General features: G+C 43.2%; 3 protein-coding genes across 13 annotated transcripts in view; all 3 read left to right on the top strand.

Annotated features, from left to right (window-relative positions):
* Nucleotides 1-6301, top strand: part of PIDD1 (p53-induced death domain protein 1) — a 63296-nt gene extending 56995 nt beyond the window's left edge. For all 3 annotated transcript variants that reach the window (XM_085882920.1, XM_085882918.1, XM_085882919.1), the window contains one exon: nt 5758-6301. In XM_085882920.1, coding sequence (XP_085739046.1) covers nt 5758-6001 — 244 coding nt within the window. In that variant the 3' untranslated portion in view covers nt 6002-6301. The remainder of the gene's footprint in view (nt 1-5757) is intronic.
* A 26169-nt stretch (nt 6302-32470) lies between these two features.
* On the top strand, nt 32471-157163 carry LOC147026970 (F-actin-monooxygenase mical1-like). Of its 7 annotated transcripts, none has more exons than XM_085882912.1 (29): nt 33001-33242; nt 36741-37125; nt 37746-37953; nt 51067-51168; nt 54509-54610; nt 56297-56452; nt 56549-56649; nt 68674-68931; nt 76505-76620; nt 82503-82626; nt 93401-93473; nt 94292-94342; nt 96031-96184; nt 96318-96514; nt 123148-123230; nt 124574-124633; nt 124839-124946; nt 130577-130757; nt 135600-135673; nt 136627-136696; nt 136792-136933; nt 138175-138269; nt 142442-142497; nt 143749-144310; nt 144647-144714; nt 145122-145215; nt 145321-145420; nt 149148-149221; nt 156253-157163. In XM_085882912.1, exons 1-29 carry the CDS (start codon nt 33226-33228, stop codon nt 156432-156434), a joined length of 3993 nt encoding a protein of 1330 aa, XP_085739038.1. In that variant the 5' UTR covers nt 33001-33225; the 3' UTR covers nt 156435-157163. The 7 variants fall into 7 exon arrangements, with proteins under 7 accessions (XP_085739039.1, XP_085739035.1, XP_085739038.1 ...); XM_085882911.1 differs by having other exon boundaries at nt 33013-33242; nt 144629-144714; XM_085882913.1 differs by lacking the exon at nt 33001-33242 and adding an exon at nt 32471-32720 and having other exon boundaries at nt 144629-144714; nt 145122-145420.
* Nucleotides 157164-157276: 113 nt separating this feature from the next.
* On the top strand, nt 157277-211615 carry LOC147026969 (beta-parvin-like). 3 transcript variants are annotated; one of them, XM_085882915.1, is made up of 13 exons: nt 157277-157583; nt 184925-185014; nt 185142-185212; nt 185370-185472; nt 187345-187485; nt 187665-187780; nt 193527-193585; nt 194141-194160; nt 194257-194318; nt 195239-195307; nt 196132-196233; nt 196428-196500; nt 208642-211615. In XM_085882915.1, the coding sequence occupies exons 1-13, from the start codon at nt 157475-157477 to the stop codon at nt 208716-208718; spliced, it is 1092 nt and encodes a 363-aa protein (XP_085739041.1). In that variant the 5' UTR covers nt 157277-157474; the 3' UTR covers nt 208719-211615. The 3 variants fall into 3 exon arrangements, with proteins under 3 accessions (XP_085739041.1, XP_085739043.1, XP_085739042.1); XM_085882917.1 differs by lacking the exon at nt 157277-157583 and adding an exon at nt 157921-157950; XM_085882916.1 differs by lacking the exon at nt 157277-157583 and adding an exon at nt 184715-184768.
* Nucleotides 211616-222500: the final 10885 nt, after the last annotated feature.

Genomic DNA, 222500 nt, shown 5'->3' with positions numbered 1-222500 from the left:
AAACAAACCTGTAGTTTAGCTGTACTCTGAATTTGTTCCAATCACATATGTGATGAGAGGGGTGACATTATATTTTCACTCTGTCTGCCTGTCTGGCAGTCAAACAAAATTGAAAATCATTCCAAACAGGAAAGTTAACTTTTTAAGGACGCCATAAAGGACACAAATAGCAGGCACTACAAACTAATGTAACGTTTTTAAGGTGGTATAAAAGACGCTGTATCGACGGCGGTAAACTTCCGGAATTCGTTTTTCTACAACCTTTAAAATATTTATTTATTTCAATTGAATTATATACTTTTTTTACTGTAGAACACAAATCACCTTTTGACACTTTCAAACCCCTTCCGTTTAGCAGTACTTGGACAAAATATTTCAGAATTTTACCTCGTCACAACCCATCAAATTTGCCGCTCATTGACCCCGCCCATTTCCTTTTTCTCAGGACTGCTCAGGGTAAGATGTTTTATGAACTCTCCAGTTTGGACCTTTCTTTGCCTCTCTGATGGAAGTCACCACAAAAGATTTATTATAATGAATCATTACCAAATTGTGAACTAATGGAAAATCGTTTAACCTCACTCAACTTGAAGCAAGAACCAAACACATCATTGAAGAACTGCTGATTTCATATGTGAAAGCAAACGAGGATCTAAATCACAATAAAAATGTTTAACATGAATGATGCAGTTCTCCAATATCCCAAACAGCAATTGGTGACTGTGTTAATCCAAAAATAATTCACATGGTCTGACAATTTTGAATGTAGGGGAGAAGAGAATACTGGAGAAAAGTCTGTACATGAATATCAAGGAGCTGGAAGGTGATTGGAAGAAAAGGTACAAAGATGAGATAAACTAGAACTTCACTCTGTGCTAGATTAACAATAGCAAATGGAAATAAGAAGCTGTGGACAGAACAACTTGGCACTATCATCAAATGGGGTGTGCATACATTCGAGTGATATATGTACACCAACACATGGAAGAGAAGAAAGCGCAGAAAACAATTCATGAATCAAGATCAGCCAAATGCAGTGTTGGGATATCTGTAGTGTGGAAGAATATCTGTATTCTGTAAAAAGCCACTTTAAATTCTGATTCATATGTGGTGGCTGTCAGTCATTTTCAATATTAATGGACAACCAACATGTAATGAAAGTGTGCAAGCCCTCTTAGAACCTCAGGAAATGGTCGTGTCGTTCTTTCTGTGCCAGTGGGTGTTGATTAAGCTAAAATGGAGCATCATCTGCCCTGCAGGAATGACAAAAAAAGAACAAGACAACCAACTTTAACTGACATTGTGGGGAAGGTGAAGAGGCTTACTCGGAATGACTCATTTCTCAGCTGCATAGCTGGAATTGATGGATAGCAGACTCAATGTCTCATATGATGCATGAACTTACCTGCACAGACAATGGGGCTACATTACTTGGCATATGATGAAGACAACTGCATGTTCATTTGCAACAAATGACAGGTGGAAGGTTTAAATGCATTTGTGGTACCAAGTTCAACATAATGCAACATTGCTTTTTCAGAACCCAAAACATGACTCATTTTACACTGACAAAAGCAAATTCACCCACTATTGTAAAAAGAAAAAAAATCACAAAAGGTGTGTCACTGGCTGGAAACTACAAAGAAAGAAACTTGCGTCTTTGCCAAGTTTCACTGCTGAAGCTAATGAGGTGCAAAGTCTGATGTTTCCTTCAGGGTTGGGAAAACCCCTTTTGATTGAAAAACTTTAAAATATATGCCGATGCATGAACGTATCATTCTTTCGTAAGGCAGTTTTTGTTCATATGAGTCACAAAGTTGTTAAAAAAAAAACAAACAGAAAAAGGGAAATGCGCTTTCTGGAGGTATTATTCATCCGTCAAACAGGTTGTGAACAATTGAAACGTTCTTTATAACGATTGATTTATGCTCGAGTGATTGTCACAGTCCAAAGAAAGTGGATCCTTGTGGCAGCGTTTAATGTTTAGAATGATGTTAGGATGATACCAGTGACATGCAACAGCAACAAGAAGGAAAATGGGAATGAGGAAAGTTTCTTGATCGAAAGTTAATTTGAGACCTATTTTATACTTGCTCGATGTCGCTGCCATTTCCCTTCTATTCATAGCAATGTCTGTGCTATCTTGGAGCCTTCAATGATGAACTACTTCCTCTCTCCAACCTGCTCTTCTCAATACAAAACCTCTTCTACCATTCTTCCACAACTTCACCACATACTCGTAAAAATGTGTTGTTTTTGAAGTTTTCACAAAAACCCAGACATTACTGCATTTCATGTACTGCAAAAGTTAATATTTTGGTCGTAGTGAATATAATCCATCCCTCCATCCATTGGGACCACACTCTGTGCAGAGCATTGGTGCTACTTAAGCAGTCTCCTTGGCTATTGGGCACAATCCTGCACAGGTCACCACTCCGAAACATGATACCAGCAAGCTGGCACTCATTTTGCCAACCTCAGAAGGATGACAGGCAGAGTCAACCTCACCTGGTATTAATTCAACAGCCAAGTGGGATTTGAACTCAGGATTATAGGATCCCAAGCTCACCACCCTAACCATTAAGCCAACACCAGGCATAGTAAATATAATCATAGTACAAAACATAATTTTAAAAACTAAGGTTCATCTCGCAGGACTTTCAGACAAATATTCCTTGGCTGTTTACAAAGTGCAGGCACCACCACCAATTAGTATGGTTGACAGGATGGCAGAGAGGTATGTACTGTATACTTGTCTTTAAGCTGTCGTGCCTGAGTTTGAATCCTGACCCAGGTATAAACTGTCATTCTAGTGATTCATAGGTCGGGTGATTCAACATATGTGCCATCCCTCGGTGGGTAGGGTGTTCAACATGTGTGGGCAGGGTGTTATTTGTTGCAAATAGCACCACAAGTAGGTCACAAATAGGTTACCAGTCACAAATAAGCAAAATAAATAGCTGCTCGAAAGCAGTCACAAATTGTGGGACTGAACAACAGTCACGTTGATCAATGGGCATTCGTCTTTCAAAGAACGTCCCAATTTTTGTATGAGCGTGTGGTAACATTCGCCTGCAATTGCAGTTTTGTGAAGCATTTAGCCAATGGGCAGGATTCCCTTGGCTTCCCAGAAAATTGAGGCCATGATCTTGGCAGCTGAGCATTGGATGGGAAATTTATTGGATGGTGATAATTGCTTGTGTTTCCATTCCATGGGATCCAATTTGGTTTCCTGATCCATGTGGGGAAGCCACGTTTCGTCACCACTCACCAGTTACTAGACACGTGATTATGTCAGCTGGATCTGCGTTGAACAGTTTGAGAAGCTCACAACATGCTTGCCTTTGCTGTGAATCATATGAGTTTTGAGGTTTCAGGAAGCCTATCTTTCTGAGATCTTGCACATTTCAGTGTTCATCGATGATGTGGAAATGCCACTTTGACAAATTTGAAGTTGTGTGACTGTTTCAGCCAACTTAACATGGAGATGCTCTTCGATTGATGCCCTGGGAAACGGTTTGTGGGTCAGTTGCATTTGCCAGCTGTCCTATCCTTGCATGATATTCAAGGGACTTGCATCCACATGTAATGCCTGGCATCCATTTGGCACCTGGAGCATATAAGGGCACATCTTTGTCATACATGGCCACCAAGTGTTTGTGGATTTTTTTTAGAATTGGCACTTTTGCATAAAAATTTGATGACACCTCGATACTCAATTTTGCTTCACATTTTGCTGAACGTTAGCAAGGTCTATCATGATATGATGTTGCAAACTTCGAGTTATCTTCCTATGAAGCACAATGTCAGATGAATGAACCCAATGGCATATCACAAGCATTCTTACAAGTAATACAATGTGAAAAAATATAAATATTAAATGTGACTTTCAGATGCCAACAAATTCTCCATTCCTCAAATGTTTTGACCAATCTCTCAAGTTTACCAATACATAAACAGTGCCTATAGAAAGTCTACACCTCTTTCAAATTTTTCACCTTTTGTGGCCTTATCGCCTGGAATGAAATTGCATTAAATCAGGCTTTTTCCACCTTTATTTACACATCGTAACCCACAACTTCCAAGTGAAAAACAAATTCGACAAATTTCAGAAAATTTTATTAAAAATACAAAACTAGAATATCTTGGTTGGATAAGTGTCCATCCCCTGAGTTAATACTTGGACGACAGCAATTGCAGCTGTGACTCTGTTGGGATAGGTCTCTACCAACTTTACACACCTTGATTGTGCAATATTTTACCATTCTTGTGTACAAAACTGTTCAAGCTTAGTCAAGTTGCATTGTGAGCGTTGATGGACAGGAATCTTCAAGTCATGCCACAGATTTTCGATTGGATTTAGGTCGGGGCTCTGACTGGGCCACTCAAGAATATTTATATTTTTGTTCCTTAGCCACTCCAGTGTAGATTTGGCTGTGTGCTTTGGGTTGTTGTCATGCTGAAAGGTGAACATCTGTCCCAATTTTAGCTTTCTTGCAGAGGGCAGCAGGTTTTCCTTTTGGAATTTTCTGTATTCCACTCCATCCATTTTCCTTTCTATCCTGATAAGTGCTCCAGTGCCTGCTGATGAGAAACATCCCCATAACATGATGCTGCCACCACCATGCTTCACAGTTGGGATGGTGTTCTTTGGGTGATGTGCTGTGTTGGGTTTGCGCCAAATGTAGCGATTTGCTTTTAGGCCAAAAAGTTCCATCTTGGTTTTGTCGGACCATAAAACTTTTTGCCACATGGCTTCAGAATCTATGGAGTGATTTTTTTTGCATACCTCAACCGGGACTCAAGTTTGGCTTTTTTGAGTAATGGCTTTCTTCTTGACACCCTTCCGTACAGGCCAGACTTGTGGAGTGGTTGGAATATTGTGGTCACCTGCACACAGTGACCAGTCTTTGCCATAAAGGCATGTAGCTCTTTCAAAGTTGTCATTGGACTCTTGTTGGCCTCTCTGATCAGTCTCCTCCTTGCTTGGACATCCATTTTGGAGGGATGGCCTGATCTAGGCAGGGCCTTGGAGGTACCATACGCCTTCCTCTTCTTAATGATTGTCTTGAATCTGCTCCACGGGATATTCAAGGCCTTTGAAATATTTTTATACCCTTCCCATGATCTGTGCCTTTCCACAACTTTATCCGGGAGGTCTTTTGAAAGCTTCTTGGGCCTCATGGTTGAATCTTTGCTGTGAAATGCATTACCCAGCAGAGGAAACCTACAGGAACAGCTGATTTTATTCTGAAATGATCAGCATCACTACAGTTTTACACAGGTAGAGGTCAATTAACTTGGTGTGTGATTTTGCAGGTGATTGGTTGCACCTGAGCTCATTTACAATTGCTATGATAAGGGGGGTGGACACTTATCCAACCAAGATGTTCTAGTTTTGTATTAATAATGAATTTTCTGAAATTCGCAGAATTTATTTTCACTGGGAGGTTGTGGGTTATGATGCATCTGATTTAATGTAATTTAATTCCAGGCTATAACACAACAAAGGGTGTAGACTTTCTATAGGCACTGTACTTGTCTTTCCATTGTGAAGTTCAGGTTTCCTTTCAAAAGTACTTTTATTTTTCTCTTCAGTCTTTTTATTAATTTTGAGTTTGAATGGGCAATAGATAGTTTGACTTGGTTCTCTGCATCAAAAGCAGAATGAAATAAAGCCCAACTTTATGCCAGAACACTTACAAAATACAGTCCACACCTAGTGACTCCTGCTAACAACGTGACATATGCTGCCAGAAATGCAGGTTTGCAAAGGACGGCTCTGCAGATGCTTTTGTGTTGGGCGCGCCGAGAGAGTGGTGAGAGTAAAGCCGTGGAACAACTGCTGAAGGCTCTGGAGGAGTCTGGCCGGAACGACATTGTTCTGGAAGTCCAGCAGGTTCTCAAGAGAGGGCGCCAGATCTACGATGAGGAATTGCAGCATTATGGATTGTGTGAGTCTCAGATGGCTAGTAAGTCGGGCTCCAATGAGTATAAATGAATTTTGACCTTACACTCTTTCTTGGAGTCTCATATTGAGTGGACCTACTTTGTAACATTTTCCCGCATCAATGATGTTGATGAAAAATAGATGCGCCACAGTGGTTGTGCAAGTTGAATTCAGAATGGGAATTTATATATAGTGTGTGCTATAAATATTTTTGTAAATAAGATTGTGCTTCCTGATCTTCACCAATCAGATGAAATCTTTTTTTATTTTAATATAAAGCCAAGTGTATAAGCAAAGCTGTTTCCAGGATTATGGCAATTTTTAATGGTGTAATAAATGAATTTTAAATTAGTTGGTATCATGAATGATTCTTTTATCTAAGTGCATCAGGGGTATTTTTACTGCACCTTTGCTATACTTTCTTCGTGTACACAATTAAGTTGTGTCTGGGCTCACATGTAACGGTTCATCAAGCCAGGAGAACACCATCAAGGTCAATTATAATGTCAATATCTGGACACCAAGATTCAATGGCATCATTTTGGAAAATGTTTGTCATGTGCACTGCTTGAGGAAGACAGCCAGCAATATATGTGGAATAAGCACTGGCAGGTTTCAAAAGGAATGAGAAACATTTTGGTGGAGTATTAGTGCTTGAAGTGCTGAGGAAGAAGGAAATCGTGAGAGTAAAGACGAAATAACAAAGTATATGAAGAATGGGGGTAAAAACTTAACCACAGCTGAGGGCAAAAATAAATTCCACAATTTGCAATTGGTGACTGGCTTTGACACCAATACAGTTTTTTATTACGGACCCGAGGCATCAAAAAGCTCCATCTATCAAACAGAGTTTCAAATGAAACACCGATTGCCTCCATTAGAGAATTTTAATTGCATCAGATGTGACAATAAATATGAATTGTTGCTCCCAGCTTGCTGGCCCGATGACAGAAGATGCTATTTACATTTTTGCCTCCTCCATCTCTACCCCATTTAGAATCCTGTGCGGCACGAGCAACTTCTATTTTTTAGATCCTAGTGGAGGATCTCTAAGTCTTACTCACGTTGTTGTTCTTCATCTTCTTCTTGTGGACTTTTTTGTTTCACAGCCGACAGTTTTCATCGAAACTTCCTGAAACTTGGCATATATATGTAAAAATACCCTGTACAGACAGTAACCATCTTGGATTTTGAAAATTCCTCCGATAAAAAAAAAGTTATGACGTCAAAATATCTCCGCTAATGGAAATCGCCTAAAAAATTAGCTCCGAAACTAGGAAAGCTTTTTGAATTCTGTTTGCAGGAATCGAACAGGGCATTAGCAGAGATGAATTACCGCACACATCACTATGACGTCATATCAATTTTTATGACGTCATTCCTATTTTTTGACATTTTTTGTTTCACAACTCAGAGTTTTCATCGGATCTTCGTGAAACTTGCCATGTATATGCAGAAAGCCCACACGCAGGCAGCAACCATCCCCGATTTTGGAAATTCTTCCTAGAAAAAAAGTTAACTTCATAATATCGCCGCTAATGGAAATCGCCTACACCATTATCTCCGAAACTAGGCAAGCTGTTTGAATTTTGTTTGCGGAAATCAAGCCGGGCATTAGCACAGATAATTTATCGCAAACCTAATACATCAAAATGACGTCATATTCGTTTTTATGACGTCATCACTAAGAGGACGAGGATCTTAGCTCATTTGAGCTTGTTTTATTTTTAATGGCCAAGCAGATGGTAAAGGATAGAAGAGATTTGCTTGAAGTTAATTGTTTGAAATACAAAAACGGATATTTCAGATTAAAGTATATGAAATTTATTAGGAATGAAAAGCTTACTTTTATGAAGCCTTAAAATGAGGAAAACGAATGGGAGAATTACCTAATTGTAATAAAGTTGTAGGTTCAGAAGAAGCGATATATGTGAAGAAGTTGAATCAGCAATTAGAAGTTTAAAGAAAGGAAAGGCAGCGGGTCCAACTCGATTCTTCATCAAAATGATGAAGGTACCTGAGGATGGAGGCATCATTTGGATAATGAAGTCATGTAGAAAGGTCTAGGAAGAAAGTGTGATCCCTGAAGACTGTGCATATCGCATTATTGTTCCCTTGTTCAATATGAATGGTAACCCATTATTATGTTCATCTTACAACAGAGAACTAATTGAGCAGGCATTGAAAGTTTTTGAAAATGTGGTTGAAAGAAGATTAAGAAAAGTGGTGACTACAAACAACAGCCAGTTTGGTTTTATGCCAGGAAGATCAACAACATGTATGATTTTTATTTTGAAGCAATGCGAAGAGAAGTATTTGGCAAAGAAAAGAAAATTGTATCATGTTTTCATTGATCGAGAGAAAGCGTATGATGACGTACTAAGGGTACTTGTTGAATGGGCTCTCAGAAGGGAAGTTGTGCCTGAGGAAATGGTAAAAGTCGTTCTGGGAATGTGGAAAAAATAATCAGGAGTTTTGGTGAAGACCAACATTGGATGCAATGAAATGTTTGAAGTCTTGAACGGATTACACAGGTGATCCGTTTCCCTCCACTGTTTGTAATAGTGATGGAAGAAATGACAAAGAATGAAAGTTTGTGATTCCAGTGGGAGTTACTCTACTCTAATGACTTGGTATTGAATGCTGAAAGTGAATGACAAGCAAAAGAGGCTTCAAAAATGGAAAAGTTTCATTCATCAGTCTGTGTGCCCTCCATCAGATGGATGGTAAGTTAGGTGTCCCACCTGCTCACATTATTTGGCTTCAATGAATGCTTGTTAGCATAAATGACGTTAAAGATCCCATTGTGTTCTTCACCAAGAGAAGATAAGTTATTGCCGACACTTCTGATCAGAAACCTTCTTTATCAAATTTAGTCTAGGCATTCCCTAACTCTTCTTAAGTGGATCATTGTGAGGTCAAAGAGTAGACAATTTTATTTACTGGAAAATATCCACTCCCCACGGGAGCGGCCTCAGTGCGTTTGGGGAGGTGGGGTGTTGATGATAGTGCCCTTGCCTAGTAATACCCACTCCTTCTGGCAGGGGTCAATAAACCAACACAGGAATTAACATCAGACAAACAGCTGTACACTTTGATGGATGTTGCTTCCTGGGATAGGTAGGTGCCGGTGGTGCTTTTCTCTCCAGAATCAGTAAAGGTACCTTTTGGGAGTAATGTCTCTCCCAAAGGGATGCTAACCTAAGGGATTTGTCCATGTTCTGTCCTATAAATGCTGAGCATCAGATGAAGAAGCAGCACATGCCATCTTAAAGTGTTTGATATGACTCATCCAGGGCAGGACCAGATTGATGTTTAACATGCCCCCAAGGACATTAGAGTAGTAGAGTACCCCCCCCACCCCACCATAAACCTTGAAACGTAGTGGGAATAATTTTTTTAAGGAAAAAAAGGATAGCTGAACTGTTACTGTGTTCAGATCTATAAATATTTTGCTTCAGCACTTTTTAAAACTTCATAAAAAGCAAAAGTAGAAACACTTCTTTCATTAACTTTGATACATACTAATAGCATATACTAATTATAGTAAAAACTTATACCTTATAATAGCTCATAAAAATATGAAAAACAGTTCACAATGTTACTACATGCATTTGTAGTGTATTGCAATACAAGCAACATAAAGATTATCTCACCACTTCATAATGTTTTCCTTCTTGATTTCACACTTGCAAAGTCTATGACGATATCAGAAAAATCCAACTTTCCAACAAAATGTCTCATTCTGTAGTCATGATGGCAAGACAGTTGACACGATCCTGGCCCATTGTGGCTCTCAGTTCATTATTTTTATGAGTCCCATACGAGAGAATGACCGTTCGTCGGAGCAGTTGGTGCACATCAAGGAAAGGTAAATACACAAAGCCGTGGCAACATTTGGAAATGTGGAATTCACAGGGGCATTCAAAATGAGGTGAAGGAGGTCAGAAGCTGTTTTGTTCGCCTTACCCACAACAAGTTCAGCAAAGTGATACATTTCTGCTGGGAAAGATGTATCCAATCCTGAAGGATAAGTGGACATGAGGGCAGCAGCTATTTTCTGAATATCATGTGTTGATGTGTCTTGAAACTCGGTCAGAAAGCCAAACACGCTGTGTACATTGACAAAGGCTTCTGTTCGGTGCTGACAATGCATTGAAAGGGTATCCAGGATTTTTATGAAAGTCTCAACGCGACATTTTTCTCTGCCTTTGAGGTGCACTTCAGTGTGACTTGGTCCATCTTGCAAAGCACTGGGCAATCGTCTCTTCCATCGTGTTGCATGGTATGTCTTCCACCAGTATGTCTTCTCAACTGCTAATTGAATGGCGCGTTCTTCATAATCATCAAAATCATAACGAATGTTTTGAAGATATGTTTTTAGAGATTCCAGTAATTTAACCACCATTCACAGTTCGATGACTTCTGCTTGGACTGACTGAATGGTTGCATTAAATATATCCGGGATTGTAACCAACAAGTCAGCTACAATGATGGTTTTGATGTGTTCCTTTTGGCTGCTTAAGTGTTGAGCCATGTGCTTACTTTCTGATGATTGATGGTCACTGTCTTGAGCGACTGTATCCAGAGCATTCTTAATCTGCATGTATCCTTTTTCAAACGCTATAGCAGCATCATGTCTTGCCGACCACCTTGTGTCTGACAATCGCTTGACAACAATGCCATTTTCCCCAAGGTTTTGAGGACGTATTTCCCAGCAATAAGAGAAACAGGAAAACAAATAGTATATTCCTGTTAGAATCCCAAATTAAGTCATGGTGTCCACACAGCATTCAGCTGCCTTTTTCCAACCAAATTTAAAGAATGTCCAGCACATGGAATGTAAACGGCTTGTGGGTTTACTTCTTTTAGCCGTGCTTTATATTTTCCAGACGTGATTGATGCATTATCACATGACTGGTCTATGCAGTTTGAAAAGTCTATTCCATTTTTTTGGCAGTAGTTCAGAATTGCATCAGCAAGATTCTCAGCTGAATAATCAGTGATATAATAGGAAGAAAACTCAGAAATCATTCAATAGGAGCCCCAGCCACATATACATAGCGTAAAATGATGGTGAGCTGATCTGTGTGAGATACATCAGGTGCACCGTCAACACTGATAGAGAAATACTTTGCATCATTAATTTATTGAATAACTGCAGATTTTACTCGATATTCCATCAATCCAATGAGCTTGTCATGTGTAAAGGACGAAAGATATGATGAAATTCCACTTCCTGAATTTCCAAACATGGTAAGATGTTACTGAAATGTTACTTGATGTTACTGAAAGGAAAGGATCAAACTGTGAAATGAGCTCCAAAATCCAAGAAAGTTTCCATTATGTAGTGAGCAGAGAGTTTCATTTGCTCCATGAAATGCCAGACCGCATTCAACAAGGAATTTAATGACGTGAACGTACTGCTGCTCCTGCTTGAGCTGAATTTCCAGCAAGGTGTCAATTCTCCCACCATACTGTCTCCTCGTACACCACAGAAGCATCGATTGTGTATGTTCTGGTGACTGATCAAGTTCCCCGAATCTGATAGCTGGTGTTTCCAATCATCAAATCCTGAATCAGACAATGCACTGTTCTTTGATAAAAAAATAATTTGCATACAAAGCAAAATATACACCCTTTTAACGGCGAGTACAGCAACCACTCACGATCAACGATTTGCCCATTCTGTAGCGTTCATTTAAAAATGCTTTTTGGAATATGTCGAGTTCGACAGTTCACATATTCTCTCCGATGCCACATATCTCTCACAGCGATTCTGGCAATCAGCAGGTCCCCACCTTGTCCAGTACACCAGAAATGACTCGTCCTCTTTCCATTTAGCTGGATCATTGCTTAAGATAAGAACATCAGGATCAGGGCTGTGAGTGGGATGAGATGGATGTCTTGGAGACGAGTCAAGTTGATTTTCTGTATCCAGGCCTAGTTCTTTAGGAATGCCGTCGTCAGCACTGACAGTTAAACTGGTTAGATCCACTGGTGTTGTTGCTACATCATCTTGCAATAATGTAAACCCGAAATTGGATAACTTAGGTATTTTACAAAGCAAACCTTTTTCACTTGCTTGCTTTTCCTTTAATTTCTTCCGCTTAGCGGCACCATGCTCCATCTTCTGGTCGCTGCAGTGGAGAGTGGTTTTACACAATACTATACACCACTTCCCTGGCTCTTCTGGGAGTGTGTCGTTGTCATATATTCCCTTTTGCTCATATGTCTGTGTCGATGGATAAAACAATATAATTTTCTTTACAATTCTTAACTGTATAAAAAAATTATATGTGGCCCCCTGGAGTTTGGGCCCTGGACCTATGTCCCGTTGGTGCTCCCCAAAATCTGGCCCTGGTTTCTGTGTCAGAATGTTAGTCGTTTTGGAGTATGCTGCACATGAAGTGGATTGGTGGCTTTGGGGCCAATTTTGTTTGGATTGAAGCCTGTGGATGCTCTTCCCACTTGATGTTACTCAAGCCTGTAAACTTATAGTCTGTGATGCGAATGTTGCAGGTAGATCAACGCTTATTAACCACACCATAATACTCAGGGTCGGATTTAGGGGAGGACCAATGGGACATTTGTCCAGGGCCCAAACTACGGGGGTCCACCAAAAAAACCATTCGAATGATAAGATACATTTATTTCTTTATATAGCTGGTATTATTTATTCCCTTGTCATCTCAAAGTTAGCACAGATTGGAGACAGGAATTCAAGGTCTAATGTAAATAAACCAACGTTTTGTTAAAAACACAAAATAGTCATACCAGGCAAGCAATGAACCACGTGACCTTTTATGGGAGGATCGCGAACGGCATCATACATCAAAATTACGCAATCACGCAACCGCGAACAACGTACAATTTTTTCATACAGTTAAGAATTGTTTTTCTTATTTTTTTACTTTTTATTTGCAAATTTTTTTCATCAAATAACAGTGCATTGTCTGATTCAGGATTTGATGATTGGAAACACGCAGCTATCAGATTCGGTGAACATGATCAGTCACCAGAACATACACGACCGATGCTTCTGTGGTGTACGAGGAGACAGAATGGTGGAAGAATTGACACCTTGCTGGAAATTCAGCTCGAGCAGTAGCAGCAGTATTGGCAAAACGACGTGCTGAAACCTGTTGTTCATGTCATTAAATTCCTTGTTGAATGCGGTCTGGCATTTCGTGGAGGGAATGAAACTCTCGACTCACCACATAATGGAAACTTTCTTGGAATTTTGGAGCTCATTTCACAGTTTGATCTTTTCCTTTCAGACCATCTTGCCAGGTTTGGAAATTCAGGAAGTGGAATTTCATCGTATCTTTCGTCCTTTACACATGAAGAGCTAATTGGATTGATGGAGAATCTCATAAAATCTGCAGTTATTCAAGAGATTAACGATGCAAAGTATTTCTCCATCAGTGTTGACAGTGCACCTGATGTATCTCGCACAGATCAGCTCACCATCATTATATGCAATGTACATATGACTGGGGCTTATATTGAACGATTTCTGAGTTTCCTTCCTATCACTGATGTAGACCCTTTCAATGCATTGTCAGCACCGAACAGAAGCCTTTGTCAATGTACACAGTGTGTTTGGCTTTCTGACCGAGTTTCAAGACACGTCAACACATGATATTCAGAAAATAGCTGCTGCCCTTGTGTCCACTTATCCTTCAGGTTTGGATACATCTTTCCCAGCAGAAATGTATCACTTTGCTGAACTTGTTGTGGGTAAAGAGAACAAAACAGCTTCTGACCTCCTTCACCTCATTTTGAATGCCCCTGTGAATTCCACATTTCCAAATTATTCTCACGGATTTGTGTATTTACCTTTCCTTGATGTGCACCAACTGCTCCGACGAACGGTCATTCTCTCGTATGGGACTCATAAAAATAATGAACTGAGAGCCACAATGGGCCAGGATCATCTCAACTGTCTTGCCATCATGACTACGGAATGTGACATTTTGTTGGAAAGTTGGATTTCTCTGATATCGTCACAGACTTTGCAAATGTGAAATCAAGAAGGAAAACATTATGAAGTGGTGATATAATTTTCATGGTGCTTTCAGAGTGAATTTTCATACTGCTTGTATTGCAATGCACTGCAAGTGCATATAGTAACATTGTGAAGTGTTTTTCGTATTTTTAATAAGCTATTATAAGGGATAAGTTTTTAGTATATGCTATTAGTACATATCAGCCTGGTGTTGGCTCAGTGGTTAGGGTGGTGGCTTGGGATCCTAGGGTCCTGAGTTCAAGCCCCATTGGCTGCTGAATTAATAAAATACACCAGGAGGTTGACTCAGCCTGTCATCCTTCTGAGGTTGGCAAAATGAGCACCAGTGTACTGGTAAGGGGGACACTACATCAGGGGCTTAGCCGTGTCCCAACCAATGATGCAACCAGCAGCCACAGGCTGCACTCGATAGAGAGAGAATATGTATCAAAGTTAAGAAAAAGTGTTTTTACTTTTTTTTATGAAGTTTTAAGAAGTGCTGTCGCAAAATATTTATAGATTTGTATGCAGTAACACAGTTCAGATATTTTGTTTTTATTTATTTATTTAATTTATTCCCACTATGTTTCAAGGTTTTGTCATGGGGTGGGAGGATGTGGGGGGGGGGGCTCTACTACTCTTATGTCCCGGGGGGCCTGTTAAACATAAATCTGGCCCTGCCAATACCGAATGAAACGTGTTTGTAAGTTTGTCGGCTAAAAGGTGATGTGAGCGATACTGGAATCACATATTCCATTGGCTATACTCAAGTCCAATTTAAAGCATAAAATGTGCTCACAGGCAACAGTTTTCAGTCTCTTGTCGTAATTTGTGGCGACTTGAGGATGGTTAAAATCTGAGTGTTGAAGCAGTACTCCTACAGGTATCTGTGAGTATCAGGGTTCAATCTTAGGGCTGCTCCGCCATCACGAGACCAATAATACTGGGACCAGTAAAGATCCAAAGTGGATGGTCCCACGGGACTATGAATAATATATCGCTCATCACAATATAATTGCCAATCCTGGCTTATACGAGTCGTAGAAAGGCAAAATTGGGCCTTACAAAATGAGTTTTTGAGGTCATCGAATATGATTTTGGACATTTCACTATCACCAGACTTACAATAATTATTAGTTAAAGCTTATATAACATGTAATTTAATTGTGAATGGTTGTTGGATTTCAGGTTCCATGTGAATATTCAGCAGTTGTTGATGCATGAACTTTTTTCAGGTCCCTGTTGGTGCAGGGCTCGAAAGAATAAGACTTTGTCAGCTTGTAAGATGGACATGCAGAAGAAGAGCCCTACCTTTACTTGCTGGAACATGATCCTGAGATATGAAACTCTCATTCTCATATTCATCAGGGTTCATAGAGAGAAGAACTTCCCTTTTTATGTGGCCCTTTTGGAGGAGCTCACATCTCTGTTCTTTACTTTGGACCACATGAATTATATGAGGTAGATGCTGAGATGCTGGTGCACATCAGAGACATGAAATCCTTGCTTGAATCTATTAAGGATGTGTTTGAGAAGCAATGTCACTGGAGTCTTTCCAAGACCAGCAATAACTTCTCTACAATCTCAATTGACCAAGCTTAAGGGTAGGAGAACAAGGTTGTCAAAGGTTCAAGTGATGCTGTTGGATTAACAGAAACTCCCATTTCTCTCAGGTGCTGGATGCTCTTGGTGCCGGAGTTACCCAGACTGCTGTCACAGTTTGAGGAAGACTACCTACTAGATGATGACCCAGAGAACCCCCATAACTTTGAAAACCATGTGCAGGGTTTCACCACACAGAAGACCTTCAAGGAACATGTTAGCAGCCTTTCTGACACCTTCATAAGAATTGGAAATCTTTTCTTGGACGACTTCCCAGGACGAGTAACACTTGATGATCACAACTGCATTGAAGAATCAGTGATAGCTGCAATGTGCACTTTGGAGAACACCAGGAAGATAAACTATCAGGACCTCATCATATATCTACTTCAACATTGGAAGTGTTTTATCCATGAACCAACCAAGAGCAATTATCTGCCCTTGTTGCAACATCAAAGCAGGGAAAGAAGATCAAATGTTGCACTAGTTTGCCAGCTTTACATCTCCATGCAGGACCAGGCTGGTGACGGGGGAGTTTTTACCTCTACCACCATAGGTGGAGAGGGTTTATCTTTTCACCCTGTGTGTTTGTCTGTGAGCAGGATATCTCAAAAAAGTTATGGACAGGTTTGGATGAAACTTGGTGGACAGGTTGGATGTGTGACAAAAACAAATTGCTTCTATCTTGGTGAAGATCCGGGTCTGGATCTGGATCCGAGAATTTTTTAATTTTCAAAGTAATTCTTCACTATTGAGAGATGGGATGAAAAACCATATGTAGTGTGATATTTCAAAACGTTGTGGACGGATTATGACAAAACTTTGTAAGGGCTGTATCTACCCTCCTATCGTGTCTACCCTCCCTTATGGTCATGATATTATATAATGCAATTTGTTTGAATTCCTTGTCATGTACTTGTCATTCCTCAGTAGTGGCACTGCACAGCTCAAATATTCAAAAGAATTGTGCACTACGTGATAAAAGCACCAAATCTGGCACACTTGTAGAAAGACATATTATGAAGCGATTTGGATATTTTGCCACCACATATTTAGCCTCTGAGGGCCGTGGAAGCCATTTTACAAAATGGCGGCCAGGTGACATTAAAATGGCTACCAGAGGAATTAAAATGGCTCGGGCTTCTACATTTGTGGAACGATTTCATCGTTTATGTGGTCTATGGATGCGCCTCACCGAGTACTACAAATGTATGGGAGCAGATTTTCGAAATTCGAAATTTTGAAGGGGGGAAAACCGTTTTTTTGGCAAATTTTTAAATCACTGTGACTTCTACGTTTATACTTCGGTGACAACTATCACTGTGCCTATATATGCAACTAATGAGGCTCTACAAAATAGCAGTTAACGATTTTCGCGTTTTTTTAAGGGGGGGAGGGGGGGGAGAAAAATAGAAAAATCGCTCTGGGCCCTACTACATTTATGTTTTTTTTTTTTTTTAAGAAAGTCCGCGCCACCACGTAAAGGGTCACCCAACTGGTTAGTCCCCCTCACGGCAGCAGGAAGGCCTAACTATAGCTAAGCTTCCCGGGGGGGGTGGCGCTACTCCCCCAACTATCGGTTGGACTAAACTAGCTAACCTAACCTAACCCTAACCTATAGTCCAACCTATAGCCCTGCAGGTGACATAATTACATAACAAGCGTAAAATAAATGACAATGAAAAAGCGTGTAAGAATAAACATTCCTGGAAATATATCATCAACAATAACTGACTAAAATATGATCTAAAAATGACCAAACATCCACCCACCCCAAAGCTTCTATTAAATTATTAAAAGTTAAATTCATGGTGTATTTACAAAAGAAATACAAAAGAATTTACTCAAGAAACACAAAATTCCACATAATACATTTCAATGACACATGATGTTACAGTGATATGATGAAAAACTCAAAATTAAAAGTAGAAATGTCTAGTTCTGGGTGCACTCCCCCTCACACTGGCACAGAGCAGTACATTCAAGTGCAGCCTTTTTGCACTTGCAACGATTCACACAACCCTTCTTACATTTACATGACAGCAGTTCACGGCAAGTTTGGGCTGCTTGTGGTAATCTTGTCCAGTGGGGCTCATGCAGCCCCTCCTCACTTTTGGTCCACCCCCAGCTGGTTGCCGGCGGCAGCTCTGGTGCAGGGAGCAACACCTGGCCCCATACATGACCTCCCTGGTAGGCTGCCCTCTTAACCTGCTCTTCCAAAGCTGCCTTGATTGGAGGAATCAACTCCACATTGTTCTTCCTTGCGAAAAGTTTCTTGGGTGCCTTGTCAATGTCTGTGCATGGACTTGTTCTGTCGTACAGGAGGATGACAAATCTCTCAATGGTGTGCAGGACCTCTTCTGGTATGTCACTTGGTGCAGATGACAACTTCAACAGTGCTTCGGTCAACTCCGGCAACACATTCCAGACTGCCCATGCAGTCTTCTTCCCATGACTTGCAAAACGTGACACAGTGTCACACCCTGTCAGAGAATGGAACATCGTAAGTGCTTGTGCTTTATCTGGCTCCAGTCCAGCTGCTATTTCATGGGCTGCCAGGTATCGGAACCCTTTTCCAGTTCCGAATGCAATCCACAGTTCATTTTCTGGCTGCAGATTCTGGAAAACCGAGAGAGCCAACATCACAACATCTGTGTCAACCATTCTGATCATGATTTTGTTGTGGCCATGGCAGGCTGCATGAGATACATGAAGCAGCATTCGACTGTCGGCTTCCTCGTGGGTACATGGGGCCAGCGAAGACAGCTCAGACAGCGGAGGCTTGCTGCAGACTTCTTCTCCATCAGTGACGATAAGTTGCTTGTCTTTCAGGTTAAACCACAGGAGGAGAGCTTCTGACAGGAACTTGAACAACTGTGTCTTGTTGGTGTCTACTCGAAGAAAGTTCTGCCAGTTTCTGGGTATGGATCCTTCTGCTACCACTCATTTACCATGCTTTGCTCTTGCACTAGCTTTGAGTGAGTCAGCTATGTAGGTGTCCCATACCAGGTCCAGGCGTGATGAAGATTGAAGCCTTGTAGACATGTAAGGGATAAAGATTTCTTGTGCATACTCTCTGAAGTTCTTGCATGCAGCAGGCTTTAGCATCTGCACAATGGCTGCTTCATCAAAATCTATACTGGTGGTGGTAGGAGCCTCTGACCTGGCATCTGAGATCTCTTCAAAGCATGTGAGTAGGTCGCTTTTTGTACCTAAGCGGAGACTCCATCCATCAGACAGTGCTGGAGGGCATGCCTGATTTTCATGGCGAAAGAACTCGTCCAGGTTTCCATCCCTCGTCTGACAGCTGATGTAGAGCCGTGAGAATAGTTGAGCATTGTTCTTGAGGCAAGTGAGCTTATGCTTCTCCTTGCTCACGTTCCTTCTTGGTTGAGCCTTGAACACTTTGAGCTTATTTCGGTGAATTGTCAGCAACTGGCTTGGTTCTTTCAACAAGGCAATCCCTGGAGAAAGCCTGGAACTGCTTTAGGCCAATCTCCCTTACCTTTCTGACTGCCTCAATTGCAAAGATCGGGCCGCTCTGGCACGATTATATAACCCTGACAAGCATTTGGCATGGTACTTAGCTTCCAGGGTCACCGTGTCCCCAGCACTGAGTTTGCCAAGTAGGGCACTGTCTTCAAGGAGGGTCGCACAGTCCCTCACGTGCCTGTCAATTGTGAAGGTCGCTGCCTCATGAAACCGTTCTGAGCCTGCAAGTTGTTCACAGATGAAACAGGAGGGGGGCCTTGACTTATCTGTGCTCGATGAGAGGGACCTGGTACGCTTGCATGCATCAGTATTATGGGTGTCATCAGCAGTTACACGCATTCGCTTTTCGGCTCTCTGTACTTTTGTCCTGTTATTTTTCAGTCGACAGATTTCGTGATAACCAGCACTATTCGCAACCATAGCTGCTTCAATTCCGTGACCTTCGTCAAGCCGGCGTAACTGAAGCGTACATGGAAGCTCCTTTAGTTCATTGAATCTGATCAGATTTTCGGCCAGGGAACTATGGCCGCTCCCAGCATCTGTTCGCTTGGACTGTGAGGGACGAGTCAGTGTCTTTTTCGTGTCGTCTTGACAGATGATACGCAGGTTCCAGTTCGTTGTTGGTGGATGTGACGACATTGAGACAGGTCGCTCTGGGTCGACCAACTTGAAGCTCTTGGACATGGCTGCTATCAAGCGACGACCACCATCACCAACCTGCAATGACAAATAAATATATTAGAGTCCATGTTACGACTATACGAGCATATTATACAAAATTTTAATTATTTCCCCAAAAAAGATTTCCCCCCCCCACCCCACCCCTCCCCCCCTTTCACAATTTCGAATTTCGAAAATCTGCTCCCATATGTTTGTAGTACTCGGTGAGGCGCATCCATAGACCCCATAAACGATGAAATCGTTCCACACATGTAGAAGCCCTAGCCATTTTAATTCCTCTGGTAGCCATTTTAATGTCACCTGGCCGCCATTTTGTGAAATGGCTGCCATGGCCCTCAGAGGCTAAATCTGTGGTGGCCAAATATCCAAATCCCTTCATAATATGTCTTTCTACAAGTGTGCCAAATTTGGTGCTTTTATCACTAAATGCACATTAGGTTAGCTATGCTGCCCCACTACAGTGTGCACAGGATAATAAGGTCCTGATGTTAAATTGCAGAGGCCATGCTGATCATATGACCAGAGCTGTATCAAAATGGCAGTCACACAAATTCCTTCCAAAATCTTCTTATCTTGACCCACCAGTCAGAATGCCACCAAATTTGGGTTGCAACATTAGGCCAGGAAAGGGATGTTGATTAAATTGCAGAAGTCATACCGATCATGTGACCGGAAGTGTGTCAAAATGGCGGACAGTCACCTTTTGGGAAAATCGCGATCCATCTCAATGCAGAGCTCATGATTCTGAGACCGCGATCCATCTCAATGCAGGGTTCATTGTGCCGAGACCGAGATCCATCTCAATACAAGGCTCATGGTTCCTAGACTGAGATGCATCTCAATGCAACGTTCATTGTGCCGAGACCGAGATGCATCTCAATGCAAGGCTCGTGGTGCCGAGATGAGATGCATCTCAATGCAGGGCTCATGGTGCCGAGACGAGATGCATCTCAATGAAAGGCTCGTGGTGCCGAGACCAAGATGCATCTCAATGCAGGGCTCAAAGGTGCCGAGACGAGATGCATCTCAATGCAGGGCTCATGGTGCCGAGACCAAGATGCATCTCAATGCCGGGCTCATGGTGCCGAGACGGAGATGGATCTCAATGCAGGGCTCATGGTGCCGAGACCGAGATCCGTCTCAATACAGGGCTCATGATGCCGAGACCAACATTCATCTCAATGCAGGGCTCATGGAGCCAAGACCAAGATCCATTTCAATGCAGGGCTCATGATGCTGAGACCAAGATTCATCTCAATGCAGGGCTCATGGTGCCAAAACCAAGATCCATCTCAATGCAGGGCTCATGGTGTTGAGACTCCATCAACAAGATGTTATCTCGTCCTGAGCACCTCCAGGAGGCTTCATTTATCTGTTTTTTCTTTGAATGAATTAGGAGGGAGGGGAAGGAGGGGAAGGGGGGAGGGGTAAGGCCAAGGGAAGGATATGGGATAAAATACCTATCTCCACGGGGTTCTTAATGAAGGTGTTCTGACCCCTGCTCTTAGAGAACCTAGGAGGGAGTGGACCATTCCCGAGCCTTCACGGAAAAATGGGGGGGGGGGGTGAAGGTTCAATCTCAGAAGGGTGGGAGCATTTAAGTTGCAAAGGCAAGAAGGTCGCGACTGTTCACAACTCGATTCAGAAACTCAACTGCACCCTTTATATACCATACATGCGGACGTTGTTGAAGACACTCCCTTCGGATCCCAACGCTCGTGTTTTCTTGCTTTCTCTCGACTCTCATCTTCCTTCCGTTCAGTGTCTATTCGAGTTCACGTGAGTTTCCCTCATCGCGGACTTCCTTGAGCAATCCTCCAAAAGGAAACATGTGAATAACTTTCCTTTAATAATCTTCAAACAGCCTCAAAAACTATTAAAATCACAACTCAAATTAGCAGTTTCATACTTTGAAGGTATTCTAACCTCGTTCTTTCCTCTCGATCAAAACATTTCAAAATGTTATTCGGTCATTTTAAATGACTACTCAGCTCAAAGTTAAGCATTCAGACGTTTATAAGTTACACTAATTATCGATTTAGTTAATAATAAACACAACCTAGATAAGGGCGTGGCTTAGCGGTTTCCAGGCAACCAACACGTCCTAAATGACAAGCACACCCGTGGGAGCGTCACAGAGCGTTTCCAGGTTTTTCATCTGTAAGTTACTATCTATTGAGGTTTTTTCATCGCATCTTTATTTCAACGTGGAGAATGAAATTGTGTTGATGGTAACGGCAGAAGATATTTGTATCATGTCCATTCTTATTGGTTAACGGAGGTGCTGCAAGTGGGGTGTGTTCCGTTAGCTAGCAGTTTGCCACCCCCTCCACTTTCTTAAGTCTTCTTGAGGAATTCCAGTCATTCAAAACTCCAGGGTTTCACCATCAGCCATGATCTTTGTTGGGGAAATGACATTTCAAAGTTGGCCTCCAAAGCCAGCTGCCGACGGCATCCTCCATCGTACAGTCCCTCCTTGGCACACCTGAACTCCAATACACCTGCACGGCCTTCATTATCAGCTTGATGGAGTGCTGCTCTCCTCTTTGGGCTGGCTCCCCTGCCTCACATCTTGCTGAGATTGACACCGTGGAAACACTAGACCTTTAAGATTATTGGAATCTCCCATGAATAAGCTGAGTCTATGGACTTATCACTTCGCCATCACACAGGTCAGTGGTCTCTCTGTCCTCCATCACCGCCCTTTTAGGCTTGCACCCCCTGCTATTTCCATGCTTTGTCCCCCAGGTTTCTGCAAGGCTCACATGGTCCACCATCAACACTCTTCTGGTGAAACTACCTAAATCAAGGATCATGCTCACCTCCACTCATTCGTTCCTCTTTTTCCCCACCTGTGAAACAAAGTTTCACATTCTCTTCATTCTCATTCTTCCCTCGAGGTCTTCAAGACAGCTGTTCACCATCATCTCAGATCATCCCTAGTCCAAAACCATTCTTTTCTACCCGAGTTAACCCTTCCCCCTCCCCTCACACTACCCCAATATCTCCTCCTTCCAAGTTTCCCTCTGAAGAGTTCCCTTCTGTGTCCATCTTGACTACCCCATGAATCCTCTCCTGCCCCCAATTCCTCCCCACACCCATTGTTTATCCAAGTCTCCCTCTATTTTGTCCTTCAATTATGCTGTTGGTGTCCCCTCCCCCCCCCCCCCTCCTCTCTGCTGTTCCATTTTTCCTGTTGCATCCTAATCAGTCCAGCATGGAATTTTGTTCATTTGCTGGGAAATGGAATTTTGACCACATCACGTCAGCCCCAACATACCCAAAATCTAATGGATTCATTGAGCACCAAGTCAAGACAGTGAAATCCATCCTCCACAAATCAAAAAGTGTGGGAAACTATTTTCATCTTGCACTGCTAGCTTAGCATTCCACCCCAGTGAGCTACAACTTGGCAAGTCCTACTCAACTGCTCATGGGCAGAAAAGTCAAGTCGCTAGAACCAACCAGAATCACCAACACGCATGACGATGACAACCTCATCCACGAGGAGCTGAAGAAGCACTGCTACTCACTAAAACTTCCATGATTGGCATGCTCGGGTACACGAAATGTCCTACCCATAGCCTGGACAATGACTTTGCATTCAGAACCACAACACTCATTGTTGGGAGCCAGCCACGGTTCTCTCCATGTGTAAAGAGCCACGGTCACATTTGCTTGCATCAACAAATGGTCAAACACTCCGACGCAACCAAATTAATTTGGTATTTCAGTCGGTATTCATGAGGTCCCAGCATGTGTTGCGGTGCCCCATCAATCTCTGAGCCAAAACAAGATTTCTGAACCTACAGTGAGTGGGAACAGTGAACCATCTGCAAGATCTAGTGTTGAACCTGTGAACCATGACTGAGAAGTCACTCAAGCTACCAGAGCAGAAATGATTTGTCAATCTCCCCAGCACTCTGCCAGTTCTAATCAAATGTTGCCTCCTTCACAGAACTTGACAACTGTCCATGCGAGGTCTGGCCGAACTGTGAAAACAGCATGCCATCTTGATCTATAAACACTTTGTTTATCTGATGATTGCATTTATACACTTTGTTTATCTGGTGTCAACTGATTTGGATGACTGTATTAGTGTTATAATGATCTAATGACACATTGCAGAGATCTAATGGTATTACATTAGTTGCTGTTTTTACTTTATTACTTGTTTTTATTGTGGGAGAGGGAGATGTAATGATATTACATTGGTTTGTATTTGCTTTTGGATAAGAAGTGGGAGTTCCAGGGTGCGGAGCATCATGGGTATGCAGTCGTGGGAGCACAACGCCATGATGATTCGGGTGCCTGAATAAACGATTGTTCTCTTCAAACATTGCCTTTTTATATGTCTTCTTCATCAGAACCTTACAACTTCCACCACCTCCCACCCTGCATTGTAATGTTGTGTTCCTGCTCCATGCCTATGTTCGGTTCTGTGTACGATGATATTGTTACGAATTCTCGCCCGCCAGCGTGCGGACATTCGCTTTTAGCCAAATCGCGGCCCTACGCCCACCGGATGGACAATTCAGTCGCGACTTTCCGGAACAATGCCGAAAACCAGTCACGGGTGTGCTCCAAGCACACCACAACCTTGTCCGCACTCTACCTGCGCTACAGGGTCCGATCGCCAAATAATCGATTTACCTATTTATTCGCACGGGTAGATTACCGAGAGATTGTACCTCAGCGAGGCCTGCTTGGACACAAGCCGCTTAAGCAGCTCGCTCCGTTTTGGGATAACCGAGTGGGGTATTATCGCGAGGCCTCGCTGGACCCGATTCTATTATCGGCTAGTAAAAAGCCCGCTATTATTCCAAAATGCAATACGGCAGTTCAATTGAGGAAAATGACGCGACGAACAGGTCAACATTTAAAGAAGCACATTTATTTTCAAACAACACATAAGCACGTAAGCAGTCATGCAATGAATGAGGGAAGCATGCATGCAATTATACAGCCAAACACAATGTAAAGGAACGAGCTAACACCGTCTATCTATTGTATACAGTCACTTATACAGTTTTACTTGACGGACTCGGAGCCACAACTTTCATACAAAGAAAAGCAAGGAAAAACTCCAGGACAGACGAGGGTTAGACTGGACCTCTTTGGGTCTTTATTGCATGGAGCCGTGTAGACCTCAGAGGCTCCGTGAGGCCGCGCTGGTTACCTTCCTCGCTGGGGCGACCCGCGACGTTCCTTCCCCATGGCAGCTTGCGTAACCGTGGCTCGGCCGCGGCCTGGTGATTCGGGCCCCAGCCGGCAACGCCTGAGAGGAACGAACGGGTCTTCGCGCTTTTTGAGTTGATGCTCTCTTTAAGAACCCGTTCGTCCCTCAGCGATGCTCGGACCATTCCGAAGCCCGATCACCTCAGACCGTTCGGAGCTGGTTGGCGAGCTCTCTCCGGCTCGCACACGAACATGCAGCTCCGCGCGGCACAACAGGCTTGGTCGCGCTCGCGTCTCCTCCGCTCTCCTCAGCTTCTCCACCGACTGCAGGCTTCAGGCTCCAGGCGCTCCAAACCTCGACAGACACTCCACCGACTCACTGCGCTTGGCGTTCCGCTCGCCCTTATATGGGGTCCGTGAGGCGAGATCTGATCTCCGCACTCTCACCTCTGACCTCCACTGGCTCTGCTCCTCTCGCTGTCTTCATCCGAATTCCGAGGCGAAGCTTGCACAGAGCGGACGTGCTCGAGATCACCGACTTGCGCGGCGAGCAGACGTGCTCGAGATCACCGACTTGCGCGGCGAGCAGACGTGCTCGAGATCACCGACTTGCACGGCGAGCAAACCCCTGCAAGTGCCTGCAGCGATGCCGTTCGATGTGGACTCGCCATGGCTGGTGCAAAGATGGCGCCGCTTCGGAGATGAAGGTGAGGCGATGTTGTTTGTGTCGATTTATCAGGGGAGATGTGGTTTAGGAGATGGTGAGATGTCGTTGTTGTGAAGGCGGTTGTGGAGAGGGTGGTTGGTGGTTAGCGTCGTGGAGAAGGTGGTTGGTGGTTGGCGTGGTGGAGAAGGTGGTTGGTGGTTGGCGTGGTGGAGAAGGTGGTTGGTGGTTGGTGATCGGCGTGGTGGAGAAGGTGGTTGGCGTTGCGGAGAGGGTGGTTGGTGGTTGGCGTGGTGGAGAATGTGGTTGGTGGTTGGCGTGGTGGAGAAGGTGGTTGGCGTTGCGGAGAGGGTGGTTGGTGGTTGGCGTTGTGGTTCGTCCAAAATAACGATAGCGAAAGAAAAACGGCTAACTCAAAGATCACAGCCCGGGTGACACGAATAAAGCCCTTCAGACAACGGTGGGGAAATCTATCTGAACACACTTATTGGCATAACTGATCTAAAGACCGATATGGTGCTCTGCGAATTTCCACAGCCGTAACAATATAATGATGGTTTTAGTTCCAAGTTACTGTCTTTATTTTTAGGTAAATAGTAATATTATAATGTCACTTGCAACTAAAACCATCGTTATATCACCGTACTGGTGTTTCAACTCTCCCAATAGCACCCCCACCCCTGGATGTCACCCGGGGTGGACCGTCCTCTCCAAACCCTCCTGAGTACGCCAGTGGGGGAGGGCGTTTAAGGCCAACCATTTTGAATGAAATGGCAGACTTTCTTCAGAGTAGGGTCCCCGGTTGAGGCTTTCTGTAACTCAGCTGCTGCCACAAGTCCAAGTGTATTTCCATAACATTTGAGTCTTCAGTTGGCGGTACATCCAGGTTACTAGTCTTCGACAAGTCTACTGAGCATATCAGCGACTTGATTCTTGGAACCTGTCACATACTGGACATCAAAATGAAGACTGTAAGACCATCTATAGATGTGCAATGGCTTGTGACCAGATCCTATCAGAGCAAGTAGTGCTGTGAGAGCCAGGTGATCTGTCCCTAGTTTGAATTTTCACCCAAAGAGAAACACATTCAAGTGCTCACTCGCAAATATATAGGCAAGGGTTTCATGTTCAGCTTTAGAGTACTTTCATTCAGTATCAGAGGGTGTTTTCGATGCATAGGTGACAGGTCGTTCCACTCCGTTTAACATTTGAGTAAGTGCAACATCCAAGGCAATTCAGTGGTGACGATCGTTGGTGCATTGGGGTCAAAGTTTGCAATCATCGGAACACTTGTCATCTTTCTTTTCAAACTATGAAAGGCTTATGTCTGTTTGTTGGTCCATTTCCATGGGACATCTTTATGCAGTTACATGCTCAGTGGTTCAGCCACATCAATATAGTTTTCTACAAACTTGAAGTACAAGTGAGTTGCATCAAGAAATGAGGTAAGTTCTAATGAGTTTTTGACTCCAGAAGACCAATGATGGCCTGAACATTGGAGTCCAATGGATGTAAGCCTGCTGAAGAGACTGTGTAGCCCAGGAAATCAATCTCGTTTCAGTTCAACTTGCATTAGTCATGGTGAAGAGTAGTGTAACTCTCAGATAGTCGAGTCATCACAGTGTGAAGCCTCTGGTCATGTTCTGCTCTTGTGGCCATGTATGACAATTGTCGAAAAGATGGATGCATCCCCTGATTCTGGAGACCTTTTTTTTCCTGGATTTTATTTATATTTATATTTATATACCAGCAAATACCACCTGTCACTTTGCTGATGGGGATACTAAAGGGGGGTGGAGAGAAAAAGAGGGGGGAAGAGAGAGAGAGAGGGGGGGGAGAGTGAAGAGGTGGAGGAGAAAAGAGAGAGGAGGGGGTAGGGGAAGGGAAGACTGTGAGGTGAGAGGAAGGGAATGCAGACGTGTGGTGGAGTGTTAATTACGATTCATACTGTCTCATCAAAATGATTCTGCAGAGAATAACAGTGAAGATGGAAACAAAATAATGTCTGAAATCCATTTTCTACCCGTCATATTATAAATGCCGCTCGGACATGTCAAGAGACAAACACCACTTGGATGCATCCGGAGACAAACACTTCCCAGACGGATCTGGAGCCAAGCTGTCCAGAGACAAACTCCCATCCAGACACATCAAGAGATAAACTCCTGTCCATACAAAAACACCACCCAGACACGTCCGGAGACAAAGACCGGCCGGACACGTCCAGAGACAAACACTGCCAAAGGACAAACACCACCCAGATACGTCCAGAGAAAAACTCCTGTCTGGACATAAACACCGCCCGGATACGTTTGGAGACAAACACCACCCAGACGCATCCGGAGCCAAGCTGTCCAGAGACAAACTTCCGTCCGGAGACGTCTGGATATAAACTTGTGTATAGACATAAACACCACCCAGACGCATCCGGAGACAAACACCGCCCGGAGACAAACCCCGCCAAGACACGTCCAGAGACAAACACTGTCCAGACATAACCGCCATCCGGATATGTTTAGAGACAGAGAGAGAGAGAGAGAGAGGTGTGATCATTATGAAAATTTTTGAGGGTCATCTCGAGATAAGATGGTCCACAGAAAAAAAATAATTGATAACGTCATCGGTCACGTGATTCAGCAGCCATATTGTCTAAAAAAATAAACAACCTTCAAAAACACTCTTTCTGAAGCGGCTGAACAGATCAACACAAAACTTTACTTGTATGACCGACCATCCATGAGGAACAAAAGGTTCATACATATGATGTCAAAGGTCACATGGTTTGCAGCCACATTGGATTTATCCTAAAACCTATAAAGATCTTCTCCAGAATGGCTGGACAGACTGAGGGGAAACCACACATATGTTCCCCAATCCTTGGATGTACAAGTTTGTTCAAGACTTATTGATAGGTCACATGGTTTGGCAACCATATTGGATTGAAGAAAAATATTAAATAATGTTTTCTCTGAAACTGCTTAATCAATTGACATGAAACTCAAAATTATGATCGAATTGTGATGTGAAATATGTTTTCAATTTTAACTTGATCGGACATTGTCTGACAGTCAGAAGAATTTAATTTTTTTGATTTGGGTTCTTTTGGTTTTATTTATTTATTTGTTTTGAAAAAGGCTCACTTGGCTGTGCCTGAATGGGTTTGAGGGTAGTGAAGTAGCAGCTGAAATGTGAATAATATCTGGGTTCCTCCTGATGACTTCATCTTTGCTTTTTCTTGTTTGGGTTCCCTCTGATGACCCCATTGCAGGACTGTACCTATTTGGTCTTCAGTTTGATTTGAATTGAATTTCTTTTAATCCCATTCTAAATTCAATTGAATAATAATGAAAATGTCACGTGACAGGGTCAGGTGTCCAATCAAAGCGGGTTGCATCAAAGTGGGACGTCTTGGTACCAATCATCACTGCCAGCAGTTATAAAGTGGCAGTTCTAATTATATCAATAATTTATTAAGTATCAATATTACGCAAATGCCACACACAATACACCACACAAAACGACACAAACACCACACAAAACAAGTTCTGGTGAAGGTCTGCAATCTTTGATTGTTCTTTTTAGTTATTTCTTTAAATTATCAGAGTTCACTCCAGATTTCGACACTTATTTAACTCCGTCCGATATCCGATCCTCCAAAACGAAATAATATTTCGATTATATATTTTAATTAGTCCATGAGAGTAGATTGTGGAAAATCGTATCATGTAATGCATGAAATCATACATATCATATCATATACAGCGTACCTACCAACCCTACCGATTCGCTCGGTAGCCTACCGATTTTCTATAGCTCCCAACGCATACCGATTTTATTAGTCAGACATACCGCTTTTGGAAATTGTTATTGGAAAAAAATAAATAGTTGTGTGGCCAGTCATTTCATTCATAAAGATGTATCAGTGAGTTTATGTAAACTCTCATGTACATGTATGGGCACATACATGTAGAGCTTGGACAGTGAGTAATTTATGGAAACATGACTGATGATCATGATGTCTTAGAAAAATAAAGATTGGTGAGTAGATCAACCATGTTAAGTTTTCTCTTTTTCACTCTAGAAATATGTTGATATATTTCAGCTAACTGTGGTCTCAAAATGCAGGAGATTGCACCATTTTGCTTCATTTTTTTGAAAAAATTATCGGGGGAGCATGCCCCCAGGACCCCCCAAGGGACGTGTGCAACGCCAGCCTACCGCTTTTCCTTCAAAAGGGTTGGCAGGTATGATACAGTATATCATATATATCATATAATGCTCCTAATTTGAAAGCTATAGCACTTAAAAAAGCGAAGTATACAGGGATTCATAGCTATGATGAACAGGCATTCGATAATATGAGTCAGGAAAATGAAAAAAAAAATTTATCGTGAAGAAATCGTTGTGGCCTGTTCCAAGTCAAGGCATAGTTGAGCAGGCCCAAAAACATGGTGGCTTCAGACCCCAGCGAGGTTACCAAGAATATGCCTTAAGACCCCAAATAACAAGGTGGCCGAATATGTGCCTGAAAAAGGATATAATTAAATAAGATTGTTAAATATCTTCAAAAAGGGTGTTTAAATTAATCCAAGCACCCTACACCCGATTTTTACTCATGCATTTCCTTGGATTTTCATAGTATGCATGCAAAAATTCAGGCTGCTAGGTTTCATGGTAATGGAGTACACACACACACACACACACACACACACACACACACACTTATTAGTTTAGATTTTTTTGTATACAATGTCGAAGCTCGTATGAGAGTAAATACACAGAACGTACAAGGCGAGCAGGAGACAAGAGGGGTGGGAGAGGGAAGGAAAAAACAGTGGTGAACAGAGACATGAAATGTGTGGAAGGGAGAGGGATGGGGTGGAGTACACGTGGTAAACAAGATGGACACTACAGGGACTTTCAGGGAGGAAAGCAAGGAATTTGAAGGAGGTGGGTTTGGGGTGGATTAACGGGGGTAGAAATGATTGTGGTTTTGGATGGGGGAAGATAAGAGATGGTGGTGAACAGCTGTTTTGAAGACCTGGAGGGAAGAGTTGGTTTGAAGAGAATGTGGGAGTTTGTTCCAAAGGTGGGAAAAAAGAGGAATGAAAGAGTGAAGATGAGCAGTGATTCTTAATTTTGGTAGTTTTAGCAGAAGGGGGTTGCTGGCGGACCTTGAGCGCCCTGCGGGAATATTGGGGGGGAAATGTCTCAGACAGAGTGGTGGGGGGGGCGGGGGAGGGGGCAAGGCCGGAGAGGAGATGGTCAAAGACAAAAAGACCACCGACCCGAAGACTCAGCCTCATTGCGGGAGATACCAATGATGCTAAACGCCTTGGTTTCCACAGCGTGAAGTTAAGAAATGTGAGAGGCGGGAGCACCAGCCCGGAGGGGAGAGCAGTACTCCATCAGGCTGTGGATGAAAGCTTTGTATGTGGTCAGGAGCACAGGTGTGCCAAGGAAGGACTTTGCATGATGGAGGATGCACAGTCGGTAACTGGTTTTGGAGGCCAGCTTGGAAATGTGGCTTTCCTAGGAAAGATCAATACAGATCGTGAGGCCCAAAAGCTTGAATGAAAGAACTCCTTCAAGAGGATTGTTGAGAAAGTCGATGGGGGGGGGGGGGGGGGGGTTCCAGACGGTCAGTTTGGAGAGACATGGTGATGGTGTAAGATTCGTTTGGATTGAAAGACATGTTCCATGTGTTGGACCAGCTTGTGATTATATCCAGATCTGCAGAGAGTGAAGAGGCTGTTGCTTGCCGATCTGAGGGATGACAGATGATATGGCAGAGGGTGAAATCATCAGAAAAGAGGTAAAGAGGATCGTGGAAAAGAACACGCAATAAAATTTGCATCGGAAAGTTTGAAGTTCAAGGCAATTCACATTTTTATATATATATATATATATATATATATATATATATATATATATATATATATATATATATATATATATATATATATATATATATATATATATATTTATGTATATATATATTTATGTATATATATATATATATATATATATATATATATATATATATATATATATATATATATATATTTATGTATATATATATATATATATATATATATATATATATATATATTTATGTATATATATATATATATATATATTTATGTATATAGATATATATACATACATAAATATATATACATAAATATATATATATATATATATATATATACATAAATATATATATATATATTTATGTATATATATATATATATATATATATATATTTATGTATATATATTTATGTATGTATATATATTTATGTATATATATATATATATATATATATATATATATATATATTTATGTATATATATATATATATATATATTTATGTATATATATATATATATATATATTTATGTATATATATATATATATATTTATGTATATATATATATATATATTTATGTATATATTTATGTATATATATATATATATATATATATGTATATATATATATATATATATATATATATATATATATATATATATATATATTCATGTATATATATATATATATATATATATATATATATATATATTTATGTATATATGTATATATATGTGTATATATATGTATATATATATGTGTATATATATGTATATATATGTGTATATATATGTATATATATGTGTATATATATGTATATATATGTGCATATATATATGTATATATATATATATATATATATATATATATATATATATATATATATATGTATATATGTATATGACAGAGACCCACACGCCCAACGCCCGACATGCTTCGAGACACCTGATAGACAGCAGGTGATGTCACGACTTTACTGTATATGGTTGGTCCATCACCTGCGCCCATAAAGGAAGATCATATCCTCATTCCGAGTTTCTTTTGCTGACGTCAGACGCCTCGGCGAACGTTTATAAAACCAGTAGACGAGTCGGGTATTGATCACTAAAGATTAGCTATCGCCGACCAATCGCGACTGCTGAGGACGGTTCGCAGGTTGCTTGGTTTGAAGACACTTTTTCCACTTCTTGTCGGTGTTTTCCACCACGACGATGGTTTTCCTGTATCAAGTAAAATAATTCCAATTCCTCGTGTCACCCGAACCTGCTGGGTATGTTGAACGTTCTGTACACGAAACACGTTCATTTGTGTTCCGCTTGTTTTTCATCTGTACACATGATCGGTGACGGTCTTCTGTATATTGTACATGTACCTGTACCCGTACCTGTACCCGTACGGTTTAATTACGTACTTCGTGTTCACTTTGAGAGACTGATACGTGTATTAAGTATAATGTATGAGAAGGGAAGACATTATTAGTGGGGAAGAACAGTGGATGGGAGTAACGTTTGGGTGAGGTTGGGTGCCCTTGGCGTGGCAGGATTTGTACTCCGGCCACCACAAAACACATGGTGGTGCGTGTCGAGTCGGTGCTGAGGTGGTGTCCAACAGACGGCGGTGTCCTCGCATTAACCTCGGATTAACACCTTCGGGTGTGTGCCTGGAATGTCCGTTCCATAAGAGATGGGAATGGGCCAGGCATCTGCCTGGAGGGTGGCCAGACGGATGCCCCTGATGTACCAGCGAAAAGTGGACGTAGCCACGTGTTATGGCGCATGCTTCCCATGTATATGTATGTATGTGTGTATGGGGTGGTTTTGGGGGGGGGGGGGTGGTGAGGGGGTGTTAGGTGTTCAGACATTTTTTTGTTTTAAGATCTTTTTTATTTATTTATTTTTTAGTTTAGGATGTGCCAGCAGATGAGCTATGGGATGTACAGTGATTAACTGATGAGATGTGATGAGCTATGGGATGTACAGTGATTAACTGATGAGCTGTGGCAGCAGATGAGCTATGAGATTAACAGTGATTATCTCTCTGTCTCTGTCTCTCTCTGTCTCCCTCTGTCTCCCTCTGTCTCTCGTCCAGCCTTCTGGCTGCTGGTTGCATCATTGGTTAGGGACACAGCTATGCCGCTGATGGAGAATGTACTCATTTTGCTGACCACGGAAGGGTGACAAAGCTGAGTCAACCACACCTGGTATTGATTCATTGGCCAACAGGGCTCGAACTCAGGCCCTATGATGGCAAATCAGCCACCCTCACTGCTAAGCCAACACCAGGCTTGGTGATTAACTGATGAGATGAAGAGATTTGATGAGCTATGCCAGCACCTACATGCAGATGCAGATGTGATATCTCCCATCATGACGGGCATGGGCAGGCAATGTGTACGAATGTTCTTTTGTTACTTCCATTGTCATAAACTGTGATCTTTTTCTCCTGTATCACTTGATTCTAAAACGTCGTCCTCAAACACATGGTGATATTTGGCTGATTCTCAGAGAGGTACTTGACAGTCTCTTGATGGGAAAGTCGATGGGTACAGCATGTACAGAATTATTCTTACCGCCGGTGAAGTGTGCACTACAAACCTGATGTCCATCGGTCGATTTGAAGAGGCGAGATCTCCCATTATTTCTAATATTGTTAACCTTTTTTTTATCCATGAACGGTGCAATTTTTCCATTTTGAAGGAGCCTGTTGTCAGAAAATGTCTGATCTCGAGCAAAATTGTTGAAACAACCAGTGCCACAGCAGGTAAATCGAGGTAGTTTGACCACATGCTACACAGTTATCCTGCAACCGAGCAACCACAATGGCGATCTAAAACTATCGATCCCACAATGAAACGTTCAGAATGGTGATTACGTGTACCCTCCATTGTCTCAAGATGTACTCTATTTCAGATAAGACTCTTGCCCATTATCAGCAAAGTCAGGTAATTGATCATGGCAACAGATGTCAAGATGTACCTATTTTCAAATACTGTCCTCAAATTATCAACCACGACAGTTTTTGCTCATTTGCTTTGTGACCTGCAGCTGCTGCAGACCCAGCAGTGGATGAATTGCAAACGTATCAAGGTCCTCTTCTTAAACTTGTACAACTCCTCTGTTTGTGGACATTTTTCCCACATTGCAAATCAGCATGCGATTTATATACGTGGGTGTCTTATTGTGACCTGTTGAACAATTACATTGCTGACTTTTCAAAAAAGCAGATTTGGGTGCATTCGTGACACTGGGTGTATTGGGGACATCTCTTCCAACAGCTATTGTTTCATGATATTAGCCTGCTAATGGAGATGTGCCAATGCAGCCCGTGCCTCGTTTCACCCCAGTTTCCCCTAGTACAGTGGAGGCCGTTAAAATCTGCCATCAAGACAGCACAGCTTGCCTTACTGCTGTCTGTAAGGAACTAATAATTGATGACAAAAACACGTTTAAACTTGAACGGCACTCGCTAGAGCACATACCTCTGCCAGGCTGAACAGTTTACGTTTTGTATTCCACTGATTGGCCTGATCTGCATCCGGATCTTCACCAATATCTAATCGGCTTGTTCTTATCACATACCCAACCCATCCATCAAGTTTCGTCTGAATCCGTCCCTAACTGTTTGAGATATCATGCTCACAGACAAACGGGGATGAAAACATAATCTCCATTCGTCGCAGATGACGGAGGCAACTAGAGCGAAGTCAATGGCTTGCCATCGCAAATCCTTGAGCAAAGTTGGAAGATGGTAAAATGTTCCACCAGGAATGACCCAATATCAAATTTTAAGTTTATTTGTTTATTTATAAACCTTCTGTTTTGACCCCTGTGATCCAATGACCCCCATCGGGCATGAACCGGAGGTCAAATCCAAAAAAACATGTTACATATTTCATGCATCCCCTCAATGTTAATTGCATATACAAAGTTTCACCAAAAATGTTTAAAAATCTGCCCGTAATTGCATTTTTTTGGAACATGACCTTTTGTCCCCACCACACGGCCCTGGGGGCAGGGCTAAAATGATACTGCTCTCATACCTTCTTCCCATGTGATGAACATAACTACTAAGTTTTTGTTGAATTTCTGTAAAGCCGTTTAGGAGGAGATAGCATGACAGACAGTGAGAGCTGATTTGAATATGCTTCCCCTTCTTTTCTTCTGATTTTTTTTTTTTAAAGCATGGGGTTAACTACCTCTCATCCATCCATCAGGACCATACTCTGCGCAGAGTGTTGGTGCTGCTTAAGCAGTCTCCTTGGCTATTGAGCACAATCCTGAACGGGTCGATAACTACCTACACCTGTGGCTTAAATCCACCTTGCCATTCTGGGATTCCTTTTGAAAGCAACCTGAGTGACAGAGTCCAAATAAAGTAATCCACCATGAATTTTCATTTTCTACGAAGGAAGAATGGTGCAACATTACACTTATTAACAGCATTTCTTTCGCTCTTACAACAGCGAGGCTCATGGTAGAGCAAAGTTAAATTGACAGCAGGGTAGTGGGGTAACAATTGAGCACAACCAGCAAGTGTATATATGAACATGAAAGGAAGAAGAAGGAGGCACTAAAATCAGCAACTAAGAGGGTTGTGGTGGGAAGGGGTCAATGGGGGTAATAGACATCATGGGTGAGGATGGGGGATGGCATGAATAAGTGTGACAAACTGTTAGTAATGATGCTGACATGCTCTAGAAATTAAATAAATGTTTGTGAGGCTCACTTCCTTATGGTCCTTGTACTTTTGGTCGTGTGTGGGCTCGGGCACTGTGATGTCATGCTGTTAACTTGTTTTAACAGCTGTTCCCTTGTCATGGAAGGGCACTAATTGTTTCCCACAAACAGCTTGCCAACTAAACCTAGTTCCTCTTGAAACCTTGAACACGCATCAATGCTTCCCCATCCGTCCAGGTCACTGACTGTTTTACCCAAATCCTTAGAGTGCAAGTTTTGATCCACTGCCAGCCTTAATTGAACTCTCCTTCATGGGGTTGAAAGCAGAAAATGACTCCAGTCAAGGCCTCAACTTTTCTACTTTTGCTATTTAATTTGGTCCTGACAGGTTATTCTTTATTGTTTCATGAACAAAGCATTGTTACAAAAGCCTTGGGCAAACTTAGCAGCAATAACTTCATACCCTTACACCACATTTCTTATTCTCATGACATTAATTGCAAGCCCTGTCATGCTCTTACATGAACTGTTTGCTGCATTCCTTCTGCGTGATGCAATGGAATGTCGTTCATGGAGTGTCCCCATGTGTTAATAGATGCTCTTTATGTATACAGTATAATTCGTGCTGTCCTGGCAATAGAAAACGTCACTCAACACAGCAGACCTACAACAACCCACGTCAGAGCAGAGGCAAAGTCCACACGGATCGGCGCTTGTTCACCCAGCATGCGGTGTGATGGGGATACATTTTCGATGGAATCTAGGCAGTTGTTTGAAAGGTTTCAAAAAGCTCACTCGTTCCAGGGCACACTTCAGGTGTTTGATGAGCTATGCCAGCACCTGGGCCTGCACATGAAGGGGAATGGAGGCTCCAGAGTGTTTTACTCTGATCTCAAGGCATCTTTGGACCATTGGAAGGCTCAGGCTCTGTGGAACCAGTTGGATAAACGAGCAGTGCATGAAGAGTATAATGGTGGTCAAGCCTGCTCTGGCACCAAGGTGAAGTTGTGTGTTTATTTTTTATTTATTTGCTTGTTTATTCCAAAATGTCTTGGTTTGAGGGTTAGGAGGAAGTGGTGGTTGTTTTGGGAGGAAAGGGGGAGGAGGTAGAGGAGGACGTGGTTTTTTTTTTATGAGGGGCTGTCATATATTGTCCATTATTTATTGTGGAACATGAGATATGACACATGAACAACATTGTTCTCCAAAATTGTGATCATATCGATTACATATTTGTCCAATTTTTTTAATTTCTTTTGTCTTATTTGAAATGTATCCTCTAAACCATTAATTTTACTGATATATTCTATGCTACAATGTCCTTCTTTGACCACTTGGGGTCCATTTATTTATTTTGTGGGTGGGGGAGGGTTGGCGTCCAAACTTTCTGCCATATTTCCATACATAATAAATGGATGTTCCTATGAATGACTTTTGAGCCTGCTGCTTCCAACCCTCAGCCCACCTGCATCCTTCCACCAATGAAGAATGCTATTTTTCCATTGTTTCCAAATGGGTGTCGAAGATTCTTCTCTGTTTTGCTGACATTTGATATAACTGCAAATAGATTAGTATGTGACCTTTCTTTATTGCAATCTAATTTGAAATAATACTTGCAGTGCCTGGTTGTAGGTGCAGGGCCATGTGGCCTGAGGATGGCCATCGAGTTGGCCTTGCTTGGAGCAACAACAGTCGTCGTGGAGAAACGTGAAGATTTCTCACGCAACAATGTTTTGCATCTGTGGCCTTTCAACATCCATGACCTGCGTGAGCTTGGGGCCAAGACCTTCTACGGCAAGTTCTGTGCTGGTTCAATTGACCATATAAGTAAGTATGGTTGGCTTTTGTAGGTTTTAGTCTCATGTTGAGGTTGTGTATGCTTTATGACTGATGTACTACTACTACTACTACTACTACTACTACTACTACTACTACTACTACTACTAGTACTACTTTGAGTTGCCGCATATTTTCGCTGCTCCTCGAGTTGCTTCATCATAATAGTCGTACTATTCCGGTTCTATTAGTTTTATTTTGTTTTGTTTTGGTTATCTGAACCGAGTTGGTTCATTTGTTTATTTTATTTTTGTGTTTTGGTTGTTTAATTCGACCTTTTGTGTTGAGGCCTAGTTGCACGGCACGACGCGCCCGTGTAGCGCTTGTTTGCCACACCTGACCCATGGCGTTGTCGATAAAATATCATTTTGAATTCCTTTTGTTTTTGCTTAATGACCCTTTGCAGTGCGAAATGGCACAAGATTGTGAATGAGCAGAGTATTGTTTGCTTCAAACGAGTTTCCTTAAAAACTGCGTTTTTCAACGTTTGGTTTGCTTTCTTAAAAACGTGTTGTTTTTTTTTTCAACGTTTGTTTTCCTTCAGGTTAATTACACTGTCCTTTATTTCGTGAGCAGTTTTGTTTGTAAGAGATATATCTAGGTACTACAAACATGCCTATGAATCGTGATTGGGCTGGAATTGCTGCGAGCCGTTCTGGCCAAGCAAGTGTGAGCAGCTCTGCACATCCATTTAACGCGTTGACCAAGAAGCACGGAGTGAGATGTGAGATGGGATGAGCTCTATCCAAATGGAAGCGTAGGTAAAGGCAATGGCTAATGTTGTCGGGCCATCAACAATAGTTGCTGCCTCGAAAATGTATGGAAGGGCCGTGTTCTTTCTCGAATCCGAAGCTGAAGCAAATGAGGTGATAGAGAAATGGATTGTTGTGAGAGGATTCATCGTTCAAGTTGAACCGCTCTCGAGTCTTGGTACACGGATCACCTTGTCCAACATGCCTCCTTTCATGGCCGATAATGTAGTTTTTGCCTTTCCTGGAGCGATTGGGAGTGCTAAGATCATCTATCGGGCCTGTGTCTCGAGTTTGTCGTGAGCCTGCCCTACGTCATATCCTGTCTTTCAAAAGACGGGTCTCAATGGAGTTGAGAAATGACAGCGAATGTGAGGGATTCTTTGTTATTCCTTTTGAAGGTAAGAGCTACAAGATATTTTATCTATCTAAAATTCCAGCTGTGTGTGTGTGTGTGTGTGTGTGTGTGTGTGTGTGTGTGTGTGTGTGTGTGTGTGTGTGTGTGTGTGTGTGTGTGTGTGTGTGTGTGTGTGTGTGTGTGTGTGTGTGTGTATCTGTGACCGCTGTTTCTCGACAACCACTGGTCCGATCTAATTGAAACTTGCCAGATATATTGCTGGGCACCTGAGGATGTGCCTTTTCAAGGTTTGATATTAATCGGACAAGTGCTTCCCAAGTTATGGCCATTTATTTACCAAACCAATGACAAGACGCGCTGTTGCGTGGGCGTGGCCGATGGGGAAGGGAAGCTCAGCCGCGTTCGCCATTACGGGATACAACGTACGGACTTCCGGATAGTGATGACTTCGTGTATTCTAATAATTTCTCGATTTCTGATGCGCATTTATAGATAAACACAATGCCCCAAGTTAAGATCGTTTTCATATTAGACGGTGCATAAATTTCGGTAACATCAGAGTGCTGGTATGCTCCGAACCAAGAAGTAAATTTTTTTCTCTCTCTTCTCTTCTCTTTTTGTTTTTCCTTGCCACGACATTGCGAAAAGGTAAAATACATTGTCGCTAATTGAATAATTGGGTATTAAAACTAAATTGCGAATAATCATAACTGCAAATAATATGCGAACTTCCGGGCCACGCACGTACGGGCACGTGAGAGTGAAGAAATGGCCTGTGTGGTTGTTGTTTGTTGCTCGCGGTTTGAATGTTTATTTATTCTTGTATTTTTTTTATTTTTATTACGGGCACGTACTAGTATGACTAATGAGCCTTGTTGTTTTGTATGTAAAGCAAAGGATCACTTGAGAGCAGACAGCCCTACTCTCTTACAAGAAGTATCTACTCCTCGGTACCTTGACAAGCCGAAGGAAAAGACAAGTGTCATTCCAGAAGCTTCTGTATTGTCTTCTCATCCTGGCCCTTCTTTTGCTGAAGATCAATGGCAGACAGTGAGGGTAGGTAAGGGGAAGATAGCACAGAAGAGAAAATCAGAACCAGAAGACAAAGGGACTGCTGATCGAACTGACGTTGAAGATGCAGCCGACAAGGACTTGAAGCGATCCGCAAGGTCAAGTGTTTTGGAGGAGACAAATTTGACCCAATTAATGCAAATAGAAGATGAGGAAGATGTTGTTCCTGAAGTTACAGATCATGGGAAGTCTTTGCTGCCAGATGCACCCAAAGACCTGTTGAGGAGTGAATAGAAAGATGGATCATCCATGAACAGGCCTGGCATGGTAATGAAGAATGATTCTGTGGCGTCTCCTGACCTGTCAGAGTCAAATGAGACAGATGTCTGTCGCTAACACAGTACATCCAGACAAACCAACAACAACTGAAATGAGGATTCATCATGATTCAATGATTGATGCATGAAAGGACCACCACTGAAGCATCAAATGACACTAGAACCCCTTCTTGTTGTGATAGACAGGCAGAAGGTACCAGTCTTACAAGCGACAAAGGCATTACCTGCACTGACCAAGGTCTCGATTGCTGCCACAACGTCCACAGTAGATGTAGAGAGTGAAGTCGAGCACAGTTCTACCGTAGCACCTCAAATGGATGATCCCTCTGTCCCTACCATCGAAGCATCTTCATTCCCTATAGCTTTGCCAAGTGGTGAAGCAAAGACTGCTTCGTTAGTACCAACGGAGTGTTCATCTGTTTCACCAGGAGAAGGTGCAAAGTCAGTTTTAAGTGACGACAAGGTAGAAGTTTTGTCATACATTGCAGATGTACCAACGGAGAAAGACCATGAGCTCCCAGACAACGAAGATGAGGAGAGCATTGGTGACTGGGAAGGGGATCAAGGATCATTAACGGGTATTGAATCAGAACTGCCCTCAGGGCATCATTCATGTATCCCTGTCCATGAAATATTAGAGTTCCTTGAGCAAAGTTTGCACCATCGGAAGAAAGATGAAACTGCTTTGAAGTGGTGGAAAGACTACAAAACACTAGTGCATTCCCTGTATATACTGAGGAGAGATGGACAAAAAAGCAAGACTTTAGGTTTGGCTGAGCAAGTCCGAGTCAGGAAGTTTCTTGCAAAGTTGCTAAGTTACGGGGCTTAGGGCCCTGTCACACCTTGACGTTTTAGCCAGTGTATGACAAGGTATCAAAATGTATGTAAAATGCTGGCGTACGCTGAACTATTGATGGTTTTTTTCCAGTTTTGGACATATGCACAACGTATTAGTAACGTACACAGAACGTTTCGATAACATATAGATAACTTATATCAACGAATGCTGAGCGTGTTGTTGGCGTTCACAACATATGTCCAACGATAGTCTAACTTATGCATAGTGTGCGGCAGCGTATCGCCAACGATCACGTGGCATAGCCTATAAAAAGGCTGCGGCTCGACGATTCAAATCATAACTGCACTAGACATCGAAGTGTCAAGCCGCTGTCACACCTTGACGTTTTAGCCAGCGTATGCCAACATATGAAAAATTTGCCGAATACGCTGGCACGCGTCGAATACGTTATGGGTAAGTTTTGTATACGTTAAGAGCACGCTGAAGCACGCAAGCATACGACGTAATACACTGAGTACGTCGACAAATTTTCAGCATGTTGAAAATTTTTCGACGTATGCCAGCGTATGACGCACATGTTCCGCATATGCTGGCATAAGTTGTAGGCACGTTACACGATCGTTGACACACGTCGACACACGTTACTTGTAAGTTACTCATAAGTCGAAACATGTCGAGGTAATGGTTAGCGTCAGTGTTCCAAACTCCCTGGATTTTTTTATTTTTATTTTTTTTTCTTCGGTATGACTGTGATGTTGACACTTCGATTTCTAGTGCGGATATGATTTAAATCGTTGAGCGGCAGCCTATTAATTATATTATATTATAACCACACTAGAAATCGAAGTGTCAACATCACCGTCATATCGAAGAAAAAAAAAAAACAGGGAGTTTGGAACACTGACGCTAACCATTACCTTGACGTGTTTCGACTTATGAGTACCTTACAAGTAACCTGTGTGGACGTGTGTCGACGATCGCGTAACGTGCCTACAACCAGAGCGGGATTAACCATTAGGCAGACAAGGCATGTGACTTAGGGCCAGCCAAAAATTCGTGCCACAAAACTTTAGGCAATTTTTTTTTTTAACATACAATTCTTATTGGTCTGAGAATACTGTTACGAATTTGGAAATCTATCGCACACAACATACAGGTTCCTTTAGCTCAGTTATCTCGGTAAGTACGTGTTTTATAGATAGCTTCCTCCCCCTGGTCTAATGGGTGAATAAGTGTAAATGCGCTGCGATTTGTTATTGGAATACCCCATCTCCTGCAACAACAACAACAACAGTAACAACGACAACAACGCCATCTTCACATCCATCCTGATGCCATGACGCTCGCGGCATTCTTTGTGCACACGTCAGCCAGCAGGCGCGTGAGTTGGTGGAGTCTAGCATTGGCATGGCGTCCCTCCTTAGCCAATTGGCAGGGAGCAGGTGTCTTCCCCGCCCCGCCTCCGACTCGAAACGGTCGCCATTAGACACTGTATAGTGTTTAATGTGGTTTGTATTTAATAATAAAAGGTTTTAAAACTCGTACATTTGATGTTCTATTTGCAGATTCAATCCATCGTTATGTCAGGAGGCAAAGGTGGCTGGGAGCGAGCTCAGGAGTTGCAGAAAAAGAAGCATAAGGAGGATCAACTACTCAAGAAGACTCATAAATTGACATAGTTTTTCCATGTGGTGGAGAAAGATGCTGGTGTTGGTGGTGATGATGATATAGATTCAACGAAGGACTCCCCTTCAACATCTCCCGCAGTTGATCCTGTCGAAGACAGGCCGGCCGACGATGGTGACACTAGGGGCACAGGTGCTTCAGTATGGACTCCACTGATTCCCAACGATGTCGCGTTGTTTCATATAATCACAGACAAACTGCACCATATGTGCATCAGCTTGGGCACTGACCATTTTCGGAACTTGGATGACAGTTATCCAGAAACGAAGCGCGAATACTCTGGGGTGAATCGCTTTCTTAATGCCAGTGCCTTCCAACGGGTTTTGCCAAATGGGGAGGTAGCTGATCGTGATTGGTTGGTTTATTCTCCTGCCAAAGCTAGCGTTTTTTTGTTTTCCATTTTTCCTCTGACAGAGCTGCACAGATTTCTTGCTCGGGATTTACTGATTGGAAGAATACGGCTCAGTACTTGAAGGCCCATGAAATCAGCCCAAAGCACATAGAATCAGTTCTAACATTTTGTCAGCGGAGTGCTGATGCCGGTCGAGTTGATAAGCAATTGCATCAAAACATGCTGGAGCAGCGCAGCTATTGGAAAAATGTGTTGACACGTTGTGTTGCCACAATTACTTTTCTTTGCGAGAGGGGTCAGTCGTTTCGAGGTAGTAACGAAATTGTTTGCTCCAGCAGCAATGGTAATTACTTGGGCATTTTGGAGTTGATTGGCCAGTTTGATCCGTTTTTTCCCAGCACATCCATTACCATGCCAATCGGGGTCACGGTCACACGTCTTATTTGTCAAAAGCAATCTGTGAAGAATTAAATGCGATGATGGGCAAGCAAGTACTTGGTCGCATCAAGGATGAGATTTTGAAGTCACGGTATTTCTCCGTTTCAGTGGACTCCACACCAGACATTGCCCATACGGACCAGCTCACTATCATCCTCCACTACGTCAACATGACAGATCACAAGCCTGTCGAGCGTTTCCTCACGTTCATTAGTATCTCTCGTCATACAGGTCAGAATCTTGCTGATACTCTTCTCCAATACTTGAAGGACCATGACATCGACTTTAACAATTGCCACGGTCAGATGTATGACAATGCTAGTAATATGTCGGGCAAGTACAATGGTATGCAGCAAATTTTGAAGACCAAGAACAGTTTGGTTGATGACATTCCCTGTGTAGGTCACTCTATGAACCTAGTTGGTCAGTCCGCGGTGGATTGTTGCATTTAAGCGGTTTCATTTTTGGGGTTTTTGCAGCACCTGCATGCGTTCTGTGGCATCCACGCACCGTTGGGGTGTCCTGCAGACCCATATGTGGAACAGCAACCTGGGTGCCTTGTTCCGAAACACCCATCGGATACCCGGTGGTCTGCCCGAGCTGATGCCACTGAAGCTCTGTTCCACGGTTACCGCCAGTTCCAGAGTGCTCTCGAAGAGATCTCTGCAGATGAAAATCAGAACAGGGAGACACAAAATGAGGCGGATTCTTTGGCAGAGAAGATGGGCACCATAGAAGTTGCCCTGATGTGTGAACTTTGGAATGATATTTTGCAGCGCTTCAACTGCTGCAGCAAGTTGTTGCAAAGTGCAACCATAGAATTAACACCGGCTATTTGTCTGCTGAAGAGTTTGAATGAGTTTTTACATGCGCGCAGAGAAAATTTTGATTTCTATGAGCAACAAGCATGTGATCGCTGCGGCAACAGCACTTACAAATCCGAAAGTCGGCGAATGCCCAAGCGTAAGAAGCGTGACAATGATGGCAATGCTACTGATGCCACAAAAGGGATGACGGGCCAACAAAAATTCAAAGTTAATACATTTTATGTCATCATTGACCAACTGCGAAGTGCTTTGCAGAAACGCATAGAGGCGTATTCTCTAGTGCTGCAGCGGTTTGGCGTTCTGACAGAGTTTGACTCTATAACCGACGAGGATATCAACACTGCTATTACAGGGCTTGTCAGTGTGTATCACAAGGATCTGAATACTGATTTTGCGTCAGAGTTCCTTCAGTTCATTTGCTGGTATAAAAACAAACTGCCCTCAAGTTCCCCCTCAACAGGGTGTGCACAGCATATGTTTGCACTGCTGCACACCACTGGAGTTAATGCAGCCTTTCCAAACACTGAAGTGGCTCTCCGAATATACTTAGCACTGATGGCCACCAATTGTTCAGGAGAACGCTCATTTTCGCAGCTAAAGAGAATCACAGATGTGAAGCGTTCGACCATGCATCAACAGCGTCTTGGTGCGTTGGCCCTTTTGTGCATTGAAAGTGATTTGCTCCAAGAACTGGACTTCACTTCAGTTCCGTAATTGAAGAGTTTGCAGTTGTAAAAGTGCGCAAGGTTGCAATCTAAGGTCTAGTAAACTGTAAAGCAAAGTGCCAAATCTGTACGTGTTTTGTCATGCATATATTCATGCACTGCAAATTGTATAGAGGGATTAAATAAACTATTTTCTTTTCACATTAAATATTTGTCTTTTTTTTGTATTAAATATTTTGTTCTTGAATCAGTTAATCTTTTGTCTGGGGTCCATTTCCATGAGTCTGAGATCTAATTTAATTTTTTCAGGCCATTCTCTACTATTTCAAAATGTGCCTTAGGGCCAGCCGAGGCTTAATCTGGCACTGCCTACAACACGTTACTCATAGGTTAGAAATAAGTTTCGGGTACGCTAAACATTACCTCGATGTGTTTCAACTTGTGAGTAACTTACAAGTAACGTGTGTCGACGTGTCAACGATCGCGTAACGTGCCTACAACTTATGCCAGCGTTATGCGGAACGTGCGAGTCATTTGCTGGCATACGTCGAAAAATTTCAAGCATGGAAAATTTGTCTAATAGCTCGGCGTACTACGACGTATACCAGCGTGCTTTTAACGTATACAAAACGTACCCATAACGTATTTGACGTGTGCCAGCGTTTTAGACAAATTTTTCATACGTCGGCATACGCTGGCTAAATCGTCAAGGTGTGACAGGGCCTTAAGGTATTACAACAAGTGGCAACATTGTTCAACCTGAGAGACGTTTGGCGTGTACAGCACCCCATAGATAAATCATTTACTTACACGAGTATCATTGGTGGTAATATCTCACAATACCAACTAAACGGATTTTACTTGTCTCACCGTTGGTGCAGGAGTGTAACTTGCTGCGGTATAAAATTTGCACATTTTGCAGATCATAATCTGGCCTGGATTAAGCTTTCTTTGGCCGAGGCAAGGCATGGCACTGAGTTTTGGCATCTCAACAATGTCTTATTCAAGGATAAAGCATTCTTTGGTCAACATTGTTTGTCAGCAAGCAACTTTTGGCAAGCCTGGAGGGATACAAAAGGAGATTTTTTGTTCACTTGGACTCTGGTGGGATGTTGGGAAAGCATGGCTGAAATTGTTATGCCAGGAATACTCGTGTGGATAGAGCAAAGCAATTGGAGTAGAAATTGCTAAGCTCGAAGAGGAATTGTTGCATCCTGAGTGTCACTTGACCACGCTCACCCCTGCTGAATTGCACGCTTATGAGGAAAAGAAGAGCACCCTCAAAGCACGTAGTCATATTCAGGCACGAGGAGCATTCGTTCGCTCTCGGTTGCAGTTTCTTATTGAGGATGAATATGCCCCGAGTTATCTAAAAACTTTGGAAAAGTGCAAAGGTTGACTTCGGATGATATCCAGTGTTCTGGCAGAAGATGGCTCCTTGCTCAATGATCTTGAGCGTGTTCATGAACGAATTTGAGGTTTTTATGCTCAACTCTACTCAGGTAAGAAGATGGATGCAGATGCTTGTGGCACATTGTGGAATGGCCTCCCTGAAGTTATTCCAGAATACACAGAGTGACTAGAAGCTCCATTTTCGCTGGAAGAATGAACAATTGCTCTGCGTAGCCTGTTGCTGGATAAGTCCTCTGGAGTGGAAGGCTTGTCTTGTGAATTTTACACCAAAGTATGAGATTTGATCAGACTTGACTACGTTAGTGTAGCTCAGGAAGCCAGGAAGATCCAGGCCAAATGCCACTGTCTTGGAGGCGAGTAACCTTGGTTTTGATTCCTAAGGAGGGTGACTTGAGAGACATAAGGAACTATCGGCCAGTGTCTCTGTTGTGCGTGGACTACAAAATCGTGGCAAAAATGCTGTCAAATCGTCTGGGACTGGTGTAACCAAAATTAATCAGCCCTGACTGGTCATATGCCATCCTGGGCAGAACACTATATGACAACATATTCCTGGTCAGAGACATAATACAGTATGTGGACAAGACTCAGACTCAAGTTGGATTCCTTTCCTTGGATCGAGTGAAAGCTTTTGACCAAATGAACCATGATTACCTCTTTGAGACCCTGCTAACTTTTGGGTTGGGGAAGAGATACATAGGCATGATAGAGACGTTGTACATGTCTGCGTCAATGGTCACTTGATCGCTCCCTTTCCATTCAAAAGAGGAATAAGACAAGGATGTCCCTTGTCTGGCCAACTTTATTCCCTGTGCATTGAACCCTTCCTTTGTTTGATGAGGCAAAGGCTAACGGGCATGGTGGTACCAAACAACAGGCTCTCCCTCATACTTTCTGCACACGCAGATGACGCCCTTGTTTTTGCCAGCAGTGCAAGGGATATGCAAGCCGTTTATGATTGTCAGTGGGTCTACTCAACAGCATTGTCCGCGACAATAAATTGGAGGAAAAGATCTGGGCTTCTGATTGGACCAATGCAAATGAGAGTTCCCAAAACCTTTTCAGGAATTGACATGGAGTCGCAATGAGCTTAAATACTTGGGGGTGCATTTCTCTACCTCAAGTGGGTGCTCACCACCTGTCAACTGGAGCACTTTAGGGGACAAGATAGAAACAAAGTTGAGAGACTGAAGTGGGCTGCTCAATGTCCTGTCACTGAGAGGGACAGCACTCCTCATTAAACAGTTTAATATTCCAAAGTTGATGTTCAAGATCTCTTGCAAAAGCATTCCAGAGGAGTTTATGGTTGAGATGCAGAGGAAGTTGTTGGAATACTTTTGGAATGGCAAACACTGGGTTTCCATTGGCATTCTTAGCTTGCCCTTGGATGAAGGTGGACAGTCTTTACCCTGCCTTCAAAGCCACGACCACAAATCAAGGCTGAAGACCATTCAACGCTATCTGTATGCGGATCCTGCACCGCAATGGTGCTCATTGGCGTCGTACTTTTTTAGCAAAGTGTTAAATCTTGAGTATGAAAGGCATATTTTTACCATTACTTCATACAACCTGTCAAGTTCGACATTGCCTCTCTTTTATCAAGAAATGCTGAGAGCTTGGCATGTTGCTGACATAAAAAGAACAGATCCTTCTCCAAGCAAAGACCAGTTTGAAGAACCACTCTTTCTCAACACTCTTCGGCAAGGTCCAACCCTGGTTCCACGCTCATAAAGAAGGAAGTTCTTGACTGGTAATATATCCACAGTGGGAGACATTCTGAATGATAGGAAGAGAGGCCTTCTCTCATCAGAGGAACTCGCAGTGAAAATGTGGTGATGAACAATTAGAATCCCCTCAAGGATACTCCAAGAGGTTAAAATGTCTTTGCCTCCTGATTGCTTGGCATACCTAGAGAATCCCAATGAGGGTGACGGAACTTTGCAGATGTCCAGCAGCAACTTCATGGACTTTAAAATCAAACCACGTCATTGCGAGCTCCCTCAGCCACCACCCGCACACAACATGGGTTGGCCCCCTGGCGCAGCTAAAATGTCATTCCGTGGGCTGTCAAGGAAGAATATATATACCTGCTGGTCAGGCATTTGATCCACTACATGGCTCTTGCAACTCGACGGGATAATCCCTGGTGTGAGATTCTTCCACTACCTTTTCAAAGTCATCCATGTTGGAGTTCTACTCTATCTTCACCCAATGCCAATAACAATGGCAGACTTACGTTGGAGATTGCTGCATGGTGCCTTATGCCCTGGAGCCATGATGCGGCATTTAACAAACGTTCCAGAGGAATCCTGCTTTTGTGCTGAAGGAGAAACTGTATTTCAAATGTACCAACAATGTCACCGTCTTCAGCCAATTTTCTTACTGATGAAAAACTTACTTTTGCGCTTCTGGCTTCACTTCTCACCAACACTCTTCATCATCGGACACCCGGTAAAGAAGCAGAGCAGGTCACGAGATCTTGTCAACTTTATTTTAACTTGTGCAAAAATGGCAATATATAAAACTAGGAAGGCAAACATTGAAAGGAATGTGGTGGAACACAGTGCTGTGAGCCTGAAAGGCTTGATGCGCTCACGCATCGTTTCAGAATATAAAGTGGCAGAATATTATCACACTATTCAAATTTTTAAGGAAACTTGGACCACAAACGAAGCACTTTGTAATATCTCTCAACAAGGCACTTTGCTCTTATTCACATAAATGTGTTATTTTGGTAATTTGTTCTCTCTCTCTCTTTCTCTTTCTCTTTCTCTTTCTCTTTCTCTTTCTCTTTCTCTTTCTCTTTCTCTTTCTCTTTCTCTTTCTCTTTCTCTTTCTCTTTCTCTTTCTCTTTCTCTTTCTCTTTCTCTTTCTCTTTCTCTTTCTCTTTCTCTTTCTCTTTCTCTTTCTCTTTCTCTTTCTCTTTCTCTTTCTCTTTCTCTTTCTCTTTCTCTTTCTCTTTCTCTTTCTCTTTCTCTTTCTCTTTCTCTTTCTCTTTCTCTTTCTCTTTCTCTTTCTCTTTCTTCCTGACCGTGTACCAGCTCCTCCAATGTTTTAGTCCATTTTCCCCCTTTTGCATTTGTTTTTTGCAAACGCAAACATTTCATATCTTTCTTGACGGTCTCGATTCATGTCTTTTTGGGACGTCCTCTTGGCTTTCTTCTTTTTTACCACGAGTTTTATTGCTTTCTTTCCAGCTTCGTCTTCTGACCCTCATTTCACATGACCACAACAACCAAGTCTCATCTCTCCACCTTCTTCTTCACAAATATATATATATATATATATATATATATATATATATATATATATATATATATATATATAATATTTTAATCTCTTCCTGATTTCTGAGCTCCAGTTGGACCTGCTGCCTTTACCTTTTTAAAACCATCCAATAGCTGATTCAATTTTTTATTCACATTTCTTCTTCTGCGCCTTCAACTTTATTACAATCAGGCCATTCTCCCATTCAGTTTCTTCATTCAAGAGCTTCTCAAAGGAAGCTTTCCATTCCTTATTAATATCATCTTTTTTTTTCCATATGAGATATCCGTTTATGTTTTTGAATTAACTTTTACCATTGTCCTGGACATAATGAAAAATTTATTATTTCCCCCACATTCTTCATACACTGTGTATTTTGCTGTTGCTATTTCCTTCTTCAAACTTTCAAAATCTATTTCTTGAGGATGTTTACTTTTTTGCCATTTGTAAGCTTCTTGGTCTGTAATATCCACTACCATGTTTCTCGTTCCTTTTGAAACCTGCCAATAGTTCATCCGAGCATTTTTCATTTGAGTTGATACAGAAGGGGAAGGGGGAGGCACCATCTACATCTTTTAGAAGTTCCACACTTTATCTAATTTTTCAAAACTTCAAAAAATTACTCTACTTTTCTCATCCTTAAGCTTCTCTAAACGTTTACGTGCAGATTTCACTCGAGGCCCTTGATTTTTCTTGCCATTTGCAATATAAAAATCTCCAACTATCAATCGATGCTCAGTCAAACGTTCTTCACTGGCTATTACTTTTACACTGCTTACCATTCTTTTAGTACTCCTTCACAGGAATGGATAATTATCTAGCTCTTTGCGATTCCACTTGCAAAAGTCATAAGTTGTTTGTTTCTTTTCTTGAAGTATGAAGGAAACGCACATCTGGCGCTTCTGCCATTTCAAATATCGATTTTCCTGCTTCATTCCTCCCACTAGATCTGAATCTACCATGGACACGGTTATATCGATCTGATTTCTCAGACATGTCCAATCAAATCTCCACCTATAATCGCTTCTTCTTCAGCTTGAACCATATCTTCGAGTTCATCTCAAAATGATTAGGGCTGATGTAATACCCTGATACTATTCATGTATAATCAATTTTATTGTTTTTTTTTTTAAAAAGAAAATGTTTTGGAGAAGGTTTGTTCATATATTTCCTTGGGGGGTGTGTGGCTCTGTGCTGACAGGTATACGACAGCTGCAGCTCATATTGCTGAAAGTATGTCTGATTTTGGGTGTGAAGGTCTACAGCAACACAGCCTTTGTTAACCTATTGGAGCCTTCTGAAGGTAATGTTTTATTGTTATGCCACTACCGTATTTCCCTTTGTTTGTTTATTTACCTCCATTACCGAAGGTGAAGGAGGTTGTTTTCACCCCCTTTTTGTCTGTCTGTTTGTCTGTGTACAGGATAATTCAAAGTTGCGGACGGATTCGGATGAAACATGGTAGACACATTGGGTGTGTGATAAGGAAGAAATGATTCGATTTTGGTGAAGATCCGGATCTGGATCTGATAATTTTTTAAGTGATTCTTCACCATTGAGATATTGGGATAAAATGATATCTCAAGTAGTTGGACGGATTCGGATGAAACTTGGTGGACAAATTGGGTGTGTCGCAAGGACAATTTAATTTGATTTTGGTGAAAATCTGGATTTGGATACGAGAACTATTTAATTTTTAAAGTGTTTCTTCACCATTGAGAGATAGGGCCAAAAACGAGAAAGTACTGTTTCGCATGATATTTCAAAAATGTATTGGGCCCGATATGTTCTCGTGGATCAGGCATTACTTGGCGGAGGTACGTGCTCTACTGAGTGCCCTTATAGTTTGCTCATGAATTAATTGAAAACTTTGTCCCTTTTAATTTGGTGCCATTGGTTGGACTGTGTTGTACTTCCATCTGAACACTTGGCTCTTGATGCTAGGACCTGATGTTCAACTGCTAAGAACTATCAGTGGTTCAAATATACTTCGACATTCATTGCTAACAAAACTTACTTGTTACCTTCGCATTCTGCGAAAGGTTATGTTTTGGTCGGCGTGTATTTATTTATTTATTTATTTGTAATCTTGTGATTCGTATAACTCAAAAAGTATTAAACCGAATTGCATGAAATTTGGTGGGATGATTGGTTATTAGCCAGGAAGCATTCGATTAGATTTTGGGATCGTTCGGGTCAAAGGTCAAGGTCAAGGTCACGAAAAGGTCAAAATCGTCTTTTTACGATAACACGGTCAATTTTTATTCAATTTGCATGCAACTAACGCCAAAATGTTCAGAATTCAACGCCTCATCTTGTGATATGCAATATGACACAATGACGCCCATACTCTTGTTACCGGTTAGGGGTCAAAGGTCAGGGGGGGTCACGACCTTGAAAAATATGCGGTTTTTGTCATAACGTGGTCAATTCTTGTCCGCTTTACATGAACCCAGCACCAAAATGTTCATAATTTAATGCCCAATCTTGTGACACAATGACGTCATAACACATGTCACTGGTTGGGGTAAAATGTCGGGGGGGGGGTCACGCCCTTGAAAAATATGCGGTTTTCGGCATAACTCAGCCAATTCTTATTCGATTTGCATGAAACCAGCATCAAACGAGATTACCTTCTCTTGTTGAAACGTTGTATTCACCGAGCTTGCGAGTGAAGACTCGCCAAAACGACGTGAGTTGATTGTTGTTTAGTCCGTAGCCCCCGAAAGTCAGGGGGGGTCATGACATTATAGATATGTGGTTTGTGTCATAAGACCATTCATATGAAACCAGTTCCCCACACTCATACCAATAACAAAAAAAGTAGTGGCGGCGAAGGTATGCGCTCTATGAGTGCCCGTTCTAGTTATGAATGAGACGCTCAACATGACCAACAATAATGACCACTTCTGAACTGATATCATGAACATAAACTGTTTAGTACATCAAAATGAGATCGTTCAACTCGGTTGACATTTGTGCTCCTGACCGAAGTTGCCAACCTTGCACCTTGTGGTTCCTTCTGTACACTTTTACTTCCAAATTTAAATGATCTGTAAATTTCAGCAGGTTTTATTTTCATTGATGAAAAAACATAATAATTATTCACTGTTCAACCATCTTACTTGTTTTACTTGGTTCCATCTTAATTTTGAGCATTTGCATTGAAGCAGGAATCCTCATACCATTGGTGCTGCTTACATACACTGAATTGAAATCCCTTCAATAATGGTGATCCACAATCCATTACTCTGCCTTTTATAAACAAAAGTCAAGGTAGATTTGAATTACCCTCTTATATTTGTTCAATCTGTTGACTAATGTCATTGCAATTTATGTAAAAGTACATTGGCCTCGTACTTCATGTAGTATGTTTAGAAGCTCTTCCCTGAAACTTAGATCACTTTGTAGAAATGAAAACAAACCCTTAAGTATTTTGCCAAATGCTATTCTCATTCTCAAAATAGAAAATGAATGGTTCACGATAGACTTGGAATCATTGCTGTCAACAGAGAAACCATATAAAAATGTCGACTTTGTTCTCCTTGGTCTTGGGCGGGAAGGATGGCCTCGAGGTACACACACTCGCCTCTAAACTCTCGAGACCCAGCTATAAACTGTCATCTCGATGTTTCACAGGCAGGGTGATCCATCAATGTGTGTGCCATCCCTCGGATGGACGTTAAACTGGGCGTCCCATCTGCCTGCACTTGTTACCTTCGCCACCGAAGGTGGACTGTGTGTGTGTGTGTGTGTGTGTGTGTGTGTGTGTGTGTGTGTGTGTGTGTGTGTGTGTGTGTGTGTGTGTGTGTGTGTGTGTGTGTGTGTGTGTGTGTGTGTGTGTGTGTGTGTGTGTGTGTGTGTGTGTGTGTGTGTGTGCGTGCGTGCGTGCGTGTGTGCGTGATGATATCTCAAAAGGCAATGGCCGCATTTGGCTAAAACTTGGTGGACAGGTTAAGTGTGTGAGGAGGAATTGTTTCGATTTTGGTGAAGATCTGGATCCCGATATGAGAATTATTTAAATGATTCTTCACCATTTGAAAGATGGGGCCAAAAATGATGTATAGCGCGATATCTCAAAAAGTTGTGGACGGGTTATGACAAAACTTGCTGGATGAGTTAGTTAGGTGACGAGAATAAGCCGATTAGATTTTTGTTCAGGTCCGGATGCAGATCTGGCCTATTAGTGGGATAAAAACCTAAACTGTTCAGCCTGGTGGATGTATGCGCTCTACCGAGTGCCGTTGTAGTTGCTGGATGTTAAACATCCGAAGGTGTTCTTTGCGAATCTGAGTAGGCGAGCCGTTGCCGGCACCATTGCCAAATTCAAAATTCCTGCCCTAACCTGAGTCAAACGTTAGGCCTGGCCAGCCAGTTCGTGAAAGATTTGGGCCAAGCTTCCTCCGGCCAACAGTGGGAATAATTGTGGCCATTGAAGGAGAACAAGAGTTCTCCTGGGTCTCGTCAGTTTGGAATTGCTCTTGAGTGAATGTGACAAGCCTCACTTGTAGTGCGGGAGATTTATTTTGAGAGCATTTTTGTGACGTCATTGACTGCAGAATCATGCTGGGAGAAAGGCAGTCCACAGAATTTGGTGTTGTGTTTAAGGTTTTGCACTATTTTGTCTTCAAATTTTGTTTCAGGTGTCGGTTGGAGGGCAAAGTTGAACCCAGACAACCATTTGGTTTCTTCTTTTGAATTTGATGTGATCATCGGTGCAGATGGAGCCAACAGCATGCTCAAAGGTTTGTGAACAGCCTTTAGGGAATCCCTTCGTGAAATTTACAGATGAATTGACAAATATATTTCTTGCAGAAGCGTTAAAGATGACATTGTTCCTTAAAGATTCTCAACCAACTTAACCACAAGACTTTTTTTCCAAGTTTCTGGGATGATCCTTGACTCCAATATAATTGAAAAGTGGCCTCACTTGCATTACTACAAGTCCTCAAAGTGGTATGTGGCTTCTCTCACAAGATGTTGCCACATGAGCTTGTCCTGGGGTTGCTTCTCCTTTTTTGAGGAGTCAATGTCACCATCCTTTAAGTGAGCTTTCACAGTGTTCTTGAAGAGTTTCCTCTGACCCCCCACATGGTCTTTTTCTTTGTATGAGTTGGGAATATGGGATTTGTTTTAGAAGAATGTACATCAGGCATAAGCATGCAATGCCCAATCCATCCACCACAGCTGATGTTTGCCCAATTAAGCGAAAATCAATGGTGATCATACAAAAATTTCAAACAGCCGGGGTCATAACTAACACACAGAAATATTGTTATCGTTTTAAGGGGACAATGATCACAATCCCAGAACCTATTTGCATAACTTCCTCAGGGTGGTGTCCTGAGCCAACTCATTGTCTTTAGTTGTCTCTTCAATGATTTTCCATTCCCTTTGATCACAGAATCATCTAAGCCCTGGTGCTTGCTTAACAGTTAAGGTTGTTGGCTTAAGATGTTAGGGTCTTGATTTTGATCCCCTGTAAAATCCGTTCAATAGCACCAGGTGTGTTGACTCAACCTTTCATCCTTCCGAGGTTGGCAAAATGAGTACCAGCTTACTTGGTAAAGGGCACTGCATCAGCAGCACAGCCGCACTCCCAGCAATAATGCAACCAGCAACCACAGGCTGCATACGAATAAATAATAATCGAAACATGTTTGGTAATTATCTCGGTGTTAAATGTTATGAATGACACCTCTGATAATGAAGCAACAAATGTCAGGAGCATCCTTTCCACGGGGCAGTGCAGGTTCCATGGACGGTCTCCATTTGTTTCCCTGGCTGCTTTCTACATCACCAGGGTCAGATGAGAGCTTTGCACTCAGTAGTAGTCTATTATGCCCCAAGTAGCATTTTATCGGGGAAAAGTGGCTCACCTCCTGACCACTTGGGACCATTCGACAACTGACGGGGCTCACATCAGGAGTGTGATAGCATACTCGTTGCTTGCTTGTATGGGAGCATAAAACGAACACTTGGTCATTGTATACTGGCTAATGATAGAATTGTGGAAATTCACCCTACCTGCTTTGAAAATACCTTCCCAGCCGCATGATCTACCGCAAAGTCATCAAACCGAGAACCACACCAACTAAAGGTCCACTTCAAGTTACACAACATCCTTACTTGGACATAACTGCTCTCCTTCAACACGGATTGAGATTGTGGAACACCTTACCAAATGCTATCAAGGTTGACCATTGCCAAAAGGGCTGAAGTAACTCCAGAGAAAGCTCACCATCATCTTGTAAGGCCAACTTTGGTTTGTCTGCCTCCACATAAGTGAATTACACATTACTAGGATAAACTAATCAACCTTTTCCTGTTTGAATTAATTTTCTTCGATAAAGTATTTGCAGCATTCAAATTGACGACGCAAAATGAAAAACAGTTCTTCACTTATTTGTTCATTCAAATATTTTTTGCAGGTTTCAAAAGCAGGGAGTTTCGTGGGAAACTAGCAATCGGCATCACGGCAAACTTTGTGAACGGCCACACACCATCCGAATTACAGGTGGAGGAGATCAGTGGAGTAGCTTACATTTTCAACCAACAATTCTTTCACCGCCTTCGAGAAGCTACAGGTGATTTGTGTGTTTGCAAAGGGGCGTTGTGGTGTTTGTCGCTCACTGGTGCATGCACATATACGCAAATGTGTGCGCTGTTCCATTTTGCTTCAGGTATAGATTTGGAGAACATCGTATATTACAAGGATGAAACACATTATTTTGTGATGACCGCCAAGAAACAGAGCCTCATCAACAAGGGAGTGTTGCTGCAGGTATGAAACTTGTAAGCCAGGGCATTAAACCTTTTCCTTTTGCAACTAAACCATACTATGTGATCTGTGTCTACTTTGTTCGGTGATGACAGTACTCACTTTTGTTGAATCTTAACATTAATTTGCAATTGGTCACTGACTTTGACAGCCATACAAATTTTTTATTACGGACCTTCGGCATCAAAAAGCCACATACATCGAACGATTCCAAATGGAGCACCTTACCGCCATGAGAAAATTTCAATTGCATCAGATGTGGCAATAAATCCAAATTGTTGCTCCCAGCTTGCCGGCTCGATGACAGAAGACGCCGTTTGCATTTTTGCCTTCTCCATCCCTACCCTGTTTAGAATCCCATGCAGGTGTGGGCAACTTGCGAGTGTTCTAAATTAAAGAGATATCTGCATATTATGTATGCATGGGTGAGGGGGATGTCAGTTGGGGAAAAGGAGGTGGGAATGGAAGGGAGTGGTGAGAAATGGCTGGAGAGTGGAAAGGGGCTTGGTGGGTTCGGCGAGAAAAGGAGTTTCGGAGGAGGGGCAATCTGAATGTATGACAAAAGAGGTTGGCGATGGAGAGGTAGCAGTTGAGAATGAAAGATTGGGTCGTAAAGAGGAGGAGATGGGGGAGGAAATTTGCGGTCAATACGAAAGGAAAGTGGTTGGAGATTTGTGGGGAATTTATCCGAATGGGAATTAAGAAATTAAAAAAAAACAGTGTGAACATAATCATTTAGATGGCTTCTTAAAGCTAACTTTCTGTGTCGGTCAAAGGCATCAGGTCTTGTGGTTGAGGCAAACAAATTGTCCTGCTATTTTAATGACAGCCAGCTCTTAAGGCCCTGTCACACCTTGACGATTTAGCCAGCGTGTGGCAAGGTATCAAAATGTATGTAAAACGCTGGCGTACGCTGAACTATTGATGGTTTTTTTTTTTCCAGTTTTGGACGTATGCATAACATATTAGTAACGTACACAGAAAGTTTCGATAACATATATCAACGAATGCTGAGCGTGTTGTCGGCGTTCATAACCTATGCCCAACGATAGTCTAACTTGTGCATAGCACGCGGCAGCGTATCGCCGACTATCACATGGCGTAGCCTATTAAAAGGCTGCGGCTTGACGATTCAATCCATGACCGCACTAGACATCGAAGTGTCAAGCCACAGTCACACCTTGACGTTTTAGCCAGCATATGCCAACGTATGAAAAATTTGCCCAATACGCTGGCACACGTCGAATACGTTATGGGTAAGTTTTGTATACGTTAAGAGCATGCTGAAGCATGCTGACATACGTCGTAGTACACCGAGTACATCGACAAATTTTCAGCATGTTGAAAATTTGTCGACGTATGCCAGAGTATGACTCACACGTTCTGCATGCGCTGGCCAAAAGTTGTAGGCACGTTACGCGATCGTTGACACACGTCGACACATGTTACTTGTAAGTTATTCATAAGTCGAAACACGTCGAGGTAATGTTTAGCGTCAGTGTTCCAGACTCCGTGGTTTTTTGGGGGGTTTTTTTTCTTCGGTATGACGGTGATGTTGACACTTCTATTTCTAGTGCGGTTATAATATAATATAATTAATAGGCTGCCGCTCAACAATTTAAATCATAACCGCACTAGAAATCGAAGTGTCAACATCACCGTCATGCCGAAGAAAAAAAACCCCCAAAAAAACCATGGAGTCTGGAACACTGACGCTAAACATTACCTCGACGTGTTTTGACTTATGAGTAACAGACAAGTAACGTGTGTCAACGATCGCGTAACGTGCCTACAACTTATGGCCAGCGTACGCAGAACGTGTGAGTCATACTCTGGCATACATCGAAAAATTTCAAGCATGTTAAAATTTGTAGACGAGCTCGGCGTACTACGACGTATGTCAGTGTGCTCTTAATGTATACAAAACTTACCCATAACGTATTCGACGTGTGCCAGCGTTTTAGACAAATTTTTCATGCGTCGTCATACGCTGGCTAAATCGTCAAGGTGTGACAGCGGCTTTAGCAACAGAGGTTAAAACAATTCCTATGTGTATAAGCAAGAATTGGTTTTGAAGAATGTCCTTCCCCTTAAGGTGTTGTGAAAAATAAAAAGTTCACTCAAGCTTTTACTTCAGTTGTACTTCGGTATATATTGTCTGATTTATCTTTGAGAAGAATAATCAATGGCTGGAGGTCCTCACTATCAGACTTGAGATCAGGGCCATCTCGCTGGATATATCTCGAGCTTTTGATAGTCTGGCATCTTGCCTTGCTCTCAAAACTGTCTGTTTACAGACTCCAAAGGCCAACTCCATTCTTGGGTTGCTGACTTCCTCCACTTTCATAGCCAATTTGTAGCTCTTCACAGAATGCTTTCTTCTCCTCTCCCTGTCAAGGCTGGAGTCATAAAACCTGGCAGTGTTCTGGGCCCCATCTTATTCCTAAAATCATCATCAATGATCTCGCTGACTCTGAAAAATCATATTTAGATCTGTGCTGATGACTCCACAGTCTGCTGTGACATCCCTCGTCCTCTGTCAAGGCCCTGTCACACCTTGACGATTTAGCCAACGTATGCCTGACGTGTGCAAAATTGTGCTAAAACGCTGGCACACGTCGAATACGTTATGGGTAAGTTTGTATACGTTAAGAGCACGCTTGCATACGTCATAGTACGCTGGCAATCGTCGTAGTTTGCTGAGCTGTTAGACAAATTTTCTATGCTTGAAATTATCCCGACTTATGCCAGCGTATGACTCACACGTTCCGCATAATGCTGGCCATAAGTTGTAGGCACGTTACGCGATCGTTGACACATGTTGACACACGTTACTTGTAAGTTACTCATAAGTCGAAACGTGTCAATGTAATGTTTAGCGTACCCGAAACTTATTTCTAACCTATGAGTAACGTGTTGTAGGCACGTTATGCGATCGGTGACACACGTTGACAAACGTTACTTGTAAGTTACTCATAAGTCGAAGCACGTCGAGGTAATGTTTAGCGTCAGTGTTCCAAACTCCCTGGTTTTTTTTTTTCTTCGGTATGACGGTGATGTTGACACTTCGATTTCTAGTGCGGTTATAATATAATATAATTAATAGGCTGCCGCTCAACGATTTAAATCATAACCATCATACCGAAGAAAAAAAAACCAGGGAGTCTGGAACACTGATGCTAACCATTACCTCGACGTTTTTCGACTTATGAGTAACGTGTGTCGACGTGTGTCAACGATTGCGTAACGTGCCTACAACTTATGCCAGCATATGCGGAATGTGTGTCATACGTCGAGTACGTCGAGAAATTTTCAACATGCTGAAAATTTCTCAACCTACTCGGCGTACAATGACATATGCCAGCGTACTACGATGTCTGCCAGCGTACTACGACATATGCCAGCGTACTACGACATATGCCAGCGTGCTCTTAACGTATACAAAACTTACCCATAACGTATTTGACGTGTGCCAGCTTGGTTCGGCAAATTTTTCATACAATGGCTAAAACGTCAAGGTGTGACAGCTGCTTCACACTTCGATGTCTAGTGCGGTTATGATTTGAATCGTCGAGCCGCAGCCTATGAATAGCCTACGCCACATGATCGTTGGCGATACGCTGCCGCGCTATGCATAAGTTAGACTATCGTTGGGCATAAGTTGTGAACGCCGACAACACGCTCAGCATTCGTTGGAGAAGTTATCTGTATGTGATTAAAATGTTCTGTGTACATTACTAATACGTTATGCATACGTCCAACACATTATTGTACGCCCAATAATTAAAAAAAAAACATCAATAGTTCAGCGTACTCCAGCGTTTTACATACATTTTGATACGTTGCCATACGCTGGCTAAAACGTCAAGGTGTGACAGCGGCTTCAGGCAAGCTGCAGCCTCTTTCCCTCTCTTCAGGCCTTAACAAAATCACAAACTGGTCAAACACTTAGAATATGTCTGTTAATCCTGAAAACACACACACACACACACACACACACACACACACACACACACACACACACACACACACACACACACACACACACACACACACTCTCTCTCTCTCTTTCTCTCTGAAAAGACTGTTTTGCAAACCCTCCCATCTACTTTCTCAACAACCATCTAAGAAGTTCAGTCATTGCCACTCTTGGGTCTTACTCTCACCCATTATATTTCTTGGGCAAACCACATTTCAAAGTTGGCCTCCAAAGCCATTCGCTGACTGGGTATCATCCATCATATAAAGTCCTTCCTTTACACACCTGAACTCTTATCCACTGACAAGACCTACATCTGCACCGTGATGGAATACTGCTCTCCCCTCTTGGCTGCAAACTCGACCTCACCCCTTGCTCAGCTTGATACCATGGAAACCATGCAAGGCCTTCAAGGTTATTGGAATATCCCATGATGAAGTCGCGTCTATGGGCCCATCACTTTGCTATCGGTGTCGGTGTTCTCTGTCTTCAGACATGTCAGTGTTCTCTGTCTTCTTCCAATTTCTTTCTGTTCTTGCACTATCTGTCCTCTCCATATGCTTTGTCCCCTCCAGATATTTGCAAGGCACATGTGGTTCACCAGCAACCCACTTTTAGCAAAACTTTATAAAATCCAGACTCACTGTCCACTCACTTAATAAAATCCAGTCCCCTCATTCGTTCCTCATTTTTGTCACCTGTGGAACCAAAATTCACATTGTCTTCAATCTCATTTTTTCCCTCCAGGTCTTCAAGACAGCTGTTCACCACCATCTCAGAGCATCCCCCATCCAAAGCCATGGTCTTTTCTACACCCATTGAGCCCTCCACACAAATTTTGCTTCTGCATCCACCTTGTCCACCCCTTGCATTCTCCCCTATCCCTCATCCTTACCCACACACTCCTTGTTGTGATCTCCATTTATTTTCTCTCTTAGTCCTGTTGTTTGCATTTACCCCCTTCTCTTTATGCTGTTCCTTTTGTTACATTGCGTCCTGATCTGTTCTGTGTTCCAGCTCTTCAACGAGCCTTGAATAAATAAATATATATATATATATATATATATATATATATATATATATATATATATATATATATATATATATATATATATATATATATATATCATAAAATCATTTGGCAGGGACATACGCCACAAAATGAACTCTGCATTACGTCAATAAATGTATTCAACAGTTTTTGTAATGTGAGCATTGGAAGAATGAGCCAAGGGCATGTGGAGGTTTTAAGCAAGAATGAGTGGTGGTGTGTGTGCCTTTGTGCCTGTATGGGCAAGTAGCAACGAATACTGAGTTGTTATTACATGGTTGTGATGCAAAGAAAGTGAGGAGCAGCATTTGGGGCCTTTTTAATTTTTGTTTTTGCGAAGTAAGCAGGCTGAGAAAGCACATGCCTCTCCAGTGGAGTACTGTCAATGTGCTTGCACTTCATACACTTTGAAGCACATTTATAAGCACAAAATGAATCCATCTTCAGTCCATTTCCACAGTCGGTCAATGTTGTAGCTTCAATCTGTTGAACTCCAAGGCTTCAAGATAAGCCGTGGCCTGACCAGAGTAAAGATGGCATCCAAAGCCAGCCTCCTTCATTTTTTTTATTTTTTTTTGTATACCTTGTCGAGGCTCGTGTGAGAGCTAACACACAACGCACAGCAAGGGGGCATGAGACAAGAGGGGCGGGAGTGGGAGGGGCAAAACATTGGGGAACAGACAAATTAGGAGATCTGTGGAAGGGAGAGGGATGGGACAGGGAACATGGGGAATAGAAGATGGACATTACAGGGGCTTTCAGGAAGGAAAGCAGGGAATTTGAAGGAAGTGGGCTTGGGTGGATTATCAGGGGTAGAAAAGATCGAGGATTTGGATGGGGGATAAGAGCTGGTGGTAAACAGCTGTTTTGAAAGCCTGGAGGGAAGAATGGGAAAGAATAGAGTGAGGGAGTTTATTCCAAAGGTGGGAAAAAGAGGAATGAAAGAGTGAAGGTGAGCAGTGATTCGTGATTTTGGTAGTTTTACCAGAAAGGGGTTGTTGGCTGAGCTTGAGCGCCCTGTGGAAATGTGGTGGGGACAAGTCGCAGAGAGAGCAGGGGGGCGAGGCTGGAGAGGAGACAGTAGAAGACAGAAAGACCACCGACCAACCTGCGGTGATTGAGTGAGAGGCCCAAAGACTCAGCCTCATTGTGGGAGATGCCGATGATCCTAAATGCCTTGGTTTCTACAGCGTGAAGCTGAAAAAGGTGGGAGGCAGGAGCACCAGCCCAGAGCGGAGAGCAGTACTCCATCAGGCTACGGACAAAAGCTTTGTAAGTGGTTAAGAGCTCAGGAGGGTCGAGGAAGGACTTTGCACGATGGAGGATTCCCAGTCGGCGACTGGCTTTGGAGGTGAGGTTTGAAATGTGGCTTTCCCAGGAAAGGTCATGGCAGATAGTGAGACCCAGAAGCTTGAAAGAAAGGACTTCTTCCAGAGGATTGTTGAGAAAGTGGATGGGGGGGGGGTTCTAAACGGTCCTTTCGAAGAGACATAGTGAGAGTGTGAGATTTGTCTGGATTGAAAGACATGTTCCACGTGTTGGACCAGTTTGTGATTTTATCCAGATCTGCAGTGAGTGAAGAAGCTGCTGCTTGCGGATCTGAGGGATGACAGATGGTACGACAGAGGGTGGAGTCATCAGCAAAGAGATATCGAGGATTTTCCAGAGAGTTGGAGAGATCATTGATGAAAAGCAGAAAAAGAACAGGGCCCAGAACGCTACCTTAAGGAACTCCAGCCTGGACAGGAAGGGGGGATGAAAGAACTCCATTTAGGGCCACACGTTAACTGCGACAGGAGCGGAAGTCTGCGAGCCATGAGTGGAGATGGCCTTGGATACCATAGGAAGAGAGCTTGGTGAGTAGGGCAGGTGCCAGACTGTGTCAAAAGCACGTGATATGTCCAGGGATACGGCTCGAATTTCCTGTCTGGCATTGAGGACCTCCATCCATTGTTGGGAGAGCAGGAGCAGCATATCCAGGGTAGCGTGACCTGGTCTGAAACCAAAATTTACAGTTAAATGCATCCATTTAAAGTTGTTCCTTGAACATTGAGAATTACTCACAGCCTCCAAGGCCTTTGTTCATAGCTTAATGGAGTACTGCTTTCTGCCATCGGCTGGCACCTCAGCATCCCATTTGTCTCTCTTCAATTCTGTGAAATCTAAACCTCTCAAAAGTATTGGAATCTCTCATGATGAGGTCGAAACAATGGGTCTGTTGCATCACAGGCAGGTCAGTGGTCTCTGTTTTCCACAATTTATTCTCCAATATTGTTCACTCTGCTCTCTCAGTCCTCTGACCCTCCTTATCTACTCCAGGATGCACACGTTCTTCCAGCAATCCCCTTCTGTCCACCTCTTAACCCCCCAAGCCCACCTCTTTCCAATTTTCAGTTTTTCCTTCCTGAGAGTTTGCTTCTGCATCCATCTTGTCCACCCTGTGGGTCCTCCTCGAACCATTATTATTCCCCACATCCCTTATTTGTCCAATTATCACTATTTTGTCCCTCCACCCTGCCGTTAGTGTGTGCCTCTCCTGCTTCTACTGTCCCTTTTGTTCTGTTATCTCTTTGTCTGTTCTATGTTCTAGCTCCCCCACAAGCCCTGACTTCATACAGAAGAAAAAAAACGTCCAAAATCCAGACACCTAAATTGACTTTTGTCTGATTTTTTTTGTATTTTGTCAACTGACTGCACCCTTCACGCTTCAGGCAAGTAGTGCATCGTCATCTCTTGTCATTCCCAATTCTGACCCATTATCTTTATTACCCCCATTAACCTTTCCTAACCAAACCATCTTTCTTGCTAGTTAACACTGCCACTGAAGGTAGACTGTTACATTTTCACCCTTTTTTCACAGGGGTTATGTTTTCACCCCTGTCTTTATCTGTCTGTCTGTGAACAGGGTATCTCAAAAATTTGTGGATGGATTAGGACGACATTTGGAGAGGTTGGGTGTGTGACAAGATGGAATTTTTAGATTTTGGTGAACATCTGAATCCGAATCTGGTTGCGAGACTTTTTTATTTAGTGATTCTTCACCATTGAGAGATAGGGCCAAAAACTATATATCATGATATCTCATAAATGTTTGAACGGATTCAGATGAAACTTGGACGGTTTGGGTGTCTGACAAGGAAGAATTTAATTTTTTCGAAGACGTGAATCCACATCCTGATCTGAATGTAAGTGATTCTTCACCATCGAGTGATGGGGCTAAAACCGATTATATAGCACGATGTCTCAAAAAGTTATGGCCGGATTCAAACGAAACTTGGTGGACAGGTTTAGTGTAGGACAAAGCGATTCGAATTTGGTGAAGATCCAGATGAGATTTTAAGAAAAAAATTTGTAAAGTTATTCTTCCCCATTGAGATGGGGCCAAAAGCAATACATACTGTTCCGTGCCTTCAGAAAGTATTCACACCCCTCGACTTTTTCACATTTTGTTGTGTTACAGCCTGAATTTTAAAAGAATTGAATTTTAATTTTTTTGTCACACAAAATACCCTCTAATGACAAATAAAAGTAAAAATGTGTTTCTAGAAATTTTTACAATTAACGAAAAATGAAAAGCTGAAATATCTTGCGTCAAGTTTTTAACCCCCTGAGTCAAAACTTTTTAGGACCGCCTTTGGCAGCGATTGCAGCTTCGAGTCTTCTTGGCCATGTCTGTATCAGCTTTGCACATCTGGATTTGGGGATTTTCTCCAATTCTTCCTAGCAGATTTGCTCAAGCTCTGTAAAGTTGGATGGGGAGTGTCGATAAACAGCAATCTTCATTCTTCAAGTCTTTCCACAGATTCTCAATGGGATTCAAATCGTGGCTTTGGCTGGGCCACTCAAGGACTTTCACATTCTTCTTCTTCTGAAGCCATTCCAGTGTTTTGGCTGTATGCTTGGGGTCATTGTCCTGTTGGAACGTAAATCATTTCCGCAGTCTCAGGTCTTTTGCACACTGAAGCAGGTTCTCCTCAAGCATTTGCCTGTATTCAACTCCATTCATTGTTCCCTCTATCCTTACAAGTCTCTGAGTCAATGCCACTGAAAAGCATCCCCATCGCATGATGATGCTGCCACCACCACACTTCACGGTATGGATGGTGTTAGATGGGTGATGAGCTGTGCTCAGTTTCCGCCAGATGTAGCACTTTGCATTCAGGCCAAATAGTTAAATTTTTGTCTCATGAGACCACAGAATATTTTGCCTCATGCTCTCAGATCTTTCACGTGCCTTTTTGCAAACTCCAGGCGTGCTGTCATGTGCCTTTTTCTCAGGAGTGGCGTCCATCTGGCCACTCTCCCCTCAGGCCTAGATTTGTGAAGAGCTGCAGAGACTGTTGGCCTTCTGGCAGGTTCTCCCATCTCAACCAAAGAACTCTAATTCTGTCAGAGTAGTCATTGGGTTCTTGGTCACCTCCCTGACCAAGGTCCTTCTTGCCAGGTTTCTGAGTTTGGTGGGACGGCCATTTCTAGGAAGTCTGTATTATTCCATATTATTTACATTTCCCAATGATGCAGCTCGCTGTGCTCTTGGGAACTTTTAACATGAGAAATTGTTTTATACCCTTCCCCAAATCTATGCCTCCTCACAATTCTATCTCGGAGTTCTACGGACAGTTCCTTGGATTTCATGGTGGAGTTTCTGCTCTGTCATAGACCGTCAACTATGGGACCTTATATAGAAAGGTGCGTTCTTTCTAAATCATGTCCAATCTATTGAATTGACCACAGGTGGACTCAATCAGGTTGTCGAGACATCTTAAGGATGAGCAAAGGAAATTGGATGTCCCAGAGCTCAATTTAGTGTCGAAGCAAAGGGGTTGAAAACTTATTGATGCAAGACATTTCAGCCTTTCATTTTTAATTAATTTGTAAAAAGAAAAATTGAAAACTTATTTTTACTTTGTCATTGTGGGGTATTTTGTGTTGATCGGTGACAAAAAAATAAAATGCAATCAATGTTAAATTCAGGCTGAAACACAACAAAATGTGTCAAAAGTCGAGGGGTGTGAATACTTTCTGAAGGCAGTGTAGCATGATATTTTTATCTTGCCAAAACTTCGTTTTAGCAAGATATGTTAGTCAGCTTGTATGTTTTTTTATCTTGCCAAAACGAAGTTTTTGCAAGATATGTTAGTCAGCTTGTATGTTTTTTTTTTGTTTTGTTTTTTGTCTGTAATCACGTATAAAAAATTCTGCAGAGCACAGTTATCATCGGAAATTTTTGTAACTTCGCATATCAGAGGCCTATAGAGGTCCCTTTCAGTGCACAAAATTTTGAAGGTCAAGGTCAAAGGTCAAGGTCTCTTTGGCGCAAATCAGGGGAGTCGACGAAACCCTTATTTTTTGAGTAATTTTGATCGGATCGTCTTCAAACTTCAGGCAATATAGTTCATGGTCTGGCGCTCAGCTGATTAATTTTTGGTGGCGATTGGCCTTGACCTTCATATGTTTTTTTTGTATGTTTTTTTTGTTTTTTTTTTTGGTCTGTAATCACGTATAAATCACTCTGCAGAGCACAGTTATCGTTGGAAATTTTTGTAACTTCGCATATCAGAGGCCTATAGAGGTCCCTTTCAGCGCATAAAATTTTGAAGGTCAAGGTCAAAGGTCAAGGTCACTTTGTCGCAAATCAGAGGAGTCGACGAAACCCTTATTTTTTGAGTAATTTTGATCGGATCGTCTTCAAACTTCATGAGAATATAGTTCATGGTCTGGCGCTCAGCTGATTAATTTTTGGTGGCGATTGGCCTTGACCTTCATGGTTAGCACCTCAGGTCAAACATATTTGACCCCAAGGTCAAATTTTCAGGTTTTAGGAACCATATCGTGTGGTACCTCAAATTGAACACCTCGATGAGTGCTTTCTAGATATGTCAAGCTTGAGACATTATGACGTCATTTGGTGACGTTATGAGGCAAAGGCATATTTTTCATGGTTACTCTGTAGAACGATTCTCATCGGAATCTCTCGTAGGTAGATATTCCTCAAGGAGTCACTCCTGGTGGATAGCAGCTCTGTTCACCTCAGTGTGACCTTAAAGAAGTTACACGTGGTCACCTTTTGGCAAGATACGGTTTTTTTTTTTGTTTGTTTGTCTGTAATCACGTATCGATCACTCTGCAGAGCACAGTTATCATCAGAAATTTTTGTAACTTCGCATATCAGAGGCCTATAGAGGTCCCTTTCATCGCATAAAATTTTCAAGGTCAAGGTCAAAGGTCAAGGTCACTTTGTCGCAAATCAGGGGAGTCGACGAAACCCTTATTTTTTGAGTAATTTTGATCGGATCGTCTTCAAACTTCATGGGAATATAGTTCATGGTCTGGCACTCAGCTGATTAATTTTTGGTGGCGATTGGCCTTGACCTTCATGGTTAGCACTGGAGCTCGAAAGTTTTTGACCCCAAGGTCAAATTTTGAAATCTTAGGTACCATATCGTGTAATACCTCAAATTGAATACCTCGATGAGTGCTTTCTCGATATGTCAAGCTTGAGACATTATGATGTCATTTGGTGACGTTATGAGGCAAAGGCATATTTTTCATGGTTACTCTGTATAACGATTCTCATCGGAATCTCTCGTAGGCAGATATTCCTCAAGGAGTCGCTCCTGGTGGATAGCAGCTCTGTTCACCTCAGTGTGACCTTAAAGAAGTCACACGTGGTCACCTTTTGGCAAGATACGTGTCACCCTGCAGGTGACATTGGTTTTTTAAAAATTGTTGTTGAAAAGTTGTGACGAAACTTGGTGGATGACAAGAACTCCGGTAGCTAACAAGTACTGGGGGAGGTGACAAGAACAAGCTGATTTGATTTTGGTTAAGGTCCAGATCCAGCCCATCAGTGGGATTCAAAATGTAAAACGTTCATCGTGGCAGAGGTATGCGCTCTACTGAGTGCCATTCTCATTTCAGCTTCGCTTCTTTATACTTGCTCGTTCCATTGTGAGCCAAATTTTAATTCTGTTTTTTTCTTTCTAATTCTTGTCAGGACCATACTGATGCTGCAGCTTTGTTGGCACAAGAAAATGTAAACTGGGATGCACTGCAAGCCTATGCATACGAGGCAGCAGATTTCTCAACCAAACATCAGCTTCCACGCCTTGACTTTGCATGTAAGAAGCAGGGTGAGATGGATGTGGCAGTGTTCGACTTCACTTGCATGCATGTGGGCGAGCACGCCTCCTTGGTGAGACACATCGCAGGCTACCCTCTTCTCGCCTGCCTCATTGGAGATGGGCTTATCGAGGTTTGGAATACTTGTTTTTGTCTTAATTGATTTTTTTGTTTTGCTGACTAAAAGGGTGAATGTTCGTCAGGATGCATACAATTGATAAGTTTGGCCTAAATATCTTTCAAATATCATGATAAACAAAAAAAACTTAAAGATAAATTACATAAACATAGAGGTGTGTGTGTGTGTCTGTGTCTGCGTCTGTGTCTGTGTCTGTGTTTGTCAGTCTATGATTGAGAAACTTAAATTGAATATCTTATTTTGAACATTGTTCAACATGAATCAGCTTGTTTGCACCTCCAAAGACCTGCAGTTTAGCATTATTTTGGCTTTGAATTTGGGAACATTGTATGGCATCTCATCCTGCACATAGTGGGGTAAAGCAATTCATTCTGTCTGTCTGGCAGTCCAAAAAAAAAATCATTCAAAACGGGAACTGTTTTCAGGGACATCATATAGGATACAAACAGGCACGAATAACTAATTTATCATGTTAAATAAGGTGGTGTAAAAGAAGGCAATGAACTTCCGAAAAAAAGTTCTTTTTTTCTCCAGCCTTTTTTGAAATATTGAAGTAAAATATATTTTTTTATTACTTCAGTTTAATTGTATACTGTTTCCCAAATGCATCAACGGCAGTAAACTTCCAATTCAATTTTTTTTGGGGGTGGTGTGGGGGGGGGGGGGTTCTACAGCCTTTGAAGAAAAATAGTTAAATTGTATTACATACTTGAACACGAGAGCACAAATCCCCTAACTTGCATTTGTAATAACCTTCAGTTTGGCAGCAATTTGGCGAAATTGCACGCTGTCTCGACCAATCAAACTTTCCCCTCGCACATTCATGCTGGGGCAATAGAGATTCAGACAAAATGATGGTGCCCAGCAATGCAATCCCTGAGCTGACCTCATCCAAAAGATCTCTTTAGTGCATCTTTATCTCAAAACATCGTTCCAAAATCGTTTGTTGCTCCATGAAGAGTTGGTTGAAGGTGCCACTCTCTGGACTGTTCCGTTTGATCTCCTGGCTTTGTGTGGTTACGACTGTGCCTGTTATTCAAAGTTCACCAACAATGCTCATAGGTTGTTTGTGTAGAAAAAAAAATATATACTCCCATGGGAACTTCGTGTTGATTTGAGGCAATATACATATTCTGAAAGGTCACAATCTGAGGATTTCAAAAATATGTGTTGCCATTTTTTTGGATAAAAACTTGCTGAACTACGGCAGTGCAAAGACTATCGTATAAGGATGCATTCTCAATTCTCAATAGACGAACCTGTTACCCTGATGGCTGTCGTTTGCAATCTGGAGCTCACCCAGCCTCAACACATATTTTCCCTTCATATCTGGCTGAGAATCGACCGGTTTTAGAGCCTTCTCGTACAAAGCCATGCCCAATGTAATAACTGTTTTCTGATTTCCACCAACCACAGCAGCATTAATGTCATGTGCATTTTTCAGCACAGTCAACAGAGTATTCCACTTATGAGCTGGACCATCGAGTGGAAGTGACCTGATGTTTGTTAGAGTTCCTGGTGGAGTGATGAGCATAGTATCCTACCTAACCTGGAATATTGCTCTGCCGCCACCTTTTTTTTTTGATGTTTACCTTGCAATCAACCACTCCAAGTTATCTAATTTGCTCTCATCTTTGGAAGGTTTAAATTTTGTTATTCCCTCAATTTTTTTTCGTCTTTGCTCTGTGGTGCTGCATAATGAAGCATGGGAAAATGGTGCGGTGCAATTGGTAATCCTGAGCTGTCCTCAAGAGTCAATGGAGGCACCAATACTTCACCTTGATCATCTTTTCTTTGATACACTCCTATAATTGTGGTATGCAAAGTATCCTTACCATCAAACGTGTCCTCACTGAAATCTGTATTATCAGCAGCAAAGAACACAAATCTCTCATTAAGAAGTGCTGGTAAGTAGACACCGTTGGTTGTATTCATTCTCCTAATGACTGCATTAGCTTTAGCTGTTTCTATCATCATAGTTCTGGTGTAACTAACACAATAGCCATGAGAGGACAGCAGCTCACCAAGACTAGTTCTGTGTCATTATGAACTGCTAATGCCAAGCCAATGGCCTTCGAGTTTTCTCTCTTTGGATTTTCTGAATGATGAGGTGTCAGATATGTGGCTCACTTGTCTGTCAGATGTCATGGCAAACATTATATCTTGGCAAAGTGTCTGCATGACATGATCTACTTCTGTGCTATGATGAAAGTCATCTTTGTTCATCATAGGACCACATGTTATCTGTCACAGAAGAGTGTAAAGAAGCTCAGGCAAATCACTTTTATTGCTTGTGAAATCAAGGCCGAACTTATGTGGCTTTTCCTTCACGAATTCATTGATCTCATTTCTTATTATGCTGGCACATTTGTAGACGTCATCAATGTCATTTTGTTCAACCTGCTGTGCTATCACAACATTAGTTATTTCACTCTCACAGGCATCAGGTGAATACAACACTGAGGGGTTGTTCAATTGAGATTGCGTGAGGACGTTGTTGCAGAATTTAAGATTTTAACCATTTTCTGTTGTATGATGGAACATGTTTCCTTTGCATCACTCAAGAGCTGAAACGATGTCTACTCTATCTCTTCGATTGATAGACATGCTTGCTGTGAAGTTTGAATAAGTTAAATCAACGATGTCACTGAATGAAGTGATGCATTTATTTGCTCTGGGGTTTTCTATGCACCGGCAGACCTCTGTACATTTATTACTAAACACTTTTTTCAGTATTTAACATCAATAGCATGGGCATCAACTGCTGTGTTTAAACCTACATGGAGATCTTGTTTGTCACCACTTTCTACAGCTTATTTGAGAGCCTTTCCAGCATTATCAGACCTTAAGTTGAATACCTAATAAGCTGTATCCTTCTTGCAGAAAAAAACACTTCCCGTTGTTGAATGGGCGGGTTCTGGATCTTGTAAAGGTCTTGTCTGTGAGATGAGATTCACTCAATGATGATGACGTTGATGGTACATCAGCTCCAGATGGCCTCCCTTTTCGCTTTGGAACAAATGTTCCCACTGTGTCTGATTTGTTGTACCTCTGTTCAGCACGCATTATCTTCTCTGCATGAGTTGCATCGGCATAACATTTTCTATGCCACCTGGTGTTCTTATCTTCCAAACGAATGTGAGTTTCATCTTGTAGCCAGTTTGAGACAGCTATGTATCCTAAATCCTGTGACTTAACTTACTTCTTATGATGCAGCTCAATAACTGATCATTGGCATCATTTTTGGGCTGAGTAACAAATGAATCTCTATCAAATGCTCCTTCTTGACATACTAAGCACAGTTCAAAATATGTGTTGGTCTTTCTTCTCTTCTCTTGGGGTCACGAGCTTCTTCCTTTGACACATTCAAACGTCCTGATGCAGCCGAACCTGTAACATAAAAATAATGTATCAATTATGATTTTCACCTTTCAAAATCAAGTGAACGGTAAACAGTAATTAAATAACATACAGCAAATGTTTCTGTATTGCATGATGGTTACAAAGAGTACCTTAATAAAGGTTAAAAGTATTTTTATGTAAAAATTCCCACACTTCGTATGATTTTGGTGGCCATCTTGAATTTCACCGAGAAGGAGTGTTCGAAAAAAAAAAAAAAAAAGGCAACATCCATTTTTGGATTCAGCACCTCCAAGTTACCTAAAATAACTATCTATATTATAAGAGGTGTGTGGGAGCCTGGTGTTGGTGCAGTGGTTAGGGCAGCGGCTTGGGATCCAAAAGGTCCTGAGTTCAAGCCCCGTTGGGCCACTGAATTAATACACCAAGGGGTTGACTCAGCCTGTCATCCTTCCAAGGTCGGCGAAATGAGTACCAGTGTACTGGGCCGGTATATACCCCGGTTAAAATAGGTTTACCATATCCCTGTGTCGTAAGAGGCGACCAGGGTTGCGTCAGGAAGGGCATCCGGCGTAAAACATGTGCCAAATCACTATGCGGATCATACGGATGATCCGCTGTGGCAACCCCGAACGGGAGCAGCCGAAAGAAGAAGAAGAAGAAGATTATAAGAGGTGTGTATGTCTGTCTCTGTCTGTCTGTCGCCATTTTTCTCAGAGATGGCTGAATGGATCTTCATCAGACTTTCAGGGGTTGTCAGTGAGTGCTGGGGAGTGTTTTTGACAAAAAAGAGGAAATATTTGAAGAAAAAAGAAAGGTCCTTTTTTGGGGGGGGGGGGGGTAGGATAAAAAGAATCGATCTATATTGCCGAAGCCTTTTTGCTTGACGACATTTCTATTCAAGAACACATATGTATAAATAAATGCAAAACGATTACCAGATATTTAAATACAATTTTACCTCTTCGGGAAGTGGTCCAAGTTAGCGGTACATCTTCTCCTCCGTCCTGAATGGCCCCATATTTATAGATCGGGGTCAAACTTAACCCTAAAACATCTACGGCACATTCATGAGCATCCATTCGATGAACAACATCGAATTACAATTCTAAGGTAGCACTTTTACAATGCTTCTTGGCCAATAATCTACAGGGTGGTTTACAATATCCCATTACCACCTCCGCATAACCTGTTTAATGAATATCATAAACACACAAGAGGTATAAATGTAAACTATGAATACACCAAACTTTTATTGTCATAAAAAGCAAAATAGATTTTGCTATCTCTTGGTTACTTGACTATTGAAATCTCACAGGATTGCGAGTTGGACAGGTAACCGTGATGGGCCATTTTAAAATCGCTATATAGTGCCTGAGCCTTTGAAGTTGCATATAAGGTAATACGAAATGATCCCCGACCCAATCCCTTAGTGGGTATCGGGAAGTGTTTTAGCCCCCAACAAACAAATTGATCAGGTAACACCGGGCAAAGCTGGGTACCCCTGCTAGTATTTCATAAAATCAACACAAGGTTCCCACACAATTTTACAACCAACCCGACTATAATATAGATTGTGCTCAGAAACACAAAACAAGAGTTGAAAAGACCCTTCCCATGTCCTTTTTCTCAAGGCTGCATGAGATAATGTGTTGTTCTTCTTTTGTACCAGCACAAGGCTGCGGGGTAGCATTATTGGCTGTGTGCATGGAGTAAGGTGTTCTATATGAACCCTTTCATTTATTGATGTATCCCTTCATTTTTTTTTTTGTAAACATCGTGCATCTCAGTTAATTTTAAGAGTTCTCTCACAAGCTAAGAGTGCAGCACAATCACAGAGGTCTAATTGAATATCTTTGTTCAGAGTGGCCCAGATGGTCCTAAATGTTCCACACACTGTCACATAATCTCCAGAACAACCAGGTGGATTTACCCTTACAATTGTGATCGTTAAATTTTCCTGTGCGATGCTTAACCTTGTACCTCAGATCAGACATGCATCAAATAAAGTGTGGAGCCATTCCAGTTATGGAAAATAGAAACCATTTTCCTATACCCTGCACATACTACAATCAAAGTAATAAAAAGTACCCACATGAATTGTCAATCAAAATAAATTCCTTAAACCAGAGGTAATTGCATAACAATCACACTTGGAAGTTACCTAACAAGGTTCACCTTGTTCCGACTTTTACTTCCTTTAGAGGATCAAGTTCGCTCGTCTTTTCGGCGCTTCAGCATGGGCCGACACAATCACAACGTGTAACGTGTATCGCAGATGGCCCATACAGGGGCTGATCCAAGGATCTCACCAAACCATCCGATTGGTAGTCGTGAATCGTGATGGGCAGTGTGTACAAAGGGCAGGGACTTGATCAAGGTGAGTTGATGACTCACGCTTATTGGGAATTCCTCGTTCGTGGGACGCTGTCTCAAGCCCTCGTCCTCATCACGGACTGTGCTCAGCGGTTTACCCGAGCCTGTAGGTGAAGGGCAAGGTACCTGCTGGCCCGTCCAGTGGCAAAACAATACCATTGTATATCCTCCAATGCAAATGATCAAAAGCCTCGGAAATAACTGTGCAGGTTTATAAACACAGTAATGAGATGAAGACAACACAATAAGGAGATTACATATCAGGGCCCAGTTATTTCTCCTTTGTCTTGACTGCAATGTAAATTACAAATGCAGTTAATGCTGGGGCAGCAAAATCGAACAAGGGGTGGGGTGGGGGGGGGTATGTGATGTTAGCCCAATGCTCCTAAGTGAAGTATTAAAATGCTGGGTTCCAGGCAACAACAGTCATGGGTAAATGGAACCAAGGGACCATGTGTCTAATGTTAGAATCCATCCATTCAGATCATACTCTGTGCAGAAAGTTGGTGCTGCCTCAGTAGTCTCCTTGGCTATTGGGCACAACCCTGGATGGGTCACCACTCCGACACAGGATACCAGCATGCTGGCACTCATTTTGCCAACCTCAGAAGGACGACAAGAAGTGTCAACCCCACCTGGTATTAATTGAACAGCAAAGTGGGACTTGAACTCAGGATCCTAGGATCCCAAGCTCACCACCCTAACCATTAAGCCACCACCAGGCATTATGATCATATCAAAGAGCTCAAATTGCACCATTATGATGCAGATATCAGCCAATCAGGACTGCCATGTCATGGGTTTTATCTCTGATGTGTGTAATAGTATCAGACTGGGATTGCAATCTGTTTTAGTGTCAGTAGATGCCACTTGTTGTGGATCATGCCATCCTTCAGGTGGTCGGTGAAGTCACTTGTCCCATTGGTTTGTATTTTCTTGTACATATTAAAGCTTCTGCTGTATCTTTCACAACAATTAGGCTTTTGGACCTGCTATTGGTACTACTGAATATCAGAGTCTGTCTACTCACCACTTTAGGGCCTTTCACGATTCAACCGACTCGGCATCCCCATGAGATTTTGAGGTTCCAGTGGAAATTTAATTTTCGATGTGCGATGCATCTTATATTAAGGATGATTTCTTCAAAAGCAACTGAATTCTCAGAGTTGAAGTCTGATGGAAAGAAATGAGAAATGAGGGACAAAGCGATCAAAACCCCCAAAATATGATTACAATAGTAGCAGCAGACACATTAATGTTATAAACCAAAGGCAATTAGTCGAATAATGATAAAGAAAATATATTTTGAATGTTTCTTAACAACTGCCATGCTTTTCATGTTTGAGATTGTTTATACAATTCGGCATCTAAAGAGGTCTCAAAGAAAAGAAAAGTCAACATATGACATACTTTTCCTATATTTAATGACATTTGGGAGGAAGGTAATATGCTCGGTTGAAAAGGGCATCTTGCTACTGTTTTGATACTTTATCTCCAAAGCATTTGATAACAGTGTGTACAATCTGGCTAATTAGGTTCTAAGCTTGCAGGTCGACTTGAGAACTGTGATTGTTGGTTGATGTCTTTGTTATTCAGAGAAAACTATATTGTCTTCATCATGTAATATATGTGCAAGCCTTTCCAGGAGCCTTTAATATGAAAGGCTGTGAGGGAGGGTGAACTTTCTGCTTTGACATCTAAGTAGGCTACTACCTTCCTTGCTGAAATGCCTTTCTGAAATTGTCTTACTTTGTAGTGTCTGGAAATACGGAAGCTTCAAGGTTAACAAACCAGTTTGGTGACTGCATCGTTCTGCTTTGTCTATCTACAGCCTTTTTGGCCAATGGGAACAGGGTGCGCACGTGGATTTCTGGCAGTTTTTGACTCTGCCTGGATGGTGAGAGGCTGGTCACAAGGGAAACAACCACTCACCCTGCTTGCTGAGAGGTGAGGGTTCTTTTAGGTTGTGTGTGCCAATATAAAGGCACAAGTGAAGCCATAGAAAATCTTGTTGGCCTGCTTGCAGGAGAATCCCAATGAGTACCAGCTTACCGGAAACGGGGCACCGCATCAGTGGCACAGCTGCGTTCCCAACAATGATACAACCAGCAGCCACAGGCTGCATCTATATACTCATAAATAGCAGTGTGTATCAGTGTGGGTGTCTCATCCATAACTCCAAAACCATGAAACCTAGGGGCCCCAAACTTTGCAGGTGTACTAAGAGAATTCCAAGGAAATGCATGAGTGAAAATTGGGTGTTTGAGTTCATTTAAACACCCTTTTTGAAGATAATTAATGACCTTATTTAATTATCCTTTATCAAGGTGTCATCCTTGGTCAGACCTCTGTCAGCTTGCTGGGGTCATGATTTGCCATTTTGTTTGGCCTATTCAAATATGCTTTTATTTGGAAACACGATCTACTCTCATGGACTAATTAAAGTGTATAATCGAAATATTATGTCGCAGTTCAGGTTCGGATCTCAGAATCCGATCTCGTGGACTAAATAAGTGTCGAAATGTGATGTGAAATCTGAAGATTTTATCAAATTTGCAATTTTTTTTACTGTGTATCTATTTAAGCACAGCATTAAGCTTAATTTTTTTTCTACTGTTCGGACGATTATATGTAGTCAAGAAAAGATGAAGGAATGTGCAGAAAGTGCAACTTCATTGAGTGCAACGCTGTGCTTCATCACCTGCTTTTGCAAGCCATGGCGATACAGTCCACAGTGGTCTTTTTTTTTCTTCGGCAATTACATACACAGTTTGCTCTTTCACTGTTTTTTTGCGATCTGCTTTCATTACAAAATATTAATACATATATACCAATAGTTTCTACAATATATTAATAGTTGGCAGTAGCTGAAAACGAAGTGGTACGTTGACAGCACACACGGCTGTGGTACAAATGGGCACAAATGACTCTCCATGGGGTGGGTGTGCATGCCTGCATGCTTGGTTAGGTATGTGCGGTGCACGGGTTTCGCGGGCGTGTGGTTTGAGCTGAAATTCACTCCAACAGAGCCCATACTGCATGGCACTGTGAAGGAGGTTATGCAGCCATCTCACGAACCATCTGTTCCTGTACATGAGGAGCAGATGTGCTGCAGCGTCGAAGCCATGTGGGAAGTGGAGGTGCTGTGCCACCATGCAATGTGGGTGTGTGGAAATCCGTGCATGTGTGAGTGAAAGGATGAGTATATCGCTGGTGTACGTGCACGGTTAGGACCATGATGAGGTTGGAGGAACACGGATGGGGTGGGGGGGGCATGCATGCAGGCAGGCCTTTGCCAGGAAGATAGCGTGGGTTTTAATTTTGAAATGATCCCAGCCGGTTTTTCTAGAAAATGGCGATTAAAAAGTAAAGTTGCTGTTCGGGTGCATTTTATCACCCTGGTATGCTGCCTTCCCTCCCCCTCCCCTAATGCTGCCTTCCCTTTTCCTCAAGCTTCCTCCCCCTCCCCTAATGCTACCTCCCCTTTTCTTCAAGTTTCCTCCCCCTCCCCTCACGCTGCCTTCCCCTACCCTCACGCTGCCTCCCACCTCACCTCATGCTACCTTCCCCTCCCCTCACATTGCTTTCCCCTCTGCTCATGCTGCCTTCCTTTCCCATACCCCCCCCCATGGACATCTCTCGCAGGTCTCCACCTACAGTTTTAACGTACCCCATTTTGTTCAATCCTGTACTTCCTCCCCACAATTTCCCCCTCACATTCCCCCACCCAAACCCAAGTCCAGATCGCCCTCCCCTCGTGCTTTCCTCCTCCCAAACTCCCTCTCCTCACTCACCCATCCTCCTCGCTCCAACTCCCTCCCAGAGTGTATTGCAACATTTGGTGAGGCGTCGCTCTCCCCGCCCCCCTCCTTCCTCATTCTTCCTTTCCTAGCTCCCCTCTTCCTCACTCCCTCCTCGCTGCCCCCTTCCTCCTCTCCCCTCCCCTTCCTCCTCTTCCCACCCCTTCCTCCTCCCTCCTTTCTCCTCTCTCTCTCCCTCTCTCTACCCTCCCCCCTTTAATATTCTCGTCAGCGAAGTGATAGGTTGTATTTGCTGCTGCAAAATAAAGCTGTGATACTATCATAAAATAGGTGAGCAATAGTGTAAGAAGTGGGTAGAACCCACTAATATAGCAATGGTAAGTGATTGGGTTAAACCGCAATGATAAATTGTCATCTAAGACACATCAGTGTCAGTGTACATGATCTTGGAAGTTAAGCAGTGTCTCACCCAGTTGATTCTTCGATGGGAGACATCAAGGAAGGTCGGTTGTTGTAGGATTTTAAAAATTTTATTCTAACAAGCTCAATTGAACTAAGATCCTCGTCCTCTTAATGATGACGTCATAAAACGAATATGACGTCATTGTGATGTATCAGGTTTGCGATAAATTATCTGTGCTAATGCCCGGCTTGATTCCCACAAACAAAATTCAAACAGCTTGCCTAGTTTCGGAGATAATGGTATAGGCGATTTCCATTAGCGGCGATATTATGACGTCAACTTTTTTTTTCGAGGAAGAATTTCCAAAATCGGAGATGGTTACTGCCTGCGCGTGGGCTTTCTGCATATACATGGCAAGTTTCACGAAGATCCGATGAAAACTCAGGGTTGTGAAACAAAAAATAGGAATGATGTCATAAAAATTGATATGACGTCATAGTGATGTATCATATGTGCACAGACAGTAACCGTCTCCGATTTTGAAAATTCCTCCTGGAAAAAAATTTATGACATCAAAATATCTCCACGAATGGAAATCGCCTAAAAAATTATCTTTGAAAAAAAAATTCATCTCTGCTAATGCCCTGTTCGATTCCCGCAAACAGAATTCAAAAAGCTTGCCTAGTTTTAGAGATAATTTTTTTTAGGCGATTTCCATTTGCGGAGATGTTTTGACGTCATAACTTTTTTTCCAGGAGGAATTTTCAAAATCGGAGATGGTTACTGCCTGTGCAGGGTATTTTTTACATATATATGCCAAGTTTCAGGAAGTTTCGATGAAAACTGTAAGCTGTGTAACGAAAAAGTCCACAAGAAGAAGATGAAGAACAACAACGTGAGTAAGACTTGGAGATCCTCCACGAGGATCTTAAAATCTAAAAACAAGCAAAAGTGGAAAAACAGAATTCAAATACGATACACAAGAGGACAACATCAAAATAAATGTTCAATTACAGATGATCATTGTCCAAACAAAAGAGAAATAAAATGAAATAACCTATCTGGTTAACGTATCACAAATGAGTGAAACGTTATGGCATTTAACAAACAATACTAATAACTCTCCTAACAGACATTTTCACCCTTAATGCTTGGAGGCAGCCAACTTTCTGAAGTTCCTTCTTAACAGCATTCACAAACTCCATAACGATACATGCGTGGCTCTACCCTTTCTCCAAAGATTGAGGCCATAGAGTATACAATGAGAAGTCAAACAATAGTTCTGGTCCAGGCAATAAAACTGTGTCCTGACAATCTCCTTTATAGCATTGGCATGGGGGCAATCCCATAAAATGGGTACAGCAGTCTACAGTTCCATGCAGCCTCTAGACGAACACATGCCTCTTTCCCTGAAGGTACAGGAATGGGAAAGACAACCATGTAGTCCATACAAGCTTACTGTGACAACTAGCTTATCTTTCCGTGGAGATATTCTGCCGGATGCAAGCACTAGCAGACAACATCATACCCTGAACCAGGTCGGTGATTTGCTCATCAGCGAAAACTCACTCCAACTCTTTTTAAACACCATTGTGGAAGGGTCTGCAGTGTTCAAGGCAGATTGTACTAAAATGAAACATACCTTAGAAAATGGAAGAAGTATAGTTTTATATGATGATTGAACAGCCCTACATGTTAAATCCTCAAGAAAAAAAAATAATAAACAGGAAACAAAAACCTGTTCTCATCGTGAAGGGGCATCATGAAGAGCTCTGCTAATTAAAATATGAACAAAGATAAGTCTCAGCCTGAGAAGGGCACCAAACACTCCGTGACACCCTAAACATTCACACTTCATTAGGGAAACCTGGTCAGCCTTCCACCATCTCCCCTTTCCTTATCTCCACAAGCTGTATAGCCTAACTTCCCTTAACCTTGTAACCTTATGGAGGTTACCAGTCCAGCAAAGGGGAAAGGGAAGCATTATGCAAAGAGACTCAATGCAGGTATCGAGCCACTGCTGTGGCTTATTGAAGGCTCTTACCACTCATCCTCACTCAAAATTCTACATCTCTCAAAAGAAAAGGGACATTTGTGCTTGAAATCTAGACTCTTCTCAAAGCTCCTGACTCATGAGCCACCAAATTACCGGCATGTGATTTCAACTTTCTATCGTTATCTGCCTTAATTTCTCAATATCCGTCTTGTCTTCTTGAATCTCTTAACACCAACATCTCATCGGTACCCTACTGAGCAGTCTCCATAGTCTAGGAGCACAAGCATCATCATCATCATCATCATCATCATCATCATCATCACCATCATCATCATCAGTGAGCTCTGGTCTGCTTCTCACTACTGTCACTCCCCACTCCACTGCCGTCCAAGGCAGACCAACAGCGCCCTCATCAGGTGTTCTCGGCTGAAGAACGGCAGAAGAGCTCCGTTTGGAGCATGCTCACATCTGTGATTTCTGATCTTAAGTCCCCTTTCCACCTTTGTGGTTTAATTCAACTCAAACAGCCATCCAGGTGTAGTGCCAGCAGAGAGTGATGCATCGATAAGACATGCCATCCTTTAGATGAGGTTGTAAAGTCTGTCTGCAAATATGTTATGGATGCTAAATATCCCATGGTATCTTAAAAGACAATGTTAGTTTCGATTAAATTAATGGTATAAATTAGGTCACTACATTGTAGATAAATTGATAGCTTAAGCAAATGGAGTATAAATATGGATCAGCAATGGGCCAAATCGCCCCATACTATCTTGTTGTTTCTTGCAAAAATCCTTCTCGTCTAATATTTTTAATTACCTTTGTTTTCTTTTTTTTGTTTTTTTTAAAGTATTTTTGAAAGACATTTCAGTAACCAACAATTGCATGTTTCTGCTGCAACCAGATATTTATATTTCAGGAATCTTTGTTATTTTGCAAATTTGATATGAAGCTAGAATTTCAGTTTTCAGCTTTCTTTTCACACAGTTAAAGATTATTGACCAACTCCATTTCCTCAGCATGTCTACTGAGTAATGTAATATTACTTTTTGCCCCCGCCACTCCGAGAAGGTCGGAGACGGGGAACATTAAAATGAGCTCCGTCCGACCGACCGAACATCCGTCCATGTACTTTTGTGTGCGTGATATTTCAAAAACCGTTGAACATTTTGCCTTCATATTGCTGATATCTATATCTCATGACATTGTCTCAACCTGATTAGATCATGGCCGTGATTGGCTGAATTACATTGCCATGGCAACCATCTCGGTAACTTGGCTTGTGTCCATGATATTTCAAAAACGGTTCAAGATTTAGCTCTCATATTGCGCATGCGCGCGCGCGCGCACACACACACACACACACACACACACACACACACACACACACACACACACACACACACACACACACACACACACACACACACACACACATTTTTTCCTCATACCACACAAAAGGCAGCGGGACCTAGAGTATCCACTCATTATTTAAACTGTAAGGTCGTGAGGATTTGGTCAAATGTCATGCTTTTAAGTGCTATCTCAAAATAGGTAGTTCAATGTTTGAAGTCAATAATTTAATTTTGTGTTTGTGTGGTTTATTTATTTTTATTTTATTTATTTGTATTTTGTTTGTTATTTTTGCTTATTCAATTATTTATTTCAGGGAAAGTCTGTTTAAATTGCTGCCCCAGACAACTTCCACAAATATCAATTCTGTTTTTTCTCGCTTCACCATCGACCCAGCCACGCGGTACCCGAACTGGACAATGCACTTCAAGCCTGTGCAGGTGAGATTGTTGACATTTATCTTTCCTGCATTTGTTTGTAGGAGAGTGTTTGTTGTTTAAACTGCACATGTTTCTCACACTGTATTAATTTAAATTTGGTGAAGCCTTCAGTAATTTTAATGCTCGTGAGCCCACAAATCACCGGATGATGTCACTGCTAAATGACTTTGTTCCAAAATTAAAGAATGCTAGCAGTCCAGCCAAAACAATTTGGCATTGTTGCTTTCAGTATGGTGGTGATGTCACGGTGTGTCCAACAGGATGGTCCAGAGGTACTGCATATCCCATAAGTTGTGGGTTCAAATCTAGCTGAAGGCAGCAGTACTGTATTGAGAATTTGGATTTCTACCTGCTGGGAAAACGAGTTGGTCTCAGCAGAATTTTTTTTGTATCGAAAGTCAAAGCTCATAGAAGAGATACAACACTGAACAGATAAGGATGCAACAGAAGTAAGAGAGGGAAACAGCAACAGCAGGGTTTAAGGACAGAATAGAGTGGGACTTGGACAAATATGAGATGTGGGGAGTAATGACATGTTGGGGATGACACGCGTTGGTGGGCAAGGTCGATACAGACAGAAAAACTGGAAATTTGGAAGGATGTGACTTAGGGTGGGGAGGGCTTAATGGGGATAGAAAAAAAAAATCGTGTTTTTGAATGGGGATGATCTGAGATGGTGGTAAACAGCTGTATTGAAGACCTGGATGGAAGAATGAGATTGATAAGAATGTGGAAGTTGATTCTACAGCCAGGAAAAAGAGGAACAAATGAGTGTAGCTGAGCAGTGATTCTGGATTTTACAAGTTTCACCACAAGGGAGATTGTGGTGGAATCTGTACACCCTGCATATACCTGGGGGTGACAAATCATTGAAAGAGCAGAGAGTGCAAGACCAGAAAAGTAATGGAAGAAGACAAGAGACCACTGACCTGTGCGCCAAGACAGTGAGACCCAGGATTTTGAGTGACTATACTTCCTCAAGAGCATTGTTAAGAAATATGATGGGAGGATTTGCCATAAGGTCCTTTTGTAGAGCGAGAGAGCTAGAGATTGATTTATCAAGATTTAAAGACACATTCCAAGTGTTTGACCAGTTTGTGATTTTTGTCAAGGTCTGAAGAGAGAGAAGAAACTGCTGCCTGCTGATCTGAAGGATGGGGGATGTCCTGGCAGAGGGTGGAGTCATCAGCAGATAGATAAAGAGGATTTGTCAGAGAGGCAGAGAGATTGTTGATCAAGATTAGAAATGCAACTAGGCCCTGAACACTGCCTTGAAGCACTCCAGCCTTAACAGGGAGAGGAGACGAAAGTTATCTATGAGAGTAAAAAAAAAAAAAATACAGCTACGAGAGAAAACAATTAGCCACATGACTACGAAAGTAAAACAATTGGCCACATGGTTACGAGAATAAAATAATTGGCCAAACTGCTACGAGAGTAAAAAAAAATTAGCCACATGGCTCCGAAAGTCAAAGAAAATCCCACCCATATCAAAAGGAAGTGGTTCAGTTTGGAATTTAAAATATGAAATCGGCAAAAACCTAGAAACAAACTAAACCCATTGTGAATTACCCTTAAGAACCCCCCCAGAATTACCCTTCAGAACCCTTTAAAACCCCCTTATAACTACCCTTTAGAGCCCTTATAATTAAATATGGTGAGTTTGAAAGCTTGTTCTTAATTTTTGACAAATGTATGGAAGGAAGGACAGAGTCAGATATTGAAGCAGCTTTACCGCTAACGTAGCCATATGGCTACGAGGGTAAAAAAAAAAAAAAATTGCCACATGGCTTCAGGTCAGGTCAGGTATGGGAGCATGTGCCAGAACAGCGCGTCACTGTGTCCACTTTCCGCCGGTACTCCAGGGGCCTCCGTCTGGCCATCCCCCAGGCAGATGCCAGGCCCATTCCCATCTCCTTGAGATGATGGTCAACCTGCTGCAACCAAGAGGCACGTGGTCGGCCCACTGGCCTCCTCCACTCATGAGACTCCCTCGCTGAGAGAATCTGGTGAGCAGGATCAGCTTCAGGAAAACGAGCCACATGTCCATACAGCCGCAACTGACGCTCACGGACGATGCAGATAACAAATCTCATCCGAGTTTCTCTCAGCAACCGCTCGTTGGACACAAAATCTGACCAACGATAGCCAAGGATTCTCCGAAGAGACCTGGTACCAAAGGAATGAAGTCTCCGTCTCAGATCCTTGGTCAGAATCCAAGTCTCGCATCCATAGAGCAAGACTGGAAGTACCAAGGACCTGAAGACTCGGACTTTCGTCCTCCCGCACAGGTACCGGCAGCGCCACACCCGATGATCCAGTGAATCCATGACTCCCCAGGCCTGACCCAGACGTCTATTGACCTCTGACTCACAGCCAGCAGAGACATGAATATCACTGCCAAGGTAAGTGAATCTCTCCACAACCTCAACATCCCCACCACAAACAGACACAGACAGGACAGCAGCATCCAAGATGTCACGGAAAGCCTGGATCTTAGTTTTGACCCAAGAAACCCGTAATCCCAGTGGCTCCGACTCCTCATTCAGCACCTCGAGGGCCCCCAAAAGGATATCTAAAGTCTCTGGAAAGATGACTGAATCATCTGCAAAATCAAGGTCCAAGATCCTGACATTCCCAAACGATGCACCGCAGCTTGATCTCTCCGACATACTCCATAAAATCCAGTCCATACAAGTGCTGAAAAGTGTGGGGGCCAGTACACACCCCTGCCGAACTGCAGTAACAACTGGAAATAAGTCAGAGATGGTACCACCAAACTTCACAGCACTCTCAGTACCAGAGTAGAGTTCAGACATCAGATCCATCAGTTTTGGTGGCACCCCATGAAGACCAAGAATCCTCCAGAGGACATCCCGATTCACTGAATCGAACGCTTTACAGAGATCAACATAGGCTGCAAGCAGCCCCTGCCGAAACTCTCGTCTGCATTCGGTGAGGCCATGAAGAGCAAGGATACGGTCAATGGATGACCTCTTTGGTGTAAAGCCTGACTGCTCTGGACGCTGGTGCTCAAGCAGATTGTGGTGAACCCTTTCAAGAATTATCCGAGCAAAGACCTTACCCGGCACTGAGAGCAGCGTCACCCCTTGGTAGTTGTTGCAGTCTTGGCGATCACCCTTCCTTCCCTTTCCAGAGAGGAACAACAAGGCCCCTCTTCCAATCAGTTGGGATGATGCCTGTGTTTCAGGCAGAGCACAAAACTGCATGCAACGACATGAGTGCAGCACTTCCACCAGCTTTGAGAAGTTCAGCATGGATGCCACAGATCCCTGGAGCTTTGCCCCATTTCAACTGGTTCACCGCAGACAGTGTTTCCACAAGCGAATGTGGACCACAGTTGATTCGAGGGTCAGCAACAGGGATTGTAACACCCTTGACGTCCAACTTGACAGCTGGGGGATCAGCCTGGTACAACCGCTCAAAGTAACCGGCCCAGCGGGCCTTCACTTCAGACTCCTCTGTCAAGAGCCTACCACTCTCTGCTCGAACTGCAGTGCTCCGAGGGATGGGTTTGGATGAAGGCAATGCGCGAATTCCCTTGTAAGCGGGACGAGAATCACCTGTCCACAGGTGATGCTCTACCCCCTCACAGATTCCTCGCACATAGGCCTCCTTTTCCACCCTCAGTGCACGTACAGTTTTACGCCTCAGCTCCCTGAACAGCTCAGCTCTGCCATTCAGCCTGGCCCTGCAACTCTGGTCAATGGTATCCAGTGTCCCTTGAGAGACAAAATTCTTCTTTGCCCTGCGGTGAGTTCCAAGAAATCCACCGGCAACATCAAGGAAGGTGGTCTTGAAGGCACTCCAAAACTCTTCAGGACCCCCCAAAGCACCCAGACCCCCCAAGTGTCCACTCAGCCTGTTCACAAACTCCTCAGCTGCTCTCTCATCCCTGAGCTTGCCAACATCCAGCCTAGGCTGGGATGGTACTATTCTCCAGGTTTTAAGGTGCAGCTTTAGAGTTGCTACAACAAGCCTGTGGTCAGTGTTGAGGAACTGAGCACTCCGGTGGACCCTGCAGTTCTGGATCATCCTCCAACGAACGTCAATGAGGACATGGTCAATCTCCTTTGTCACACCGCCAGCGTTGGAATACCAAGTCCAGCGATGAGCTTGTGGGCACTGAAACCATGAACCAGCCACCCTAAGTCCATGACTTCTTGCAAAGTCAAGGAACTTAGTGCTATTCTGGTTCATAATTCCTGACCCATGGGGACCAACACACGTCTCATAACCATCCCAATCAGTTCCAGTCGATGCATTGAAATCCCCCAAGACTGGAAGTGTATCTCGTCTGGGGCACTGATCAACCACAGACTCGAGCGTGGCGTAGAATGTGTCCTTCACGGTGAGATCACTCACCTCAGTCGGAGCATAAACAGAGACCAGGGAAATGACACCTCAGGAGTGACGAATCCTTAATCTCAGAATACGCTCATTGACCGGTGTTGCCTCAATTATCATTGGGGTCAGCTTATTGGACACAGCTACAGCAACTCCTTGGGTACGGTAACCATCAGTGCGACCAGACCAATAGTAGGTGTAACCACCCACCATTATCTCGCCGCAATCCGGTCTCCGAACCTCAGAGAGAGATGCAATCCCGATGTCCAAACGCTTGAGCTCAGAAGATAACAGAGACAGGTGATCATCCTCTCTAAGGGATAGGACATTCCAGGCACCCACCCGAAGGGACGGCCTCAGGTTAACCCAAGGAGACCGCCGTCTGGTGGATGACACCTCAGCACCACTCCGACACACTCTCCCGCAATCTGACCCAGGGATGTTGCTCCGTGGTTTCCCTCCTATCATCAAAGATTGGGGGTCCCGAAGGCTTTGCCCCAATCCCGTCATCCGGTGGGCTGCCCTGCGAAGGGAAGCTGCACAGGAGGTACTCCCACGGAGTGGGTTTTCAGATTTTTTTTGCGTTTTTGTGTTTTGCGGAATGAAGGGTTTTACGGTGGCCGGAGTGCAAATCCTGCCACCAACCTCCTAATAAAAAAGTAACCCAACTGCAGGAGGACGTCCACAGACACAGTTGGGCACTAGATATGGATGGCCGTTGGCTCACAAGGAGCTCCTCCGCCCTTTGGCAGGTTTTGTTTTTAATCCTGCTGGGTGTCCATATCAAACACTCTCCTCACCAGAAAACCTCGTGGGGGAGACGGTTTAGTCGCCGACAACCCGACCATGGAACAGGTTAGTACAGGTTTACATGGTACCTGTAGCAGGTCACAGATCTAACTTGATATATATATATATATATATATATATATATATATATATATATATATATATATATATATATATATATATATATATATATATAAACGTGTGAAAAAGATTAGCCACATGGCTACAAGGGCATAAAGATATAGCCACATGGCTACGAGGGTAAAAAAATAAATACTCCACCATGGCTATGAGGGTAAAAAAACAATAGCCCCATGGTTAGGAGGGTAAAAAAAATAGCCACACTGCTACCAGGATAAAAAGAAACTTGTCACATGGCTACAAGGTAAAAAGAAATATAGCCACACGGCTACGAGGGTAAAAAAAAAAAAAACATAACCACACGGCTACGAGGGTAAAAAATACATAGCCACACAACTATGAGGGTAAAAAAGATATAGCCACACGGCTACAAGGGTGAAAAAACAAAAGCAACGCGGCTACAAGGGTAAAAAGAAATAGCCACATGGCTCTGAGGGTAAAAAAAAAATTGCCACACGGTTACAAGGGTAAAAAAAGAATAGCCACACGGTTATGAGGGTAAAAAAAAGAATAGCCAGATGGTTATGAGGGTAAAAATACAATCGCCACACTGCTATGAAGGTAAAAAATATATAGCCACACGGCTACGAGGTAAAAAGAGACATAGCCACACGGCTATGAGGTAAAAAGAGACATAGCCACATGGCTACGGGGGTAAAAAAATAAATACAGCCACATGGCTATGAGGGTAATAAGAAATATTTCCACACTGCTACGAGGGCAAAAAAATATAGCCACACTGCTACGAGGTAAAAAAGAAACACAGCCACATGGCTATGAAGGTTTAAAAAAATATAGCCACATGGCGACGAGGGTAAAAAAAAAAAAATAGGCACACGGCTTGGAGGGTTAAAAAAAAATATAGCCACATGGCTACTAGGGTAAAAAAATAGCCACACGGCTATGAGGGTAAAAAAAAAAAATAGCCACATGGCTGAGGTAAAAATAAATATAACCACACTGCTACGAGAGTAAAAAAATATATATAGCCACATGGCTACGAGGGTAAAAAAAAGGTACAGCCATAAGGCTAGGAGGGTAAAAGAAAATATCGCCGCATGGCTCGAAGGGTAAAAATAAATATAGCCACATGGCTACGAGGGCAAAAAGAAATATAGCCACATGGCTACGAGGGCAAAAATAAATATAGCCACATGGCTACAAGGGGAAAAATAAATATAGCCACATAGCTACGATGGCAAAAAGAAATATAGCCACATGGCTACGAGGGCAAAAAGAAATATAGCCACATGGCTACGAGGGCAAAAAGAAATATAGCCACATAGCTATGATGGTAAAAATAAATATAGCCACATGGCTACAAGGGGAAAAATAAATATAGCCACATAGCTACGATGGCAAAAAGAAATATAGCCACATGGCTACGAGGGCAAAAAGAAATATAGCCACATAGCTACGATGGTAAAAATAAATATAGCCACATGGCTACGAGGGCAAAAAGAAATTTAGCCACATAGCTACGATGGTAAAAATAAATATAGCCACATGGCTACGAGGGCAAAAAGAAATTTAGCCACATAGCTACGAGGGTAAAAAAAATAAATAAACACATGGCTACGAGGGCAAAAAGAAATATCGCCACATGGCTCCGAGGGTAAAAAGAAATATAGTCACATGGCTTCGAGGGCAAAAAGAAATATAGCCACATGTCTATGAGGGCAAAAAGAAATATAGCCAAATGGCTACGAGGGCAAAAAGAAATATAGCCACATGGCTTTGAGGGCAAACAGAAATATCACCACATGGCTATGAGGGTAAAAAGAAATATAGTCACATGGCTTCGAGGGCAAAAATAAATATAGCCACATGTCTACGAGGGCAAAAAGAAATATAGCCACACTGCTACGAGGATAAAAAGAAATATTGTCACATAGCTACGAGGGTAAAAAAAAACAAAGCATAACCACATGCTATGAGGGTAAAAAAGATATAGCCACACGGTTACAAGGGTGAAAAAACAAGCAACGCGGCTACAAGGGTAAAAAGAAATAGCCACACGGCTCTGACAGATAGAAAAAAGTAGCCACACGGCTATGAGGGTAAAAAAATAAATTGCTACACGGTTACGAGGGTAAAAAAAGAATAGCCACACGATTCTGAGGGTAAAAATACAATAGCCACACTGCTATGACGCTAAAAAAATATATAGCCACACTGCTATGAGGCTAAAAAAATATATAGCCACACGGCTACGAGGTAAAAAGAGACAGCCACACGGCTATGAGGTAAAAAGAGACAAAGCCACACGGCTACGAGGTAAAAAGAGACAAAGCCACATGGCTACGAGGTAAAAAGAGACAAAGCCACACGGCTACGAGGTAAAAAGAGATAGCGACACGACTACGAGGTAAAAAGAAACATAGCCACACGGCGATGAGGGTAAAAAAATAAATACAGCCACAAACAAGGTTATGAGTTTAAAGGAAATATAGCCACATGGCGACGAGGGTAATAAGAAATATTGCCATACTGCTACGAGGGCAAAAAAATATAGCCACACTGCCACGAGGTAAAAATAAACACAGCCACATGGCTACGAGGGTTTAAAGAAACACAGCGACACGACTATGAGGGTTTAAAAAAATATAGCCACATGGTTATGAGGGTAAAAAAAAAATAGCCACATGGCTTGGAGGGTTAAAAAAAATATAGCCACATGGCGCCGAGGGTAAAAAAAAATAAAATATCCACACGGCTACGAGGGTAAAAAAAAAAATTTCCACACGGCTACGAGGGTTTAAAAAAATATCGCCACACGGCTACGAGGGTAAAAAAAAAAAAATTGCCACACGGCTACGAGGGTTTAAAAAAATATCGCCACATGGCTACGAGGGTAAAAAAAAAATAGCCACACGGCTTGGAGGGTTAAAAAAAATATAGCCACACGGCTACGAGGGTAAAAAAAAAAAATAGCCACATGGCTACGAGGGTAAAAAGAAATATAGCCACATGGCTACGAGGGTAAAAAGAAATAGAGCCACATGGCTACGAGGGCAAAAAGAAATATAGCCACATGTCTCCGAGGGTAAAAAGAAATATAGCCACATGGCTACGATGGTAAAAAGAAATATAGCCACATAGCTACGAGGGTAAAAAAAAAATTAGCCACATAGCTACGAGGGCAAAAAAGAAATATAGCCACATGGCTACGAGGGTAAAAAGAAATATAGCCACATGGCTACGAGGGCAAAAAGAAATATAGTCACATGGCTTCGAGGGCAAAAAGAAATATAGCCACATGGCTACGATGGTAAAAAAAAAATATATAGTCACATGGCTTCGAGGGCAAAAAGAAATATAGCCACATGGCTACGAGGGTAAAAAGAAATATAGCCACATGGCTACGAGGGCAAAAAGAAATATAGCCACATGTCTCCGAGGGTAAAAAGAAATATAGCCACATGGCTACGATGGTAAAAAGAAATATAGCCACATAGCTACGAGGGTAAAAAAAAAATTAGCCACATAGCTACGAGGGCAAAAAGAAATATAGCCACATGGCTATGAGGGCAAAAAGAAATATAGCCACATGGCTATGAGGGCAAAAAGAAATATAGCCACATGGCTATGAGGGCAAAAAGAAATATAGCCACATGGCTACGAGGGCAAAAAGAAATATAGCCACATGGCTACGAGGGCGAAAAGAAATATAGTCACATGGCTTCGAGGGCAAAAAGAAATATAGCCACATGGCTACGATGGTAAAAAAATAAATATAGTCACATGGCTTCGAGGGCAAAAAGAAATATAGCCACATGGCTACGAGGGTAAAAAGAAATATAGCCACATGGCTACGAGGGTAAAAAGAAATATCGTCACATGGCTTCGAGGGCAAAAAGAAATATAGCCACATTGCTACGAGGGCAAAAAGAAATATAGCCACATGGCTACGAGGGCAAAAAGAAATATAGCCACATGGCTACGAGGGTAAAAAAAAATAGCCACATGGCTACGAGGGCAAAAAGAAATATAGCCACATGGCTACGAGGGCAAAAAGAAATATAGCCACATGGCTATGAGGGCAAAAAGAAATATAGCCACATGGCTTTGAGGGCAAAAAGAAATATAGCCACATGGCTACGAGGGCAAAAAGAAATATAGCCACATGGCTACGATGGTAAAAAGAAATTAGCCACATGGCTACGAGGGCAAAAAGAAATATAGCCACATGGCTACGAGGGCAAAAAGAAATATAGCCACATGGCTACGATGGTAAAAATAAATATAGTCACATGGCTTTGAGGGCAAAAAGAAATATAGCCACATGGCTATGAGGGCAAAAAGAAATATAGCCACATGGCTACGAGGGCAAAAAGAAATATAGCCACATGGCTACGATGGTAAAAATAAATATAGTCACATGGCTTTGAGGGCAAAAAGAAATATTGCCACATGGCTACGATGGTAAAAATAAATATAGCCACATGGCTACAAGGGGAAAAATAAATATAGCCACATGGCTACGATGGTAAAAATAAACATAGTCACATGGCTACGATGGTAAAAATAAATATAGTCACATGGCTTTGAGGGCAAAAAGAAATATAGCCACATGGCTATGAGGGCAAAAAGAAATATAGCCACATGGCTACGAGGGCAAAAAGAAATATAGCCACATGGCTACGATGGTAAAAATAAATATAGTCACATGGCTTTGAGGGCAAAAAGAAATATTGCCACATGGCTACGATGGTAAAAATAAATATAGCCACATGGCTACAAGGGGAAAAATAAATATAGCCACATGGCTACGATGGTAAAAATAAACATAGTCACATGGCTACGATGGTAAAAATAAATATAGTCACATGGCTTTGAGGGCAAAAAGAAATATAGCCACATGGCTATGAGGGCAAAAAGAAATATAGCCACATGGCTACGAGGGCAAAAAGAAATATAGCCACATGGCTACGATGGTAAAAATAAATATAGTCACATGGCTACGAGGGCAAAAAGAAATATAGCCACACGCCTTATCTTCACCAAACTTAAGTGCTACACCATAGTTGTGCTTAATTTTCAGGATATTTTTTGACACCAAGTGATTTATTCTTCGAATATGTACTTGTGCCATTGTCTACTAATGTCTGTAACTTGTGTAAAAGTACACTGATGTTTTGTCTTGCATTTTTCCTCAATGTACTAAGCCTGGTGTTGGCTCAGTGGTTAGGGTGGCGGCTTGGGATCCTAGCATCCTGAATTCAAGCCCTGTTGGCTGCTGCATTAATACACCAGGGGGTTGACTCAGTCTGTCATCCTTCCGAGGTCAGCAAAATGAGTACCAGTGTACTGGTAGAGGGGCACTGCATCAGTGACACAGTCACGCTTCAGGAAATCATAGCTACCCTGGCAGCTAAGCTGCCATACAACCACCACCGCCTCAATGTACTTTTGATATTGTAAGGGAAAAAAATGATGCATTGTTTGCTTCATTAAAATTGCTTGTTTCTTGTAGGTCCAGCATCTGTTCATCACCGATGATTCTCCACCAGTTCTTCCCAACAACACGTCCAGTTCAGTCTGTCAGGGTAAGTGTTAGATACAACAATTCACATGTCGATCTACTTGAAAAAGGAGGAATAAGGAGGAATGCAAAAGTTTCCTTTCAGCCTCATTTTATTGGGCATCATCGGTACAAAATGTTATACTCACGAGCTACTCAAAATAGTCCAAGACATTTCCCCAAAAATATTTTAGCGACACATGGCACTCAGTCGAGTGCATACCTACCTCCACAGGGCTGAAAAGTTTACGTTTTGCATCCCACTCATCGGCTGCACGATCTGCTTCCAGACCTTAATCAAAATCGAAACAGACCTTAATCAAAATAACCAACTCATCCACCTAGTTTTGGCATAACTCGACAACAACGTTATATATATATATATATATATATATATATATATATATATATATATATATATATATATATATATATATATATATATATATATATATATATATATATATATATATACATACATATGTATGTTATATCATTTTTGGTCCCACCTCTTATCTCAATGATGAAGAATCGCTTAAGAAATTACAAACTTCTCGTATCTGGATTTGGATTCAGATCTTCACCAAAATCTAAACAGTTATACATTGTCACACACCCAACCTGTCAACCAAGTTTCTTCCAAACCTGTCTAACTTTTTGAGATATCATGCTACACATCGTTTTGGCCCCATCTCTCAGTGGTGAAGAACCACTTTAAAAATTATCGTATCCAGATCTGAATCTTCACCAAAACTTAATCAATTCGTCCTTGTCACACACTTAACCTGTCCAGCAAATTTTGTCCGAATCCGTTCATAACCTTTTGAGATATTCTGCTTACAGACAAACAAACAGGAGTGAAAACAGAACCTCCAGCCATCTTCAGTGGCAGAGGTAATAACAAAACATGAATACATTTTCTTTTTAATCGCACATCCTTTTTGTACACTGAAAAATAAAAATTTCACTTTGGTGTGTCTTGGCATTATTATTATGAGTATTTCATCCATAGAGCTTTTGTTAAGAACTCTTGTTGAGAAGCCAGCATATTAAGTCATCTCCATTTTAATACCTACTTGCCAAAAGTACGAAAGATATTCAGACTAATGTTGCCCATCACACGAGGAGCTTAACCCACTCCTGAAGATTACAGAGTTAAACAAATTCACACTGCTTTCAATTGACTGTTCTTTACCGTTTCCAAAATCACAAGGATCCCTCCAATCTGAGGCTGAACCAGGTGGCAAAATGTGAGGGAGGAAAAAGATGGGAAAATGTTTCTTATAATTATAATGATGTTTATTTGCAATTAAATATGTGGATAAGGGTAGATGGGACAATCTATAAATAATGGCATAGATCTGGTGGTGGACAGACAAAGATAGGGATGATGGGGCAAGCAAACGTATTGAATATGACCGTTTTTACAGCCATTTTTCCCTGCTGTGCAGGGGTTAGGCTTTTTTCTTGAGGCAATGTTTTTTTTATGGCCGGATGCCCTTCCTGACGCCAACCCTGGTCGTCTCTTACGACACACAGGGATATGGTATACCTATTCTAACCAGGGCATACACCGGGACCAGTACACTAGTACTCACTTCGCCGACCTCAGATGGATGACAGGCTGAGTCAACCCCCTGGTGTTAATTCAGCAGCCAGCGGGGCTTGAACTCAGGATCCTGGGATCCCAAGCCACCACCCTAACAACTAAGCCAACACCAAGCTGCCTGGGCAAGCAAACGTATGTACAATGAAAATAAATAACTCATGATTACATCAAATATCTCTACCTCGACTCGCACAACAATGGGAAACGAGCGAGGGCTTGAGCAAGGCATGAGCTGATTTTAGCCTGTGCAGGCTGGTGCGGCATAGGGCTGAAGGATGGCAATGAAAGGAGGGACTTCTGCAAAGGTCCAATTCCAACTCAACTGCAACTCCAACTCCAACTTCAACTTCAAATACCACACTGGGTTTCCAACTCCAAAACTCCAAAAAAAATAATCCGCAACACACGGTCATTGCCTTCGTATACTTTGGGACCACATTCATGCACAGCGAGTCTCTTATTGGCTGTCCGTGGGTGTGGGTACACATATTCTACTCTGTCCTGCCCCACAGGGCAGTCTCAATAGAAAGACTTACACCCCTTCTCCAAAGATCCACAGCTAACCTCACAACCATGGCCTGCGGTGTGCCACACAAACAGTCTGTGCTGTTTCCTTTTAGAGTGCAATGTGCTTCCCAGTTGTGCCTTGTGTCCAAGTCCTCACCCAGCCTCGCTCAAAAACGGGAGGTTTTACACAACAAACTTGCTCTATTTGCTTTATAATTAATACTCACTGTCTCCTATGTGCATGTTTAACAACACAACTTCCTCTGCCAATTTCCCTCATGCAAGAGTGTTCGAAGCTACGTGGTCACCACATTCCATGCTATTCTTACCACAATCTAGCTGTGGATCCACCCCCCACCCCCCAAACCTTTCCATATAACGATATTAACACACTATCTGCATACACATCCTTACTGAATGGTAAAAATGTGCTGCTGCCCTTCTTTCTTATCCTGTTGCTGCACAGACCCAAGTATTGGAACCATGAGCAAAGAGCTGCTTGCTTGGTGTCAACAGTGCACGCGAGGCCACAATGGTGTTCACATAACAGATCTTGGTGCATCCTGGCAGAATGGCTTGGGTCTCTGTGCACTATTGCATCACTTCCGTCCTGACCTAATGTCAGTATAATTTACACATGTCGGCCTAATTGTTCAGAATCAAACAAGTGTTATTACTTTACAATGTTATCCTGGATTGTGAAACGCATATCCCTCAAATTTTTCATCTTGCCAACATGTTTGTTCCTTGCAGTGATTTTGTTTCTCTACATGAAATATGTGCCGCTTCGAAATGGCAGCTTGCCCTGGATCTGGTTGAGAGAGAATTGAATGTTCCACCTGTGGCCACGGGTGAGGAGATGGCTGGATCTGGTGCTCCCAATCCACTGTATCTCAGCTATTACCTGTCACAACTTCGAGAACTGCTACCTCATTGGACAGCCGGTCGAGGTTTGTGTTGTTTCATTGTATAGATGTAAATGAGTCGATTGTATGTTTTAGCTTATCGTGTATTTTCATTAATATGCCTCCAAGTGCAACCACCACACTGGGCAAGAGGTAAAAAGGGATTACCTCCAAAACCTCCACCAAAGCCCACTGAGCAGCCACTTGTCAGTTCCATATACAATGAAAGACATTGACGCCACACGATCGGCAACCAAAAATGGAAAAGCCTCAGGGGCAGATGGAATTTTCCACGAATTCCCCAAAAACCCCAGAGAAAAGGGTCGTACCTGGTTTGCGGCCCATTTTATTGCTGTCCATGAAACAGGGGAAATTCCTGCAGCCTGGAAAAAGGCTAACATTTTTCTAGCCTTGGTGGATTTCAATGCATTGACAGGAATAGATAGGAATGTTTATGAGACATGTGTTGGTCCCCATGGTTCTGGAGCTGTGAATTAGAATAGCACGAAGTTCCTTGACTGCAAGAAGTCATGGACTTAGTGTGGCTGGTTCATGGTTTCAGTGCCCACAGGCTCATCGCTGGACTTGGTATTCCAACGCTGGTGGTGTGGCAAAGGAAAATGGCCATGTGCTCATTGATTGTTGCTGGAGGATTATGTAGAACTACAGGGTCTACCAGAGTGCTCAGTTCCTCAATACTGACCACAGGCTTGTGGTACCAACTCTGAAGTTGCAGCTTAAATCCAGGAGAATGGTACCATCCCAGCCTAGACTGGATGTTGGCAAGATCAAGGATGAGAGGGTAGCTGAGGAGTTTGCGAACAGATTGAGTGGGGATTTTAGGGATCTTGGTGCTTTGGGGAATCCTGAAGAGTTGTGGAGTTCCTTCAAGACCACCATCCTTGATGTTGCCGGTGGATGTTTTGGAACTCTCAATAGGGTGAAGAAGAATTTTGTCTCAAGGGACACTGAATACCATTGACCAGAGATGCAGGGCCAGGCTTAATGGCAGAACTGAGATGTTCATGGAGTTGAGGCATAAAATCGCATGTGTGCTGAGGGTGGATAAGGAGGCCTTTGTGTGAAGAATCTATGAGGGGGGAGAGCATCACCTGTGGTCAAAAGATTCTCGTCCTAGTTCCAGGGGAATTTACGCATTGTTTTCCTCCAAACCCATCCGTCGGTATACTGAAGTTGGAGTGGAGGGTGTTGGGCTCTTGAAAGAGGAAACCGAAGTGAAGGCCCGCTGGGCTGGTTACTTTGAGTGCCTGTACCATGCTGATCCACCAGCTGTTGAGTTGGATATCAGGGGTGTGACTGTCCCTATTCCGGACCCTCCAATCAACTGTGATCTACCTTCATTTGTGGAAACACAGGTTGCGGTGACCCGGTTGAAATGGTGTAAAGCTCCTGGGATTTGTGGCGTCCATGCTGAGCTTCTCAAGGCTGGTGGAAATGCTGTACTCGTGTCGTTACATGCAGTTCTGTGCTCTACATGGAACACATGCATCATCCCAACTGACTGGAAGAGGGGCCTTGTTGTCCCCTCTGGAAAGGGAAGGGTGATCACCAGAACTGCAACAACTACTGAGGGGTGATGCTGCTCTGCCAGGTAAGGTCTTTGCTCAGATAATGTCTCTGCTGGCTGTGAGTCAGAGGTCAATAGATGTCTGGGTCAAGCCCGGGGAGTCATGGATTCACTGGATATTGGGGTGTGGCACTGGCGGTACTTGTGTAGGAGGACGAAAGTCCAAGTCTTCAGGTCCTTGGTGCTTCCAGTCTTGAACTATGGATGTGAGACTTGGACGCTGACCAAGGATCTGAGACGGAGACTTAATTCCTTTGGTACCAGGTCTCTTCAGAGAATCCTTGGCTGTCGCTGGTCGGACTTTGTGTCCAACGAGTGGTTTCTGAGAGACTCTAATGAGATTTGTTATCTCCATCGTCCGTGAGCGTCAGCTGCGGCTGTATGGACATGTGGCTCGTTTTCCTGATGCTGATCCTGCTCACCAGATTCTCTCACTGAGGGAGCCTCGTGAGTGATGGAGGCCAGTGGGCCGACCACATGCCTCATGGTTGCAGCAGGTTGATCAGCATCTTAAGGAGTTTGGGATGGGCCAGGCATCTACCTTGGGGATGGCAAGACGGAGGCCCCTGGAGTACCGGTGGAAAGTGGAGGCAGAAACGCACTGCTCTGGCGCATGCTCCCATACCTGACCTGACCTGACCTGACCTGACCTTGTTTAGAAACTTTCGAACCATAATAATATGTTTTTCTTTGAAAAGAAAAAACATTATCAAGACGTCATCAGGACCCAGGACCTTTTTGCAAACATTGGGCTGGTTCCTTGGAAGGGGTCTCAACTGTTTGCCGAGTGGTATTTTTCTTGTTACTATGCTGGGGTCAAGGATGGATGACATTTTAGTCAAGGGAATCTGCAAGTATTAAAATGAACTTTATAATGTTGCAGCTTGATGTACTTGACAGCATTCTGGTGTGAATAATGAGATTATACCTTGCGTTATGCCACCTCGTGGGACAAACACAGCCATAAATTTGAAGAAGGTGCTAATTGTGATTATGGAAGCTATCTAGGTGCGAGTTCCCCTGGGCCCTGTATCTACATGGGTGCACATCCGTGCTAATTGGCCACTTTGACAGACCATGTCAAAAGCATAGAAATCTTGAGAGACCATTCAGACTGAAATAAAATTGTATGCAGAGGTATAGTTTATGAATGAATATAGGGTTAGACTATTAGCCTATTTAATGTTATCACTTGAAGCAATGTCTCTTGATGCAACAGAACTCAGGTTAAAATCCCATATACTTTAAATGTCCCTGCTTGGTTATTAGTAGAGTAATTATTAATTATAGAATTATTCTGTGACATTAAATTTATGTTCTTCTCAGCCTGGAATTGATTGCTTATAATCAAGGTGATTTTGGTTGTCATCTTCTATGATGCAATGATGATCAAAATTAAACCATTTGGAAGATTTTTTTTTTTTTTGGTCATGTTGCCACCTGACCCTTGAAGTCACAGGTATATATTGTTGCAGATTCGCCTCGGGGTGGATTATGAGGGGAGTTCTCAAATCTATTTCCCCAATGGCGATACTGAAGCCGCTGCTCAGCAGATATCTCTGCGTTGCGACGGGTTATTAAACAACCACAGACGCCATCTGAGATGCTTCATTTAAGTCGGATCCAGCGTCCAAATCCTGCTTTACCTTTCCAGCAAATTAAACTCCTGACAGGATACTGTGCTTTCGAATGCACAACCGATTCCAGGATTACCTTTGGCTTACACATTGGCTTCTGCTGCTTGTAACAAATCGGCGAGGGTGAACTCCCTGATGCAGCATGCTATCTCAAATCAATGGACACTGACTTGTAAATATCTGCATTGTGAATTATAATCCCTTCCAAACTGTCCAGTTGTGAAACAAGAAAAAGAGCAATCAGAGATTGCAGACCCTTGCCAGGACTTGTTTTGTGTACTGGTGTGTTACGTCATTAATAAGAGACATAATTGGAACTGCCACATTATAACTGCTGGCAGTAATGATCGGGTACCAAGACATCCCACATTGATACAACCCCGCTTTGATCGGACACCTCACCCTGACCCATGATGTTTTTAATTTTTATTAAATTGAATTCAGAATGGGATTAAAATAAATCCAATTCAAATCAAATGGAAGATTATATTCCTGCATTGGAGTAATCAGAAGGAACCCAAACAAGCAAAAAGCAAAGATGAAGTTATCTGGAGGAACCTGGATAGGATTTGCATTTCAGCTGTTATTCTACCCTCAAACCCATCCAGTAACTGCCAAGTGAGTCTTTATATATATATATATATATATATATATATATATATATATATATATATATATATATATATATATATATATATATATATATATATATATATATATATATATATATATATATATATATATATATATATATATATATATATATATATATATATATATATATATATATATATATATATATATATATATATATATATATATATATATATATATATATATATATATATATGTGTGTGTATATATATATATATTTATATATATATATATATATATATATATATATATATATATATATATATATATATGTGTGTGTATATATATATATATATATATATATATATATATATATATATATATATATATATATATATATATATATATATATATATATATATATATATATATATATATATATATTGTCGCGGATTCGCGCCCGCCGGCGTGCTGACGGCCACGTAACTCGAATCGCGGCACGTCGCCCACCGGACGGACAATCCAGTCGTGACCCTCTCGGACTAACGCCGGGAACCAGTCACGGGTGGACCTTTCGGTCTCACGGCGATCGAGCCAATCGGCCCCCGCGTGGGATAGGGTTGCTCGCCAAATTCGACCTACCTAAGTACCCACACGGAGGGTAGACCGGGCGATCGCACCTCGCCGCAGGTCGACTTCGGACACGGGCCACTTAAGCGACGGACACGGGCCCGTCTGATGAAGAGACGCGGAGCGGCGGTGGTGCCTCAACTCCGCGGGCCTCGCGGACAGTGTCTGGTAGGGGGTGGGAAAAGGGGCCCCCTTTGTCGCACTATCTCAGCGCGGGGGGAAACAGGAGGGGGTTGCTGATGCTCGGGGGAAGGAGGATTTTTATTCTGTCTCGGGTCCCGCGACGAGCGTCTCCACCTCGACCAGGTCGCACCGTCGGCCTCCCGCCTTCAGCTCCCGGCACCGACGCGAGCACCCCCTCGTCCGTCTTCGCCGCCGCCACCTCTCCACAGCTCCGCCGACAACTCGTTCCAACGCGCAACTTCCTTCCAGCTCCACCGACGACTCTCTTGAACTCCGAACTCACTCTTTCCAACGCACACCACTTTTCTGACGAACGCAGCCACTTATATAAGCCCCGTGGCTTCGCCTTTGACCCCCTGCCTTCGACCTTTCACCTCGCTCCCCATTGGCCCGAGAAAAAGTGGGCGTGAATGCTTTTTGATCCATGAATTTGCATATAGCGACCGCCCTCCAACGCCCTGGAGGCGGGGCCAAATTGCCCCTCGCTCACCGATTGGACGGAACAAAAGTGGGCGTGAGTCGTTTTTGATCCGTTTTTCTGCGGAAAGTCCGTGATGTTTTGTACACGCTGTTCGGTGCGCGCCCTGCACGAGTCCAGTACCGGTACCCACAAGCGGCGCAAGAACGGTGGCGATGCGACGGTTGCGAGGTGTGACGGTAAAGGTCGTGGCTGTTGTGGTGAAGCAGCGTTGTGGTGGGTGGTTGATGTTGTGATGACTGTTGAGACGTGGTTGGTGGTGGTAATAATGGCGGTTGGTCCAAAATAAAGATAGTAAAAGAAAAACGGCTATCCTGAAGAGTCGCAGCACACATGAATGACATTTATTCCCTCTAGACAACGGGTTTGGGCCTAACTACACATATACTTACCGAGATATCTCACCTGAGGGACCTGAATGGTGGTTTGCGAATTTGGTCAACCACAACAATATATATATATATATATATATATATATATATATATATATATATATATATATATATATATATATATATATATATATATATATATATATATATGTGTGTGTATATATATATATATATATTGTTGTGGTTTTCGCGCCCGCCGGCGTGCTGACGGCCACGTAACTCGAATCGCGGCACGTCGCCCACCGGACGGACAATCCAGTCGTGACCCTCTCGGACTAACGCCGGGAACCAGTCACGGGTGGACCTTTCGGTCTCACCGCGATCGAGCCAATCAGCCCCCGCGTGGGATAGGGTTGCTCGCCAAATTCGACCTACCTAAGTACCCACGCGGAGGGTAGACCGGGCGATCGCACCTCGCCGCAGGTCGACTTCGGACACGGGCCACTTAAGCGACCCGTTCCGTACTATCGGGATAACCGAGCGGTGTTATCGTCGACCTCGACGGTTCGATTAATTATCGGGCGTATTCAGCCCACTACCAACCCTTTACGTGAAGCAAGATGAGGATTCAATGGGAGAAATGACGAAGCGAAGCGGGAAACAGTTCAACACAAAAGCACATTTATTCGCGGCACACGGGAAGCACACATTCATTTCCACCAAAAGCACACAGAAAAAACACAATTCCATTTACACAAAAAGCAAATATAAAAGCGAAAACAATGCAGAGCTAATACCGACTACCGAGCACACGGCAACACTTATACAATTCTACCTCACAGACGGCGCCGACAACACATACCCAAAACCAAGGAAAAGAAATACCCTCAAGGATGAGGCGGGCCTGAGGCCGAGACCGGGTCGCGCCTACCCGTCTGGTGATGAGACGCGGAGCGGCGATGGCGCCCCAACCCCGCGGGCCTCGCGGACAGTGTCTGGCAGGGGGTGGGAAAGGGGCCCCCTTGGTCGCACTATCTCAGCGCGGGGGGAAACAGGAGGGGGTTGCTGATGCTCGGGGTATAGAGGATCTTTATTATCCCTGGTGTGCGTCTCCACCTCGGCCAGGTCGCGCTGCCGGCCTCCCTCGGGCGTGCAGCTCCCGGCACCGACGCGAGCACCCCCTCGTCTGCCTTCGCCGCTGCCGCCTCTCCGCCTCTGGACTCTCCGACTCTGGACTCTTCTTTGGACTCTCCTCGTTGGACTCTGGTGGACTGACGAACACGGTCCTTTTATCCCCCCGTAGCTTCGCCTTTGACCCCCTCCCTTTGACCTTTCACCTCGCTCCCCATTGGCCCGAGAAAAAGTGGGCGTGAAGGCTTTTTGATCCACAAATTTGCATATATCGATCGTCCTGGAGGCGGGGCCAATTCGCCCCTCGCTCACCGATTGGACGGCAAAAAGTGGGCATGTGTCGTTTTTGATCCGTTTTTGAAGCACAAAATCCGTGATTTTGTACACGCTGTTCAACGTGCGCCCTGCACGAGTCCAACACCGGTACCCACAGCGGGGCAAGAACGGTGGCGATGCTACGGTTGCGAGGTGTGACGGGAAGGTCGTGGCGGTTGTGGTGAAGCGGCGTTGTGGTTGGTGGTTGATGTTGTGGTTGTGGTGGTAATCATGGCGGTTGGTCTAAAATAAAGATAGTAAAAGAAAAACGGCTATCCTGAAGAGTCGCAGCACGCATAAATGACATGTATTCCCACTAGACAACGGGTTTGGGCCTAACTACACATGCACTTACCGAGATACCTCACCTAAGGGACCTGAATGGTGGTTTGCGAATTTGGTAACCACAACACTACCCCCTCCCCTTTTTACAGACTCGTCCCGAGTCGTCAAATTTTCGTGTGCCATCATGTGTAGTTTTCCCCTAGTACATTTTACCTACGGATCCCTGAGTGCGACATTCATGGTATTCGTGTCCCCAAAATAAATAACCTGAGGGCTGCGTAACTACCTAAACAAACTCACTCACACGGACGACTTAAATAAAATTGCCGGCGCTAAGACATACATGCCGGGGGCGCACTCATATTTACAGTACATCTTACCTTAACTTACAAATTTTACACTAAACCATGGCCCAGGATCAATGAACTCTGCAAAAAGAAAGCAGTTAGCAGGGAGCCAGGCTGCCCGCATGCAGTCTCTGGCTCAAAACAATGCAGGTGACAGGGAACGTGGCTGGCTGCTCACACGCAGTCCAAGGCCTTCCCTTTTGAACTGAACGCAGTGAACCACAACGGTGCATGGGCTGCACAACGCAGTCTCCGTGCCAGCTCAAGTGGCACACGCAATGAGCACAACGAATGGATGCATGAACGGTTTGAACTGAATGCAGTGAACCACAACGGTGCATGGGCTGCACAAACGCAGTCTCCGTGCCAGCTCAAGTGGCACACGCAATGAGCACAACGAATGGATGGGTGAACACAAACACGGTGCACGGGCCGCCACTGCAGGCCCGTGTTGTAGCTGCCAACAGGGCAGTTCTTGCAGCTTGCAAACTGTTGCTTTTACGATCCTGGCGCACATGGCAATGAACAGGGGGGGGGGGCAAAGCAAAAATTGAACGGGGCTGGTGAACGGGGGCAGTGGGCATGGCATGGCAAAGGTGATCAGGCAAACACAGCCCGCAGAAGAAGGAGGCCACTGCAGGCAAACACAGCCGGCAGACGAACTGGCCGGAACAGGCCTCGAAGAAAAACAGCCAGCAGATGAACTGGCCGGCACAGGCCTTGCAGCACACAGCTGCCGATGAAGTTGGCCGGCCTCCGCCTTGAAGCAAAACACGGCCAGCCGATGAAGTTGGCCAGCCTTTGCCGTTCAATGGAGGTTGGTGGAGGGAGTGCGGTGGTGCTGGCCACTTGGAAGGCGGGCTCGGACCTACCTACCTGTCTCCCTCCCAACCTATCGCCTTTGCCTGTCACTGTACATACCCACTCCCTTAATTTGTCAAACCCCAATTTAGCCCCAACTTATTTTTTTGTTGTTTTTATTTTTACTTCCCCTCTATAAATCGTCCCCTAACCCCCTTTATCGTCCTTGTTCGGCTAACCTATCCTGTCACCTAGCCTACTCCCAACCCCTACGTTCCCTTCCCGGAGGGGAACAAGGGAGAGCTAACGTCCTGTGTCGAGGCCCAATTCAAGCCTCAGAATGGCCTCCCCAGAGTTCGGCGATCTTAACACCAAGTGGGTCCAGCGGCCCACAACGACAGCGAGGGGATGGATGGTGCGGAGGGGTACATCACCTAATCTACCCTAACCATTTAACTGTTAAACTACCCCGGGGCTTTCAACAAGCGCCTCTCGCTTAAACTATTGGTTCTAACAACCCAGATTCCCGTCGCCTGTGTTGGTGTCCTTACAATTTCGGGCCTCGCCCTCCAATTTTCGCTCCGTGCCCTCACACGGTCTCCTGGCTGGGACACGTCGCTCCCTTTGGCAGGCACGACCCTCTGCTGAATCTCCCGCTATGGCACCCCCGGGCACTACACTGCCTCCGAGCCTACCAGCTCCCTAACACCGGGGAGTGCCCCCCATGGCACCTCCCCTGAAACGCACACGTGGCAGGCCGGCCTCCCGGGCCCCTTTCCGAGGGTCACCCGTGCCCACAACACTGCCCACGCGGCTAATGGCGCCCCGGGCCCCCGCACCAAGCAGGCGCACCCGTGCCCACTACGCTATCCCGGCCCCCCATGGGCCCATGGCCTACCGCGGCCGACTAGCCTGGTGCCCGGGGTACCCACTCAGCGATACTCACCTTTCGCAGCCACGCTCCCAAGCCCGTCAACAGGGCTCCTGCACCCCTCCAAATGGGTCTCGAGCCTACTTTCCCACCAACAACAAAACGACCTCCATTTTTCAATTTGACTAACCCAGCTAACTCACTCTACACTGACCCCGGGGTCCCTTGGGCGGGAGTCACTCCTCCCCCCAATCACTCATCGCACCATGCATTCCCCATTCACTCCCTACACACAGACCCGCTGGCCTCACTCACTCACCAAGTACTCACCTCACAACTCACCAACTCTTCAACACGCACACCGCTGAACTCTGCCATCCTTCTATCTGCATCCCCTAACTAACTCGTGCTCCCACGTCGTCCCTTAAACTAGTAGCACGTTCCTTTTAACACTACGTAGCTAAACTACGTCCCCTCTACACATCCAAAGTCTGTCTCTGTCTCCAAAATAAATCATTTTATTTCCCAACCTAAAGCTCACTAAATCCCTCTAACTAATCCATTCCACGGACTCCATGAGGACTTACCCCTGCCCCATGAAGTCGGTCTTACTAAGCTAACCCTTCCCCCTAACTAGTTTCCATCCTGTGCCCAGGTAAGGGGGTCTTTCACCCCTTGCCCAGGAATCCTGTACACCCGAAAGTGAGGCTTGCTTTTTTTTTTTTTTCCCCATGCGCAGCACCTGCGCGGCAACTCAGAGCTCGCGCACTTTGCACCTGCCCGTGACGTCATGCAGCTGCACGTGTTCCTCGTCCCTCCTTGGACGGGACCATCCGGCAGAGATACCCCTCCTGCCGGATTCCAACCCCACGTGCAGCCACCACGTCACCGTGCGCATAAAAAAAACAAGCCCCACGTCTCGAGGGGTTCCCCACGCGAACACATGTGCTTTGCCCGTTGGAGCTTAACACACACGATCGCGTGGAGAACCCGTCCGGTCCAAATCCATTTACCTGCCTAAACTTTGTCCGTCCGCGGGATCGGCAAATCCACCGCTGGCGTTTCCGGACCGGGACTTCACTCTCGCAAGCGAGCACGTGGTGGTCTCGTGCGTTGCACAGCACGAACCGCGTGCTCACTGCTGGGTGAACCCGGCACGGTCCCCGAAACAACTACAGCCGCTACTCGGCTTTCTCTCCTCTGTCGCCGTCTCCGTCTCCATTCCACACACGCACACCTGCGTGTTACGACGCACACAGTCCACACCATCACATTCACACGGGGAGACGCGGCTGCGTGCTCCCGCATGCCAACCGACATCTCCCTCTCATACCGCTCTCTCACACACACGGTCTCCCTGGCACACAGCGACCTTGCACACGGCCGTTCACTCACGCGTGCGGGGGCACTCACCCGCGGTGCCTCACTCGCACTCCGTGCCTCATCCACACACGCGGGGGCACTCAACCGCGGTACCTCACTCATACACACGGCGACACTCACACACGCGGTCTCTTCCACACACGGTGCCTCACCCACACACGCGGGGGAACTAACCCGCGGTGCCTCACTCACACACAGCGTGCTGGGAAGCACACACTCCGGCACACTCGCCACCACACCACTCACACGTGGTGCCTCACTCATACTGGCCGTTTCACTCACACACACGGCCTCACTCACACACGGTGCCTCATCCACACACGGTGTGCTGGGAAGCACGTACTCCGGCACCATCGCCACCACACCACTCACACACGGGGTCGCTTCCACACACGGGGACGCACTCACGCCTTGCACCACACACACAGGGACAACTACACTGGGGATTCGTGTCCCCACAAGGGTCTCCGGGGCCTCTATACCCCCCAAGCTCTCCGTGCACCCGTCCACAGCACTCGTCCCCTCAACCTCGCAAAGCACGACCGAACTCACCTGGTCGTGACTCGCCTCAAGGGGGCAGACTCCCTCCCCTCGTTCCTGGAGGAGGCCATCCAGGTGCTCGCACTGGGTCCCCACACTATCCGCCAGCTCACCCCCATTGTCCTCCACTACCTCTGTGTGTGTGTGTGCGTCACTTACCCCGTCTTCCTCGTGTAGTCTTTCCTCTATTTTTTCTATCTCCCGTGTCTCTGCCAACTCTTCACCCTTTACCTCCCTTGTCTCCACTATTATTTCCTTTGTCACGGCCTTCATGCCCGCCTGCAGGCATCGGCCCATGTTCTGCGTCTCACCCCGGAACTTTTTCATTTCCTCCTTCATGTTTGCTTCCATTCCGTTTATTTGCTTGTTCATTTCGTTTTTCATTTCATTTGTATTTGTATCCAACTTTTCGTTCATGCCTTTCATTTCGTTTGTATTTGTATCTATCGTCGTTTTCACTTCATTCATTTGCTTGTTCATGTCTTTCATTTCGTTTGTATTTGCATCCATTTTTTCGATCATTTTCGCATTCATCTTTTCGTTCATTGCCGCCAGCATGGCGCATAGCTGGGCCATGTCGGATGCACTCAGCTGAGCCGTTTCGGCAAGGGTTGGGGAAGGGTTTTGGTGGAGAGGGGGGGGGAGGTGTCATACACTGCGGCCGCTGCCGCACCCATTTCAGGTTCTGGGTTCAGTTGGGCGAGTCCGTGTTCCTGCACAATCAACATTTCCTGCTCGGGGATTCCATCCTGGACCATGGATTCTACATTATTACACATATACATTTCTAATATCCCCGGCTCCCGCTCGCCTTGAGACGCCATCTTGCTTCTCGTGAAGGGTTAATTTGCTCGCTCGTAATTTGGAGGGAATCGGGGGTCGCTTCTCTCACCCCTGGACCGATTCCCGTGAATTTAGCCGGAGACAGGAGAGCCTGTTTTCCTGTTCTCCGATACCAGTGCCGCGAGGAGGGCGATGAATTTGTATCGCACGACCTGACACCAGTGTTGCGGTTTTCGCGCCCGCCGGCGTGCTGACGGCCACGTAACTCGAATCGCGGCACGTCGCCCACCGGACGGACAATCCAGTCGTGACCCTCTCGGACTAACGCCGGGAACCAGTCACGGGTGGACCTTTCGGTCTCACCGCGATCGAGCCAATCAGCCCCCGCGTGGGATAGGGTTGCTCGCCAAATTCGACCTACCTAAGTACCCACGCAGAGGGTAGACCGGGCGATCGCACCTCGCCGCAGGTCGACTTCGGACACGGGCCACTTAAGCGACCCGTTCCGTACTATCGGGATAACCGAGCGGTGTTATCGTCGACCTCGACGGTTCGATTAATTATCGGGCGTATTCAGCCCACTACCAACCCTTTACGTGAAGCAAGATGAGGATTCAATGGGAGAAATGACGAAGCGAAGCGGGAAACAGTTCAACACAAAAGCACATTTATTCGCGGCACACGGGAAGCACACATTCATTTCCACCAAAAGCACACAGAAAAAACACAATTCCATTTACACAAAAAGCAAATATAAAAGCGAAAACAATGCAGAGCTAATACCGACTACCGAGCACACGGCAACACTTATACAATTCTACCTCACAGACGGCGCCGACAACACATACCCAAAACCAAGGAAAAGAAATACCCTCAAGGATGAGGCGGGCCTGAGGCCGAGACCGGGTCGCGCCTACCCGTCTGGTGATGAGACGCGGAGCGGCGATGGCGCCCCAACCCCGCGGGCCTCGCGGACAGTGTCTGGCAGGGGGTGGGAAAGGGGCCCCCTTGGTCGCACTATCTCAGCGCGGGGGGAAACAGGAGGGGGTTGCTGATGCTCGGGGTATAGAGGATCTTTATTATCCCTGGTGTGCGTCTCCACCTCGGCCAGGTCGCGCTGCCGGCCTCCCTCGGGCGTGCAGCTCCCGGCACCGACGCGAGCACCCCCTCGTCTGCCTTCGCCGCTGCCGCCTCTCCGCCTCTGGACTCTCCGACTCTGGACTCTTCTTTGGACTCTCCTCGTTGGACTCTGGTGGACTGACGAACACGGTCCTTTTATCCCCCCGTAGCTTCGCCTTTGACCCCCTCCCTTTGACCTTTCACCTCGCTCCCCATTGGCCCGAGAAAAAGTGGGCGTGAAGGCTTTTTGATCCACAAATTTGCATATATCGATCGTCCTGGAGGCGGGGCCAATTCGCCCCTCGCTCACCGATTGGACGGCAAAAAGTGGGCGTGTGTCGTTTTTGATCCGTTTTTGAAGCACAAAATCCGTGATTTTGTACACGCTGTTCGGTGCGCGCCCTGCACGAGTCCAACACCGGTACCCACAGGCGGCGCAAGAACGGTGGCGATGCGACGGCTGCGAGGTGTGACGTGAAGGTCGTGGCGGTTGTGGTGAAGCGGCGTTGTGGTTGGTGGTTGATGTTGTGGTTGTGGTGGTAATCTGGCGGTTGGTCCAAAATAAAGATAGTAAAAGAAAAACGGCTATCCTGAAGAGTCGCAGCACGCATAAATGACATGTATTCCCACTAGACAACGGGTTTGGGCCTAACTACACATATACTTGCCGAGATACCTCACCTAAGGGACCTGAATGGTAACCACAACAACATATATATATATATATATATATATATATATATATATATATATATATATATATATATATATATATATATATAATCAAAAAGAACCCCCCTCCACCTTATTTATGAGCCTTATTCAAAAAAAAAAAATAATCCACATCAAAAAAATTAATTATGGCTGCCAGACCATGTGTCCAATCTAGTTGAAATTTTAAACATATTTCCCATCACTATGGGATCATAATTGTGACGTTTCACATTGATTTATTAAGCGGTTTCAGAGAAAACATCATTTAATATTTTCCTCAATCCAATATGGCTGCCAAACCATGTGAACTATCAAGTATTCCTCAACAAACTTGTACACCCATTCCTTGGGGAACATTTGTGTGAAGTTTCCCCTCGATCTGTCCAGCCGTTCCAGAGAAGATTTTTTATGGGTTTTAGGGTAAATCCAACATGGCTGCCAAACCATGTGACCGACGACATCATATGTGTGAACCTTTTGTTCCTCATGGACAGGCGGTCATATATGTAAAGTTTCACCTCGATCTGTTCACCATTTTAGAGAAGATTTTTGAAGGTTTTTAACAATACATGTGTACGTATGTTATATACCAGTGCGGGCCCGTAGGTGTGGGCCCGTAGGTGCATAAACGACGACTGGATTGGGGCATTTTTTCACCCCCCCCCCCTCTTGTCCCCTCCTCTCTCTCCCTCTCTTGTGTCAGTACCCTCTCTCGTGGGTGAGGCGTGCCAGTATGTGCTGCTTCGTTCCTTTGCTCTCGTAAACGACGACTGGATTGGGGCATTTTTTCAATTAGATCGGATCAACCGTATCATAAATGGCCATAAGTTGGGAAACACCTGGGAAACATACTCAGGTCCCCAGCGTCAATTGTGACGTCATAATCAAATGAATGAAGAATTGCGATGCCCCCTCTCTCTCGCAACCCCTCTCTCCCCCCTCCTCTCTCGCCCCTCCTCTCTCGCCCCCTCCTCTCTCGCCCCCTCCTCTCTCGCCCCCTCCTCTCTCCCCTCTCTTGAATTGTGACGCCCCCTCTCTCTCACCCCCTCTCTCCCTCTCCTCTCTTGCCCCCTCTCTTGCCCCTCTCTTGCCCCCTCTCTTGCCCCCTCTCTTGCCCCCTCTCTTGCCCCCTCTCTCACCCTCCTCTCCCCCCTCTTTACCCCCTCTTTCCCCCCTCTTTCCCCCCTCTTTCCCCCCTCCTCTCTCACCCCTCTCTCTGTAAATGTTTTCACAAATGTATTCACAAAAAACAAACAAATAAATAAATAAACATTAATTGTGACGTCATTCGTGATAGCACCGTGTCCTGTCATTGGTTTGGTAAATAAATGGCCATAACTTGGGAACCACTTGTCCGATTAATATCAAACCTTGAAAAGGCACATCCTCAGGTCCCCAGCAATATTCCTGTCAAGTTTCAATCAGATCGGACTGGTGGTCGTCGAAACGGCGGTCGCATACAGACACACAGACATTAATATCAAACCTTCAAAAGGCACATACTCAGGTCCCCAGCGTCGATTGTGATGTCATACCAAACGAAGAAGAAGAACTGTGACGTCAATCGTGCAAAAATAAATAAATAAACATGAATTGTGACGTCATTCGTGATGTCATAGCACCGTCTCTTGTCATTGGTCGACAGTTTAATGGCCGTAACTTGGGAACTGCTCGTCTGATTAATATCAAACCTCGAAAAGGCACATCCGCGGGTCCCCAGCAATATTCCTGGCAAGTTTCAATCAGATCGGACCGGCGGTCGACGAGAAACGGTGGTCGCATACAGACACAGACAGACAGACAGACAGACACACACACAGAGATTGCTGGAAATATATATATATATATATATATATATATATATATATATATATATACATACATACATATCCGCCAAATCTCCTCACTGATGATATCAAAAAAAAATTGGTGGACCATTTTATCCCTTGATATCCCTCAAAATTTTTCATACTGATCGGATATAGGGTTCTTCATCTGCAATTATGATGTCATAACAAAGGCACCTATGATGTCATAAAAATCACACTCGTTTCCCATGAGGAGAACTTACAATGTACCAAGTTTCAATTTTTTTCTTTGGTGCAGTTTCAGAGATACAGAGGTCCAAAGGTTTTCGATTTTTTTTTTTTCCAACAATGCTGCTACACCACCTGACCTATGATATCATAATTATCATTAAAACATTCTACATGAGTAGTCGCTCTTATTGTGAAAATTTCTTCTCAATCCGACAAAGGGTTGTGGAGAAAAACATTAAAGTTCTGTCTGGACAAACAGACAGACAAATAAACCAATGTCACCCGCAGGGTGACCCGTATCTTGCCAAAAGGTGACCACGTGTGACTTCTTTAAGGTCACACTGAGGTGAACAGAGCTGCTATCCACCAGGAGCGACTCCTTGAGGAATATCTGCCTACGAGAGATTCCGATGAGAATCGTTCTACAGAGTAACCATGAAAAATATGCTTTTGCCTCATAACGTCACCAAATGACGTCATAATGTCTCAAGCTTGACATATCTAGAAAGCACTCATCGAGGTGTTCAATTTGAGGTACCACACAATATGGTTCCGAAAACTTGAAAATTTGACCTTGGGGTCAAATATGTTTGACCTTAGGCGCTAACCATGGAGGTCAAGGCCAATCGCCACCAAAAATTAATCAGCTGAGTGCCAGATCATGAACTATATTCCCATGAAGTTTGAAGACGTTCCGATCAAAATTACTCAAAAAATAAGGGTTTCGTCGACTCCCTTGATTTGCGACAAAGTGACCTTGACCTTTGACCTTGACCTTCAAAATTTTGTGCGCTGAAAGGGACCTCTATAGGCCTCTGATATGCGAAGTTACAAAAATTTCCAATGATAACTGTGCTCTGCAGAATTTTTTTATGCGTGATTACAGACAAACAAACAAACAAACAAACAAACAAAAAAAAAACATACAAGCTGACTAACATATCTTGCAAAAACTTCGTTTTGGCAAGATAAAAAAAAACAAATGGATGCAAATGCAATACCCTTTTCTTCGGCGAGGGTAACAAAGGCACACGTAAGAAAGTTTTATCTGTGTACAGGTATGGATGTCTGGAGAGGTGCATTGTGGGAGGTGCAGTGTTTGAGGTGTGATATGGGTTTTGAAAAGAACTGTTGGTGACTATTCTCTGGTGCTCCGAGTGAGTCAGCGAGTTGAGATGCGAGAATGTGAGGTGCGGGGATATGATGGGGGTCCTGAAGAGGACTATTGGCATACTCCGCCGATGCTCTGGAGTTTGGAGGGAGTGGGCAAGATACAGATCGGGAGAATGTCAGTTGGTGTTTGGTGACCATGCCCAGGAGCTCTTCTTCGGCGATCTCCCCACCTCTCCGTTGGACATTTCCGCTCCACACTCCAGCCCCGTCCACAATATTCCAAACTCCTTTCTCTGTTCCGACTCCTTCGGATGGCTCGCAGGTATGGTTCACTTCAAACTCCTCCGGATGGCACACCCTTTAAACTCCTCTGTGTAGTTCCCAGTCTTGGCACACTTCTCAGCACACACTCCCTTGCCTGCCAGGCATGGCATTTTATCAGAATGTTGCCTGCCGCCTAACACATCTGATCCAGTGGCACGCATTGGCTGGTTTCTTTGATTCACTGGCACCCATTGGTTGGTAGAGGGCATTGGTTGATACTGCTACGTCGATATTGATCAGGCTCGCTCGCTATGAGCTTGCCCAGCAGGGCTTGCCGGGAAATTCTCAAAGCGTGGCTTTTTGGGCATACATTTGATTAACCATCACTTCGACCTTCATGCTTTCTATCGAGGATTATGTAATTGCACAAATCCCCCCCCCACCCCCGCCTGTGGGTGTGAAGGTCAGTCCGGATACCCAAGACAAGGGCAGACCTGAAATACACGACTCCGAATTGATGACCCAGACACCCGAATCGGAAGCAGATACTAGTGTGTACTAGGTGCGGTGGGACGCAAGAAGCACGCGGGCCGCCATCTACTCCGCTTTATTGCACGACCAGAAGCACAGTCTTACCACCCCTAGTGGGTGAGGCATGATATACGAAAACCCAATCACGTAACACAGCACACTCCTCCCCCCGTAAAATGACCCGTCACATAACGAACGGATAATCACAACATGACCATCGGAAACCCATCAACACTCATAATCCTCCAAGCACCACGGCCACACCATGACCCGCCTCGGACGGGCAGCGCCACCAGACAGTCCAGGCTCAGATGCCTCCCGGCTCGGTCGAGGTGACACCCTCGCCGGACTCGCACTTTCCGCAACACCAGCTACCCCCGACTGCCCAGCCTGCTCGACGTCCCCGGGTAGGACGGCATCAGGCGAAGACCCCCTCGGCGCCGGCCCAGCCAGTCCTGGCGATACAACGTCAGGTGCCGGCGAGACTACCGGTGGGGGCCCCGCAACGTTCGGCTCGGGGAGGTGTGGGGGGGGTGACGCTGAAGAGCGATCATGCATCTGGTCCACGTGCCGCTTCCACACATCCCCACCATCAGTCCGCACCATGCAAGTGTGCTGTGTCACGTGTTTGGGTTGAAATGCCGGTGTCGAAGGCAGATCGCTCCAATTCCCCGTAGAAATCGCCTGGACGACACGGGCAAGCACCGGATCACGAGCCGACTCCACCGCAACCTGCCTGGCCATGACCGGCCCACTTTGGACCTGGTCCAGCGCGAACACATCGACCCGGTTGCCCAACTCAGACGCAGCTGGACCCTCCGCACACGGCAAGCGTGAGAGCCCGTCGCAGTTAGCATGCTTCTCGGTGCTTCGGAACTGAATATCATAATCGTAAGCACCCAGAAACAGACACCACCGCTGTATTCGCGCGGCTGCTACCACCGGCACCCCGCGTTCGGGTCTCAGGATGAATTGAAGCGGTTTGTGATCCGTCTGTAAAGTGAAATGCCGCCCCAGCAGATATTGATGAAACCTCCGCACACCCCAGACGAGGCTGAGAGCCTCCCGCTCAATCTGGGCATATCCGCGCTCTGCTGTGGACAGGGTTCGGGATGCAAAACAAACAGGCCGCTCGGAACCATCGTCCATCCTGTGGGAGAGCACTGCCCCGATGCCATATGCAGAGCTGTCGCATGCCAATAGGAGCGGACGCGCAGGCTCGTAGTGCACGAGGACCGTATCCTCTGTGAGCAGCCGCTTGACGCGGTCGAACGACGCCTGGTGTGCAGGCCCCCAAACCCAGCGCTCGTCCTTCTTGAGCAACCGCGTCAACGGCGCAAGTTGTGAGCTGAGCCCGCGCACGAACCTTTGGTAATACTGGGCCATGCCAATGAACGAGCGCAGCTGCGTCTTGTCGCGAGGCGGTGGCATACGCTGAATCGCCTCCACCTTCCGAGGACCTTTCAACAGCCCCTTCGGCGTGATGATGTGCCTGAGGTATTCCAAGCGCTGCTTGAAGAACGCGCACTTGTCCCTGTTTAAGCGCAGGCCGCACGCTTCTAGCTTCGTCAGCACTCGGGCAATGTTCGCCAGATGCTCGTCCGCCGTTTTTCCCGCAATGAGTACATCGTCCAGGTAGGTCTGAGCGGGCAGGCCAATGCAAACCTGATCCATAGCTTTCTGCCACAAAGCTGGGGCCGAAGCAATCCCAAAACAGAGTCGGGTATATCGATAGAGTCCTTGACACGTGTTGATTATTAAAAGCTCGCTACTCCCGGGATCCATCGGCAGGTGAAAATATGCATCACGCAGGTCTAGCTTCGTGAAGTATCGACTCCCCGCCAATCGCGCATATATTTCATCGATTGATGGCAATGGATATTGCTCCACGCTGAGCCCCGGGTTAACTGTGGATTTGAAGTCCCCGCACAATCGGACGTCTCCATTCCGTTTCAGCACCGTGACAACCGGGGTGGCCCAATCCGAGCATGACACCCGTTCGATCACTCCACAGGCCTCTAGCCTATCCAGTTCACCCTTGACCTTGTCCGCAGGGCATACGGCACCGGACGCGGTTTACAAAACCGAGGAACCACCCCCTCCTTCAAGAAGAGTTTTGCTTCCATGCCCTTGAGTTTTCCAAGGTCGTCTCTAAACAACCCTTGATGTCTTTGAAGAATCTCCTCCAACTGATCCTCCCACTGGCTCGGCACGGGTTGCACAAGGTGAACTGCGGCCCAGTCTAGCCTGATGCGGGTCATCCAATCTCGGCCGAGAAGAGACGGCCTCCTCCCCCGTACGACGTACACCCAAAGCGTGGCGACCTGGCCTTGGTACCGCACAGACACGTCTGCCATCCCGACTGGCGTTATCTTCTCACGGGTGTACGTGAACAGCGCGAGGTTTGACCTGATAAGCTTCAAGCTGTTGAGTCTACGCGCGGTCTGTTCGCCGATGATCGACACAGCCGCTCCCGTATCGACCTGGAACGTGATCGGCGTTTTGTTCACTTCGACTTCCACCGTCATCGGGCGTGCCGTTGCCGGGCCAACTGAACACAGGCTCAATAACGGCCGCTGGTTCTGCCCCGAGTCGCGTCGCACATCGCCGTCCACGACTTTAACGGTGGCCGGCGCCCCACGGCACACACGCGCCAAATGACCCACCTTGTGACAATTCAAACACACGATGCCTTTATACGGGCATGCACGGCGCAGGTGTCAACCTCCACATCCCAAGCATGTCCGCGGGGTCACCCCGGTGCACGCGTGGCCGCGCCGCGACGTCCGACCCGCATCGAAGGTCATGCACGCGTTCCGGGGTGCTCGCGACCCCGCGTGGCCGGTGGTGGCTCGAACATCCCCGCGAGTATGCTCAACCGCCATGTGTGCTTTCATTTTCTCCACAATGTCCCGAAACGACAGCCCGTCATCCCGGGGCCTGTTCGGTGCCACTAAATCACCCAGCAGCCGATAATGCTCCGGCGAAAGCGAAGCGAGCAAGATCGACTTCTGCTTGCTCTCGTCGACCACATCGTTCGCGTGGAAATAGCATTCCAATTGCTCCGAAAACAATTCGAAGTCGTCCCCGTCGAAAACGGGCATAAGTCCGTATGCACCCATCCTCGTCAGATCCATTCTCCAATCGCACACTCTTTATTAAATCTATCAAAAACCTCATGCTGATTGGCCCTCCCACAGCCCAATCATAATTCACAGCCATTCCCATTGGACGCAATAAGTCCCACACTGCAGCTGCACATATGTGTGCTTTGTTGTCACCTCTCAGGACAGAAGATGGTATTCTTCAGAAAAGTTAGCATTTTAACAAAGAATTTTATTCTTTACGGATCAGCGTGCTTTTACTTTAGTGTGTGTGTGTGTGTGTGTGTGTGTGTGTGTGTGTGTGTGTGTGTGTGTGTGTGTGTGTGTGTGTGTGTGTGTGTGTGTGTGTGTGTGTGTGTGTGTGTGTGTGTGTGTGTGTGTGTGTGTGTGTGTGTTTGGACCTGCTTGCTCAATTGCCTTGGCCTATGCCCTAAGAACTGTGATTGAGGACTGGAATGGATTAACTCTCTCCTGGCAGAGAAGTCGCCAACATCTAGCCCACCACATTTCTGACATCTTCTTTACTGATGACATATAGTGCTCCTCTCAGACATGTTATGCGAAGCTGAACATCTACTTCACAAGGTTGAAACTGCTGATAGGTCTATTTGGCTCATATTCTATGCTGAAAAGACAAAGCATATGTTTGTCAATCCTTCTGCTGAAGCAACCTTACTTACTGTTGCCAGAAGTCAGATAGAGAGAGTGAATGACTTTAAATACCTCAGCTCCTACACCTACACGCAGCATGACTTGGAATGCAAAAAGCTCAGGCTTGGGCAGCAGTTTACGGCGTCTATAAAGTTTGGAGATATCCAGTTTGTAAACAGAATAAACTAGGGGTCTTCAAAACTACAGTTGAGTCGATCCTTCGATGTTGAACTGAATCCTGGAATTTGACCTAAACATGAGATAAATCACTGGATGATGGTACCTACACCCAATCGCATCTTAAAGTTCTGAACGTTTCTTGGCAAGACCATATAACTAACAGGGATCTGTATGGTTCTTTGCCCCACATCTCTGCTATTGTGAGCGAATACCACCTTCACCTTGCTGGTCATGTGATGAAGAAAGTTTCGCCTCGATCTGTTCGTTCGAGTCTTGCCTCGACCTTGCTGGTCATATATATGTACAGGGTGTCCCAAGAAAATGTGCTCACATTTTGGCTCCTCATAACTCATTGAATTTTTTATTTCTTTTCAGATCAAGTTGACCCTAATAATGGCAGAAGTATGACTAGGTTTTAAAGAAAGAAAATTTATCATAAAGTGCTACTGGAAGCATGAAAACATCACGGAAGTGCAAAGACAATTTAGAAGACATTTTCACAAATATCCACCAACGCGACGCACCATTGCTCGCCTCTGAGATAAGTTTGAAACAGATGGAACTGTGCATGACGTCCATAAGGAGCGTTCAGGAAGACCACGGTCATCAACCACCCCTGCAAAGGAAAATCAATTGCTGGAAACCTTCCACCGATCCCCATGGAAATTTGTACGACAAATGGCTCTTGAGACAAGAATCCCAAAATCAAGTGCTCATCGCATTTTGAAGCGAATTAATTGGAAAAGTTACATTCCATAATTAATCCACACTCTAAATGAAGACGATCCTGACTGGAGAGCTGAATTTTGTGAGTGGTACCTGGGCAAATGCGAAGAAGATTCAGCATTTCCATCCATAATTGTTTGGAGTGATGAGGCCAGCTTCAAGTTAAATGGCTCAATTAACCGACACAATTGCACCTACTGGGCTCCTGAAAATCCGCATGTTACTATGGAACACCATTTAAACTTACCAGGGGTTACTGTGTGGTGTGGGATATCAGCATTGGGCATCCTAGGGCCATTCATTTTTGACCAAACTGTCACTGGGGATGTTTACTTAAACTTCCTGCAGGAATCCATCGGTCCATGTGTCGAAGAGATATTTGGTGACTAAGAGATATACTTTCAGCAAGATGGAGCACCTCCCCACTACCACCGTGATGTAAGGGCCTTTCTCGAAGCAACTTTTCCGAACAGATGGATTGGGCGAAGGAGGTAGTGTTGAATTCCCTGCGCGTTCCCCAGACTCACTCCAATGGACTTCTTTTTATGGGGATATCTCAACGATAAGGTTTACGGCTCAAAACCAGCAACAGTCGATGAGCTGAAAGAGGAAATTGAAAGACAATGTCTTGCAGTTCCAAATGAAATGATTCGTAATGCTGTTGAATCCATTGGTCCGCGTTATCGGCTGTGTTTGGAATGTGATGGTCGTCAGTTTGAACATTTGTAAACATGCATTTATCCATTTATACATTTAACCATTAATCTTGTTTCTAAGTCAATAAACAACGCATTTATTATCATTCAAAGAGTGAGAACATTTTTTGGAGACTATATATATATATATATATATATATATATATATATATATATATATATATATATATATATATATATATATATATATATATATATATATATATATATATATATATATTGTTACGGTTGTGGAAATTTTCAATATACCAGAAAGGTCCTCAGGTGAAATACATCGATAAGTTCATGTGTAGTTAGCCCACACCTGTTGTTTAGAGGGAATATGTGTGATTCATTCGGGCTGCGACGCTTTAGTTAGCCGTTTTTCTTTATATATATCGTGATTTTGAGCCACCATTGCCACAAACCTCCACGCAAACAACAACCGCCACCAACTACGCAAAAATACCCACCACACTCACACCACCCCCACAACAATCACCATCATCTTCACCACTACGCCCGCTTACGAACGCCATCCTCCGCGTACCACGGTAAGACGGTTTCCGCACCACGCAAACTGTCTGAAAAGGATTGGCAGAACAAAAGCACTTGTGAAGCCTGTGGGGTTTTTCCCGCTAATTTTCCCCATGCTTGGTGTGAAGGGGAGGGGTGGGGCAGCTCACTCCTGATTGGTGGATGCGCGGTGTGACTCGATCAGGGAGGAGGAACGCCCCCTGTCGAGACCTTTCTCGAAATGCCTCGAAGAGGGGTGGAGCGAAGAATGGGGCGGAGCGACAGGGCGGAGCTCCGCGCTACAAAATGAGGCGGACGAGGAGAGTTCAGGGCGCGCTTGATCCCTTTGTACATGACGGTGTGGTGAGAGAGAGAGGAAGCTCCTGCTCGAGAGTTCCTGGTCGGAGGGTCAGTCGGAGTCGGTGCGGTCCCGAGACCCCGCTGGTGGGATGGAGCGTCTGCCATTCCCCTCTCTTGGCCCCAAGTATCAACGGTTTCTTCCCCCCCCCCCGTCTGCACCAAGATAGCGCCTGAAAACCCCGTTCGTTCCCCAAAACCCCGTCCGTGGCGTCGAGCGGCCAACACGTGCCGGCGCGAAGCACGAGCTCACCGACCACGCCGGAGGAGCTGAAAGCTGAGGGCATGGGAGAAGGACTCGGTGTGCAAAAATGGGAAATCACCACTTTTGTTTCTTTGGGTTTTGTGTAAATGTGTGTGTGTGGCGCCAGTCCGTCAAGTTTACACCTGCATAAGTGCCAGTGTAATTATTATATTCGGTTGTAGCTCTGCGTTTCGTTCTTGCTTTTGTTCTTGCCTCTGTATACGTGCATGATTAATTGTTGCTGACTGGAAATGCGTGCTTCCATGTGTCGCGCATTAAATGTGCTTGTCCAATTGTTCCCCCATTTCGCTTCGTCCTTTCCTTTGTTGAATCTCCATCTTGCATCACGTAAGGGATTGATAGTGCGTTTAAAACACTCGGTAACTAATCTGAACCGTCAATGTCGATGATAACTCCGCTCGGTTATCCCTGTAGCACGGAACGAGCCGCTTAAGCGGTTCGTGTCCGGAGTCGACCTGTGGCATGGTAGAACCCCTCGGTAGGTTACCCGTGCGAGTACTTAGGTATATCGACTTTCAGCGATTCACCCTATTTCGCGCGGGTAGAATGTGGACTGGGTTGTGGTGAGGTTAAACCCCCACCCGTGACTAGCTCCTTGGCGATAGTTCCAAGAGGGTCACGACTGAATTGTCCGTTCCGGTGGGCGACGCGGTCGCCATTCGAGTCAAGCGGCCGATCGCACGCTGGCGGGTCAGAATTCGTAACAATATATATATATATATATATATATATATATATATATATATATATATATATGTATGTATATATGTATGTATATATGTATGTATATATGTATGTATATATGTATGTATATATGTATATATATATGTATGTATATATGTATATGTATATATATATATATATATATATATATATATATATATATATATATATATATATATATATATATATATTTATATATGTGACTCCCAAGCTCTTCGAGCCAAGAGCACCCAAGGTAAGCCCTTTGCTGTTTCAAACCCTACCAGGGTTCCTCTACAGCTGCAGACATTTAAAAGTAGCACATACAGTCCATGAAAATCCTAATGCTACACGCCCACCCTTCGCCACCATTCCAGTTTCATCACCTGTTGGCGAATCATCAGCGACAACGTAGAGAGAAAAGTGCACCACCGAGGCTCCCAAGCATGTACCACGTGCAATGCCAGTGGCAGTCATCATATAAATATCAAGACTCGATCACATATCTCTCACCCGTAATTGGAGGGAATAACCAATCGGGTTTCATCTTATCTATTACACCAGGTGGCTAGCATTATCAAATAAATTAACCCCCATGCTCTTCTAGCCAAAGAGAGCTGCTTAAGGCAACCATGAAAAGCAACACAGGGCAAGCCCTTTGCTGTTTCAAACTCTACCTGGATTTTCAGTCAAATTTATTTTTGTAAATTTGTATATTGGATGCTGTAAACATTTTCAGGCAGAGGACAAAAAAAATGGAAACAACTGGATAAATTAGGGACCCCAAGTATAATGAAAGCAATGGTTTCCACACATGTGTGGCCCATGTATTAATGAAACTAATAACATCCCAGCATGTTTCGGGTCATGTGTAAAAATGCTGCACAGACCTGATTTCCTATAATTATGACTGTAAGAGGAGACCTCAGCGACTTTGAAAGAGAGGTGATTGTTGAAGTGCGTTTGGCAGGAGCTTCAGTAACAGACAGCTCAACATACTGATGTTTCACAAGCAGTGGTGTCTCAGGTGATGTCGACATGGAACTCTGAGGGAAAGACATCAGCAAAGGGAAACAGTGGGTGGAAGTGCATACTCCAGGATTGTGATATCCGTGCATTAATTTGAAGTGCAAGGCAAAGCAGGCAATCAACTGCAGACCAATTGTCTGTAAATTTCAACTTGTGGCGTGAGCATCCAGTTTCATCAAAAACTATTTCATTATTCCCTTAGAAGGCAAGGTCAATGCCATTTGCTACTTAATTGTACTGAATGATTATTTTCACCCCATGTTGCAGCATTTATTTTCTACTGGGAGGGGTGACTTCCAGGATGCCAATGTCCCCATCCACAGAGCACGTGTGGTTGTCCAATGGTTTGATGAGCATGACACTGAAAGCCATGACGTACAGTATGGATAAAATCAGTCACCAGATCTGAACCCAATCGAGCATTTGTGGGATAATCTGGAATGACACCTGAGACAGCATTTTCCACCTCCATCAAACACGTGTGAGTTGATTGACTTTCTGATGGAAGAATGGTGTCGTATCGCTCCTGCAGAATTCCTGACACTGTTGGACTTTATGCCATGGCGCTTACAGGCCGTACTGGCTGCATGTGGTGGCCCAACGCACGATGAAGTGACTTTACATTGGTGTTTCCATATTTTATTTTTTTTGCCCACTACCTGTATGTGTCCTAACTGCTTAAGACCATTTTTTTGTCAATTAGGAGCAACAAATACATATAGTTTTGTCATAATGACTCAGTGTTTGTTCATGGAAGTTCATCTTGCAATTGCAGAAACCGCTGATGCAGATGCCAAGCGAGGTGGTCATGCACAATACATCATGAGCCAGTGGAAAAGGAAGACGATTAAAAACCTGGTATATTGTGATTGTGTCCTTCCGTCCGTCCGTCCATACGTCAGTACGTCCGTCTGTCTTACCCTGTAACTCCTCCTACACCGTTTGAAATAGGAACTTGAAACTTTGGGACATAGTAGATATATGTATGGGGAAGTGCACAACACTGTCGGATTTTTGATATGACCCCTAGGGGCCGGGCCAGAGGGGTTGGGGTCATGGGGGTCGATTAAAAAAAATTGTCTTGTAGCTTTTTAAATCAAACATATTCATGAGTTATACATTTAACAACATATTTTTAAACACATGATGATCAGAGGGTGCTTGGGGGTAGGGGGTGCTTAGCGGATAGGGGGTCAAAATAGCTCCTCCTACACCGTTTGAGATAGGAACTTGAAACTTTAGGACATAGTAGATATATGTATGGGGAAGTGCACAACACTGTCGGATTTTTTTATATGACCCCCAGGGGCTGGGCCAGAGGGGGTGGGGTCATGGGGGCTGATTTTTTTTAAGTGTATTTACCATTGTACATGGTAAATTCTTTTATAAAGAACTTACTTATGTGGCCCCCATGAGTGACAAACAGTCACAGATTTTACTGTATTTATCTAATTGATTATGAATAATTATAATTAATATTATACACAGTTCATTCCTATGATTAAATTGATGCACAGTTCTATATTGCTGGACAGTGTTAAATTAATGTTTCATGAAATGTTGACATGCTTGCAATGACTTCTGATTTAGTAAACATAGTAAGTCTTTGCTCATAAAGCACATCAAATAGAAAAGAATAGTCAATCCATTTTGCAAGATAAAATTTCTCCTCGCGTTAATGGGACAAAGCAGTGCGCGTGGGAATATGCGATGGTTGCCATCGACAACGTAGTTCTAGTTAATTAATAAAAATGCTTCATTCCTCGAAAGGAAAAAAATCTAGATAAATAGATAACTGGCAAAATTTTACATGATAGCACAAATCTACATTGAATACAAATTTTCATGTAAATGATAATCAGTTGTTTTCCCAAAGTTCATGCAAAAAGTCACAATTTCTGCTACCTTCGCAAAATGATTAGATATCAATACAGATCAGTGGCATAGACCTTTGTCCGATGTTTCCGTCAATGTGGGATACTCCGCAGAATGGCAGCAAATTTGAACTTTGCTGTGGATGAGACTTTCTATCTAAGGTGTGTTAACTCTCTTTGGTCAACTGTTAATTTTGTTGCAAGATTGTGATGATTGTCCCTTTTAGCCACTTTCAAGCTTTTGGCAACAGTTTGGCCTTCTAAAAGCTGTCATTCAGCACGTATGCTTTTAAAAATAGTGATTTTTGAGTTTTGGTGCCTCCATAGCTTTTTCAGCAGAAGCAAGAAAAGGAAAGCTATAAACGGCGGAAAAGTAAAAGCGACAAGGTAAGGTTTTCATGCTTGATATGGTCTTGATATTAACAATTTTGAAAAACGTCAGCTTTTGCAAGTTCTTCAAAATCGTAGTTTTCCCTTCTTGATTGTTATCATTGCTGGACCGAACTTCGGAACCTGAGATTAGTCAAAGTTATCCTGTAACCACTGATCCTATGTCACACTAAGTGAGTAATGTGTTTTTGCATTTACAAAGCAAGCGAATGTTGAAGACAAACGTAGCAAGCTTTCACTTTCTATTCGAGTGAATCCTGAAAATGAACAACACCTGAACAATAGCAGCAGTCCAGCAAACAACCATCAGGTAAATCTCATTCAATCTTCGATTAAATGAATCAGGTGATGATTTATTTTCCTACACTAAGTGCAGATATGCCAGACCTCCATCAATTGGCAAATTTGTGTTTATTTCATCTACACATTTGTTGGTATTCAGATCCATGCAGAAATTCAATATTTAGGAGGGGAGATGTTCCAGAAGTCACCACTGACATCACAAGATACCCATTTTTCTTGTGTGTATTGTAATTAAGTCAAACTGGAGTTCATAGAACACCTTACCCCATGCAGTTTTAAGAAAGAAAGACAAGGGAAAGTCTTTTCACTCTTGCTTTGCATTTCCAAGCACTCTGTATTTCCAATGAGTCACCATTTTGTTGAAATCTTGGTGTTCGCCCCCAACGCTGAGCGCGAGAGGCAACTTTGATTGGTTGAGAAGGCATAAAATGCCGTAATATATTTTGTCCAAGTACTGCTAAACTGGAGGTTTTTGAAAGTGCCAACAAGGTGATTTGTGTTCTCCAGCATTGAAGTATATAATTCAATTGAAATAAAATAAAAATTTTAAAAGCTGTAGAAAAAATTATTTTGGAGAGTTCACCACCATTGATTTTTACACCACCTTATTTAACACATTAAATTCGTTATTTGTGGTTGTTGTTTGTGGTATCCTTAAAACAGTAGGTTTCCTGTTTGGAATGATTTTGAATTTTGTTTGATTGCCAGACAGGCAGACAGTTTAAAATAAAAAAAAATTCCCTTACTTTGTGCATGCGTGTTCGGGATGAGATTCCATGTAATTTGATAGATTCAGAGCCAAATTACTGCTAAACTGAAGGTTCGTGTTCTGATTCATGTTCTACACTGTTAACAAACATATATAATTTGTTTGAAATTAAGTCGTTTCTCAACCATAGAGTGACGTCTGTAGACAGACAGACAGACACAGAGTGAACCTATTGCCTAATCCTGCTTTGTGCTACGAGTGCATGGGGTAATTATGCAGTCTTTTGGTGCTTCAGTGATAGTCACAGAGCTAAGTCACATAGGATATGAAGTATGATGTCATCATTTGCAAGGTTCATTTAATAAGTATTTGTCATTTTGTGGAGTAAAATGAAAGGCTTACTTGAAACTTGAGGATTTCTTCAATTTGTTAGTTATGCTGAGTGAGATTCAGGGAAAGTGGAGATGACATGGGCTTGATGGGGTAAGTGGCCTTCCTGCTTTGTTTGGGTTTCCGTGTGTGTTCATTTTCATTTTCGAAGTGCATATCTGTACAGACTGAGACTCAGTGAAAAGACAAATGACATAGTAAGAGAGGAGTAGATTTTTTTGTTATTATTATTCTTTCTGCCTTGCAGTCAAATGTTTTTTTAAACACATGTCTAGTCTAGTATGTCTAGCAATCAAACAAAATTGAAAATCATTCCAAACAAGAAAATTACTGTTTTTAAGGATGTCATAAATGTGGTGTCGTGGTAGTGGTGCTTCGAAGGCAGACACGAGCGGGGGAACAGTTCAACCCGGCTTTGTTGCACGAGCGGGAGCGTGAGCGTACGTTGCCCGTAACTCCCCTTTATTACGTACTCGATGCACTCTTCAAGCCACAACGACTACAGAAACCACTACAACGCCTCAGGCGGCACGCACTCCTCTATGCCTTGCACGCACGTGATCACGCCGACCACTCCTCCACATCATGCCCTGCCCCCGCAGGCCCGCTACACCACACTCCTCCCTCCTAAAACCATGATTATTAAATGACCATCGTCATAATAAGCATAAGCAGCACAGGATACCACGATATAAAAGCAGATAAGGTATAAAAACGATAATAGCCTCAAAAAGAAAAGCATAGGCACATCACACCATATAACGTGTCGATCCGAGCGAGTGGAGCTGCAACGGCCAGGTCCCGAAGACTGAGTTGCCCAATGAACCCACAAAAACTCTGACCGCATTACAGATATCAAGCAGCAAGGCGAGAAGCACAGCATCACTACGCAGCAAAAGCGCCCCCAGGCGGCTCATGCTTACATGCCCTCCAGCGAGGTCGTGGCGACCTCCCGAGCAAACCTCCCCCGGCACCATCAAACGCCCCTGGCCGACAAGGTGGCACATCTCCCCCAGCCAGACTAGAAGCAGATAAACATTCCGAGGCTGGAAGCCCGCTGTCTGGAAGCCGTGGTGCCAATGCCAAACCCGACTGACCTTGGGTGGGGACGCTGAACAGCGCCGTCGGCTGGATGCACCAATCACCCCACAACAACCCACGCACTACAATCAGCCGAGATTCCAACGTACGTCCAAACGGCCTCGGGCGAGAACAGAGAGTTGCGCCCCAGGTGCCAGGCACGTCTGCCCTTGCCGAAACCAGAGGTGGGGGTAACGCTGAACAGCGAACCAGCCCCGGCTCTGAGTCGATCTCTGAGACCCACACGGCAATTAGACGGTAGCGATTCCATACAAACCACACATCAAACCCAGGCCCGTCATAAATCAATAAGAACATCATCTGTGCAATTGCAAACTCCTTTTTTTGTACAGCGCGTTCTTCCGATTAAATCCCCGCACACGACAAAGCAACAACCCGTGGCCCGTGGCAGCGAGAGGCCAACAAAACCTCTTTATTTGCCATAATCGCTCCCAAAGCCTTCACATTACATCCGTTATCACGAAAATCCCATCGATTGATCCCAGCCAAACATATTCTTACACATGAACTGTCGGCATTTATTTCAACAACGTTAAACTGCATCACTTGAGCAATGAAAATCAAATACGCAACGAACAGCAACCCATGAACCACATCACGTGTCCGACTCCCGGTCGTCGTCGCGACGTTGCGATGACCTGCTTGTCGTCGACAGTCGCGATCCGCGAACTTCTTGAACGCGACTGGCTCGCTGCAATTCCCCGTTGAAATCGCCTGACCGACACAGGCGCGCATCGCATCATGAGCACAGCCGAAGCGCGAGAGCTCATCGCGGCTGGCCTGGCTCCCGTTGCTCCCGAACCGCACATCAACGTTGCAGGAAGCAATGAACGGCAGCTCACGTTGCATCGTCGCGGCCCCCGTCGCCGGAACCTCACCCTCGCGTCTCGAGGGAGGCCCGGGCCCACACGGAGGTACGTGCCCCGAGGGAGGCACAGGTGCACCTGGAGGTACGAACTCCGAAACAGGAACTGCGAGCCCCACCCCTCGCACCACGAACCGCGGGAGTGCAACCCGCTGACAACGCTGGGCAACCAAGACGTGCGCCCCGCCAACCGCCGGCAGCGCTTCACCGGCATACACGTGCGATGCGAGGGTAGCACGAGTGGACTCAACTCGACACCCGATCAGTGCCCCGATCATCTCAACCTCCACCGGCATTGGTCCTGTCACCGTCGGACCAATTGGAACCAGGTTCAACATGGGCAGCACCCATGCCCGGGTCATCTCAACCTCCCCTACCATTGACCTTGTCACCGCCGGACCAATTGAAGGCAGGTTTAACATCGGCAGTATCTCCCGTTCCGGGTCGTTGGGATCTCTGTACCCAGGCTGCAAGACTCGACCCGGGGCGTTAAAGTGTACGCCATGTACCGAACACCATACCGGCAGTAGGTCTTGACCCGGGACGCAAGGGTCGCTTCGTACACCACCATCCATGACCGTTATGATGGGCGATGACTCTCGGCACACACACCGTAGACTTCCCCGAGTGCTCAGACCGCCGTCCGATTGACAGCATTGCAACGCTCGTCCACGACCCGCGCCGAAGACCGTGCGCACGGCCGTGTGCGCCTGGAACATCGCGCTGACCTCCGGATCATCTGCTGCACACCGACCATCGAGACCCCGGACATTCCTCAGAGCTTGCGCGACGTCCGACGCCGCGTCCGAGCTGAACTGCGTGTCCTCGTTCTTTAGCCGTGACCTCGCAGAAACCATTCCCGAGATTTGTCGTGCCTCAATTAAAAGAACTCCGAGTGCGGCCGTTGTCCACTCGACGTGACCGAAGTCGACTCCGACGAAGGCGGGCACGCGTCCGTGCGCCGTGCGCCGACTTCCTGTCATGCCTGAGCTGGCCGTGCTGGCGAGCCTCCTGGCTCCGGAGCCTGTGCGCGTGGCGTGCGAACCTGCGATACGCTCTTTGCGATGCGCACCTCCGGAACCTCGAACCGCGCGGGGTGCGCTGAGTTACTCGCTGCCGATCCGAACCCAACCACCCTGCACACGCCGATCCGAACAGCCTCGTCGCCAAACTGTGGTGTCATGGTAGTGGTGCTTCGAAGGCAGACACGAGCGGGGGAACAGTTCAACCCGGCTTTGTTGCACGAGCGGGAGCGTGAGCGTACGTTGCCCGTAACTCCCCTTTAGTACGTACTCGATGCACTCTACAAGCCACAACGACTACAGCAACCACTACAACGCCTCAGGCGGGGCGCACTCCTCTATGCCTTGCACGCACGTGATCACGCCGACCACTCCTCCACATCATGCCCTGCCCCCGCAGGCCCTCTACACCACAATAAATGACACAAACAATTTACATAAGGACCGAATGTAACCTGTTAAATAAGGTGGTGTACAAGATGCTGGAGCAACAGAGGTGACCTTCCAAAAAAAAAGCTTTTTTTTCTGCAGTCTTTAAATTTTTTATTATATGTCAATTGAATTATATACTTGAATATCATAAAACACATTGTCTTTTTGGCAATTTCAAAAACTTTCATTTAGTAGTACTTGTATTATAAAACATTTCGTTCAATATTGATTCCTTAGTATGTAAGCATTAACATTGCACTGTGAAAATACACTGCTGAACAGTCATTCGCAAATAGTTTGTGATAATATAAATGGAGCACATTGCTCTGCCCCAGTAAGGACTTGATACTTCAAAGTTATACGCTGTGCTTCGCTCAACTCTTGCATCTTCAACTTCTGAATATTTGACTAAAAAAATTATTAGTGTTGTTCAAAATGTGTACAGTTCTGATAGTGATGAAGCACTTTTATAATAGGTTGACGTCTCCAGCAGAAGCCTTCATTCCCGTGTTGTTGCACACTCGAATAGATTGTTCAACAGGTAGCCTAGGAATATATAGTGCTTTCATTCACATCAGCAGAGTAATTCAGGGAAGCATTTATGAGTAGAACCTTCTTTTTGTGGACAGTATAGCTTTCTCGTAACAAACTCTAAGCCTGCGCTATTAACCTCAAATTTTATCTGCCTGGGAGATTAAAGGCTGAAATGACATTGTGACGATCCTATTACATTGAACACTAATGATATTAACTGCTGTAATGGACTCTTTTTTTTTCCTTCTTCTTCTTCTTTTTCTTCTTCTTTTTGTCTGTCATATTTGCTCTCCCATTTTAGTGAATCATGCAAATTATCTTAGGAATTATCAACCACCTTGGCCTCCTCTCTGCCGTTTCATGAACTTTGAGCAAAACAGCTTCCTTTTTACAGAATCATCGCAAATTTTGCTCAGCTTGGTTGAGAGTGTGATCACGCTATGCTGTTGATGTTAAATTAAATTGCAGGCACAAAGCTGAAGTTTTCAGCTTTACTTGTATTTTTCATTTTTTTATTTTTAATAGCCACACTGTTTCATTGACAAAATGGTGTTTGCTGCACTGACTCATCTGTCTGACTTCAGGTGAAGCAGCGAAAACGTATGGCAGCTGGTGGCAGTGATGTCTGCTGCTTCTGTGCACAGCGTCTGTACATCTTTGAACGCCTGAGCACCGAGGGAAGATTTTTCCATCGGGACTGCCTTCGTTGCCACCACTGCAAGGCAACCCTGCACATTGGCAATTGTGCTTTTGACCCAGAGGAAGGTGGGTTTGACCTTCACCTTCCCTGTTTGGTGCTCATCATCTTATATACTGTGATGTATATTGCAAACTGTGGTGTCTCTCTGAGCGTTTATCTGTCTGCTGTTTAGAGTGTTTGCTTATCATGCTGTGTTTGAAACGCTGCTGATTGGATATTTTTCATTTTTGTTTCACGTCTCTTGATGCAACATAGTCAGTCACTTTATTGTCCTTTCCAGTAATCTTTAACATTAACATGTAGATTGAAGTAAATTTAATACAGATCTTCATGGAGGAACACACAATTTAAAATAGCTATATTTTGCCCTCTTTTTAGACAAATCCAACCTCCACCGCCTGATTCTGCACCACCATTTTACGGTGGGCGGTATAAGTAGTTCAGAGCTTTGGCTCTGAGTGAAACCAAGAGTGTGACACAATTAACCTTTTTAAAGTCTATGAAATAATTTAAATTTACAGATTTTCCTAAACTTTTCCTGTCACTGGGGAGGGGTACTTTTGGTTGCTTTTCCCATCACTGGGTACGGGTAATTTTGCTATTATCAAGATGTCGGTAGATTTCTTGTCGAGGAGGGCTTGGACACTCCATTAGCTCAATACAACATAAATCCCCCCCAAAAAAACTCCACCAAGATAGAACTTATAAACCTACAAATTATCTACCAGTCATCTGCGAAGAATTCCCCATCCAATAACATTCATTAAACTTTGGGACATCATCGTTGAACAAGAAAAATGAGACCCAAAAGTGCCCATTTGTCTTTCTTATTATTACTATTCTTCTTTTCTGACAGTCTAACAAAGTTGGTTTAAGCTACGAACTTGGTTTAAACACCAATCGACTGCATTTTATAGTGGGAAGGTGGAAACTGATCGAAGTTTTAATAGCTTGAAAGGATTCCACGAAAAGTATGCAAAACTGCATTGCTTTGTAAAGGAAGAGGAAGGGATCAATCAATGTGCTGCTCAATGTGTAATAGGATCATCACAATGTGCACATATCAATGTGCTGCTCCTTTTGGTGATGTTTGTAACACAGTTGGCTTGTAATTTGTTGGCACAGTTTTCCGGAAAATTTGATTGGCTCTATATCACTGGAACATCACCAAAGGAGCAGTACATTGATATGTCAGAATTATTTCACCACCAGACACAAGTTTTGATCACTATACAATGAAAAATAACATTTATTCTGAAAAATGCGCAGGAGCTGCGTGCCTGAACTTTGACCCCGATGTGGATCCCCAAGATGATGATCGAAAATTCTGAAAAAAAAAATGAGATGTTTTTTTCATGTATTCGAACACATCTGTCCTATCGCCGTTATGTTTTTCAAACTTTCGCAAGAAAGGGGGCGTTTGATGCACCCTACTGTCCATGTAGGGCAGTCATGGGGCCAATCGATTGCAACAACACACATATTTCTGTAAAGTACGTACGATTTCCCGACATATTTCTTTGAAGTAGTATATATACAAGGTCCCTCTAAAAAGTAGTGGGACTGAGCTTGCTGTGTGTTCCAGTTGCACAACTTGAATGAACAGGTTGCGTCACAGTCTTTCACAACATTCCAGCAATATATATGATTGGTGATGGTTGACTGTGCTCATTGTGTGATTTTTTTTACAGGTCGTGCTTTGCACGTTGTCTAATCTCAGTCGTCGCGCTATGAGTCGTGAACAGAGAGCCAATCTGAAGTTTCTTGCCCAGCTTGGCAAAACACCTTCCAAATCCTTCGCAATGCTCCAGCAAGTCTATGGGGAAGAAACGATGTCACGTACACGTGCATTTGAATGGCACAAGAGGTTCAAAGAGGGACGGAAGGAGGGTGAAGACTATCCACGGTCTGGAAGAACTTCAACGAGCAGAACGGCGGACAACATCGAGCGTGTGAAGCAGATGGTGCGCACAGATCGTCAACTCATGGTGCGGATGATTGCTGAGGAACTTTCCATCAACAAGGACACTGTCTCGAGCATCATCACTGAAAATCTCGAAATGCGCAAGGTGTGCGCAAAGATGGTCCCCAAGCTGTTGTCCGACGACCAGAAACGGCAAAGAGTCACTGTCTGTCAAGACATTATCGAGCACCTCGAGGACGATCCAGACCTCGATGAATCATGGATATTCGAATACGATCCTGAGACCAAATGGCAGGGTCGTCAGTGGAAAGTCCGGCATCACCAAGACCAAAGAAAGCAAGGATGTCGAAGTCGAAGGTCAAGGTGATGCTCATCACGTTTTTTGACATCAAGGGCATTGCCCACTTAGAGTTTCTACCACAGGGTCAAACAGTGAATCAATACGTGTACAAGGAGATCCTCCGGCACCCCATGCGATCAGTTTGGGAAAAGAGGAGGGATCTGTAGGAGAACAACGCCTGGGTGCTCCACCATGACAACGACCCTGCTCACAGTGCCGTGAGCATCCGACAGTTTCTGGCAGAGAGGAACGTGCCAACTCTGGAGCAATTCACCAGACTTGGCTCCTTGTGATTTTTTTTTCTATTCCCCAAGCTCAAGGGGATGATTAAGAGGACCTGATTTCCTGATGTGGAGACCATAAAAAGGGCCGTGATGATGGAGCTCTGGAGGATTCCATGAAGAAGCCTTCCGGAAGTGCATCGAAGCATGGAAGAAGAGGATGGACAAGTGTGTGAGACTGGAGGGAAACTATTTTGAAGGGGACAAGCTGTGATTTCAATATATTTTTTGGAATAAAATTTCTGTGAAGTCAGTCCCATTACTTTTTAGATAAACCTCATACACATTCAAGTCATAAAAACATTTTACATCATGTAAAAGAATGTGGGGATGTTCCTCCAAAAAGTATGTAAACAAGGTGCGGATGGTCATGAGAAATGATCATGTGAAACCATCCCCACATCTTTCTTTGAATAATGGTTTCCCTACACAAGACACTAATGTGTGTGTGTGTGTGTGTGTGTGTGTGTGTGTGTGTGTGTGTGTGTGTGTGTGTGTGTGTGTGTGTGTGTGTGTGTGTGTGTGTGTGTGTGTGTGTGTGTGTGTGTGTGTGTGTGTTTTTGCGCGCGCGCAGGTGCAGTATCGAGTGCATGAATGTGTGTGTGTTCGAGTTCGATACACACACACACACACACACACACACACACACACACACACACACGTTAGTGTCTTATGTAGGGACCAAAATGATGTGCTTGTGGAAGTGTGGAATTTCAACAGATCGGCCATTATACTTGTGTTATAAATAGATTAACCTCATTCTCCCCCGACCCTTCTCCCCAAAAAGGTCTACACACCCCTTGGCTAAGGTGGGACAAGGTAATTGGTCATTGCTACTAACAGTGCTGCTTTCATGAGTCCAGAGGGAGCACGGCATTGCCTACTTTGACAGAATGTAGACTATTTTGACTGCCTTCATAAACTTGAGATTTGCTCAACTAAATGTTTGAGATGTTTTAGCCTTTAAAAAAACAGCTTTTTTGAATGTAGTTTCCATCCCTATTCCACACCCCCACCCCACCCCCTTTTCACTTATTGAATATAGCAGGATCATTTTAAAAGTTTGTGCAATTCTTCCTTAAAAGTAAAGCAGAGTACAGTATGTTAACGATATAATTGTTTAAAATTTGTTCTTTTTTCTTTTTTTCATCATTTAGGTCATGCACTGGAGTATTCCCACAGTGGACTCTCATTAAGACCGATGCTCTGTAAGAGTAAAGTTGGCACCTGAACACCATGTTTTCATCACTCTCGTCGACATGAATTCTAATGCGGCTTTTTATAAACAATTCTCTGGGACCTTTATGATCCGCTTGTACGTATTTTACACGCAAGCTCGCCAATCATAATCGGTTGTGGAATTTGATCAGCATGCTGTTTTTCACCTTGTTGTTTTTTTGTTGTTGTTGTTTTGTTGGTTTTTTTTCATTCTCGTTGGAGGTGGGAAGTGACATTTGCCTCTGGCTTCAAACTGTCAAAGGAACATCCATCATTGATCCCGTGTGCCATTGATGTGGGGACGTGTAAATCAAAGCCTGTTGGAAATAATTCTTCAAAATATATTTTCCATTCTTGGAGCATCACAATAGGTTTTGCTTTTTTTCACCAAACTACTTTCTGGAAGAAGAAATAAACCATTAAATCCCATGTAAGACTAATATTCATCAAAGTAGATATTCCACAGGAATGCATCCATTTGTCTTTGCTTAATAAGATTCCATTGCATTTGCTTGCTCTGCCCAAAGGAAAGTTCAATGCCACCAAAGCAGCCCCACATGGGTTGTACTGGTCCGTTTACCATTGCCTAGACTTCTTGTCTATGGAAGGCTCGGACACTCCATTAGCTCACCTGATTCGGGAAGAAATTTGTGATTTGTTTAAGGTGCCGGCAATAACTTGCCCACTCTTTGCAAATGACACGGTGGGATCTTTAACATCCACCAACTAATGCTCGCAGACGGGATGCCCAGTTGAACGCCATCTAATGGACGGAGCACAAATTGATGCACCACCCATCTTTGAAACACTGGACTGAGATTTGAACCTAGGATAGACAGCTCAGAGGGGAGTGTGCATACCTCTAGGGCCTAGCCCTTCCTGCCAGCCCAGGTTCTGATGAACATGGTCTTACTTTTACCCCACCCACAATTGATCAAACTAATGATATTTTTGAGTATTGTAATATGCTTTGGATCTACATGTGTGTAGAGCATAAAGAGTTTTCATCTTATCGAAAAATGATGCGTTTGAATTAACATTGTGGAGCTTGTAAGCACAGTGACACTTTCAACAAGTATCCGAAACATGAACTCTTGTTATTGTTCTCATCCTTCTTGTTTTTGTTCTTGTTGGTGTTTTACAGGAAACTTTTATTGTAAACCACATTTCACCTTTCGAAAGACTATGCGCAAGTCTGTGCAGATGAAGGAATCACAGGTCGGTGTCCTGGGGATTACAATATGGGAATTTGATCATTTTATTAATTATTTAATTTATTATTACAGAGGGGGTTTGAAAGGGAACATATCAAGAAAAAATAAATCTGGTAATCAAGTTTGAAACATGTAGTGTTTGTCTGTCTGTCATTTTTTAGGTGGCGTGAGTGTTGAACTTGTTTTTGTAATCACGTGAGGTGTTCATTGGGATGTATTACATTCATTACAATTTCAAATCTCACTCGACGACCCATGAACCCATTGGGTTCCCGTTGTGACAGTGGTTGATGAAAAAAGACACAAAATTTTAATATTATTTAGTGGTCAAACTTTAACTTGAAGAAAATTTGAGCAATTACGTCAGGAGTCATCGTTCGGCCAACCGGTTTCTCGAGGTATATCAATACATTCTCCATGGTTTGTCCTTGCACTTTATGGATCGTCATTCCAAAACTTGACTGAATAGGGAATTGATTTTTTTTTTTAATTCGTTGCCCGATTTGAACAAAACTTGATACTGCACACCGCAGGAGAATGGTGAGTAAGGTGGCCCTAAAATTTTTGCGCTATCATGTACCGTTTTGGCTGTATTTCGGGAACATACATACATATATACATACATACAAGATGAGAGTTTTAGTAATATATAGATGTCCTTGTGGACAAATTTCAAACCACTATCTCATGTGATGAGTCTGAAAGTTGAAGAACATGTACAATATCTTAGGTTTGTGCTGATCTTTCCAGTTTGTGTTGAACCAAAAGCTGAATCCTTTATTTTGATTTGATTTCATAAAGTGTTTACCATCTTGTGTTGTTTTTCACATTATAGTGGGTATTCCAGCAAAACCTTTATTTTTAAATACTGTGTAACAAAATGAAAGCTGCCTCAAAAAAGATTTGCGATGAGCTTTTTGATGTGTTAGTGAAAGATGTTGGATTTTCATTTTTCAGGACAGAAGAAATCCTTTTGACAAGACAAGACTATACAAGTCTGACTCGTCGACACAACAATCGAAGGAAGGTAAAGATTGACATCATAATGAAGTGAAGACTCAGTATAAAAGCTGCAGTTCTGTTTGTTTTGATCCTCACTGAGACTCATCTACTTCCGTGCAGATTTGAGGACAACCATAGATCCGACAGAAGGTGCAGTGGAAGAGCAACATGCAAATCCTGAGAAACAAACTGACAGCCATTCCCCGGAAACAACGACCAAACACGAACCAAAAATAAGCCAATTTTGGAAGTGGATAACGAGGTAATTCATCCCCTTCTATTGTAGAATCTTGTTGTGGATCTTCCACAAATGGGCCTATTTTATATCTTATGGAAATTTTGTAGAATTTCTGTCTCTCCAACCTCTCATCCCATTCCCCTCTTTCCATCTGGTCCTACTACATTAAATAAAGTGTGTGTATGTGTGTGCGTGCGTGCATGCGTGTTTTCTTTACCTGACACTGGATGCTACCAACACATATGCCTGGACGCAACCAAGGTTGTGGATCTATTGATGTGGGTGATCTACTGATGTGGATCTGGAACCGCAGTTGTGGATTTATTAATGTGGGTAATCCACTAATGTGGATCTGTAACCGCGGTTGTGGATTTATTAATGTGGGTAATCCACTAATGTTGATCTGTAACCAAGGTTGTGGATCTATTAATGTGGGTAATCTACTGATGTGGATCTGTAACCGAGGTTGTGGATCTATTAATGTGGGTAATCCACTAAACCTACCCCTCCCCCCCCCTACCCACCCACTATATCTCCCACCCGATCCCCATCTTTCCACATATACATACTGAAAGTCAGTTTTCCTGTTCACTTATAAATTAAATCAAAAATACTGTAAATATATTTCCCCTTTTTGAATTTGGCACCCTTGGGATATTTCTAGACGTGCCACATTGTCTCGTCCACATTCCTCCCCTCATTCCCCCAATAAAGTTGTGTCGTTTGGACGGATATAATTATTCTGCTGTTGCTGTGGCACAGGCATGAATGGCCGAATGGCCTCCTCCTGTGTCGACTTTGATGGTGTATCCTTGTTTACCACGACATTTATGGAAAAGTCCTCCACGCATATTGTAGCTCACATATTTGAGGGGTTTGAAGCAATCTCTCCCACCCTATTCCCCCATAAATCCTGGCCATGCACATGTTATATCAGAATAATTTATTTTTTTGTATCAATTTGTCATCTTTCCTTTGATACTCTTGTTTTGATTTGGAATGTTGTTTATATAAAGTCAGTTATTCTTCATGTACACAGGCTAATATGGTACTTGCATTTGGATGTTATGGATCTCTTCATTAACATTTTGGAGGACCTTGAAGAGCCCTGAAAATAAAAGTAAACAAGTCTTGGTGTGTGCTTGATTTGACACATGCCCAAATTCTGCACACATTTTATGTGATGAATATCTGCCTCGGTATCACGCATGATATATCAGTGTAGCTTGTGAACTGCTTGGGTAACATACTTGTTGCTATTGCAGATTTACATCTGGTGGCCGAAATAGGAAACGATGTGCATCTGTCTCTCATGTTGGTCGATTGGACAAGAAGCATTATGATGGAGATAAATCTACAGGTAAATATGGTGTCTTGGTGGTTTGTACTGTAAGAACCAAAAAAAGTGTAATCTCATTTTGGATATGATCCTGTTATATCTGCAAATGTCAAGCCTAATGAGATTTGTTGACCAATGTCTACATGATGTAGCAAGAAATTCCTGTTTTCAAATCCTTCCTTTTCTCGAACAGCCTCATCTCAGATCACCATTTTGGATTCAAGCCACATCTCTCTGCCCTGAACAGTGGACATGCTGCTTCTAATCACCCAACAATGGATGGAAGCCCTCAACGTCGGACGTGTGATCAGGGCCGTCTCTCTGGACATATCTCGTGCTTTTGATACAGGCTGGCATCCTTCCTTACTCTCCAAACTCTGTGCCTACAGCATCCAAGGTCAACTCCACATATGGTTTACTGACTTCCTCTACTCTCATAGGCAATGTGTGACACTCAATGGAATCATTTCATCTCCTCTCCCTGTCAAGGCTGGAGTGTCCCAATGTAGTGTTCTGGGACCGGTTCTCTTCTTGATCTTCATAAATGATCTCTCTGACTGGAAAATCCTCTTTATCTATTAGCTGATGACTCAACCCTGTGCCATGACATCGATCATCATTCAGACAAGCATGCTGCAGCCTCTTCCCTCTCTTCAGACCTTCCCAAAACCACAAGCTGGTCAAACAGTTAGAACATATCTTTTAATCCTGACAAATCTCACACTCACTATCTCTCTCCAAAAGGACCGTTTGGCAAACCCTTCCATCCACTGTTTTAAATAATCCTCTCGAGGAAGTTCATTCACTCGTATTCTTGGGTCTTACCAACAGTCATGATTTTTCTTGGGCAAACCTCATTTCAAAGTTGGCTTCCAAAGCTAGTCACCGTCTAGGCATGCTCCGTCATACAAAGTCCTTCCTTGGCACACCTGAACTCTTATCCACCAACAAAGCCATCATCCGCAGCTTGATGGAGTATTGCTCTCCCCTCTGGGCTGGCTCCCTTGCCTCACATCCTGCTCAGCTTGACGCTGTGAGAACCAAGGCGGAATCTCCCACGATGAAGCCGAGTCGATGGGCCTATCATTTCCCATTGCAGACAGGTCTGTGGTTTCTCTGTCTTCTTCTGCCTCCTCTCTGATCTTGTACCCTCTGCTCTTTCTGTGCTTTGTCCCCACCCAGGTTTCTGCTGGGCATATTTGATCCACCTTCAACCCCCTTCTGGTGAAACCACCTAAATCCACGATCACTGCTCACCTCCACTCATTTGTTTGTCTTTTTTTTCCCACCTGTGGAACGAACTTACACCTCCTCTTCAATCTCATTCTTCCCTCCAGGTCTTTGAGACAGCTGTTCACCACCATAATCAGATCATCCCCAATCCAAAACTATGATCTTTTATACCCTTGCTAAGCCTTTCCCCTTCCAAATTTATAGTTTTTCCCTCCTGAGAGTTTCCTTCTATATCCATCTTGTCCTTTCCAGCACCTTATTCTCCCTCTATCTTGACCTTCAACTCTGCTGTTGGTGCCCCCCCCCCTCTCCATCTCTACTGTTCACTTTGTCCGATTATGTCTTGATCCATTTAGTGGAAAGCTCTTCCACGATCCTCAACGATGTATACAAAAAAAACATTGTGTGCATGATTTGAAACATTCTCAAGTACACACGTGACTGTCCTCGATGAGCCATGTGTTGGACAGCTGGGTTTCGTAGCTGGAGGAGATAATTCTCAATGATTGAGGATTAACAAGAGATGATACCAGTTTGCAAGTGGGTGTTTGTCATGGTACAGCCCATGCCATAGTCACCTGAGCTTCACTATACTTTGTGTTTATCTACAGGGTGGCCTGAAAGTAGGTGTAACCCCCCCCCCCCGGTAAAATATTTGTTCTTAAACTATTTTAACATTTAGGTTTTATTGTGCAGCATTTGCAATAATTATAATCGGTTGTCGTATCTATATGCACTCCATCATTCTTCTTGCACCACTGAATCGGTCTCCAAGTCCTCTGAGACATCTTATGTAGCCACGACTGCAGTGTGTAATTCTTCAATCGTCCGATACCAGTTTGTCGACACTTGCTCCTTGATGAAGCCCCACTAAGAAAAGTTGTCTGTAGTTGTTAGATCCGGACTACGTAGTGACCACAGTAGAGAGGAGCTGGTGATGTTGGTCATCCGTGTCCAATTAGTCGTCGAGGGAATGAGCGGATGGGAAGGGAAGGATGTGTGAGAAATTTAGCAGGGGTAAAGTGACTTTCAGGCCATAAAATGTACAGTATTATCTTTCTCTTCATACGAGTTCAGTTTCAATACACTGATAATCCAAAATTCTTAATACTGTGGCCTTCAGTTACATTTTAAACTCTCAAGCTCTGGGATACCAATCCAGCATGTCTACATCACTTGAGCAGCATCATCATAGTTACTTGATTAAATATCATTGAAATCGAATTTTTATTTCACTCGTCGAATATAACAATGTATTATGTAATTATAATGGCTGGGTAAATGAGTAAATGAGTGTGATAAAACTTTACATGAATTATTAACTGGTACTCCAAATGTTTTATTTCTGATCTTGTGAGTAGATGCTACATCATTAAAATCATAGCAGTTAAGATTTCCGACATCACATTAAACCTTTTAAAACCTGGCGCCTTGGCTTTCTGAAACACGCACTTTCTTTTAACCAGTATTCGGTGAATTGATCATTAAAACACGGGCAGACTGCATAACAGGGTGAAGTATTTCTGACAACCCAAAATACTTTCAATGTATTTCACGTAAAGATCTCATACGATGCTTTGTCATAAAAAAAAAAATACTATACATATATTTGCGATGGCGACACTGAGATGGATGGGAGTGCCGGAAGCAGAAGTTTGGTTGGTAGAAGGTATGTTCGAGGGAACGAAGGGAAGAGTTTGAGTTGGTCCTACGATGTCGGAAGAGTTCAACGTGTTTCAAGGCAGGTAAGCTCTCTTCATCATCATGGTGATGGAGGTGGTAAGTAGGAGGATAAAAATGAAAGGCATTCTGGGGAGGATGTTGTATGTGGATGATCTATCTGGCTGTTGTGGTGGGGAGTGGAAAGAGGCATTCAGGAAGCATGCGCTGAATATGAGTATGGAGAAGACTGAGGTGATGTGGGTCAGGCAGCAGAGAAAGGAAATGGATATCGAGGTGGAGAAGACGGAGTATCAGATGGGGAAATAGGTTCGAGTATTTTGGGGGAGGGGATGGTAGGTCAAAGGCAGAGGTGCGTAGGATGATTCAGGTGGGTGCAAATGCATGGAGGAGGGTGGAGGGATTGATGGCAAACAGAAACACATCAAGGTGATTGAAAGGGAAAGTTTTGGTGTCTTGTGTAATACCAGCCTACCTTTATGGTCGAGAGATGGTGGCACTGACAGAGACGCCAACAGAGGCTGCAGGTCTGGGAGAACAACTGGTTCAGGAGGATTGTGGGAGTGAAGAGGGTGGATAGAAGGAGGATGGATGAACTTAAGGAGAAGATTGGTGTGCAGATGAGCTTAACGGGGAGATTGGCAAGAAGTGGGCTGGTCATATGCTGCTGATGGGAGAAGAGGATGGCAAAGAGTGTATAGGTTGAGATGGGAAGAGGAAGAGTGGAGAGAGTTTGTTGAGGACAGAGGGACGTTTAGGGGTATCGCGCTCGAGGCAGGGCAGAAGATTGATTCCATTGGATGTCACCCCTTGCAAAGAGAAGAGGAGGAGAAGTGATATTAGTGAAAAATCTGTCCTTACGGAGTTTTGTTGAGGATTCTTTCTGTAAGCTCCGAATTCTTGCTCGTCAGTCAATTTTACCAAGACAGTTCATCGAACAACCTTTCCCGTAGCTCTTCTCTTTTCCCAATGTGTCCTTGTGTATTCCTTAACTTTAACCAGGTTATTTTTCCTCAACACTTTAATTTGCATTTTCCTGTTATCCTTGTACTTTTTCTTTACTATAATTATACATTCCGTGATATCTTTGCACTCTATAACCATTAAAATACACTAGTTAGAAGTCTTGTCTTCTTTAACACCCACAGCTGGCAATTTAAATATCAAAACTGCAGCTTCTGTTGAGTTTAAATCTGGGCATAGTACTTTGGAATATTGAATGCAGGAGTAAATTTAGAGTGAACTTTTCTTTTTGCCTATTCTTTGTTTTTGTTGTGCAGCATCCAACCAGAAAACTTACCGTTTCACTTTGCGACTCCCAAGAAGAGGTTCTAAGGTAAGGATAAACATGAACATTTTCAAGCTTTATCAAAAACAAACCTTTTCTTTCTTTTCTTTTTTTGTGGTACTACCTTCCAAGTTTTTATGCCTTCGCAGCCGAAGTCTGGAGGCATTATGTTTTCGGATTGTCTGTCTGTTATCAGTTTTTTACCACAATAAGTTGTGAACCACTGAAGACCAAACTCAGCGCAAGTATGAACTCTATTACAAAGATGAACTGAACAGATTTTTTTTGGGGGGGGAGGAGGGTCAAAAGGTCAAATGTCATATGAGCTTTAATTGAAATTATTTCCTCCACCATCAAAGGTGGACGGAGGTTATGTTTTCACCTCTGTCTGTTTGTCTGAGCACGATATCTCAAGGTTATGAGTGGATTCGGGCGAAACTTGGTGGACAGGTTGGGTGTGTGACAAGGACAAATCGATTCGGTTTTTCTTAAGGTCTGGAGAAGACCTTTTTTTTTTAAGTGATTCTTCACCACTGAGTGATGGGGCCAAAGACAGTATATAGCATGATGTTTCAAAAGGTTGTGGATGGATTATGAGAGCTTGGTGAATGAGTTGGTAAGTAGGAAGAACAAGCCAATTAGATTTTGGTTCAATTCCAGATGCAGCTCCAGCCTATCAGTGGGGTACAAACGGAAACTGTTCAGCCTGGCGGAGGTATTCGCTCCACCGAGTGCCATTCTACTTTGTTACTGTGATAACTTATGAACCACTGAAGGGATTTCAACCTAATGTGGCACAAGTATGGATTTTAATATAAAGAATAATTGATTAAATATTGGGTTGAACAGGTCAAGGGTCATAATCCCGATGAAAATCATTTTACATATGTAACTTTAGTTAAAATAATCTGATGTCACTTCTACTTATCACTCACTCTTCTCTGTCTCTCACTCTCTCACTCTCATGACCTTTGAGATCAAACATAACCACGGATTGACATATATTGCAGGCGGAAGCATATCCGTTGATACATTCACATCAAATTATATTTTCTCGTTTTCTCTTTATATTTTGTTCGAATTTGTTTGTTTACAACTTCTGAAGTTTGTGGTGCAGCTTCTAACTACTTAACATTTTCTCATATGTCCAAGGTGCCAACCCTAAAGTTACACTTCTACAATTGGTATGGATCGTTATGAGCACCCTCTCCAGGGTACTGTGACTTTCATGAATATGCCTTGCAATTTTTCTCAGATCATCCCCCAGTTTAAATTTTTTTTATTGTATTTTTTTTCCAGCATCGTTCCTCCCTACCAGACAGATTTGGGGCTTCATCTCCAGAGTCTTTCGCAAGCTCATCAGATGCATCGCAAATGCAGACCGAAGTTCAGCCTAACGGAGCTTCCCAACTTGCAGCGAAATTTCAAAAACCCAACGAAAACAGCAGGGCACAAATAAGTTCTGAAGCTCATTCAATCAGTTCCTCTTTGGCCAAGGTGAAACGAAGATGGAAAAACACACACCCAACACGGACAGACAGCAATGACTTGGGCAAAGATAAAGATGTGCCTGATCGACGTCGAATAATGAGCGATGATGAGCAAAGAGAAACGAGGGAAGAACTACCACCTCGTGTTTCACTGAACGAGGAGAGAGAGTTTGAGCAAGCCTCGAGCAATAACTCTGCTGAAAGTGCGAAAGATGAAGGAGCTGCATACCATGGTGATAAGTGGAAGAAAAGGAAAAGTGATGGTAAATCTCAAAGAAAGCAAATTTTGATCAATCGCTTCTTTCCAAAGACAACTGATGTGACGGATGGCATGCCGCATGCTGCTGCGGCCTCTGTGTGTGATGCTGAAGGTATGATGATCACCTGTACATGTAGTCCCACCACAATGGGGTGTATTGCTATTAAAGAAAAATCTTCTTTTTCTTACCTTGTCGTTCTACCTTTTTAAATTTACATATTCTCTCCTTGTCTGCCTCTCACTTTATACCTTCTTTAGAGTTTCCATGAAATTGGTTTTTAACTGAACTTTCCACTTGAAACTCTTTGATCTTCTTCTGCAGGTTTGATTGGTGTAGTGTTCTTAACAATAGCAACAATAATGTGTGAGTGGCTTCATTGCACTCTCTATTTAAATGATGCACTCGATGCTGATGGGGTTTTGATTGCAGGACTGGATGATGTGGCAGGTGATGCAGATGCTGAGGAATGCAGGAAATTGAAGCAGTTTGAACAGAAACAGCTGTACAAGGCTCAGGTAAACTAAGACAATGTTGGAAAGCAAATTCTGATGTAAGACATCTCCGAGTGCATTTGCTTGATATCGATAAGCCTAAAGTGAGATTTTCCTTGCTGTTTAACCCAAAGTTTTCTATACAGCTCCATGGAACTTTGAAAAAAATCAGACGTGTATTTGCTGTTCAAGTTGTCAAGCAACAAACCCCCTCCTCAAATTATCAAAGTGAAAAAGATAACAGAAAGTGTTGGGTGAAATCTTACTACTTTGTGAATCAAATTTCAGATTATTAATACTTTGGTTAATAATTAGACTGCAACCAAAATAATGAATTCGCTATTTTAAGGTTATGCAAACATGAGCCCGAATGCACTTCGGAACAGCGATCATTCCAGTGGATGTCCAAAACAGGTTTGTGTATCTTGCAGATGATCCAAAGACATTTGCAGGAAATTGAGGAAAAGCAACGAGGCTTGGAACACGTTGGCACTAACCTGGAGAAGCAGATAAGAGAGAAAATGGGTAATTGGCACAACAATAATAAAAAATTTTTAGTAAGATTTCATAACTTTGTTGATGTAAATGACAATTTTTTTTTAACAAAACTCCATGGCTTTCTCATTTTAGGTGAAGGTGTTGCATATGATGGACATCTTATGGATGAATGGTTCAAACTGGTTCAAGAAAGAAATGGTCTGATTCGATATGAGTCTGAGCTGGTGATTTTGTAAGTGTTGTGTGTGTTTGTGTGTGTGATGGAATATAACGTAAACACACAATTACATAAGCATAGAGAATATGGCCATCAAAGCATTATCACCTCTGTTTTTAACACTTCACCAAGAGACTCTCAGATAGACAAAGTACATAGTTATGGACGTAAACAACCAGTTATAGACACGTCACAACAGATCATAAATGATTCGCTGGCAATCTGGCAAAATTCCAAATTCCTCCTCCAACCAACTGGGGGCATGGCATCAGTGGCATGGCGGTGTCCCCAGCAAATGAGGACTCATGTCAGCAAATCCAACATCTGTTAATGAACTAATAGCAGTACAATCAAGATCAATACCTTAACAAAAATAACTGAAAGAGGTTTGGCAAATCGTTCACAGATTAATTGGATTTATTATTTAGTATGTAGTTTGTGGCTTGCCGGTTGCATCATTGCTGGGAGTGTGGCTGTGCCACTGATGCAGTGACCCATGTTTCCAGTAAGCTGGTACTCATTTTTCCGACCTCAGAAGGATGACAGGCCGAGTCAACCCACATGATGTCATTTAATGCAACGACGGGGACTCAAACTCAAGACCCTAAGATCCTAAGCCAGCCACCTTTAAAAACTTTAACGCAATGCCAGGCTTGGTTCATTGGATAGAACGATCAAGTGGAATTCCCAATAAGTCGGCCATCTTTGATCAGATCTCAAAATAAAGTGAGGTGCATGTGTATCCCTTCATGTATTGTGCTTGTACCAGGTTTGAACAAAATGAAACCATGCATGTCCAAGTCAGTGTGACCACTCCTCATTTTCATAAATGCCAAGGTGAGCCAATGAAAAAAGCCAAGAATTCACAAGGTTTCAGAAAAGCGATGATAATAGAAAACATACGCCAAGAAAACCTATGGAAAACCAAGACGCCAAGGTGAACAACGATTAGCCAAGATCTTGTGAAAAAAGCCAAGGAGTGGTCACACTGGTCCGAGTAATGTTTGGGGACATGTTTAAGTAACAAAGTGGCTGCCAAACGGACATCTTGGATCTGATCTCAAAAAGACATGACATGCATATGTACGCCATCATTCATTATCTGTGTGCCAAGTTTGAACAAGATCGGTAAGTGCATGTCTGAGCAATGGTTGAGGATGTGTTCAAAACTTTGAGTTGATTTTTACAACTAAAATGGCCGCAAGTCGGCCAACTTTTATTGAGTCACGAAACAAAATGATGTGCTTATGTATACAATCGTGTATAGTCTTTGTGCCAAGTTTGAGCAAAATTGGTCTGTACATTTTTGAGATGATGCTACGGATGCACAGACTGATGAGACCCAATCCATAAGCCCCCTTTTTGGACCAAGTCCAATGGTGGTTAATACAAAAACGAATAACAATGACTCGGAGAGGAACAGAACAGGAAATAATCAGCGTGTCGAAGGCATCATGGATGTGCATGGGTGATTGCATGAGGGAGTAATGGGGAGTGCATTCGAAAGACTGAAGCAAGGAGGAGGAGACAACAGAAACAGGGAGACTATTCAACAATTGTGAGAGTTGGTGATTGGCCCCCATTGGACTTGGTTCGAAACAGGGACTTATGGATTGGGCGTCGTCGGTATGTCTATGCGTGCGTGCGTCCACAGCCATATCTCGAACATGATTGATTAGATTTTGTTCAAACTTGTCACAAAGACAATACATGAAGGGATACGTATGCACATCATCTTATTTCGCCATTCGATCAAAGATGGCCAACTGGCAGCCATTTTAGCTGTAAAAACAAACCCCCAGAACTGAACACGTTCTCAACCATTTCTCGGACATGCATTTACCAATCTTGTTCAAACCTGGCACACAGATAATGAATGATAGCTTACATGTGCATGTCGTTTTTGTTTCTTTCCACATCAGATCCAAGATGGCCAACTGGCAGCCATTTTAGTTGTAACCCCCCCCCCCCCCCGCCAGAACTAAACGCGTCCTCAACCATTTCTCGGACATGCATTTACCGATCTTGTTCAAACTAGTTTTATTTTATTTTATTCATACCTATACTGCACGTGTTTGTTTGTTTTTTATCCTGATCTTTTTGCAATTTCACCCCAACCACATTTAAGTACAGCTTAGAAAAACTGATCAGACAGCATTTTCAACTGAATGATAATTTTCTATTGTCTACAGCTTTAGAATTTCTTTTATACATAGAAAAATATTAATAAATGCTATACTGTTTGTGTAATTCAGTACGTCTCCCCCAAAATATATGAACATTGAATCCCTTCTGTGCGAAATTTGCATTCCCAATCGAAAACATCATACATGTCACGTGACCAACTATCTTACACAATATAACTACGTGACCAACATTGTTAATATTGATGACCAAATAACCCAATCGTATACAATCTTCCACGTCACATGACCACTCGAGTCATTTGGACATACACAAAAATCTTGTAAATATGGGCTAGCCGTTTAACTCCATAGAGCAAAATTGTTAAAACCACAGGGGCTATGACATTTTGTCTTTTTCTCCTTGTTACTGAAATTAACTCGTGTAAAAAGGGACTAATGAATGCAGGTGGGCAACCAGCCTGGACTTCAGGAGGGTGAGCAGGTGAGGGTTTCTGGAGGAATCCGTGCACCCTGGGGTGGCTTGGGGAGGGCAGAGGTAGGACTGGGCAGGAGGAGCAAAACCAGCAATAGTTCTATCTCTCTCGCGATCACTAAATGGCACGATTCGTTAACTCCGCCATGGAAGGTGGACGCAGGTTATGGTTTCAGCAGTGTTAGTTTGTCTGTTTGTGAGTAGAATATCTCAAAATGTTATGGACAGATTCGGACAAAACTTGGTGGACAGATTGGATGTGAGGCAGGGATGAATCGATTCGATTTGGTGAAGATCTGGATCCGGATACTAGAATTTTTTAATTGATTCTTCACCATTGAGAGATAGGGCCAAAAACAATATAGTACTGCATATCATGATAGTTCAAAATTTTGTGGACGAGTTATGACAAAAGTTGGTGGACGAGTTGGTTGCCGTACGTGACAAGAACAAACTGATTAGATTTTGGTTCAGGTCCAAATGCAGATGCTACCCGTCGGTGCATTACAAAACGTAAACTGTTCAGCCTGGCGGAGGTATGCACTCTACCGAGTGCCGTTCTAGTTTGATCTACTTCTGCCTTTTTTGCCAAAATCCTTCCCTTGGCCTCATTAATATCTGCACACAACGCAGCTTCCCTATTTCTATAACTTCTTCTCTACTGAAATTATATTGTGAGTTTAGACACATCTTACTTTAGAATGACGGTTCATGTACATTTTAAGTACCTGTTTATCACAAAGTGTTTAATTAAATATTGACCAACTAAACCACTTTAACTCACGATTGCCACAACTTTCCTGTGTAAGACCTTAAAGCATCTCTTGTGGAGGTTTTTTTCAAAGTTTGTTTGAAATCGTCACACAAGTTTGCTTTAAACAATATTGCACTTTAATTCTTCTTTATCATTTCTAAGCCCCTAATCGCATATCCCTCGACAGTCCCAGTTGTGAAATGTTTATTTGTTTAAAAAAAAAAAAAAATAAATAATAATAATAATAATAAAATAAATATGTCAATGTGAAAATGTATACCTGTTGTTTTTTGGGCATTATAATCGATTCATTCATAAAATAATGCAAAATCAACTTGAAATTCTGCCTTTATTCATATTTTTTTGCAGAATGCACGAGCTGGAGCTTACAGATCGGCAGAATAGGTTGAAACAACAACTTCAAAAACTCTTAGCCATTGATGGTAAGTCACTTCTACCATTTGTTGAAACTTGCTGTTTAAGCATGAGTCACATTTGCTCTATGGCGAGGATACGGCGGCCGTACCCCCTCCCCCGCCCCCCTGAATTGACAGAAACGTGCGGCGGCAGCAGAGTTTCTGAGGTGGCCTCAGGGTGGCCCTATGCCATATGGCTATCTTTTACAGGCCGTAGGGGTCTCCGTGGAATTAAAGCACGGAGTTATAACGTTTTTCATTTCGAGGTTGGCCGTAGCTATTCGACAAGCCGTAGCCATGACGTAGATGTGTTCCACGTCAACCGTACGTAGGGCGTACGGTGGGCTTGCGTTATTCGTGCGTTTTCTGTAGGCTCTTATCAATGAAAAATGAATTTTGCCAACCCCCAAAAAATTATGGCGGCCGCACTATTTCCACGTTCGCCTTAGGGCCCCCCTGCGGTCGCCTTGCGGGCACCTTGAGGCTACCTTGCATCTGCCTTGAAAATTATATGGCTGCCTCAAGGACGCCCTAAGGTCATCATGCGACATCAAATCCAAGACCGTACGGCACCCCCACGTTTTTGGTCTCCACAATTTCTAAATACCCCATGCGGCTCCTCGAAAAATAAAAACATATGTGACTGCTACATTGTGTGATCGTGGAAATACTGCGGCCGCCCTATAATTGCTAGTGGCCGTAGATTTTTTAGACCCTACGGCCGCTGAGCCAAATGTGACTGAAGCATTAATGAGTGAATACTGTGCATTAAAAAAATCATGTTCATTCTCCCACCCCGATCCCTTCAACCCTAACTCGGCTCTCCTTTTAGCTGTACATACCAAATGTTCTCCCCAATAGATTTTGCATTATAGGATGTTTACAGAAATATAAACCTCAAATATTTCTCCATTTTAGAATGAAACTTCTATTTCTGTCGTTGAATGCTTATGAAGTAAAAATCTGACTAAATGTCACTTTAATATGGGACTTATCAGTAGGAGATGTTATGCAAGTATGTATCATGTAGCACACCATTCTTTGGAGGGGGTCTATTTCATGGAGCACATGAACAGGCGAGCTATCGCCAGCACCCTGGCTAAATTCTAAATTCCTCCTCTAACCTACAGGGGGCATTGCATCAGTGGCACAGCTATGCCCCCAGCAGATAATGCCACCTGCAACTATGTGCTGCATATAAAAGAGAAAGAAGATGTTGAAGTGCACTGCTCTTTGCATACTGGAGCACATTGCTATTTGGAGGGGGGTGTTAAGCATGTCTATAATCATGTGCACAGTGTCTTTCAGATGGCCATTGCCTTGTATTCACTGTCAATAGATTAAAGGCAAAATCATGCGAAGGAAAGCAAAATATAAATGGCTGGAGATATTGTGTAACTTGAGCAACAAAGTAAATTAAATGTAGATGTGAAAGGTGTGATGGTCAAAAATGGCTTTTCTTCAAGATGATACTTAACAATCAGCAGGTCACTCTTGGGACAACTTTCTCTGAAACAAAACATATCCTTGCTCCTCTCCCATCCCAATATCTTGTCGTTTTTTGGGTTTTTTGGGGGGGTGGGGGGGGGGGTTCCTCACTCACCTCATTCAATTTGTGTAGTTTGCTGTCGAGCCATTGATCATAATGGCACATTCCCTTTAACCGAAAATGATGTAATATATAAACTCATCCCTTTGCCTGTCAATAATTAATTTGTCCCCAAATCTTGAGTAAGATATGGAACCATTAATTGGAGTGTTTGATTGTGTCCTTTCATAAAATAGCTTATCTATACTCTTCTCACTTATGTAACTTTTGATTGCATCATTTCTGGGGCCAAACCTATGCAGCTAATGCAATGGCCTCCAAAGATTAGTGCAGAAATTTGGAACATTGTCAAGTTACCAGCACACACTGGCCTACATTTTACATTTATAGGTGCTGTGCGATCTTTAATATCACCAGGCCAATGCCAGTTCACGGGATCCCCCCCCCCCCCGCCCCCAAAATACTCCAAATGAGTAATGCCTCATTGTTGAGGGCTATACTTTTTGGTGATCCTTAAGATAGGGTTAATCTCATTAATGCACACACATATATATATATATATATATATATATATATATATATATATATATATATATATATTACATACATATATTACATACATGCATACCTCTCCAAAACCCCTGTTATAACCCTTTCTTTCACACATGAACTTACTCGCGTTTCAAACTTTCCTAACTTGCACAAGTGTCAGCCATGACTAGAATGTAAATTGTCCTTCAAGCCATATGCTAATTGGGAATTCTCAGCTGTCCTAAGTCCTTCAGACATCTGTTCTCTGTTTACATGGCTCGAGCTTTTAATCCTGTTGACTAACTGCTCTTTATAGCATTTTGAACAAGGAAAAAAAAAGACAGAATATGTCATAGCCCCCGTGGTTTAATAATTTTGCTGTACGGAGTTGATGGTCTGGCCCATATTTCCAAAATGTATGTGTATGCACAACTGACTTGAGTGGTCATGTGACATACAAGAACATTTGTGACATTTTTCAGGTTTGAACAAAATCGGATCATGAATGTCCGAGAAATGCTTGAGGATGTGTTCAACACCAGGGTTTTATTACAACTAAAATGACCGCCGGTCTACCAATCGGCCATCTTTTATCAGATCACAAAATAAAGTGAGGGGCATGTGTATTGATATCATGCACTGTGTTTGTGCTAAGTTTGAACACGATCAGACCATGCGTGTTCAGGAAATGGTTGGGGACAGGTTTAAGTACCAAAATGGCCACCAGTCGGCTATCTTGGATCTGATCTCGAAAAAAAACAACAACAACATGTGCAGATGTAAGCTATCACTCATTATCTGTGTGCCAAGTTTCAAATAACATCGGTAAATGCATGTCTGAGAAATAGTTGAGGACCTGTTCATCATTGGGTGTTTTTACAACTCAAATGGCCGTCAGTCAGCCATCTTTGATCGCATCACGAAACAAAATGATGTGCATATGTTTCCCATCATGTGTTGTCTTTGTGCAAAGTACGAATGAAAATCGGTCCAGACATTTCCGACATATGGTTGCGGACGCATGCACGCACGGACATGAAAATCGAGACCAAATTAATGAGCCCCCGTTGTGGATCAAGTCCAACGGGTGCTAAATACTGTCATCAGGGAGATACTTCCATGCTTGGTGGATTAAGAAGAACTTTTTCGAAATTTGTACCATGTGTTAAATTGAAATTCTTTGCCCTTTTGCTGTTTAGTCCATCTTCCATTTTTTTACCCTATTTTCTTATACCTTTTGATGTTTATGGTTTATGGTTTTTTCATGATGTTTGAACTTACGGTGTCACCAAAGAGGAATTTCAGTGGAAACGGGACAATATAGATTATTGGTATTATTATTATTTTCGGGCATCTCTCAAGATGATGCAGAGGCCTGTTACTTCATTTCAGATGTTTTAACGAATTATCTAATTAATTTTCTTCTTGGAGCTTACTCCCTCTGCAATGTTTTCCATAAAAGGCTGCGGTTGGCAGGTTACATACATCGACCGAACAGAGCACCGCTAACTGTTTCTGTAGAGCTTTTAAAAAACAGACAAAAAGTTTTTGAAGAATAATTTAAGGAACTTGACCTATGTCTTTGTTCTTTATTTTCTCCATCAAAACTATTAGCTTCATTTGTTAAAAGTTTCTTGTATTCTATCATGCCATTGTTGAGCTCTTGTTAACTTTAAAATGGGGATTTCCACTTTGCTCTGTATCGGACTGTGCAGCACAATTTGGTTCTGTGTCGGTGGTTTTTTTGCTGATGCTTACTTCCTCCGAGATTTGAACAGGAGTACGACTAAGCAATTAAACCAAGCATGTGAGCTTAGCGGAAGCTTTTTGATTCAATAAATAATAAATAAATTGCAAAACACGAAAGAGTCAGGATGTTGAAGGTGAAAGTAAATTTGAAGGTAGCCCGATGTTAATTTTATCGTCGACTAGTAGCATTTATTAACAGCTCAAAAGATTGTACGCCGAGCTGTGAAATATATTGGCAATATATCTGAAAATGTTGATAAGCGTAAATGTTGACTCAATCCTCCATTTATAACTGATTACTAGATTTAAACAATAAATGTTACCATTTATGGTTTTAATAACACTGTTTTCAATTCCAAGCTCGAAAATAGAATTTGACGTGAATAAGTCAACGGACGGCTATACCTCCACCCAAGCGAGATGTCAACATACTGTGATGTTTGATCTCAATTAAAGATCATGTGAAAAACTAAGTCACATGAGAGAGTGCGAGAGAGAAAAGAGAAATAAGTAGAAGCGAAAACATCAGATGCTTCGAACTTCAGTTATGATCTGCAAAATTATTTTCAAAGTCAACATGACTTTTGTCCTGTTTGAATCCAAAATTGAATCGGTTCATCTTTGTATTGCAGTCCATACTTGTGCCAAGTTTGGTTGAAATCCTGTGCTCTTAACTCTTAATCTTAATCTTAATCCTGTGCTGAAATCAATGAAAGGTCACATGACCATCGACCTTTGACCTTTTGACCCCAACATCTAATCTGTTCATATTTGCATAGTACATATTTGTACGAAGTTTTGTCAAAATCCTTTCAGCAGTTCACAAGTCATCGTTGTAACAATCTGCTATGCATGCATGGATGGACGGACAACCCGGAAACTCAATGCCTCCGGCGTCTTTGGCTGCAGAGGCATAAAAAAAGAACTATAGGTATAACAGATTCGCTTTTGTGCTATTAAAATTGTCCTCTTCATTTGGTGTGCCTAAGGGCTGGCAGGATAGCCAAGAGATATGCACACTCGCCTTTGATCTGTCTAGCTTTAGTTCAAATCTCGACCCAACATGAAACAGTTTCGCATGTAGGGTGAGGCATCAATGTGTGTGGCATCCACCGGAAAGACGAGAAGCAGGATGACCCGTCTGCCAGCACTGGTCGTTGGTGGACGATAAAGATCTCACAGTGTCTTTCGCAAAGAGTAGGCGAGTAAATCGCAGGCACCATGACCAAAGTACAAATCCCTGCCCTGGTTGACAGCTGGCAAGGCAACGGCAAATAATCCAGCATAATCCTTGCCAAAACACTACTTCAGCTGCCTAGAAAGATGCTCGAAAGAGTTTGGGCCATTGATGATGAGTTGTACATAACCTGATTAACTTTCTCTCCATCTTTGCAAGCCACTCTTTTGGACTCAAATCCATCAATTTGCATTCGTTAATTCCTCGACAATGTTGTCATTGCCACGAAAATGCTGCCAATGCCACAAACGTCAACCTTCCCTCATGCTTTTCAATCATGGCAGCCACACCACCAACAGATAATGTGTGGTCGATCTCACTGCACTTCCAAATATTAATGCACTTAAGGGTATTTCTGCACTAAACTAGGTGTGAAGCATTCCTCAAGTCAACATACCCGTACCCGCATTAAGAGTTGGTTACAGTTGAGTGCCGTTTCAAGCAAGTTGGACGAACAAGCAGACAGGCCACAATAAGCACGTATCATGGTTTGGCATCATCGGCATATTATGGCGAGTAGTGGGTGTGCCAACACTGGGCGTCGTGCCAGCGTGTGAGTTGAGACTCGGCATTTATTATTTCTATGTCGTGTCATGCCTGCGATTCTCGAATGCCCTTTCCTATACATCATTTCCTTTAGGCATGTTCACAAAGTAAAGTAACTCCAGACTATAAAGCCAAAGAGCTGAGGTATGTGCATGTGCATGACTCGTTGAACAGATGGACCTCTGGTAGCTTGTTCATGTTGCTGAATTTGAACCTGGGGAGTAACTGCAGGTTCTTCCCAACATCTTTGTTCTTTGTTCCTTTCACATTTCTTTCCAATTTTTTTTTAAATAATTATCTTTATTCATTCTAATTATTGCTTTTTACTCCTCAGCCTGAATTGGCTAAGGGGTATTGTCGTCATAGGCATTGTCCGGCGTCCGTCCGGGCGTCTGTCAACTTTTGGTTTCCGTCGATTTCAAGGAGAACGCCTTGTCCGATTAAATCCATTTTTGCTGCGTGTGTTGGGGTTGAGTAGAGGAAGGTTCTTTTCTAAAATGGGTGCGCTGCGATTTTCAATGTGGCCTCCGTGGCAGCCATCTTGAAATTGATTTCCATCGATTTCGAGGAGAACGCCTTGTCCAATTAAATCCATATTTGCTGGGTGTGTTGGGGTTGAGTAGAGGAAGGTTCCTTTCGTAAATGGGCGTGCTGCGATTTTCAATATGGCCACCATCTTGAAATTGGTTTGCGTCAAGGGCTGAGGGGTTACGCCCGCTTTGCGGTGCTATTTTTCCTCTCTTTCATTATCTATCTCGCTAAGAAGTGAATTCTTGCAGAAATTTTTCTGGCCCACTTGACTGCGTCTGGATGTGTTTTGAGGGTTGTGGAGTAGCGGCTGAAACCGAAAATCCCATCCAGGTTCCTCATGATGACTCCATCTTTACTTTTTACTTCTTCGGGTTTATTATTAGTCTTCCTTTTCATCCTTTAGTTAGTAATAGAGATTAAATCTGTGTGAACATGGCAGAAGCACTTGTTCCACCATAACTTGGCAATAGTGCTCACCTGCTCCACAGCAAATGCTCACGATTTCACAACCCACCGCCTGACTACCCATTATGCCTTTTGCGTAATATTATCGCACGAATCCGACAACTTCAATGCGAATCGAAATTCCTGGTAATTGATATGGACCAGTTACTGCAGTCATGTATGCAGTGCATCCTGCTGAACACTGCTCAAATCATTTACCCGTGGCTTTGTGTCCTCCGTAAACATAACAGCAGAGTCCATGCAAGAGAAAAATATTTTGCAATGTAATCCTAAAGTGTGATCTCAGGAGATAAAGTTCTCACTAACCAGGTTCAATAATTGGGTCAATATGATAGAAATTGCTTTGGAATCCCCACAAATGTGACCATTTTGTACTTTGTCGAGGCCTTCTGGCCCCAGCCACCAAAATGAATGTTTTGATACAACGTCGATCCATTACTGCTTTCACAGATGAGGACAAAAGTGAGGAAGAGAGGAGAGAAGAGGAAGAACGCCTCCAGGAGCTGCTGGAAGTGGTGGACCAGCGAGACGTGTTGGTGAACCTGCTGGACAAGCAACGGCTGCTCGAAAAGCAAGAGGATCGGGATCTGGAATCGGCACTCGCGACCAAACGTTATGCATTGCTTGGCTAGATTGCCTGTTTAAGGGGTTACTGCATGGTTTGTTTTATTGCCTGCTTATCTTATCAGCCACCCACTGCCGGTGAAGTTTTATAGAAATTTAATGAAAAACTCATTTCGCCTTGAAGGCAGCTTTTAAAATTATTTTTCCTTGAGGTATACCACCATCTCATTTGGGAGAGGTTTTTGGGGTTTTTTTTCATCGGATTCAAGTACGGCAGTTCATTTCTGCAATTTGTTTGAACAATGATGGGCGGTGGCATATCAATACATCCACCAGCATTATGAACGACGCTACTTGTTGTTTAAAGGTTGTCTGTGACGTCATGATTGTAGCGGACATTTTATTATTTTTTTTATTGTTTGCTTGTTGAATGCCCTTTTACTTCTGGTATTCCAAGCTGACTTAAAGACTTATTTCAATACACGTTATGCAACTACACTAACGATTCCTACAGACCATGTGATGCCGTCCGAGCCACCGATGTTGGCACACAACTCCCCCCCGACAAGCTCCTAAACCCCCTTCCTTGAGGAGACTGTCGGCATGATGAAGTCGTTTTAAGTTCCATTTATCCCTTTGATCGCAAAGTGACCATTTTCCCCTCAGGTTATTTATTTATTTGTAACCGAGCCTTCGCCGAGCTCGTATGATCATTGCGGTTCGTTTGTTTGAAATAACCGAGATCGGTTTGTAATGCAAGCTGATGGTTGAAACCTCAATAAACCTCTGTGTTTTAAGCCGTTTGAGGTACTGTATGTTGAATGTAGCTGCAATTGAAGCGGCTCGTCGGTGAGAGAGAGAGAGAGCCGCGTGCTGCAAGCCCGGCCCAGCATCCCGACATTTCATTTTATTTACATTCCCACCAAATGGATGGCAGATGATTCTGATTTTCCTTGTTTGGGGAAAGTTTGAGTAAGCCATTCGACCTCCCCTCCCTCCCTCCGTCGCCGCCGCCCTTTCGAGCAGACGGCCCCCCGGGCCCTGTAGACTAGCGCCGAGTGTGCCGTCCACGAGCCAGCGATCGAACGCGGCTGCAAGTCGCAGAGACATGGCCTCCTCACCCGTGAAGTCACCGACGGGGTCATTGAAGGGACGGAAGGACGAGTCTTTTCTCGGCAAGATCGGCACGTTGACGCGGAAAAAGAAAGCCAAAGAAGGTTCGGACGCGTCGTCGCCCGAGGCGCGGCAGGGAGGGCTTTCGTCCCTCACACGGACCCTCTGTCCCTCACACGGATCCTCACCACAGATGGCTCTTAAGACGCCGCGCGACCCACGACACGACGCTTACGGTTATTTCGTGTAGCTCAGGTTCGCGCTTCGCACCCGGAGTGTGATGGGCGTGACTGATGTGCGAGGTGTGTTTGCTCTGCTCGATAAGAATTCGCTCCAAATGGCTTCGGGGCTCACGCGTGGTCTTGGCCCCGGATAACGCGTTCGGTACCCTGAGTGATGTTGAGGGCTAACATGAAGCGATGATTGAACGTTGAGTTCTCGGCAGAACGAGCGGGTTTTGGTCCAAGCGAGGTGAAAGTCCGTTGTCCGTGTACGTGCGTGTTTCATCGCTGTACACCATATTATATTAATCAATGTCAAACACGAATAGACCTGCGATAAATATTCAACCCGAGGAAGGATGTAAATGGTTAAATCGCAATCTCGTGGGTGACGGTTTCATCAATGACCAGTGTACGGCGGACAAAACACTCACACTCACTCATACACTCTTTCTGTTGTGTACTTGATGTCGTCTCACTTCGTACATGAGTCTGGATGGGGAAGTTTACAGATATTGTTTGCCATGCGAGTCGTAAAAATAATGCTAAGTTGTCGAGGAGGAGGAAATAAATATACGCTGAGTGTGAGAGTGAGTGAGACTATCAAAAACCGGGTGTTCAGCAGTAATGAAGGAAAATAGAACAAACTAGAAGGGCACTCTGTAGAGCGCATACCTCTGCCACGAAATGTCTGATCCATGAGAACATATCGGGTCCAATCAATTTTTGAAATATCATGCTCTCTATCGTTTTTGGCCCTATCTCTCAATGGTGAAGAATCACTTAAAAAATTACTCGTGGCCAGATCCGGATTTGAATCTTCACCAAAATCGAATCGATTCGTCGTGGTTAGACTCCCAACGTATCCACCAAGTTTCATCCGAATCTGTGCACAACTTTTCGAGATATCGTGTTACATATTAGTTCAGCCCGATCTCTCAATGGTGAAGAATCACTGTAAAAAAAATCGGATCCAGATCTTCACCAAAATTTAATCAGTTCATCCATGTCACACACCGAACCTGTCCACAACTTTTTGAGATACCCTGCACACAGACAAACAGACAGACGGAGAGGGGTGAAAACATAACCTCCTTCGCCTTCAGTGGTGGCACTCGGTCGACAGCATGCCACCACCAGGCTGAGCAGTTTAAATTTTGCATCCCACTGATCGTCTGGATCTGCACCCATACCTGAACCAAAATCTAATCAGCTTGTTCTTGTCACTAAACCAATCCATCCATTGCCACCATACTCTGCACAGAGCATTGTTGCTGACAAAGCAGTCTCATGGACTGTTGGGCACAATCCTGGACGGGTCGCCTCTCCGACACAGGATACTCGAATGGCTCAATCATCTCAGCAAGCTGGTACTCATTTTTCCGACCTCAGAACGATAACAGGCTGAGCCAACCCCACCTGGTATTAATTCAACGGCGGGCAGGATTTGAACTCAAGACCTTAGGATCCCAAGCCCACCACACTAATATAACAATTAAGCCAACACCAGGCATCACCTAACCAACCCATCCACCAAATTTGTCCAAATCCGTCCGAACTTTTTCAGAAATTGTGCTATATATCATTTGTGCCTTATCTCTCAATGGTGAATAATTACTTGAAAACTTATCAGATTAGAATCTTCACCAAAATCAAAAATAGAATCCATCCATAACTTTTTGGGATATCCTGCTCACAGTCAAGCAAACAGGCGGGTGAAAACTTTGTTCGTTGGCAGAGGTAATGGCGAGGACCATTAAATGAGGGTGGGAGGACAATACAAAAGCCAAAATAATGGATCAAGACAGTTAAAAAAATAAGTATCAATAAATGCAAATAAAATCTTCTTTTTGTTGATCTAATCAACGTGGAGTCTTGTCAATAAATCCAGATTCAAATACCATATCCTGATGTTAATTTGTCCTTTGGCTCTCAATGTCCCTGCTCTTCAACAGTACATTGTCAATATCTCAAATGTTCTTTACCAGCACGGAACATGTTTGGCTTGTTAAGAGGAATGGTCTTTGGGATTAATTTCAGAGATGATAGGAAGAAAAAAAAACCAATTTCATTAAATTATTAATCAACTTTGTTATGTTTCTTTTTGTATCATTATCTCCACCAGTGAAAGTGGATGGAGGTTATGTTTTCACCCCTATTTGTTTGTGTGTTTGTGAACAAAATTTCTCAAAAAGTTTTGGACGGTATCAAACGAAACTTGGTGGACAGGTTGGGTGTGTGGCAAGGACGAACTGATTAGATGTTGGTGAAGATCCGGGTCCAATAATTTTTTTTAAGTGATTTGGTTTTTTTTCGCCATGGAGTGAATAGCACGGAAACAATATATAGCACGATATCTGAAAAAGTTGTGGACGGATTTCAAATGAAAGTTGGTGGGCAGGTTGGTTAGGTGATGAGAAGAAGCCGATTAAACTGTAATTCATGTCCGAATCCAGATCTGGCCTATCGGTGGGATACAAAACATAAACGAATCAGCCTGGCGGAGATATGTGCTCTACCAAGTGCCCTTCTAGTTATATATATATATATATATATATATATATATATATATATATATATATATATATATATATATATATATATATATATATATATATATATATTCCTTTGAAAGATTTTGGCTTATTGAAACTATCCTGAATCTATGCCCTCTGTACCATAAGCCTTGTGTGTTTTGAAAATGCAGTTTGCTTGCTGTCTTCTTCTTTCTTATTCAACACAAGGCTGCAGGGGTAGCATCATTGGCTGAGGGCATGGCTGTGCCCTCAGTAGGTCATCAGGACCAGAATTTGTAATTTGTGGGCGATAGCTAACCTGCTCATTATGAACGATACCGTAGGATCTTTGACGTCCACCAACTAATGCCCTCATACGGGATGCCAGTTGAACGTCCAACCAAGGGACGTCGTCCACATTTATGAATCACGCTGCCTGTAAAACAGCAGGTTGACATATTCTGGCTGGGCCAGGATTCAAACCCACGCAAGACAGCTTAGATGTGAGTGTGCATACCGCTCGGCCATTTTTCCCAGCACAATTTTTTTGCTGCGGAATTCGCCCAAGTGCTTGAAAGGTTTGAGTTACCATTTTCTGCACACATAAGAACAGTCTGGGTTTCTGCAGGAACCAAAGGCTTGTAGAAGGTACGAGCTATCGCTTTAATGGCTAGGAATAGGAGCATGCATCAATCATTAGTTCTTCGATGATTGTTACAATGCAAGAAAATAACCCATTACACTTGTGAATCGTCAAATGGATGTGGATTCATTAAAAGGAAAGTCAATTGCAGTTTGTTTATACTTTTTTTTGGCACCGAATGTACAAGCAAGGAGTTTCTAATTGGATACAGTGATGAAAATCCCAGCAAAGCGATTAGTCAGTTTGCTGATGATATTCATGTTGGTGGTCCTTACAAAGATCTCATGTATGAGCAACACTTGTGTTACTTGATGGATAAGGACATTGGACGATGACTGTGGACCTTTACTTGAACTCCAAGGACATTACTAGACAAGTAAACGCATTTATATACACTGTCTGCCCCCCAAAAAATACCTGAACACGTGATTGTTGTTGATGCCATTTATTTACGTGACATCATGGGACACAGACGAGGAGTAAAATGCTGAATAATTAAGTGCCCGTTGAATTGTATATGCCTGGTGTTGGCTTAATGGTTTGGGTGGTGGGCTTGAGATCCAAGAATCCTGAGTTCAAATCCCACTCGGATGTTGAATTAATACCAGGTGGGGTTGACTCTGCCTGTCATCCTTCCGATGTCGGCAAAATGAGTTCCAGCTTGCTGGTATCCTGCGTCGGAGTCGCGACCCGTCCAGGATTGTGCTCAATAGCCAAGGAGACTGCTTCGGCAGCACTAACGCTCTGCACAGAGTATGGTCCCGATGGATGGATTTCATTGTGACCTAATCATGTAATGCTGTGTTGTGGCGAATGTTTTCACATGGGGATCCAACATCAAAGTAACGATTGCAATTCCAGGTATGTCCACCTCTAGCAGCAATCACTGCATCGAGATGCAGGGAGTGTGTTTGTCGTACTCTGGGAAGCTTGAATCCGATTGGGTAGATGGGTCGTGTGAATGTATGGGTACTGAGTGGGAATCATTCGAGAACGTACAATTTTTGGCATATCTCTTGTTGATCCAGTGGCTTGGTACATCTTCCTAGGTCATAAACAGTTCCTCTCTTCACATTAATGAGCCTTGCAATGTGGCCCATGGAATACCCTGCTTGAAGGTGTCCTCAATGTAATCGGTGTGTTTTTTTTGTATGATCCACATGCTGGTGTCTCGGAAAGACCGTTTAGAATTAGTTCAGAATGCCCCGTATCACCTCTGCAAAAAAAAAATAACCCAAGGGTGCATGACTTTCATTTGCTGAACGATTACTGCAACAGGTAATTATAATATGTTGAAACTTACAATCCGGTGTTCTGCTCATCCCTCGTGCCAAAAAGGCACTTGGAATGAATGCTGGAACAGTCCTTCAACAATTGCATGATCAATTGTACTGTTCATTTTGGCTTATCATGGGGAGTATATTGGGATTTTAAAACAGGGATGCCAACATAATGAGATATGGGTTAACGGGAACACCACACAGGGTCAACCCACATTAACATGCACAATGCACATGAAGAAACACCTTATCGCTGTCAATGAAGTCTCCTTTTCTGCCACTTTGTGTATCTATTGTAACATGGAAGGAGTGTATGTGCTGTTCTTTACTCGCCACTCAAGGTCTTCTGGCTTCAACAAGTTAGAGCAAATAAGGCCATGAAGGTTCTAACAGGTAGAACACCTAAGTGTCAAGTGTAGCCAAACCATCATTATGCTTTTGGCACTTTGGCTGACAACAAAATTGAGAACTACACCAAGCACAGGTGGTACCTTTTAAAGACATAAGAGCCCTCACAGTCCAAATGTGGGGTCTTTGCGCCTGTAATGCGAGGCATCCATTAATTCGTAGAATTTATAATAGACTGAAAACTTGAGTTTATGGATTACATCATGCATTTATTTTATGTTTTACTGCTGACACCATTCTTTCATTTTTACCATATCTTCCTCTCCCTCTTGAGAGCTGTATCAGTTGAATATTTTTGGTATGCATGTGTAAAATTATCCTCTGATATACCCTCCAGCCTCATTTCCACACTTTCAAAAGTGAGTTTCCAACAAACTGTTTAGCGGTTGTCTCTAAGTTCCACCAGAACGTTCCATGCGGCTTCAGCACAATAGAAGACACTTTCCTGGATACAGAATCGAGGCTTGTGGAGGAGCTAAAACAGAGAAAGCACCAAGACATAACAGAACAAAAACAACAGCAGGAAGAGGGGGTAGGAAAACATGCCGACAGCAGGGATGAGGGACAAAATAGAGGTAGACTTGGATCGATAAATGATGTGGAGAAGAGCAAGGGGAGGAAATGACTGACGTGAGCAAGATGGATACAGCCGCAAACTCTAAGTTACAGAAGTGGAAGGAAAAACTGGCAACTTGGAAACAGATGGGCAGTTGCCCCACACTGGGTTAATGGGGGTAAAAAAAATATCATGATTGTGGATGATGTTGACATGAGATGGTGAGGTTGATGAATCATCTTATCACCCTGGAGGGGAGCATGAGATTGAAGAGGCTGAGGAAGTTGGTTACACAGGTGGGGGAAAAAATAGGAACGAATGATTGAGCAGTGAGTCTGGATTTTGGCAGTTTCACCAGAAGGGGGTTACTGGCAGACCCTGTGTACCTGACAGAAACCTGGGGAGAAGGGAAAGAGACAGAGCCCAGAAAGGGCAGAGGGTGCAAGACCAGAAAGCAAGCGGGAAACCAGGGAAACCAACCACATTTTGGCAATGTAGAAGAGTGTCCCAGAGAGACAGCTTCATCATGGGAGATACCAATTATGATTTTGAAGGCCTTGGTTTCCACGGCATAAAACTGAGCAAGGTGTGAGGCACAGAGCGTCAGCCCACAGAGAAGAGAATTACTTCACCAAGCTGTGGATGATGACCAGGTAGATGGATAAAAATTTAAATGTGCCGAGGAAGGGCTTTGCACGACTGAGGATTCCAAGTCAGTGACTGGCTTTGCATGCCAACTTAGATATGTGGTTTGTCAAAGAACGATAATGGCTGATAGGCCCAAATGTTTTAGTAAATGAATTTCAAGAGGATGGTTAAGGCAGTAGATGGGTGGATTCACAGGACGGTCTTTCTGGAGAGACAGTGAGATTTGGCAGGATTGAATGACATATTCCATGTTTATGACCAATATTCCATGTCATGGGTCAGGAACTATGAAGCAGAATAGCACTAAGTTCCTTGACTTTGCAAGAAGTCATGGACTTAGGGTGGCTGGTTCATGGTTTCAGCGCCCACAAGCTCATCGCTGGACTTGGTATTCCAACGCTGGTGGTGTGGCAAAGGAGATTGACCATGTCCTCGTTGATAGTCGCTGGAGGATGATCCAGAACTGCAGAGTCAACCGGAGTGCTCAGTTCCTCAATACTGACCACCGGCTTGTTGTAGCAACTCTAAAGCTGCACCTTAAATCCGGGAGAATGGTACCATCCCAGCCTAGGCTGGATGTTGGCAAGCTCAAGGATGAGAGGATAGCTGAGGAGTTTGCGAACAGGCTGAGTGGACATTTGGGGGGTCTGGGTGCTTTGGCGGTCCTGAAGAGTTGTGGAGTTCCTTCAAGACCACCGTCCTTGATGTTTCTGGTCGATGTATTGGAACTCACCGCGGGGCAAAGAAGAATTTTGTCTCTCAAGGGACACTGGATACCATTTACCAGAGTCGCAGGGCCAGGCTGAATGGCAGAGCTGAGCTGTTCAGGGAGCTGAGGCGTAAAACTGTACGTGCACTGAGGGTGGACAAGGAGGCCTATGTGCGAGGAATCTGTGAGGGGGAAGAGCATCAGCTGTGCACAGGAGATTCTCATCCCACTTACAGGGGAATTCGCACATTGCGTTCATCCAAGCCCATCCCTCGGAGCACTGCAGTTCGAGCAGAGAGTGGTAGGCTCTTGACAGAGGAGTCTGAAGTGAAGGCCCGCTGGGCCGGTTACGTTGAGCGGTTGTACCAGGCCGATCCACCAGCTGTTGAGTTGGATGTAAAGGGTGTTACAATCTCTGTTGCTGACCCTCCAATAAACTGTGGTCCACCATTGCTTGTGGAAACACGGGCTGCGGTGAACCAGTTGAAACGGGGCAAAGCTCCAGGGATCTGTGGCATCCATGTTGAACTTCTCAAGGCTGTGGAAATGCTGCACTCGTGTCGTTGCATGCAGTTTTGTGCTCTGCCTGGAACACAGGCATCATCCCAACTGATTGGAAGAGGGGCCTTGTTGTCCTTCTCTGGAAAGGGAAGGGTGATCCCCAAGACTGCAACAACTACTGAGGGGTGACGCTGCTCTGAGTGCTGGGCAAGGTTGTTGCTCGGATAATTCTTGATGGGGTTCGTCACCATCTGCTTGAGCACCAGCGTCCAGAGCAGTCAGGCTTTACACCAAAGAGGTCAACGATTGACCGTATCCTTGCTCTTCGGGTCCTCACCGAACACAGATGAGAGTTTCGGCAGGGGCTGCTTGCAGCCTATGTTGATCTCTGTAAAGCGTTCGATTCAGTGAATCGGGATGTCCTCTGGAGGATTCTTGGTCTTCGTGGGGTGCCACCAAAACTGATCGATCTGATGTCTGAACTCTACTCTGGTACTGAGAGTGCTGTGAAATGTGGTGGTACCATCTCTGACTTATTTCCAGTTGTTACTGGAGTTCATCAGGGGTGTGTACTGCCCCCACACTTTTCAGCACTTGTATGGACTGGATTCTAGGGAGGATGTCGGAGAGATCAAGTTGCGGTGCATCGTTTGGGAATGTCAAGATCTCGGACCTTGATTTCGCAGATGATGCAGTCATCTTTGCGGAGACTTTAGATATCCTTTTGTGGGCCCTCGAGGTGCTGAATGAGGAGTCGGAGCCACTGAGATTACGGGTTTCTTGGGTCAAAACTAAGATCCAGGCTTTCAATGACATCTTGGATGCTGCTGTCCTGTCTGTGCCTGTTTGTGGTGAGGATGTTGAGGTCGTGGAGAGATTCACTTACCTTGGCAGTGATATTCATGTCTCTGCTGGCTGCGAGTCAGAGGTCAATAGACGTCTGGGTCGGGCCTGGCGAGTCATGGATTCACTGGATCATGGGGTGTGGCGCTGCCGGTACCTGTGCGGGAGGACGAAAGTCCGAGTCTTCAGGTCCTTGTTGCTTCCAGTCTTGCTCTATGGATGCGAGACTTGGACTCTGACCAAGGATCTGAGATAGAGACTTAATTCCTTTGGTACCAGGTCTCTTCGGAGAAACCTTGGCTATCGCTGGTCGGATTTTCTTTCCAACGAGCGGTTGCTGAGAGAGACTCGAATGAGATTTGTTACCTGCATAGTCCGTGAGCTTCAGCTGTGGCTGTATGGACATGTGGCTCGTTTTCCTGATGCTGATCCTGCTCACCAGATTCTCTTAGCGAGGAAGTCTCTTGAGTGGAGGAGGCCAATGGGCCAACCACGTTCCTCGTGGTTGCAGCAGGTTGATCGGCATCTCAAGGAGATGGGGATGGGCCTGGCATCTGCCTGGGAGATGGCCAGACGGAGGCTCCTGGAGTACCGGCGGAAAGTGGACGCAGCGACGCGCTGCTCTGGCATATGCTCCCATGACCAATTCCTGATTCTATCAAGGTCTGCAGAGAGGAAAGAGGCTGCTGCCTGCATATCTGGAGGATGATGGATGCTATGGCCAGGGATGGACTCATCAGCAATGAGATAAAGAAGATTTTTCAGTCAGAGAGATTGTTGATGAAGATTATGAACAGGATGGGGACCAAGACACTGTCCTGGTGCACTCCAGATTTGACAGGGAGAAGAGGTGAGAGCATCCTGTTGAGAGCCATGCTTTAGTTACAACAGTAGAAATGTGATCAGTCATGTAACTAAGATGTAAACTACTTGGTGTGATCAAGGAACAGCACCAATGTTTTCCGCCTCTTCGAAACATCTTTTTTTTGTCAACACGCTTTTCTGTCATACCTTTATACATTCATAAAATAGTGATTTTTTACACTACTGGAAACGTATGAGGGGTCTTCAAAAAGTCGGACAAATGAGGTATTCAAAATAGTATGTATTTTGTTGGTTTAATTTTAAAAGCACCACGTAATTAGCCTCACCTATTTTGAGACAGACGGAGAGGAAGAGATGGAGAGAACAGACGTTGATTGTTATCTCCATATTTGCATTTCCAAAGGTGGAATGGAGTCCTTCCAGGGCTTGAAGTATCCACCTCCGTTTTGGTAAGAGATGATTCATGGTCTGAGTTGTGAAGTTGTGTTGTTCTCAGAGTTTTGGGCCACGTACTCTTTTCAGGATCATCACCGAGCATCGGACTACCTCTAACTGTAGTTAGTTTGTAGTAATATTCCTGAGCATAGTTTGTAGGATCTTTGTAAGATTCTTCTTTATCATTCACATTGTTCCAGTAATCACTGGTACAATTTCAGCATTCTTCCGCTTATAAGATTGTTCGACTTTCTTCTAGAGAACTTGATATTTGGTTATTTCCTTGACTTCTGCAATACGTAGACTGAAATCACTGGGCACTGAACCCTGGGTAATATGTCTGGTACGATATCCAGTCGCAGTGCTTTGTTTTCTAGGTTCAAGCTCAATGGGTTCATCAGGGCGTACATAATGATTACATCCTCCTTTTTCAATGATTGCTTTTGGTTCATATTTCTATGAGTTTTCTGGGATTGGGATGTTGAAATTTCTGCAGATGTGCCTGTGTATTACTCGTCATACTTTGTTGTGCCTTTTTGTGTACAGCTGTTCTGACATGAGTTGTTTTTACATCCTGAGAGGAGGTGACTCATGCTTTGTGTTTCTGCCTGCAAAGTCTACACTTGCCCGGTTGTCTCTGTCCCGCCATCTTTTTAAAATCCATTGCAAGTGCAGTGTCCTTGATCTTGGGCATTTATTATGATTCGTCCTCCCATCACAGTTGAGATGACGTCTTCCGAAATGAGCCTTCTTTGTCTATTCCTCGCCTGTCCGACTCTTTGTTGTTTTTTAACCTCCCTGCTCTTTTATCACTCTCCCACTTGTTAGTGTATATCTGTTGATACTTCACTTTATATCTTTATTTTGTGTTTTTTGCAATCATTGGGGTGGTATCCGCTGCTGTTTTGGTTTGGTGTATAATATCTCCTCTTTGCACCTGTCTTTGAAATTTTTTTGCTCAGTGGGTTAGGGATACATTTTCTGGCTTGCTGTCTTCGTGTTTGCATACGAATTGGATTTGGTCGTCTATCGAACCTTTCACGCACTCAGGCAATCCTATATTATTTTATCATGCTGTGCATTTGGTTGACCTCCATCAGGCCGTTACCTCCTCGTCTCTGCAGGTGCATTCTCAGGATGCACTGATTTTTGTGTATAGTGAGCATTTTCCTTGTTTTGATATCAAGTTTGTTGGTTTCTACTTGTGGCCAGTTTATTATTTTCCAGCTCTATTGAAATACTGGTACAGCTGGTTGATTAATGGCTTTGATTTTGTTCCTTGGGGAGAGTTGTGTTTTCAGGATCAGCCTCGTTCTATGTCGGTATAATTTGACATTGTTTCGTGCATTTGTGACATTCGGTGGGCCTCTTCTACTCCAAGGTATTTGTATGATGCTTCCTTCATTCTGTAGCTCCTGCATTGTTGTATTTAGGTCGATTTTTCTGTTGTCAGTTTTTATATCCTCATGGAGGATCTCGAAGTCTTACTCACGTTGTTGTTCTTCTGCTTCTTCTTGTGGACTTTTTTTGTTTCACAGCCTACAGTTTTCATTGAAACTTCCTGAAACTTGGCATATATATGTAAAAATACCCTGCGCAGACAGTAACCATCTTAGATTTTGAAAATTCCTCCTTGAAAAAAAAGTTATGACGTCAAAATATCTCTGCTCATGGAAATCACCTAATAAATTATCTCCGAAACTAGGCAAGCTTTTTGAATTCTGTTTGCGTGAATTGAACAGGGAATTATCAGAGATGAATTACCGCACATATGATACATCACTATGACGTCATATCAATTTTTATGACGTCATTCCTATTTTTTGACTTTTTGTTTCACAACCCAGAGTTTTCATCGGATCTTCCTGAAACTCGCCATGTATATTCAGAAAGCCCACGCACAGGCAGTAACCATCTCCGATTTTGGTAATTCTTCCTAGAAATACAGTTCACGTCATAATATCGCCGCTAATGGAAATCGCCTATACCATTATCTCTGAAACTAGGAAAGCTTTTTGAATTCTGTTTGCGTGAATTGAACGGGGCATTAGCAGAGATGAATTTTCGCACATATAATACATCACTTTGACGTCATATCAATTTTTATGACGTCATTCCTGTTTTTTGACTTTTTGTTTCACAACCCAGAGTTTTCATCGGATCTTCGTGAAACTTGCCATGTATATGCAGAAAGCCCACGCGCAGGCAGTAACCATCTCCGATTTTGGAAATACTTCCTAGAAATAAAGTTGACGTCATAATATCGCCGCGAATGGAAATCGCCTATACCATTATCTCCGAAACTAGGCAAGCTGTTTGAATTTTGTTTGTGGGAATCAAGCCAGGCATTAGCGCAGATAATTTATCGCAAACCTGATACATCACAATGACGTCATATTCGTTTTTATGACGTCATCATTAAGAGGACGAGGATCTTAGCTCATTTGAGCTTGTTTGTTGGTCTACCTTGTATGAATGTGCACTTGGCGCATTTTTCGGCCAAATTCCATTTGAATGTTGTCGGGGTACTGCTTCACTAACTTCAGTTGTTCTGCCAATTTTTTGTCATTTGGCACAAAGAGTTTTAAATCATCCACTGATAGTAGATGTGTCACCTTTCCTGTTTCTTTGGACATCCATTTATTGGATGTTAGGGTGTATCCATTTCTTTGCTCATTGATGAGGTTGCCCAGTGGGTTGAAGGCCAGGCAAAACAGGAGGGCCAAAAAGCTGTCACCCTGGAAGATCCTGCGTCGTATCTTCACTCCTGATATTTTGATATTTCCTTCCAAGTGCTGAAATGTCAATGTGGTACTCCAAAGATCCATTGCTTTCTCAATCAGTTTGATTATTTGGGGTTTGATTTTGTACAATTGCATGCATTTTATCATCCATGAATGTGGGACACTGTCAAAATATTTTTTTGTAGATTTTCCATGCTGTGGACAATTTGGTTCTTCTCATTTTACAGATTTTGAGTATGGCCTTGTTTAGTCATAGATGGTGTATTTTTCTGTAGCATCCTCTTCTTCATCACTTCTGTTCTGTCTTGAGACCTTGTTGTGTTAGGTGGTGATACATAGTTTCTGTGATAATTGCCATCAGAAGTTTGTATGTTGTTGGTCGATACGTTTTTGGTTGGTATTTGTGGGGTAATTGGGTTTCTTTATATTTTTGGATGAGGTCAAGGTCGCCTTCTGTGAGCTTCCTGTTCCCCTTGGATAAGTCCATTGAATGCTCAAGCGTACTGAACGTGGAGAGCATCCAATTTCTTTAGCCAGAAGTTCGGGATCCCATCTGGGCCAGGACTTTTGAAGTTTGCCATCTTTGTCAGTTGTCTTATCTTTTCTGCATCATTTATTGCTGGAGGCATTGCCTCAAGATGTTGCTTCTTCTCTTCTAGGTTTCAGATACATTCTGCCTCCTTATTGTGTTATTTTCAATCTTCATAAATTCCTTTCCAAAATTATTCTTGTTCACTTTTTCAGGAGAGGATGACATTCTGCTTCCATTTCCCGAGTTCACGTTAGAATATTTTCGGGTTGTTTTCAAACATCTGGACTTGTTTTCTGCTGCTGTTAGCCTCATTGTAGTTTTTAGCTCGCTTGTTCGAAGAACAGAAAGCTATAGCGATACCCCGGCGTGAGCGTCAGCGTCAGCGTTAGCGTGAGCGTGAAAATGTTAAAGTTTTTGGTGCAAGTTATTTAGAAGCATGCCATTCATTTAATATGTGTACTAGGATGCTGATATTTGGCATGGAGGTTCCTTTGGGGTATATTATTGACGTAGTGAAGTTGAAATTAAAAAATAATTTCAAATGTTTAAAATTTTTGACCTATTTTGAACTTAACTTTTTTGTAGTACATCAACGTTAAAGTTTTTGGTGCAAGTTATTTAGAAGCTTGCCATTCATTTAATATGTGTACTAGGATGGTGATATTTGGCATGGAGGTTCCTTTGGGGTATATTATTGATGTAGTGAAGTTGCAATTAAAAAATAATTTCAAATGTTTTAAATTTTTGACCTATTTTGAACTTAACTTTTTTGTAGCACATCAACGTTAAAGTTTTTGGTGCAAGTTATTTAGAAGCATGCCATTCATTTAATATGTGTACTAGGATGGTGATATTTGGCATGGAGGTTCCTTTGGGGTATATTATTGGTGTAGTGAAGTTGCAATTAAAAAATAATTTCAAATGTTTTAAATTTTTGACCTATTTTGAACTTAACTTTTTTGTAGCACATCAACGTTAAAGTTTTTGGTGCAAGTTATTTAGAAGCTTGCCATTCATTTAATATGTGAACTCGAATGCTGATATTTGGCATGGGGGTTCCTATGGGGTATACTATTGGTGCAGTGAAGTTGAAATTAAAAAAATAATTTCAAATGTTTAAAATTTTTGACCTGTTTTGAACTTAACTTTTTTGTAGCACATCAACGTTAAAGTTTTTGGTGCAAGTTATATCGAAGCTTGCCATTCATTTAATACGTGAACTAGGATGCTGATATTTGGCATGGAGGTTCCTTTGGGGTAAACTATTGGTGTAGTGAAGTTGAAATTAACAAATGATTAAAAATTTTTTTTTTTTTAATTTCAACCTAAGATGGTGTCAAAGCCACCCAATGCTCACCTGTTTATACTAGACGCTTGTCATTCATTTAATACGTGAACTAGAATGCTGATATTTGGCATGGAGGTTCCTTTTGGGTATACTATTGGTGTAGTGAAGTTGAAATTAACAAATGATTAAAAAAAAAATTTTTAATTTCAACCTAAGATGGTGTCAAAGCCACCCAATGCTCGCCTGTTTATACTAGACGCTTGCCATTCATTTAATATGTGTACTAGGGATGCAATGAAGTCCAAATGAAATAAATTTTGTTGTTGCACCTTTTTCAGAGACTCAATATTTGTGAAGTCAAAACACGACATATTACTTTTAATTTTAGATGCATTTCTCACGGCAAGGCAAGTAGGTAATGTATTATTGCATAATGTTGATAAATACCATTGCAGGGCATTATTCAAAAGTTTTGAATGTGAAGGGACAGAAAGTTGAAGTTGTTTTCTAAAATAATAGGAATACTGAGTGATCAAAAGTGAACTTCAATTGCTGTGCAAGTGGAAGACATCAAGTGTGAATATATGGAGGACTTTGAGCAAAATCCTTCATTTCATATTTTTGTTATAAGGAATTTATTAATGTGAAGGGACGGAATTGATAAAAATGCCTAATTCAAAAAAAAAAGATGATCATAAGCAATATTATCGAACTGATTGATGATGGAGCATCCATGTTTATATATTAAACAGGTTTCTCAATAACCTTCATCATATAAATTCAACAACGATCCGCTAATTCTCCTCACATACTAAATGTGCACAAGTTTGACCTATCATCATGTGAAGGGATGGAATATTGTTCTCCAGTGTGTTATCAGACATTTTCACCAACCTGCGACTCTTTTTATGCTTTCTTATCCAAATAACAGCAACAAACTGCTTACTATAGTCAAAAGAGCACATTTTATAAATAAACTTTCCAAACTTTCATTGAATTTTTCATCCCTCACTGCAAATCACAACTAATCTAACTCTAACTCTTTACTAACTACTAACAACAAACTCAAGCTTCATCTGACTCTCAAACTGAAAAATCTTGAACCGAGAGGAGTCCGAAATTTTTTCATTGTAAACAAGCATCAACGTTAAGTAGACTGTACATAATACTAACGGTAAGGTCACAGTGTTGGTGGAATAACACAGAATTTCAATATTTACACAAATATAATTACTTTTAATCAATAGCATTCACCTGGTGGTGAGAATTTGAAGCACGAGAAGTAGTGTTACCAATTTAACATCTGTCATTTCTGAATTTATGCTCTATTTCTGCCAGCACCTCTTCACGCAAGCCGTAGTAACGGGCGGAGTGGGGAGTGTAGCAGTGCTCTGGTGAGAGCAAACCAATCAGTGAGTCGACGGTTTGCCAGCATAAGTCGACCTTTTCGGACCATTGGAAGGTCATACGTGGCCCATGTGGCGTCATGAAAGTCACCAAAAAGTCTTCATCCTGATGAGAAAAGTCTTTGACCGAACCGATCCACCAATGGTCGGCGTACCTCACAATAACGCAATCATCGCGTTTCAAGTCATCCAATCTGTTCACTGGATGGACGAACTGACTTTCCTGGGATTCGACATCGGAGTCGACATCCATATCCGACTGGCTGGGCGGATTTTCACTTTCTGGTCCGTACAAACACGTTTTAATGTGCTCGGACGGTTGTCCGCTGTGCCTGGAATTGGCGTAGAAGTACAGCATAACCCGTCCACCAGGCAAGGCTCCGCGGGTGACGTGGATCTGATGGGTCCCAGGAACTGCTGCTGATTTTTCAATGTCTGATATTCTTGGCGATGTCCTCGGCTGGAACGTACAGAACTTCGATTCCTGCACTCAGGGTGTTAGCGAGTCTTGCGAACTGTTCGGCGTCCTGAATGACCACTCCTCCAGACTTTACTTGTCTGAACACCAGTACCTTGATCGATCCACCCACGCCATCTACTGATCCTTTGCCGTGATGCGACTCGAAATAGTCCCAGGAGACACTCAAATTCGTGGGAGCAAGGAGAAGCAGTGTTTTGACTTAAGTTGTGCCGCACATCCATCCGACCAAAAATGAACTGCAGTGGGGTTATCGATGAGGGCACGTGCCTTCCCAATCAGTAAACCGTTGAAATGAAAGGCGGCGGACTTTTCGTGTTCTGTTTCGTTTGAAACGACACAGAAACTTTTCACATCTAAACTCTGTTTTTCCTTGCTGTATAGTACACGCAAGCTGTATATAATGTGAAACTCTCCTGTCCAAAGTACGCACTTTGTATCGCATTATTCTGCGTGTTGCTGTAATTTTCTGAAAAATCCACGTGAATGATTGAGTCATTGATTTCAAGATTGTTTTTCAGAGTTCTCAGCTCGGCATGTTGGCAGAAGAAATTGTCCTCGTTCTTGACGAAGCATTGCGTCTGGGCTTCGAGTTCGTCCGCTGCCGCGCCTCCGGTACGTGTTACCATAGCCTTCGTAGGCTACTTATCACCTTGCTTCCATTTGAAGTATGTCAATGTTGGCAGCGCGCAACGTTTCTGTAACCTCAACGAAGAATTCATTTCCAGTGCAGCAATTCTCGTCGTCGAAGTGATCGGCATCTTCGATACATACCCCAGCCGGTCGTTCACCAGTGCAAACAATCTTCGCAGCAAACTCAACTGGAACCTTCGGAAGATCAAGTTCATCTCAATGCATTGACAGCCTTCAACAGCAGCTCCAAGTTTTGGCAGTACTCGCAGCAGCAGGAGTTCTCAGGAATGTCTTGCTGCAGCTTGATGTACTTGAGAGGTTTTAGGAACCTCCTTTGGGTGCTGTAAGCCAGGACGAATAACTCAACGTGACCTTGTGCGTGGCTTTCCACGATTCTCTCATTGGCCATGGGCACAATCTCTCTTAGAGTCCATGGCAGGAACCGTTTTGTTTGACCGTGGACTTGTTCCTTTCTTCCATTTCATGTGTAGATGACATCGGACTCCACGAGAAAATCCATCAGCCATTTTTTCTGGGCCCCATCCATTGCAGCTGGACGACCCATTTTTGGTACTTCCTTCTGAAATCATTTGCGGCGCGATTTAACTTTGTCAAACAATTTCGTTTTGCTGTCTGATGGCAAACCTTCAATTAATTTTGCCACCCCCTCTATTTTCTTATCGTGGTCCTTTGGCAACGCCCCATTCGCTCGGCGCACGCTGCGACTTAAACTGTGGACGTTGGTGAATCCTTCTGGTGTCGGCGTCAGCGCATCCTCGCTCGTTGTGCCGCTTTCTTCATTTGTCCCTTCCTCCGCCACTCTTCTGGATTTGCTGCTTTCATCTTCTTTTGGTATTTGAGGGAACTCTTGCTGCGGGAATTTGACGCAGGCATAGTTCAGTCTGGAAAGAAAATCAAGTATTAAGTATTGAATGAATATTCATTTCAGACCGTGGCGGCATCCAGTCAGGTGTCCGGGCTAATCTTATCGTTTCGACCCCCTGATATTGTTCCTGTCATGTGCATCGTCATGTGTCCCTGTCATTCTACCACGGCTACAGTCTACGGCAACGATCAGAGAAGAGAGTATTTCCTTCCCTGATCGCTGACTACGGTCCGCTCAAGTCCGGGCTAGTTTTGGCACAAATAATTAAATGTCACACTGACAACCACATTCCACTCATTGCGAAAGAAAAGAAAAATGTGAGAAATGTAGAAATTGCCTCGATTTTAGGCAGTAAAATCACGACTTCTACTCTCTTCAATGGGATATAACGTCTTTATTGGGCTAGTATCCTCCCTCAGCTTCAGTTTCGTGATTCTGTCTTTGTCAGTACAGTAACGATAGGTTCAGTTGACTCATATTTATTTATTTATTTTTGATATTTTTTCATGCAAAAAAAAAAATGAGCAGAAATATTCTGTCCAAACCGGAACTTGGACGATTTCAATCCATTTGTCTTGACTATAAATGTCAGAAAATAGCCAACTATAACAGGAAGACATGACACTGTGGAAATACACTTTGCTGGATTATGATGAGCTTGAATTATGCTTTGGTTTGCTATTTTAAAACTAGTTCTTTGAGAGGCTCAAATATGTCCATTCACCATTGATCTGTTTATAAACCACTTCAATGACACAACCAATGTAACGAAGCGATATGACTACAATATTATGAGGAGTTCAATGACAAATTTATTGTCAAGTGACTAACCTGTGCTTTTCCAAAATCGTTGATATAGATGAGTCTTTGCAATGTTTACTTCCTTGAGACTTGACTGGACTCGAGACAGTGAGCCAGGGTTGCCAATCTAAATCTGGTTTTTATTTATCAAAACACATCTAGATTAGACTAAAGAATCACCTGTGCAACAATAACAGTCATAATTAAAAGTTAGTTCATAAGTTAGAATAGAAAAATGTTCAATTTACATCTATTCAAAGGAATCAGAGCATTTCGAGACATCACAGTTTCCGTCCCGTCACATTAATTCTGTCCCTTCACATGAAATTCAAATATGTCTCTATAGGGTACAACATTATTTCTTGGCAAACTTTACGAGTTAATTTCATTGGGCATTTCATTCATTGATATTTAAGATGAGATGAGGGGACATTTGTATTAGGGAGGTCTTAGCAATGAATGTCTCGCACTGAAAATGTGAAGGGACGGAAATTTTCCGAATGGCAGGAGACCATCACCACTGTCATCGACTTTTATGCAGGATCTTTTGTCCACAAATAATTCAGGGCCCTGGTGCCATGCAACAATGTTGATAAAAAAATATGCTGTCAAGACCAGTCCTGTGGGAGTGGTAAGTCATGAATTCCGTCCCTTCGCACCAGATTCTACGGATGATCACTTTAATCAGTCAATGTGATGGAAGAAATGAAAATCAGCAAAAAATCAAAGCATCATTTTTCAATCCTCACGACTTAGTTATATTCTGATAGTCATTACTTGATTCCATCATTACTTTTACTTCCCACCAGCAATGTCAACTACTTTTGAATAATGTCCTGCACATGCACTGTTATAATTGTGATGCCATCATAATTACAAATAATAATGTATTCTTGCATAATGTTGATAAATACCATTGCACATGCACTGTTATAATTATGATGCCATCATAATTACAAATAAAAATAATACTGCATGGTAGTTTGACTTATTCATTAATAATGCTGCCACTGTAACATGATCTGCTCTCTGGATGTCACTTTCCATTTTCAGCATTGTATTAATAATTGTTTTGCATCCTTCTAGTTTCCTTTCCAATGTTTTTATCTACCACACTATTTTTTACTGATTACAATACTCAAATGCATATATTGCTTTAAAATTATTTGGATCAGACTTCACTGCAATATTAAAAAAAAAATTATTATTAGACGAGTCTTTTAAAAACGATAAATGTATAAACAGGCGAACATTGGGTGGCTTTGACACCAACTCTCTGGTTATGTTTCCTTGCTATCATTTCTATTTTGAGTTTGTTTTCAACAACCATTAACTTGAGGTCTTTCTTTGATATTATATTATAATTGTTTTATTTTCTTTGGATTTTCCTCTTTCGTTTTGGGCATTGGTTTTCTCTTTGGAATTGTTGTATATTTGCCCTGTCTCATTTCTGAGGAGTTCTCTCTGTCTCTCAAGTCCTTGCTTCCATGGTGGTTGGTTACTATTTGTGAGGCCTGTTGAATGTTCTTGCAGTGTATTGTTGGTGTTTTTTGCTGAAGTGTGTGTGTGTGTGTGTGTCTCAATCGACAAAGTTGTTTAATTTAACCATAAGATTTTTTTCCCCTCGCCGAAGCAGAGGTGTTGCGTTTGAGCCCGTTTGTTTATCTGTCGTTGTTTGTTTGTTTGCACAGAACTTTCGTGTTTTTCTCCGCAACCGTTTATTGGCTTGAGACGAAATTCTCACCATCGGTGCAACTGCTCATGTGGAATGTTTTAATGATAAGTATGACGTCATAGGTCACGTGGTGTGGCAGCCATATTGGATTTACCCCAAAAACCAACAAAAATCTTCTCCAGAATGGCTGGACAGATCGAGAGGAAACTTCACACAAATGTTCCCCAATCCTTGGGTGTACAAGTTTGTTCAGGAATTATTGATGTCACATGGTTTGGCAGCCATATTGGATTTAACAAATTATTAAATAATGTTTTCTCTGGAACCGCTAAATCAATCTACATTAAACTTCACAATTATGATCTAGTAGTGATGGGGAATACATGTTTTAAATATCAACTTGATCAGCCACATGGTCTGGCAGCCAGAATAATTTAACTTGACGGAGGGGGGTTCTTTTTGATATATACTTTTCTTTTATATATATATATATATATATATATATATATATATATATATATATATATATATATATATATATATATATATATATAAACACTCATTTGGCTGTGCCTGGGTGGGTTTGAGAGTCGAGTAGCAGCAGCTGAAATGCGAATCTTATCCAGATTCCTCCTGATGACTCCATCTTTGCTTTTTGCTTGTTCGGGCTCCTTCTGATGACTCCAATACATGACTGTACCTATTTGGTCTTCCATTTGATTTGAATTGAATTTATTTTAATCCCATTCTAAATTCAATTGAATAATATTGAAGAACATCATGGGTCAGGGTCAGGTGTCCCGTCAAAGTTTGGTACCATCAAAGCGGGACGTCTTGGTACCTGGTCATCACTGCCAGCAGTTATAAAGCTGGAGTTCTAATGTCAATAATTAATCCACACACCAGTATGCAAACACCACACAAAACAAGTTCTGGCGAGGGTCTGCAAACTCTGATTGCTCTTTTTCTTGTTTTTTTTTGTTTGTTTTGACCTAGGATGTGCATTATGTCCCAGTTAGAGATGATTCATGTTTTATAATTTGCATAATCTCTTCACCCTGTGTGCATTTGTGTATTGTTGGCAAGGGCCATGCTTTTCATTTGTTTACTCTTTCTGGACTTGAAAGGACATTTGTCTGCATGTGATGGGTATATAGATAGTTCACATATAAGTTGATGATGATTTGTCAGTTTAATGTTTATGATATGTCTCTGAACCATTGCTGATGTATTTTCATGATATACAGCAAACCCTCAAATATCGTGGGGGATATGTTCCTGGAAAACGCCATGATAGTGAAAACCATGATCATGGAAACCAAAGGCCAATGGAAAAACGGAAGTCCGGTTACTTGGGCTTCGAGGAAATATAGAGGAAGGTTGACAGCAGCCAGAAATAAATGCATTGCAATTGAAATAAACACTATATATATATATATATATATATATATATATATATATATATATATATATATATATATATATATATATATATATATATATATATATATATATATGTTGAGCATGTTACCATTAAAATGAAGGTATAAATACAGTGTAAACTCGAAGGGCACTCGGTAAAGCGCATGCCTCCGCCATGTAATGCCTGATCCACGAGAACATATCTGGCCCAATTCATGTTTGAAATATCGTTTTTGAACCCTATCTCTCAATGGTAAAGAATCACTTAAAAAAATTACAGTAGACTGATCCGTATCTTCACCAAAATGTAATTGATTCGTCCTTGTCGCACACCCAACGTGTCCACCAAGTTTCGTCCAAATCCGTCCACAAATTTTTGCGATATCGTGCTATATATTTCATTTTTAGCCCCATCTTTCAATGGTGAAGAATCATTTAAAAAAATTATAGTATACTGATCTGGATCTTCACCAAAATCAAATGAGTTTGTCCTTGTCACACACCCAACCTGCGCACCAAATTTCATCCGGATCCGTGCACAACTTTTTGAGATATCCTGCACGCAGGCAGACAGAGAGACAGACAAACAGACAGACAGGAGTGAAAACATAAACTCCTTCACCATCGGTGGTGGGGGTAATTAAACAAAAACACAAGACTTTTACCTTTTAAATTTATTCCAAAATAGCGATGTGGGTGATGCTGAACATATTACGTACTCGTTCATACTGTACTCTGCCGAAAATAGAAAACACAAGACTTGGCTCAGAGATTATGATGATGCTGCTTTAGGGGGGAGGGTGGAGTTTAGAAAGATGTGGATGTAGAACGCGCGATGGTTGTTGGATCATCGGGAGCACGACAAAGTCACCTGCTGCATTTCCACATAGAAGGCTAAAACCGATCCTTAGCCACCTTGATCCAGAGCTGCTTTTCTCTGCTTCGATAGGAAGTTATGAAATGGCATCCTCTTCCAAAATAATACTGTATCTTTGGTGTTAAACACCTGTTCCGGCATAAATCCCTTTGCCTCAATTTCCATGAGACTTGGTCGAACTGGAGTCTTGGTCGAATTGGAGTCTTGGTCGAACTGGAGTCTGAGTAAATCTTTGGTAATTCTAACTTAATTTTTTTTCCACACATTATCATAACCTTTCTCTGCCTTTTGCCATGATTAATTTTGTCCATCGTTTTATGTTTGGGCACCATTATCAACTGTTGTGTATCTACGAGGTCTTGCAGATCTAGTTTTGCAGGATCTCCATTTGTCATTTCCTCTTCAATGATGATTCATTTTTAAATTTAGCTCTGTTCAAGTATGCTTGTCTGATTACTGCATTTAACGGTCCACAAGAAACAAAAAATGGCTCGTAATGGGAGGTAATCGTACACGCAGACGCAAAGACTCAGCTGAGCTCAAAAATTGTGATTGCCTGAAATGAAATACCGAAACTGCAAGTGGCCAAAACTAATTTGTTCCTCTTTTCTCCCATCACCCTCATTAACTCACCCCCTCCCCCCAATCCCCCCTCCATCCATATTTCCAGTTTTCCCTCCTGAGAGTTTCATTCTGTATCCCTCTTGTCCACCCCATGCATCTTATTTTGCCCCCCATTCCTCCCCACACCCATTGTTTGTCCAAGCCTGCCTCTTTATTGACCTTCAACTCTGCTGTTGGTGTCCCCCCCCTCCCTCTACTGTTCCTTTTGTCCTGTTGCGTCCTGCTCCATTCATTGTAGGCTACCAATACTAGCTCTTCCACAAGCCTTGTATGCCTGGTGTTGGCTTAATGGTTAGGGTGGCGGGCTTTGGATCCGAGGGTCCTGAGTTCAAATCCCGCTCAGCTGTTGAATTAACACCAGGTGGGGTTAACTCGACCTGTCATCCTACCCAGGTTGGCAAAATGAGTGCCAGCTTGCTGGTATCCTGTGTCGGAGTGGCGACCCGTCCAGGATTGTGTCCAATAGCCCAGGAGACTGCTTAGGCAGCACCAACGCTCTGCACAGACGCTCTGCAAAATTGCATTTTGTGCAATTCATGAAGAGTTGGTACCCTGCGCACGTGACGCGAAAAGCGGGTTCAGCAATTGGCTCAATTCTGTCCATCCGTCGGTCTGTCTGGCTGTATGTCTGTCTATCTATAAACGTCAGTTTATGATCGAGGAAAAGCTTATTCAAATTGAATGTCATATTTTGAGCACGAATCTGAATTTGAATAGTAAGACAACCCTGCTGTTTCACAGTACTTTTTCTCTGAATTTGGCCCGATTGTACATGCGCGTGGAGGAGTAAGATCATTTTTAAACTCTGCCGACCTGGCAGGAAAACAAAATTGGATATCATTCCAAACAGGAAACTTACTATTTGTAAGGACATCATAAATGACACAAACAACACATGAATAATAATGTGACGTGTTAGGGAGGTCAGTCAGTGAGGGATTGGCTCCACACTGGGTCAGTCAGTGAGGGATTGGCTCCACGCTGGGTCAGTCAGTGAGGGATTGGCTCCACACTGGGTCAGTCAGTGAGGGATTGGCTCCACACTGGGTCAGTCAGTGAGGGATTGGCTCCACGCTGGGTCAGTCAGTGAGGGATTGGCTCCACACTGGGTCAGTCAGTGAGGGATTGGCTCCACGCTGGGTCAGTCAGTGAGGGATTGGCTCCACACTGGGTCAGTCAGTGAGGGATTGGCTCCACACTGGGTCAGTCAGTGAGGGATTGGCTCCACGCTGGGTCAGTCAGTGAGGGATTGGCTCCACACTGGGTCAGTCAGTGAGGGATTGGCTCCACGCTGGGTCAGTCAGTGAGGGAGTTTCTCTACACTGGGTCATTCAGTGAGGGAGTTTCTCTACACTGGGTCAGTCAGTGAGGGAGTTGCTCTACACTGGGTCATTCAGTGAGGGATTGGCTCCACACTGGGTCATTCAGTGAGGGAGTTTCTCTACACTGGGTCAGTCAGTGAGGGAGTTGCTCTACACTGGGTCAGTCAGTGAGGGAGTTGCTCTACACTGGGTCATTCAGTGAGGGATTGGCTCTACACTGGGTCAGTCAGTGAGGGAGTTTCGCCACAGTGGATCAGTGGGTGAGGGAGTTTCTCTTCACTTGTTCTCCAATCTGTAGTCTGTATACCCCGCTGAGGCTCTGCATTGCTAAATACTCACAACTGCCGACTTTCTCTCGTCGACACCACCGGTAACAAATGGCTCTTCTGCTTTGTTGCTCTCAAACATGTTTCAGAGATACAGACACAACGGTACATTGATCACATTTCTGTTCTGAACCTGCATTTTCAGTGTTTTGAAGCTGCATTGTCATATTTTGATCGGCATCGTTGTTGAACGATTGATGAAATTGTTAGTTCCTCAGTCAAGGGAAAAGGTTTCTGTGTTTATCCTTTTTTAGCTCGCATGTTCGAAGAACAGAGAGCTATCACGATACCCCCGGCGTGAGCGTGAAAATGTTAAAGTTTTTGGTGCAAGTTATTTACAAGCATGCCATTCATTTTATGTTGTGTACTAGGATGCTGATATTTGGCATGGAGGTTCCTTTGGGTATATTATTGATGTAGTGACGTTGAAATTAAAAAAAATAATTTCAAATGTTTAAAATTTTTGACCTGTTTTGAACTTAACTTTTTTGTAGCACATCAACGTTAAAGTTTTTGCTGCAAGTTATTTAGAAGCTTGCCATTCATTTAATATGTGAACGAGAATGCTGATATTTGGCATGGAGGTTCCTTTGGGGTATACCATTGGTGTAGTGAAGTTGAAATTAACAAATTATTTAAAAAAAAAATTTTTTTTAAATTTCATCCTAAGATGGTGCAAAGCCACCCAATGCTCACCTGTTTATACTAGACGCTTGCCATTCATTTAATATGTGTACTAGGGAGGCAATGAAGTCAAAATGAAATAAATTTTGTTGTTGCACCTTTTTCAGAGACTCAATATTTGTGAAGTCAAAACACGACATATTACTTTTTATTTTAGATGCATTTCTCATGGCAAGGCAAGTAGGTAATGTATTATTGCATAATTTTGATAAATACCATTGCACATGCATTGTTATAATTGTGATGCCATCATAATTACAAATAAAAATAATACTGCATGGTAGTTTGACTTATTCATTAATAATGCTGCCACTGTAACATGATCTGCTCTCTGGATGTCACTTTCCATTTTCAGCATTGTATTAACAATATTTTTGCATCCTTCAAGTTTCCTTAACAATGTTTTTATCTACCACACTATTTTTTACTGATTACAACATACAAATACATATATTGCTTGAAAATTATTTGGATCAGACTCCACTGCAATGCTTTATAAAAAATATTATTAGACGAGTCTTTTAAAAACGATAAATGTATAAACAGGCGAGCATTGGGTGGTTTTGACACCAACTCTCTGGTTATGTTATCTGATTGCATAACTTGTCTGTTATGCAAGAGGAAGATGGTGAAAGGGCCATCCTTTTCTTTTTTTCTTTCATATTTAACAAAAGTCAAGTTGCATGAAGTGGGAAGCGAGAGGACCTCACACTTGACAGGATTGGGGGAAAACAGGCAGGCAGGGGCTGCATAGACGAGGGCCACGCAGAAAGGTAACAGTGAGGACGGACAGAATGCAAGGATTGCTGAAAGTAATGGTGAAGATACTTTTGATCGTTTGATGTCAACAGAGAAGCAAGTTTGGCACCTCCAAAAAGATGGAAAGCTCACCATATCCACACCTCATCTACGTGCTACCAATGCAGCAGAAGGAATCATTTTCCATTTTACAAGTGCTTGATTCATTCGGTAGATGGAGCCCTGTAGTCGTGTGAACCATCTAAAGACTCATCCGATGTAGATTCTCTGTTGTAAGCTTGAAAATCCTGAGCATTGAGGATGATATGCGATAATCATTGTTATTTTCTTTTACTATGATTTTGTAGTTTGTGCTGAAAGCATGGAAAACAACACAGCTTTTCAATTCCCCATCGGGTAGAAAGGATATGATAGTTTCCTTAACGCGGCGTTGCAATAATCCATTATCCCGGGAATATCTCACCTTCACAATGTCTTCAATCGACCTTTGTGGGAGCAAAACCCCAAATATACAATACATTTGAGGATGTATAATGTACAAACCAAGGCTGAAATGCACAGAATGGATTCTTCCTTACCGAACTGAGGCCTGTGCTCATTCCCCGGTGGAATCCTGAATTAAAGTTTAATCAGGCATTGGCACTTTGGCATTCGGCGACATCTGCACCAAGATCCACGGTCAATGATGCTTCTGACTGTAATTACATTAAAAGCCTGAAAACAATCTTGCCCTTTAATTCATGTGCCTTGGGCCTTAAAGCAGAGGAGCAATGGCAAACCACCACGAAGACCAGCTCTTACCAATGAGTGTCTGTATCCACAATTTGTAAACCGTATGATGGCTGAACCACCTTTAATTAATCCCTGGAAGTGACACAGTTGTCTCCCAAAAGGCTGCCAAAGCCAAAAAAGCCAGATTGCCATTTGATGATGTATTGGCATTCCGTGGAATTCTCATCACAAGCCTTGAGTGCACTGGGACGTTAGGCAGAAGAAAGAGACTGGGAGCTCACTGATGACAGTAAGGTTGCGTCGACATTTTGTCGCAAGGCCAAGAGAATTGATGCGGCTTCTTTTGGTCGCTGTGTGCAGATAACGCATGTACAGGCACTCACTGCTGATGCTTTTTTATCCATGAGCCATTTGGAAATAAAAAAAAAAATCCTCTCTTCTAATATAGAGCGTCTCTCCTGTTACGCCGAGCAGTCGATCCGTGAGCATGGAACGTTACGGCTGTTGCTACGGAGGTCAAAACCAGAGGACGTTTTCGATTTTGTGTTTTGGATCCATTTTTAAATTTTTTTTTTATATTTTAGTTTTTTGCCCAGTTGGTATTCATTCAAAAATTTGTTGATATATGTGCATATGCTTTTGTAAGCCTCATTTGGTTGGCTGTGTTTCAGTGTCGGAGCTGCAGGAAGAGGGGAAAATGGCAATCAATTCCCCCCTCTCCCCATCACCCATGGATTTGTACCCAGAGGACACGATGCTCGGTACGGGAGCATCACTTGATGTGGATCTATATCTATATCCACGTCGCTCTTACTACCGCTGTTGTTGTTGCGTGTGATCATGTGTGCAAGCTCTTGAGCAGGATTACAATCTTCTTATTGGTTGCAGATGAAAATGAGGAGAGGAGCATCATTGATCCAAGCTTCAAGGATGAACCCAAACTGCAGGAATTGATCAGGGTATTTGTCGATGTTTCTACGAGTTACCACTACTCGAGTTAATTACTCTGTTCTCCACGAATAATAATTAAACTTTGATACTTGGAGTGAAACCTGAATGTTGAAGATTTACATCAACTTACATTGGCTCCGTTATTCTTCTTGATGCGACTCTCAGGTTCTTATTGATTGGATCAACGATGTGCTGGTGGATGAAAGAATCATCGTTAAAAACTTAGAAGAAGACCTGTATGATGGCCAGGTGCTTCAGAAACTGCTCGGTAGGTTTCTCTGTCAATGTTATGAATGTTTGGATGGGGGTTTTGGGAAAGGTTTGGAGCAGGGTGGAGGAGGGTACTCCCTGGCATAAAAACTCATCCATAAAGTACTCCCTTCCCCCCTCTTCTCAGATATTCTTCTCGTATTATGCGTTGTTATGGGATAACAGCGAACTTCCAGTGTTAAAATATCAACCCTCTACAGCAAAGTCGGCACAGCAACAACATGTACCAGGATCAGTTGCATTTTATGGATATTGGAAAATATGGCAAACAGAGAGTGACCACTCACATCTGGTTTGTCCCTCTGTTGACCCTAAATGCAAACTCATTCCACCTCAATTCACAAACACTGTGCAGTGCATCAAGCTGGTGTGACCAACTGTGATTACGTGCCAAGGCTGCAAGCACATCATGGTCTTGCCGAGAGTGTGTAATTTAAGCTTCACTGGCCAGCATTACAAAATCAAGGCACATGGGTTTTAGCGACACCACTTCTTCATTTTTTTTTCTTTTTCTTTTACTTTTGTCTGCAGCTCATATCAAAGGCAAATTAAATATTAATCTTGTTTATGCTTCTACAACTTTGGTAAATAAAGACACAATTGTGGTTTTCTCACATGCAAGTCAGCTGGCACTTGTATTACATGTAAAACTAGGGAATTAGGAGACATTCCACTTTCACATGAACTACAAGGGCATCCTTGGTAGACAATGGACAAGTGAACGCATTATATGGGATTTGAGCCTGGTGGGGAACATCACAAGGTTTACTTTCCATCTATTTTGTTCTGATGAAGGGCTAACACCCAAAACGCCAGCTTCTTGCTTCCCATAATGGTTGCCGGACCTCAATCAAAGTCCTGTTGATTCCATCAATTGTTCTTACATGCAAGTGGCCCCTTATATCTGTATATAGAACATGGTGTTTGCGAGAAGGCCATCATTTTGGAAACCTCTCATTGATTGCATGGCTTGAAAAAGTAATATAAGAATCACCACCTTTCATTTTACTCATTTGTTTGTGAAATAAGATAATGTATCACCATCTGTTTTTTCACTACCTGCGAAGAAATTTACAGCATAACCTCCAAATGCAATGCAATGGTAACTAGAATGGCACTTGGCAGAGCACAGACTGTACCTCCCTCCGCTCGGCTGAACAGTTTACGTTTTGTATCCCACTGATCTACATTCAGACCATTCGTCCTTGTCACACACCAAAATCTAATTGGCTTGTTCTTGTCACCTACCCAACTCATCCAACAAGTGTTGTCATAATCCATCCATAACGTTTTGAAATATGGTGCTACATATCGGTTTGACCCCATTTCTCAATGGTGAAGGATCACTTAAAAAAATTACAGTTTCTGGATCTTCACCAAAATAGAATCCATTTGTCCTTGTCACACACCAAACCTCTCCACCAAATTTCATCCGGATCCGTCTGCAATGTTTTGAGATACTTGGGGGCCGTTGGTCCACTGCACCAAATTTTCATTGGTTTTCATGGGATTGGGCGTTTTTGCTAGTCTGAACAAAAACAATAGGTTTCCCAGCCTGGAAGCCTTGGAACCCCAATGATGAGGTATTTCAGGGTCTTGGTGGTCTTAAGGGTGGTGAGAGGGATGCAGAAGGTGAGAGGGGGAAGGGGAGGCTGAGAGGATGAAGGAAGGGGAGTTAGAGGGGAGGTGGGGAGAGCGACACCTCACCACACGTTGCTATTCACTGCAGGAGGGAGGGGTGTGTGTGTGTGTGTGTGTGTGTGTGTGTGTGTGTGTGTGTGTGTGTGTGTGTGTGTGTGTGTGTCAGGTCTCAGATGAAGTGATTGTCCTTCATGATCTTATGTCATCCATTCATGCTTTGTTCCTGCAGAGGCTTTGGGAAAGCAAAAACTGAATGTGGCCGAAGTTACTCAGTCCGAGATTGGACAGAAACAAAAGCTACACACCGTTCTTCAAGCCGTTAAGCACATTCTGAAGCCTCAGCAGTGGAACATCAAGTGGTCTGTTGATTGTGAGTTCCATGTTGATTGATTACAACATCGGAATTGGATGAAAAAATGTATATGTGATGTCAAAATGTGTGTTCCATAGGTGCTCGTTAACATACAAACGCAAAAAAACAACAATTTAGCGCAGCGCATGATGATCATGTGGAGTTGATTATTGTCCTTCCATTTTGTGTCTGTGCAGTGATCCACGGAAAGAACCTTATTGCCATCCTGCACCTCTTGGTGGCTCTTGCCATCCATTTCCGAGCACCGATCCGTTTACCTGAGCATGTGACTGTCCAACTGCTGGTGGTACAGGTGTGTGATTTCTTCAACTGTGGTCCTGTCTTCATTATGATGCAGTAGGTAAAACCATGGTAGATGGGATCTCGATTCCTGATCAATGGATCGAGCTGCAGTGAAGTCTCATCATTGTTGCGGGAATTTGTTATATCCGTTTTATTTCTCACCGAAATCCCCACACCTTCTCCAGCCCCCACCCAATATATATTTTTTTCATTGCAGCTTCTTCCCCATTCTGATATCCCAGTACACAAATGTTTTTTTTATTTTTCATGAGATGCATTGGTAAAGGGAATTAAGAGAGTGTTGTGGGGGAAGGGAGGGGTGGGGGTGGAGGAGCTCCATTTGAGCCAACGGCCATCCATATCTGGTGCCCAACTGTGTCTGCAGACATCCTCCTGCAGTGGGTGACTTTTTTTGTTTGGTGGTTGGTGGCAGGATTTGCACTCTGGCCACCATAAAACCCTTCAGTCCACAAAATACTCCAAAAACGCAAAGAAAACTACAAACTCACTCTGTGGGAGCACCTCCTGTGCAGCAATCCTTGGCAGGGCAGCTCACCGGATGACTGGATTGGGGCAAAGCTTTCAGGACCCCCACTCTTTGATGCTGCAGCTGTATCCAATACGCTGACTCCAATGATAATTGAGGAAACACCGGTCAACGAGCGGATTATGAGATGAGGGATTCATCACTCCATGGATGTCGTTTCCCTGGTCTCTAAGTATGCTCCGACTGAGTCGAGTGATCTCACTGTGAAGGACGCATTCTATGGTACGCTCGAGTCTGTGGTTGTACAGTGCCCCAGGTGAGATAATCTTCTAGCCTTGGGACATTTCAATGCATTGAGTGGAACTGATAGGGATGCTGATAAGACATGTGTTTGTCCCCATGGGTCTGGAACTGTGAGTCAGATTAGCAATAAGTTCCATGACTTTGCAAGAAGTCATGGGCTGAGCGTGGCTGGTTCATGGTTTCAGCACCCAGAGGCTCATCGCTGGACTTGGTATTCCAATGCTGGTGGTGTGGCAAAGGAGATTGCCCATGTGCTCGTTGATGGTCGGTCACTGGAGGATGATCGAGAACTGCAGGGTCTACCGGAGTGCTCATTTCCTCAATACCGACCACAGGCTTGTGGAAGCAACTCTGAAGTTGCAGCTTAAATCAGGGAGAATGGTACCATTCAAGCCTTGGCTGGATGTTGGCAAGCTCAAGGATGAGAGGGTAGCTGAGGAGTTTGTGAACAGGCTGAGTGGGGATTTGTGGGTCTGGGTGCTTTGGGAAGTCCTGAAGAGTTGTGGAGCGCCTTCAAGACCACCATCCTTGGTGTTGCCGGTGGATGTCATGGAAATCATTGAGGGTGCAGAAGAATTTTGTCCCCCAAGGGACACTGGATACCATTGACCAGAGTCGCAGGGCCAGGCTTAATGGTAGAGCTGAGCTGTTCAGGGAGTTGAGGCATAAAACTGTTTGTGCACTGAGGGAGGACAAGGAGGCCTATGTGTGAGGAATCTGTGAGGGGGTAGAGCATCACCTGTGGTCAGGTGATTCTCGTCCTGCTTCCAGTGGAATTCGTGCATTGCATTCTTCCAAACCCATCCCTCGGTGTACTGCAGTTAGAGCAGAGGGTGGTGGGCTCTTGACAGAGGAGTCCGAAGTGAAGGCCCGCTGGGCTGGTTACTTTGAGCGCCTGTACCATGCTGATCCACCAGCTGTTGAATTGGATGCCAGGGGTGTTACTATCCCTATTGCTGACACTCCAATCAACTGTGGTCCACCTTCGTTTGTGGAAACACAGGCTGCGGTGAACTGCTTGAAATGGGGTGAAGCTCTGGGGATCTGTGGCATCCATGCTGAACTTCTCAAGGCTGGTGGAAATGCTGCACTCGTATCGTTGCATACCGTTCTGTGCTCTGCCTGGAACATAGGCATCACCCAACTGACTGGAAGAGGGGCCTTGTTGTCCCTCTCTGGAAAGAGAAGGGTGATTGCAGGACCGCAACAACTACCGATGGGTGACACCGCTCTCAGTGTCGGGCAAGGTCTTTGCTCGGATAATTATTGATAGGGTTCGCCACCATCTGCTTGAGCACCAGCACCCAGCACAGTCAGGCTTTATACCAAAGAGGTCAACAATTCACCGCATCCTTGCTCTTCGGGTCCTCACCGAACGCAGCCGAGAGTTTCGGCGGGGGCTGCTTGCAGCCGATGTTGATCTCTGTAAAGTGTTCGATTCAGTGAATCGGGATGTCCTCTGGAGGATTCTTGGGCTTTGTGGTGTGACACCAAAACTGATCAATCTGATGTCTGAACTCTACTGTGGTACTGAGTGCTGTGACTTGTGGTGGTACCATTTCTGACTTATTTCCAGTTGTTACTGGAGTTCGTCAGGTGTGTGTACTGGCCCCCACCCTTTTCAGCACTTGTATGGACTGGATTCTAGAAAGGGTGTCACAGAGATCAAGTTACGGTGCATCGTTTGGGAATGTCAAGATATCTGACCTTGATTTTGCAGATGATGCAGTCATCTTCGCAGAGACTCTGGATATGCTATTGGGGGCCCTCAAGGTGCTGAATGAGGAGTCGGAGCCACTGGGGTTATGGGTTTCCTGGGTCAAAACTAAGATCCAGGCTTTCAATGATCCGTTGGATGCTGCTGTCTTGTCTGTACCTGTTTGTGGTGAGGATGTTGAGGTCATGTAGAGATTCACTTACCTTGGCAATGATATTAATGTCTCTGCTGGCTGTGGGACAGAGGTCAATAGACATCTGGGTCATGCCTGGGGAGTCATGAATTCACTTGATCATGAGATGTGGCGCTGTCGGTACCTGTGCAGGAAGACGAAAGTCCTAGTCTTCAGCTCCTTGGTCCTTCCATTCTTGCTCTCTGGATGTGTGACTTGGACTCTGACCAGGGATCTGAGACAGAGACTTAATATCTTTGGTACCAGGTCTCTTGGGAGAATTATTGGTTCTTGCTGGCCGGACTTTGTGTCCAATGAGCGGTTGCTGAGAGATACTCAAATGAGATTTGTTACCTGTATAGTCTGTGAGCGTCAGCTGCGGCTGTATGGACATGTGGCTCGTTTTCCTGACTCTAATCTTGCTCACCAGATTCTCTCAGTGAGGAGCCTCTTAACTGTACTAGACAATGGACAGACCACATGCCTCGTGGTTGCAGCAGGTTGGTCAGCATTTCAAGGAGATGGGGATGGGCCAGGCATCTGCCTGGGGGATGGCCAGACAGAGGCCCCTGGAGTTCCGGCAGAAAGTGGACGCAGCGACGTGCACATGCTCCCATACCTGACCTGATCTGGAGGGTGGGTGGGGGGGGTGGTGGGAGGTGAGGGGAATGTAAATTAACACCAAACAACGTGAAGGATGCAGTTACCAAACCACAAATAGTACAAGCAATGATTGGTTCATGAAGGAACTAACAAGTTGAATGATGATAATAAACGAACTATGTAAGTAAATGAATAAATAAATTAATGGAAGGAGCAAATAAACAATGCATCAAGGATCAATGCATCAAGCAGCTTCAGTATGCACATCGTAGGCTGGCAGGAGAGCCAAGAGGTAGGCAGACTCCCCTCTGAGCCGTCTAGCCTTGGTTTGAATATCGACCCGGCTATAAACTGCCATCCTGGTGTTTCACAGGCAGGGTGATTCATCAATGTGTGTGTGTGTCGTGACTTGGGTGGAGGTTGAACTAGATGTCCCCTTTGCCAGCATTAGTTGGTGGACGTTCAAGATCCCACGGTGTCCTTCGAAAAGAGTCGGTGAGCTCTTGCCGGCACCATGAGCAAATTACAAATTCCTGCTCCAACCCGCAGGGGGCACTGCATCCGTGACACAGTTGCACCCCCAGTGAATGGATGCTACCTGCAGTCATGTGCTGTCTACGAAACAAGAAGATGCACATCACACACAGCATGAGGTTTCCCATACCACTGATGACGTGAAAATTAATTAAAAGAAAAATAAATGTGTTTGTGCCTCCGTTAATTGGCTCCAGAACAAGTGTAATTGGAGATGTGGTGAGAAAAACAACGACAGATGAAGGAGGGAAAGAAAAATGACATGAAAATAAGCTCAGAGCAAAAAGGAAATCATTAATCATTGGATGGAGTCCTCTTATTCAGGGGCTTTCAAACACTATTCTGAAAGGGAGACTGGGGCGAGTTGTTGCAACATTATCAATGCCTGTTTCTTCAACTACAACACATCAAGGGTGCTTTAAAGGGCACTGGGAGAGTAGCCAGTTTAATGTCCATCCATGGGACGTCGCACACATTGATTCATCACCCTCCCTGTGAAACACCGGGATGACAGTTTTTTTTTTTGCTGAGTCAGAATTCAAACCCAGGTTAGACTGGTTTGTTGGAGGCGAGTGTGCGTACCTCTCAGCCATCCTACCAGCCCCCACTGGGAACTTCAAATGCACATGGTTTGAACTTTTGAGTACTTGAAGCAAATTCATTGCCATGTAGTGAAGCGAAAAAAAATGACGTTTCTTGCATGGCGGAACGAGAAATTGAGGATTTGCATCGGAGATTGTCTTTTGTATGTTTCCAAATGTTGCTGCTAACTACACCACCATTGCCTCTGTACTAAATGAAGGAGGATGAGGAGATTGGGACCATACTCTGTGCAGAGCGTTGGTGTTGCTTAAGCAGTCCCCTTGGCTAATGGGCACAATCCTTGGGCACCACTCCGACACAGGACATCACCATGCCGGAACTCATTTTGCCGACCTCGGAAGGATGACAAGCCGAGTTAACCCCACCTGGTATTAATTCAACAGCTGAGTGGGATTTGAACTCAGGACCCGAGGATCCCAAGCTGCCACCCGAACCACTAAGCCAACACCAGGCTTTACCTGTTCCATAAAACGGCTTCATATGAGGATGTGCTCAATATTATGGCAACTGTCAACCCACCTTGGCATCATGGTGCACACCTGGACAAGTTGTAACAGTTGTGCTTTAGTACCTTCAAAGATTGTATTGCAGAGTGCACTAATGACATTGGTGGTCATGAAAAATCACTTCCGTGATCATTTTTTTGTACAACATTTCCTTTGAAACGTAAGTCATGTGAAATTGTATGTCATGACTCCAACCCCTGCTCTCCCCTGACGCCTCCCCCCTCTTCCCCTCCAACCAACTCGCAGTTGCGGCCTTGGAGCATGCTGACAATTGCACAATGGACAATGTTTCAATTATTACTCTTTCATTGTAGCCGGGTTAAAGGTGGTTAAAAGAAGATTCTCCATTTGTGGTTAAAAACCTATCAGTTGTTGCACCATGTTTTTCCAAACCGTGCAGGTCTTGCAACATTCGATTGATGATTTGGGGAATGCTGTGCATTGTCTAAAATAACAAAAAGTGCCATTGTTGAACCTTTAAAGCATGGCAAGTTTGTATATTTATTAATTTATTTTACACTATCTTCTCTTGAGTACCTTTTTATGTATCCTCATCCTGTTGTGATGGGTTGATAAGAGAGTGGAGCTGGATACGATACCCTTCACATCCTAGGGCCAAGAAGATCCTCGGAGCAGGGTTTTATCCGACATCTGCGTAAAGCATGCCTGCATCAAGGATTCGACTTGGGAACACAACAAACCACCCTTTTTCACTCACCAGGGAACCAGCTCACAGATCCAGCCTCCTCTTAAGTCGGAACAATGTTTGTCCTTTTGTAAATCCATATTCGGGCTTTGTGCTTCACTGATGTGTGTCTGGTTCCATTGCAGAAGCGCAGAGGTGCATTGCAAACTCGTCAAGTTCAAGAGAAGATAACGACTACATCAGAGTAAGTCTTTGAACACATCTTTTTTTATATATCGTGGTTTTCCATTCACATTGCCATACAATGTTCGGGAAGCGTTCACATCCAGCAGTAAATGCCCGTGCGGCGAATTGAAAATGTTTTGTAAGGTTTCATTTTGCTCTTATCAAAGAACGTGTTTGTGCCTCCGTTAATTGGCTCCAGAACACGTGTAATTGGACACCGAACTTGTTGGATCCGGATGACATTGCTGTGAAAGTTTGGCAATGGTTCAATGAGCAACCTGTCAGGAAAGATTTTCACCATTTTGTCATACTCCCTGTGGGCAGCACACCTGCAGGCATGTCACTGTCTGTCACTCAGGTGTTCAAATCCTCATGCGACTCAATTTCGTTAACTCGAGGTGCACAGGAGAACAGCACCCTGGAGTGCCATCCTCTGGGAGGATGTATGCCAGTTGTTCCTGGATGTTTTCGTTTGTTGTCGGTCCTTGTGATGATTATCTTGGCCAGATGAGATTACATTGTGCAGGCATGAATTATCTTGTTTGTGTTTCTTTTGCCCTTTTTGTTATTCCAGATCAATGATTGGCAGATATGGTGAGTTGCAATGTAACAATTTGAGGAGTCTTCCGTTAACAATATTGCTTCAAAAGGCTTGAGACGGTTGTACTTTTGTAACATGTCTGCTTGCAGAGCGCGATGCTTTTGACACGCTTTTTGATCACGCGCCTGACAAGTTGAACGTTGTAAAAAAGGTTTGTTCTCAAGCTCATCTTTGATGATCACATCTATTTTGAACTTGATGTAAACTCGGACTGACTATCAAGGATCCATATTGTTAGATTTATGACCGAACAATCGATTCTCTATCCTCGAGATAATTCCAATCGACTTGAATGCAGTGCTGCAGCTTTGTAGTCTTTGATGATGAGTGGTGGTGTGCTCGCTGTTTCACCAATGACCATCCGAGGACCGTGTGGTTGACCCTTACTGCCCTCGGGGCAATTTGTGTTGAGTTCTGAAATACTGCTCGTGAAAATGCTGTTCGGCCTGGTGTTAATAACTTTACTCGAACCATACCTAATGATTATATATATATATATATATATATATATATATATATATATATATATATATATATATATATATATATATATATATATATATATATACTCACACAATCTCAAACTTCACGGCACAGCTTCACAGGAAGAATTAAGTTTGGCGAAGGAAACTTTAGCCAAAGGATAAAAAATATCCCAGTAATAATAACTGTGCTTTGAATAGAAAAGGTTAGTAACAAAAGTAGTAGTAGTAGTAGTAGTAGTAGTAGTAGCAGTAGTGAGGAGTGTTAAGGTCTTTTAAATAATTGAGATCGTAATAATGGCCGGTTGTAAAAAAAAAAAAAGGAACAACTTTCAGAGTTGACCCAAGTGATTAAATTGAACATTTCAATCTCGGTCTGTAATCAGACCCAACATCCAGTTTTGGCAATATGGTCCGTTGTACTCCCAAAACTACACTGCGGTCATTTGGCCACCACACGATCTTTGTTCTTTTGGTGCAGAGTTTCACCAAAGATTTTGCTGCTTTTGAATATCAATGGCAGGTGGTTAATGGGACGCTACCATTGGGGCCAAACTTAAATAATCTCTTTTGTTTCCTTTTGTTGCAGTCTCTAATCACCTTTGTTAACAAACATCTCAACAAACTGAATTTGGAAGTCACCGAACTCGAAACACAGGTGTGTATAAAATCGGTTGAGTTGACATTATATCATGAGTGTGGTATTTATTTGTAATTGGAGTGTCATAGGTGGAGAAAAAAAAATGTTCGTTCAATTCCTAGGGGGGATTTGTCCATTTATTTCCTTTGGTTTCAATTGGTCACCCAGTGTTTCCATACCGAGCGTTGTTGATTTTTAGTCTCGGTCGTAACGGTGTAGCCATTTTGCATCTCCGATCACCATCCTGGGAGGGGTCCTCATTCATTCGTCCATAAGCAAGAGGATGCCATGAAAATGTCAAACAATTCGCCCTCTGTTTGCCTCTTAGCCAACGGCACGTCCACCATTTGCGGACTCTTGTCATTTTCAATTTGTCATTTTTTTTTTTGGACTCTGATGTTAAGGTAATCAGAACCTCGGGCAACAGCGAATCGTACAATGGTACTCAATCTCCAAAGGCCATATTATTACATCGTTTGTTTTCAACTCGAAGGCCACCACGTCAGTGATTCTTAAGAGTAAAAACAATATTAAAAAAACCCTTGAGAATTGACCCCTTTGAGAGAGGATCGAGCAATGGGGCAAATATTTTTGCATAGCTTCAACAATATGGGAACATTGGGATTTTAATGTCGTTTAAAGCAACTTATTTCATTGGGATGTTAAGGTGTTCATTTAATGTTCAGGATTCCCTGTGATCCTCAGAGCTGCGTAGTGAAAATAGTAGATGTTACTAAACCAGCAGTTTGGACCGAGCTTTTCCGGTTTCTGCAAACCGCCAATGAGTTCTTTATGAAGTACAATGAAGGAACGGATGTGAATTGTGCGGTCACATCGTGCAGTTTGCAGATGGAGTTTATCTTGTGCTGCTTATGGGCCTTCTTGAAGACTATTTTGTGCCCTTGTACAATTTCTACTTGACTCCAGAGAGCTTTGAGCAAAAGGTAATTGTTTTTAACCTTTTTTCTCTTCGCTCAAACATTCATATAACACGTTGTAGTTCATATTGAAATAATCTTCAGTCGCAGATGATTGTTTTTTTTGTTTTTAAAAAAAAAAGTTTTTGAGTGACGTATCGGCTTTCAGACGCTGACTGTGTCACAAAATGAACCACGGTGTGTGTTTGTGCCGCTGTTAGGTGCATAATATGGCATTTGCCTTTGAACTCATGCAAGATGGTGGGCTCAGCAAGCCAAAAGCACGTCCAGAAGGTGGGTTTCATTTCAGATTTGCTGATTACTATTGGTCAGTGAACATGCATGATGCAACATTAGAAAAAGTGATTACACCGATTTGGGGTTATCTGCATGCTGCAGAATTTTTGCGTCCAGGAAAATCTATATATAGGATTTTTTTAAAATTTTATAATGAGGAATAAAATGTTTCAGGAGTTCTGGGGATGTAGGAGAGAAAAGAAAAAAAAAAACAGGAAGTTATGATTGAAATATGGCGGGTCAGAGGAGTGCAAGTTAATGGGCACACAATCGGGGTAGAGCAGTTTTAGTGCAATGGGGGTCGGGGAAGAGTCATTATTTTTTTTTTATGAATAAAATGACCTGCAAAGGTATTCACCCCCTCCTCCTCTGAAGTTTTCACATTTTTATTTATGCCACATGAGATTATTTCATGATACTTTCAAATCAAACTTAATACAGAGAGTCTTCACAAACTACTCCAAAGTGATAAAGCTAAAAAAAAATGCAGATACGAGAAGCACACTCAGTAGAGTGCATACCTCTGCCCTGTAATACCCGATCAGCGAGAACATATTAGGCCAAATACATTTTTGAGATATCATGCTACATATCGTTTTGGGCCTTATCTATAAATGGTGAAGAATCACTTTAAAAATTCTAGTAGTTGGATCCAGATCCGGATCTTCACCAAAATCTAATCAGTTCGTCCTTGTCACACACGCAACCTGTCCACCAAGTTTCATTTGAATCCGTCCACAACTTTTTTTGATGTCCTGTACACAAATAGACAGAAAGGGGTGAAAACATAACCTCCTTCACCTTTGGTGGTGGAGGTAAAAATGTGAATAAGTTTGATTAACAGAGAAAATCAGATGATTCGCAGTTGCAAAGGTATTCAACTCCTTTGCCTAATTAACCCTGAATCACTTCGGGAGCAAATTATTTGTTTGACAGGTTACAAAATAAGTGTAATTGGTTTCACCTGTATGTACTCACTGGTTTAACTTAAAAATTAAGCTCCCCCACTTATCTGAGGAGTTTAAGGTGGAACTCAATTGGTCAATCAACAAGGCAAACATGAAGACCAAGGAGCTTTCCAAAGAAGGCAGACAAAACATGGTGGAGAAGCACCATTCAGGAGAGGATTATAAGAAGATTTAAAGTCACTCATTATCCCTTTGAGTACGGTCAAATCCATACTTAAGAAGTGGAATACATGTCGTACCACCAAGACTCTACCCAGATCAGGTCACCAATCCAAATTCAGCAGCCGGGCAAGCAGGAAGCTGGTTCGGGTTGTCACCATAAATCCAACAATGACTTTGAAAGATGTGCAAGGCTCTATGTCCCAGATGGGGGTCAGTGTTCATCAATCAACACCATCCTGTTCCCTTCACAAAGCTGGCCTCTATGGACAGGTGGCAAGAAAGAAGCCGACACTGAAAAAGACGCATCGAAAAGCTCGGATGGAGTTTGCGAAAAAGCATCTTAATAATGCTGCAGGCATGTGGAGAAAAGTTTTGCGGTCAGAGGAGACAAAAATTGAACTTTTACATCTAAATTCAGAGATACGTCTTGCGCAATCCAAACACTGCACATCACCCAGTCAACACCATCTCTACTGTTACAGTAAGCATGGTGGTAGTAGCATCATGTTTTGGAGCTGTTTTTCGTCAGAAGGGACTGGCAAGCTTGTCAGGATCGAAGGGACAATGGATGGTGTAAAGCACAGGAGAATCCTTGATGGAAACCTGCTCGAGTCAGCCATGAATCTGAAACTGGGTAGGAGATTCACATTTCAGCAGAACAATGATCCGAAGCACAAAGATAAAGCCACACTGGAGTGGCTGAATTAGAAGAAAATAAATAATCTTGAGTGGCCCAATCAAAGTCCTGACTTGAACCCAATTGAACATTCATGACGAGACTTGAAGATTGCAGTCCATCGACGATCCCCTCAAACTTTGCAGAACTAGAGCAATTTTCACGTGAATAATGGGCAAACATTTCACCATCTCACTGTGCAAAGCTGGGAGAGACCGAACCAAAAAGACTCATCGGAGTCATTGCTTCAAACGGTGCTTCCACCAAGTACTGACCTAAGGGGCTGAATATTTTTTTCAACCAGTGAATTTTGATTTGTACATGTTTTTTTTTGCAGGTATCCCTGACATATAACCTCCTTCAATTATAACAGTGTTTAGTTTACTCTCTGCAGTTATGAATGAAAAAGTCCATTAAGAAAAAATATTTCTCCATAATTCATCTACTTGTGCCATAATTGGTCGGGAGGAAATACCTTTGCAGGTCACTGCATGGAATATATATAGACTAAAATATTATCAACTGAGAAGATCGAAGTGCTCGGATTGGGAGAGGATCACATGGAAATCGTGTAACGTTTCATCTTCCCGAGTTCTAAGATTGAAGCGAGTGGAGAATGTAGAGGAAAAATTAATAGATGGTTAGTGTGGGGTTAACGAAGATCTGGAAAGACAAAGCTGTGACAATACAAACTAAGAGGAGGCTGGGGCATGCTCTGGTATTTTCAGTTGCAATGTAAGGATGTGAGGCGTAGAAAGAAAGAAAGAAAGAAAGAAAGAAAGCAAGAAGATTGACAGTTTTTAAAAGTAGTTTTGGAGATCAATGTTTGGAGAAGTCTGATCGTAAATGTCACCACAAGTCAGCCATGAATTGACGAAACTACATAACTGGTATAAATAGATTGGCCTGCCTTTATAAGTACCAGCTCTTCTCAAGGCCATTTCCTAATAACAGAAAATAAAAATTGTTTGAGTCAAGAAGCATCATCACCATCACCATCCCCATCGAGATTTGGGCCACGAAATGCAACTTTGATGGCGAGTCGTGAAAATACAGTTCTCCGCATTTTGAGCGGCGATGTTTTATTTTTTCATCCGAATCAGCTTCCCATAATGCCTTATGCAAAGCACATGGTGTCTTCACTGAGGTTGTACTCAGGTGTGACTAACCATTTAGGCAACCTGCTTTAATTGCATTGAAGCCCGTGCTGAGACGTCTCCCCGATGCTCAGAGTTGCCTGTAGCTAATTTTCAGCGAGTTCTTGGAGGCGTTCCATATCCCCGAGGTTATGTACGAAGCCGTCATTTTCGCTGGAATTTGCTCAGCAGAAATGAAAGAATAATTTGTGACTCTATAAGAGAATTCTAATGCCATTCGTGTTTACCCTTTCACCTTGCCCAGTTTTGGTTGAGGCTGCTTCGAGTAATTGGGAATTTTAACACACAACTTACCTGTTAGTCATCGTCGAATGTAGTTTTTTGTTGTTGTTTCATTGTTGTTAAAAATGATGAATGTGTATACCAATAATTTCCAGTTAGGAAGACAGAAGGTTATTCTGGTTCAACAAAATCAGATGTGCCAGACTTCCGCCAAATATCAGATATTCAACTTTGTTTTTCTTCCTTTAAATTTTGTTTATTATAGAAATGAGTACCGTAATTGAGTTGTCACTTATTTATTTGCTGCCAAATGTTCTTTCGCTGTTTGGGGTAATGTTTGATTTGAATGTTTCTTTCAACAACTTATTTGTACTTTTTTCTTTTCCTCTTGTTTTTTTTCATGCACAGAATGGAATTATTTTTCCCGCTTTGACATTCGTCCTCACTGGCATGTCTGACTGATTGTGTGTGTGTGTGTGTGTGTGTGTGTGTGTGTGTGTGTGTGTGTGTGTGTGTGTGTGTGTGTGTGTGTGTGTGTGTGTGTGTGTGTGTGTGTATAATATATATATATATATATATATATATGTGTGTGTGTGTGTGTGTCCTGCATATATGTGTGTGTGCAAGGTATGCTTACACATTGAAAGCAATAACAGACCGTTGTCTCGGGTCGCTCACCTGCATTAATTTTTTTCCATTTATTTATATTTTCATTTACGGATGCTTTCCCCTGGTTCTGTGATGTTTCCAGGTGAATCGGCTTCGACGTCCATGCTTTCTAAGGCACCCGGAAGGGACTGAACATCAATATCAGTCAGTCAATTGAGTGATTAGAAAGATATATGTGTATATTATATATATATATATATATATATATATATATATATATATATATATATATATATGTATATATATATATGTATATATATATGTATATATATGTATATATATATATATATATATATATATATATATATATATATATATATATATAATATACACATCTTCTTCTTCCTCTTTCGGCTTGCTCCCGTTAGGGGTCGCCACAGCGGATCAACCGTCTCCATTTCGCTCTATCCTCCACATCTTCCATTGACACTCCAACCACCCGCATGTCCGCCCTCACCGTATCCATGAACCTCTTCTTTGGCCTTCCTCTTCTCCCCCTGCCTGGCGGCTCCATCTTCAACATCCTTCTCCCGATATACTCTGCTTCCCTCCTGTGCACATGTCCAAACCATCTCAATCTCGCCTCTCTCACTTTGTCTCCAAACCGTCCTACCTGCACTGTCCCTCTAATATACTCATTTCTTATCCTATCCATCCTCGTCGCTCCCAACGAGAATCGCAGCATCTTTAACTCTGCCACCTCCAGCTCCGCTTCCTGTCTTTTTGTTAGTGCCACTGCCTCCAAACCATACAACATAGCTGGTCTCACTACCGTCTTATATAGTTTCCCCTTCACTCTTGCAGCTACCCTTCTGTCACAAATCACTCCTGCAACTCTTCTCCACCCACTCCATCCTGCCTGCACTCTCTTTTTCACTTCTCTCCCACACTCTCCGCTACTTTGGACAGTTGATCCCAAGTTTTTAAACCAATCCACCTTCCCCACCTCAACTCCTTGCAACCGCACCATACCACCACCCTCCCTCTCATTTACGCACATGTACTCCGTCTTACTCCTACTGACTATCATTCCCCTTCTCTCCAGTGCGTACCTCCACCTCTCAAGGCTCGCTTCAGCCTGCTCCCTACTCTCCCTACAGATCATGATGTCATCCGCGAACATCATAGTCCATGGGGACTCCAGTCTGATCTCGTCCGTCAACCTGTCCATCACCATTGCAAACAGGAAAGGGCTCAGAGTCGATCCTTGGTGCAATCGCACTTTAACCTTAAACCGGTCCGTCATTCCTACCGCACACCTCACCGCTGTCACTCTGTCCTCGTACATATCCTGCACGATCCTCACATACTTCTCCACCACTCCCGACTTCCTCATACAATGCCACAACTCCTCTCTTGGCACCCTATCATAAGCTTTCTCTAAATCCACAAACACACAATGTAACTCTTTCTGGCCTTCCCTATACTTCTCCATCAACATTCTCAAAGCAAACATCGCATCAGTGGTGCTCTTTCCTGGCATAAACCCATATTGCTGCTCACAGATCGTCACCTCTCCTCTCAACCGAGCTTCCACTACTCTTTCCCACACCTTCATGGTGTGGCTTAACAACTTTATCCCTCTGTAATTTACACAGCTCTGCACATCACCCTTATTCTTGAAAATCGGAACCAGTACACTTAATCTCCACTCCTCCGGCATCCTCTCACTTTCCAAGACTTTATTAAACAATCTGGTTAACAACCCCACTGCCATCTCTCCTAAGCACTTCCATGCCTCCACTGGTATACCATCTGGGCCAACCGCCTTTCCACTTTTCATCTTCTTCATAGCAGTCCTCACTTCATCCTTACTGATCCACCCCACTTCCAGATTCACTATCTCCACCCTCTTCCAACCTTCTCTCTCTCATTTTCTTCATTCATCAGCTCCTCAAAGTACTCCATCCACCTTCTCAACACACTCTCCTCGCTCGTCAGCACATTCCCATTTGCGTCCTTTATCACCCTAACCTGCAGCACATCCTTCCCAGCTCGGTCCCTCTGTTTGCCAATCGGTATAAATCCTTTTCCCCTTCTTTTGTATCCAACTTCTCATACAGCTCGTCATATGCCTTTTCCTTGGCCTTTGCCACCTCTCTTTTTGCCTTTCGCCGCCACTCCTTGTACTCCTGCCTACTTTCTTCATCTCTCTGACTATCCCACTTCTTTTTCGCCAACCCCTTCTTCCTTATACTTTCCTGTACTTCCTCATTCCACCACCAAGTCTCCTTATCTTCCTTCCTCTGTCCAGATGTCACACCAAGTACCTTCCTAGCTATTTCCCTCACAACTTCTGCTGTCGTTGCCCAATCATCCCACCCATCTTTACCACCATCCAACGCCTGTCTCACCTCCTCCCTAAATTTCACGCAACAGTCTTCCTCCTTCAGCTTCCACCATCTGGTCCTTGGTTCAGCCCTCACTCTCTTCCTCAACCTCACCTCTAAAGTCATCCTACAGACCACCAATCGATGCTGTCGAGCTACACTCTCCCCTGCCACCACCTTACAGTCACTAATCTCTTTCAGGTTGCATCTCCTGCTTAAGATGTAATCCACCTGTGTGCACTTTCCTCCACTCTTGTATGTCACCCTGTGTTCCTCCTTCTCCTTGAAATACGTATTTACCACTGCCATTTCCATTCTTTTTGCAAACTCCACCACCATTTGCCCTTCCACATTTCTCTTGTTGAGACCATACCTCCCCATCACCTCCTCATCCTTTTTATTCCCTTCCCCAACATGCCCATTGAAATCTGCTCCAATCACCACTCTTTCATCCTTGGGTACACTCTCCACCACTTCATCTAACTCACTCCAGAAATCTTCTTTATACTCCATCTCACACCCCATATGTGGGGCATATGCACTGATGACATTCATCATCACCCCTTCAATTTCCAACTTCACACTCATCACTCGGTCAGACGCTCTCCTCACCTCCAATATCCTCTTGACATAATCTTCCTTCAGGATTACCCCGACACCATTTCTCCTCCCATCCACACCATGGTAGAACAGTTTGAAACCACCTCCAATGCTCCTAGCCTTACTCCCCATCCACTTGGTCTCTTGTACACACAGTATGTCCACCTTTCTTCTCTCCATCATATCAGCCAACTCTCGCCCTTTGCCAGTCATCGTCCCAACATTGAGTTCCAACTCTCACCTCCACACTTCTACCCTCCCCCTCTCCCACTGCCTCCGGACTCGCCTTCCCCGTCTCCTTCTCATCCTTCGCCCAGCAGTAGCACAATTTCCACTGGTACCCTGCTGACCACTGGTACTGTTGGCGGTCGTTGGTAACCCGGGCCTCGACCGATCCGGTATGGAAATTCGTTTTGTTGTCCGCATAATGATTTGGCATAAGTTTTTACACCGGATGCCCTTCCTGACGCAACCCTGGTCGCCTCTTACGACACACAGGGATATGGTACACCTATTCTAACCGGGGCATACCCCCGTATATATATATACGGTATATATATATATATATATATATATATATATATATATATATATATATATATATATATATATATATATACATATATATATATACACATATACTGTACATACTAGGAAAAGTGTGTGTGTGTGTGTGTGTGTGTGTGTGTGTGTGTGTGTGTGGGTGTGTGTTTGTGTGTGTGTGTGTGTGTGTGTGTGTGTGTGTGTGTGTGTGTGTGTGTGTGTGTGTGTGTGTGTGTGTGTGTGTGTCCAAACCATAAAACCGAGCAGCCTGAAACTTTGCACGCATACGAAGAAAACTCCAAGGAAATGCAAGAGTGAAAATTGGGTATTCAGGTTAATTAAAATACTCCTTTTGAAGATAAATAGCGGCCTTATTTAATTATATCCTTCATCAGGCGATCCTCGGCCACCTCGCTCTCTGGGTCTTAAGGCGTTTCCTGGGTAACCTCGCTGGGGTCTGAAGCGGCCATCTTGTTTTTGGCCTGCTCAACCTTGCCTTGACTTGGAACAGGCCGCAAGGATTTCTTAACGATAAAGTTGTTGTTTTCACTTTCCTCACTGATTATTGAATGCCTGTTCATCTTAGCTACGAATCACTGGGTACATTGCAATGCTTATAAACATCCGGAAACGTAAGCATTCATGGCTTTATATTTCGGGCGTCTCCGGGAGGTGTATGTTTAATGTTGTGCTAATCGCATGTCAAACTTGCCGTTTCTTAGCAACCGTTCCTGTTGGAGCGCTTGCTTGAGTGCTTAAGCCATTTGGCAAGCGCTCCCTAAGCTGCTTGGTTGTTCGTTTCGGTGAAAGTATCTGTGCTCTCAAGGGAACATCCATTAGACAGACATACATTTCAACCTTGTTGGGCCCTGCGGTGCCGTGCGGTTGGTGCATTGGGAGGTGTCTCATCCGCTATAAATGTGCCATTTTATTTTTACAGGACATCGCTATATTTAAACTTTTGTGTGATCTCCTAATATAATCTACCCCTCACTTCGACATCGATACAAATATAAAAACAATAACGTCCATCCGACCACGTGTTTGCCATGATCTGGTAGTGAAGGCACAGAGTAGAGATCGACATTTTATGTTCTGTGCCTTGATATATTTTTAAATTGAATTTTGCTAATTTCCGACTTAAATTCCTCTTTCAAAGAACTGTGCTTGAGGTAAATATTTGTATTTGTCATTTTTATGTATTTTATGCATGTGTGGTATATAAACTGTTACGTGTGTGTGTGTGTGTGTGTGTGTGTGTGTGTGTGTGTGTGTGTGTGTGTGTGTGTGTGTGTGTGTGTGCGCGCGTGCGCATCCTCCCATGGCGGGCTCAAAGTGTTCACCTTCATTTCGTTAAGGAGTCACGATTCACAGACAAAGCTATGAAGTTTTCTGTTTTTAAAGTTTTGTGCCGAGGGCTCTCTTCAGGATCGTTACTGAGCCCAGGAAAGCTTCCAACTGTAGTTTGTAGTGATATCCCCAGGGATGGTTTTTAATATCTCTGTGAGGTTCTTCTTCATCATTCCCATGAGGTTCTTCATCATCAATGGTACTACTTTGGCATTCATCAGCTTCCAGGATCTTTTCACTTCATGCTTGAGGTCTTGGTATTTGGTCATTTTATTGATTTCTGCATCATTGGTCCAAAATCACCGGTATTACCAGCTCAATTAGCAACGCCTTCTTCTCTTTTTTTTTGTCCCTCAGTATGATATCTGGTCGCAATTCTTCGTTTTCGATGTTCACTCCCGATGAGATCATAAGGTCGTACATGAGCGGAACTTCAATGTTTTCAGTGATTGCTTTTGGTTCATTTTCCCACAAATTTTCTGGAACTGGAATATTAAAGTTTTTACAGATCGCAGGTTGAGAGACATAATGTTGTAACTGCATTTCTGGCGAAACTGAATAAAATGGCTCTCCATTAGGGTTGGGCATACAACCATACTTTTTTAAGACATCATCCTAGGTCAAAAATTTCAACGGATTCGTGATCAGCGTGAAAAATGGCCATAAAAAACACTCCTTTCAACGGGACAACAGAGAAAAAGTCGATCTGTGCCCAACCCCAATATTACATGCCCTAGTAAACCATAATTATCAAATTTTACCTGAAAAGTGGGTAAATTTGGTGGCCATTTTGATTTTTTGCATTTTACCAACCTAAGACATCATCCTCGGGCAAAAATTTCAACGGATTCGTGATCAGCGTGAAAAATAGCCATAAAAACACTCCTTTCAACGGGACAACAGAGAAAAAGTCGATGTGTGCCCAACCCTACTCTCATGTCTTTCAACACCATATAATATTTATCTTTCATTAGCAATTTGCAGGAAATGGGAAATTTTCAGTTACAACATTATGTCTCTCAACTCGCGAAATATGGTGTTGAAAGACATGAGAGCCATTTTATTCAACCACGCCAAAAATGCAGTTACAACATTATGTCTCTCAACCCGTGAGATGTGCCAGCGGATTACTTTACAAACTCTGTTGTGTCATTGTGTGTACAGCTGTTCTGACATGTTTTTTTTTTTGTATTCGTTCATTAAGCATGACTTATCATCTCTTTACGAACCCCACTTCCACCCCTTACCTTTCTCTCTCTTTTTTTTTCATTCTCTCTCTCTCACCCCCTCCTCACACCTCTCTCTCCCGGAGTGTGTAACAATGTTCGGTGAGGCACAGCTCTCCCCACCTTCCTTGCTCTTCCCCCCTTCCTAGCTTCCCCTCCCTCTGCCTTTTCTCTCTCCCCTCCCTCTCGCCTCTCTTCTTCTCTCTCCCTTCCCTCCCTCTCTCAACCCCCTGCCCTTAAAAACCCAGTCAGCGAAGCGACGGGTTGTATTTGCTAGTATTTTATATGAGTCGCATGATGAACATCTCCATCCGTGAACTTTTTATGCAAGGATCTCAGAGGAGATATACAACAAAGGGCAGCAAGTTCACGAACTACCAAAGGGTGTGAGGAGAAGGGGGTAGAGGTGAGGGGTGATGGGCGAGGGGGGGAGGGTTGGTTTATGTGCAAAGATAAATGCAGAAATAATACAAAAGTAAGTAACAATGGCCTGGAGAAGAGCATAATGGAAAATAATCGGTTTGTATCGGAAAAATGATGGATGTGCACAAGTGTACACATGAGGTAGTGATAGGCAGCACTTTTGAAATATTGAAGTGAGGAGGATGAGATAATGTTCACAGCTCACAGGGAGATGATTCCACAACCGGGAGAGCAAGAGAACAAATGAATGCAGGTGGGTAACCGGTCACGACTCTGGAACGGTGAGCAGATGAGGGTTTCTTGAGGAACACATGAAACTGGGGCGGTTAGGTGAGGGTAGAGGTAGGAGAGGCAGGAGCAAGGCCAGATGCAATTTATTAAATAGAGAGGCCACTGACTTGCTTCCAATCTGAGAGTTCAGGACATCCTGTGAGAATGATTCTTTGAGCCACATACAACATCTCAGTGAGAGGAAGCAACTTCTATGGACAGATCTGTGAGGTTTCAGCACATACCTCTGATATTGGTGGACCAGACTGCTGGAGAGAGGGAAGCAAGTACAAGAAAATATCTGTGTAGGAGAGCAGGGATTTGCAGGGATGGGGGATGGGAACAAAAACAGAGTAGTATTTTGGAAGCAAGTTGGTCCTATCCGCTAGTATGGTCACATTTTTGTTGATCTTGATTGGCGATACAGAGCTGAGCATTTCATCCGAGTGTGTGAGAGAGAGAGAGTCGGTTGAACTCATGGAGTTGGTGAGGACTGGTTGTGCGAATTGGGACTTGTGGCATGGCTTTGTGAGTGAGCCTGGAGCAGAGTATAAAATGTTGAAAGAGGTGAAAGGGAAATATATATATATATATATATATATATATATATATATATATATATATATATATATATATATATATATATTGTGTTATTGTGTGATCGACAACACAGCAGAGGATTGAGAGTATGAGCAGAATAACGGAACACAGTAAAAGTAAGAAGAGTTTGAGGGTTTATTTATTTGTTCATTTATTTCCTTGTTAAAGAGAGATGTGTGGGGCTGGTGAGTGATCGTAATGGCTGTAGAAGAAATGTGCATTCTTAAGTCAATTAATGTAATATATAGAGCAAAGTACTGTAAATTACTTGGGGCACAGAACCATGTGTCCCCTCAACGAATAGCCGAAAAGCTGATGTACAATGATGCAAAGATGTACTGATAAGATTTTGGCATCAAGACATCAAAGGTCAGAGTCTGCGATCGGTTTTCGTCACTGCCATAGCATAAGAATGGCAAAAGGGATCCAAGTCAAACGGTACAAGTATGTATAATGATGTAAAGATAAACAGATTCGATTATGGGGTCAAGAGGTCAAAGGTCAGAGATCCCGTTAGTTAAAAATTCTGTTACTGAGCTAACTTGTGAACCAGCGGATGGGATTTTAACTAAACTTGGTGTAAGTTTATATTATGATGCAAAGATGAACTGATGAGATTTTTGGCATCAAAGGTCAGAGGTCTTGTCAGGTAAAGCTGAAGGGATTGAAATCAAACTTGGTGCAAGTATGTATGGTGATGTAATGACGTGGGAGGAGGCATATCGGTCGACTTCGCAACATCGAAGAGTGCCCTTCTAGTTATTTTACCTGTTACATGATCAAGGCTCATGGAAGAGCAAGATAAATTGGTTCATTAAAACAGGATAGTCCAGCAAAAGTGTAAATTGTTATATATCGAAATGTATGAGTTTTCCTTATTAAGGGACTGCACAGTTATATATTTTAATCTTTCCCTCGACTAAGTATTGTTTGCTTTGCCAGACGTGGTGAATCACGACCTGAAGTCTACTCTACGTGTTCTGTACAACCTCTTCACGAAGTACAAGCACTTGGATTGAGCAGCTTTTAACCCGGTTGCAGTCCACTGCTCTGCAGTGCTGTTATCACTGGAGTGTACGCGAGCATAGGTCAGCGCTTACAGTAACACTATGCAGCCCCAACTTTTACACTTGGTGAGCCGGCTGCACCCACATGAGCTGGCTCTTAAATGTTTAACTTGTAATTTGTGAGTTGTGGTTTGTGACAAAGCGAGATGCAGATTGCTCAAGCCTCAGTGCTTTCCTTCATGAACTCGACCTCTCTGCCCCCAAAATGTAGTTGAACGCAAAACGGTTTGCTTTTCACATGTAATGCAGACAAGTCTCTGTTTGTGATAGCTAAACATGTCTAAAATTAGGAGGTGTTAAAAAAAAAAACAACCAAAAACCTGTTATCATTTATACAATTTGCTAGCACAGTATGTTAACACCTTGGAAGTTTCAACATCTCATGAAGATCTCAAAACATCTCAGCCTTTTGGTGCTACACTATGTCTTCCAGTTCTGATCTGTGGAAGTCTATGTGGAGTCATTGGTTCTTCTTGCCTGCTGGGTTGTCTTGGCACTTTGACTTGTGGCGAAAGCCCAGATATTTATTTGCACCTTCAGCTGAACCTCCACGGGGTAAAAGAAAGACCCCCCTGCCTGGTGAGCAAGCAACCTCAAAGGAAAGTTATTTGGCCTGTTTTGAGAAAGTAATTAAACGGAGACAAACACTAGGAAGTTCTTCTCATTTCGGCGATGTGGAACCTCGTCATAAATCTTGAGGTTCTATCGAAATCGCTCTAAGCTAACTGTTCTTTCTGCAAAGTTCAGCTTTGGCTTACAAATTAAGTAAGCTTTACAAACAAATTCGCTCACAAAATGAGTGCAATGTCATGAATCTCGAAGAAAATGTCACACGTAATGCGAGGTGACAACTTCGGGTCAGTATATTCCCAAAAATATTCTCCTCCAGCTTATGATGTGTGGATGCTATTTTAACACTAAGAGTTTTTACTATCCAGTAGCACTGATAAAACAATAGGTCAAACTGATAGCACTTTTAAAATGAGGTTGCAAGAAATGGGACCATCTACATATTACATCTGCAAAAAATGTTTGAATTTCTAACCCCACTTCCTCCCGTGTCTGCACAGTATCACATGCTCATAATCAACCACCTCCCCAATACTCACATCCTTCCTCTCCATCATATACTGCAAGCAATTGAAACATGTATGGCCTATTCTACTGTTCTCGAACCACAGACTACTTGCATATTGACCGCCATTAGTGGAACAATCTTTGTTTGTCATCCCTTTGTCAAAAACCTGTGCCCCGAAATTCACTCACCTGTCTCTTGGCAATTGACCCGTTGATGTTAACCCTGTTCAATCAGCTTATCAATAGATTTTAAAACTGGAGAGCTCATAGAACATCTTACCCCGCTCTGTGTTGAGAAAGGAGTATATGAGTGGGGTCTACTAGAAGCATATTTGATTGGACGGGATGATGTAAAATGCCGAAAATATTTTTTCCAAGTGATGCTAAACATGAAGGTTTTGTAAGTGCTGAAAAGGCGGGTTGTGTTCGACAGTGCTCAAGTGTTTAATTCAACAGCAATAAAATATACATTTTAAAAGTCAGGATATTGTAACAGGGTAATAAATAATCAGGAATATTGTGAGCTGTTTGATAAAAGCTGAGATGTGGTTTTGTTTCCATATGACGGACTGGCTAAGATTATCATCTCTCGTAATTTCCTCTGCTCATTATCTCTGTTTTCGACTCACCTGTTCCGCTGCCCTCTGGAGAACACGTGCTCAAAGTATTTTGTGTACATTCCTCATCCATCGACTGTCTTGTGCTTTGTGAGATTGTAAGAAGAGTGTCATGCACGGATTGTAGAATGTGCTCTATAAACTACATTTGTATTTAAACCTGTACGTGTCCTTCCCAAAGAATGTTTTGAACATGTGTTTCTATCTTGCATTCCCAGTCCCTCTGTCTACTTTTCTTACTTATTCTGTGGATGACCAGGAGATGGACAACAGATGTTCTTGTTTGTCTCGAGGCTGAAGTCTAAACTGTTTAGCCTTTCTAGGTCATGCTTGATTTCCTTGCCTGATGAGCAGAGCACCTTTACATCTTTATCTGCTCTCATTCAACTCTCCTGTTCTGGATTGTTTGTCTTCATTCACTCTTATAAGCCATGGTCATGGTGTACCTTGTCAAGGCCTGTTAGTTAGGCTTCCTGCTTACAAAAAGTTTTCTATTTGTGTCGTCTTTGCTATTTACTTATAGTTTCACAGCTCTGAAGACAAAGTCAAAGGAATAAGAAGATGCATCAATGATCATGAATATTCCATAGCAAGCACACTGACTCTATAGGTTGGCATGGTCATAAAAGTATTACGATAATCGTTCGACGTAGGCAACATATGGGGTAAGTGGAGTATATTTTTCAACGTCGGTCCAACGTCAGCCACTTAGCGGAAGGTATCGAGACAATGGCAGTATATTGACCCCACCCCTCCTCTCTTTTTTTACTGCACAACATATGTAACAGAGCTCAACTGACATCCTCCTTCCCCATTTCTCCATCTCTCCCCCCCCCCACCTCCCAAACATGTATGTAATATGATGCAGATGGTCCCAAAAGAAAATCGCAGAATGGGACATGTGGCATGATAGCACAGCTTGTTCATGCTATATTTCAACCATAATATCACATTATAAGTTTGTAACTTCGCAAAGGCTTGTATTAACTCTCTATTTATCTCTTCGCTTTTGTGCAAAATGTCATTGCACATATATTTTGTAATACCAAAGCAAGTACATATTTACAATATGAATAATCATGCAGATTAAAATCATTTTAAGTGCTCATGTGTAAAATTCCATCCATTTAATAAAGATAGTATCCCAAACACAAAGCTTATTTGTGAAGTTTATTTACAATCCCTTTAAAACTTTTTTTTAATTTTTAATGTTTACGCTTGGAGGGACAGCAGGATGCATCTGTTGGTGGAACGCTTATCAGTGCCGTCGGATTCCGGCTTTGAGTCTTCTGAGGATGGATTGTCTTACAAACTGCTAGTTCGATTATTGGGCAAGAGAGATTGCAAGATTGTAGAATCTCAGAGCACAATGACCTTTGGAGGTGATGCTCAGCCAGACATCTTTATCACATTACCCAGTTTGTTTCAAACAAATACGCCTCTTGTCTGTTCACGGTTGTAGAATCTGCTGTCTGACAAGATGTCTCCTTTAGCCTGTCTCGTTTGAGTTTGATTCCAAATATGATTATTAACTGTTGAATTTGTGCTTCACAAGCAGGACGTTGCACCACAAATTGCATGGTCCCGTTAAGCTGAAGACCCGTCTGATAGCATTATCTGGTGGATGTTCCGCCGTGTCCTTTGAATAACGTTCGGGAAGTCATCGACACCATACTGACCGAACAACAAATTCCTGCCACCTTCAATCAAATGTCATCCCTGGCAAGCCGGTTCGTGAAAGACTTGGGACAAGCATAAATGCTCAATGAGCATCTGACTCCAAACTGATGGGAAATTACCTAAGAAGGAGAGAGTGGCAGAATCTGCCGAAAGCATTAAGTGTATGTTCAATCACCTTGTTTTCTATCTTCTATTCATCTTGAGACTGGCTTAGCAGACCCATTACGTTGACAAAAGTGAGTTTGCATTGAGGGTTCAATGAATACATTTGTTTGCTCTTCCATCAATTTCAAGAGTTCTTGCAGCAACCTCAGAGCGAAACAATGACCAACATTGCTGAGAGCAGTATTTTAATATTTTCGAGAGGAGATGTAGTTAAACATGAACATGTTGATCATGTGCATCCAAAAGTATTAAAACAAGTACCAGATAAGATACATTCACCACTCACAAAAATTCGAAGAGCTCAGTCCAGAATGATACCAAAAAAGTAGAAGGAACTAGATGTGTTGACTTCCAATCAGGTTTGTTGCACCTGAAATGGAGAGTCGGACCCGAGTAAGGCTTGCGTTTAATATTTTTAGAGCTCACAACACGAGAGGCGAGTGCAGATGCAGAAGATGTGAATGAGGTGGCATGGGCAAAGAGGAAGTTGGACACTAATATATGTTGAGTTTTAAATAAATTATGATTAGATTTGACCAGTGTGACCACTCCTTGGCTTTTTTCACAAGATCTTGGCTATTCGTTGTTCACCTTGGCGTCTTGGTTTTTCTATAGGTTTTCTTGGCGTATAGGTTTTCTATTATCATCGCTTTTCCGAAACCTTGTGAATTCTTGGCTTTTTTCATTGGCTCACCTTGGCATTTATGGAAATGAGGAGTGGTCACACTGGATTTGACCCACGAGGCTCGAGATGATTTGAGACTCGACCCTTGAGGGTACCCCAATCAAAAACATCTTTCTGTTTTTTTTTTTTTAAGAACGGTTTTGAGAAAAAGTACCGCTATCTTTGAAAGGGAGAAAGCAAAATAGAGAGCAAGGGATTGTATTTTTTTGTTATAGAAGGGGAAGGCTGTTGAAATTGTGTGTTGAAATTTGCAGACAAATTCGCCAGCACGAGCACAATGAATAAGTTGGTCAATAATAATTATTCTTTTCGCGTACATCATTTATAGATTGCCCTGAAACCATCATATGAAAACTCCACTTCATTAATCATCATCACAGAAGCTTCACTTAATGATTCTTCTCACATTATTTGACAATCTTTGTTGATCATGCCTGGTGTTGGCTTAACGGTTCGGGTGGCGGACTTTGGATCCTAGAGTCCTTAGTTCAAATCCCGCTCAGCTGTTGAATTAATACCAGGTGGGGTTAACTCTGCCTGTTATCCTGCCGAAGTCGGCAAAATGAGTGCCAGCTTGCTGGTATACTGTGTCGGAGTGGCGACCCGGCCAGGATTGTGCCCATTAGCCAAGGAGACTGCTTAGGTGGCACCAACGCTCTGCACAGAGTATGGTCTCAATTTCCCCCTCTTCCTCTGTATGTCACATTCTCCTCGCATTGGAATGGTTCCATGGACAGAAACACGTTCCATCCATAATATCTGCATTTACGATGTGGATGCGAAATATCCCTTTACATGTTTCAACAACAATACGCGAACCTGTAGCATGACCTGCGTTAGCAGCATGCGTTAAGTGGGAGTGCTCGTGCTCGTCCTGAGATGTGGATGTGACACAGGAACGATGTGTGTGCCAAATTCCCTTATCCTGTGCTGTAACTTACTTTACGACAAACTGTGAGTGTAGTTCAATTTTGTCCTGAACTTTTTTTTTTTTACAAAAAACAAAGTAATATATTGAGATCAAATAATTTTAGAGACGGTTGTCTTCACAGTGACTGTAACTAATATCTATAATTGCACGTTTCCTGATTTAATGCATGTGCTTTAAATCAAGTTGACATCAAATGAGACAAGCAGGGCAGAATGGCACATGTGAAATTGCTGCAGGTCATTCAAAACGTTGTCTGTTGAAATTGGCAGACAATTGGCTGCTCAGTATGTCGATGATTACCTGTTAAGGATATTATCGCGTGCTCAGGCTTATGGTGAACCTCGCAGGTGACCATGCCCAAGTGTGTTGCAACCACATCATGGAACCGGTTGCAGCCCAGATTCTGAGCGGTTGCCCACATGAAATACAAGCGAAAAAGAACTCTTGCCACAATGTTAATAATGGAAAACTAAGTGGTTATTTACAGTTTGCTCACTTTACCCAAATTGCTGTAAACATATCCTTAACCAAGAAAATCCTCAAAAACAACAGTTAACCAAAACGTGTTGGCATAAATTCTGAATTCTGAAGCCAGGGCATCAGTCACAGTGAGTGGGAATGTTGTGACGTGTTGAGCTGGTGACGTTCGACTTGACTGCAATGAGCAGTAAAGGTATTGCACGTAATTTAAAAGGAAGCAGTGTATCGTCCATTGGACGGTATAGTGAGTAGTAGAAGTAGTTGCATCCTCGGTATAATGAAGGCAATTGTTAACCAGATGAAGTAGTACTCGAAGACGATGTTTAAGATCATGGCAGTGCAATGGTGCTGAAAAATGGTGCTTTGTTTTGCATATCTGTGCAAAGCGTACCAATTTAGATCTCGGACGTCAGTGTCATGATGTGAACACATCAACCTTGCTGATGGGAATCACGAGCACAATGAATGGCGGGCCAGGAGTTCACAAGCCTTGCAGAAAGTGCGCCCCAACAAACGTTGCTTCAGATAGCTGAATGTGGCTCCACTCGGATGAACACCGATCCTCCAAGAGCATCCTCATTTCGAAAGGAGAATCCCTCGCCCCGAACATGATGCAATGCGATCCTGATGTCACAACATTGCCAGCATATCCTATCCTTGATATTCTTCCTCCATCTATCAATGCCATCTGTTTGTCTCCTGGCGCTCTTATTTATTGCGTTCCAGGCACACCCTTCAACGGCTAATTACACGGCTGCTCATGACCTCCAAGGTCTTGCCCTACCTAGGATAATTTCCATTTGCTTAGGCAAATCTTTGCTTCCTGACGACTGCTGCTGAGCTTCATGGTGAGTTGTGTTATGTACTGGCTGTTACCTCGTTATTCTTCTTACTATCATTATCAACGTAGTTTAAATTTCTCTACTTTTTACTGAACTAACTTTGCAAATACTAAACAATTCTAAACCAAAAGCAATACGAATTAGAAATCACCCCAAAATGTAAAGCCCTTCCACACCGCTATATACTCAACCTAAACTTAATGAAAACAGCAGCTAAAAAAAAAGAAAAGAAAATTTTATTTATTAGTGTTCTTCAGATTCTCATAATAAAGGTTTCTTTAAAATTTGATCACAAAAGCTCAAATTGTGAAAAAAATAATAATAATAATAAAAAATACATCATGGCATCGACAGACGAGTACAGGCATTTTAGCAGAAATATTTGGTCAACCTCAAACAAATTGCAACAAAAGCAAACTCAACAGATTTTGATTCCTGGATATGTCCTCAGTGACAGAAAAAAAAGTCCTAAGGGATCCTCCGGGGGGGGGGGGGGAAGTCCTGAAATAATGAAAATCCAATATGGCCGCCACCTGACTTCAGGGAAAATGAGAAAATTGTAAAGATTGATATTTTAATATGTAAATATATGTTTTTCTGCATTCTAATTGTTTCCAGTTATGGTCAGTATATTGATATACAAGAATAATTATAAAAAAGTGAAACGTATTGAGGGTAAAATAAAAAATTATCACTTTTTTGTCCAAAAATGTCAATTTTTTGTCCCGAAAAAAAAAATTTCACCTGATACTGATTTTGGCTCCTGGACCAAAAAAAAAAAGAAATGTTGAAGACAGAAGATGAAATCAAGTCTATGGCAATACAATACAATTATGTAAATCATTGAAACATGATAAAATTCACAATTCCACTCGGAGCAATCACTTCTGCCTGACAAAGGTTTCGAAATGAAAATGAAAATTCGCATTAAACTCAGAAACTACATCCATTATAAACTTACTATACATGTTGAGAAAAATCAAGCGTATTAAAGTTAGAACTCGACAATGTCGTCATCATCCTCATCATTGTCACATGGAGTGTTTGTGCAGCCAGAGCCCCTGCAGTTTCCACAAGCTGGAGTGCACTCAATGTTGTGCTTCTTGCATGTGCATCTCATGGTGCTACATTCAGCCTGGCAGTTGCACCTAATGACACGTAACATCTTTTCAGGAGCTGGAGCTATTGATGTCTGAAGTGGTACAAAACCCTCGTCACACTTCTGCCAACCCCAGTCTGTCAGAAGAAGTTCATCAGCACATCCCTTCCATTCTTGGACTTGCAGATACACGCGCAGGCTGTGATACTTTTCTGCTTCTGATATTGGTGGTAACGTCTGTAGTTGCACGTGAGAGGAGCTCCAGGCCACCTTGTCCCGGTACCGCTGATACCGGAGGGTGTCCAGGGTGTCAGTTGACTTTCCGTTATAGATTATCACCAATGTTTTTTTTCTCCTGCATCTGCCACATCACATACGGAAGCTGGATATGTATCAAAAACCTTGGCCTTCTCACGGAATGTGTTGTTTGCTTTGAACTTTTTGAGGGAAGCTCCCTTTCCAATCCCATGAAGACGAGATGTCGTGTCGCACCCAAGAACTGCATGTAGAAACAGTATGTGCTTGCATATGTCTGTACCAATCATTTTCTTTGTAGCCTTGATGTTCCAGATGTGAGGCTTCTTCGTGTTCTTCTTTGGCTCGGGACAAAAGAAGAGGTCATGGGATTCTAAGCTTGCATGGTAGCATAGGAGGACGAGGAGGTCTGTGTCATCACCAACTAACACAGTGTTGGTGAGAGTAGCAGACTGCACGGCCTTCAGTACAATCAGGAGATCAGCATCCCCTGAGGCATGGTGTGTCTCACAGTTCTTCTTCTGAAGCTCTTCACTCAACATAAAAATGAATCGCTGTTTATTCTGCCTATTGGCAAGAAACTGTTCCTTCTTCATTGTGAGACGCATGTCATCTGTAAATGTCAAAGTAGTGCCAGCATTCCCTTGAGACCGTCTCTGGTGTGTCATGTCCTTCATGTTGGTACTCTCATAACCATCAAACACAACTATGGCATCTCCGTACTTCTTCGTTACATAACACTGAACAACAAAAATTTTTTACTGGAGATGTTTAAAGTGATTTAAACTAATTTGGGTACGCTGATTTCAAAAATCATAACCGTTTTGCTGTATCACATCAGGATTTTCAGTAACAGAAATATTCACATTGCCTAGAAGTCAGGATTTCAATGAAATTTACAAAAATTCATTTATTCATTTATTTCATCATGAATGCTTCAAAATTATAGAAATTACAGAAAAACTCCACTAGAATGTAATTAAAAATGCTTTAGGCATTTGGCTTTGCGTTTGTGCTGCTCTGTGTCAGTTTCACGATGCAGGAACCAGCAGAAATCGCCCATCATGTTCGGGTTGTGCCGCCCTTGGTAACGCGTCTCCATGAGTGAAATCTCTTGGTGGAATCGCTCTCTGTGCTCGTCCGAGACTGCTCCCAAGTTGTCAGGGAAGAAGTTCAGGTGCTGGTGTAGGAAATGGATTTTCAGGGACATCCTGGAGCCAAGTTTCCTGAAGGACTCCAGCAGCTGCTGCACTATTTCTTCATAGTTGTCCGCACGCTCGTTCCCCAAGAAGTTGTCCGTCACAGCTTTGAAGCTCCTCCACGCTGCCAGCTCTTTGGGGTTTAGAGTTGTCGGAAAAGTTTCGTCCTTCATAATCTGTCGGATTTGCGGTCCAACAAAGACACCAACCTTGATCTTGGCCTCCGACAAGGTGTTGCCAAACTTTTCCTTGAGGTATAAAAACCCACGCCCATTCAGATCCATTGCCCGTACAAAACTTTTCATCAAGCCGAGCTTTATGTGGAGTGGTGGAAGGAAAACCTTGGCTGGGTCGACAAGGGCGACATGCTTCACGTTGTGTCGACCAGGTACATGCTCTTTTCGCTCTTCCCAATCTTTCTTCGTCCAGTGATTCTTGTAGTCTCTGCTATCCCAGAGACAAAGGAAGCACATGTATTTTGTGTAGCCTGACTGCAGCCCTAACAACAGCGCCACCACTTTCAAGTCTCCGCAGATGTGCCAGTTGAAGTCATTGTACTTGATGGAATCAAGCAGCTGCCGCATAGTCTCATAGGTCTCTGTCATGCCGAACGCGTGAGCCAGTGGGACTGATGGTTTCTCGTTGCCATTGTGGAGCAAAACAGCCTTCAAGCTGTTCTTCCCCGAGTCGATGAAGAGGCGCCAGTCTGCATGATCGTGATCACACCCAAGTTCTTTCAACAGACCGTTGATGTCACTGCAGAATGTCATCGTGTCTTCCATCTCAAAGAACTCAGCCATGTCTCTGTGACGTGCTCTGAACAAGGATATCTTGGTGTTAGGTTCAAGTAGATTCCACTGCTGCAGCCTTGATCCAAGCAGCTCTGCCTTCGCCTTTGACAGCGAAAGATCTCTTACAAGATCATTTAAGTCTCCCTGGTTCAGAAGGTGTGATTCTTGAGTGTCGGGTTCAAAAGGTTCATCATCACCATCCTCTTCACCACTGCTTACAGCTATGTTCTGATCAGCTGGAGGTGTTGGAACGGGGTTCTCGTCATCATGAGGCACAGGTTTACGAGCAGAGACGCAGTCAGCGTACTTGATGTGACCTTTATTCTTCTTGTTGAAGCCGGCGATGCTTGTGCAGCAGAAATAACAATCATCATGATGATTCTGCGGCTCACGCCATATCATGGGCACCGCAAATGGCATGCTCGCACGCTTGCCCACCAACCACTGAGTCAAGGTTGTGTGACAGCTTGTGCAGCAGATGTGTGGTGCCCAGCTCTGTTCTTGGTCCCCAACCTTACACCCGAAGTAGTGAAAGTAGGCGGCCTTCATTTTCACTGCTGTAGATATACTTCGCTGTTGATCTTTTTTGGTATACCGACCACAGACATAACAGAAGTTGTCAGGATGATTGGTACAGGAACGCTTACTCATCTTTATCTGAAAGAAAGAAATATAACACAAGTTAACAACAATTGTACGAAATAGACATGTTAAAGACATATGTAAATTTCATTGAAATCCTGACTTCTAGGCAATGGGAATATTTCTGCTCCTGAAAATCCTGACGTGATACAGCAAAACGGTTATGATTTTTGAAATCAGCGTACCCAAATTAGTCTTAATCACTTTACACATCTCCAGTAAAAAAAAAAAATTTGAAATTTGTTGTTCAGTGTAATCAGTGTACTGGTGGCATGTGTCTCTGTATGTAGATCCACGAGACCATGGAATGCGTTGAACAAGTGCCCCGCCATCCAAAACATACTGTTGCCCATCATTGGGGATATCGGCTGGGACATCGGATCCAAGAAGATCCCAGATGGCATCAGCAAAGACTGGCTTGTGTGCTTCTCGGAGCTGAAGAGAGGAATCAAAGAGGGCTGGTGGATAGCTGCACAGTTCATATTTGAAGGCCGACTCCAGTTCTTCTGCTGTCTGTGCAACAGTGATCAATCTCTGGAAGAGGAGTTTTGGGTCAACCTGGACTTGCTCTCCATCAATCTTGACAGATGACTTCATGCCAAGGGTGACAACTTGGTCTTTCCTCTTAAATGTGTACTCGGCAGGTGTTTTCCCATCCATAGATTTCAATATTTTGGCTCATACAGCATGTGCTGTATCGACGTTGATGGTGGGGTGTGCATGAACTCCAGTGGCAATGTTCCTCAGACGTGGATCACTACTGAACGGATTCCGTTCCTGTAAATACTGAAGAGCTGATAGGGTGTCCTTCCAGTCACGAGATTGTCTTGCCTTGGTCATGTCCTTCTTCTGCTCTCCAATGTTGTAGTTCACACCTGTGAGTTCCTGCATTGCCTGGTTTATTTCTGCACAGGCAGGCATTGATAGTAGCCATACCAGCCGTTGTTGCTCTGTCATTCCTCGCCCTCGTGTGAGCCCCCCGCTGGTCTTCAAACTTCTCATCAGAACTTGTTCGATGATCAGGTCAGATAAAAGACCTGCCCACAGGTGATCACTTCGTTGAACCACATGGCACCCCTCATCAAAACGTTGTTGGACATTGGGATGTTGAGTTTGGAGGTTGGACATCTGCTGCAGATACACCCTCGCAGATTTAGCATACAGGTTGTGGCCCGAGGCTGCCAGGTAAGGCAGCATTTCCTGGATGGCCTGTAGATGTAGTGCCCAGTTCCCAGTGCGCTCTGCCCGGATGTATTTGCGTAGAATGTCTAGCATGTCCATATACTGAACCCAGAGCGCTGAAGTTCTAGAAGATATCTTTGCAGACTCGGCATGCTTCTGAAGGTGGTCTTTGATTCGTTTCAAGACATCAGACTTGCATACTTCTTCCACAGACTGGGGTTGGCAGAAGTGTCACGAGGGTTTTGTGCCACTTCAGACATCAATAGCTCCAGCTCCTGAAAAGATGTTATGTGTCATTAGGTGCAACTGCCAGGCTGAATGTATCACAATGAGATGCACATACAAGAAGCACAACATTGAGTGCACTCCAGCTTGTGGAAACTGCAGGGGCTCTGGCTGCACAAACACTCCATGTGACAATGATGAGGATGATGACGACATTGTCGAGTTCTAACTTTAATACGCTTGATTTTTCTCAACATGTATAGTAAGTTTATAATGGATGTAGTTTCTGAGTTTGATGCGAATTTTCATTTTCATTTCGAAACCTTCGTCAGGCAGATGTGATTGCGCCGAGTGGAATTGTGAATTTTGTCATGTTTCAGTGATTTACTTAATTATATTGTATTGCCATAGACTTGATTTCATCTTGTGTCTTCAACATTTCTTATTTTTTTTGGTCCAGGAGCCAAAATCGGTATCAGGTAAAAAAAAAATTTTCGGGACAAAAAATTGACATTTTTGGACAAAAAAGCTCTAATTTTTAATTTTACCCTCAATACATTTCACTTTTTTAATAATTATTCTTGTATATCAATATACTGACCATAACTAGAAACAATTAGAATGCAGAAAAACATATTTACATATTAAAATATCAATCTTTACAATTTTCTCATTTTCCCCTAAGCCGGGTTTCAGGACTTTCCCCCCTGGAGGATCCCTTAGGACTTTTTTTTCTGTCACTGAGGACATATCCAGGAATCAAAATCTGTTGTTTGCTTTTGTTGCAATTTGTGGGAGGTCATCCGACATTTTGACTGTACTCGACACGCTGAAGCTCAAATGGTAAATAAATAAACAAACACAGAAGTCATTCATAAAAAAAAAAAATGCTGCGCAGCTTGGATGGGCTAATAGAGGACTATTTATAGTTACTGTGACCGTTCTTTGACATTTTGATCCAATTTTTAATTATTTTCTCTATATTCTCGTAATAAACGTTTGCAAATTTGATGACATAATGGCAAATGGTAAAAAGAAATGTCATAGCCTGGACACACACACACACACACACACACACACACACACACACACACACACACACACACACACACACACACACACACACACACACACACACACACACACACACACACCATCCTCCACTGCATGGGGGACAGGCTGATAACCGTGCATGTACTGCATCCAAAGTCCAATTTTTCTCGTGCCATTCCTACATCTGGAATCTGGAGTACTATCGTACTTCATAAAAACAAATAATCCCACTGATAGGCCGGATCTGGATTTGAACCAAAATCGAATCGGCTTGTTGCTAAGTCTCACCTAACTAACTCATCCACCAAGTTTTGCCGTAACTCATCCACAACTTTTTGAAATATCATGCAATATATCGTTTTTGTCCCCAACTCTCAATGGTGAAGAATGACTTTAAGAACAAAAAATAATTCTCGTATCCGGATCTGGATCTTCATCAAAATCAAATCGATTCGTCCTTGTCACACACCCACCCTGCCCACCAAGTTTACTCTGAATCCGTCAATAACTTTATGAGATATCCTGCTCATAGACAGACAGGGTTGAAAGCATAACCTCTGTCCACCTTTGGTGGTAAAGGTAACATTTCCAGACAATCACAGAAAAAAAAAAAACGTAAAAAGCCCAGAAATTCTCCTTTTTGCAGCAATATTTATTATCGACCAACCAGGTTATTCTTTATTGAACATAAATAGTTTGAGAATCTGGATTTGTTATTTTTAAAATCAATGTTAACTATGTCCAAGCTTTGCAGCCCCAATCGGTGTGCACCACACTCGATTCTCCTTTGAGATGACTCATCTCTGTTCGA

This window comes from Eptatretus burgeri, chromosome 5 (genome assembly GCF_056783735.1).
Source record: "Eptatretus burgeri isolate ZD-2024b chromosome 5, Ebu_testis_v1, whole genome shotgun sequence".
Lineage (NCBI taxonomy): Eukaryota > Metazoa > Chordata > Myxini > Myxiniformes > Myxinidae > Eptatretus > Eptatretus burgeri.
The sequence above is the reverse complement of the archived record's forward strand: the minus strand, read 5'-3'. Positions and strand labels throughout refer to the sequence as shown.

Bases quoted from the DNA above. Each gene is read 5' to 3' on its own strand.
- LOC147026970 (XM_085882908.1), top strand. The intron at 56,650-68,673 runs GTATGAAACTTG...AATTCTTGTCAG, and splicing joins ACAAGGGAGTGTTGCTGCAG to GACCATACTGATGCTGCAGC. The intron at 138,270-142,441 runs GTAAATATGGTG...TTTGTTGTGCAG, and splicing joins TGATGGAGATAAATCTACAG to CATCCAACCAGAAAACTTAC.
- LOC147026969 (XM_085882915.1), top strand. From the start codon at position 157,475: ATGGCCTCCTCACCCGTGAAGTCACCGACGGGGTCATTGAAGGGACGG. The intron at 187,486-187,664 runs GTGAGTTCCATG...GTGTCTGTGCAG, and splicing joins CATCAAGTGGTCTGTTGATT to TGATCCACGGAAAGAACCTT. The intron at 196,501-208,641 runs GTGGGTTTCATT...TTGCTTTGCCAG, and splicing joins GCCAAAAGCACGTCCAGAAG to ACGTGGTGAATCACGACCTG.